This window comes from Balaenoptera musculus, chromosome 5 (genome assembly GCF_009873245.2).
Source record: "Balaenoptera musculus isolate JJ_BM4_2016_0621 chromosome 5, mBalMus1.pri.v3, whole genome shotgun sequence".
In the NCBI taxonomy this organism is placed as follows: domain Eukaryota; kingdom Metazoa; phylum Chordata; class Mammalia; order Artiodactyla; family Balaenopteridae; genus Balaenoptera; species Balaenoptera musculus.
This window is the reverse complement of record NC_045789.1, coordinates 33,988,963-34,277,320: the sequence shown is the minus strand read 5'-3', so window position 1 is coordinate 34,277,320 and position 288,358 is coordinate 33,988,963. Positions and strand designations below refer to the sequence as shown.

Below are 288,358 nucleotides of genomic sequence, written 5' to 3'. Positions count from 1 at the left end.
AGTAACGGACGCGTGGAATGCTAGAGCAACAGGGAAGTTCGGGAATCACCTAGTCAGTCCCCGCATTTTGCTGATGAAGAGACTTGACCCCTAGAGATGAAGGGACTTGGCCAATATCACACAGCAAGTAGGAGGCAGAGCTGGGCAGAACCAGAGCCCCTGGAGGAAGTGAGGGAAGAGTCAGCGGGAAGAGTTCGTAGCAGCTGCACCTGAACCTGCCTGAATAAAGGCTCACTTTAAACAACTTTATAGTGACTCAAAGGGGAGCTGGCAGGGAGCAGGCTTGGATTTGAATCCCAGCTGTGTGACCTCGGGCTAGTCACCCAGCTTCTCTGAGCCCCAGCTCCTCTGTTGTGTGAAGGGGGAATGGCACACAGTAGGCAGTCCATAATTGGTAGTCATTATTATCGGTATTATTAGAAAGCAACAAATCTTTTTTGGAATCATTGAATGAATTGGTGAATAAATAAAACATGAATGAATGAAATGAGAACAGCCAGCCAGCCAGCCACCTGAGATGGTTTCAATGTAAAACTGGATAGGTAGCTTCTCATGAATGAATGAAATTAGATAGATGGTTCACCCATCCCTCTGAGATGCTTTCAGTGTAAAGCTGGATAGGTAGCTTCTCATGTGCCTCAGCTTTAAATTCCATCACTCCAGTTCTCCGCATCTGTCCTACTAGCATCTCTGCTTCCTTGGAATCATTGTGGCCTGCCTGCCAAACCATGCCACTCTCCTCTGTGACACCGATCCCCTTCCAAACACACCAATCCTATAAAGGCTTCCTCCACACCTTGATTTCATTTTCCTTTCTCACCTTCATGTATCTCCTCTCCCACTATTTCACCTTCACCTCAACTCCCTCTTCCATTCATCGGGCAACGTATTTTGAGTGTTTCCATGAGGCTGAGCTTAGTGTTGCAGGACAGTATAAAGAAGACAACAGTCACAGACTCTGGCCTTGAATTACTTCCAATATGATGACAAATGCACGAGTCTCTAAAACATCATGACTTGGAGGTAAGATACAGACACCTGTATTGTAGCTATGTTTTCCCCACCTTCAGCCTTTATCCCTGACATTTCCCAACTGTGTCATGATCTACTCTTTGCTACTTTACATAGTTTTGTGTTAGCATTAGTAATTCTTGTCAAATATAAAAGGCTGGGAAATATATTTATGGTCTTTTCTTTCCTATCTTAAAAAAAAAAAAACACTTCATCAATTCAATATCAACACTCAAGGTAAAATAGCATAAAACTACCAAATGAAACATGCAAAATCCATAAACACTGTGAGATCCTCATTAAAATTAATTTATTTTCATTGGGCATATACTGGATTTGAGTTTTATTTGGAAACACAGAATTTACGTCTGTTGTAAAATATGGCAATAAGTCTCCTATGGCTGTGGCCAGGACTGTATGCCAGCTGGAGAGGAAACAGAACTCTGTATTTGCTTGTCTGGGAAGGTCTCTCATCCGGAGAGCCTGAAGTCCTCTCTGTGGTGAGAACACTCCCGAGTTTCCTCTCCTACGGGCTTCTGCAACTACCACTAACTAGCTGGGTGACTTTGGGACAGCTGCTTCACTTCCCTGGCCTCAGTTTCCCCATCTGCAATATCAAGACACTAGATTAAGCCATTTCCAAGTCACCAGTTCTCACACTAAACTGTGCATAAAAAGCATCTGAGCAGTTTCTTAAAAATTCGTAGTCCTGGGTCATCACCCCTGAGGAGGGTTGGCCTGGGAATCAGCAGCTTTAATGAGCACACCAGATCATTTTCCAGCAGGGAATCTGAGGACCCCACTGTGAAATCCACTGTAAGATCATATTGGATACCACCTCAATATGCTGGGTCTTCCTCGGAAACATATTTCAAATAAATTCTCGAAGAATAAGGAGGAGGAGGAGGAGAAGGAGGAAGAAAAAGAAAAGGGAAGAGAAGAACCTGTTAGCACTGAGAAGAGACGTCTGTAGGGCAGGTGTTACGGTTCCAGGGCTGAGCTGTTTGCTCTGATCTTTTTCTGCCCGGAGCGCCCGAGTGCTGCCATCCCCACCACGCAATGGGGAGGCCTGATCAGAGGCTGCCTTTTACATTATCCAACTGTTCCCACACTGCTTCAAAGTGTGAGTGCTCCGGTTGCAGGTCTGCTTTGACAGCCCCCCACAGTGTCAAGTGAGCCCCCCGACTTGACGAGATACCAACACAAGTGAGGCATGACCAACTGTGAGTCCTGGGAGAGGAGGTCTTTTCAGTTTTCCACCCGGAGGAAAACGCAAGCACGACTCCATCAGCACCCAGGAGCAATCACCGAGACCAGCTCCCTTCACTAAGGATCTGAGAGGCGGGGGGAGAGGCTTAATTTCCCCTGACGAGGTCTTCTTATTGCTGATCTAGGGTGATGGGCACCACTGGGCACTTTGGGGCATTTAAACCGGGAACTGCTTAGTACAATAGTTGAAATAACAACCGTGGCTAGAACTCACTTTGTGACAGGCGACAGTCTAAGTAATCTACCTGCACTAACTCATTTAATCCTCTCAGCAGCCCCCTGCAAGAGGAACTATGATTGTGTTCACTTTCTAGAGACTGAGGCTCACACAGCTACTAAGCAGAAGGCCCAGGATTCCAGGCAGGGCAGTCCGACTCTGCAGCCAAAGTTCTACACTTGGCTCTACCACTTCTTGTATGTTTTGAGGAGTCTCAACTCTCCCTTGGCTGTAGCTCATGACCCCAAAGAGCTGCTTAGCCATCCCTTTCTCAATTTGCCCATCTGCATCTTTGTTCTGCAGGAGGGCTGTGCAGAGGGGGGGACCAGTCAAAGAGGAATCCATGCTCTGGAGAATAACAGAAGGCAGCGTCATGCCCTCCTTGGCGGTAAACATTCAGAAATCTGGGGAAAGCAGAGAGCCTGGTGGGCAGAAAAAATACAGGACAGCTCAACAGCGATGATCAGACCCTTGGGGGCTCTGATATAAACACACAGGCAATTGCAAGAAAAGCTGGAGCCACTGCAAGCCCCTCTACACCCAGCCCCAATCACCTCCAAGGCAAAGGTCTAATGCATTTTCCTTTGAGGGTTGTACTTTTTTTTTCTGACCAAGTAGGTATGCTCCTCTTAGTCTTCGGGTGATGAGAAGAAAAAGATAAAACGCCTTGTGCATAGAAAGTTTCCTCTGCAGGAGGTGAGCAGCTGGGAGAGACGCGCTGTAATGATGAGTCACCAACTGGATTTGAAACAAACACCTACAAAGATGCATAGGGTGTAGACTCAGGAAATAACCAGCTGACTGGCGCTTCTGAGACCCATTTCAGATTCGTTTTCCTGATTTTTTTCTCATCGTCTTTCACTGCTGTGGAGCTGCAGTCAGCAGCAGCCTGCTCAGTGTCTCCATTAAAATGCAGATAGATCTATGTCTCCTCTTCTACCTTTGAGTCCTGGGAGCCGGGCTTGGTACAGAGGGAAGAAATGAGGGCAGGGCTAAAGAGGAACATGTAAAAAATAAATGAGCCATTCATAAAAATGAAGATTATTACCAAAAGGAGCCGTCTGCCAACATCTCCGTGTGTATATTAACTCCGGATGCTGGGCTCTGTAACAACACGGAATGAAGCCAATGCATCATCTTTTTAGCAGTTGCTCACTTGATCTATTATTGACTTTAAACAACCGATTGTGAAATGAACGCTTGGCTCTGCCGTAACGATGATGGGGCTTCGCCCAGGACTATGTTTTATAATGTAAGCTTGAAAATTGTTAAAGTGAATTTAGCTGTGCTTAGTACACGCTCACAGCTCTCCAAAGAAACCAGATATTCGGGGTGGGGGTGGGAGCGGGGAGGCGGGACCTGCTTCACTCAAACAGCTTCGTGAAGTCATTTGCACACATTCTAAAAACTGATTTTCTTTCTCTTTGACTCAGCATATCTTCCCCTGAAAAACCGATATGCCAGGATGTTGGGCTTTTTGCTGCCCCCGTGAGCAACTGCAGTGGGCCTTTTTTTCTTCACACCGAAAGATGTACATATTGGACGCCTGTGTTTTCCTCAAAGGTCTACGAGTCTATTGAGGTGACAGTAGGAAAGAATCCCACAAACAGCCTTCCTGTCACCGGCACGGTCCCTGAGACAGTCTGAGCACCTGTTTCTTACTTCTTACTTGGCATTTTGCTGGGTCGCACGAGTCTTTTTGTTCTCTGATTCTCAGTTGGTGCTGTGTTCGGGCCCCTCTGGTGAGCTGTGACTCTGAAAAAAACCCAAAAAACTCCTGATTTCCACCTGTGGCTAGTGCAATCGGTGTTGTGACTTTGCAGCCACACCTTGTAAATCTCTGCAGGCTACAAGCTTGCATCTGTCTCCCGTGGTTCCGAGAATAATGTACGGCAGACACCGACAGGTAGGACCGTTATCGTCGCTGATGTTCTCACCATCTGGAATGGTTACAGTTGTCAGGATCTGAGCTGACTCATGGCGCTGAGGAATCATTTCACTAATGGCAGCTCTAATCAGGAGGGATGAAGCCGTTGCTAAGTGCTGCTGCATGAAGAAAATACTCTGCCAGATGAAAAGGAAAGGCTGTTGATTTGCTCTTGCCCATTTGAAAATAAAGTAGCTTGGAATGTCCTTCTCGGTTGCATCTAATAACGGGCCATGCTTCATGCCAGGATCCGGGCCAGACTTCAGGAGCTTGGGCTGGGGCTATGGGCAGAGGACGTGTCCTTCTTCTCTGTGGCCACCTGTGCCCTGAGGAGACGGAGCAATCCCCTGATGGGGGCTTAGCAGTTTGGTGTGGAGAGAGCTGCACAAACAGACGCGGATAAGGTTTTTCACCCAACACCCTCCCTCCAGCATTTGCCGTCATGCTGTTCTGTGCAAACCCTGACCTCACCAGAGACACCCTATTACTGTCACAGTCGGGCCCTGTGGAAAGTTCCATCGGCAGCTGGAGGCTCGGAGCGGGGGTCACTGAGCTCATCCTGAACCTTAACTGTTGACTCCAGAAGGAATCAGCTCTGGCAACCCCTTGCTGGGACTTCCAACCTCCAGAACTGTGAGAGGACACCCTCTGTTGTTCTATGCCACACTCAGCTTGTGATCGTTTGTTATGGCAGCCCTGGGAAACTCATCCAGCAGGGGATCAGCAGACCTTACGTGTCACGAGAAGCAGACAGCAGACCAGAGCAAAAGAGACTCCCCTTGTGACTGAGGGTTTCCATCAGCTCCTCCGTGAGCGGCCACACCAAATATGCTTGGAGTCTGGGCTTAAGACTGTGTCATAAAATATAGAGTTTTCATCTCATGGCAGGGACTGGCCAGGGGTTGATTTCCTTGGATCAACTCCTTTTGTTACCATCAAGGACCCTAAGTCTAGGCTGAAAGCTCACCCCTGTCCTTCTCCCCCCCACCCCCTGCACTGGGCAGAAACAGGGGTGCCATGACTACTTCTCCTGGAGGTGACAGTGCAGGGTGTCCTTTTAAACCATTTCCTGTTCATTGCCACGTGGCGGCCACATCGTCCTCTTCTTCGATCGTCTTCCCATACTCCTTTTCCCCCTGGCCTTGCCTTCTGTAGCTGCTCACGCATTTCACCAGTGATCCTGAGAAACCTTGTTATAAGGAAATCCATCAGCATCCTTAATCTTACAAGAAAAGCTAACACCTAAGTAGTATTTACATGTTACTCAATAAACTCATTTAATCCTTACAACCAACCTGTTGCATCCCCCTTTCACAGACAATGAAATTGAGGCCAAGAGAGGCTAACTTGCCCAAGGTCAACAACCAGTAAGCGACAGACGGAGACATAAACCCACAAAGTCTTGCTCAAGAGTCCGATGGGTAACTACCATGTAAACTGCTTCCAAGGTGGCAGCAGAGGAAAAAGTGTCACAGGGGCTGGTGGCCAGATGCCATCTTCCGCTTCCCATGCTCACCATCCTTTTGGGACTGTCCCACTTGAGACTGGAGTACCCCCTTGTAACACAAGCTCCCCCTTGACCCAGGAGAAGGTGAACGACCCTACCTTTAACTCCTCACAGCCACAGCTGCGACTGAGCTAAAATCATTAAAGCAAAGCCTAAACGCGAGCCGCAGAGGGTAACAGTGTGCTCCAACATCCACGGGGCCCTGGACGAGCCTCGCCACCCTGCTCCCAGGAGGTCTCCACAGTGGAGGCCACCTCACTCTCTCCCCCAGAGGGACAGGCTGCAGAATTACGTCTAAATCCTGGCCCTAGGCCAGGGGGAGGCCATGAGAAGAAGGGGCTGCCCTTCCTGCCCACGTGCCCTGCCCTCCCACTTCTAGCTCCTTCCTGAGGACCAGTCTCCTTCCCTGGGAATGACCAATCCCCTCCCCCTCCCCACTCCATGCCAGGAAAATTCCTCTCTTCACCCACGGGGATCCGGTCTTACCCTGTGCTCTCAACAAGACCCCTGTCCTGACACAACACAGCAAACCTGGCATCACACCCTGAGACCTGCAGGTCCAGGGCCAAAAGGTGGGAGTGTCCCTTACATCCCCTGTTCAATGCAGGGGGCAGGTTCTGGCCATCGGAACTGTCACTTCCTCCCGCATAACCTGTCAATACAGACTCACTCTTACCTCTACTAGTCATTTATTTACTCCTTGCTATAATCAAAATGACATTCCTTTAAAGAATCTACTGAGGAGTATAAGGAACATTTGTTTCTTGTTTCAGGTATTCATGGCAACGTGAAGGTGTTGTGGCCGCAGTGGACTCACTGTGCTGTCCAATCAGCCCCAAATCCTTAGGAAATGAAACTGACAATGACACTGCACTGAAACAACACCTGGCTTCCAGCAAGCTGTCCTACGTGCTTCATTCCACCCATTCCTTACTGCCAAAAACTGGCGTCTGATTTCTGCCTGTGCCAATGACTCCAACTGTTAACTCGATGCCAGGGTGTGGCATGTTTGAAAATTATTGCAAATTTAGTGACATCTCAGTGCTGGTCAAAGGCTGTGCTCACTGCAGAAGTGAAAGTATGGTTTTTGCTTTGGGAAAATCTGCAGAACACTTTCTTAAACCACTGCCTGATGAGAAAGAGAGGGGTTTTTTTTCCCCCCCAGTAGAAACCTATTTCTGATTTTGAAGTAAAGAGAAGTTGTATGTTATGTACTGAAAATAAAGTTATCTATCTTTAACCACTTCTGGTTCAAAAAAGCAGCTTGCTATAAGAGATTATGATAGTGCTTTAGGATTAAGTTCTTCAAAAGACAAATAGGATATTCCCGAATGTTGTCACATTGAAATACTAAACATTAAAATCTCAATTTATCAACAGTTCATAGGATATTAGGAAAGCACTGAGTCAGTTATAGGGCAGCTTCCAGCAGAATCTAGAAAGATGCTTAGAAAATGAAGATTATTGGTTTTTTGAGTTAAAGAGCAGGAAGGAAACTTAGTGATTCAACTTCTTATCTCAAAGATGAAGGGGAAAAAAAGGTGTGCAGATAAGTTTGGAAGAAGTCACCCGCCCCCAGAAAGGACCGTTTTTCAGCCCTGCAGAGCATTCACATCTGGCCACCGGTGCTGTGCACGGAACTGCAGGCTATTTTGGTGTCTAACCTGAACCGAATGCCACAGTGAACCAGACGGGGGCCTCCTCGCCGTTCTTCACGCCTCCCTTGCACTTAGCTCCTGTCCAGCTCACTTAAGGTTGGAGGTATTTCATCTTTTAAAACCTCAGGGCTGACAGGCTGCACTAACCAAATCAACCACGCTCCCACTGTCTCACCAGCCAGAGCGGAAGGTTAGTACTCACAGCATCTGTTCTTGTTTGCTTGATTTCTCTCTCTTTTTTGTTTTTGTTCTGTTTTATAGCTAATTAAATTCCTCTGCACCTCTGACTGGCTTCATTTTGGCCCATCAACTAAGCAAGAACTGGGAGGGCTTACCATCAAGTTTGTGAATATAAAAAGGCTCTTAATTTTGCCAAAAGCTACCCAGAAGACAACCTTAACCAAATCATACTTAAACATTTCCTCTGTCCCTTCTCTGGATCATGCTTTAAAAGAGACTAATATGGGCAGAAAAAAGAATTGATCGTGTATTCACTTAGGCAAAAGAAAGTGGGGCAGTTATTTGAGACCAAATTAAAAAAAAGTAGAGCAGAAATCTACTTTCATACATTAGTAAGCAATACAAAACAAACAAAAAGTGGTTATACTGTTAGGACCCAGAGGAAGGCTAAGGCAGTGATCAAAATGGGAAGGCCCTTGTGTAAAGAGATCCTTGTACATCGTTTATATCAACATAAAATTCAAACTAGCACTCTATTTCTAAAGCTATTTTTCAAAATAGGAAATTTTTAATGTAAATGTAATACCTACCTATTATTAAAAATAAAATGAAATTTGGACATCAAAAACAAAACAAAACAAAGCAAAACACCAGAAGGTCTGGATTTGAAGCTTAACTCTGCTATTATAGAGCGGTTTGAATTTAGAGCTATCATTTAAACTCCTCTGCACCGCATTTCCTCCTGTGTAATATGGAACTGCAAACTGAATAATTTTTAATTTGCTGAGATCTTAGATGCTTTTTAGTAGAGCAAAATATTTTTTCTCTCTTTTTGGTAGATGAAGAAATTGAAAATGAGGGAAGTTAAATGAATTGCCTAAAACTACCACCTCAAAGGATTGAGAATGAAAATGAGGTAATAAGCAAAGAATATATAACTTATTTAATACTCTGAATTTGTAGTTGTCTTTGGCAAAATATTGAGGTAGATAAGGCTTGTTTTCTGAGCTGCCTTTCAGCCCCGACTTCTCTCTGAGCACCATTTAACTTTGCAGCCATCGTTTGCCAGGAGGGCCGGGGGAACTGGTAACGTAGTTGTAGCTGTCTGGTGTGGCTTTTAACCTTACGCTTCAGGACAGCTGGATTTGTATACCTCGGAAAATATACCACGAGGAATATTGAGAATGAAGCAGCTTTTGGAAGTGTGAAGGTTGGATGCTGGTAGTTTGTCAATCTTAGCCTTTTACGGCTGCTACAGAATCTTGAACGTAAAAAGATTAGGGCACAAGGAGACAGCGCCTGGAGAAAAGTGGACAAGATGTTGGCAGCTTAGAAGAAAATTTCTGGGTATGAAAACCGTTCTCTTCTTCTTTCCTAAAAGCTGACCATTTGGAAGGCAACACAATATAAAACAAAGTTAATTTAGAAAGTGCACACGAATGAAATGTGATTAATTTTCAAATATCTTCACTTCCATATACTTTGGCTATTGTGGTTCAGAAATGTGGGCCTAAGTTCCTAAAGTGGACCTAGAACTGCATTGGTTCAGGGTTACAAACCATTGGTCCCAGTTGCTGGGGGTTCATGTTGGACTTTGGACCAATAGCATTAGAATCACTGGGATACTTCTTTAAAATGAAGATTTTCCAGGTCTTAGAACTAGATTTTTTGAATTGACTGAAATGGAAAGGAGCCTGGGCATCAGTGTTATTTTAAATGTCCAGGTGCTTGTCAGTATTGAGCAGTCATATGCCCAGGAATTCTTTGAGAGGTGTTCAGTTGTTTCAGGACTAAAGTGGGGAGAGTTTGTAGCAAATGTTTAGTGAAAGTCAGACCTGGCCGGGAATAGATGTCACACTCAAACTGGGTAACTCGAACAAAGATTAATCAAGGGAAGAATTACCAAAGCATGGCTAGTGTATAGGGAAGCCCACAAGGCATGGTGCAGAGCCCCAAGACTAGCAAGAGTAGGGAGTCCTCACCACCCTAAGCCCAAAGGGCCAAGGGAAAGGGAGTGTTATTGGAACAAACAGAGGATAGCTATATGGACAGGACCACTGGACAGGATGTATAGCCCTGAAAAAAGATGCAGACATTATACAGCCATGTTCATAGAAGAATTATTCACTACAGCCGAAAGGTGGAAACAACTAAAATGTCCACCAACAGATGAGTGGATCAACAAAATGTGGTATATCCAGACAATGGAATATTATTCAGCCTTAAAAAGGAATGAAATTCTGATACATGCTATGGCATGCACGAACCTTGAGAACAATTTGCTGTGTGAAATAAGCCAGACACAAAAGGACAAATATTGAATGATTCTCCTTATAAGAGGTTCCTAGAAGAAGAAAATTCATAGACACTAAAAGTAGAATAGAGATTACCAGGAGCTGGGGTGGGGGGCGGGGAGGGTGAAGAGCTGTCATTTAATGGGTATGGAATTTCTGTTTGGGGTGATGAAAAAGTTCTTGAAATGGATAGTAGTGATGATTGCACTATGAATGTACTTAATACCACTGAATTGTGCAACTAAAAATGGTTAAAACTAAGCACTGAAATTGAAACTGTGATTAAAAATCTTCCAACAAACATAAGCCCAGGACCAGATGGCTTCACAGGCGAATTCTATCAAACATTTAGAGAAGAGCTAACACCTATCCTTCTCAAACGCTTCCAAAATATAGCAGAGGGAGGAACACTCCCAAACTCATTCTACAAGGTCACCATCACTCTCATACCAAAGCCAGACAAAGATGTCACAAAGAAAGAAAACTACAGGCCAATATCACTGATGAAAAATCCTCAACAAAATACTAGCAAACAGAATCCAACAGCACATTAAAAGGATCATACACTATGATCAAGTGGGGTTTATCCCAGGAATGCAAGGATTCTTCAATATATGCAAATCAATCAACGTGATACACCATATTAACAAATTGAAGGAGAAAAATCATATGATCATCTCAATAGATGCAGAGAAAGCTTTTGACAAAATTCAACACCCATTTATGATAAAAACCCTCCAGAAAGTAGGCATAGAGGGAACTTTCCTCAACATAATAAAGGCCATATATGACAAACCCACAGCCAACATCGTCCTCAATGGTGAAAAACTGAAACCATTTCCACTAAGATCAGGAACAAGACAAGGTTGCCCACTCTCACCACTATTATTCAACATAGTTTTGGAAGTTTTAGCCACAGCAATCAGAGAAGAAAAAGAAATAAAAGGAATCCAAATCAGAAAGGAAGAAGTGAAGCTGTGACTGTTTGCAGATGACATGATACTATACATAGAGAATCCTAAAGATACTACCAGAAAATTACTAGAGCTAATCAATGAATTTGGTAAAGTAGCAGGATACAAAATCAATGCACAGAAATCTCTTGCATTCTTATACACTAATGATGAAAAATCTGAAAGTGAAATTAAGAAAACACTCTCATTTACCATTGCAACAAAAAGAATAAAATATCTAGGAATAAACCTACCTAAGGAGACAAAAGACCTGTATGCAGAAAATTATAAGACACTGATGAAAGAAATTAAAGATGATACAAATAGATGGAGATATATACCATGTTCTTGGATTGGAAGAATCAACATTGTGAAAATGACTCTACTACCCAAAGCAATCTACAGATTCAGTGCGATCCCTATCAAACTACCAATGGTAGTTTTCACAGAACTAGAACAGAAAATTTCACGATTTGTATGAAAACACAAAAGACCCTGAATAGCCAAAGCAATCTTGAGAAAGAAAAACAGAGCTGGAGGAATCAGGCTCCCTGACTTCAGACTATCCTACAAAGCAACAGTAATCAAGACAGTATGGTACTGGCACAAAAACAGAAATATAGATCAATGGAACAGGATAGAAAGCCCAGAGATAAACCCATGCACATATGGTCATCTTATCTTTGATAAAGGAGGCAAGAATATACAGTGGAGAAAAGACAGCCTCTTCAATAAGTGGTGCTGGGAAAACTGGACAGCTACACGTAAAAGAATGAAATTAGAACACTCCCTACCACCATACACAAAAATAAACTCAAAATGGATTAAAGACCTAAATGTAAGGCCAGACACCATCAAGCTCTTAGAGGAAAACATAGGCAGAACACTCTATGACATAAATCACAGCAAGATCCTTTTTGACCTACCTCCTAGAGAAATGGACATAAAAACAAAAATAAACAAATGGGACCTAATGAAACTTAAAAGCTTTTGCACAGCAAAGGAAACCATAAACAAGACCAAAAGACAACCCTCAGAATGGGAGAAAATATTTGCAAATGAAGCAACTGACAAAGGATTAATCTCCAAAACATACAAACAACTCATGCAACTCAATATCAAAAAAACAAACAACCCAATCCAACAATGGGCAGAAGACCTAAATAGACATTTCTCCAAAGAAGATATACAGATTGCCAACAAACACATGAAAGAATGATCAACATTATTAATCATTAGAGAAATGCAAATCAAAACTACAATGAGATAACATCTCACACCAGTCAGAATGGCCATCATCAAAAAATCTAGAAACAATAAATGCTGGAGAGGGTGTGGAGAAAAGGGAACCCTCTTGCACTATGGGTGGGAATGTAAATTGATACAGCCACTATGGACAACAGTATGGAGGTTCCTTAAAAAACTAAAAATAGAACTACCATATGACCCAGCAATCCCACTACTAGGCATATACCCTGAGAAAACCATAATTCAAACAGAGTCATGTACCGAAATGTTCATTGCAGCTCTATTTACAATAGCTAGGACATGGAAGCAACCTAAGTGCCCATAAACAGATGAATGGATAAAGAAGATGTGGCACATATATACAGTGGAATATTACTCAGCCATATAAAGGAACAAAACTGAGTTATTTGTAGTGAGGTGGATGGACCTAGAGACTGTCATACAGAGTGAAGTAAGTCAGAAAGAGAAAAACGAATACCGTATGCTAACACATATATATGGAATCTAAAAAGAAAAAAAGAAAAAAAATTGGTCAGAAGAACCTAGGGGTAAGATGGGAATAAAGATGCAGACCTACTAGAGAATGGACTTGAGGATACCGGGAGGGGGAAGGGTAAGCTGCGACAAAGTGAGAGAGTGGCATGGACATATATACACTACCAAACATAAAATAGATAACTAGTGGGAGGCAGCCGCATAGCACAGGGAGATCAGCTCGGTGCTTTGTGACCACCTAGAGGGGTGGGATAGGGAGGGTGGGAGGGAGGGAGATGCAAGAGGGAAGAGATATGGGGACATATGTATATGTATAACTGATTCACTTTGTTATAATGCAGAAACTAACACACGATTGTAAAGCAGTTATACTCCAATAAAGATGTTAAAAAAATGGTTATAACTGTAAATGTTATGTGTTTTTTATTATCACAATTTTTAAAAATGCAGATAAGATAAAAAAAGAGTATGCAGCCAACCTGCAGCAATTCTTCAGGGGGCAGTCTCGGGGATAAAGATGAAAATTGTTTGTCCTTTCACCCTCCAGTTGTGGCCAGTCTCTCATCTGTTGATCCTACTGGAATGCACAGAACAAGAGATCCCGTTTATATTGTTCATGAGAAGTCTGAAGGGACTTACAGAAGCCAATTAGCTTGGTCCTGCCATTCAATCAACTGTTCTCTAGAGGAAGCAGCAAACCTCCTACCCTAACCTTAACCCTAACTCAGCATCAAAAAAGGGTTGGAATGAGAAAAGCTGGTGGCAGGTGTTTCTCCTGATCCAGAAACAGCCGCACACAACAAGTAAACACAGTGGTGTGTTTTCCAGTTAACCTAGAAAATCTTTGTTTAAATGCCATGATGTTCATTTCTATCATTTGATCTAGAAATCCCACTTCTAGGAATCTACCTTAAGGAAATGATCAGAAACATAGACTGAAAATTACACACAAGGAGATTCACTGAAAATTTTTTCATAAAAAATTTCACAAAAAAAGGAGCAACTAAATGTCCAGCATGCACAATATAATATTAGATGAGAAAGCAGGCTACTAACTGAATATGGACTGTAATGCCGATTGTGTAAGAGGCTGCAGAGTACACTAAAATATTAGTATGGTTATCTTGGAATGATTGAATTAAGAATGATTTTTTTTTCGTATTTTTCAACATTTCTGTATTGAAGGCGATTTACTTGGATAAACAAGAAAAAACAACACGTGTTATTTTTTTAAACCTCATGTCTGCCTCACATGATAAATATTCCCAATATAGAGACCTACAGAATCTCCTCTGCCATTCTGTATAGAAGGCATTGATTACCTGCTGGCTGCCTATTAACTTGAAGGGAAGCAGCCAGGGGGAGGGCAACCATGTCCTCTGAAATAGACAGCGTGCGTGGCTGAGGGTGCAGCTTCCTTTGATGGAATATTGCTAAACAATGAAATTCTATCTCCTGCAAGAAATGATTTCTGCTGGCTGTGCAAACATCAGGCTGGAGCCTGCCTTTGGAGAGGCGGCTGCATTACTATGTATTTGTAAAATCAGCAGAGCCTGGGCATGAACGGTCATAGTGGTTGATTTTACAAGCTGCTCACGACAGGCATCTGCACACAGAAAACCATAACTCAGAGTAGATTTAGTCTATTGTGATTCCTCCTTATTTTAGGTTTTGCCATTTTGAAAGGGTGTCATTTTACCCAGGAGAAAATGCGCTTTGTGTAAAATGACTTCAGAGATATGAAATTATAATATATTAACCTAAACTTGGTACATTCTAGTCTACCTTTTATACTTTGTTTAAGCATTTCTTATCCTTGCACCTCTCATACTATGGGGATGGTAGCTTTGGAAGGTCCACTCCATGGATGGTCAGTGGACCCCAAGGCTTCAGGGATCCTCTCCAGGAAAGAGGACACCTACGCAGGTCAGAGGCCCTGCTGAGTCTGCTCAGTGCTCGACCTCTATACTTAAGACTTCCTGTTAGTGACAGTGGCCGTGCCAGTATTTGGTGGTGGAGAGGCACCGGTCTGCTGCTGGCTTGGCATCAAGTCCTTGCACGGGGTCAGCAGCAGATGGCAAGAATTTTTAATCCCCACAAACGATGCTACCTTCAAACTGAAACTTGGTGAAGTCCCCAAAATTTCCATCCCATCTGCCTAGTCCCAAGTATCATTTGCTGTCAACTTTACACTTCAAATCGTCTTCTGGACTTGTGGTATTTTAACCAGCAAAATTAATTTTGCCGTCAGTGAAATCAATAAAACATTGCAAAAAGTTCCAAGAGGGCTTTAAATGTTTTTTCCAGTTTTATTGAGAAATAATTGACATGCATCACTGTATAAGTTTAAGGTGTACAGCATGATGGTTTGATTTACATATATTGTGAAATGATTACCACCATAGGTTTGGCTAACATCCATCTTCTCATATAGATACACTAAAAAGAAAAGACAGAAGAAGGGAAAAAAAATTTCTCCTTGTGGTGAGAACTCATAGGATTTACTTGCTTAACAGCTTTCCTATATATCACACAGCAGTGTTATAGTCATCATGTTGTACATTACACATTTTTAAATTTTTCAATACAAAAATAAACCATTTGAGAGAAGTCGCTCTTAGCCAATTAGGGTAGGTACAGCAAAAAAAAAATTTTTTTTTGAAACTTTTTGTTTTTTTAAAGAAGTGTAGTTGATTTACAATTTTTTTTTTGTTTTTTGGGGGGGTTCTTTTGGCCACGCTGCGAGGCATGTGGGATTTTAGTTCCCCAACCAGGGATGGAACCCGCGCCCCCTGCAGTGGAAGCACGGAGTCTTAACCACTGGACCGCCAGGGAAGTTCTTGTGAAGCTTTTTTGACACACTGCTTGGGTCACATCCCAAAAGATTCCAACCTAGTAAGTCTTGGGTGGAAACTGCATGTCTGTATATTGAAAATGCTCCACTTAAGAGCAATTGCATTAAAAATGACTGGAAGCAATGAGGCAATTTTAATAGCATTTATTGTTACTAGAATATCTTCTGAAAAATATGTTTTTTTTCTTTTACACTTGGTTGTATCCGGACAAAACAATGTTTACCCACTGCTTATTCTCGACCCCAGATTACTGACTTAAGGTTTGAGTGAGGGCCAAGGAGATAGCCACCTTGACATAAAGCAGAGGGATTATCCTCCGACATTAATAATGTCTTTCATAACTGAGCAGCTTACTTTCCCCACGATTTTCCAAGTTATGGCTGAAAGCTCCCTGATCTCAAGCCAGAATGAGAGGGAATTCATATTTCTTAATGATTAATATGGCATTCTTTCCAGAGAGAAATCAAGTGTGAGCATAAGTAACTTGGCTGAGCGTACGAAAGATGAAGACAGACATATCTGAAGAGGCCTCAAGATGCAGAATGTAATACTGTAGTTGCATTTGACTAAACATAATGTATCTATTCAGAGAGGAAAATGGAATTTTTTAAATCTGTATTGAGCAAAAACTGAATTCCTTTTTTTTTTTCTTCTGTCCTACGTAAATGTATCACACTGTTGATGTTATCGAAACAGTATCAGAGAAGGCCAGAAAGGGATGCAGGGTTGCCAAGGTTTTTTATGCATGTGATTGAGTTCTGAAAAAGTTGTTATATGACCAGGTCAGGTGGCAAACGTTCAGTGAACACAAAGGAAAGTGTTGCAATCAAAGAATCATTCCTCTGTGAACTTAAAAATACAGAGTGGTAATTGTATGTTACTATTACTTCATAGCCAATGATTCCATCTGTCTGGGTTGAGCCCTCAGGAGAGGTCTTGATAGCGCCTGCTGCGAAGGAGAGACCCAGATTCATTTTCAAGGAAAGGACACAGATTCATTTTCAAGCGGCAACGCTTTCAAAAACAATGACGCTTTGTGGGTTCTCTGCAATTACCAAGTGATCCATACAGAAGAAGTTGGGGGTTTATAGTCCCAGAAAAAGAGATGTTACCAACAGGAACGAGCCCTTCACAATGTCTCCGGTGGTTTCGGATTTCTGTCCCCTGTCTTAATTAGGGATAGGTTAGGAGGATAGACTTCCAAACAATATCTGGGAAGAAACAATAGTAATAGCCGGAGAAGAAATTCCCTTGAAGATGACACTAACTGAGATGAGGTCAAAAGAAGAACCACCCTGCCGCCCCGATTTGGGGGCCTGCCCTGCAAACCTGCTGCTGTTGTCTGGGAGTTTATGTTTAAATCTCTGCAGCATCTCCCCTAGATCTTTCCAGAGAAAGGATTGCTAAGCAGGAGCAGGATGATCACATCGTTCCCACTTGAACTCGATGCGATGAGCACATTTGTTTGTCCTCATTAAGTGCAGCGTGGCCAGCTCTAACGGACATGCAGAGGCAGCGTGCTGGGGCCGGGCCAGCGAGCCAGGAGCTGGGCAGGAGAGGGGGGCCCGGCCCACGGTCTGCCCGAGACAAGCTTTGCCACCTGGGGAAGTTAGCTGCTTCCCTGAGATCTTGGGTAACTTGTCAATAAGCAGAGGCCTTTAGGTAGAGGTTTTCCAGAAGCCCCTGGGGTCCCAGGAAATGCCCAAGGCTACCTCAGGGGTTGCAGGACGGCCAGACAGGGGCATTGCCTACAGACCCTTGGCCCCATTTCAAGCAGGGCATCTCTGATTGGATCCTTTATATGTATTGAGTTCTAAGTAAGACAGATTTTAAAGGTGTGAAACCACAGGACTAGCTAAGCTTCACATTCCTTACTTACAAAAAGGCAAAGTGAGGAATCTGATCATCTTTCTTCGTGGCCAAGCATAAAGGTGGTTAGAAGCAGGGACTCTGGAGCCACTTGCCTGGGTTCAAACCCTCATGCCTTCTGTCTGGAGCTAGGTGACCCTGGAAAAGTTTCTTAACTTCCCCGTGCCTCAGTTTCCTCATCGGTGACATGTGTGTAATAACAGTACTTGCCTCACAGGATTCTCGTGAGAATTAGATGAGGTAATATGTACAAAGCCCTCAAAACAGTGCCCAGCACAGAAACAAATGTTTCTTACTATCCTTGGCCCCAGTTAGCAGCGAGCTTCTGGGCCAGCATCGTTAATAAAGCCACAGAAGGAAACGCAGAGGAGCTCACTCATTCCGTGTAAAGGTGCTTGGGAGCATAATTGGATTGGCTGAAAGTGCCTTTTAAAATGATGCTGTTGGTTTCTGAATCACATTTAGGAAGAAAAGCAGAACAGAAGGTGGTAAATGCCTTTATGGGAGAGCTTGGCAGAAGAGGCAGGTGCGACAGTAAAGTTAATTGGTGACTGGGAGGTGGAACCTCTGGGCAGAGGCGGGGTGACAGCATGAGCTAGCTCCTCTCCTGCTCTGCTTTATGGTGATTAATTCATTAGGGATTCTGAAAGCCCGTTCTTGGGTGGCTGCTGGTCCTGTCTTTGCCCAGACAGGGATGATGTCAGCCTACAGTTCATGGAGTTCTGCAATCCTCTGGAGGATTCCAGGAGCTTACAGAGCATCTCCAGGCTGCCAGCCAGCACTCTGAAAACTAAATCCCATTTGGATCTTGTGCATCCTGGCTTGCTTGTGTCTAGCAGATCTTTGTGGTTGTTGCTCTCTGTACAAGCACGGGGGCATGAGAAGCAACCTCCGGGGTTCCTTATGAAAGACTCACTTTTCTAGCCCCCTGGCTCACTGAGAATTCGGCTCTGTTTCTCAGCCTCTTCTCTCGTTCACAAAGGGCAGGGAATGGGCTAACACAGCAGGGATAGATCGAATTTAAGATGCAGGATTTCAGATCATAAAATGTATCGTTATTTTATGTACCACTAAGCAAGAAACAAATACCTGCTAATTAAACTCGGACACAAGCTTTAAAAAATCAGTTTGAAAATGCTCTTTCAGACATACTCAGACTTTTTAAAAAGTCACATATCACTCTTGTGCACACATAAAAAGAAAAATAGCAGGTTGGGGTGTTCCTAAAACTTTTTGCATGCAGAGTCTGTCTTCTGAATCACTTTTTAATCCTCAATCAACAATATCTGTGTTTCTTCACATAATGTCATCCTCTGTGTGGTCGGGAGCCCTGTTTATGTAGAACAACAGTCAAATCATAGAGTAAATTTCTGAAGACATTGTAAGTGGCCTGGGGACGCAGCACAGGTGGTGACAACCAGGCACGTATCACAATCGAAATGCCCCATGAACAGCTGTGACAGGTCTGTACTTGTGCCAGCAACGACAAGTACTCCTTCACGACTGCCACTAGGCCAGCAGCAACTGCAAGGTGCATCCCAACTGAAAGAACCTTGAAATGTGAAAAAATGTGCATCTTAGGATCCATGAAATTGGCAATAAAGATTTACTCTTATTTCTCTAAGAGGATGGGTTACATTCCCAGGAAACTTTTCATGGATTATTGAAAAACTGTTCTTCATCCTATTAGTGAGAAGGTATATAGTGAATTTTTGGCCTTTCTCAAAAACTTGACACTTTCTCCAGTCAGGGTATGCTGGAGGATCAGAAGATTCCAGAGGTGAGAGTCAGCCTTGGGAGAGGACAACTGCTCTTGTGATGTGTTTTACATTTGCTGAAAGTGTTTTCCCCTTAAGTAAGAGTCATTTATTTGTGTGATGGCATTGCTATTTGCTGTGAAAATACAAATACCCTTAGAAAGGTCACTCAGTGTTCTTCCTGCCTGATTAATGATTTCTCCCTTCTAGGGTAGATTTTGCCAGAGGTTTATTTAAACGAGTCAAACTTTTAAAAAGAAAAATCTCTGAATGTTTCAACAGCATAGAGCTTAGATCACAAAACACCACATATTGTATGATTTCATTTATATAAAATGTCCAGAATAGGAAAATCTATAGAGACAGAAAGTCAATTAGTAGTTGCCAGGGGCTGAGGGGAGGGGGGAGCAGGAGTGATAGTTAATGGGTACAGAGTTACTTTTTGGAGAGACAAAAGTGTTCTAAAATTAGATTGTGGTGATGATTGCACAACCCTGTAAATATACTAAAAACATTGAATTGTACACTTTAAATGAGTGAATTGTATAGTATATGAATCATATCTCAACAAAGGAATTTTTATTGGAGTATAGTTGATTCATAATGTTGTATTAGTTTCAGGTGTACAGCAAAGTGATCCAGAATTTTCCAGATTTCCAAAGAATTTTCCAGATTCTTTTCACATGTAGATTATTACAAAATATTGAGTATAGTTCCCTGTGCTATACAGTAGGTCCTTCAACAAAGAAAAATTTAAAAACACTTAAGAGAATGTGCTGTGTGTATATTAACCTAAACAGAAGTTCTTTTACATTTATCCCAGTGATATTTATTTAATAAAAGCTTAGAATTATTTTGTTCAAAGCAATTTGACAGACTCAACAAAGCAAACTGTTACGGGCTGTAGCAAAGAAGAGCTGATCTCCCCTTTGAGGAACCCACAATGAAGGAGGGGCAGTAGAGAGACACATAAATAACTCCAGAGGACAGAGGAAATATTCTGAAAGACTCCAAGGATCTTTGAGGGTGAGCTCCGGATTTGACTTTGATAGGTAGGTATCGGGGGAGGGGACGGGGAACATATGTGGAGCAGAAAAATGTCTCAGATCCTTTGCAGCTGAGAGAGACTTTCTTGGAAAGAGGACCCACTGAGAGCTTCTCTGGGCTGAGTTTAGGAATTGATGAGCCAAAGAGCATGAGGGCACGTAGAGTCGATCCAGAGAAGGTTCTCGGTCTGAGGGGGAGAATGCTGTCAGCAGGAATAGATCATGAAGCGATGTGAAAGGATCAGGAGAGTTGAGCAGGGTCACTCAGCTGGTTGCTGAGACAGATCATGAACTCAAATCCAGTTTCCTAACTCTCGGTTCAGTCATCACTCCTCGGAAATGAATGGCATAATACCTTTGGTGCCGTCCCCAGCAATGGCCACCAGTGGTCTTGGGAGACTGCAGCCTAGTGGACAAACACAGTCTTTGGAAGGATGAAAGACAAAAGTCAAGGAGATGGCAAGGTAAGAACCTGCCATTGGTCCTTTTCCTTACTTCTTCAACCTCTCCCTTTAGGATCAGAAGCACTCATGTTCCATTAACATCCACTCCTGCAAGTGTGGAGTAAAACCCACCTTGGCAGGAAAAAGTCCCCTCCCACCCCTGTTCTCTAAGGGATGCTGCTGACCTGGTCTGCCCACTCTGGAACCTTGATTGCAATTAAAATTCGCTTCATGGAGGACAGCTTTCTTTCTTTAACAAAGCCTCAGATTTTTAAAAAAATTCAGGTCTTTATAAAGACACTCAAATAAGTAGAGATTGATTGAATCCATACTCCTGCAACTAACAATATAGAGGTAACCAGTTAACCCAATGGTTGACCCAAATAGTTGACCCAATCAAAATGTGTTTGTACTAAACCTATAAAAATATTCCGAACAGTTCGAGAGTTAACTTTCAATCCCTCCTCATGGGGGATTTCACTGAGGTCACTGTGTCTGTGTTGGCCTGTCAGCATCTTCTCCTTTTCTCGCCCTGGATGTTTTCATTAAGTAATCCCCTACTAGATTGCATGCTGTTCTTTAGCCATGCTTGTCGTCATCAGAATGGTTATTTCCGTGCACGAAGGCATTTCATTAATTTTCCGTCTCCATCTGCAGTTGCCCGAAGTGCTCCTTTTAAGAACAGAGCCTTCGTCAGCCGCGTTTCTGCCTTGGGCCAGTAAGTCTACGTGGGGAGCCGAAGGCAAGCGTTTCCTCCCGGGGCTCACTTACTGCGGCGGCCCCCTGTTATCCAGGAAATTCTCCCTCCGCCCTCTCTCTCAGCTGAGTCTTTGCTCTGTGCTGAGCTGTCCCCGTAAGCTCTCAGAGAAGTGGAGAGGATGTTTACAACTTCTAGTTTTAGTGCTACCTTAAAACAAATCTCCTATCCTGCTCAGAAATCCTTGGTGTTTGCTGTTGAACCTGCTCTGTGTAGGCTCTGCTCAGCTTCTGCTCTTGGTATGCGCATCTTTGCTCCCTGGGGTGGTAGACTTACATGCACCACAGACGCAGGCACATGTGCCACTTCTGCTGTGGGGATTATTCCATTTAAAGGAAAAGCTGAGAAAGACAAATATCATATGATATCACTTATATGTGGAATCTAAAAAAAAAAAATGGTACAAATGAACTTATTTACAAAACAGAAATAGAGTCACAGACGTAGAAAACAAACTTATGGTTACCAGGGGGGCAGGGGTGAGGTGGGGAAGGGATGAATTAGGAGATTGGGATTGACATATACACACTACTATATATATAGTAGATAACTAATAAGGACTTACTGTATAGCACAGGGAACTCTACTCAATACTCTGTAATGACCCATGGGAAAAGAAACTAAAAAAAAAGTGGATATTTGAATATGTATAACTGATTCACTTGAACCTGAAACTAATGCAACATTGTAAATCAACTATACTCCAATAAATTAAAAAATAAATAAAGGAAAAGCTGAGAGTCTCTGGGAGGGCCCTCCTGACCTCTCAGCCCACCTCTCCCCAGCCTTGATTTTGTACCTGAACTATTTCCTTCCTTCATCAGTAGATACATGCTAATATACTGCTATTACTATAGACACCTAATTCATTCAAGCAGTGAATATTCCTGTCCATTTCTCCTCTCATGGTGGACAATCAAAAATTTGCACACTTATCTTTATTAAATAAAAGAACAGTATACAGGTAACTTGCTCTCTAGTTCCATAATGTCACTCACCAAAGACTCCTTTCCTACAGAGTATTTGAATAGACTGGCTAATTCATGCTATGTGATCTTTTAAACTGCTTACCAATTTATCAAAATGGAAGGAATTCAAAACAGATGTTTTTAGAACATGCATTCTTCACAAACCAGGAAAGGATCCTTAACTCTGAGAGAATCTCAGATGTTTGAATGTTTTATCTGAACCTGTGATGATAACTAGGATTATAAAATCTTCTTGTCACTCATTTTGTCAGATCAAATGACTTCTTTATTGTGACTGATAATTGAACAAGAGCAGCCTTGGCTAACCCCTTTCTTGACATTATCTCTTCCCATAAACACCAGTAGAGGAAAGTTCTGAATCCTTAAGGATGGTCATGTTCTTTGACTGACTCTTCTGTGATTATTTCCACCAGCATTCTTGATCTTCAGTTAAACATTCCCAACAAATATACAAATCAATGCCTTTCTTGCCTTGTAGGTCAATTTATGGACAGCACTGTTACTTAAAATTATTTTAATGGCTTATAGTATCAAATGATTATAAACCTAAAGATTCCAAACAATGGAAATTTTCAAAAATTTTTTAAAGTTTAAATAGTCCTCCCCTCCTTTTTAAAGCCAATTATCTTGTGTTCACATTTTGTAAATTATTCATTCAACAAATATTAATATTCGATCAACTAGTGAAAAGACAAGTGGCAGAAGCAGTTGATGGTCAATAAACAGATAAAGAGAAAATGCACAATTAAATATGGTATAAATGAAAAGATGCAATGGGATACTAATGGGGTGTGTGTGTGTGTGTGTGTGTGTGTGTGTGTGTCTATTTAGGTAGGGGGAGGCCTCTCGGAGGAGGTCATACTGAAGCTGAGGCTTGAAGAATGAACAGAAGGTAGACAAGCAGAGTAGGGGAGCAGGGTCCCAAACAGAAGGAAGAGTAAGTACGAGGCCTTGAAGCAGAAAAGGGATTGGTATATTCAGTTAGAGAAAGGACTTCAGTGAGGCTGAGAGCAAGGAAACAGGTGGGACAAGATAGGAAAAGGGGAAGAGGCCAGATCACATAGGCCATGAAAGAAGTCAAGATTTTATTGGAAACGTAATTCATTTAAGGTTGTCAAACGGTAGTGTATCATGATTCAATTTGTGTTTTTAAGAAATTACTCTGGCTATCTTTTGGCAGGAAGCAAGGGTGGGAACATGGAAGTCAGTTAGTACACTACTGCAGTGATCCAGGAAAGAGTGGAGAATGGCTTATAGGTGGAGAGAAACTGCTGAAGATGAGAAATAATCAAGGAAGGAGAAATGGCAGGATTCATTGAAAGTGAGAGAAAGAGGGAGGGAGGGATTGAGTATGACAGGGCCTTTCCGATTTAGCAACTGGATGGAGGATGGTACAACTCAATGAGATGAAGGAAAACCAGGAGAGGGAACATTCTGAGGTGGGCATTGGGTTGAGTCAAGAGTTTTATTTGGGAGACACTGAGTCGGAGGTGCCTGTGAGGAGAGTTCTGAATTCTAAAGTACGGTCATGCTATAAGATTCTTCTGTGATTGTTTCCACCAGCATCTTCAATCTTCAGTTAAACAAGGGAAACGGCAAGGAGGCAGTTTGATAAGTCAGGTGAATGTATGGGATATATGAGCTTAAAGGAGAGGCTTGGAGAAGTATTTAAATCATGGAAATAGATGACCTGCCCTAGGGAGAGGATATTGATGAAATTAGGGCTCCAGACTGAACCCTGGAAAACTCTAGCATTTAAAGAGGAGGAGAGAGTGAGACAGATTGGGAGTTTGAGATTGACATGTACACACTGCTATATTTAAAATGGATAACCAACAAGGACCTACTGTATAGCACAGGGAACTCTGCTCAGTACTCTGTAATAACCTAAATGGGAAAAGCATTTGAAAAAGAATAGATACATGTATACGTATAACTAAATCACTTTGCTGTACACCTGAAACTAACACAACATTGTCAATCAAGTAGACTCCAATATAAAATAAAAATTAAAAATTAAATTAAATTAAATTAAAGAGGAGAAGTCATCAAAGAAACCTGAGAAAGGGTGGCTGGAGAAGTAGGAGGGGCACCAGGAGGATGTGAAGTCAGGAGAGTATTTTGAGAAGGTGGAGTTGATCATTCATTTCAAGAGGAGAAATTTTAATGAAGTGGTAGAAGCTGAAGCCACATGGAAAGTTGGGACAACCCAAAGATCACTGGTTTTAAATGCTCTGTTTAGTCCAGCTGTGTATAAAGTTTGGGTTACAGACTAAAATTCCACGGACAGCACAAGTCCAAAAGTCAAGCAAAATGTCTAAGGTCCCGCAGGATCCTTCATTCCTGGAAGGAAAGAGGAATAGAAGAACTTAGGCAGAACTTGTGACGTAAAAGATTTGGCAACGTCTATAGTAAATTTCAGTCAACAGATCAAAGAACAGGTTTTTGTTCAAGTGGGTGGATTTATTTGCTGTTAAATATGTCTGCATAATATTTCTGTATAAATACACTATGAGTGTAACTATATTTGAACTATTCATGTGGGACTTAACATGCAAAAATGAAGTTTTGTTCGAGTTGTGATATTTACATGGTTTTTTAAAAATTATAATGTTTATATTGCTATTTTATTATCATTTTCTAAAAGAATGAAAAAAATCTATTTCATGTGACATGGAAAGAAAGGAACTCAGGTTTCTGTAGTTTCTGCTCAACAGGTATATATTTTTTGGGCAGACGAGCACTCCCCAGGCCCCCAAGCCACACAGAGAGGCAGTGTGGGAGAGTCAGTAACAGGTATTCTTCATTAGCGTGTGCAATTCTTTTTCCACTGTTCCTTCAATATTACCAGATAACCAACCCATCACTCTAAAATCCATTTCTCATTTTATTCCCTAACTTCTTCTTAGTGACAAGATCAGAACTGGCTATCAAGGCCGCGTTATTTATCTGCCTCATTTCCCACTGTGATTTTTGAACCTAAACATGATTCCGGGGGTTTGTTTCTCCGGGTGGCTGGACCACCATGGCTTCCCTGGCAGCTGTCCAAACCCCAGCTGTACTGGCTTTGGGCAGAAATCCAGGGAAGCAGTTGCCTTAATGTTATCAGCTAATACTTTGTTACTTCATTATTGGCACCTTCCTGGCATGAGCCAGCAGAAAAATCTCAATTTAGTTCCTGAGGTCAAAGGTGGGATGGAGCAAGGGAAGAGACGGGGCAGGAGGAACATGGATCAATCTTCGCCAGCCTCTCAGCCCAGGGCTCGCTGAGGTCAATCTCAACATCAGCTTTTGCTTACTAAGCATTTGTTGTGATCTTTGGGTGGTCACACTGTTTGTTGCTGGCCAAATTCTTAAAGCAAGCCACTATGATTATCAATTATGAGAGACAAAACAGTATCAGGACATGTGTCTTTTTGAAATACAAATAACCTGGAGAAAAGTAATAAGAATTGCCACTGCTCTTGTAAAATTCAGAAAACTTATACCCTGCTCCTCTGAGCCCCATTTAACACCTTTTACACATCTACCCACTCAATTAGAGGAAACTGACAAGGTGAGAGGCATAGAGCTTTCAGATTAAAATTTATCTCAAGAAGTTTTTCCATGCTCCAAGGTAGACTTCTAGATAAATAAAATCTCCCCCTTTTAACTTTACAAAACTGTTTAAAGCACCTTTTTCCCCACTGTAGTCAAATTATTATTTCTTATTCCTTATTTTTAAATTTGTTTTATTTTAGAACCGGCTACTTCTCCTCTCAGTTACTGTGACATCCGTTTATATTTGAAAGAATATAACCTAAGATCAGGCAGTAATGATATTATTTGAAAGGTGGGTCATTTACTTGCATTGAGAAAAGACAAATTTTTTTCAAATGGCATCTTCAGAATGTATGTAAGCATCTTTAAGAAGCCACTCCATTATGACATTACAATTCTCTTTAATAACCTGATTTTAAAGCTCATTCCTTTTCCATGACATCTTTTAATGCTCCCTTTGCACAAAATGTTCTCAAAAGGATGGAGAGAAAAAACACTTAAAAAAAAAGATAAGATGTTACATAAAAGGGTGGTATAAAAGCAAAATGGCTTAGAATCTAGAGACCTAGATTAAGCCCTTCTGAGCCTCAGTTTCCTCTTCTGTATAATGGGGATAATAACAGTACCCACCTCCTAGAGTTATCATGAGGTGTGTGATAGATGCAGCTATCATTATCAGAAAGTTGTATTTGGCATTTGATCCTGATGAGTTTACTTTGGGAGGATGATACCCCAATTGGGAGTATAAGGATAACTCGAACCTGTAGGGCTGTATGTGTATTTTTTGATTCTGTGACAAATTCACATTAGATATCCCAGTTTATAAGACATGAGAGAAATTTCAAAGCCTTTGTAGAGAAAGAAATCTTATCGAAGTCTTCTTAAAAGAAACATTCATTTATTAATTCAGCAAATATTTATTGAAACCTGCTATAAAGCAAGCATTGGGCTAGGTACTGGGGAGTGAGTTAAATAGTTTCTAATTTCATTGAACTTGGACTCATGGAGGAGACTGTGATTAATCAAATAACTACCAATAAATAACACAGTCTATAATAAAAGCTATGAAGAAAAATTCTGATTTTTTAAATCTTGGAGAATAGAACAGATGTTGAAAAAGATACTTTGGAAGTGTAATTTTGCCATTTCTCAATTTCAATCTCTTTCAAAATTGACAGTTATGATGTTAGTACTTGGGCTTCCTTGTTTGTGTGTGTGTTTGTTAAGAAAAACTGTACCAATTACAGCTTGAATTTTCAAAATTGGATTAAAACATGGAATCATTAAAATGACAAATGGATGACTCTCTGAAGCTTCAATTTCATGTCATGGCCATGCACACATTTTCAAGGGGCAAGAAACTCCAGACAGGAAGCCTGGCACAGAGCTGGGGAGTGGAGGCATGAGCAAGGAAGGTCAAGGTTCCCAAAGCAGCTATTGAGCCCCCTCGATCAGGAAACCCTGAGTCAGAGCGACAAAAGGAGTGGGGCAAGACCAGAAGGACTAGGTCATGGCACTCAGGAAAGCAAGCCTCCAGTGGTGCCCCTTTTTATGAGTTTTCATTTGTATTCAAAGAATTTATCCAGAAGGCCTTCCTTCTCTGAGTATTTTTCTAAGAGTAGGTCATGACCCATTCGTGGGGCACAGAATAAACTTAGTGGGTACTTACCAGCATTTTAAAAAATGAAATAGAAAAAATTAAGGTAGAAAATGTCAGTGTGCTCTCTCTGTAGTAAGGGTGAGGGGTTCTGTGTTTTGGGGTGTATGTGTGTACTAAGTGGGCTCTGGAGCTCAGAGCCTATTCAGTAGTGGGAGTTCTCTGAGGAACATCCTGTCCCCTACTTTTCTCAGGATATGGTCCTTGTTAAGTTCAAACCCTCTCCCAAGCAAGCTGGGCAGAGACAGGGGCCGCAGTGCAGAGCTCCTGCCCAGGCCAAGCGCAGGGATCAGTTCGAGCTAAAGATGGTGTCTGGATGTGGGGCTGGCCTGCAAAGGAACAATCCAGGAGAGACATCCCTTGAAAGTGAATGAGGTAGAGACCAGGTACAAGGCAAAGCTGTCACCTCCCCAGATGGGAAGGGAAGGCATAGGTTGGAATTGCTGATATTTGGCCATTTTGACCTGCAAATCTGGCAGTCTCATAGACGAGACAAATAGGTGGGTTGGCCAGGCCTTAGAGAGGTCTCCTGAGGACACAGCCTCCTTTAGGATTTCACCTTGAGTGGGAAAGGTGCTGCTAGCAGAGACAATTGGGAGTAGGATTAAACTGAGGGCTTACATCCATATTTTCTTTGCTGGGTTCTTTGCCCCTGAGCAACTGCTCTGGGCACGGCACCTGTCAACTGCCTGTAACTGAAGCCTTTGTGTTTTAAACAAAGTAGGCTTACAGGGAGCTTCCTTCTCTCCTTAGCACCTTTATGACTAAGACTGCTTTCCAAATACTGTAAGTGTTTTCAGTTTTATTTCCCCACTTGATAAGATACTTCTTTTACCGTAGTTAAAAAAATTAAGTTAACTTATGTAAGAACTTTTCCCAGAAAGATAAAGGGGACATAGTTTCTAACTTCAGATCTTCCCACATTGTTGTGTTTTTTTTAAAATAACAGCTTTATTGAGATATAATTCGCATACCATAAAATTCCCCCATTTTAAAGTGTTCAATTCAGTGATTTTTTTCCCCCTAGGACTGTAAGACATTTTTTTCCAGTTATACATATACATGTGTCTATTCTTTTTCAAATTCTTTTCCCATTTAGGTTGTTACATAATATTGAGCAGAGTTCCCTGTGCTATACAGTAGGTCCTTGGTGGCTATCCATTTTAAATATAGCAGTGTGTACATGTCAATCCCAAACTCCCTAACTATCCATCCCTCCCACCCTTCCCCCTGGTAACCATAAGTTCATTCTCTAAGTCTGTGAGACTGTTTCTGTTTTGTAGATAAGTTCATTTTTTTTTAGATTCTGCATAAAAGCAATGTTATATGACATTTCTCTTTCTCTGTCTGACTTACTTCACTCAGTATGACAATCCCTAGGTCCATCCATGTTGCTGCAAATGGCATTATTTCATTCTTTTTAATGGCTGAGCAATATTCCATTGTATATATGTACCACATCTTCTTCACCCATTCCTCTGTGGATGGACATTTAGGTTGCTTCCATATCTTGGCTATTGTAAACAGTGCTGCAATGAGCACTGGGCTGCATGTATCCTTTTGGACCATGTTTCTCTCCAGATAGAAAACAAAAAGGCAACCCACAGAATGGGAGTAAATATTTGCAAACAATGTGACCGACAAGGGATTAGTCTCCAAAATTTACAAACAGCTCATGTGGCTTAATATCATCAAAACAAACAACCCAATTAAAAAATGGGCAGAAGACCTAAATAGACATTTCTCCAAAGAAGACATACAGATGGCCAAGAGGCACATGAAAAGATGTTCAACATTGCTAATTATTAGAGAAATGCAGATCAAAACTACAATGAGGTATCACTTCACACCAGTCAGAATGGCCATCATCAAAAAGTCTACAAACAATAAATGCTGGAGAGGGTGTGGAGAAAAGGGAACCCTCCTACACTGTTGGCGGGAATGTAAATTGGTGCAGCCACTGTGGAGAACAGTATGGAGGTTCCTTAAAAAACTAAAAATAGAGTTGCCATATTATCCCACATTGTTTTGGGGTGACAGAGAGAATTCTCGAAGAAAAAGGAACGGATAATTGGTCTTCCTTAGAGTTCTTAGAGCATTCCAAAGAGGACTCCTTGAGGACAAAAGGGGAGGAAAGTCAAGGCATGACTTTGTATGACTGCGTGGTCACTTTCTGCTGAAAGTTATCAGCTGATGGAGAGCGGGGGAGAGAATAGGCTTGTCCCTGGGATATGGACAGATAAGCCACGGGAGAAGAAAAACTACTGTAGCCATGAAAGATGCCAGCTTTCACGACAGGTGTGAGTGCTGAGGGGCAGGGCTGGTTATCTACAGAGGCTCAGAGAGGAAGGAGAGTCTCCATCCAGGGACCCAGAATGTGGCGGAAACCGTCAAGACGGAGATGGCAGATCTCAAGGATCACCATCCTTTTCTTTTCCCTTTTTAAAAAATTTTATTGGTGTATAGTTGATTTACAATGTTATGTTAGTTTCTGCTGTACTGCAAAGTGAATCATTTGTACATATACATACATCCACTCTTTTTAAGATTCTTTTCCCATATAGGTCATTACAGACTATTGAGTAGAGTTCCCTGTGCTATACAGGAGGTCCTTATTAGTTATCTATTTTATATATAGTAGTGTGTATATGTCAATCCCGATCTCCCAATCTATCCCATCCCCTCCCCTTTCCCCTCTCGTAACCATAAGTTTGTTTTCTACATCTGAGGATCACATTTCTTTGAAATGACCTACCCGATACTTGCTACTTCAGCCTAAGTCTCTGACCTACTCTTCAAGAATGTGAGTTCTTCCACAAGCTTTCCTTGGTCAAGTCTGAAGGCCTATTTACTTCACACGTGGAGAGAGAGAGAGAGAGGGAGAGAGACGTGTCTTTAAAACGCTAACATAAGCTTTTATGTTGTAGAAAATGTGTGTGCCTGGGAATGAGACAGACCTGGGTAGCACTGTTTAAAATTCTCACCTCAGACTAGCTCTGAGCCCTTGGGTAAGATAGTTAGCAAGTTAGTCAACTCAAAGAGCTGCAGTTTCTTAACCTGAAAATAAGGGAAATAATACCTCTTTTGTAGGGTTGTTGTAAGGATTACATAAGATAAAGTGTATAAAGTGCAAGGCTGTTGCTGGGCATTCAGTAAATGAAGTGGGTATGTATGTTATTATCTTTCCATTCCAGGAAGCAGTTAGAGGACAACCACAACAGAATCTGTGACTCTTTTAGAGCACCAGTGTTGATCATAATATAAACATTTGGGGCACATTTACAGAATTATAATTCAAGATGGGGTCTTTTTAAAGGCTTTCATGAGAGTGTTGCATGAAGTTGTTTAGACAGTTATGTTAAAATCCCATGTCAAAATAAAAGGAAACATATCCAGTTTTAATTCTTGAGTGAGTCTCAAGTCTAAGAATTATCTAAGCACTTTGCTTTTCTTCCTTTCCACTTCTGCTGTGTAACCTCCGTCTGTTTTATTTAATTTTGGCTTCTCTAGTATGGTTAATGTGAGCAAGGTTTGGAACAAGGGCTTAACAATTATAGACATTTTAGACTCAGAGCTAAAACATACCTTGGGGATTATCCAGTGTAGTATTTTCCAGATGTTACTCATTCAAAAATAACATGTCACTATTTTATGGCATATCCTCATAGCATTTACTTAATATTTTTCTTTATGTTGACTGGTTTTTAATAAAACTTAATACCTATTTTACTTCTAAGCAGTAATATTCATAAACATCACAGGTTTTATAAGCTAGTAAATACATAACTTCAAGCAATTATCCACATACCACCTAAAATCATCTCCTCTACAACCAATGCCATGGGTAGCACACTTGGGTAAACACTGATTCCACGCGCCCCTCACTTTATAGATGAGAACACTGAGACCCAAGGCAGGGGAGTGATTTGCCCTGCGTCTCTCTGTGATGGCAACTCCAATAAGAGTCTTGGTACAATGAAGAATTTGGTAATTAAAAACCATCTAGGTATTTCATTTGGACCAACTCTCCCTTTCCATATTTCCCATCTACTCTCCAAGATCCAAGAGAATAGGCAAAATAAGGATTAACCTTGTTGACAGAGAAAACACTACTTATTGTATGTAGCCCCTTCAAAAAAAGCATGGAGATGGGTCAAACGACAGAGAATTAGATCTGTAACTTGTTTCTCTTAAAACAACTTTAAAAACCATCTGAACACAGCAAAAGCTGAAACACGTTTCCCTCTTTGCTTATACCTGGTGATGGAGTTTATTCTTACTGATTAGATTCAGGTCAGCAATACTGGCCTCCTCCTGACCCTGAATGCCTTGTTCATTGAAACCCAAGTGTTAGTTCCTGTTTGCACCATTGAACCTTGTGAGGGAAGGTATTTCTATTCTCCAGAGAGTGAACAATAAGCCACTGTATGTTTGGTCTCTACAGTTCATTTCTTCATGTTTTCATTAGTTTTATTCATAAGATTCTATTAGAGTCAATTGTTAAATTGCTGGAAATGTCCCCAACGAAGGACAAAAAGGTTCTTCTATAAAACAAGAACAGCCCATCCCCTGCCCAGACTTGAAGGACCATAAATTAGTGTAATAAATTGTAGAATATAAGCAAGTAACTTTTCTTCCTACTCTCCTAGGGGCCTGGGATTTGCGAGTCCACGTCTGAAAGTAGGTCAGTAGCATAATAAAAAAAAAAAATCCTACTAAATACAAGTTGAAGTTCACTGCTTTGAAAGATTGTAGTCCCATCTAGTTAAATCAGAGTCCATTATGTTCATTTTGATGGATTCAGGTTATGATACATAACTGAAGTAATTGAAATGATTGTTATAAGGGTTAATAATATCTCCTTTGAGGTATTCCTCTTTTTAAAAAGTTCTCTTTCCACTTCCGGAGGTTATGGTCCGAAGAACATTCCTCAGTTTATTCTCAGGGTTTCATTTGACATAACTCCATTGTAGAGTCACATTTCTCTAGTGTTTTGAAGATCCTAGAATCCCTTCCTTTCTATTTTGAATTGAAGGAAGCATTTGAATATAAATCTATTTTAATTTGTTATCACCAAAAGCACATTATCCAAAAAGGTGCAAAGTTTGAGAGTATGCCTGATTATGTAATTTCTAGCCAAGAACATAAAGGGAAATACACCACTTAATATTTATTAAGAATTAAGTATTCAGGGTGTTAGTCACTAACAAAGACAGAAACACATGCAATTCTATGTCGAGTGAGAAATTTGAGCATATTCATTGGAGCAAGCCTTAATCTTTTATGAATAGTACAATTTAAAATAAAGCAACATGGGGGGAAATTACAATAGAATGAAGAAAAGAGGCAATTTTCGGGAATTATAATGTATTGAAAACACATGCCAAATACTTCCTTCAATACTGATGAATGGGATCAAGCCATATTCTATCTGATCTTCACATTGTTTTTCCATCCTACATTCTAACAAAGTCTGAAAAAAGCAGTGTAAGGAGGTAGGCATGGAAATGTTGCAAAAATATTTGTTTTATAGTACAATGGATGTTTATCTTATTTTAAATTAAATCTTCCCTAACAGACAGCTTCTTAATGGCCCGCATGCACTCCCCCTCCCCCTCCTCTCTTGTAATTTTTGCCCACAGCATTCTCCTAAAACTGCTAGAGTGGCTTTTGCTGTTCTTGGAATTTTAAAAAACAAATGGCCAACCATCTCTCTAACGTGCTGGTGGAGTGTTCCCGGAACAGTTATTAGGCCCTCTATTACACATCAATGCCTAGTTCATTCCACGAACTTCAAGACAATGTCCCAGCTGCTTATTTGGTTTTAGCACTTTTCCCTGTAAACTCAGAAACCAGCTGCCATTTCCTTTATACCCTTAAAATGAGGTGGGAGTGTGTAAAATGATGAAGGGCCCCATCCCTCCCCATTGCACCTGTGGAAGAACTTCTTTAGGAACTGAGGGAACTTCCAGGGGCACTGCCCCTGCCTGGGCTGCAGCCCCAGCCAATGGCACCTGCAGAGTCCCACCTTGCTGTGGAGGAGAACACACTTGCTAGGCTATGTCAGCCCTCTTCGTCACTTGCATTTAAAAACAAGACAGAGGAGACTCCTGATTTGGAATCAAGAATCATGCTCCGACAGTGCCCTTGTGAACTGTGTAATTTTAAGTAAGCAACATGGGGACATCACAATAGAGTGAAGAAGAAAGGTAGTTTGGGGCATTATAATGTGTTGAAAACATATGGCAAAAACTTCCCTCAATGCCAATGTATGGAATCAAACCTCTCTGCTTATCCTTCTGGCCCCCTGAATTGGACATGCTTTCCATCCACTCTTTGGACCCTTATCTGGACACTTGGACTCAAAGCTCTGCCTTCTTGCCCACTCAAGACCTTTAGTTTCAGTAGCTATTTGCCTGCCCAGAGGCCCCATTTTGTCCTTCCCTCTAGGTCAGTCAGAGCCCTCACTCTGCTTCCTTCTGTGTGTGGCCCCTTCACGGTCTACTAAGCCAGATCAGCCAAGACAGCATCACCCTGGGACATCCTCGATCCTGGTTCTCTGTAGTCTATGCTTCCCCACGCCTCCTGCAATCTTGCACTGACTCCACTCCAGTTCCCAAATTCATGAATTAAGGAATCCAAAAGTAGATTAAAATTCTGGCCCCAACTAAAAAAAAAATGTAATTTTGTTAAAAATGTGAAAAATGTAAAGTACTTAGGTAATCAATATTCTCAAAATTTATCATTTACTCAGAGGAATTGATAGTTTAAGCCAATAAGTATTTCTTAGTACCGTGTTCTGGAGGGAAAGCGTTCAGATCTTCAGTTTGAGGGGAAAGTAGAGAGAGGGTAGCAAAGTGAAAAATGTGAAAAGGGTTGGAAAATGGGACCAATGGGAAAGATGAAAGGATGGATTTATTTCTGAGAAGAAATTATTTTGCAACTACTTGACTCCCTTTAAGAATGTGATGTTATTACATGAGCATTGGATTGTATTGTCCTACTGTCCTCTCATTTCTTCTGTTCAATGAATTCTACTGACCCACCCCCCAGTAAAGGAATGTGAAGAGAATGTATTCATTCTAGTGCTTACTGAGGGTGGGACAGGCAGTGGCTTAAAAGCCATATCACGAAGATAAGGAAGATCTTCTTGAGAGTCGCCAGACCAGTATTTCCCAGCACCCTTATTTCCTCTCCTGTCATCAGCATGGCCCAGGTCACGTTGTCTAAGGATAAGTAATGGACTGTTCCCACTCTGAGGCCCAGTAAGTCCACTTTGAAGAACATACTCCAAGGACAAAGAAAAAAGTAACTTCCACAAACTCGTTCATAGCAGCATTATTCATATCCTTCAAAGGTTGTGATATCTTTTAGGGGTGAGTCCAATCCATAATCCCTCTTCTCTAGGAACTCCTCCCATTCCCCACCCTCAGGGGCCCTGGCATCCATGTCTGTAGTGGATAATCCCGCCTCCTGATCTACAATTCAACCAGGAACAGATTTAATGCAAGCTAGGATATGGAACTGGAACGCAAAACTGCAGGTCAGTCTCTGTAGTGGATGGTCAGGGTGGTAAAGTGAACCAGGCCGGAGAGATAATCAGGGTAAGAGAAGAAGAATGAAGCAGATTCACCAAGAAATATGGAGATAAATAAAGGATGGACTGACAACTTTCTGGCTTCTTCCAGATGCCCAAACTGCATTTTTTCCCTTTGACTCCAAGATACACCCCTCTATCTTTGTAATAACCCTTTCAACTTAAAGTAACTTCAATCACTTTTTTGTTGCTTATAACCAGAGTCTTAACTGAGACACAACAATAAACAAATCAAAGGCAACTCAACCCCAAATAAGAAAATTATTAAATGAATTACTATCTGTTAACATAATTGAGTATTTTTTAAAGTGATGAGGTTTCAAATTGTTTACATGAGAAAAATGCAGGCCATAAAGCAAAATGAACATATTGTTTGCAACTTTTAAATTGTAGATTTAGTCAACAAGGACTGGAAGAGTATAAAAAGAAATGTAAACACCTACTAAGTGTATGGGATTTTTTGAAACACTGTTTATACAATATCTTTAAAATAAAATTTAGACCACTGACATTTTTTTAAAATTTTATTTATTTATTTATGGCTGAGTTGGGTGTTTGTTGCTGGGCACGGGCTTTCTCTAGTTGCATCGAGTGGGGGCTACTCTTTGTTGCAGTGTGCAGGCTTCTCATTGCGGTGGCTTCTCTTGTTGCGCAGCATGGGCTCTAGGCATGCGGGCTCAGTAGTTGTGGCTCGTGGGTTCTAGAGCGCAGGTTCAGTAGTTGTGGCGCACAACTTAGTTGTGGCGCATGGCTTAGTTGCTCCGTGGCACATGGGATCTTCCCGGACCAGGGCTCACACCCATGTCCCCTGCATTGGCAGGCGGATTCTTAACCATTGCTCCACCAGGGAAGCCCTAGACCACCGACATTTTGAAATAGTGATTTAATAGTATCCTCAAATCTTTCCCAGCATATTCATTATTCTAATACCGATACTTCCCATCAGTCTTCGCCTAAAATACAGAAGTTGTTCTTCAGTCTTTCTTTTCTCCAAGGAACCTTTTATTGGGAAATGGTATTTCGAAGTCACAATTCTGGGTGTGATTTTAAAATTATCCTTGCTTTTATTTATTTATTTATTTCACATCCTTGCTTTTAAATAGAGGATGGAATAAAAGCAAGTTGAGTGGAATTGGAGAAACTGGTTAGGAAGTGGTGTGGTAATCTACTTGAACTACCAATAAAAGGAATCAGGGTTCCTTGGAGAATAAGCTGCTTACAAGTCTGGGGCAAGAAATGTGAAAGACTAGCCTGGAACATCTTGCTGTAAGATAACAGTGAAGCCATCTAAGACTACTGAGAACATGTCAAAAGGATTCAAGAATCAATGGGAAAAGATGCCCACTGGCCCCACATGGGATAATCATATACTGGTAAAAATAATAATTGCAAGAGATTGAAACAGATTAAGGTAAAACTCACAATGATATATTAAAAAAAAAAAACAACCTTTGAAGGATACTAAATGATAACTTATGTAGAAAATCCCCAAAATCATTTTTAAAACTCTTGAAACTAATTCGTGATTTTAGTGAAGTTGCAGTATACAAGGTTAATATACAAAAGTCAACTGCTTTCTTATATACCAGCAATGAGTTTGAAATTAAAAACACAATGCCATGTACATTAACACCAAAAGAAATACTTAGGTATAAATTTAACAAAATATGTTCAACATCTATATGTAAGGAAAACTACAAAACTCTGATGAAAGAAATGAAAGATCTAAATAAATGGAAAGATAGTTCACATTCATGGACAGGAAGACCCAATATTGTCAAGAAGACTCAAGATGTCAGTTCTTCTCAGCTTAATCTATAGATTCAACACAATCCCAGTCAAAATCTCTGCCAGTTGTTTTGTGAATATCAACAAACTGATTATAAAGTTTATGTCTTTTTGATGCTAAGGAACCCACTCATTATTTTGAAAACTGGTAAATAAAGGGAAAGAGTAAAGCAAAAATAAAAGTAAATAAGATATGTCACTTTTCAGATTAAAACCTTTCAGCTGTTTCAAATTGCACTTACTTATTTATTTTTTAGAATTTTTATTTAATTTAACTTTTTTTTTTCTTGGCCACCATGTGGCTTGCAGGATCTTAGTTCCCCACCCAGGGATTGAACACACACCCTTGCAGTGAAAGTGCGGAGTCCTAACCACTGGACCACCAGGGAAGTCCCTCAAATTGCACTTTAAATAAAAAACAACCTGTAAATGTTGTGCTTGATCTGCCATCTTCTAACCACACTCATCTTATTTTGTGCTACTTAACTTCTTGATTATGAAGTTCCAGCCATAATAACCCTCAAATAAACTCTGTTTTTTCCTATCCTAGGCTGACTCCTCATGCTTCAGATCTCAACTTACCTATTCAGAAGGACCTTCCCTGACCATTTTAGCAAGAAATCCTATTTGTTTCCCCCCTAGAACTTACCAACTTTTAATTTATTTTGTTTGTTCAGTTGTTTTTGCTTGTTCCTCCCAGTAAATTGTAAGTTTCAAGAGGGGAAGAATGCCTTGTTTCTGCCCAGGACCTACAACATACAGGCATGACATAACTATTTGTGGAAAAAGTGAATGAAGTTATCCATCAAGATGAGGCTAGGTGGCTGAAAAATAGGTGAAACTCTCAATTAAATCATGGAGGGTGATTGTGAGAGCTCTGAGAGGGCAGAAGTGCCAAGGTCCACACATATGAAAGAGCCAGGAGAGGACTGGGAATATACAGAAGTGTGATTTTTCTGTGTTTAAAAACCAGGTAGGATTACCTTAGGCTTTTGTGGTGTGCTTAATTTTTAAAAATTGTAAATACTACTTTAAAAATAAAAATTGTAGAATTCCTGGGCCTTAGACTTTTATTCTCAATTAACTTTTCCCATGTTACAGATAATAAATAATGGACCCTTTTCACTATGCACTTGGGTGTGGCATTGGGACTAATAATTCTAAGAACTTTTTAGATTGTATCTGATCATTGATATGTCTTAAAGTAAGCTTACGTGTATGTACGGAAAACCCATCATGGTTATGTTTTGTGATTTGGCAGCTTTAACAATGACCCGGTGCAAGTTTATCCTTTATGATTAGGAGTACTATCATACCAAGCACTCTTTTAAATGTTTTTTCTTTCTTTTTTCAACCAAGAGATTTTCTGAGGTTAGTTGTTGGTGAAACCTGTCATTAGAATTTCTGAAAATTAAGACTAGGGTAACTGAAATTCTTCATAAAAATGCCAGGAAACTAGTGGGTTCTGAAGAGCATATGACTTTTTTCTATCTGTGCCCTAATTAATCAAACAATATAAATACATTACAGAAAGTTTGGAAAATCAAAAAAAGGTGAAGGAAATCAGACATAATCAGGTCTCATCACCCCAGTGTTATAAATGTGATATATTTTCTCATATATTTATTGTTTCCTAGTTGTAATCAGTGCACGTACAAGTTTTTATTCTAAAATTTTCCTTCATTCTAAAACAGAAGGCAAATACAATAAATAAGATAATTTAAATCGGACATTGAAAATGTGAAATAAACAAAAGAGAGTAATGTAGAGTGAGTAGTTAGGAAAAGGATCACAAAAGTGTCATTTGAGGTGGGACCTGATTGACAAGAAGGAACCAGTCTTGTGCAGGTCTGGGCCAGTGCAATCCTCACACATGGGACAGCAAGGGAAAGGACCCAGGACAGGAATGGACTTTGAGGAACAGAAAGGTGGCCAGCGTGGATAGAGTAGATGAGCCAGAGGAGCATAGAGGGAGATGAGTTGAGGGATCGGTCTCAGAGCAACGTGAAGCTATTGTAAGATTTTCAACAGGGAAGGGACATGTCTGATCTAGATTTTAAAGAGTACTCTGGTCACCAAAAATACTGTACAGAAATTATTTCTGCATGAATGAGGACACAAATGTTAAGGACTGAATCCCAACTCAAATCAGCGTAACCATTGTAAACCAAGTGTCAGGAATACTCATGTAAGTGAGAAGTATAGGGGGTTTAGGTAGGGCTATATCCAGCGGTCTGGAGGATGTCCTCACATCTTTCTTTTCTCTTTAATTAATTCTATTTCTCTTGGGACTTCCCTGGTGGCACAGTGGTTAAGAATCCGCCTGCCAGTGCAGGGGACACGGTTCGAGTCCTGGTCTGGGAAGATCCCACATGCTGCGGAGCAACTAAACCCGTGCGCCACAACTACTGAGACTGCGCTCTAGAGTCCATGAGCCACAACTACTGAGCCCACGTGCCACAGCTACTGAAGCCCGTGCACCTAGAGCCCGTGCTCTGCAACAAGAGAAGCCACCACAATGAGAAGCCCGCGTGCCACAACCAAGAGTAGCCCCCGCTCGCCACAACTAGAGGAAGCCCGCAGGCAGCAATGAAGACCCAACACAGCCAAAAATAAATAAATTAAATAAATAAATTTAAAAAAAATTCTGTTTCTCTTTGTATATTGCCTCCATCCTCTCCTCTGCCCTTCTAAATCCAGTCAGTGGAGGGTAGAGGTGCCAATAACCCAAGATCATCCAAAAGTAAGAGATCCTCTGTCTACCTTCACCTTGGAAAAATCTGGGAAAGGACTCAAATTGGTCAGACAAGAAGAATGTATCCTTCCTTTGACCAATTACCATGTCCAGGGTCATGTTACATTATCACTCATCCAACCTGGGTCCTATGCTCACCAGTTGGCAGAGATGAGGTTGGTCCATCATAAGGCACATTCCCACCAGGATCACACAAGGTTGAGAAAGATTCTCCAAAGAAAAGGGGTGCTGTTAGCAGAAGGAGATTGGTAAGCAGAGGAGGGGAAAAACCCAAAACAATAGCTGCATTGCATGGTCATTCAATTTACATAATGATCTCTTTTCTTGCTGAATAATATTCTACCATATGTATATTTCAGCCATTCAAATTTTTTTCTTCGAGCTATCATTTGCCAAGTTCTATGCTTAACTGAACTAATTCCTGGTTGTTATGTAATTTGGTTGCTTCCAATCTTTTATACTCATAAACAATATTTTATGATTGTCCTGGTGCATATGGCTTTTCCATACCTTTATCTTCTTCATCTCCAGAAAAGGGACCCTGGATAAAAGGGCATGAGATCTTTTTTTCTTCTTGATACATTTTGTCAAATTTATTACTGTCTAAAAGGTTGTATCCATGTGAAATGTCACTAGAAATGCATAAGCATATCCATTTTTCTGTCCCTTCTACAGTAATGAGTATCATCACCTTTTAATTTTGCCAGTTTAATAAGTGAAAATGACATAAATTTGTTTTATTTTTTGCTTTTTAAAATCACAAATGTCAGTGAACATTTTTTGTTTAAAAGTAGTTGTAGTAGCTCTTCTGTAAATGTTCTGCCCATGCTCTTTGCTGGATTATCTATTAGAACCTTAGTAATTTTGATATCTATTTATCTGAATTATTTAAAGTTATTAGTCTCTTCCCATAAATGATTTCTAGTTAGCTGTTTGCCTTTTTAACTTTCAAAAGTATGTTTGTTTTCATGTTGTTAGGTTTTTATTTCTTCTATTTTTTTCAAGCTTAGAAATTCATCCTTTTCCAGAGGCTTGAAAAATATTTAATTCTATTTTCTTTTAGTGTATCTAAAGCTTAATTTTTCTTTTTCATCTCTTTACATATTCTGAAATTTATTTTTAATTTATTATGTGAGGTGAAGATATGAGTTGATTTTTCTCCCAATTGCTAGCTGTTCAGACCATTACAGCTTATGGAATGAGCTTTCCTTCCCAATTGATTTGTGATACAATATTTAATATGTACTTTATACATACTAGAATCTATTTACAGGCCATTGTGTTCCAGTGAGAGATTTGTCAAATCAATCTTCATACCAGCACCACAAAGTTTTAATTCTTATTGCTTATGTTTTAGTGATGGATAAAGCTAGTTCTCTACCTCATTTTTCTTTAGAATATCCATGTTGTTTTCATTTGTTCGTTCTTCCAGATGAAGGTTAGGATAACTTCCAAGTTAAAAAAAAAATCCTATTGAGCCGTTGATTGGAACTGCATGACCCTTAAGGGAGAAAACTGGAACAGACCCAATTACTAGAATCAGAGTTCCCTGTCATCAAGTAGACCTTGTTCTCCTCTGTCCAGTTAGCTCCCTCTTTTTGAAAATAAAATTCATTTGCACAAAGAAGAAACTTCCTATTCTTGTGGAGTTATTATTTAAACTTTGCTATTAAAAGACTTTGCTATTAATAAAGCAATAGCTTTAATTAATAAAGCTTTATTGCTTATTATTATTATTTAATAAGAATATTGCTTATCATTGCTTATTATTATTATTATTTAAAGCTTTATTGCTTTATTGCTTTGCCAGGCAAAGGGGGACACACAGTTTTGAGGGTACCAGCCCGCTATTCTTTTCTACTTCACCCAAAACTCTGTCTCCAAGATTTGATTCGGCACTGTTACACAGAGGCCGAGTTTTTGGCATCAATCTCAGAATTCAAGGTAGGACTTAATCAGTGGGTTTTATTAACTAAAATTTCTACACTTTTTGTTGTCTTTTTTTTAGTTTTAGTATTCATATATATATATATATATATATATATATATATATATCTTTTGGCACTTAAAAAAAAAGACTTAGAGATTCAGGATGGAAATTTTACTCATTAAATTTATTGTACTTCTCAAATTTATTTGAAAATATGAGGGTCATGTACCACTTGTTTGGATAGCTAGCTATCTGGTTTGCTTAATCATTTGTGAGTTTATTATAGAAAGTAAGATCTGAAATTTTTACCAGTCACTAATCCTTAGTTTTCTGCTGCAGATCCCAAATTATATGAATGGTGCCCCCTAGAGTTGGGGTGTATAACCCACATGGCCATGCGCTATAGCCTTGGTGATAACCATCTGCTGAACTTGAAAGCAAATCTATATATTTCCAGTCTTCCAAGGTCACATCAAGTGTTGCACTATACCCTAAAATTACTTAGGTTCTTTCCTGTGTACCTCTTGGACAACCTGCATTTTTTGAGGGAGGAAAGAAATGATGGTGATGGTGTACCAATAACTTTTGTTTTCATTATCTTATCTTCATTATAACTGCCTGTTGTGAAGGACAACTGTTATTAAACCCCTATATTAGAGATGTGGAAAATGAGGTTCAGGCAGACTATGTGACCTTTCAGGCTAGGAAGTAGTAGAACTGAGCCTTCTGACTGTAAAGCTCTACCTCCACACTATTTCCTCCTTTAGAGATAGTCAAGGACTGTCCCCCACCTGTAGTAGTCCAACCCTTTAAGACACTTTCCTAATGTTTGGAATTTCGGGGGATTGTGCGTGGGTTTCTTTCAAAATCTATCTTGAGTAGGTTATAGCTCTCAAACTCTATATTCAACTTTGGGCTCTCCGTGTGTGTAGTGGGATTTAGGGAAAATCGTACTGCTTTCCTTGCATCGTATTTCTTTATCACTTGATGCATTGCAGTTGGTGGACAGATAAAACCGGCTTAAAATATACACCCAGGCCAGATTTGAAGAATAAAGGAAGTAACAAAAGGTCAGCCAGAGGAGTGCGTGTGGAAGCAGGAAGGGGTAGCACTACCTCTCTGCCTTTTTGGTGATGAGAAAGATGTCCTAATTGTATAAGCCCTTGTTTTGCTTTGTTTTGTTTTAAGCGTCAAATAAGACACCTCCTTCTCCTCTCCTTCCCGTGGCTGTGTTCAACCGGCTATAACTTGGAGATCCTTAGAAAGAATACAGCCTGTGCGTGTGTGTGTGTGCGTGTGTGTGTGTGTGTGTCTGGGTGACTATAACGTGTCTCCTCCAATGACTTACAAAATCATATACACAAGCTTTCTGACTGCTTCAGGAGATCGTAATTCTTCCATCCATTTATATGCAACATGGACTGTTTCACCTTCACTTTTATTGAGGTGCTTTCCCTGACTTTATATATTTACTTAGTCTTTGAACTTTTGTTTTTGTCCCAATCCATTTAATTTAAATCCCTACTTAATTGTCACACTCCCTAAAGTTTTTCTTCTTCCTCCTTTGGCAGGTAAACATATGCTCTCCTGAAGAACCTTGTGGTCAAGAGAATAAAAACCTCTTTGTAGTTCTCAGAATAAGGAGCAGTTTCTTTTCTTTCTTTACTGTGTACTGCCTAGCAGTGCTTTAGTTGGCACTCAATAGATATTTATTTACTCAAAATAAAATATATTCTAAAGAATATTACCTCAAATGTCACATTCATTCATTCATCTAGTTCCTGTTAGCTCCTTTCATATTATGCTGGAGTGCAAGTCAGGAGCACAATAAAGCTTCATAGACTTTTTTTTTAATTAATAGATTTCATTATTTTAGAGCAGTTTTAGATTTACAGAAAAACGAGGGGAAAGTACAAAGCGTTCCCATATACCACCTTCCCTCTCCCTGGTTTCCCCTATTATTAATATCTTTCATTAGTTTGATATATTTGTTATAATTGATAAGCCAATAGTAATACATTTTTATTAACTAAAGTCCATAGTTTACATTAGGCTTCAATCTTTGTATTGTAGGCTCTATGGGTTTTGGCAAATACATAATGACATATATCCACTATTAGAGTATCATACAGAATAGTTTCACTGCCCTAAAAATCCTGTGTTCCGCCTATTCATCCCTCTTTCCCTCCTTCCCCCAAACCCCAGGCAAACCACTGATCTTTTACTGTCTCTGTAGTTTTCCCTTTTTCAGAACATCGTATAGATGAACTCATACAGTATGTACCCTTTTCAAACTGGCTTCTTTCACTTAGCAACATGCTTTTAAGGTTCCTCCATGTATTTTCAAGGCTATAGACTTTTAAAAATTTATCAACAATATGTATTAAACAGCAGGCAGAGTGATAGGTGCTAAGTATACTGCAGTACACAAGATAAGCAAGATTGCTGTTCTTGACCTAAACTTCAAAACAGTCAGATATTCAGCACTCAGCAACAGTAGGTTTTCCAAGACCATGAGTACTGCACCTGTTACATTAAAGGTCTTCTCTTTCTTCCCTAAGGAAATCATTTGCTTACATCATTAACATAAGGAGACCAGTGGTGCCCACAAATGATTTACCGTATTCCCGACTCACCAGTTCTCTCTCCATAGTGTAACAGGCATGTGCCTTCTGGTTCACAATGTAGATCTTGTTCTAATTCTTGTCTAGGTAACTTGATGAAGCAAGAGATATGCAACTGCCCCAGAAGGTGGTCTCCACCTGTTTCCTTAGCCTGGAATACATCTGGATCTTTCTTCCTACATATATAAATTTATTTCTGCCTACAGTCAGTGATAAAATCTACATTTGTAGTTAAACTTTCAAAGATAATTTATGAATCACCAATAATATTGATGTAAATGAAAATATAAGGCATCTTCCAAGTCATTAGCAGCTTCCTCCCCCTGAGATAGGCAAGATGCATCTTGTATGTACTAGATTTCATTGGGTTAACAAAATAAGGAATCTAGTCCCAGGCTCAAGTCAGTTCTATTTCATATTTTAAGGTTTTTGTTTGTTTATTATTGTTCACTCTTAAAAGATGGAACTAAAGAGATGGATCTCCATTATAATTCATAGTAGTTTAAGTTTCCAGTGAATGTAGGGCATAATTTACCCTAATTTAAGGTATTTATCTTCTGTTAAGACCAAAAAAAATGCTAAAAGTAGAATATATTACCAAACAAAGCAGTATTACATATACAATTATAAACAATACTACTAAGAACATGAAAATGTACAGCAAGCAGATCAGTGAGTTATGTTAGGTGTTTTTTTTTTTTCTCTTTAAACATTGAGGTTTTCTGTACTATAAGGTATATTTACAGAGTCATGAGAACCAAACCAGTTTTAACCAGATTAGAAAATAGACTGCATATGATGATATCATGATGTCTGAAGAAATAAATTGAATAATTAAATCTCTGATTAATACAAGAACACAATGGTAATACTGAGGTACCCTACTTGTCACTCAATACTTTCATGGATTTTATTTTAAAGTCTTAGGCCCACAAAAGAGGACTGTCAAAATGGTTATTCAATCACAAAGAACATGAACGCCCACAAACAGACAATTCTTTTCATCCCTACTGCAAGAAAGAAATCTTTAACTGAAATATGAGAAACCCTGGAAAGGGGCTTTAAATAATACATTAATTTTATATCAAGAATGTGTATCTGTTTATGACCAAAAAATTCTACACCAAGATAAGAAGGGGACATGATGATTTCAATTATTCAGGATGATTATTATTAGTATAAAAAAAGAGCATTTTAAAATGAGAAATATTTAAGATAATTGCTTGTTTTTTCCCTTGTGTTCTATTGTCACATGCAGGATGCAGCTGAAGTTCTTTGTCTTGGAGACAATCTGTATTCTTTTGCTTACAGACCTGTTATATTTTTTTCCTTCATTAGTTTTCTATCCTTAGATGTCTTAATCACAGCTGCTGTTTTCTTTCCTTCCTTTAATGAGGGAAGTAATACATGGAAGGAGAGAAAACTGTGGTCAGATGAACGGGTACCTGGGATCTGCCAGGCCCTAGCAGATGTGCTGAGGGGATCAGGGTTATGAGCCTTTCATTCATGCAGAGGTGGATGAGCCAGTGCTGCCTGGAGCCATGTTGGAGCCTGAGACTCAGGAAAAATCAGTCATACTGATCCTGTCTTTATTTAAAATTCTGATATCATCAAATATCATCATCCATGTTTTGCATTAATTTTGATTTTTAAAACGTTTACATAAAGTGTTATATAATATAAATAAATATTATAAAGTGGAGCTAGTTAATATGTACTAGATATGGTACATTCTGCAAGATACATGTTTTAAAGGTGATGGGAACGTTCTAGATTAAAAAAGACAACAGAGATAACCGAACGCAAAGAGTGAAATTTGATTGGGTACTGATTTGAAAATACTTGATTACCGAGTTTTTTGCTGTCCTCTTAAAATTTGTATTTCAAGTGAGTGCCTCCCTTGCCTCACCCTCATGCCAGCCCTGGAGTGGACAACAAGGGCAGTGTAAACCACAGGCTAAACGATCTAAAGGGGAAGAAGACACATCTTTGCTGAGTGTCATCAGCAAAGTTTTCAGAAGAAGCCTTAAAGGGTGAATAGAATTTCTGCCTGCCAGACACAGGTGAAGGGAGAGGAGGGCACATGTGAGCAGAGGCATCTCATGCAGAAAGAACAATATGGACAAGGGTACCAGCAGTGCAGGCACGAGGGCTGCAAATAGGCAGGCCAATCAACCTGGGAATGGGTCATGGATAAGGCAGTAACGAGAGAAAAAACTGAAAGCAGAAATTTAGATCCTTCAGTGAACTGCCTCTATGTTTACTTCAGGAGGCAAGGGGGAGCAACTGACAATATTTTTCTTTTGGTTTTGAAATTAAAATATATCTTAAATGTTTTCTTAAATTATTTTCAAGCACTTTCATAGAAGTAGCTTAAAACTTAAAATGTATTTTTGCTAATGTTCAAGATATAGGCCTCTTCTAAATCTAGTGTAAAGTGATGTGAGTGAAAATAGGATATCAGAGAGAAATTTAGAAACAAGGAGGATAAAGCCTTGGTGATTGATTATAAGCATGATTTCTATGTATGCTGAATTTAAAAATTTCCCAATTTAAAATTTTTTGTCCTATTATTTTAACTAGTATATTCTACCCCCCAACTTTTTAACAGTTTTGGTACATTGTAATTTATGTACAATAAATGGCACATATTTAAAATGTACAGTATATCAGTTCTGATATGTGCATACAATTGTGAAACCATCACCACAAACAAATAATGCACATACCATCACATCAAAAGTTTCCTCAGAATCCTTTGCAATCCATCCCTCCTTCCTTTCACCCTCTGCCCCATTCGCAGGGCACCACTGGTCTGCTTTCTGTCACCATAGATTAGTTTGCACTTTTTTTGTTTTGGTTTTTTTTGTTTGGTTTTTTAAATTTATTTTTGGCTGCATTTTGGGTCTTCGTTGCTGCGAGAAGGATCTCTCTAGTTGCAGTGAGCAGGGGCTACTCTTCGTTGCGGTGTGTGGGCTTCTCATTCCGGTGGCCTCTCGTTGCGGAGCATGGGCTCTAGGCGAGCAGGCTTCAGTAGTTGCAGCACGTGGGCTCAGTAGTTGTGGCTCTCAGGCTCTAGAGCGCAGGCTCGGCAGTTGTGGCACATGGGTTTAGTTGCTCCGCAGCATGTGGGATCTTCCCGGACCAGGGCTCAAACCCGTGTCCCCTGCATTGGCAGGTGGATTCTTAACCACTGCGCCATATGAAATTATGCAATATGTACTGAATATGATTTATTCTACAAGATGCATTTTTAAAAGGTGGAGGAATGTTCTAGATTAAAAGAGACTGAAGAGCCATATCAACCAAATGCAATGGGTGAAACCTGACTGGATGTTGATTTGAGAACACTAGTGACAACACTAGGGAAAATCTGAATAGGACTGGCTGCTACATGACAATAGGGAATAACTATTAATTCTCTTAGGTGTGAAAAGTCATATCTTTTTGTAGGGGAATATCCTAACATTGCATTTAAGTGTAAAGTGTCATGGTTTCTGCAATTTACGTTCAAATGGTTCAGAAAGATAAATAAAGCTATATGGAAACACTTTAACAACAGTTGAATCTACATTGTGGTACAGGGGTGTTTATAAAGGTTCTTTTCAACTTCTCTGTATGTTTGAACTTTTTTAATAATAAAAACTGGGAAGGAGAGAAGGACATAAAATTAAAAATTGAGATTCTTCTGGAAAATCTAAGCTATAAAAAATCACCAAGTCTTTTTCCTACTTCTAAATCTCTCACAGAGAGATATAGATATTTCTCTCTATATTCAATCTTATCACCCTACACCTGATTTGAAATAAGCATACATCTTAACCAAGAGCAACAGTGAATCTTAACCTTCACCTCACATCATATATAAAAATTAAATTTGATCATAGACCTAAATGTAAAGGCTAAAATTATAAAATTTCTGGAAGAAAACAGAGAAGTATATCATAGTGATCTTGAGTTTGGCAAAGATTTCTTAAATACAACATAAGAAGCATAAATTATAAAAGAAAAAGTCAATAAATTGGACTTTATAAAAATTAAAATGCAAATTAAAATCACAATGAGATACTACCACACACCTGATAGAATGGATGAGATTAAAAACACTGATGATACCAAGTGTTGGGAAGGATGTGGAGCAACAGGAACTGTCCTGTACTGCTGTGAGAATGCTAGATGAGAAAACCACTTTGGAAAACAGTTGAACCACTTCTTAAAAATTTAGATATGTACAAACCAAATAACTCAGCCATTCAATTCTTAGATATTGACCCAAGAGAAATGAAAGCATTTGTCCAAACAAAAACTTGTTCATAAATGTTCATAGTAGCTTTATTTGTAATAGCCAAAACTGAAAACAACTCAAATATCCATCAACCAGTAAATAGATAAACAAATTGTGGTATACCCACAACAATGGAACTCAGAAAAGAAAAAGAAGGAAAAAAAATCCTCAAAATAATTATGCAGCAGAAAACCTACATAACCTTGGGCATGATCAATGAAAGAAATAATTAATAAACTATACTTCATCAAAATTAAAAACTTCCGTTTTATGAAAGACAAAGTCAAGAGAATGAAAAGACAAGCCACAGACTGTAAGAAAATATTTGCAAAAGACACACTGATAAAGGACTCTTATCCAAAATATAAAAGGACTCACAAATTTCAACAATAAGAAAACAAACAACCAGGTTAAAAAATGGTCCAAAGACCTAACAGACACCTCACCAAGAGAGATATACAAATGGCAAATAAGCATATGAAAAGATGCTCCACATCATATGTCATCAGGGAACTGCAAATTGAAACAACAATGAGATACCACTACACACCTATTAGAATGCCAAAATCTGGAACACTGACAACACCATATGCTGGCGAGGCTGTGGAGCAACAGGAACTCTCATTCATTGCTGGTAGGAAAGCAAAATGGTACAGCTACTGTGGAAAACAGTTTGGCGGTTTTTTTACCATAAGATCCAGCGATTGTGTTCCTTGGTATTTACCCAAAGGAGTTGAAAATTTACGTTCACACAAAAACCTGCACACAAATATTTACAGCAGCTTTATTCATAATTGCCAAAATCTGAAATCAACCAAGATGTCCTTCAGTAGGTGAATGGATAAATATACTGCAGTAATCCAAACAATGGGATATAACTCAGTGCTAAAAAGAAATGATCTATCAAGCCATGAAAACACATGGAAGAACCTTAAATGCTTATTACGAAGTAAAAGAAGCCAGTCTGAAAAGGCTACCTACTGTATGATTCCAACTATTCCAGAAAAGGCAAAACTATGGCGACAGTAAAAAGATTGGTGGTTACTAGGATTTAGCAGGGAGAGAGGGATGAATAGGTGGAGCACAGAAGACTTTTAGGGCAGTGAAATGATTCTGTATATTATAATAGGGCATACATGTCATTATACATTTGTCCAAACCTATAGAATATATGACACCAAGAGTGAACCCTAATGTAATCTATGGACCCTAGGTGACTATGATGTGCCAATGTAGATCCATCAGTTGTAAAATGTGTACTACTCTGGTGGGAGATGTTGATTCTGGGGGAGGCTGTGCATGTGTGAGGGCAGGGGGGATATGGGAAATCTCTGTATCTTCCTTTGAATTGTGCTGTGAACCTAAAACTGCTCCAAAAAATAAAGCTGAATAAAGAAAATTATGGTAAGTGAAAGAAGCCAGACAAAAAAAGACTTCTTTGATTATCTCCTTGCGGTGGTGTTTAACTTATACCTCAATGCCTTGGAAGTTAAGTCTAAAGGCTTGATTTATTTTGGGTAAGAATATTTCATAGGTCATGCTGTGTACTTCTTATTACATAACATGAGGAGGTAAATAGATTGTTCCACTGTGTGATACTCAGTTTGATCATTTGCTTAAGGTGGTGATTGCTAGATCTCTCCTCCATGAAGGTCTATTTTTTTGTTTGCAATTAGCAAGTGATCTATGGACTATGCATTAACAACAAGTGAATATCTCATCTGCGTTCATGGATAATCCTTGCATGGACTGATTATTTTATTAGGTTTTTTAAAGCATTAATTTAAAATTTTCCATTATTCTTCCTCAGTGAATTAGCTGGCTTTCTTCTTAATCAACTGAGACTGAAAAGTTTTTGAGCAGAACAAATTTCTCATGTTTGTTTCCCTTGACAAATCATGCTCATCCTTCAATGAGCCCCTCTTCTGAAACCCTAACCTCCTCCTTCCTAACTTCCTAACCACAGAAGCTAAGTGTTTTCAAGCCATGTTGCAAATAGTACCTTTTTTTTCATTCACTCACTCATTCAGAAATACTTATTGTGTCCATGCCATGTTTTAGGCACTGTTCTAGGCATGGGACACATAGTAGTGAATAAATCAGATGAAGTTTCTGGCCTATACTCTAGTGTGTGTGTGTGTGTGTGTGTGTGTGTGTGTGTGTGTGACTATGAGTAAATAAATATAAACACAACAGAATGCCATAATAGAAATACCACTGTAAAGAAAAAGAAAGCAATGGAGGAGGGAAGGGTAATGATGGGGTGTGTGTTATTTTAGATAGGAAGTCAAGGAAGGCATAGCTGACAGCCATCAGCACCCAGCCCACATTCCCATTCCCTAGGCACTCTGGAATGATCCAGTTCAAGCCAATCTTACTGGCAGTACTTGTGACTCTCTGTCCGTGGCCTGAGGGCTTCTCTCTATCTGTTTGTGTGACAGGTTCATGCTTGAGGAACAGCTCTCAGCCAATGGCCAACAGGAGTGGAAGGACAAACATCCTGTTTCCCTGCCCCCTTGAGTGGGACATCTTTGATGTGTGGTCCACGTTTCCCAGAGGATCCCTGTGGGCTGAGCCCCAGCTGTCATTGGTAGTACCCTGCTCATTAATGTGCTCTGGATTGTTTCTTTCCCTTTGCGTCTCACGTCTCCACTCCTCTACCACTGCTTCCTGGTATCACATTGTACTCTTCAAACATACCACTTGCACTCAAATCCTTAAGTTTTGGAGGAACACAGCCTAAGTCAGTAGGTCCTAGAAGTGATGCAAGGAAGGAGACCCTCAGAATAGGATTCTAGAATTGGATCACTTGCTGGTCAGATGGCAACTAAGACCCTGCTACTGTTAGGAAGTGAGGCCACGATAATGTCTGGCTACTGTAGCATCACTATCACTAAGAGTCTTACCTGTGGTGAATGGGGCTGGTGTGCAGGGGTAAGACCTATAGAGTAGCTCATGAACAGAATGGGGGGCAGCGGCAATTATTAGAATTTTGGAATTGGTTTGTTGTTGTCAACTGCTAGAGGAGCCATGAAAGAAGAAAATAACAGGCTCAGGTCAGGTAAACATTAATTTAGAATTTGGGTTGAAAGAAAGCCAGAAGTCTTCCATGTCATCTTTTAAAGGGGGTCTCATTTCCTGTAGACAGAGGGTAGACTGAGCTGAAAAATAAGACCTCAAATTTGATCTTAAATACAGCAGAGCTAAAAAAGGAGGTTGAGTTCACAGCCCAGAAGTGTTCTTATGCTAAAGTCAGGAAACTGAAAGGGAAGGAGAAGAGCCCATTTGGGTAGATGGGATTGAGGATTTAACTCTCTAGATTCCTCTGAATAATCTGAGCCAGAAATCTCTGGAGCCATACCTCTTGCTAGAGGAAACTAGTCTCCAACTGCCTGGAGATTGTACAAAGGTCTTACCTAGGGCAGATGCCTTGCAAGATATGCTTGTCTGTGAGATCTTTCCTTCCCTCTCTTTATTGCTCCTAGACCAATAATTAGAAGTCTTACTATGAGCCCAGCAGAGAAATACTGCTATGTGAAGAAAGAGATTATTCACTAAAAGCACTGCAGAACCTGGCAGTGTTCTGTACCACCAGGAACTGGGAGAATTTGCCTGGAAATGGATATTAAAGGTGGTGGAATCATGGGGGACAGGCTATGAGGCTGGATAAAAAAAGAGAGTTTATTAATACGGGTGCATTATTCAGTGACTCAAGACTTACTGTCTTGGTAGGATGCCTAGAACTGTCCCTAATACATTGCAGGAATAGCTCTTCGAAACATGAAAACAATGATGAGATGGAGATGCTTGAATTTCTTAGAAGAAAGCTGAGGAAGGGGTAAAAATATTGCAACAGACTAGATTTATGAATGCATTTATTACATAATACCAGATAACCTACCTGCTAACAATGTTCTCTGGGTGGGGAGGGGGGTTCAGAGGGCACTCCCTTCACTAAAATATGGAATGTGCTAGTACATTCTGAGAAGCTCAGAATTGTTTGTCCTCTACATTAAGCTTGTTGCCCCAGAATCAATGGGAATAACAGGATTCTAGGGGTCAGGCTGGCAGCACTATACAATCAGAGGCAACAGGGATGTAATTATGACCACATATATCAACCTGAATAAATCTTAGGGGCCTAACGTTGATGGGGGGAAGTGAATCCCAGAAGAACATGTGAGTTATTTAGATTTTAAAAACACACAAAATGAAAATGTAAGTGTGTGTGTGTGTGTGTGTGTGTGTGTGTGATGAGAGGTCAGTAAACACAAAACTAGAAGAACGGTTCTGGGAGGAAGGGGAAAGAGAGAAGGGTTGGGGAGGTTATAACAAGACTTCTAAGGTCTTGGGAATATTCATTCTGTCAAGCCAGATGCTGAGCACACAGGCGATCGCTTTACTGTCACTCTCTATACACATAAGTTATACTTTTTGAATGTATTCAATATTTTAAAAAAGATTTATTTATTATTTATTTATTTATTTATTTTTGGCTGCGTCAGGTCTTAGTTGCGGCATGTGGGATCTTTTCATTGTGGCGCGCGGGCTCTTTGTTGCAGCGCATGGGCTCTTTGGTTGTGGTGCGTGGGCTTCTCTCTAGTTGTTGCATGTGGGTTTTTCTCTTTTCTGGTTGTGGTGTGCAGGCTCCAGGGCACGTGGGCTCTCTAGTTGAGGTGCAGGAGCTCAGTAGTTGTGGCGCACGGGCTTAGCTGCCCCGCGGCATGTAGGATGTTAGTTCCCTGACCAGGGATCAAACCCACGTCCCCTGCTTTGGAAGGCGGATTCTTTACTACTGGACCACCAGGGAAGTCTTGAATGTATTCAATATTTAACAAAAATAATTTAAAGAAATAAAGCCTAACCACAGTTTCTGGCTGGTTGTGACACAGTAGAGAGTAGTGAAAGGAATGCAGGTATTGGGCTTTGGCATCAGATAGAGCCAAATTCAAGCCACTTACTGGCTGCACAACTTTAGAGAAGTTACTGAGTCTCTGGGCGATAGGTTTCTCATCAGCAAAATGATTTTGATAATAACTATCCAGCAGAGTAGTGGTAAGGATTAAACGAGATAATTCACATAAATCTTATAGTCAGCACCTGGCACATATCAGGTGCTTAAGACATAGCAGTTGCTATTCAAAAAGTTTGTCCATGCTTCCCATTTTTTTCCCTTTTAGGAATTTTCCATGTTCCTCACTTGAATTTGACTGCATTCACCTTAATTATTTCCTGAAAGCACAGCTTTATGTTGGGTGGGCTATTTCTTATTTAAAAAATTTTTTTTAAGTTAGTTTCAAAATACCATTATCTCATTTGACCCTCTTTTTTAATCCTCAGTGCCTAGCACAGGTTGGAACACGAAAGGAGCCCCAATAAATCTTAGCAAATGAATGAATGTAGCAGGTAGGTATAACGGGCTGAATTGTGTTCCCCCGCCCAGATTCATATATTGAAATCCCAATCTCCAGTACTTTCAGGATGTAACTGTATTTGGAGATAAGGTCTTTAAAGAGGTGATTAAGTTCAAAAGAGGCCATTAGGGTATGGCCCTAATCCAATATGACTATTGTCCTTATAAGAAGAGTAAGAGGGGACTTTCCTGGTGGCACAATGGTTAAGAATCCGCTTGCCAATGCAGGGGACACGGGTTCAATCCCTGGTCCAGGAAGATCCCACATGTCGCAGAGCAACAAAGCCTGTGCGCCACAACTACTGAGCCTGCGTTCTAGAGCCCATGAGCCACAACTACTGAGCCTGTGTGATGCAACTACTGAAGCCCGTGCACCCAGAGCCTGTGTCTGCAACAAGAGAAGCCACTGCAATGAGAAGCAGGCGCACCACAACAAAGAGTAGCCCCCACTTGCCACAACTAGAGAAAGCCCGCGCACAGCAACGAAGACCTAATGCAGCCCAATAAATAAATAAATAAATACATAAATCTTAAAAAAGAAGGGTAAGAGACCCTACAGATGCGCTCCCACAGGGGAAGGCCATGTGAGGAAACAGGGAGAAGGCCAAAGAGAGAGAGGCCCCAAGAGAAACCAACCCTGCCGACACCTTGATCTCGGACTTCCAGCCTCCAAAACTGTGAGGAATACATTTCTGTTGTTTAAGCCACTTGGTCTGTGATATTTTGTTATGGCAGCCCTAGCAAGTCAATAGAGTGGGGCAATATTACTATCCTCAAGTTATAAATGTATAAACTGAGTTTCAGGGGTTAAGACTTGTACAGACTTATGTAAGCAGTAAAAGGGTAGAATTGCTCATTGAATTGAATCTAGGTGTCAGATTCTGACATTAAAGATGCTTCAATCTATACAAACAATTTTTAAATCAAATTCTTATTTTTATCCAAGTTAATATATGGGTTTCTGAAAATAACAAGATTTACCTGCCTTTCCCTCATCTAACGTGGCTTCCTCAGAGGCAACCCCTTTGAGCACTTTAGGTGTTTGTACGTTTGGTATACGTGTCTAAATAACATGCTGATACAAAACATGTGATGATTTTTCAAACCAAGATATCAGCTATGAGCTCTGTTATTAAAGATGAGTCTTAATTATCTCCACACACACACAGAGACACACACATAATCACTATCCTTCGCCTTTCATCTCAAAGTTTTATCACGACCTTTAATAATTTTTCTTCTTCTGTATTGTCCTAGTTTTCTCCAGGTTAATTTTCTTTTTTGCTTTCATATTAGACTTTCCTCAAATGTCTGGTGATCCTTGGCTATCCATTCACATTTAAGAAAAAGCTTTTTTCCACTTTACCCTGCTCCCATCCTTCAAAGGTGACTAGTGACTTCCATTTTTGACATTTTCTAGGGTTTCACATCAGAGATTGGCTGGTTATTGCTGGACACTCTGCAGGAACTTAGGTTTTAACTTCATTTTCTCTAAGTTAGTTGTTCATTGTCTATCTTTCTATCTTCTAGAATTTCCTGACATCTCCTCTCTGCTGTCATTTCATCTCCTGTGCTCTTTGTACTTTTTATGCCTTTTTATTCCTTAACTGTTATTTTAGGGGTTTTTGAGAGTAGAGACAAACACAGGCTTTTAAACAGAAGCCTACATTTCTAATTTTGACTTCTCTTGGGTTTTTACTATTAGTCAATAAGTAATGGTTAGTATCAGCTCAATGCAAATGAATAAAAATATCCCTATTTTTTCAGTTGCCTTTGTCAAAGCCTCTTTTACTTTGAAAACCTTGTGTTATGAGTTATGAGTGTCACGAATAAGAAGAAGAATAAGAAATTTCTTACTTAAGTATCACTTATACCTGAAGACGTCTGTGCTCAGAGCAAGGTGAGGAGGGTGTACACACAGGACAAAGGGCTGGTGTGGAGTCCCACGGAGGCTGGCCCAGTGTGTGGTGACAAAGCCCGTGCAGGGAGAGAGGTGAGGATCCGTGCAGGGGCGGAGTCGGGGTGGGACAGGTCCCGGCCAAACAAAGAGGTCACCCACACTGTGGGGCGGCCTGTGGTGAGGTGGTGAGAGGGTGTCCACCTGCGGGGATGTCCCAGCATGGGATCTGAGCACATGCGGGGCATCCTCACAGGGGAGGGGGCAGGGACAGTGATGGGAGTTTGGTCATATATCAAGAGATTGATCAAATAAGTAAAAATACTAATGGTAATGAGGGCCAGGATTCTCGCCCTCAGAGAATGAAGTCATAAACACGGAAAGGGAGAAAACCAGAATACACCTTCAGAATTGGAATTAGAAGTTATCAGTGTGAAATCACGGACTGCAACGTATCTGTATCTTTATGGCATCCATGTTGATATATAAATATAGATGTAAATGTCTGCGTGTGTGTGTATACATGTTCCCTAGCTCTGACCATCAAGAGAGCCTAAAAGCTGCGAACTCAAATTGCAACAAGCAGCCCTATCCAGATTGTGGATTCTAAATACCATTTGCTACGTAAGGGAACCAGGGCTCCTTGGTAGGGTGCCAGATTTAGTATATAAAAATACAGCAAATATTTAGCAAACAAGAAATTATTGCACGGGACATACCTACACTAAATATTTATTCATTATTTATCTGACTTTCAAATTTAACTGATTAACCTCTATTTTATCTGGTAACCCTATTCCTTGGAGAAATGGCCACTTGCAATACTGGGGCAGGGAAAGGACAACATGAGCCAGGACCATTTTGTTGTGTCAGAAAAAAAAGAAAATACTCACAGAAGGATGGGGCAAAATGACAAAGAAGCCAATTTGAAGGGGTTCCCAAATATGGGACAATGTGAGCATCAAAATAAATAATAATAGTAACAAATTATAACCCAATGAACAAAATAGGAAACCAGGGGCTGATACTGATGTGAATAAAAGTAAAGGCGTGATAAGGAATAGGATATTTATTTAGATCTAAAGTATCTCTTTGCAAAATTAATACTTGATAATTCCAAATGGAAAAAATAGTAACTTCATTTTGGAGTTACCTCCTTGTGGAGAAGCCTGGTAGACACCATTTTAATCAAGCGATTAAAGTGAACATCACCAGTAATAGGACAAATCAAAACTGAGTGTCACCTGAACACAGCATCACTTTGGTGATATTCCTGCCAAACACAAACACACCCAAATTGAGGGATATTCCACAAAATAACTAACTGAGTCTTCAAAAGTATCAAGGTCATGAAAGTCAAACAAAGAGTGAGGAAACATTTTTAACTAAAGGACACTAAAGAGATGTGACAATTAAATGCAATACATATTCTGAAGTGTATCCTTTTTTTGCTATAAAAGATATTACTGGGATGATTGATGAAATTTAATGAAGGTCTTAGGATTGTTTAATATAAATGATCCATGTTTATTTTGATGGTTATATTGTGATTATGTGGGAGAATAACTGATTGCACTCCCTTAAGTATTTGGGGATGCTGGGGCATCAGGCTGGCAACTTGCTCCCAAATGGGAGTTCAAGATAAAAAAGTTCTTCCTACTGTACTTGTAATTTTTTGTAAGTTTCAGATTGTTTTAAACTAAATAAAAGTAATGCTTATGTTTGGTTTTAAAAGGGAAATGAATTTTTAATCATTCTTACACATGGGTCTAAAACAAGAGCTTAAAATGCCACTAATAAGCAGTGTTTTGCCATGATGATGTAAGAGATTAAAAACGAACCATATGGAAGTCACAAATTCATTTATTAAAAATGCTCCTGAAACTATATTGCTGGAATTTTTAAACTACAAGAAGCCAAAAAGAAAATGCTACGTATTACTGATGTTTGTATGCCAAGCATTGGGGAAATGGCCATTTAAAACAGAAACCATGGTAGCTGTTTCTGGGGTTTAGACCTTGGCATTTCATCTCTGGGGTAGATGGTCTTTTTACGAAAAACATCTTTAAGGGAGCTATGGACTGAATGTTCGTATGTTAAAATCTTATTCTGCCCTGCCACCCTCCTCTCCTTCCCCCCTTGTGATGGTACCAAGAGGTGAGGCCTTTGGGAGGTGATTGGCATTAGATGAGGTCATGAAGGAGGAGCCTCATGAATGGGATCAGTGCCCTTTTAAGAGTCAGGAGAGAGGTTGCTGTCCGCTGCTCTCCATCATGTGAGGATGCAAGAAGTCAGCAGTCTGCAACCTGGAAGAAGGCCCTCTCCCCACCATGCTGGCAGCCTCATCTCAGACTTAGAGCCTCCAGAACTGCGGGGAATAAATTTCTGTTACTCATAAGCCACCTAGTCTATGGTAATTTTTTATAGCAGTCAGAACAGACTAAGACAAAGTGTGTCAGACACTGCTAATTTCCTACTCCTTGTCTATTCTTCCCGCTTTCCTTAGTTATAGAAATCCAACCTCTTGTTGGGCAACAATGCCCAGCTAAAATACTACTCAGCCTTCTTTAGATCTAGGTGTGCCCCAAGGCACCACTCTTATCAATTAGACCTAAACGGAAGTGTGCTGGAGATGTTGGGAGAAGAATCGGCTTTCCCTCATACAGGCACCACCCGTTCTCCTTCCTTCCAGTCTGCAATTTGGATGTAGCTCCTGAGGAACAGCAGCCTATTTGTGACTCATTAAACAACAGTCTTGATGATAAAAGTCAACATGACATGGATGGCAATGAGGACGGCAAGGAAAGAAAAACAGCCTGGGTACTTGATGGCATTACTGAGCTGCTGCGCCAATCTTGAACTCCCTACCAGTGGATTTTTTATTAAGAGAAACAGCAAACTCTCTACATGTTTATGCCAGTTGGGTTTTCTGTTATTTGCATCTGCATAAATTATTAACGAGTTTGATGGGCTTTTTAAATCAAAGGTGGAGACCTAAGACAGTTGAATTGCTTGTAATAAAGTAAAAGGAATCTTGTATTTAAAGAGACTGTTCTGGAGAGATGTGAAGGGGATATGGGGTTAGAGTAGCAAATCCAGGGTGACTGGAAGAGACCTAAGGAAAGACATAATCAGTGAGAAATTCCCTAAGGTTGCAACTGACCAACAGTTTTAGGAAAAGTTATATCTGACATCAATTTTGAAATTGTTTCCTGTGTTGTAAGTTGGTTCTTATACTATAATAACCATTTGTTACCCCTCAACCTAAAAGTCTGCTACATAGAACAGTCTTATGCTGATGAAATGAAATACTCATGTCCAGTGAGGGGCAAGCCACTGAAATAATTTGAGGACACCAGCCACAGTGGAGAGAGCTGGCTCTGAACTTTTCATAACATATAAGATGGTAGGTCATAACATTTTGTTTGGTTATTGAAAGAAATGTCAATCCTGCAACGACAGGCTGGAGAACCTAAGGATATCTTCTCATCCTCGAAGTGGAAGCCTACTGGTTGACAAGGAAGCCTTCAACAAATATCTGGAGAGTGCTGATGTTATACCATGTGATTCTTTCACAGAAGAGTCAGTCCCTAGGATTGTTGTTTTCTTTTCCATAAATGTCCTTTAATAGCTTGAATTGGAACTCAGAACTCATATTTCTATAAAAATATAACAAAAGGGGGTTGCATTTTCTCATCAGGTCACAAAAGCTTACTTATATCACTTAACCTCACTAGAGTAGAATACTAACATTCTTTATGTTTTAAATGCAGACTTGTTATGAAACTCAGCAACTTAACATAACTTTATATGTTTTGCTCTGTTCACTGTTTGATTTAAGTCAGATAGCACTTCTCCAAGCAGCAACTAAGGAATCTGGACTCCTTCTAGCATGTGATCCAATATCTGCACATCCTTTGCTTCTAAGCCTGTAGACAGAGGAGCTGATTATCTCATGGGAAACTTTAGGGATCAAGCCTGGGCATGACACACATTACTCTTGCCCACATTCTGCTGGACAGACTAATCACTGGGCTCTAGCCTAACTGCAAGGGAGGCAGGGAAACACAGTCCTCCTTTGTGGCCAGGGAAGAGGAAAAAGGAACGTGGGCATCTTGCACCTACTTTGCAAGGTTTTGTGAAGATTAAATGAAATAACTGCACATTCTAGGTTCTTGTCAAGTATGTCTTTTCCTTTGTATGGAATCAGCTAAGTACATACTGTGGTGGCAGGCTGCAGTGGTGGTGGGTTCTGGTGCAAAGGACTCCTAGTGAAAGGGTTTTGGTAACGAAAATCAGATGCAGATTCTGGTCGAGTTAGTTAAGCAGAGGTTGTGGTAGCCTGAAAGACAGGTAGAGAATGAGAACATAGGAACTGTGAGGTAGATGCCCTTGAAAGGGCTCCTAGAAATTTAGGACAAATTCAAGGAGAGGAGAAAGAGGGAATAAGGGTTTTGGCTGGAAGATGAGAGCCTTCCAGGGAAGACATGGTGGGGCAAAGGCAGAAGGAAGCAGCGTGTGAGAAATGGACAGGTTGCTTTCGGAAAACAGAGGACTGCTCAGCACCTCCCCCAACCACTGAAGCTGCACGGAGTCAAAGGTGAGTGAAAAAGCCACTGAAGGAAAGGAGATCACCCTTTACTGAAAATATATAATGTTCTTAATAGACTTAAAAATATAACATTAAAAAAAGGAAATGATATAATGTAAAGCAATTACTTCCAAACAGTATTGGAGAGCCCAGTTTTTAGTTTCCCTAAAAATATTTACATTTAAATATGATTGAAGAATGCAATGTGTGAACCTTGATTGGATCAGGTTGGGGGGCAGGACACAAGCTATCAAAAATAATGTTGATATTTTATGCTTGAAATTTGCTAAGAGAGTAGATCTTAAATGTCCTCCACCCCCCACCCCCTAACAAACACACAAAGGTAACTATGTGAGGTAATGGATTTGTTAACTAACCTTATTGTGGTAATCCATTTCACAGTATGTGGGCATATCAAATCATCACGTTGTACACCTTAAACTTATACAATGTTATTGGTCAATTATATCCCATTAAAGCTGGAAAAAAATATTGTTGGGACAATCAGGAAAATTTAAATGTGAACTAAATTTAGATATAGATTTTTGTTCATTTTCTTAGATCTGACTAAAGGTTGGGGTTAGGTATATCCTTTTCCTTAAGTGATACCTGCTGAAGCATCACCTAAGAAAAAGGATGAAGCATCATGATGCCGGCAATTTAGTTTCAAGCGTTTCAGAAAACGTACATAAAGCAAATATAGCAAAATGTTAACAATGACTAAATCTAGGTGGAAGGTGTATGAACAGAAATTATACTGTTCTTTCAATGTTTCTGTATTTTTAAAAATTGTCAATGAAAATCTGAAAAATGACAATACGACTGAAGGTTTCTAGCCTGTGATCATTTATTTGCTTATCAAGAGAACAAAGCAGTCACCCAATTATTCATAAAATATATCATCAGATGATAATATAGCTCAAATAGTTTCAGATGGAACTGGCTGGGGTCAAGTATCAAGCCTGGGACATATTAGCACCAGACCGTGAACTCCATGAAGCCAGGACACCATTGTTTTCACTGTTAGACGTCCAGCACTTAGTCAAGTGCTAGGAAATAGTAGGTGATAAGTAAATTTCTGTTCATTGAATGGTGAAGTAAATGTGAAAGTTCTATGCTTAGGATAGATATTCCAACCCTTTTGTGTTTTCTACGTACCACTGCTTTTTGGAAGACAAAAATATACAAATAATATTTATGCATCTGGTACCTTTGGCAACTCCCTACCGTTAATTCAATAACTCAGTTTTGAATTTCAAGCCAAAACATTTAGAAACCTGTGCTTTTCAGAGCTAAGTTACGTGTAAGCCTACCTTAATATTTTTATGAAGTTATTTTCTTTAAGGCTGTTTTCACTCGATATTTTATTTTAAAAATAACAGCTAGATTTTACTGGATAAAAATAGTGACTATTAATGACAAAATCAAATGAAGGATTCTTCTGAAACTTTAAAGGTAAATTATCAAACATAAAATTATTTCAAAATTATTTTATTAATTTATTTTCCATTAAAACTAGTAGTCATCTATCATTCATTTTTAGAATCAATCTTTATGCAAACCTAGATGATGATAAAGGCCACACAGGGACAATCTTACCAAACAGTTGATAAGTTTTCTAGATTGATTTGTTCTTGTATTTAAAAATGTCTTTAAGTTCTGATATCTTTCAACATTTTTAACAGCATTATGATATATGATATTAGGGAGCTGATCACCAAATCCGAGGGTGTTTGCTGCATCATTTTGACACTACCAACCACTGCTTTCTTTCAGTTCTTTTTTCAGATGTTGAGGAAGTATGGTAATTCTCTGGAGAGGCGATGGGGCCTAGTGACAGACTGGCTATAAGGGATGAAGGCAAGAGTGGAGAAAACTTCTTTTTAAAAAGCAGGTTTCCATGTAACCCCTTTTTAGCACTATTATTTATATTAATCTCTAAAAATTTTATTCTTTTATTTTTATTTAGACCAATCTTAATCTGATCCTAAAGCTGTTAGGCTTAAAATAAAGTAACCTTATCCAACGGTAGAATAAGAGGTTTGCCATGTGGAAGTGAAAAATACTCTATAGACCAGGAGAATTAATTTACCTTACTGCTCCAGGAGCCTGAGGGCCAGTGTGATATAACAGCGAGCATACTCTATTTTGAAGACTTGGGGCCAAGTCCAGGCTTCCTTTTTACTTGCTCTTCTGACCCTGGGTAAGTCATTTAATTTCTCTGGGTCTTCTTCCAGTCTTATAATATCACTGACTCTAAACAAAGAACTGACAGAAAAGAAAATGATAAAACAGTCAAATAGAATATTCTGGGAAAATTTGCCAGGGAGTGACATGGATGGTATGTATTTGATATTAATGAGTAAAATGAAAAAACAAACAAAGTATGTATTTTAGCAGGAACTTTAGGAGGAAAGAAAAAGCCATTGTGACTTTTATAAAATGAATGAACATTGGAAATGAAAAAAAATTTGTGCTGGTGAAATGATTTGTTACACAGTTGCCTACAAAATACAAAGCAACAAAGAACAGAGCTTAGTTACATAGATTCAAGAGAATAAACATCTGGCTTTACATACTTGAGGGAAACTAAGTCACAACAAAACCGGAAACCACCATGATGGATTCCAGCAACAATTTAGTAGCTGAAAGCATGGCATTATTTTGGAATGTAAAAAATACAGCCTTATAGTCCTACTTTTAAGAAGTTTATCATCAAATTCATAAGAGATAATTAGGCAAACTATAATTATCCTTATTTTGGAAAAAACTTGTCCCAAATGTAACTCATTTGGTAGTATTACCTTACCTGAACTATATTATTCAAGAGTGGACTATAAAAGGATATTGGAAAATCGGGTATCTCAGTGATTAGGCATGAAAACGATAACACATTTCACAAAAGAAGAAATACAAATGGCTAGTTGATATATGAAAAGGTCCTCAACAGCATCAGCAATCAGGGAGATGCGAGTTAAAACCACAATGATAAGTATACACCCCCACCAAGCTGGCAAAGCTGAAAAGGACTGACTATACCGAATGTGGTTGAGGGTGTGGAGCCATGAGGCTCATACACAGTGGGCGTGAGTGTAACACTTTAGAAAACAGTGTGGCATGATTCGTTCAAATTTATAATACACATAACCCCTCCCAGGTATACACCATACAGAAACTCACATAGATGTGATGGAATACATACATGAGGAATATTTACAGCAGCATTTATAAGAGTTCCAAACTGGAAACAACCTAGATATCCATCAACAATAGAATGCCTAATAAATGACGGCATATTGCTACAATAGAACTCTGTAATATGCAACAATTAAAATGAACGAGTTACAGTTATAGAACAACATATGGATTAAAAACGATGTTGAGCGAAAAGCCGTAAGCACAACAGGTTACATATTATTTTGTTCCAAGAAAGGGCAAAACCAAACAATATATTGTTTAGGGATGCATGCATGCTTGTGATAAAACAATAGAGAAAAGCAAGGAAATGGTTATCACAAAAGTTAGAATAATGGTTACCTCTAAAAGGGAGGGAAAGAGTTGTGTTCAGGAAGGTCAGCGGGGGACTTCTGGGGTGCTGGCAGTGTTCCAGTTCTTGACCTGGTTGGTTACATGGAGGTTTCTTTTACAATTACTCACTACACTGAATAACTGATGTAAGCATTTTAATGCATATGTCACAATAAAACCGCTAAAAGTAACTGAATATTGTAGATGGAATTTCTAGAAAGAAATTTAGCTAGAAAATTTAGCTTATGAAATCTTTGACAGCAAGAGCTACCGATGTGGGATAATAAAACTGATAAAATAGTTTCTCAGACGAGCTCACTTTCAAGTGTAGCAGAAAAGAACCTTATACAAATATCCCATTGTTATATTTTAACATAGTATGCAGATCTTTATCATACAAACTGATGTACCAGGCAAAGAACGCTGTTACCTAAAACTTCGGATTTTTTTTGGAATTGCGAATGAACCAGCTGTTTTCTCCTCTGGATTAATAAGAAGTAAAAGAACTAAAGAGATGCAGACCAAGTTGGAAATGTATGAACTTCCTTCTCTGCCGTCACCACTTCCAGCTGTTTCCTCCAGTTATCATACTGGGTGAAGTGGGTGGATCTTGCCTAGTAAGCTAGTGCAGCTGTAACTTCATCAGTAGGTGGCTGAGTGCCATTCTGCCTCTCAGCACCAAAGTTCTCTGGTGGAGCCACTGACAAGGAAAACAGATCAGGCTGCTGAAAAGCTCCACGTGGTTACACACTTTTCTGGAGGCGTCCTCTGCTGGGTTGCAGAGCTCTGATGTTTGCATTCTTTTTATCCAAAGCTCTCAGAACCTAAAATCTGAGGTGCTTGGCTTTACAAAATCCCCTCAATCTGTGTATTTCACTCCTGCCATTTTCATCAAAAAATTAGGAAGAGGAGCAAAATCCAAAGAGATTTACTTTGTAGCCGTGTGAGGCCATCACTTTCTGGTTTGATTTCCTGTGAGTCTTATTTGGAAGGACCTGTTAAGGACTGGTCATGAGAAGAGAGTCGAATCCAGGGTAGCTGAAAAGTAGGAGAGTTAACCTGGCTCTTAGAACTTTGGATGAAGGGCAGCTGGGCAGACGCTACTTTGTGAGTCTCTTCTTGCTTTGGCAATATCCATCTCCCTCCTCCCATCACTTTTACTGCAGCATTTTAATAAAAATGAGCCCTTGGATTTTACCCAGTTACAAGTTTCCTTGGCCTATTTGCATATGGTGGTGGCAGTAGCGGCAGGAACTCTGAGCTCCCCAGATCTGCCTATAAACACTTGCTCCTCACCCCCTGAGGTGGAAAGACCTGTAACAGCCACTACTGCTGCTTCCAGACGAGGTAAGGAACGCCAGAGTCCGGAGACCCAACTGTGGAATCTGCTTCCTTTCATCACTGCTGCTTTTATCTCGTTCTCACACTATTCACCAGGACAGGTTCAAGACAGATTTCTGAGGATTCTGAAATCCTTTTATCTTAAAATTTCTTGTCCTAGAGAACTACCCTTTCAACCTCATGAGTTTTTTACTTTGATTTACTTTCCAGGATAACACCCGTAGGAAGACCTGCCTAAATGGTAATGATATTTATTTTAGAAAGGAAATAGCCTTTGAGTCAGACCTGAAACACAGGCCAAAATTTCTTGATGACGGTAATGGACACTGATTAACAACCAATACCAGCTCTCCAAAGCTCCAAACCACAAGCAAGAATGATTCCTGAAAGAGAGGCACTGCTAAATTCTCCTCCTTAAAGAGTCAAAAATCCTTCCACAATCTCCGGGAGGATGGCTCCCTTCCCTCGTCCCAGCAATTCGCCTCTTTTTTCACTAAATACTCAGGTTGTGACTCCTCACTCAAGCCGCACCCCTATTTCCTTGCGGGGAGGGGGACAGGGGGGAGAGGGATGTGTTACAACTCTCATCTTTACAGTGCTACGCAGCTTACAAAGCGCTTGCACTTCCGTAAAACTCCTCTGAGCTCCGCGAGGGAGGGAGGCATTCATTCATTCATTCATCAAACATTTGCTCGGCCCGACCACGCGTTACCGGGCGCTGGGTCTCGCCCCACACGGCGGCAAGGGTGGGGCGCTCGCTCCCTCGAGCAGGTGCAGCGGATCAGGCTGTAAGATAACTTCTCGCTCAGCCGGGCTTTTCGAAGGCCCGTTGGGGCCAAATGCCTCACCTTCGGGTGATGCGCGCCCGACCATGGCCGCGCGGCCTGGGCCTCCTCCTTGCTCCCCAAGGAGCAGTCACCACCTGCTCTGAGGGAAACCGCTACGGAGCAGGCTCTCTCCACTGCCCTCGGGTCAGGGGTAAGCTTAGGCGGCAGCTTAGGCTCCACGCGGCTCCTCCCCTTCCTCTCCTCAGTTCTGACGCGGCCGTAGAGGCGGCGGCAGCGGCGGCGAGTCCCGCGGCCCGAGGCGCACCCACCCGCTCGCCGAGCCCGACTTCCTCTTCCCTTGGAGCGTCATCGCGCGCGCCAGAGGAGCCCAGGGCGGGGTGGTTGGAAAGGGGAAAAAAGGCCCGCGGAGGAAGCCTCCGAGCGGAGAGAAAAGGGAGGGGGGAAGAGAGCGGTTGCTAGGTGACTTGCGTCATCGGTCCGCGCCGTTTTCCTCCCGCCCCTCTCTCTGGAGTGAGGCGAGAGCCCCGCACTGAGCGAGGGAGACAGCGAGCTGAGCTCGGGGCGCTACCGCCGCCGCCGCGGAGAGCGTGAGAGCGAGGGAGCATCCGAGAGACCCAGCGCCCGTGCACTGGCCGCCGCCGAGACCTCCGCCCTAACCTGGGCCAGCGGGAGCCGCGGCCACCCCTCTTCTCCCCCCCTCGCCTTCCCGGCCGGCAGCGGCGGCTGCACACGCCGGAGCCCGAGCCCGAGCCGGAGCCGGCGGCTGGGGGGCAGGGAGGCGGCTACCTCGGGTCGGGACTAGTCGGCTGCTCCGCGGTGAGAGGACGCTGAGGAGGGGCCGGAGCTTCTGTCCGTTCCGGGGCGCGGGGCGAGGGACCCCCAAGGTGGAGGGAGGGGGTCCCAGCCGCAGCGACACATGCTGGAGCCGGGAGCGGGGGCGGCGCCGAGCGGAGCCGGCCGGGTCCCCCACCTCGCCGCCGCCTCGACCACCCGCCCGGGGCCGTAGCATCTTGCCCCGGAGTGTATGAGCCGGGACCCCAAGCCCGGCAACCACCCCCCGACCGGGGGGGCGGGGACCCCGATGTGAAGCGGAGGCCGGGGCGGCGGGGACAGCAGGACCGGCGCCGCCGTCCTTTCCTTCCCTGCCCCCTCCCCTCCGCCCCCTCGGGGGTCTTCTTTCTCGGCCAGTCGCCGGCCCCCCGGCTCCTCGGCAGGACTCCGGGAGGAGTTCTTAGAGCCCCCTCCCCCGCCCCAGCCCCGAGGGCGGCGGGGCCGGGGGGGACCCGGGGGGCCGGCCGCAGCCTCCGCCCAGAAGAAACTTTTCAAAAACAAAATCCGGAGCCTCCCAAACGTGACTGTCTGGGGAGAAGTGGCCCGGGACGGGCAGAAGACCCAGCCTGAAGAGACCCAGGAAGAGGAAAAGAGGAGGTAAGCGGGGCCGCCGCCTCGTCTGCTCCGGCGGCGCGGAAGAGACCCGGGTGGCCGCCGGCTTAGCGATCCCAGCCCCGCTTCTTCCTCAGTAACGCGCCGGAGCCTGCCGCAGCTGCCGCCTGAGTCCCGAGGAGGAAGGGAAGCACCCCACTTTCTCAGCGCCCGGCTCTTCTCTAAAGTGTGAGTGGCCCCGGGAAAGGGAATGGAGGGATAGAAAGGGGGAGGATGCTGGGGCGTCCTCCGGAGTTTTGCCGGTGTTTTCCAGGAGTGTTGGGACTGTATAGACGAGAGGGGTACCTTAGTCCTCACTGCGGGGAGAGGCATCCGGGCTGGTCCTGTGTTTTGTACCCTTTTAGCGCTCGGTACGTGTGATACGCAAGCCCACAGGTTTCTTCGAGGAGTTCTGTCTTTCTCCAGGGTGGATACTTGGTATCTTTCTGGCCAGTAATTGGCAAAAGGAAATTGAGGAAGCCAGAGCCTATGTGCGCACAAGGGACATCTCTGTAATACACCTTTTCCTGGTACACCCGGTGGGAAACAGCGCAGTAGTTTTTGTCTCTGGGCAACTCTTATTTGGTTCCCAAGTGGGGACCCCTGACTCTTTGAATCCCTGAAAGTAAAAGTGCTTTCTTTTTTGCCAGTCTTCCTTGAGAGATTTCATTTCAGTACCTAGTGGTACAGGAATTTTTTTTACCTTCTCATTTCCTGGGTGCAGTTCCTGCGTATCAGGAAGACACTGCAACAGATTTCAGTTACTCAGGAAATTCTGAGTTCTTATGATCACAACTGATTTGGGGGAGAGCATTTAGTACTTTAACCAGTTTATAAAAGGTATTAAATTTTTTCCTTACGCAAATGCTTTTTTTTCTTGAGTAGCGTATGTCCTAATTGCTAGCAGTTTTTTATTTGTTGGAATGACTTGAAGCTTTGCTTATTTGAGTTATCTCATGCTTCTCTATCAAATGAGGAGAAACTTCTGATGTTTAATTCTTTGAAGAATGATGTTTTTCCTCTTCCTTTATTTTAAAGGTGAAGTCTATAAAATCTTTGATTTGTAATTTAGGTATCCCCTCAGAGTGCCAAATTAAGATGCAGGAAAGTAATTGACATTTCATATGTTTATACAGACCTTAGGGTTAAGCATAGGGTGGAATTTTATATAACAGAACATAGGCAGTACTAAGAATTATGGCCCCTCCAGACAACTGTGTGAGCTCACACTCTCTGAAGCCACTGCTGAGAGGAACTTTGTGGGAATGAATGTAAGCCTGGGATTATCCATGCTAACTTTTCCATTCAGGATCTTGATTAAACTTCTTTAAAACTTTCTCAAACTTTTCATCCTGTACTTTTTCTCTTTTGAAGAGATGAATTCTACAGATTTATTAGCCCCTGAATTATGTAACAGTTCATTTATTTATCCCAAACCTGTCTCTTTATAAAGTTTCAAGACACATCCCAAGTTCGTGTTTTGAGAATTGCTAGAACAAGCTGGAGTTCATCTTTTCCTGGTTTGTAGATTTTGATTGCCCCTCTTTACTATCATCTTTCCTGACTTTTTGTCTGTCTTAGAATAATTTCTTCCATCCTTTTGATCACTTTGCACTCCTCTGGAACTTCACCAGCTGTTTTGTTTTTCTTTATATGCCTTTTCCTTGTTATGCTTTTGTTAGGAACCTTAAATTCTACTTTAAATAAGTACTGGCATCAAAATATTGAGTAGTGGATGTAATGTTAGACATGGAATCAAAAACAAATGTCTCTAAATCTGTTATTTTGTGACCTTGAGGAAGTCATGTATCCCATACTTCACAAAGATAGGAAGAAAAATCTAGTCTTGCATAGGCTGTTTTTTGGGGGAGCAAAGGAGGACAGACCAACAAACTAGTTTGAGCGTAGATTATACTCCATCAAAGTTGCTTACAACTTTGACTTGTATTGTTTTGACTATAGATTGGTTAAAAATCATGGTAATGTTTTATCGTATATTTGGGTAGCAAAGAAACAACAGAGCATTTGTGGGTCCCTGCCTTTGAGATGCTTTTGCTTATGGGTGGCAGAGGCAGTGAAACACAGATTGCACAAAATTATAGAAAAGGGAATGGACCAGTTTTTATCTGCGACCACTGTACGTCAGCTACTGTTTGGTACCTTATAGATGTAAATGTATTCGTACATTTTTCACTAGGGAAATGTTGATGTTGGACTATACAGAACTTATTGGAGTGTCTGAGCCAGGAGAAAGTTTTTTAGGAAAAAAAGAACAGGTGGAGATAAAGTGTTTAAGACTTTTGGAATTGGAGGGGGTGAGGGACAAATGTAATTAGGAAGTTAGCTTATGGGAATACAGAGGGAGATTGTTGAGTAGGCTTAGGGCCAATTTGTGTTTGTGTGGATACATGTTTGCAGCCCAAAGAATGAATTGAGGACAATGTTTCTGAGAGGGTAGTTTTAGACCATTGAGAAGAAATCGTATTTTAAGCCAAGAAGCATTATACTTGGATTAGGATTTTGTTTTTCTAGAGAACTAACATTTTTACACCACAGTCATTGAAGAGCTGTACAGATGGAGGGGTGAAAAAGAAGGTGCTTCCAGTATGTTAGTATGGTGCTAGTGGTTTCTTATAAAAAGTAATTCGGAAATGAGGCAGTGGACTTTGGACATTAAATTTTAGGGTTAAAGTTGGATACCAATGCAATCCTAAGACAGTAAAATAATGAGTGATATGCTGAAAATGTAGAATTGGGAGTCATTATCAAAGTACTAAGGTTTCTCTATAGCGCTGATGGACAGTAGAGAGCTGAAAAATGGGTATTTGGGGGGAGGGGAATGTGTTAAAGTTAGCAAAGATACAGGAAGAGGAGAATGGATGAGACTCTCCTGTTTTAAAAGTGAATAAGGGTTGAAATTGAAAAAGGAGGAACAACCTTTAAACATGGCCACCAGTTCAGTCTTAGGGCAGATGATTATTTTTGAAACACTAACAAGGTTTTTGTAAGGTATATAGGTCCCTTGAGATTAAGTTCAGAAGAATATATAAGATTTCAGTGTTAAGGAACTTATACATAAAAGGACAGATCTATTTCATCAAATTCATGTTTTTAAAGTTTGCCTTTCATTATTATCCTAAGTTTGGTCTCTAACATGACGAAGTGGGGCTAAAAATAGCTGGCAAAGAACGCTGCTTCCCCTGCTCGCAGTTGGTGTGTGTCTTTGTGTCCCATACAATGGAGGGGATATCCCTGTGTTGGCACTGCAGTGCTGAAAATGCCTTAAAAAAATCTTTTTATTAAAAAACAAACAAACAAAAACCAACTTGGCACTTAAAAAAATTCAGACATCTTCGAAGCATTTATGGACACTGGAAGACTGATTTTTTTAAAAATTAAAATTTAAAATTTTTGTGGTGAAACTTGCATTTAGTGTTGACACTAACAAGGATTAAGGATTGTGAGGTAGGGAGTATGTATATCCACACTTTTTTGTGTTCCTTAGTTCGAATTCACCTTCTTAGTAGCCTCTTTGGCCTCTTCTTAAGAGTGATAATTCAAATGGCAGGACCTTCCGGGCCACAGCTATTTAGACAGGGAGCTAGATCTATGGTGGTTCTAGGATCTGGAATATATGCCATATGAGTGCCTTCTCTCCTCACCCTCTATTTTCCCCAACAGTTTTTATGCAGGCGAAATCACGTTTCGATGAACTTTAAAGGGCAGCCTCTTTGGGTTAACTTGATTTACTAGTAAAGACAGTGGGGAAGGTGGGACCCTGGTGGTAGGGAGTGATCACCTCGTGTGCTCTGCCTTGGCAACTTTGGGACTGATATGGGATGATTAAAGAGCCTTGAGGGTGTGTGTTTGTGTTTGTGTGTTGTATCACCGGATGATCCGAAAGCCCACACCTAGGCTAGCAGCAGCCCAATTCATGTACTTGGAGATGGTTTTTGGAGAAGTCTTGTGTTGCCTCCGGCATCTCATTGTGTAGAGGAGGGGTTGGCAAACTTTTTTCTGGTGAAGGGCCAGTTATTGAATAGTAAATAGTTTAGATTTTGTGGACCATATGGTCTCTGTTGCAACAATGCAGTTCTGCTCCTGAAGTGCTCTTGAACGCAGCCACAGACAATATGTAAGTGAATGAATGCGAATGTGTTCTAATAAAACCTTATACATAAAAACAGGAGGTAGGTTGGGTTTGGCTCGTTGTTTATGGACCCCTGGTATAGAACACTGACTGCCAAGTCCACCAACATGCAGTATGAGCTTCATTCCACTACAAAGCTGGGACTGGCTCTTTTAGCTGGTCTCTGTTTTCTAAATGAGATGTGTTCCTTGGAGGCAGTCTTAAAATAATTCTGCATAACGCACAGAGTCTGCTATTCAAGGTACTTTTGCCTCCACAGTGATGAAAACTATGGACTGAGGAGCAAGGGCAATGCCATCTATAAAGTGATGAAGCTAAAAAGTAGGACTACTTGTATTTCTTATTCAAAGATACCATACCATATAAGATACCACATAGTGATACACTGGCTGTGTATCATGGCCAGAAGTATCTTTGAAGAAACTTGTGAGTATAATTTTGAAAGGTTCTGAAAATAAGTTGTAAAGCATTTACTTTAGATGTAAAATTAGAAGTGTTGATGGTTTGTTTGAATCAGCTGAAAATATTAGTCAAACTATAAGAACATTAAGGTTTGATACTTCTGTTTCTTAAAGCTTTGATCTTTTGCAGTGACCAATTCATTGTGTAGAATTATTGGCTCCACAATTTTTGTTTTGTTAATTTCAAGTATTATATCTTACCAGATCACTTAAATCATTTAACTGTGTACTTTAAAAAGTTTTGCTGTGTTCTTAAGGGTAAATGTAGCATGGGTTAATAGATTCACCCAAAAAATAAATCTCAAATATGTTGTTTAGAAAGGATAATTCACTTTGTGCAATTTTACGTCATAGCTAATATCAAAACATCTGTTTCATATGTCAACATTGGATGGTGGTATATTTTTACCCTGGTTTCATAAATCTTATTTATCTCAGGATTCCCCTGTTTATGGCAGGGGGAGGGGTTACTCTTGCAATAGTGACCACTTTTTAGTTTCAAACCTGCTTTTACTTTACATAATGTTTCTACATATATAATTGATACTTCAATTCCTCTTCCTTTAAAAAAGGGGTCTGACAATTTTACATAACCTGACAATTTTAGTATACCTTTTAGGAAGAAGGTCACTGTAAAGTTGCTTTTTTATTCATTAGGAGAGGATTCTTTCCTTGCTTTTTAAAAAAATCTTGCTTTTATTTCAAGCTTAAGGTTGAGTGGCAATTTAAAAGATACGAGGTGTCCATCTCCTATCTGCAAATATTCCGAATAGAAAAATTCTATATTGGTGACACTTTCAGAGGACCAGGGAAAAGAGTGGTGTATTAGGTTTTATTTATTTATTTTTTTTAGTGTAGCTGAATTGTCATTACAGATGAGTAAAGTTGTTTTCAAGTAATGAACTCTTGCTGTTAAACATTTCTACTTTGAGACTTTTCCCCACTGGGTGTCAAACCAGTCTGTCTTATGCCTAGTGTAGTTTAGATTTTTGCTACTTTTTTATGATACCTCATTGATACTGTGTCATGATCCCTTTCACAATGTGTTTAGAGTGTGTTTCCTAAATCTACCTGACATTTCCTGAACACTATGGGATATATATTTTCTAATAATTATACTTTTACACACATGTATATTTAAAATTTCCTCCTGTTCTACCTTCAGAATTGTGAAATATTTGAGGGAACATCTGTACTTGATCTGGATATTGAGTGACAAACCAATGTATAACAGTTTTTCTAAAATGTTCCCTTAAAAAGTTTTGAGTAACAATTGATTTCTCTAAAACTAAGAAAATATTATGTTTGTGTTGTATTATCCTGCAATACAGGTAGTTGAAAAATAATAAAAAATGGGCAAGAGACGTTATTGTTTGGTATCTTATTTTTTGCTCTTTCCCCTCATCTAAGGGGTAGCTAGTAGATCAGTCAGGTATTGTGCAGTTTCTGTTGCTCTGCTGTTTCACCTCTGCCCTTTTTTTCCAGCTGAAGGTTAGCTACTGGAAATCTGGGTGGCTTTAGGCAGGAGGTAGCATGTGCTGTTTGTGTGTCTGTGTGTACATGTATCATGCTAGATGCTCCTTCATGACTGCTGTGGAATTTAGGAAATATTAAAAGACAGTGGTACAAAATATTTTTAATATCACTTAGCCTTTCCTCTGAGAGGATCACCATAGGAGAAGATACTGAACCCATCGATATATGTTAGGCCAAAAGTGTCAAGACAGATTGCTGGTTTGTTTTTGGAAGAATGTATATATCTTAATGAGACTTTTAGGATGGCATGCTTTTCAGGGTAGTGTAAGGGGTAGTAATAGACCTTTGCATGACATCCTCTAGGTCTGAGAAGGACTTGTCCCACTAATAATGGTGGGTAATTTATAACTATCTAATGGTTGAAAATATGCATACATGGAGCCAGCAACAGTTGCTAATTAATTTCTCATTTCCCTCATAAAATACATTGATACTCTGGAGGCAGAAGACTCATTAGTTAGGCAGTACCTTTCTTGGCTTTGTGGCGTGGGACAAGCTACTTATCCTTTTACTGTCGACTTCATCACCTGTTGATGGGGACATGTCTTACACAGGGTTGTTGTTAGGATTAAATGAGATAATGTAAAACATATGCAAAGCTCTTCCAGTGCCTGGCATATAGTAAGGTGACCCATCACTGTTAACTTATTAAGTTAAAGATCTTTTAAAGTGTGACATAGACAGAAGGCTAAAGTCAGGCTTTATATTGCCGAACACTTAAATTCAGCCATTGAGTTTGACAAATAATACTGAAGTAATTCTGCCATGTTTTCAAAAGCCTCTGAAACAGTGTATCGTTCATTAACATTTTTATTTTTTAAAAAATCTTAAAAAGTAAAGAAATGGCAGAACTGCTGTGCTTATTATTTATAGAAAAGAAAGACTGATTTGAACATAACTGGAATTTGGATTCATCCCTAAAGACTTCAGTAGTGCTTAGATCAGAAAGGACTCTTTTTTGAATAATTTATTGATTATCTCTGAAAATGACTGTGGTTTAAATTGTCCATTTAGAAATATCAGGATGTAATTGGATTATCCAGTCTTTTAACTATCCATCTCTTTAACACTGGGAATAAGAAACTTAAAAAAAAAGTCATGAAGTTTAATAAGTTTTATTTGTATCATTACATCTCAAATTAAGATTGAAGGAATTTTATTTGAAGGATTTTATTGAAGGATTTTGTTTTAACTAAATTTTTAGTTTTCTCCTTTTCTTAAAATGATGAGAGCGAGGGAGGGAGGGTTGGATATTCCCTTTTCATGCTTAATATTTGTTAAATACAGGATCAGTTTTCAGAAATAACTTATCCTTCAAACTTGGCATAATCAATGTTCTATTGGCCAATTCAAGAAATAAATACTTCTTGATAGGTTTTTGTATTTGGAAAGTATTTCTACTTTGAGAACAATTTGTCTATGCCTTCATAGTTTGTTTATTTAATAGAACTGTATATTTAAGATAAGTGTATGAAAAAAATCCAAAGGCAGAAAGAAAAGATTGAGATATGTTCCTTAGCACTGTTTGTCTTGCCAACTCTTGTTCTCATTCTTTAACTTTTCTTTTAAGGCAGATTTGCTTTAGATTTTGGTGTAAATGCAGAAATCAGATTGACATATATTAGTGGATCTCTGGTTAAGTAGTTAATTTAATGGATATTCTAGTTTTTAAACAAAGTCAGTATTTTAAATATTGTTGGTAGTGATTGGAGTTATAATTCTGGAGTTATGCTTCTTTCCATTTTAGAGATTTTCAGAAAGAATTATAATTATGAATAGGTTACTGGATAGATGGAAGAAGAGCATAATCTCTCTAGTGAGTTTAATTTCTTCCTGTTTATTTATTATGTCTGTAATACCAGGTTATATAAATAAATATGCGGGTCATTAGCTTTCTTTTGCATGATTGGTGGTCTCTTCATTGACTAACATAACTTTTGGAATGCTGCTCTAACGAGTGGGGAACCTTTTTTCTACCTGAGTATTACACAGGTAGACTTTTTTTCCTTAGAGAAATATAAAAGTTTTAACTTACTAGATTAGAAATTGAGAGTAGGAAACACAAAATTTCTGAGTTTTTGTAAAGGCCTTTTAGTAGGAGAGGAGAGATGGGATGTACAGAGGAGGGGAGAGACGCAGAGAGAAGGAGGGAGGGAAGTGGCAGATTCGGGGAGAATGGGTCAGGAAGTTTTGAGGTCAGCCTTAGTCAGAGGTCACACCCTGTTATTTCTTTGGGTTGTGGACATGGGGTGTTACCACTCGTTATCTACCACCCTTTGAAATGTTGATTAGATGATTGACTCTAGTTCCTAGTTTTTCAACATCTGGATTCTTTAAACCATTGAAGTTTTAATCTGTATGGGATAATCAGTGTATTCTAGGGTGGGAAAATATCCACAGTACCTGCTAGGAGAGGGGGTGGACATATGGTGTTTGACTACATTGGAGTTTCTTTTTGGTTTTGGTTTGTTGTCTTTCCTCATTGGCCACATTTCCCTAGCTTTGCCTTGGAAGGATACTTGTAATTCTATATATGTGACATAGTAGTTGAGAGGCAAGCCTTGGAGTTGATAGACCCAGGTTCCAGCTCTGCTGCTTTGTGACCTTGGTCAAGTTGTTTATTCTGTGTGTGAACCTGTAAAACTGGGATGATAATAATAGTACCTACCTCTCTGAAAAGGTAGTTAAGGGGATTGAGATAATGGATCACAGTGTCTGGCTCAGAGTTAGTGCTCAATAAATGTTAGTTGTTGAAATAATAATAAATATTACAATATTATTGTTATTTTTTTGTGGTTGCTGAAGGTCTTTGTGACCTTTGTTTCTGAATATGTCACTATTTTGAATACTGCCTTTATTCAGCAGCAGATATTTACTGAACACTTACTGTGCCAGGCATTGATCTAAGTGAACATTATAATCCCTGCACTCTTGAAACTTACATTTTGGCTGAAGGAGACAAAATACATAAAGCAAAGTAGATGACCCATCACTCTTCTTATGAAATTTGGTGTTTGACTCATATGTCTAAGCCTCCATTAACCAACCCTACCAGTATTCACCTTTAGGTCTTCTGCATTCGTTCCTGTTGCTGTGCTTGAGAGTGTTTGTGGCAGGAACACCCTAAAAGCACACAACTAGTGTCATTGTCTCCAGCTACTGGGCGATCTTAATTTTAAGGCAGACTTATTACTCCATCATTTCCTTGGCTTACTGTTTAAGTTGGCCATCACAAATCTTTCCTTTCAGTCCTCATACTTCTGTTTCACATTGTTTACAGAAGTGTTGCTTCTCCCCAGCTTATCATGGTTTACTCATCCATTTCATTTCCAAAAGGGGATAATAGAAACCTCTTTTGAGAAGTATTCCCTGACTAATCTAACTATATACTTTCCTTCTGCTCTTTTTTAATTTCTCACCTTCTATGTGTTGTTAACGGAGATATTTAACTTGCCTATTCTCTGTCTTTTTAAAAAAATACTTTTCTTTTATCTTCAATTAAATTGTAAGCCTTTTTAGGTCAGGGACCACTTTTCTATTCTGAACCTTAGCTTCCTCACGTGAACAAAAGATAATACCTACCTCACAGGGATGTTGTGAGATTTCAGAGAGATAATGTATGGAAAAGATAATACCAAATCCTTAATAAATGTAGTTTTCTTTTCTTTGAACCACTCTAGTTCCCAAAGTTGGTACAGGGCATACATACAGTCAGTGCTTAAAAAAATACTTGTTAATTTATCCTGAATTGAGGTTGGGAGTCTTTTAATTTAACTTCCACTTGTGTGGATAATTTTAGTTTATACTTCCAGATAAGATTCAAAATATTAACTTTCCAAGTATCTGATGAAAAAAGCTGAGGCATGAATAAGAGACAACAGAACGGTGCTTAGAGTAGGGATTGAATCCCCGTTGTGTGGGTTCAGTTCGGGCTGGTTGTGTGACTTTTGGCAGGTTGTTTAACTCTTGGCCTCAGTTTCTTTATTTGTAAGATGGGGAAAATAATAACTACCTCATGGATAATATGTTGTTAGATTAAGTGAGAATAAATGAGAAGCACAGAACATTGCCTGGCATATAGCAGTAGCCTCTGGGAACATTTGGCAATATCCAGAGATGTTTTTGATGGTCACAGCTGGGGGAGAGGTATGTGTGAGGGTGTTACTAGTAGTTTGTGGGTAGAGGCCAGGTATAATCATTGTACACAGGACAGCACCCCGTGACGAGGGATTATCTGGTTCAAAAGGTCAGTGGTGCCAAGATTAGGAAACCTTGCTTTATCATTAAGCTGTTTCTCATTTGGTTATCTTTGTAGTATAAGGTACTTTGCCAGTCAGATTCTGTATAAATACTGACTTCCTTCACTTGTATCTAAAAACTGACTGTATATCCATTTGTATGCAGCATATCTATTTAATGCATATTTGTGTGTGTGTGTATGTATATGCTTTTATGTATGTCTCTGTACCTTGCTATTTTCTCTGCCTGGAGTATTATTTCCCTTTCATCTGTGAAACATTTATTTCTTGAAGACTGTACTTAAATATCATCTCCTCTAGGAAGCCTGTCCTGGTTAATGTGAGTAGAGTTAGTTGTTCTTTCTTCTGGTTACCCACAGTATCTATGTGACTTTTATAGCACTTAACATAGTTATTTGTATTTTTCTCTTTTACTGCTCTGTCAGTTTTTTGAGAACAAGAGTTCTATCTTATTCATCTTTTCAGTAAATATCTCCTTCTGCCAAATACCTAACATTTGCTGCCACATAGTAGGCATATATTAAGTTAACAAATGAATGGAAGAGAGAAAAACAAACTGGAAATATTTTTTAATAGGCTCTACAAGAAAAGGATATTATCTTGTCACCTTTGTTTCCAAGTGAGTGCTTAGTGTAGTACCATGTCCATAGGTGTTCAGTGAATATTTATTGAATGAATTAGAGGCCAGTTGCAAAAGTTGATAGATATTTCATGTGACCTTTTTTCTTCATTTCTAGAAAGTGTATCCTAGAAGTAAAACAGCCTAGATACTTGGTGCATGTGATGCATTAAGTCGACCTTTCTTTCCTTGACTCACTGAATGAGACTTGATCCAACAGGTGCTTCCTGAAAGATGTTTTTGGTTGATTTCTTTTTCACCTGTGTGTCCATTCTAGTGTTGAGCTTGTTGGAAAGATGAACGTGTGGTATCAGTCTTACATTATGGATGAGCTGTCATTAAGTACAAGTGTTAAATAAGGCTTTTGATCTCCTTTACATTTGGGCCCAAACTGAGTGAGTATGTATTTACTCTCAAGTATGGATAATGACTGAGGCTAGTGAAGCATGGGAGAAAAGGAGGGTGAGGAAGTTGCCTACTAGGTCTCTTTTTCTTGATGATGACTGCTTTTTACCTCAGAGCTGCCTGCCCCAGCTATTTATAAAGAATTAGCTAGGAGAGGGTTGTGAATCTAGAGGATAAGAATATAGGTTTGATAATTTGATAAAATCAATTAATAATTTGACAGGTCATGGTTTTTTAAATTTATTTTGTTGAAGTATAGGTGTTTTACAATGTGTGTTAATTTCTACTGTATAGCAGAGTGATTCAGTTATACATATATATACATTCTTTTTCATATTCTTTTCCATTATGGTTTATCATAGGATATTGAATATAGTTCCCTGTGCTGTACAGTAGGGCCTTGTTGCTTATCCATTCTATATACAATAATTTACATCTGCTAATCCCAAACTCCCAACCTATCCCTCCTCCACCCCCTCCCACCCTGCCCCTTGGCAACCACAAGTCTGTTCTCTATGTCTGTGAGTCTGTTTCTCTTTTGTAGATAAGTTCATTTGTGTCCTGTTTTAGATTCCACATATAAGTGATATCATGTGGTATTTGTCTTTCTCTTTCTGTTGACAGTCACTGTTTTGATTATCATTGTTATCACTTATTGAATGTTTGATATATGTCAGGCACTGTGCTAAGGAATTTTACATGCTTTTTAAATTTATTCTTCACAGCAGTGCCTATGAAATACGTACTAATAAGCCTGTTTTATGGCAGAAGAAACAGATTCACAGAATTTTCTAAGAACATATAGCTAGGAATTTGAACTCGCAGACCTGAGATTCAAATCCAGATCCATTGACTCTGTGGTCTATGTTTTAATTACTGTGCTGCTGCCTCCTAAGTTTCAGTGGAGGAGTTTTGTATTGAAAGTGGTAGTACTGAGGTAGGAGGGGAAAATAATAGGATTTCATCCTGTACAGATGTTAGAAGGAAGAAGATTAACAGACTCATGGAGAAGCAATTCCCAAGTTTATGTCCTTATACAAAATAATTATGAAATTTAAACCTGTGATTTAACTAACTTACGCTAACCTGTATTTTTTATTAAATTTAGTCTTGCACTTGGTATCAACATCAGGACAGGTGTCCCAGATACATCTTTAGCAGTAGAAGAAATCTTTCTAGGTAAAATCTAAAAGATCATGAAGCAAAGTGATTTTTATAAATAACTTTTTTCTATATGTAAAATGTGTTTTGTAGTTAGAGTTAAATCTTTTGAAAGAGATTCTCGTTTAGGGGATGAGCCTCAGAATTATATTATTTAGGACTTAAAAACCTATGATTTGTTATGCTTGGAAGGTATAGCAGAAAATTTGATAATTGACACTTGTTAGTCTCTAAGATATAAATTATTTAAGTCAGTGGATATCTGTGGAGTATGTTTGCTCAGATGGTGTTTGTCATTAAAAAAAATTACTTTTTCCTTCCTTCCCATACTTTGTACTGGACTATTTCTTACACAGCTAGTTTACTTATGGGTGCTGTACATTTAATAAATAAAGTGAGAACGTAGTTTTGACATCTGTGCGCTATTATTTTTATTCATTAGGAGATTTAAATAGTTTTAAATTTTATTTTGTTACCTTAAAAAGAGCTAAACCTGGATATTGGTCTTAAAAAAGTTTCCTGAAAGATTTTCTCTTTCCTCTTGGTTCTGTTTTAATACTGTATTTGTAGCCATAGTTATATGCATTTGAACTTTGCTCCTTTCAGAATTATAATTCAGTGCTTTTGTAAGATTTTATCAAAAGTTACATGCAAACACTAAGAGCAGTGTGCTGAATGATGTTCTATTAAAGACTAAAGATGCCTGAATGACATTGAGTTCTGGTAAATAAGAATTTAGGGTTGGGGTACAGGGAATCAGATAATCACGTCAAGATTTTAGGATTCTAAGTCTTAGGCTCGTTAGTGCTTTCACATTATCTACCACAGGTTGCCTTTCTTTTTTTTTTTTTTTTTTTAAAAATTAATTAATTAATTAATTAATTTTTGGCTGTGTTGGGTCTTCGTTTCTGTGCGAGGGCTTTCTCTAGTTGCGGCAAGCGGGGGCCACTCTTCATCGCGGTGCGCGGGCCTTTCACTGTCGCGGCCTCTCTTGTTGCGGAGCACAGGCTCCAGACGCGCAGGCTCAGTAGTCGTGGCTCACGGGCTTAGTTGCTCCGCGGCATGTGGTATCTTCCCAGACCAGGGCTCGAACCCGTGTCCCCTGCATTAGCAGGCAGATTCTCAACCACTGCGCCACCAGGGAAGCCCTGCCTTTCTTTTTTTCTTCCAGAAAAACAAGTTTTATTTTCACCTTGCAAGCTTGCATACTTATAAAAAAATGTAGTTTTGTAAAAAGTTTAAGGTTATACAAAGTTGATAAATAATCCTGCAACCATACATAGTAGACAATCAAGTAAATGTGCAATAACTTTGAACTACATCAGCCGTAAATCGCATAATTTCTTTGTAATTCACGGGCTTGGTCATAGGTGCACTTGTCTCCAGGCGTAAAGGTTGGGTTTCAGTATTTTAGTGTCCTGTTTCCAGCATTCATACATTTTCAAACTTGATCAGGTGGAATTGCATTCAATCTAGTGATGGAAAACTTAGTATAAACTTACTATACCAGAACCACTATTCCAGTAGTTCCTGAACTTTGGCATGCATCAGGATCATCTGGAAACCTTGTTAAACCATAAATTGCTGGTCCACAAACCTAGTATTTGATTCAGTAGGTGTGGGGTGAGACCCAAAAATGTAATAATTCTTACAATTTCACAAGTGATACTGTTGATCGAGGGACCAAACTTTGAGAACCACTGTATTATACTAATGAGGTGATATCAAATCACTTATTTCAAAAGTTCAAGTATATAAAGATTAAGACCTTGAATTTGTAACCTTAATTAGCAGTACCCCGTCGTAGTCATCAGTTTTTCATGTTGCAGTTGTGACCTAATCCCACTTCTTGGTGGCTTGTGCCATTTTTTGGTTATAAAGCAACAACGTTAGCTGTAAACCAATATTTATTTGAATTTGAATATTGCATTTTAGTATTTGATTTGCATAAAATAATATTTTCGAAAGGCTTCTATGGCCTAAATAATGTTATTTTCTCCTTAAAATATCCTGAAAAATAGTGTTTCACCTGCTGTGAAAAGACTGAATAGCATCCAGGAGCCTAAAAGGCACAGAAAAGGAAGTAATGAGTATTAAGAGAAGAAGAAAAAAGCCTGAAATATTATCCCTCCATGGAAAAGAAACATAAACTGTATTGGCCAAATGCACTGTGTCTTTCGGGATTGTGCATTTCTAACAGGCATCTAGGTGATGCTGATTTGGTGGCCCTCAAAACTATATTTTGCATGGCAAAGCCCTAGAATGTCAGTTTTTAATGTTTCCATATAAGTTTCAATTAGTATTTAACATAGGAACAGACATAATACTCAAACCCGTAAACATATCATTAAGGTTAAAAAGTACAGTAATAATTTTTAACTGTGCCCTGGCAGATTCATACAATTAAATAAAACTAAAAGCCACCCAGGGGGACAGTCCAGCAGGATCCTCAGCAAATACACAGTTTGCCTTTGTTAGAGGTAACTGTTAATATGGTATTATTATAAAAATAATACTGATGTCATCATTTGAGTGCTTAATATGTGCCAGGCACTCTTCTATGTCCTTTGTATATATTAACTCATTCAATCCTCAGTGTAACCCTGTGAGGTAAGTATTGTTAATGTCCCTATTTTATAGTTGAAAATTTGGCCCAGAGAAGTTAAACATGCTCAAGATCTCACCTTTAGTTAGTAGTGGACCTGGGATTGTATCCAGGCAGTCTGGTTCCACAGCCTGGGATCCTAATCACTATTCTGTACTATATTTATCATCTATACATTTATTTCTTATATATTATTTATAGGACAGTGCCTGGCACACAATAAGATCTATAGAAGTGCAGGCTGTTTTCAGTGGCATTTAATTGTATACTACATAAGGTTGGCAGAGCAAGTGTTATTATCCATTTATGTATGTATATTTTTCTTCTAGTAATTAGACTCCAGACTTTATTCAGTTTTCTATTAGTCTTTTTTTTTTTTTTTTAAATAGCTGAGTTCCTTGAGGTCTTAGAAACTAGATGGTTGTCCCAAATTATATGGCCTTGCTAGATCTAAAAATTAGCTTTTTTTTTATCACACATTCACCTTTACTTTCATTCCTTTAGAAATGGATAAGGACTGAGATATTTACTTATTTATTTAGTTTTGGTATGTCACTGGTTTAGAAAGACAGAAGCAAATATACTAAATTTGTGTGCCCAGTTGATGGAGGAAATAAATTCTTAGATGTTATAAAGTGTTTTTGTTTGCCTATAAAGTTTTGAGAGTGGTATCACCTCATCCTACTGATTTGTGAAATTGAATAATAACACTCATAATAATGTGAAGTATAAGAAATTGTTCTGATGATAGAGCAGATTAGCAGCGTTTAAGAGAAATAATATAAACCATATTTCCTCAAATCTAAGAAGGCATCTGTGTTAGTTTTCCATTGCTGCATTGCAGATTACCACAACTTTAGCAGTTTATCTCACACTTTCTGTTGGTCAGGAGTCAGGCCGTGGTTTAGCTGGATCCTGTCCTCAGGGTCTTACCAGAGTGAAATCAAGGTGTCAGCCAGAGCTGTGATCTTATCTGAGGCTCATGGTTCTCTTCTAGGCTCACTGGTGGTTCGCAGAATTCAGTTCTTTGCGTTTGTAGGAATGGCATCCCTGTTTTCTTGCTGGCTCTCTGTCATGGACCACTCAGTCCCCTAGAGGCTTCTAGAGGCTACCTTTGGGTTCTTGCCATGTGGTCTTCCCTATGGGCAGTTCACAACATGGTGGTTTGCTACTTTAAGGACAATAGGAGACACTCTGCATTCTTTTAAGAACTGGTCTCTTTAGGTCAGGCCTACTACAATAATCTCAGTAATTTAAAGTCAACTGATTAGAGATTTTAATTACATCTGTAAAATCCCTTCACAACAGCATTTAGATTAATATTTGGTTGAATAACTTTGAGAAGATGTGTACACCAAGGTGTTAGAATCTTGGAGGCCATCTTAGAATGCTGTCTACCACATCATCAATTTTAAGACAAATTGTTATTTTATTTATCACTAAGGAAGAAAATGCTGGCTTAAAGTATGATACAATACATTATTAGTACTTGGATGTTGCCTTGTTTAAAAAAAAAAAAGCGGAATTGTGGTCATTCTTCTAAGCACAAATACTTGCTTCACGAATGTCAAACTTATTCCCCATTGCTGCTTTTCTGTGCTTTTTTGCAAGCATAATTTTTTGTTTCAATGCTGAATCATAGTGTAGTCTTTCAGGGGACATTTAAAATTGGGAAGTAAACTCGACATGTGTGTACCAAAAGTACACGGAATTCAGTAAAAATTATGGTGATATAAACTGCCATGACCAAATTCCCACATGCCCAGGGAATGGCAGCTACATTGTGACTGCCACAGGGCAAATGGTGATTGCTTTTTTTGTTTGTTTGTTTCCTATTTATTTTCATTCAGCTTTATTGAGGTATAATATGTACAGTAAACTGCATCCATTTAAAGAGTTTCATTTGATGAGTTTTGACAAGTGTATACATGAAACCATTACCACAATCAAGACGTTTCCATCAGCCTGAGAAGAGTCAGCCCCAGGCAGTCACTGATCTGTTTTTTTTGTCAGTGTAGATTAGTTAGCATTTTCTGGTATTTTAAGCGGTGAGAAAAAAATTAAGACAGTGTTCTTAATTTTTGTGTTTTCTTCAGACGCCCCTCATTCTTAAAGAAATAGTTTCTTTATTAGGTCCTAGGTTTATTCCTTCATTGTGGGGGTAAAATGATTCTCTTCGAACCTTTCTGAACTCAATTCTGGGATGTTCTTGACTTCTTCTTTGCCTAGGTATTTTTTTCCAGCATAATCAGGGTTGGCTCTGCTAAACCATACTTGTGCTTGCATGGCTTCCTGGTCCACTTTTCTACTTACTGTCTTTGTAAGGGCCATAAACAGAAGCAGTTTTCAGCTAGGAGTTCTAAGCTCCTAAAATATTTCACTTTGTTATTGTCTGAAGCTTTTCACTTGTTACTTAAGATAGTCCTAACCCTCAAGAGAATCTCAAAACGTACTCATCTCAGTTTTTCTTGTTAAGATTCGTAGTACAATTTGAATTTTAGGAAACGTAAGAGATTTCCCTCCTAGTCACTTCTTAGGATTATTGCTTGTTTCATGTTGCTTGGTGTGTGCAGTGTTTTCCAGTATAAGAAACACTCTGGGAAAAGTCTTACTTCCTGAGCATAAGACAAAGGGAATTGAAGGAGGACTCATGAAGCTCTGAAAAAGCTCATTTAGCTGCCATTTAACACAACATTGTCCAATAGAAATATAATGTCAGTCAACCTCATTTGAATCAGCCTCTGATACATGAACTCAAAATCATTCATTTTCTAGTTAACACTATTAGCAGTTTGTTTTTTCTGGGGCCTCTTTTGTTTTTTTTTGTTTTTTTTTACTTATCTAGATAGAATCAGTCTTTTTCTGCTTTTGACATGTCTGAAATAGTAAAAATAAAATATTTTTACATCTATTTAAAAATTATAGAATGTATTTATGTGCATGTGTGCATACATACACACGCAGAGATACAAACACAGATGTATAGTGGTATTCTCTCCTAATTTACAGAAAAAAGAGCATAGTATACAGACTTTAAAAAAAATTTCACAGTGTATCCTAGAAATCTTTTCATAATAGTACATTGAGAACTTTCTCATTTTTTTTCCTGTAGAATAATTTCTTCAAATTACTGGCTTAAAAAGTGTATCCACTTGAATTTTGATTACCTATACTTAGAAAAAGAGATAAGGGAATATAAATGGGAAAAAGGACACTATGAGTGGACTTTTGGGCTTTGTTTACAAATGAAAAAATGGAGGATCAGAAATTTTAAGTAATTGCCCATGGTCATGCAACCAGTGCAGGGTCAGGATGCTAATCTAGGTGTGCCTGATTTTAACTAAGCTCCTGGCCTTTCTGTTATATCCATATTGCATTTGATGAACAAAAGGGGAGATAAGTCATGCCAACTTCTTTTTGGAGAAAAATAATAGAATTCCAGACTTTATTTTTGGGATCAGTCCTTTAAGAAGCTTTGCATTCTGAAGCCTATAGGTGTGCTTTTCAGTTTTCAGAAGAACTATTTCTGATATTAAGAAGTATCCTGAAATGATAGTAAATGAAACGCTCTAGGATGAATTTGAGGAAAGTACTTAAAAAAGAGATCCCAATATACATAGGTATTTATCACAGGCAGCGTTTCAAATTGATGAGGGAAGAGTTGGCTGATTTGGTAATTCATGTTGCAACAACTTTCTAATCATTTGGCAACAACAACAAAAATCAACTGTTCATTGCTTTACTTTTTACATAAAAATAATTAAAAATTAAAACAAAAGATAATATAAAAAGACTTAGTGAGGTTAACCTTTTTACTAAAGGGACTGAACTCAGTCAGTGAGTATAGTCATGAAAGTTTCATTTTTTTTTTTCCAGTCACTATCTTTTGAATTTTCTTCAATTGCCCCTTAACATCATCTTGGTTCAAGCTCATAGCTTTCCCAGTATTTTTTTTCAGTTACAAAAAGTCTAATTCTGCTCTTGTCCCTTATTAGGCTTGACCTGTGGCTGGAGGGATCTATAGTACTCTTTCAGGCTCCTTCCCCCGTTATTGGGAGTGTAAATTTATGCAGCCTTTTTGGAGAGCAGTTTGACAATATCTGTGGAAATAAAGTGCATATGCCCTTTGACTCAGGAGTTATACTTCCAGGAATTTAGTACTACAGATATACTCACACAACTTTATTTGAAAGGTGAGTCCATTAGAGATGAAAATTCTTTGTTAGTTCTGATAGAAATTCAGAAAAGCTATACTCTGTAACTTAATGTTTATTAACAAGAGAGCTGTTAAACTTATTCTAACTCTTACAGCAAAATGGTGAGATATGTTATAATTTAACTACTGGACATTTAAGTTGTTCCCAGTTTTTTTAATAAGTATAAAAAAATGCTGCAGTGAACATCTTTGTGTATATGCTACTCATTCACGAGTGTTGAGAATGTTTCTTAATGGCCGTATTTAGAAAAGTCTTCTGCTTTATATTTTGTCCCCCCTCTCATACTTCAAGGAGCACAGGAGACCTCAGTTTAAATCACAGCTAATTGTCTAAATGGGTGTGTGACTTTATGGCAGCACTTTAACCTTCCTGAGCAGGAGGTTCTGCAAATCTGGGCGTCTCAGGCTGACATTTAACAGCTGTAACAAATGCACTCTTCATTGTTGCCCACTATCACATTCCTCCCCATCCTGTAGGGGGTATGTGTCAATAGGGGTGCTGTTAGTATTTTGGATAAGACAATCCGTTGGTGAGATAGTCCCATGCTTTTCTGGTCTCCTCCTCCATTGTGATGTCATTGTGCTCCAATTGTGTATAATTACTGATTCAAAAAGCAACTTCAACAATTATTAAGGGGATAGTACTGCTCCCAGTTGAAAACTACTATTGTAAAAACTTTTGGCAGGAATTTATATAAGATTATTTCTGATTTTTATTGGCTTTTCTTTATCGCATTCTTTTAGCAAGAAGCAGTGGTAGTTTAAGTTATTTAATCTCAGTATCTACCCTAGAACATGCCATTTTGTTTATTATCCCCATGAAAGACTGGGTCAACAGTAATAGTTTCTTCACAGATACATTAATAATTTGGTATGATATAAAAACAAGACTGTATTCTGATTTATTAGCTTTGTTTTATAGGTGGTTTTACTTTCTTTTTTTTTTCAAACTGAGGAAAAAAGTGGCAAAAATATTGCCACAAATTTTCATACAGCCTTCGTCCAGGTTCCCCAAGTGTTAACATCTTACACAGTGACAGTGCAGTTATGAAAATCAGGGAACTAACGTTGATATAATACTGTTATCTAATCTCCAAGCTTTATTCAGATTTCACCAGTTGTCTCACTAATGTCCTTTCTCTGTCCAGGATCTAATGCAGTTGCATTTTAGTTATCATGTCTCTGCTTAGTTTTCTTTAATCTGAAACAATTCCAAAATCTTTGTCTTTCATAACTATTACACTGTGAAGAGTACTAGCCAGTAATTTTGTAGAATGTCCCACAATTTGGATTTATGTGGTTCCCTCCATGATTCAATTAATGTTGAACATTTTGGTTGAGAATACTATAGAAGTGACATTATTAAGCTTAGTAGGAGGAACATGATACTGATTTATACAATTACCAGTGATGTTAATTTTTTTTATTGGTTAAGGTGATACAGTTGTCCCCCATAGTTGTGTTTTTCCTTTGTAATTAATAAGTATTCTGTAAGAAGATACTCTGTGACCAGATAATTATCTTATTTTTCATCATACCTCTCTACTTTTTACTTTCATTGATGATTCATACCTGAAATTATTATTACTAAGGTGTTTGCCAAATGGTGATTTTCTATTTCCATCATTCCTTTTACATTTTGCACTAATTAGAACTGGAGGATTTCTTCATAAGTTACATTGTGCCAAATATGTTATTTCATGGAAATGTGGTTGAAAATTTTATTTGGTTTTCTTGGGTATTTGATACTAACAGTTTTAAAAACTTTTCTAAGAGCTTCCTTCTAATGCTTATGGTATAGAAATGTTTCTATCCTTCATGTATTTATTTAGTATAGTGGTCTCAATTTTTTTTCCGAAGAAAAACCTTGACTTTGACTTAAGTACTGTCTTGGTTCGTTTACAAAAGGTGGGTTGGCCATCTATCCAGAGTACATTTTTAATTAGGCTTTACAATATCTACAAAAGATTTCAGGCTTTTCTGCTCATTTAACTTCTAAAACACATGTTTGCTCTTAATATACAATATACATTAGATCTCTGTCCCAGACTATAACTTTAAATTTGCAGTCTCTAGAAGGTCAGAAAAGAAAAATTGTAAAGCATTGTTTACAAGCCATCAGCTCCTAGATATCTGAGCTTTTAACTAAGGGAGGGATTAGAACCTCATGTTCTTAGACTGTGTTGTTTTGGCACCACAGAATTCATTCATACTGTCCATTAATTTATCTTGATTTTATCTTGAATTTATCTGTAAATTGTCCTTACCAGTGGTTCTCAAAGATGGTCCCCTACCATTAGTAGTGTCAACCTCATGTCAGAACTGGTTAGAAATGTAAACTTCTTAGGATCCACCCAGAGGAAGCAGTCTGTGTTAACAAGCCCTCCAGGTGATCCTGATGCGGGAGAAACATTGCAGTATACATTTCCTGTAAATTGTTGTGGATTGTTGGTGGAGGTAGAGAATAGAGTGCCAGTTTATCCATCTGCTGTGTTATATTATCTGTTTTACCTAGCTTGTAGGGGTAGTGAGATATTTTGAAGATTAACTCTCTATGCTCTACCCACCCCCGGCCCCCGAACCTGGTAACCTCAAATTTACTTCCTGTCTCTATGAATTTGTCCATTCTAGATATTTCGCATAAGTGAAGATTCATACAATATTTGTCCTTTGTGTCTGACTTATTTCACATAACATAATGTTTTCAGGGTCCATCCATGTTGTAGCATATATGTCATAACTTCATTTCTTTTTATAGTTGAATAGTAGTCTATTGTATGTATATATCATATTTTGATTATCCATTTATTTGTTCATGTATACTTGGGTTATTTTCACCTTTTGGCTATTGTGAATAAGGCTGCAAAGAACCTTGGTGTTAGAGCCCCTTTTTTCAACTCTTGGGTATATACCTAGAAATGGAATTTTAGGTCATAACGGTAATTTTGTGTTTGTCTTTTTGAGAAACTGCCAAACTATTTCCCATAGTGGCTGCACTGTTATACATTCCCACCAACAATGTACAGTTTCTCCACATCCTTGCCAGTACTTATTATTTTTTTCTTTAAAAAATTTATTAAAAATTAAAAATAATTATAGCTATCCTAGTAGGTGTGAAGTGGTGTCTCATTGTGACTTTGATTTGCATTTCCTTAATGACTAATGATGTTAAGCATTTTTTCATATGCTTATTTGCCATTTATATTTCTCCTTTGAAGAAATGTCTGTTCAAGTCTTTTGCCCATTTTAAAATTGTTTTTTTTGCCTTTTTGTTGTGTTATAGGAGTTCTTTATATATTGTGGGCATTAAACTCTTATCAGATATATGGCTTACAAATATTTTCACCCATTTGGTAGGTTATCTTTTAATTTTCTTGATATCTTGATGTATGAAAGTTTTAAATTTGATGAAGTCCAATATATCTATTTTTTTCTTTTGTTGCATATACTGGTGTCATATCTAAGAATGCATTGCCATGATCGTGGCAATCCAAGATCATATAGGTTTACAATTTTTTGGTTTTAGCTTTTACATTTAGATTTTTGATCCATTTGAGTTAATTTTTGTGTATAATGTGAGGCAGGGATCAACTTCATTCTTTTACATGTGGAAGAATTCGTTGAAGAGACCATTCTTTCTCCGTTGAATGGACTTGGCACCCTTATTGAAAATCACTTGGCCATAGATACATGGTTTAATGTCTGGATTCTCAATTCTGTTCCATTTGTGTATATTGTCTGTCCTTATGTATTATGGTATTTTGAATATAAATTTCTCATGCTGTTTTATTTACTTAAAAAAACTCTTGGCACTTTGCTGTTTTAACTTTTTGTTCTTAATAAAACTAAAATTATGAGTAACTTTAAACATTAAAAATACTACACTTAGTAAATTCTAAAGAAATAAATTTAGTATTATGTGATAGATACTCTCCTGAGCTTCTGTGGGAAGCATGAGGATGGACAAGACTTGTTTCTGTTCTCTAACAATTTGCAATTCAGTTCACTAACTTAAAAAGTACTATGCTTTTTGCTTTGTCATTCTGTTTTTTGTGTGAGTCCAACCTTGTGATGTCGTTAGGATATGAGATGCTTATTCCTGTTGCAGCAAAATTGGAATGTTTAGCTGTTATAGTATTACTTTTTTTTTTTTCTTTTTTGCTGTTGTATAGTTTGTGTCTTTACCTTAATAAGCACCTAATTTTATTACTCTCCTTATCTTTTTGTAATTTGCTTCCGTTATATTCTGCAACTAGTTTCGTAGAGAACGGTTCTCCCCTGTTTTAGTTTTATAAAAGACTGAGCTGTTATAACACTGAGGTTTGCCTCTTTCTGTATTTTTTTACCTATCCATTTGCAAACAACTGAATCTTTCTTAGGCAAATTTATAGTCTGATACTGAGACTTGTTCACTGTGTGTTGTGCATATAGTGGGATGGGCTATTGTAATGTGAACTTCCAGGGTGAATTTTATTATTTATTGATTGATTGATTGATTGATTGATTGGTGTGTTGGGTTTCTGTGCGAGGGCTTTCTCTAGTTGCGGCAAGCGGGGGCCACTCTTCATCGCGGTGCGCGGGCCTCTCACTATCGCGGCCTCTCTTGTTGCTGAGCACAGGCTCCAGACACGCAGGCCCAGCAGTTGTGGCTCACGGGCCCAGTTGCTCCGCGGCATGTGGGATCTTCCCAGACCAGGACTCGAACCTGTGTCCCCTGCATTGGCAGGCGGATTCTCAACCACTGCACCACCACGGAAGCCCCAGGGTGAATTTTTAGTAGTTGATAGTGAGTGATGTTCTAAAGAATGTGCTCTTCTTGCAAGAACATAATTATGTTCATTTTTAGTTAATCTTGCCTAGAATAGCACTGTGTGATAGAAATATAATTTGAGCCACATAAGTAATTTAAAATTTTCTAGTAGCCTCATTTTAAAAAGTTAAAAAAAGATTAGATTTATTTTAATATATTTTAGTTAATCTGACATATCCAAAATATTATCATTCTAACATATAAACAATATAAAAATATTGAGATATTTTACATTTCTTTTTTGGACCAATTCTTTGAAACTTGGTAGATATTTTATATCTCAATTTGATCACCAAACTTTCATCAGAAATACTTCATCTTTCTGACTTCATAAAAATTTATGGTTGAAAAAGTAGATTCACATACCTAAGTTGTTCCAAATAAACTTATGCTTTTCAATATCTGAATTAAGTGCCAAAAAATAAATTTCTCTTAGTATTTGCATCCAAATTGATAAAACTGTTTCATATTTTTTTAATAGACTTCATTAGACTTTGAAGCAAAAGCTTAACAGTTTCAAAACTGTGCTACTCAAATTAAGCAAATTCACTGACTCGTGTCAACTCAGTATTATTAACCTCAGATTCCTTAAGGATATTGCATACGTTGAAAAGCAACACGAAATTCAATCAGTATCATAGTGTTCAACTACTTCTTGTCATTTTCTCAGCCAGTTTTCATAAAACTGTCCATTGTAATTAAAATACTGTGTATATGGATTCATGTTAGGGAAAAGTGTATTAATCAATCTTTATTATTGATTTGTATTGTGAAAACTTTCAATTTCAACACAAAAATTTCCATACCTTGTAGCTAGGTCATAAATAAACTTTTTCTTTCTTTGATACTTCAGATTAAGCTTGTTTGCATGTAGTGAGATACCGTGAAAAAACAAATACTGCCATTTTTGTTTTTGATTATTGAATATTGAAAAGCAATCCTTACTTGAATCAGAGTCAATACAGTAATACAGTAAATCTTTGTGAAGTTCTTCCACTACTCAGCCATTGAGCAAAGAATACAAGATTATTAAATTATTAAATTATTAAATCTTCTGTTCTTTCAACAGCTTTGTAAACTGGCTAGGATTCGTATTATTTGCATGTACATACTTATCAATTTTAACAAGTTAATCCATTACACTTTTCATAGTTAGCTATAGAAAGCTGAGCACAAATATTTTCAATGTATATCATACAGTGGAACAAAACAATAAGATAGACATCAGTTTCTTCTTTTAAAGTTCCAGTAAGTGTGGATGTTTGAGCTAACATGACTGGAACTGTCTGTTGAGATAGAAACTAATTTTTTAATATATAGCTGAAATTCTTTGACAGATGTAAAAGATGAGAAAAGGTCTATGCCACAATTTGGATTTTTTAAAGCTACATATCAACATTTCTTCTTAAATTTCAAAGTCCTTTCAAACAAAATGTGTCTAAAGTTTTAATTTGGCAGTGTCTCTCTTATCACATGGCTATCTAAAGCTAAAAGAAAAGTAATTTCTCAAATCTATTGATTTTTGATATTGTTAGAAAGGTCTTCCATATGATGGACAATTGTTTGGTGGCTTAAATGAAGACCTTCCACTTTTTGTAAAATATCCTTTTTAGTATTCCTCATAATTTTCTAACAAAATGTCTATAATTGAAATAATATCTTTACTATCTTTCTATTTAAATATGGTTTCCTTCCTCCCTCCTTTCCTCCCCCCCTTCCCTCCCTCCCTCTCTCTCTCTTCCTCCCTCCCTTCGTTCCTTTGCCATTTTATAGCTGGCCAGAGTCATAAGCCCAGATCCCTTAAAAATCTTTTAAAAATGTTTGTGGGACATTTAATTCTTGTATCAGGTGACTAACTTTGTTGCTTCTCTTTTTTTTAATATAAATTTATTTATTTATTTTTGGCTGCATTGGGTCTTTGTTGCTGAGTGTGGGCTTTCTCTAGTTGCAGTGAGCAGGGGCTACTCTTCGTTGCGGTGCGTGGGCTTCTCATTGTGGTGGCTTCTCTTGTTGCAGAGCACGGGTTCTAGGCACCCGGGCTTCGGTAGTTGTGGCACGTGGGCTCGTTAGTTGTGGCTCGCGGGCTCTAGAGCGCAGGCTCAGTAGTCGTGGCGCACGGGCTTTGTTGCTCCGTGGCATGTGGGATCTTCCCGGACCAGGGCTTGAACCTATGTCCCCGGCACTGGCAGGTGGATTCTTAACCACTGCACCACCAGGAAAGTCCCTGTTGCTTCTCTTTTGACTTAGGAAACTTTTTATAAAAATTTTTTGCATACTTGCTGAAAATGTCTCTTAATATTGTCAACTTTTTTATTTGAAAATTTTTCTACATAAGAAACAACTTTTTAATTTTGCTCTACCACAGCTAATTGTGATTATTATTCCTATTAGAATTTGTGGATTATCTTCTTCCAGTCTCACTTCACTGTTCTAGTGATAGTACTAACTTCTCTGTCTCTCCTTGATTGTGCACGGGTAGAATGCCTTTGTTTTAATTTAAAATTTTTGTTTACCCCCACCACCCTTTTGTCCATTTGTTTTTTTAAAGTTAAAGAAAACAACTTAATTATATTCAAAATATATTAAAATTAAAAAATTAAAGTAAAAATTAAAATGAAAAAGTATCTCCATTTGGTTATCAATTATGATTTACATAGGCATCACTGCAACTTGTGTTCTTCGCAAAAAAAATTTAAGTAAATGCTTTACACTATCATTACATTGGTATGTAGAAAAAAAGTCATTTCAGTTGAGTAGTTAATTGATGCCGCCTAGATCACAACAATACATTTTTCTTTAATAGAAAGACATTTTACATGGCTTCAGCTTTTAAATTTAGATAAAATTAATTATAATTAAATAAACATTCAATTCCTCGGTGATGGTAGTCACATTTCAAGTGTTCACTAGTCACATGCAGCCAATGGCTATTGTATTGGAAATTAAACTTTGATAGTTGGTTATATACTGTATACTTCCAGGTCTGGAAATGAAAATCTTGAGAGTTGGTTATATACTTGCTTAAAATATTTTGGTGGCTTGAGACCAAGAATTATAGTCTTTTTTTGATAATGCTAATGTCACAGGAGCAGTACCAAGAGGACTTATGAATCAAGAACCCTGGAAAGAGTTGCTTAGAACTACAGGAATACCTTGTTTTTGTTTTGCACTTTGCTTTATTGAGCTTCGCATATATTGTGTTTTTTTTTAAACAAATTGAAGGTTTGTGGCAACCCTGTGTCAATCAAGTCTGTTGGTGCCATTTTTCCAACAGTATTTGCTCACTTCACGTCTATGTGTCACATTTTGGCAATTCTTGCAATATTTCAAACTTCTTCATTATTATTATATTTGTAATGGTTATCTGTGATCAGTGATCTTTGATGTTACTATTGTCATTGTTTTGGGGGCACACCCATGTAAGATGGCAAACTTAATTGATAAACGCAGTGTGTTCTGACTGTTCCACCAACTGGTCATTCCCCCATCTCTCTCCCTCTTCTCAGGCCTCCCTATTCCCTGGGACCCAACAATATTGAAATCAGGCCAATTAATAACCCTACAATGGCCCCAGTGTGCAAGTGAAAGGAAAAGTTGCATGTCTCTCACTTGAAATTGAAAACTAGAAACAATTAAGCATAGTAAGGAAGACATGCTGAAGCCGAGATAGGCTGAAAACTAGGCCTCTTGTGCCAGTGAGCCAAGTTGTGAGCAAAGGAAAAGTGCTTGAAGGAAATTAAAAGTGCTACTCCAGTGAATACACGAATGATAAGAAAGCAAAACAACCTTATTGCTGATATGGAGAAAATTTTAGTGGTCTGGATAGAACAGCAAACCAGCCACAATATTCTTTTAAGCCAAAGCCTAATTCAGAGCAAGAACCTAACCCTTCAATTCCCTGAAGGCTGAGAGAGGTGAGGAAGCTGCAGAAGAAAAGTCTGAAGCTAGCAGAGGTTGGTTCATGAGGTTTAAGGAAGGAAGGCGCCTCCATAAAAGTGCAAGGTGAAGCAGCAAGTGCTGATGTAGAAGTTTCAGCAAGTTATCCAGAAGATCTAACTAAGATAATTAGTGATGGTGACTACACTAAACAACAGATTTTCAGTGTCTATGAAACAGACATATTGGAAGATGCCATCTAGGACTTTCATAGCTAGAGAGGAGAAGTCAATGTCTGGCTTCAGAAAGCTTCAAGAGGGTCAGGCTGACTCTCTTATTGGGGTCTAATGTAGTTGGTGACTTTAAGTTGAAACCAATACTTATTTACTATTCTGAAAATCATCAGGCCCTTAAGAATTATGTTCAGTCTACTCTACTGTGCTCTGTAGATGGAACAACAAAGCCTAGATGACAGCACATCTGTTTACAACATGGTTTACTGAATATTTTAAATCCATTGTTGAGACCTACTGCTCAGAAAGATAGATTCCTTTCAAAATATTATTGCTCATTGACAATGCACCTGGTCACCCAAGAGCTCTGATAGAAATGTACAACAAGATTAATGTTTCTGTGCCTGCTAACAACATCCATTCCACAGCCCCTGGATCAAGGAGTAATTACAACTTTCAAGTCTTATTATTTAAGAAATGCATTTTGTAAGGCTAAAGCTGTCATAGATAGTGATTCCTCAGGTGAATCTGGGCAAAGTAAAGTGAAAACCTTCTGGAAATGATTCACAATTCTAAATGCCATTAAGAACATTTGTGATTCATGGGAAGAGGTCAAAATATCAGCATTAACAGGAGTTTGAAAGAAGTTGATTCTAACCTTCATGGATGACTTTTTTAAGGGGGTTCAAGCCTTCAGTGGAGGAAGGAACTACAGATTTCACTCGCTACAGAAAAAGCGAGAGAACTAGAATTTGAAGTGGAGCCTGAAGATGTGACTGAATTGCTGCCATCTCATGAGAAAACTTGAATGAAGAGTTTGCTCCTTATGGATAAGCAAAGAAAGTGATTTATTGAGATGGAATCTACTTCTGCTGTGAAGATTGTTGAAATGACAACAAAGGATTTAGAATATTACATAAACTTAGTTGATAAAGCAGCGGTAGAATTTGAGAGGACTGACTCCAATTTTGAAAGAAGTTCTATGTGGGTAAAGTGCTATCAAACAGCACCACATGCTACAGAGAAATCATTTGTAAGAGGAAGAGTCAGTCGATGTGGCAAACTTCACTGCTTTAAGAAATGGCCACAGCTGCTCCAGCCTTCAGCAGCCACCACCCTGATCAGTCAGCAGCGACCAACATGGAGGCAAGCGCTTCCACCAGCAACAAGATTACAACTCACTGTAGGCTCAGATGATGGTTAGCATTTTTTAGCAATAAAGTATTTTTAAAAAAATTTATTTATGCATTTATTTATTTTTGGCTGCATTGGGTCTTCGTTGCTGCGCACAGGCTTTCTCTAGTTGCGGCGAGCGGGGGCTACTTTTCGTTGTGGTGCGCGGGCTTCTCATTGCGGTGGCTTCTCTTGTTGCAGAGCACAGGCTACAGGTGGGCGGGCTTCAGTGGTTGTGGCACGTGGGCTCAGTAGTTGTGGTTCGCGGGCTCTAGAGCACAGGCTCAGTAGTTGTGGCTTGCAGGCTCTAGAGCACAGGCTCAGTAGTTGTGACGCACGGGCTTAGTTGCTCCACGGCATGTGGGATCTTCCTGGACCAGGGCTCAAACCCGTGTCCCCTGCACTGGCAGGCGGATTCTTAACCACTGCGCCACCACGGAAGTCCAGCAATAAAGTATTTTTTGATTACGGTATGTACATTGTTGTTTTAGACATAATGCTATCGCACTCTTAATAGACTATAGTATAGTATAAACATGACTTTGTACTGGGAAACCCATAAATTCGTGAGACTCACTTTATCGTGATATTCGCTTTACTGCGGTGGTCTGGAACCAAGCCTGCAATATCTCCGAGGCATGCCTGTATTTGCGTTTTTCTTTGTGGCATGCCTCATAGTCATGAAAAATTAAAAACATTTCAAACATTGTTTATGAGTTAAAGGATATTTAGTAATAAAACACTTGGACACACGTATTATATATGAAATCATGGCCCGCCTGCCTTTTATCCTCCAAGTATTCTGCAGGAGTACTTGGAGAATGGGAACATGTCTATATTCTAAAAACTATTTCATCACTTCGGTGAAAGACCAAGCAACAACAAAATAAGGGGAATTATTTTTTTTAAGTGCTCTCTCACAAAAAATTAAGAACATTTCACCTATAGAGATCTATAGGGGTCTCATCAGGTTCACAACAGATCTTTAAATTATGAAATTTAATTGCAGTTGACATGGATTGTGGAAAGATTGTTAATGGAGCTTAAGTATTTAATATTCTGAGTTTGGGTAAATATGAAAATGTTTTATTAAGTAACCCTCAACTCCTTTTGTGGTTCTTAAATTAGGAGGGGCCATATCTCAACTAGTTATAGCACCAACCTTTTTTCTTTTCTTTCTTTCTTTCCTTCCTTCCTTCCTTCCTTCCTTCCTTCCTTCCTTCCTTCCTTTCTTTCTTTCTTTTTCTCTTTTGTTCTTTTTTCTTTTTCTTTTCTTTTTTTTTTTTGCTGTTGTCTTCTGAACAAGCAGTAAGTTCTCCAAAGTTTCTGATTTTCCCAAAATAAAGGAATGGCAATGTTTATTCCATTCTCAGTCATGATCTGTGAATACAGGGGAATGTCTAAAGACCTGTTCTAAAAATCAGAGGAGCAAGTCTGTGAATAAAAAGGGAAGTGAAACTTGTCTTAATAGAATTTGTCCCACTAGATTGTTTCCAAAATTTGTTCTGTAGAAGTAGTCACTAGCGATGGTCCTTGAAGAATGGTTTCTGTGATTAAATTTGAAGAAATACTGTATACCATAATAATGGCCTATTGAAGATTCACAATGCACAGTGAGACATTAAAGACTCTGGGACATCTTACAAGAGAGAAACTTGCTAAAGCTTGTTTATCCTGTGTTTCTTAAACTTCTTGGACAATGGAACTCCTTTTTTTTTGGTCAAACCTGTCTATCCTATGAGAAATGCTGCCCTCTAGAGGCATAAATTCAATAGCTCTTGAATTTGAGTACCATAATGCTGCCTCATCTTAGTATGTACAAGTTGTAACAATAATTAGTAAATACATAACAAAATAAAATAGAAAAATCTTATTTTGTCGAATTTTAAGAAAATTTGGGGAGATGGAACAGCAATGTAAAATATATGTTTCTCTTCTTATTGGACATATGCCATATTTATGGCTGCTAATAATCTTTTGAATACATTTTCTTTCTTTAGGGAATTATGGACACAAGTCAAGTCAAGTCTCCAAACACCATAAAGTTTCTCTTTCTGGCAGAAGTCATCTTTCCCTGTCTTTTTTGAAGACTTGTAACAATCTTGCTTATGAAAGTTACCATTCAAGGGGAAGCCAGTTTCCTCATACCCCTTCCCATAATTCTCATTGTTTCCAGATCTATAACTGGAGTCAGATTGTAGCATGGTGTACTTTTGGATAGTCAAAATGAGAATAAGGGATTATATATCAACTTAAAAAAATTTTTTGCTAACATATCAGAAAAAATTTCAGGAGTATGTGTAGATGTGGGTTCTGATGATGAGAGGGAAACATGCTTTTACATTTGGCTCAGAGTATTGGCATGGTGCAATTACCAGAGATTATCAATTCATTATTCCAGCTCAAGCAGCTAAGAGAGCTAATTGTTTCTTTGATTGATCTCAACATTGGCCTATACTAATGAACTTGAATGCCTATGAACTCATGGTATAATTTAGAGGAAGAAGTCAAAAGATTAAGGGTCAGAGGACTGATGGAGTGGATTTTTCATTTTGCCCATTCACTCACCTCTTTTATTCTGTCTCCACTATTATCCACTAAGAGGTCCAGAAGACACTTTACTCACCAAGGTAATGTGGAATACTTTGAGGACAGTGCCAGCATCTGTGGAAAAGCAGTATAATTGCTATTGTCTGTAGGAAGGAGACCTACCTGCATTTAATTTAATTTAACTCCATTGAAATTGTCTTTCTGATTTCAGATGGTGGGAGTCTATGGTGCCTCTAAATTTCAGAGGCAAGGTGGGCATCATTTCCATAAGGTAGCATGACCCGCATGATGATGAGAGATGCAGTGACCTGAATGCTTCTTTTTGGCTGTGGCTAAATGATCATGGGATCTCTAGATCTAAAGTAGATGGGCGGACCATTAAGGTCCTACTAGATCTGTATAACCAAAAATTCTAGGTTTCACAAGGGAAGGTCTGAGAGTGAGTTGTAGTTCTTCACACGGTTCCTAGACCCAGGTCAGGTCTCTAGAACCTATTAAGTTTTCCTTCTTTGTGTGTTTATGCATTTAAAAAATATTTTCATTTGTTTTTCCATTCCCACCTTCTTTGCAGTTTTGTCCATAGGTTATAGAAGAAACCAGAAGGGAGGGGGACACGACACAGAGATTCTGATATTGGAGCTGTGCGCAATAACTGATGAGACTGGTTCTCATCGCCCTTTGAGGAACAGAGAGTTTTGTTTGTACAAGACTTGGTTATAATCTGTCAGGCTTGAGAACCTTGTTTGGTGCTTGAAGTCTGGAATAAATGTGCATGTTGTTCAATAACCAAGACTTGGTCCGTATTTGGTCTTATTTCAAATAACCTCCCACTGTTGGAGAAATTGGTATGTTAGGAGTCCTACAGAAGGCAGAACTCAGTTTCCTAACATCCCTTGCAGCTAGGACCTGGGCACATGACCTAGATTCTGTTGATCAGATGCATCTGTGGAATACATGAATTCAGAAGAGAGAATTGCAGGGTAGCAGCTCGTGCTTGGATTGCTTCTTAACGTGGATGTTGGGTGCTGAGACATTGAGCTTTTAGTGTGGCAGATGTTCTGGTGAGCCTTACAGTCTGAGGCTCTACTTTCATGGCACCAGGGGCTCAAAGAGTGGGAATAATTGGTGAGGATACTTAGGTATTTTTCTGGCTGTTATACCCCCAAGCTGATTCTTTGCCTTTTTGCAGGGAATTCTGTGCATCATCTAATGTGTTTTAATGAATTCCTTTTCTGATGAAACTACGGAAAATAGGTTCTGTCGTTTGTAGGTAGAAACCCTGATTGATCTACTAATTGTAAAGACTTTGTTTATTGTCAAAGTATTTTATTTTTCTAACTAAGATCCAAAAATTACCAAGCACTTGCACTCTATTTTTCCTCCCTGGAGGTCTACCATTTTTTTTCTACCTAGAATGCCAATTTTTGTACCTTTTGAATTGCTTCCTGTCCTTCACTACTCAGCATGAGTTCCAGTGCTGTGGTGAAACCTTTCTTTTACATCGCAGTAGGCTGATGGATTCTTTTCTTCCTCTGAATTACAGTAGCGCTTGTTTAGGCATTAAGTGCTAGTTTTTGTCTTTCTGTATGCATCTTAGTTCTCACACTAAGGGATAAGCTTTCTGAGAACTGGTAGTATACCTCCTTCTGTCCCTTGCATTATCTAGCAGAATGCCTAGCACCTGTTGGATTTAAGGTCCAGCACGGTCACTTTTATAACATGTGGTGATTAGAGTTGCTTGAGAATCACAATGATGCCAGGCCAAGTGAGCTGAGATAATAAACTGATTAGACTCTGTCTTGGTCCTAGTGAGACAAAATTGTCTGGCCACGAGGCCCAATTTCTGTCTTCCTCAGGAGGTCTGAGACTTGCCTCTCATCCCTGTTTTCATCACTAGGTGGCCATATCTTTTAAACTACCATCTTCAAAATGTTTTATAAGTTTTTGCCTTGACAAAAGCTTTCTATGTATTTCTCTCTTATTTTCTAGTTACTTGCATTGTACCCTCTGGAATTGCTGTTCATAATCAGTGAGCTTACTGTTTTCAATCTCTTAAAATGAAATAATTCAAACATAAAAAAGCATACAGGAAGTAATATAACAAACACTTTTGTGCCTCACCTCAAGATAAAGCACATGTTAACTTTTTTCCTCATTTGCTTTTTCTCTTCTTTTAAAATTCTCCCCTCCTCATCCTTTCTTCCCTCCTTCAGAGGTACCCATTATCCTAAAGTCCTGGTGCACCATTCCCCTGTTCTTTCACATGTAGGTTTAGTTCATTCTTTTTAACTGCTGTTTGGTATTCCATGTTGAGTTAAACTCAGCTTTATACTGAGAGATAACTAGGTTCTACCTTTTGGCAAATAGTATTGTAATGAATAGGCTTGTACATAGATACCTAGTCACTGTGTAAATTTATCTAGGCTAGACACCCAGCAGTAGAATTGCTGGATCACAGGGTATAGGTGCCACTTTATCTTACCAGGTAAAGCCAAGTCCAGTCCAAAGTGGAGGTACTACTTTGTAGCCACCAGCATGTTTTCCCACATCTTAACGGCATTTTATTTTATCTAGCTCCTAATTTTTGCCTCTCTGAAAGATAAGAAATGGAATTTCATAGTTTTCATTTTCATTACTTTGATTTTTAGTAGAGTAGAACATCTTTGCATTTTGGTCTCCTAGTCTGTGAATCTTTTCTCAGTGTCCTTTGCAGTTTTTTTTTTTTTCTTTCCTCTTAGGCATTGGCTTTTATTGATTTGTGGCAATTCTTTTTATAATCTGGATATTAATGTTTTTGGTAATATGAATTGCAAATATCTTTCTAGTCTGTGGGTTGTTTTTAACTTTGTTTAAAAGTATTTGATTTGTCTACTTTCATGTCATTTGATTTGTCTACTTTCATGTCACTATCATACTGTGTTAATTACAGCCGTTTTGATATGTCTTGATGTCTGATAAGGTATCTTCTCTCTCTTAATGAATTTTAGGTCAGTTTGTCAAATTTCACCCCACCTCAAAGAAAATCCAAAAAAAAAAAACAAACCCGAAACCCTGTTTGGGATTGTGATTGGAATTTCATTGAATTTACGGGTTTACAGTGGGGATAATTGTCATCTTACTGGATGACTGTGGTATACATCTCTATTTAGGTATTCTCTAATATTTTTCAATACAGTTGTATTGTTTTCCTGAAAGTCTTCTATTAGACTTATTCTTAGGTTTTTTTATGATTTTTGTTATTGTGAATGATACCTTTTTATAAAAATACGTTTTGTAAATGGTGGTTACATACTAGTAACCACCAGTAACCAATTAATATGGGAAACAAATTGCTATTTGTATATTGGTTTTGTATTCAGCAACCTTGCTGAACTCTAATTCTAATGATAGATTCTCTTGGGTGCCCTACGTAGTTAACCATATAATCAGGGAATAATGATGTTTTTGTTGCTGTCTAGGCTTAAGCCTCTTTGTTTTACTTGTCTTATTGAGCTGTTCAGGACCCCTTACTAAAATTGCAGCCCTCCCTGGGTCTTGGCTCTATATGAGTGTTAATGTACAGAAGAGGAAGGGGGATCTGAGTTCTAAAGTCTCTCACCAAAGGCCAAAATTCTCATCTACAATCCCTGCATATGAATTAAAGGCCAAATATATAGGTTAAGACTAGTAACCCATCCTAGGACAGAAGCACTGTCAACTTGTAATCTTGTTAGTTTTTCCTGTATTACTGGCACTTAAAGATTTTTCTTTCATGGTAGCTAAAAGATTTATTTAAGTGAATGATTTTGATTTATCCTTTCTGGATGAAATTTTTGTGGGAAGGCTTTTCATGTGATCTAATCTGATATATTGTTGGGACTAAAGGATAGCCTATGCTTTATAAATTTCTGTAATTGAAATTTCACTCTGGGGATTCTTTGTGTTCTGTACTGCTCTCACCTTGGTTTTTGATGTATTGCAGTATTGTATTGCATAGTGGTTTAAGAGAACAACCTTCGTTAAATCTCTTAAAACTTCTCTGAGTTTGTTTCTTCATCTGTTGTTGTTGTAGTAGTAGTAGTATCATTTTTTTCCTTATAGGTTATTGAAGGAATTAAGTAAATTAATACATATAAAGCTTTAAAACAGTGTCAGTTATTGTTCTTAGCCTCCTTTTAGCTGCCACCTTCTGCCTTCTTGGTAGATTCTGCTTATTTCTTTAAGACAGTGGCTCATTGCTCCTTATCTCCTTGTACATTCCAGGTCCTACAGTGATTCTGGATGACTTCAGCATCTGTATGGATGGTGCATCAACATCCTGAGTCTCATTTCCCTGACCTCACCAAATCCAGTGACTTTCTCCTTCAGTCTACCCTATTCCTCACTCTCATGGGAATTATTATATTAATAATTGTTACATCTAGTAAATCACTAATAAGCACTTTGTATCCCTTAGGGTTGCTGGATTAGCTATATAACTGTTGATTAGCCATTATAACTATTCTACCAGTTCATTTATACTTCCAGTCTTTTGGCCTCTCATTTTTCCAATCATCATACTTTTCCATTTTTTCATATCCTTGTTAACCAAGAGTCTGTTGTCTACTTCTTGTCCATATCCTAAATTTCTTTTACTTGCATGTATTTGTCCCAACTCTCTGGCAAAATCCCAATTCAGAATTATCTGCTTCCTCCCTTTGTAAACCACATGAATGCTGCAGTCAGAATCATCTGAAAGGACATAGTTCTTTCATTATAAATTCATGATAATTAAAACCACAGTGAGATATCATCTCACACCTGTCAGAATGACTGTCATCAAAAAGAACACAAATAACAAATGTTGGCGAGGATGTGGAGAAAAGGGAACCCTCATACACTGTGAGACTGTAAATTGGTGCAGCTACTGTGGAAAACAGTATGGAGGTATCTCAAAAAACTAGACATAGAACTACCATATGACCCAGCAATTTCGCTCCTGGGTATATATCTGAAAAAAAATGAAAACACTAATTCAAAAAGATACATGCACCCCAGTGTTCATCGCAGCATTATTTACAGTTGCCAAGATATGGAAGCAACCTAAGTGTCCATCAACAGATGAGTGGATAAAGGAGATGTGGTGTATGTGTGTGTACACACACACACACACACACACACGCATGCACAATGGAATATTACTCAGCCATAGAAAAGAATGAAAATTTTGCCATTTGCAACATCATGGATGGACTTGGGGAGGGTATTATGCTAGGTCAGACAGAGAAAGACAAATACTGTATGATATCACTTATATGTGGAATCTAAAAAATAAACTAGTGAGTATAACAAAAAAACGCATTCACGGATATGAAGAACAAACTAGTGGTTCCCAGTGGTGAGAGAAAAGCAGGGAGGGGCAAGATGGGGTAGAGGATTAGGAGGTACAGGCTATTATGTATAAAATAAATAAGCTACAAGAATGTGTTTTATTATGTGTAAAATAAGCTACACAGGGAATATATTCAATATTTTATAATAACTATAAATGGAGTATAACCTTAAAAAATTGTGAATCACTGTTTTATACCTGTTATATAATATTCTGCTTTCAACTATGCTTCAATAAAAATTAGTAAAAAAAATTTGTGATCTTCAACCATAAGTAGGCCGTACTACTGCTTGGAAATCTGTTGCATTACTCTTGTCAGCTGGTCTCGTCGTCACTGTAACTGTTTCAGTCTTCCACTCTCCTCACACTTCCTCCACCATGGCCCTTCTCGTTCTCCAGAATGCTTTTCCTATTACTTTATAGTGAAATAGGAGTACCTGTAGTTGCCCACTATCTTTTCTATTTTTTCTTCTTTTATGTTAAAATACAGGCAATACTGCTTTTTGTCTAAGGCTCTCTCCGTTTCCTTCCCTCCCTCTGAGGTACCTTACACTGTTAATTATCTCCTCCTTCTTTTGTATATTCAGTTTCTTTCTTTACACTGGATTCTTCTCATCAGTGTTTAAGCATACCCAGTTCTCACTATTTAAATAACCAAAACTATGTCTTCATAGGTACTACATTACTGATCTTTTTGTTCTCTTTCCTAGCCAGATGCTTGAAATCATTACTTAAGTTTGTTTCCATTTCTCACCTTTGAATCACCTCTTCAATTTATTCACTCCACCAAATAGTATTTGCTAATGATACCAGTGATCTCTGTGTTAATAAATTAAGTGGATATTTTTAGACTGGCTCTTTCTTGACCTTTGTGTTAGTTTGCTAGGGTTGCCATAACGAAATACCACAGACTGGGTGGTTTAAGAAACAAAAATTTATTTTCTCCCAATTCTGGAGGCCAGAAGTCCAAAGTCAAGGTGTCTACAAGTTTGGCTTCCTCTAAGACATCTCTCCTTGGCTTGCAAATGGCCACCTTCTTGCTGTGTCTTTCTCACATGGTTTTTCCTCTGTGGATGCACATCCTTGGTGTCTCTGCATTTCCTCTTATAAGGACACAAGTCAGATTGGATTAAGACCTAGGTAATGACAGAATCACCTCTTTAAAGGCCTATTCCCAAATGCAGTTATGTTCTGAGGTACTGGAAGTTAGAGCTTCAATATATGGATTTTAAGGAACACAATTCAGCTTAGAACAACCTCCTGCCAGCTTTTGGCATTGTTGACAACTCCTTCAAACCTTTTGGGTCTATTACTCTTCTGCCTTTTTTTTATAATCTTCTCTTCTGCTTGGTTATTAAAAATTGTAATTTCATGAGTGTTGGTCCTGGCTGGTTTCTCTTGCTTTTTTGTTCTTTCTCCCCAGGCAGTCTCACCATTTCGATTTTCACTAATGAAGTGATTTACGTGTCTGTTGCTCTAGCCCTTCCTTATCTAAGTTCCAGACCTATTTTATAACTCTACTTAGCTATCCCAGAGGCACCTCAAACAAAAAGTCTGAATCTGAACTCATGATAATTTCCATGTGATTTAACTAGTCTGCTCCTTGCTATAGCCATCGTTGGCTTCTTTATCCAAATGTGATATATCCTTTACTCCAGAGCATTTGCTCTTGTTATTTTCTATGTCAGTACAGTCCTCACCTTCATTTTAAAAATTCCCAATTTTTAAAATATATCAAAGTTATAAACATTAGTCATTAAGGAAATGCAAGTTGAAACCATGAGGTGGCCACTTAAAACCAACTAGAAGGGCTAAATTAAAAAAGACTGTAACAACAAATTTTCCAGTAAGATACCCAGAACTCTCATAAGTTGCTGGCATGAGTATAAAATGGAAGAGCCACTTCAGAAAACCATTTGCCATTTATCAGTTTAAGCATACATCTACCTTTGAATCCAGCAATTCTGCTTCTGGGTGTTTTCCCAAGAGAAATGAAAACATATGTCCACAAAAAGCCTTTTTCAAGAATTTTTGTAGTAGATTTATTCGTTATAGCTAATAACTGGAAAAACCCAAATATCAGTCAATAGGGTAATGGATTAAAAGGTTTTGGTATATTCATACCTTGGAATGCTAGTCAGTAATAGAAAGGAACATGCATGCAAATAAGGTGGATGAATCTCACAAACACAGTGGAAGATGCTGGGCACAATATGGTATGATTCTGTTTATATTAGAACCTAGAACAGGCAAAGCTAATCTGTGGTAAAAAAAAAAATATATTGAGCAATGGTTCAATTCTTTTGGTTGTGGGGAGTGCTGGCGCTCCATTGGGAAGAGGCAGACGGGAGGTTCCTGAAGTGATGAACACGTTCAGTATCTAATAGAGATGTGGGTTACCCGAGTTTTATCTGCTTGTCAAGAGTTGTATAGTTAAGAAGTGTATATTTCAATATATGTAAATTTTACCTAAAAATATAAAAACAGCAATCAAGTTGGTGGCAGGATTTGGAGGGTATAGATGAAACAAGAATGGCAGGATGTTGATGGTTGCTGAAGTTGGGTAATGAGTACATAGGAATTTATTATGCTATTCTGTTTATTTTGTGTATGTTTGAAATTTTCCACATAAAAAGTTTTTTTTTAATCTGAAAGTTACAAAGACACAAACAGCACCCATGTTCTCACCACCAGCTTAATAAATAAAACCTTACCAGTATAATTCTGTTACCTGTGAACCACACCCTGATTCCATGTCCCATCTCCCACCAACCACTGTCCTGAATCCCTCTTCTCTCTTAAACATTTCCAAATCTCAGTCTAAATGTCGCTTCCTTGGGGGAAGGTCTTTCCTGATTCAAAACACTCACTAGGTTAAGTGTCCCTGTTATGTGCTTTCATGGCTTTTATCACAGTTGTGATTTATTTGAGTACTCCATATTAATCTCTCCAGTAGACTGAGTTTTCAGAGGGCAGGGTATATTTATTTTTGCTGTCTTAGTGCGTAGCATAATAAATTTATTAAATGACTGTGTTGGTGTAGTTTTTTTCTTTATTTTAATGAAGATATCTTAAAAATTGGAGAGCTGTTCTATTATTGCATACTTAGGTTGATGGGTCAGTATGTTATAAAAAGTTATGAATGTGAGAGAACGATTGATAGGTAGTAATTCTTTCTGATTTTATTGGCATCAGATAAAAAAGGAGCAATAATACTGTGTCTTTAGATCGAAACCATGTCCAAAAGGCCTGCCACTTGGTTCCCAAATGCTCCTGAGCTTTATTATGTTGTCTTTTTTCTTACTTGGAAGCCATGTGAGTGAAAGACCCCTTTCCTATTTACAAAGATTATTTCTAAATACCTTTTCTTTTTCTCTTCTCTAATGTGCTTCCTCCTTTGCTTATTAGTCTTGGTGTTTATCAGGGATAATGATCTTTAAGGGCTTGTTGTTTTCTTACTTTTTATACTGATACTATATAATTTAAACTTTGATATGCCTTACTGCCAAATGACAGTATGAACTAATAAATAATAGAGATTAATAAAAATGCTTTGCTTATAATTGTACCATTAAATATTATCATTAATGCAAATAGACATTAAAAGTATTGAAGGGGAAGGATTGCATTTTGAGTTTTGCCATTTTATATTTACATGGAATACTTAGGCAGTTTAACACAGTAGTTAAATTTCTGCTATGATTGTTTTTTGTTTTTTAAACTTTTGCTCTCTCTGGAAGACTCAGACCGCCAGGGTTTGAGTGCCGGTTCCATTATTTCCTAACTGTGTGACATTGACTAAATGACTTAACTGCTTTGTGTTTCAGTTTCCTTATCATTAAAACAGATATTAAAACAGATATTAATAGTACCTGGCAGCGTTGTTGTGGGGATCATATGAGGTGGTATGTATAGTGACTGATACTTAGTAAATGTTAGATACTTACTACTTTTTGGGTTCTAGGGAACCTAATAAAACCTTTTCCTTTTTTTTTTTTTTTTACTGTGGTAAAATATACATAAAATAGAAACCATGTTCACCATCTTTAAGTATACAATTCAGTGGCATTAAGTAAATTCACAGTGTTGTGCAGCTGTCACCACTATCCATTTCTAGAACTTTTTCATTGTCCCAAACAGAAACTCACTAAAAAAGCTCTCTACCCATTAAATAAAGTTCTCCATCTTCCCCTCCCCATAGTCCCTGATACCCTCTATTCTACTCTCTGTCTCTATGAATTTGACTATTCAAGGTACCACATATAAGTGGAACCATAGATTTGTCCTTTTGTGACTGACTTATTTCATTTGGCATAATGGTTTCAAGGTTCATCCATATTGTAACATGTTACTGTAGCCATTGATTTTTCTTTTCATTCTCTTGTGATTGGAGAAGACACTTTATATGAGTTCATTCTCTTTGAAATTTTTGAGACCTGTTTTTTGGTCTAACATACGTAGAATTCTTGGAAGAATGTATATTCTGCTGCTTTTGGGTGACATGTTCTGTAGATATCTGTTCTATCACTTCAGGTTGACATGAAAAGACACAACTTTCATTCACATGAAGAAATGAAGAGAACCAGTACTTTTCATGTCAACCTGAATGATTTCTTTTAGTACTTCTTGTAAGGCAGGTCTGCTAGTGACGAATTCACTGTTTTTGTTTATCTAGGAATTTCTTAATCTCTCATTTTTGAAAGATAATTTTGCTGGATATTCTTGGTTGACAATCTTTCTTTTGGCATTCTGACCTCCTTGGTTTCTGATGATAAATTTGTTGTTGATCTTATTCAGGATCTCTTATACATTTAGATTAGCTTTTTAAATCAAATTTTGGAAGTTTTTGGCTACTATTTCTTGTAATATTCTTTTTGCCTCCTTTTCTCCTTTCCTTCTGGAATTTCCATTTTGTATATGTTGGTAAGCTTGATAGTGTCCCAGAGGCTCTCTGAGAATCAATTCATGTTTCTTCATTCTTTTTTCTTTCTGATCCTCAGACAGGTTAATTTCAATTGACTTGTCTTCAGATTTGCTGATTATTTCTCCTACCTGCTGAATTCTGCTGTTGAACCCCTCCAGGGAGTTTTTCATTTTAGCCGTTGTACTTTTTAATTCCAGAATCCTTATTTGGTTCTTTTAAAAATGTCTTTCTCCTTATCGATATTCTTTATTTGTTGAGATACTGTTATCCTACCTTTAGTTCTTTTGGCATGCTTTCCTTTAGTTCTTTGAACATGTTGAAAATAGCTGATTGAAAGTCTTTGTCTAGTAAGTCCAGTGTCAGGGCTTCCACAGGGATAGTTTCTTTTGACTGCTTTTTTTTCCTCTGTGCATGAGCCATACTTTGAAGTTTCTTTGCATGTCTTGTAATTTTTTGTTGGAAACTGGACTTTTTAAATTATATAGTGTGGCAACTCTGGAAATCAGTTTCTTCTCCCTCTCAAGACTTGCTTTTGTTGTTACTTTTTTTTTTTTTTAAAGTGATCTTTCTCAACTAGTTTTGTAAAGTCTGAGTTCTTTGTCGTGAAGCCACTGAAGTCTTTGCTCAGTTAGCTTAGTAGTCAGCTAAGAATTGAACAGAGATTTCCATGAATTCATGGAAGCAGTAAGTCTACTGGAGAGATTGTTATGAAGTACTGAAACAAATTAATCACAACTGTGATAAAAGCCATGAAAGCACATAACAGGGACACTTAACCTAGTGAGTGTTTTGAGTCAGGAAAGACCTTTCCCTAAGGAAGTGACATTTAGACTGATATTTGGAGAATGTTTAGAAGTGAAGAGGGATTCAGGATAGTGGTTGGTGGGGGATAGGACATGGAATCAGGGTGTGGTTCACAGGGAAGAGAATTATATTGGTAAGGTTTTATTTATTAAGCTAGTGGTGAGAACATAGGTACTGTTTATGTGTCTTCAGAACTTTCAGGTAAAAAAAACTTTATGTGGAGAATTTCAAGCATACACAATATAAACAGAATCGTATATTAAATAAACTTTTTTCCTTCATGTTTTTCAGTGTAGACTGGCTTTTCCACATTGTGGGAAACCTGTAGAAAGAGTCAGTCTGAATTTTTTATCTTAGCACATCACCCTCTAGAGAGGTTCTGATTAATTTTTGAGCCCCAAGTTAAAGCATTAATAGACTCACTGGTATGGCTTGGTCAAGTTGGACTAATTCACTGTAGTCCAGGGTCATGTAAGAACACTGAGTTCCCAAGGTAGCTGTTGGGATGTGTGTGAAAGGTGGGGAGTTAGGGAAAAGAGATGGTGCTTGGAAGAAGGCAAGGGTGCTAGGCAGACAGTACCTTGGATGTTTGCACTAAGGATTACAGTGAGCTGAATTTTATGGCTTAATTTATAGATTCTAAATGCAATCTGTTGACTTTAACTGAAACTCATAAACTTGACCAATAATATGACTTTACAGTACATGAAAACTGATGTTTTTCTAATACTTTGAAGGGGTTTAAAATGCCTGATTATTATTAGAACCAGTATTTTATTTATTCATTGATAGTTCTCTTTGATTAGCAATTAGTTTAGAAAATGCTAACGTTAAATTAGCAGTACATAATAGATGTATAATTATACTGAGCACGAATCATATTTGAAAATCTAGCATTCATGTATTCCTGGGGTACCCTGCATGCCCCAAAGCATTATGTATTTTGAAGTTACTGAAAATAGAAGCTTTTGGGCGTTCACATATCTCAGGAGTAAACTTTCTAAAAAAACAAACCTGAACACCATATATCTTATAATCTTCTATATCTTATCATCTTTTAATGACTACCCATTGCATAGAATTAAGTCCAAATTCTAGAGCAATAAAAACATGGCCTTTCAAGGACTGACAGACATTTCCTACTAACTCCCTACACATATGATACATTCTAGCCTTGCTAAATTAATTAAAAATGTCTGAATTTATTGTGGTGTTTCATGTATCTGTTTTTGTATATGTTATTCACTAAGCCTAAGGTATACTTTCCTTTATTTAGCCTCAAGAATCTCCTCATTAAAGACTTATCTTGTTTAAGCTCAATTAATTATATCCTTCATGCTAATATATTTAGTAGTTAATACTATTATAAGCTACCTTCTAGTAATTTTTTTAGATGCCTGTCTTACTCCTTAAAGTGAATTGCTCGAGGGCAAGGATTGTGTTTTAATCTTTGCAGTATCTTCCATGCCTTGCTTACTGTAGTTGATTGATTAATGCTGATTGGGTAAATGAACATTTTTGTTTTTCATTTTGAGACTATTATAGGTGTTGTTCCTTTAGTTGTTAATGAGAAGATGGCACAGATTTCTACACAACTTGGCTCCATGGGAAAACAGAAGAGAGTAATTAAATAAAATATAAGTAGTTTCATCTAGGAACAGCTTTCTGAAGTTGGAACTAATATGTTATTAAATTACCTGGAGTGGAAGGTCAGATTTCTAGAATGATCATGTTTTAGTTGTTAAAGCAAATGGCATGTAAGAGAACTTTCAAGTTCGTATGGCAAAAACAGGGAAAAATTGCAAAGTTAGAGTCTCTGAGGTTTCTGATGTTTCATAGACTAACAAAAGGTTGCTTTATTAGCAGCATTAATGAAGGAATCGCTTTATTGGCTTAGGCATACTGGTAGCTTTGTCGGTCCAAAGAGCTAAGAGTTCTTATTTCAATTCATGATTATGTTGGAGTAGTGAAGTGAAAGCCGTTGACCTTCTCTTAAGCAGAAAATAGAAAGTTTTTACAAATAGATTAAAGCATTATAAGGAATGTGATGAAGAACTAACTTATTATCAAATCACTTAAAATTTGAGTTTTCAAAATCTTTTTGTGCACCATTTTTACAACAGTAGTAGATTTTTTTATAGACTTATTAATTGGTATTTAAAGTTATAACTTTAATAGGATGGTTGTGTAAAATTAGGTCAAAATGATTGAAAAGAAACTGAATTATTAGAATGGATAAACTTTCAGTTCTCCAAATGGTGATACATATGAAGAGCAATATGAGATACAGGAAGTATTAAACTTTAGAGATGGTGCAATGCCACTCAGATGGCGTACCTTCCAAGTTGTTTTTTATTTAGGTAAATGAAATGCATTTTGCTTTTTAAAATCATTTTGAAAGGGCTGATTTGCTTCTGTTAATTTACATCAGAGATTAAAGCAGAAGGAGACACTGGGGGCCTGCTTCTAACTTCAAATTAGTAGTTTTAAATACCAGGAATTACAGAACTAAGTATTATGTAGGTGTATAACAGAATTAAGGTTTTTGTATAGCAGCAATTCATTTAAAATTTTAAATTTCTAAATGATGGAATATTTAAAAGTATAAAAATTACAGGTATGAATATAAAATGCTCATGTATCCATACTGACCAAATTAACAGATATTAATATTTTGCTATAATTGTTTCAGAACTTTTAAAATAAATTAAAAATATGGCTGAAGATTTCTAATCTCATTCTTTTGCTTCCAAGAGGTAATTACTAATCTCAAGGTATCTTTTAAGTTTTTTATACTTTTATGCACACATTTATATAAAAAGATAAGTAGTATTGATTTGGTTTTAAAATGTAAATTAAGTAGTATCATATCGTTTACATACATTTGTAACATGCTTTTTTTCACTCAGTGTTCAAGAGTTATCCATGTTGATATATGTATGTACTTAAAGTTTGCTTATTTTACCCTTTGTATTATTATTAGTTTGTTCCATTATTTGTGATGTTAAGCTAGATTATTTGGTTTAGCTGGTGCTGCCAAATGTCTCTGTTGTAAAGGTATTACAAAGGTATTTTTCCCTTTGGTAATTAATCCATGCCTTCAGGCTGAATTAATATTGTTTCTCAATAAACTTTGACCTAATGATTTTAGTATCCTTTGTTGATTTTTGCCTGAACCGTTGATTATATTGATGCTTGAAAAATGATGATTTTCTAGTTTATTATTCTTCCCACATTTATTAGCTGGCAGAGTTTCTGCCCTCCTTTTTTCACTATCACTTGTGGGCTCATGGATTCTTTTTTTATTCAGTGGGCTAAGATCCATTATTGTTACATTTCTTTTGAAGGTTCAGTCTGGTTTTTATGTCTCTTTGATATGTACCATCATTTTAGATCACTTATTTACTTTTTGGCATAACAAAATGTTCCATTCTTATTACCTTATGCTTTCACTGCCCCTAGACCTGGAAACAGCTATTTCTCCGGGAATCCCCATTCCTCTTGTTGGGTACTTACAAGCTACCTCATGAGCTCTGAATGTGTTCTGTATTACTGGTGGTCATTGCTTCTAGGGGTTCTTTTCATTGGACAGGGAGCAAGGAGTTATACTTAAAAAAACTACTAATATTTGTGATTCCAGTCCAGTTCCCCAGGGTCCTTCTCTTCTCCTGTTTCATATTTGGATCTCTCCTCTCCCACAGTGAGGATCTTGGTTAACAGTAGCATCAATATACATATATTAATTTTCTCTGACCTATTATATACATGATATAATATTGGAATTGCCACACCAATACTACTGCCAACAATAAACCCAGTAAGTAAAGAAAGTTTAAGATTTCTGTGCATTTTGTTCATGTAATATATCCCAATGAAGGTATGCATCAGAGTACTATGCTCATAGATTATTTTAACTAATGATATATTTTTATGCCACCAGTTTGATAAACACTAGGTTCATTTGTTTTTGCTTGTATTGAGTTTTAGCGCCCCCTTTATTGATTTAATTAAAAAAAAAATTTGAGACTAGTAAAACAGTAAAATGGCTAAAAGTCAAAACTATGTAAAAAGGCATTCTCAAAAGTCTTGCTCCCTTCTCCTTCCCTGTTTTCTATTTTCACTCTCTGTAGGTTACCAATTTCATTAGTTTCTTGTTTATCCTTATGTGTCCTTTTATAAAAATAAGCATATTATGTGTTCATGCATTTCTGTTTGTATCTTTATTCATATTCTTATTTTATACAAACAAGAATATACTATATGTACATATTTTCTATGAGTGAAGTTGAACATCAGCTTATTGAGCTCTAGGAAAACAGTTGTTGGTATTTTTATTTGAATAATGTTGTTATTCATTAACTTGGGGAAATCAATATCTTTATGAGGCTAAGTCATCCTTTCCAAAAGAATAGGGGATGTTTTTTCATTTGTTTACTTTGGTCTGTATCTTTCAGAAGTGTTTTAAAGTTTTCCTTATAGAGATTTTACACATTTACGTTTAATCCTAAGTATTTTTTATCTTTTTTGTTGTTTTTGTAAATACAGTTTTCTCTTCAAATAAGCAGTTTGAAACTTCTTTCCTTTTAATAGAGTTAAGCCTATATATATCTTGATATATAATTGATACATTGCATTTCTAATTGATATATTGCATTTACTGCTGTTATATATATATATATATATACACACATTGTTTTATATATATATATATATATATACATTGATACATTGCATTTACTGCTGTTTTATGCTGTACTTACTTTTTTTCTTCTCTCTCTGTGGGCTGTTTCTTTACTCTTTTTGAAGATTATTTTCTTATTTAGGAAGGTTGATGATTTTGTTTTAATGGCTAACTTCATAGTAATACATTTATAATATCATTGGGGTCCCTTTAGGCAAAGGCTTAGACTGCTGATAATTACTTTGTCTGCATTAAATGAATATCCTTTGACATTCACTTATTACCTATTCAACTCCAATGAGCTGATTCTTCTGTTTTTTACTTGTTTTCTTCACATTAAAAAAATTGCATGATAATTTGTCAGAGAATATAATATTTAAGTACTATTCTTCTGTCTTTGTCCATATCTTTGTTTTAGTAATATATCTAAAATTAAATATAGTCAGTGTTTATCCCACTGTTTAGTAAAGTTTTTTGCCAAAGTTTTCGCTGTCTTTTTTTAATGTGATGAATCTCATTCTTTTGTAGATAGCTCAGAATGGGCTATGAATAGTATAGTCCCAGAGTTCTTGCATGTTTATTTCTGTAATAGACTTTGTAGTAATAAGGATACTTGACTGGATATAAAATCCTTAGTTTACACTTTCATTCCTTGGGTTTCTCGAAAAAGATGCTACACTGTTACCTCACTTTGACTGTTGCCCTTTGGAAATCTGATGCCACCCTTACTTTCTGTCCTGTGTAAGAGGCTTAGTGTCTTTTGTCTGGAGGACCCAAAGATTTTTTTCCTTACTTCCTTTTGAAGTTTTACTAGGCTATATTTTGGAGTTTATTATTCTGAGTTTTTCCAAGTATATAGTAGGTTGTTGCCAGAATTAATGTATCTTGTACTTCCTCCTGCCCACCACAACATACAAATACATATTTGTTTTTGTTTTGGAAATACTCTATAAATTATAGTTTTAAATATTTGTTCCTTTATTTTGCTTTTATTCTTCAGAGTTTTCAGTTATACATATGTTATAGCTTCTTTAAAGGTATATGTTAATAATGTTTTTCTCCAATCATTTTTTTCTTCTATAGTTTTATTCTCTTGGCTGACCTTCTCTTGTTCCTTATTTTCCTTTATATTTTTACTTGAATCCAACCTTCCTTTTTATTACTTTTTGTTTGGCCCTGCCAGTGTGTGGGATCTTAGTGCAACATGTGGGTGAGATCTTAGTTCCCCGACCAGGGATCAAACCCACGCCCCTTGCATTGAAAGCATGGAGTCTTAGCCACTGGACCACCAGGGAAGTCCCTTTATTACATATTTTAAAAGTGATTTGTCTTTTTCTCCATTTTCTCCCCCTGCCTGAGCATGCTCAGTTCTTGTTTCATATCTTGTGTTTTGACCATTTCTATTTTTGGTTTTTGGTTCAAGATTTAAAAAAAATATGTAAAAGGCTGTTACAGATTCATTTTGGAATATTATTTTACAGTTTTCTGTTTGTGGATTTTTTTTCCTTTGGTGAGAATTTTCGTTAACTGGAGTGTTTGGACTTGGAATGTCTGTGTTCTTACAGTAGCTTTTAAAATTAGTGTCTGCTATTTCTTTTCATTTCATGGCTCAGCATTACAAGTTGTATGTAGATGGGGTGAGGGATTTGCTTAGTTTATAAGGTTTTCAGTTCACGAGATCGCATTTTTGTTGGTATGGTGAAGTATAATTTCTTTAATCTACAAGTTTTTTGTTTTGTTTGTTTTTTGTTTTTTTGGTCTGTGAGGGGGAAGGGGTAGGTATATTGTACAGTTTTTGAAATTCTTTTTTGTTCTTGCAGAATACTTAATTTCTACCCTCTGCTTCCTTCTTTTCCCTTCACCACCAATCCTCTAAGGGATACCCAATCCAAATTATTTCACTGTCTCCCAGAACTGTTGCCTTCCTGGGACTGCCATCTTTGATCCTGCATACTTTAAGTCCTCCTTTTCTATTCTTTAGTAACCAGTGATCTGATCTACCCTTGTCTCAGACGCCTTTTCTCAATATTTTCTATTCACTGATAGCAACAATTATTTGTATTTACTGAGACAAGGGTTCAGGCTAACATTTTAACACCTGTTGTGTGTACTTATTATCTGATTTGTTCTTAAGCCGTTGTAACATGTAGGTGTTACTATGCCTGTTTTACTTTGATGAAACTGAAGCTTAGAAAAGTTAATTAATTGTATTCAATAAACATTGAGTGCCTACTATATCTAAGGTTGTTTCCTATATGCTAAATGTGGAGTCATAAATAAAACTGATACTAATACAGAGATTTTTAAAAAGACATAATGATCTTGATAATTATAAAATGTAGAATTGCTTGGTTAAAGAAACACATTAACCAGAATTTGCAAAATAGACAAAAAAAATAGAAATCACCTGCATAATCTGCTATCCTTTCCTGAAAAAATATTATAATTCATATCTACTTCCTTGATAGTTACTTGGCATCTAATATTTATTGCCACAAGTTTATTTACTATTTCAATCATATGTCTAAGTGACATATGACAATTTCTTTTTTATGTACAAAACAAAATGTAGTTGTATTGCATATTGTAAAGCAGATCTTTTTTAGATACCACATGGCTGTGTTGTAGTAAATAGATTAAATAAAAGTGAACCTTTTTGGTTGGGTCTTAATGATATTGCATGATGGAAAGTATCTATATTGAGATTATGTTTATATATGTATCCTTGTTTATAGAAAAAGGATCTTCATTCTAACTTTGCTCTGAAGTCATATGTGATGGGCTACTGTGGGGCTGGACAGTTTCCACCAATAATATAATATATCCTAATATATTGATAATGTAATGAGTAGATATCATTCTACTCTTAAGGAAAAGAATAAAAGGAACAGAAAATGATAAACTTGGAGTGCACGTACAAATTTCTCTTTTGTAAAATAATTCATTTACACTTGGAAACTTGATTAAGTAATTTAGATTGTTTGCTGTGATATTTTGCTTACTGTAATGCCTTTTTTAAAGAGGTATCCATGACCTGAATGTTAACTGAATATTTTCCATATGGAAGTAATTGGAGATAGGACACATGGGACTAGAGACTGAGAACTTTTTGAGTACAGAGCTGTGCAGCCAAGTTTTACTTTCTGTGGCCTATTCCCAAATATTTATGCATAGAAAGGGTTCAAGTCATCTTATTAGTTATCCCACTGGAAAGTGTGGAACCTGCTGTATATTTTCTTAAATACATAAGCTTATTATTATGCCAAGGTTATGTACATTGGTGTATATTGTTTCTTTTCTTTGTGCTAGATAAAATTTGTTAAAACAGGTTTTGGTGCTTGAGAAAATGTGTGTTTCCAGATTTTACTCATTTGTAAAGATTATTATTAAAGATAAAATAGAAGACAATTCAAAACTTTTGTAAAATGACCATTAAAGACAAATTAAATGATAGGTTAAAAAGATCATTGTTACAATTCTTTCAATTATGAATGAAAACTACATAATTGTTTAGTAATTATAAATGTCCACTGTGGTCATATTTAAAGGAAGACCAAACACTACTTTTAGTTAGTTCCTGATTTAAAAATTATTATTTTGACAAATTTTGCTAAAAGTATTAGAAATACACACACACACACACACACACACACCCCTCTGTATATGCTTGTTTCTTCTATTCAGTTATTATGAACTTATATTTTCTGTCGTTATGAACTTAACTTTAAAGGAAAAATATACCTTATGAACTAGTATCATTTGATTTTACTTCTCACCTTTACTGTTAGTTTCTTGTTTTTAAAGAAATTTGTGAGGTCTTACTTTTATACCTGATTTAAATAGGAACTTAAAATATTTGACTGTTTAACCATAAAGTATTTGTCCATCAGGGAATATATTAATGTGTATTTTGTTTATATTGTCTTGTTCTCGATTTTCTAAGGTCTGCTTTTTCTGTATAATTCCCTAGCATTTGGTGGTGTGGTCTAGTATGGTCTAGCCTGTGTGAAGGGAGAGTCATGTACCGATAGGATAAATACTATTTGTTAGAGCATCAATTTTACTTGAAGAGTTGGAAAAAGGGAACATTAGGCAATTTAACTGTTAGGTAATTAGAAGGTTATTTATATAATAGAATGAATTCACAAATAATACAAAGTTGAATACAAAATGTGTGTTAATTTTTAATGTGAGTCAAGTATTCCAAACAATTTGGCTTTCATGTAGGCTGTTTCAGACTGTACTTTTCATTGTCACAGGTTAGATGGAGCTGAAGAGTAGGGGGGATAAGATCGTTATATGTTTTTTACTTTTACCTTTGGTAGTTTTTTGCTAAACTGAAATGTGAGAAGTATTGTCCTAAGGTATTTACCCCTAACTCTTCAGCTGCCTCTGGATACGTTCTTGGTGCCTAGGATACCTTCCTAGGAAATCAGTTTGCCAGCATCTGCTTATCAGGACGAGGCCTGTTTCTGGGTTGGTAGTATAATACCTAAAGGCTTTCTTGTCTTGAGGTATATCATCCTCAGAAGTTTGTCTTCCTTTCTGTAGATCTTTAGAATTTTAATCTTAGCCCTTAGATAGTGGTTTCAGTCTTTTTTGGTATTTTTATTGTCATTACTATGTTTAATTTTGTTACCTAGAATCTACATTTTCTTCTTTTCTGTCCATTTAGTTGGGCTTTACACTTTTCTTTGCAAAAATCTTGTGTCCTGAGGTAAATTTGCATCTGAGCATTTAATAATTAAACAAATTACCATTGTGAGTGGATTTGTTTTATATGAATAGTGTGCCACAACTAAATTGTACTACAGTTGATTTTTCCTTTTTGTGGATCTTTTACAGTGTTGATAGTATTTTTGTTTGCCTGCTCCCCCATATGTATAGCTAAGTAATTACCAAAAAAGGTGTTTTTTGCCATATTTATTCTATAATTGCTACTGTGCAATTGAACTGCAAAAGGAGGACGTTCTCACAGTGGTTATATGTCACTGCAATAAAGTGATCAATTGAGACTTGTATTGATTTAAGGAGTATGAAGGTGGTAGTGAAAGATATAAGACCCAGGCTTAATGAGAAGTATGTTGTAAAAATTGGCAATTGACAAGAACTATGAGGAATTTAGAAGTACTTTTAAGGTTTGTGGAAATGTTGAAGAAAAGTGATGAGAGCATAACTTTATAAAGGCGTAATTGTGTAGTGAAAAGGATTATAAAAATGCAGGTAAGTTGTACTGAAACTTATGTTTTGTAATGTTTTAATAACTGGGGCAAATAAGATATTTTAAAAGTATCATGAGTTTCCTTTTAAATTTGTTGGTAGTTTCTATGAGACTGTCATCAGAACATTGAGGGATTCCTTTCAAACTGTTTGAGGCATTGTGGAAGCATTCCTTTGCAGTTTTGTAGCAATCAGGCAAGAAGCTTGAGAGGATAAGTGCTGAGTGCTGTGTCTTCTTTGTTCAAGAAATAGAAATGCAGCATGAGATTTTTAAAGTAAAATTTTACATCTTTTACAAAAAATTAAGATAGTGTGAAGTTTTTTGAAGATACGTGAAGGATAAAATAGGATTTAGTTCTCTATAAGGTAGGGATAAACTGTCGATTTGGATTGTGTTGATTTGTGAAATATTGTAATTAGGGTAAATTGGGTGGGTGATGGGCAGTTTGAGAAGTGATTGCTAATGCTTTGTTGTTTTTTTTTTCCCGGTGAAGATACTTTATTTTTCATAAAAATATAATTGTACAATGCTCTTCAGAGAAAGAAAAATTCCTTCAGTGCCCCCAAATACCATGTGATTTAGTAGTAATTTTCCTCTCCTTTAAAACTAAAAATGTAATTGATAATATGCAACTGATTTCTTGTGAAACATCGCATTTACGTTTTTAAATTTTATTTGCCTTTATTTTAACTAAAGGTAAGTCTGGTTTTAACCTATAGTTTTTGGAATGAGCCAAATCAGGCCTATCAATTCAAAGATGATAAAATAAAATGCTAAATGGTGATGCTGATAAATACTGTCAGTTAGCTGGTAAACAGTGATATGAATTTGCTGCAGCAAGATTCTGATTCAGCTATATTAGAAAGATTTTAGATAAAATAGAAAAAAAATTTAAGAACTTCAAGTATATCCTAAAATTTGATCTAGTCAAACTTATTCCACATTATACTCAGTTGCTCTAGTATACAACGGATCTATGCTAAATTAATGACAGAAAATTGATGACTGGTCTAAATTTTCCCCCTTACCTTTCCTTCTTTGGGAAAAGGAAAAAGGAAACATCACTCTGTCTACTCAGAGAGCAAGGAGAACAGCAGAACAGATGAAAGGGGACTGAGCTCACTGACTCTTACACCTGCTTCCGTTCTCTCTCAGCCTGTATGTTGTCCTTATAGGTGAGTGAGAGATGCTAGGATTTCAGCATGCTGCTCCTTAACTGGAATGGGGCAATTATTTAATTTATAATTCAAGATCTGATATCTATGTAACAACTTAAAACTCTTGACTAGCTGAGACCTTGCTTTTTAGATATTTTTCACCAGTCTGGCTCTAACTTTTCCACCTCTAGAATTAAAATAGAAAACAGCAACAAAGAATAACAGAATCCTAAGAAAATATATCATTAGCATTATTCAAATATGCTAGTTTTTCATATACCAGTTTTTACATAGTTATCATTCATGAGCAATCTGTATTAGATTTATTGCTGACTGAACAGTGTGTAGTCACTGAATTCACTGTGCATCTTTTGTTTTAGGGGAAGACTGCTCTGCTTACATCCTTATCATCCTCTCTGGGATTATTAGTATATTACTAGAAATCATGAAGTTAGATAATTTTCCTAACAAACCTTTGTCTAGTCCTGTAGGTTCTTTAGATTTGGGATGGATCTGTTGGCTCTCTGCTTCAAAATAGGTCCTAAATGATGATCCTGGTCCTTCTCATAGTGTTTGTCTGTCTTATTTTGGTGAGATGTGTGACCTCTGGGGAGGTCTCCTTACATTTAGTAAGTTGATCTTTCTCTTTTAGGTAGATAAGCCAAACTTCTCTTGAGGGAGAGTTTTTTCGCCTGTATGTTCTAAAGTGCCTCTCAAATGAACACTGTTGTTCATTTCAAAAGTTGCCCAAAGTGGGAACTGTAAGTCTTAAGTTGTTCTTAGTGAAAATATACAATTTAGAAAGATAAGTACCTGAATTAGAAGAAGCAGGTGTCTGGCTTGGGAGTGGGTTGACTGATGAAAAAAGTCTGTTTTGTGCAAGTGTTGCTTTTGCACCTTATGTCTTAGAACCACAACTGAATGGTTGGCTACTTTCAAGTAGTAACCTGATAAATCCTGGCTGCTTGGAGGTTTGGAGAGATCTCTACCAGGCCAGACTCGTAGGTAAGGCAACCCAAGACTGAGGAAAGTTATTGTAAGGTTTTGATGAGTCGTCTAAAGTTTGTCCAAAGGATACTCAGCCTCTGAGAATTGTTCAGGGAACTAACCTGTTGGGGACCTATGCCATTCTGTTCCTCTGAACATTGTCTTAAGAGACTTATATGACAGACTCCCGCCCCCCGCAGCTCAAGACAAATCTGTCTTAGTTTTCAAATCTGATCAAACAATGGTATCATTTAATTTAGAGAGAAGTTAGGTTAAAAAAATAGTTATTGGGTAAATATAATGGAAAAATAAAAGGATATACAGAAGAAACTGTTTATATTTTTAATAAAGAAGGTATACCATTGTAAGTATCAACGTAAAAATTTTTAGATATGTAAGAATATTTGTTTGGAAGACTTTTCTTCAAACGGTTATTGGTTTTTAACAGTCTTAAATTTCTTCTGAGAAACAGGGCCAAGTAGTGTGCCTTAAGGTTTTTATGAATGCCTGTCTTGGCCATACGATTGCTTTTGAAATCAACTTCTGAGTTAGCTCTTAATACTTTTAATATGTGTGAAGTTATACATTTGTGAACCTAACTTGAGCCTATGTAGAGCAGGCATTGGCAAGACTTCATGCAAAACTTTCTCTGCTATTAATAGAAAATCATAAGGAATCCCTTCTTGGTAAAATTTATATTTACATTGAAACTATTCTTAAAACTTATTAATACAAAATAACCAGACATATTTACTTTACCTTTATGCAGTCTATAGAAATAAATTGAAATACATTGTTAGGAGATCCAGATTTTCAAATGAGTGAGTTACAGATCATTAGTACAATGACCTGGAGTTATTTAACTGAGAAGTGATTTTTCATCTATATATATATATTTTTTTAAATAAACTTTTAGGGACGTCCCTGGCGGTCCAGTGGTTAAGACTCTGTGCTTCCAATGCAGGGGGTGTGGGTTCAATCCCTGGTCGGGGAACTAAGATCCCACATGCTGCAAGGCGTGGCCAAAAAGTAAAAAAAAAAAAAAAAGAAACTTTTAAAATAATTGAAGTACAGTTGATATACAGAAAAATATAGGTGAACTTTTCTATACTGATGAACTTTTACAAGGTGAACACACCTTTGTAACCATACCTAGATCAAGGTATCCACTCCTCTGAAGCCTCCCTCTGTCCTGTCCCAGTCAAATAACCCATTCACCCAACGTTAACTACTGTTCTAACTTTGTGATCAGAGATTAGTTTGGTTTGTTTTTGAATTCAATAGAATAATATATAGGCTTCTTCTCCCCTTCCCGCCACCTGCTTCATACAGCATTGTGTTTGTGAGATGTATCTTAGTTTTGTGTATGGCATTAGTTTTCTCATTTTCACTGAGGTGTAGGATACCATTGTATGAATATACTACAGTTTATTTCTCCCTCCTACTGCTGACGGACATTTGGGTCGTGAGTTTTGGGCTCATTAAATAATGTTACTATGATAAATCTTGTACATATCTTTCTGTGCACAAACATATACATTTCTATTGATTGTATACACAGGAGTTGTATTACTTAGTCATTGGGTATGTGTATTTTCACCTTTAGTAGATATTTCCAAATAGTTTTCCATACTGGTTGTACCAATTTCCCTTTCTACCTTCAGTGCATGAGAATGCCATTTGCTGCACATGCTCACTTACATTTGGTATTCTCTGATTTTTCGATTAAAAACTAGTCATTTTGGTGTGTAGTAGATCTTATTGTGTTGTTTGTCTGTGTTTTCCTGAGGATTAGTGATGTTGAGTACCTTTTCCATATGTTTATTGGTTTTTAAAATTATTTTTTATGAAGTTTTTTTTTGGTCTTTAGCTTATCTTAAAAATTGGATTGTCTTTTTCTTGGTGATTTAAAGTTTTGTTTTTGTTTTTTAATATTTCATACATGAGTCCTTTGGACATGTGCATTGAGAAGATCTTCTCCTACCCTGTAGCTTTTTCATTTTAAGAACACAACTTTTTAATGAAGTCCAATTTGCTGTGTTTATCTTTGTGTCTTGTTTAAGAAATCTTTGCCCACCTCAAAGTCATGACAGTATTCTCCTGTCATCTCACAGCTTTATTGTTTTAAACTTTATTGTTTAGGTCATACTTTCTTCTTCCCTCCTGTTTCATGGCCTGTGGATGGATGTGATTCATTTGACTGATTTTGATTTTAATGGTAGTAGTGATAGAAAATATACTGGTATGGCTTACTCATAAGAAAATGTTTTTATTTTATTTTTATATATGGCATTATAATTTCTGTATGATAACTTTTATTGCTAGTTAAAATAGATGATTTTTATTTTGTTGATTCTTTAAAAGGAATTTAAAAACTTTTTTTTTTGTCTGACTCTAAAAGAGGCAGTCAGTTTTACTATATACTATGTCATGTTCTGTCTTATTTGTTTTGTTTTTGAGGAGTCATAGTGTGATGCCTTAAAGACATTGGGTTGTGCAGTCAATGGCAGCTAATATATTTAAGCAGATGAATGAATCTCTATAAGGTTTGGTTTTGTAATCTATAAAATGGAGAGTAAATAAGGTGATTAAAAAAAGTGTATGTAAGTTTTTTCAAATCTTTGGCAATGTGCCTGACAAACAATAAGAGCACTATAATATTTAGTGCTTTTTTCTTGAATTTTTGAACTTCTTTTTGAAGATTATTTTGACCTGAGACTTGACTGAAAGGGCATATACTATGTTTATTATAAAATTATTCACAGCTAACTTTTGTAAGTAGTAAAATTAATTTGTAAGTTTATGCATTTCTTTTTATTATGGGTAAAATCTTAATTTTTTTTTAGTATCAACATAAGGTGGATTTTAAAATATGTTAATTTTTTAATAAAATAGAATAAATATATATATTAATAAATAAATATTATAAAATGTCTTTTTATTTCATTGGCTCTACTTTAACTCTGTAGATGCTACAGTTACATTGTCTAGCTGCTACTTAAAAGGTGGTAACTAGATACTAGAATGTAGAGCATGGCATTGTATGTTGATGGTTAGGAATAATTTAACATATGGATGCTTTTCTAAGACATTGTTAGCATGCTGTTATCTGATTTGTTATAGAGCTCACTCTTTTCGTAGTCTAGTAACTGCCAATATCTGATAATTCATTAACTTTTCCATATATTACATTTAAACTTTCAATTGTTTATAAGATTAGGAAAAATTTTGTTAATCATTTGCCAAAGTTCGGCACGTGCTTTGGGTTTTAAAGTAGTATGAAAAAACAAATTGCTGTCATGAAAATGGGATTCCTGCACAGACTTTACAGATTAGAGAGAACTCCGAAGTTGAAAAATTATTCCTGATATATTTATTTTTTTATTATTTAGGGAGTCTCAACGAGATTTTTAAAAGGCTATCAAATATTTGGTAAGTACATATTCTCCATGTTAAATACTTTGCATGTTACTTAAGTTTACATGTATATTACATTAATGGCATTTTTAATAATAGCCTGTGTAAATTATAATTTATATTTCTTCTAATTTTTACCCAGTATTGGAATTTCTTCTCTTTATATTCTGATCCTCTTCTGATTCTTTCTACATATTGCATCAAGAAAATTCTTCTAGCATGCAGGCTAAGCATTAAAAGAGTTCAAAGAAAGTAGTAGCCTTCATGGGCAGAAACGCTAATACTTTGTGAATGAAACAGGATTTTCCTCACTTGAGATTTTTGTAACAGTTTTTGATTAGCTGTTGATACTAGTACAGATAGCAAGATTCTTCAGCCATCCCTTACTTTACTCCTTACATTAGGTCCAGTTCATCACCATAAGCCAGGGTGAAGACTACGATCAGACCTTATGCTGTTTCCTATCTGGGCCACTCCGGTTTCTTTGTAGTAACGTTATAATATGAAAATTTGATAAGTGCCTGTAATTAAGAATTTCATAAACTTTTGATTTCACTAGCTAGTGCTTTTACTTTTTTAAATTTTTGAGTGAAAGTGGGAGAATTAATCTCAGAATGTGTTTTACTTCACTATATAGGATTTTAGAGTTTTGTGCTGTGGTGATTATATAGATGTAACAATGCTTTGGTTGGTTACTCATGATAGATTTAAAAATTATTGGATATACTTCAATGAGGGGAAAGTATCAAGTGGCATATGTAGATTTTGATTATTTTAATATAGTCAATAAAATATTTTTAAGGATGAATACATTTACTTGATTAGCTAAAGGAAATTTCCTAGATACATGAAGAAATATTTAATAATAAGCATTAATTTCTTTTATTATACTTTTTATGTGTTTGAAACAATAAATATTCAACTGAACGATATTTCTAAAATTCTGTAATAATCATAGTTGATGTAAGTATTCAACAAATTATACCACTCTATTTACTGTATATTTATAATAAATGTAACGTTTTTAGGAGCAAATGATGTTATAAAAATCTCTTAAACAAAATTTTACTACTTTAACATGTGGTAACTGATTTCTGGAGATGTATTAAGTGGAAAAAGCAATTTACTGCCCTTTTTTTCCCCCATTGATGCAAATATTTGAGTTAGTTTGAGTGAACCATATTCAGAGTTGTGTAATCATTACTGCTATCTAGTTTTAGACATCGACCCCCCCACCCCGCCCCAGCACCCTAGGCAACCAGTAATATACTTTTTCTGTGAATTGCCTATTCTGGACATTTCTTATAAATGGAATCATACAATATTTGTCATTTTGTGTCTGGCTTCTTTCACTTAGCATAATATTTTCAAGGTTCACCGATGTGGTAGCGTGTATCATTTATTTTTATGGCTAAAAAATATTGCATCGTATACCACATTTTGTTTATCCATTCATCAGTTGGTGGGTTGTATCTACGTTTAGGCTATTAGGAATGCTTCTGCAGTGATCATTCTTGCGTAAGTTTTTGTGTGCACTTATGTTTTCATTTCCTTTGGGTGTATACTTATAAGGGGCAGAATTGCAGGTTAGTATAGTAACTGTGTGTAACTCTTGAGGAACTGTCAAAATGGATGCACTGTGTTACAAGCTCACCACAGTGTATGAGGGTTCCAATTTCTCCACACTCTTTCAGACATTGATTGTTACACTGTCAATCTTTTTTGTATTTTAGCCATCCAGATAGATGTGAAATGGTATTTCATTGTGGTTTTGATTTTCATTTCCGTATTGACTAATGATGAGCATTATTTCATGTGCTTATATATGTTCTTTGGAGAAATGTCTGTTCACATCCTTTGCCCATTTTTTAATTAGATTGTCTTTTTATTGTTAAACTATACACGTTCTTTATATATTCTGGAAACTAGCCCCTTATGAGATAATATGATTTGCAAATACTTTCTCCCATTCTGTGGATTGTCTTTTCACTTTCTTTCTGGTGTCCTTTGAAGCACAAAAGTTTTTAATTTTGATGAAGTCTAATTTATCTCTTTTTTTCTTTTGTTGCTTATGCTTTTGGTGTCATATTGCAAAATTATCTTTAAATAAATATTCATTGATAGTCTAGGTCTGTGACAAGGTTTTAATTATCACAGGACTGTAAAGCATTGACATTTCCTGTGTTTGACAGCCAAAGCCCAAAGGAAGCAATTATCCTTGTATTTGTGCTTCAATTCCTCAGCTAATTGTTTTAAGCAAAACATTATGTTTTGATCCCATGTGTTGCCATGAAAACGTTAGCTGTGTGTGATATGTTTATTGATATTGGTCTCATGAATTCATAGTTAGTTTTTTAGATTGGAGAAGAACTAAGTATTTAGTTTATCGTGGTGTTTATTGCATATTTGATTTCATACCTTAATAAACCATCGCTTTTTAGGCTAAGAGTATTATCAGGGTTCTTTTTAGCTTTCCTGTGAGGAAAAAATAGATTTTGAGAATCTTACTGATTTTAATCTTGTGCAGGTTATTTGTAGCAGTGATATTTTGATGTTTTTGTAAACCTACATATGGAATACATATATTTTTCTTCTGCTTTATTAAGTATGTGCCTTTTTAATTTTTATGGGACCATTTTAGTTTCTTATTTTTTACATTGTGTGGTTTTTTAAATCAACTGGAGGCATATTTCAGGATGTATTGGCCTGTAATGTTGTCTAATTTAGTTTTTTAGAAAAATGGTGTGTAACAGTGGAGTGTCACTACTGTTAGTAGATTGGCTTTCTGTGTAAGGGCAAGAGGTTGTAATATAGTATAACAAATATATTTTTATTTGGGGAATTTACTTTTGTATCTTTCATATTATCTAATAGTATTCTGTGTTAACTTCAGGTTAACCAAAGTCTATTTTAATGAAATTTTATAGAGCTAAGATCACTGATATTCTTCTTGTTAGTTGATTTTAAATCATAGTGTCCGTTGGTGAACAGTCCTTAAGTGCCCATTGGATGAGTGATATTGTTCTTTACATTGATGTGTTTATAGTTTGTGTTATACTATCTGTGGACATATTGCAATGGAAAAGGAAATAAAAACTGACATCTCATTCATGGTGGTGTTAATTGTGATAAAAATAAGGAAAAGATTTAGCTGAGAGAGTTACCTCCTCCTATGGTTATATGTCAAATATGGTGATTAAGAGGATTTTGATGATCTATTTATGGCTGAATTAAGGTGAAATGGCTTTTGTGCACTGTTCTTTCCCCCTTCCCTTCTCTTGTTCTAAATGCTTACTAACATAATCACTGAATATATATTATTTCTCTTTGAGTATTTATATTTGAAATGAGGTTTTAATATTAGTAGAGACCTCTTTTTCTTACAAGGGTAGGAAGGATTACCCTTTAGTTAAACCACTAATTTGTCACTAAAGTCAGTAAGGCCTGCCTTATTCTACAGGGGGCAGCTTCTCAGCACATGTACTAGAGTTTGCCATTCCGCTGATCCATAATACCTTGGAGATATTGGTCAGGGTTGTATGGATAGAACAATTAAACTATTCTTCATCAGAGGGGTCTTTCACTACTTTCTTTTTCTTTTTTTTTTATTAATTTATTTATTTTTGGCTGCGTTGGGTCTTCATTGCTGCGCGTGGGCTTTCTCTAGTTGCGGCGAGCGGGGGCTACTCTTCATTGCAGCAGGTGGGCTTTTCATTGCGGTGGCTTCTCTTGTTGCGGAGCCCTGGCTCTAGGCACGCGGGCTTCAGTAGTTGTGGCACGTGGGCTCAGTAGTTGTGGCTCGCAGGCTCTAGAGTGTAGGCTCAGTAGTTGTGGCGCACGGGATTAGTTGCTCCATGGCATGTGGGATCTTCCTGGACCAGGGCTTGAACCTGTGTCCCCTGCATTGGCAGGCAGATTCTTAGCCACTGCACCACCAGGGAAGTCCCTCTTTCACTACTTTCTAATCTTACTCAGGAAAGCTCAGCTAGACTTGAATTATTCTAAATGTCACACTGTTTTTTGCATAAATGTCTGAAAGCTATAGCACAAGTAGTATGACTTTTTGTTTCTCCCAATACATTTACTGTAGTAACCACATCATGCAGAGAAGTTTTCCTAAAAGCTATTTCCTTCAGAACTTACTTTTTTTTTTTTGAATTTTTGAATTTTATTTTATTTACTTTTTTATACAGTAGGTTCTTATTAGTCATCAATTTTATACACATCAGTGTATACATGTCAATCCCAATCGCCCAATTCATCACACCACCATCCCCACCCCCCCACGGCTTTCCCCCCTTGGTGTCCGTACGTTTGCAGAACTTACTTTCTAAATGAAAAACTTAATCCAGATTAACTCATATTCAGTCTAGTAGCCATCTTAATTTTATTCTTATTAATATCTAAGATTTCCATTCTCCTGATCTTTCTTCAGAAATTTCACAGTCTATTAATTCAGGGGTCCCCAATTCCAGGGCCAGTTAGGAACCGGACCGCACAGCAGGAGGTGAGCGGTGGGCAGGTGAGCGGTGGGCAAGTGGGCAAGCTTCATCTGCGGCTTCATCTGCGGCTCCCCATCGCTCGCGTTACCACCTGAATCACCCTCCCCACCCCCATGGAAAAATTGTTTTCCACAAAACCAGTCCCTGGTGCCAAAAAGGTTGGGAACTGCTGTATTAATCTAAAGAGCTACAGCTGTTCATTTCTTCTGTTTTATCCCCTGTTCGTGGACTGCTTTATTTTGCTAGAGTGATATCAGTTTACTGTCTTGAGAGGTTCCTAGTATAAATTCACATTCCCCCCCCGCCCCCCCAACCATGCCTCCAATATAGCCTCAGTGCTTCTTGGTCATCTTTATCTCTTTCTGATCTTCTATTTCATTCCACATTATTAGTTATTTGGAACCTTTCCACTCTCCTCAAATGACCAGTCCTGTCCCTATTTTGCTTATTCTTTCTTCATTTCATATTTTATACTCTTTCTTTCCCCAGTCTAAGTTTACTCAAAGAATAAAATGTTTTCATTTCTTTCGAAAGCTAACATCTATATTCTCAGTCTTATTCCTCCTTTCCTTCACTGGAACCTTGTTATTCTCCCTTTTATGCTCCATGCCGGGTTCTCTGCCTTATCACACTTAATCTTGAAAAATATCTTACTTCTACTCTTTTCCTATCCTTCCCGTTATCACTGAGCTTGTTTGATTTACAGTTGTTGACTCTAGGTGTCCAATTTCTCAACTTTTATTCAACTACTTCTGCAGTTTGACTATTGTTTCTACTAGTGTTCTGCTTCCTCGAAAGTAAACCACTTTTCTTACCTACCCAGATAGACATTGATTAGGTTGATGACAGAATGTTCTGTATCATCCGCAAAATAAGACTGAGTTCCAATTGCTAATCTGTGTCTTTTCTTTTCTCATCCTGTCCTACCTTTTTCAGCATTTGGTATTTTGATTCTCCTTAACATTCACTTCTCCCTTGTGTTCTGTAATACTTTAATGGTTTTTCTACTACCTCTCCAACTAAATGCTTGCTTTCTTTGTTATTGCTTTTTTCCTTTACATACCCCTTACGTATAAACTGGGTTGAAGCTTTGCTCCTCCTCATTATATATCATTTTTAGGAGGTGGTCTCTGCTTTTATTATGTAAATTATCACAAATTTGTGATGACTCACAGATGCCACATTTTCCTTCATTACCTGTTTTACTTGAGTCATTAGGTCTTAAGCACCCCAAAATTAATATTTCTCAAGCTGAAAACATTGCCTCGATATATGCATGGAACTCAGTAAATACTTGTTGAATCAGTGAATAACTCATCTTAGTCTCCCAATCTGTTTAGTCTGTTCTTTTTTTTTTTTAGATAACAATTTTAACCATTCACCTGTTCTCATATTGCAAGCCTTATAACATCTTTGACCAACTCTTGTCTGTGCTGGTTAATATTAGTTATCGTATTTTGGTCCTAAGCTTAACTAATGAGGCAGATGATATTCCCATTTGCAGATGGTAAAAATAAGGATCACAGAGGTTGTGATTTGCATATAATTTGACAGGTAGTGGTGGAGTTGAAAATTAACATCTGATTTCTTATCACATGTTTTCTGGTTTTCACAGAAAACATTCTAATGATAAAAGCAGTGTGATGGACAAGAAATTATTGTCAGTGTACTATGTGAGTTAAGGTAGAGAAAACAGGAAGGTGAGAATACTTTAAATTGTTATGTGATGAGATGAAGTCCTAATTTGGTGGGAGGAATGAAAATCAAGGATGTGAGAAGTTTGTCCCTCAAGATTAATAGAATTTTGACATCTGGTAATGATGCAGTGATGCCGGTAAAGTATTGAACAATCCCTCAGATAACAATGATAAAATCTGGATAAAATATTGAAAGAAAAACTCTAACTATTTAAAAGCAGCAGAAAATGACCAAAAGGAGACAGAAGTCAGCTGAGAAGTTATCCTTTAAAGCCTGAAACTACAATGTGTAAGAATTGTACATTTGTGGTTTTCTTGCTTTTGGGTGCGTCCCAGCCAGCCTCCTGTATTTCCAGTAGTACAGGACAGAAGTTAAATCTAGCCAAGTAGCTGGAAATTTATTGAGGAAAATCATAGAAGCAAGTGAACCACTGAAAAGTAAACAAAAACTGATGGAATTTTTTGCCAGCCCACCACCATTACAAGCAATTCTAAAGGAAGTTCATCAGTCTGAAGGGAAATGGCACCAGATTTCAAGTGTTATAACAGGAAGAAACCAACATCAAAAATAGTGAGTAATTGGGTAATTATAAAAAACTATATACAGTTGACCCTTGAACATTATGGCATTAGGAGCACCGACCCTCCACACTGTTGATAATCTGAATATAACTTTACAGTTGACTCTCTGTATCTGGGTTCCGCCTCTGAGGATTCAACCAACCATGGATTGTGTAGTACATATTTAGTGAAAAAAATCGATGTATAAGGGGACCTGAACAGTTCAAATCTGTGTTGTTTAAGGGTTCGCTGTATACTTTTATTATTAAAAAAAATTACTGATTAAAGCAAAACTTATAATACTGTATTTTTGGGTTTGTAATGTATATATGAGAACAACAGCACAAAGTTGGGGGTGTTGTGTTTTTGTATTTCTCTGATGTTAATGTTGAGCATCTTTTCATGTGTTATTGACTGTTTGAATATCTTTGGTGAAGTATCTGATCAAGATTTTAAGAATTGACGTATTACACAGTATTTAATATAACATGTCATAATAAGACCTATTATGACAAATTGACATACTAAGCAGTATTTAATCTTTTTTTTTTTTTTTTTTGGCTGCATCGTGCCACTTGTGGGATCTTAGTTCTCTGACCAGGGATTGAACCTGAGCCCTTGGCAGTGAAAGCACTCAGCCCTAACCACTGAGCTGCCGGGCAATTCCCAACAATGTTTAGTCTTCTAACTTATGAACATGGTATATCTTTCATTTATTTAGGTTGTTTTTTCATTTCTCTCAGTAATGTGTGGTAGTTTTTTTTTTTTTCTTAAGGTGATAAAAAAACTGAACTCTGTACCCATTAAGCAATAATTTCTCATTTCCCCCTCTCCCAGGCCCTAGTAGTATCTAATTTACTTTCTGTGTGTATGAATTTGCCTATTTTAGATATTTCATACAAGTGGACTCTCATCCAGTATTTGTTCTTTTGTGTCTGGCTTATTTCACTTGGCATAATGTTTTCAAAGTACATCTGTGTTGGAGCATGCATCAGAATTTCCTTCCTTTTTATGGCTGAATAATGTTCCATTGCAGTATTCCACATTTTGTTTATCTGTTCATCTATTGACGGACACTTGGGTTGTTTTCACTTTTTGGCTGTTGTGAATAATGCTGCAATGAAATTTGGTGTACAAGTACCTGAGTCCTCTTTTCAGTTCTCTTGGGTGTATATCTAGGAGTGAAATTGCTGGGTCATATGGTTGTTCTACGTTCAGCTTTTTGAGAAGCTGCTAAACTGATTTCCATCGTGGCTTCACCATTTTACATTACCATCAGCGATTTACAAGGGTTATAGTTTCTCCACATCCTCATCAGCGCTTGTTATTTCCTGTCTGTAGTACCTTTGTGGGGCAGATTCCTTAGGATTTTCTGCATAAACAATCATGTGAACAGAGACAGTTTTACTTCCTTTTTGATCTTTCTGCTTTTCTTTTTCTTACCTTTTTATTTGGAATTTCTACAATATAATATTGAATATAAGTAATGAGAACAGACATTCTTGCCATGCTCCCAAACTTAGGGAGAATATATTCGATATTTCATTATTAAGTATGTTGTTAACCATAGGACTTTCATAGATACTCCATCTGGTCGAAAAAGTTCTTTGCTGAATGGTTTTGTTTGTTTGTCTGTTTTTAATCATTAATGGTATTTGATTTTATCACTGACTTCTGCATCTATTGCCACAATCATATAGATTTTCTCTTAAACTATTAATGTGGTTGAATTACATTAATTATTTTTCATGTTAACTCAACCCTGCATTCCTAGATAAACTTTACTTTGTCAGACTGTATTACTGTTTTTATGTATCACTGGATTTGATTTGCTGAAAATTTTGTCAAAACTGGAAAGTGTCCTCTTTTCCTCTATTTTGTATACTACTGGCATATGTTTATATGCCAAATATATAGTTTGTGTAAATCTGGCATATGTTTTCCTTAACTGTTTGGTAGAATTCACCAGTGAAATCATCTTGGTCAAGAGTATTTTTTGAAGGAAGGTTTTAGATTTATGGATTTTTTATTCTTCCTGGTTTTATTTTTTTATGGGTAAGTCAGCTGTTTTAGTAATTGGTGCTTAGCTGGTTAATCCATTTTTCTGTTATGTAATCTGGTTACTGGATTGGATTTTTTTCTCTCTTTTCAAATAGTAGTTTTATTCCTCATTTAGTTTCCTTGGGTTAGTTACACTAATGAAGAGAGCTACATCTTAAGTATTTAGTGATTTAAAAATATGTAAATGGACTTATATATACTACCAAATGTAAAATAGATAGCTAGTGGGACGCAGCCACATAGCACAGGGAGATCAGCTCGGTGCTTTTTGACCACCTAGAGGGGTGGGGTAGGGAGGGTGGAAGGGAGACGCAAGAGGGAGGAGATATGGGGATATATGTATATGTATAGCTGATTCACTTTGTTATAAAGCAGAAACTAACACACCATTGTAAAGCAGTTATACTCCAATAAAGATGTTTAAAAAAAAAATGTAGATGTATAAATTGTCTTCGGTTCACCGATGTGTCACCTAGGTTTTGAACTTCTTTTTCCTCCCTGTTTTAATGCTTTTGCTTGGATGCTAAAGAGGACTTTAGTTCATTGTAGTTTTGTACTGTAGGATTCTTATAATAGCTTTTTGTGTGTATGTGTGTGTGGTCCTATGTTGTAGTATAGTCTTGCCAGGGAAAACTTGATTTTGTTTGATTTAAGCTCTGGTGGATGCCGTTTTTCCCCCTGTACATTTACTGCTACCCCAGCACAACCTTATATATAATAAAAACAAATTTCTTTCCTAAACTGGAATGTGAACTTTTGATCTATAATAGTTTTAACCTAACTCACAGTATACATGGTAGGCAAATTTGAAAAATACCCAGATGGTCATTTAGCATATAGCAGTTTAATAAGTTAAAAAAATTCCTGTTATTGCCTGTTTTGAAATTGCATAGTGTTTTGAGCTAACTAGTGTGATTTGAGCCTAAATTTTAATGTGAGGCACGTTCTAATCCTGCTTCTCTCACTTACCTTTCTCACTGTGAATTTAGTAATACTTTGATTATATTCTTTGTACTTTCTTAGAGATCCATTTTTTATTTTCTGTTGCACTTCCTGAAATTTGTTAGTAATTTTTTTTTTCTTCTCCTAATGTTACATAAGATTTGAATTCCTGGGACAAAACTCTGGTAACAGTGGGTAATTCTTTTAATATTAGCACTTCTTTCTCTCATTCAGTTATGTAGTTATTGCCTGGCAAATGTCTGAAAAGATCTTTTAACACAGATTTAAAGATTTTTGTAGGTATAAGTAGCAGACAGTTTGTTTGGTTTTGGCTAAAGTAATCTGAGCTGGGGATATATTTCATTTAATTTGGGTGTAGTGGTATATACTTATATGGAGATCAGTCATGACCATGTATAATTAAATTATTGCTAGCTGTCCTATTGTAGGGATGTGTTCTTAATGTCCAGTGTCTCTAGGCATCGTGACAGGAATGTATAAGGCTAGAGCGCATATACATCATGAAAGTGTCCTCCGATGGTCATTACTAGAAGTATGAGTACACTACTAGTAGCAGCAAAGGAGAAACTAGGTTTGAAATGTACAAAGTCAGAATCAAGTCTATGGAAACGTTTACAGATACGTATCTAAAACTGTAAGATTAAGTTTTCATCCTACTCATTCAAAATGTCTGTACTCTTGTATAGAAAATAATCCACGATGTAATGTGTATAATTGTATATTCACCAAATGTTTTTCCTATTTTAGTTGAGATAGCATATTTAATAAAATTAAAATATGTGATTTCATCTGCTTATTGGAACACTTTAGTAAAGCAAGTATGAAATAATAGACTTCTGATTTGGAAGTATGTTAAAGGTGTATTCTTTTGTCATATTTACATTTATTTAAGAATTAAGATAAAATTTAGATTAAATTAATGGAATATGAAACAAAAATGGTTAAAGATGTGCCACAAGTAATTAGAAGTTATTCTGACATTGCAAAGTGAATTGTGACATAAAAATGTTTCGATCATGCAAAAGCAGTAATTCATTTAAGAGGAAAAAATAAATTATAAACAGAAGTAATAGGCTCTTGGTTTTTTGATAATCCAATTAATGAAAAAGAATGAATCATATGAAAATATTGGAAAAATATTTAAATAACTTACTTGTTTGAAACCAGAATCTCTGATCAGTGAACATAGCATAAAACTCATAACCCACCAAGAATGACATTGATGATTGTCTTATCATCAATGAATGTCTTAAATTTAGGGTATGTAAGATTAGTTACTGCACAAGAAAACTTGAATTGAAATCTCAAGTTTATATATGAAAGAAGCTTGATAGGAGTTCCTCATATTTGTCAACTCTCTCAAAAATTTACACGACATTCGCAATAACAGGTTGTGAAATTCGAAGTTTGTAAACTTTGAAGAATAAAAAATAAATTATGATCAACTATGCTAGAGGAAAGACTAAATTATCCTCCTAATCTCTGTATAGGAAACATTATAAAATTTTGTCACATGAAAAGCCAAGCAAAGAGTACTCAACCAAAAAATAAAGGAATTATGGCGTAACAGAATTGTGTCAGACATTTAATTAACGTGTTATTTTTCTGGATTTATTTATGGTATTTGTCAGTCTTTTAAAAATTAGTATTTTGTTATTTTTTCACGTTTGAAATATGTATTCACTTTCATTTCTAATTTTGTATTCTTTCTTTTAAATCCTCCAGTTTTTAGAAGCTTCAGGCCCCTTAAAACTTAGATGTGCCCCTATTAAAGGGATAGAGCACAGATGCAAGTGCAGTCTGATGGGCTTGGTGGGGGATGGTTTAGAGAGACTGTGTCTTTCTGAAGAGGTGGCACTTGAACAAAGATCTGATTAAAGGCATGGAGAGAACCTTATGAGGGTTTGGCGGAAAGAGCAATTCAAGTAGGGGCACTGTTGTGGGAATGTCTGGTATGCTTATTAAGAGGAGGCAATGAGGTTGGAGCCCAGTGGTTGGAGATGAGATTGAAAAGGAAAGCAAATTATATACTTAAAGCAATTATATATGGCCTGGATAAAAATTTAAGGAATTTAGATTTTGATTCTAGTTATAATGAGGTTACCATTGGAGAATTTTTCACATTTTCAAACTGGCAGTGAAACTTTTTCAAGTGCTCACTTGGGGACCCAGTTTGCTTTCATCTTTTAGGTCCTTCATCCTTGTGCTTTATTTTCATGTTCCAACTGTATTAGGAAGGAGAAATAATCTGCATACCCACTCTCGTAAAATGCCCAGTGCAGAAGGGCACACATTGTTTCTAAAATTCATTTTCCTTTGATGAGAATTTAGGTGTAATTGTAAGGCAGAGTGCCCTGCTACATTGCCGTTACTATGGAAAGCGAGAATGAATTTTGGTTAGAAAATTTGTTGTCACTACCACATTAATACTTAGGTATTAGGACCTAATATCTGACTTATTCTGAATTCTTCTTAGGATTCCATATGAAGGTTGTACTATAGTTTAATGTTTAGCCATTCTCTTATTGCTAGATTAACGTAATTTTGAAGTTCTTGGTATCATAAGCAAGGCTGCAACAAGCAACCTTGTTATGTTTACTTGAATATTAGGGTAGCTAACAAAAAGTATAACTGCTGTATAATAAACATTAAAAAAATGTAATAGATACTGTGAAATTGTCCTTCACGTGTTACTGTCATCAGTGGATGGGTATATCCATTTCACTACCTCCCCATTAATACTTGATGTTGTTTTTGATAATCTTTTAACTGAAAAATATATTCTCATTGTTTTGGTTTGCATTTTCTTAATTATTGGTGAGGCTAAACACCTTTTTGTAAGTTTTTGGTAATTCTTTCTACTGTGAGTTGTCTACTTATATATTCCCATTTTTTCTATTAAAATTGTCTTTAAAAAATATAATCTGGTTATCATTTTAATCCTTTGGATTTTACATCTCTTTCGAAAACATTGTCCCAGTTTGTTGCCAGTTAAAAAATTTTTTTTTAAATGGTGTTTTATATCGTACGTGGTATTTGTATATTGTTTCAATATAGAAATGGAAAATATTGATAAATTATAGTACTGGTTTCCAGACTACTCTGTGGAAGCAAATATTTTACAGATTCTATAGACTAAAGTTTTTTAGATAAAAAACGTTTGATGTTTATTTTCTCCTTTTTGTTTAAAAAATTTCAAACCTACAGTTGAGAAAATAGTACAGTGAACACCTGTATACTCTTCACTTAGACTCAACCAGTTGTTAACATTTTGTTAATGTTTTGCCACATTTTTTCCAGTCTGTATCTCTATTTCTATTCATATCCATATCTACATTTACATATACACAAATAATCTTCTTTTGATTACACATTTAGAAAGTAAGTTTTGAGCAAGCAGGTGGTTGCCAGAAGGGAGGAGGGGGTTGGAGGAAAGAACTAGGTGAGGGCAATTAAGAAGTACAAACTTCCATTTGCAAAATAAATGAGTCATGGGTACGAAATGAACATTGTGGGGAATATAGTCTTTAACTATGTAATATCTTTGTACGGTGACATATTGTAACTACACTTAACATGGTGATCATCCTGAAATGTATAGAAAAACTGATTCACTATGTTAACAGGAACGAACGTAGTGCTTGAGGTCAGTTATACTTCAAAAACGAACTAACAAACATACATACATAGAAAAGGAGAACAGATGTGTAGTTACCAGAGGTGGGGTATGTGGGGAGGGTAATTGGATGAAGGCAGTCAAAAGGTATAAGCTTCCAGTTATAAGACAAGTACTAGGGGTATAATGTACAACATGATAAATATAATTAACACCACTGTGTGTTATATATGAAAATTGTTAAGAGAGTAAATCCTAAGAGTTCTCATCACAAAGAAAATTTGTTTTCCTGTTTCTTTAATTCTGCGTCTGTAGGAGATGATGGATGCTCACTAAACTTACTGTGGTAATCATTTCATGATGTATGTAAGTCAAATCATTTTGCTGTATACCTTAAACTTATACAGTGCTATATGTCAATTATATCTCAAAGCTGGAAAAAAAAAGTTTTATACATTCTAACACTTAACTGCTAAATACTAAGCATGTATGATATAAAAATAAGATTTTTGAAAATGTATAACAACAGTATCATTATTGTACCCATGAAAATTAGCCTTGATTTGATAAAATCTAATAATACTGTCCATTTTCAAATTTTCCTAATTGCTTTCTAAAGATTTTTATAATCCCCATCCCCACCTGCTGCCTGCCCAATCTAGGATCTAATCCAGGATCACTCGTGTTTGGTTATAATGGTTTTTTTTAGTCTCTCTTAATCTGAAACACTCTCTTGCCTTTATTTTGTATTTTATGACACTGACATTTTAAAGAGTCCCAGCTAGTTGCCTTGTAGGCAATTTTACATTTTCAAATTTTTCTGAGTATTTCCTTATGATTGGATTCAGGTTAAAACATTTTGGCAAAACTACAACATAGGTGATAGTGTATGCTTTTCAGTGTATCACACATACCAGTTTGGTTCATTATTGTTCATGATAAGTTTGATTATTTTCTCAAGGTGGTGATGGCCAGATTTCTTTATTATAAAGCTACTTCTCCCTTATTGCTTATAAGTAACCTGAGGGTGATACTTTGAGGCCATGTGAATATGTTTCCTCCCAAGTTTTCATCCAACAGTTTTATCATCTGTTGATGATTCTTGCTTGAATCAGTTATTACACTGAGTTTTAGTGTTTACAGTATTTAAAAACACAATTTTAAATTAACCACAAATTTAAAACAGTTGTGGTGTATCAAATTTTAAAGTGTTAGACACCACTAGTATATTAACTTGTGCTGTCAGAGCAGCTTTTTAAAAGCATTTCCTGCTTTCTTCTAAATGTATTGTCAATGCCCTCCAGCAAAGAGCACCAGAAGCACAGCTGCAGTTGGACAAGTTGGGTGTATTACTCATTGCAGCAAGGGAGAACACACACTATGGGTGACCATGGGGTCCCAGTAAGAGGGTGTCAGGACTTAAAGGATTTGGGCTTTGGTTGAGTGATTTTGGGAATGGTCCAAGGTAGCAGAAGTCCACTCTGGATTGGGTACTGTCGAAAAGCAGAAACAGCTTTATGATTTCGTACCCCAACAAGTCTTATCTATAGGGATGGCAGAATAAAGTGAGACTAGAGCTGTAATTGTTAAAGAGGCAGCATTCACTCATACTTTTTGCAAGAGGGGGATGTTTGGTATTGTGTGGCTTGGAGAGTGTTCATATTTTGCCTGTGTTCAGATCTGATTACTGAGTGGTCTTGTTGTAGTCTTGGTCCATCCTGATCAGAGTGACCATGTCTAATGCGAATGTTCTTTGAAATTGTTTTATGTTCAGCAGAAGAATATCAAGGCTGGCAGATGGTACTAGGCAAGTTCCTGGATATTAGGAGTTCTTTTCCATCTCTCAGTGTCATTTAAAAGAAAGTTTTAAACTCACCAGTGTTTTTTAAGGAAGTTGTCCAACTGGATATATTCTGTATGTAAAGTTTAAGAATGATGACTCTACTGCATAGGTGAGGGGACTGGAGGGTGTGGGCTCAGCTAAACGTGGCTGAGACTCAGATGCGTATACAGCTCCTGTGTTCTTTTTGTGCTTTGTCAATAATGTATATAGTCGTTGTGTAGTTAATGAATCTGTAAATATTTCGAGCATATTGTATTACAGATAATATTAGTACTCATTTTAAATTTGGAGTGTTTAGTTTTATACATTTATAATAAGTTAACAGTTGCTGGAAACTGTTAGTGATTTAGCTTTGGATTGAAATGTTCCAGTGTATCTTTTAGAAATTTCTTATTCAGGTACTTATCTTTATGTATCAGGATTTTCTTAATATAGTCTAACCCAAACAATACAGAAATAAATTGCTGAAACTGATAAAAACTCATGACTACATATTTTTACATTTATTAGACAGCCACATTGTTTTATTAATTCTCTTTATGTAAGTAAATATAGCTCAACATAACTTTACACTAATAACATTGTTCATATCTTTCAAATATTACAGTTCCATTTAAGATTTTGTTTGCAGAAGGTTCTTTTGGGAGGAAATGGTTGAATATCACTATCTTATGAATAGCATAAAGTAAACATTTTCAATTTGTTTAGTATTGTTACTTCTTTAACTCAGAATAGGTATAGTACATATTTATTTATATAGTAATGTATATTTATGTGTATTACATCCCCAGATCTTGCTTTTGAGGATTTCTGACTTTTCCGAATCTATTTGCTATGGAAATTAGCAATTTTAGCTCCAATATAATTAGAAACTTTATGATAAAATATAAATTCCACAGAATTTGTTCTGGATAGTAAAAAAAAAATTTTAATGTTTTTGATATGACTATTTTAATAATATGTCATACACTTTGCTTTTTTAAAAAGTAGCATATCATGACCATAGTTTATTTTTGGATAACTTAGGGTTTCCCATTTGAATCACGGTTATTATACAGGGATGCCATTGGAGAGAGTTTACAGTTTAACTCATCCCTGACTTTTCCAAATAGGCAAGTCAGTGCCCTAGGCCATTTTTCTTTCCTGCATTCCCTCCTTTCCCCCTCCCTTAATACCTATTAAAACCATTGTTACACTCCATTTTATAGTTATGGCAGAAGGTTCTGCCCTCCCCCATCCTTACCTATTATTATCCACAGTTGGAAGGTGTTAGTATTAGGGATTTATAAAGTATTACTTTCTGTACTTTGTAGTACAAAGAAAATTGGTGTTTTTATTGTAGTATTGACTGTGCTTTTTCAAACCACACTTCCCCCATGGTTTGGAATCACCGCTGTATGAATGTAAGGTCAGTCTGCCTATGATATGACTCCCCATTTATCACCAGGGTTAACTGAATTAACTGCTGTCTATAAAAAGAATCTTAGGAATGACTGTTGGGTTTGCTCTTTGCATGTTTTGGCTACTCTTGTAGTTAACTTGGCTATGGTATTGTAGCAACTTATTTGCCTCAAAGAGATTTGCCCCAAAGCTTGTTTGAAAAAAGTGGATCTGCTGATAGTTTTGAAAATATGATGATCCTGAAGTCATCTTTCTGGCTTGACTATTTTTCTTATGGCATTAATGATAGATGGGATGCTATTTTAGGTAGTAAAGTTATGTTGTAGTCTGAACTTGCTGTACTATTTTGGCTAGTAACTTAGCGGAGAATACCACTTTTTTAGTGGTGTGCAGGCTTCTCTCTAGTTGTGGCATGCACGTTCTTTTTTCTTTTCTAGTTGTGGCGCGTGGGCTCTGTAGTTGTGGCGCGCGGGTTCCAGAAAGCGTGGGCTCTCTAGTTGAGGCGTGCGAGCTCAGTAGTTGTGGCACGCAGGTTTAGTTGCCCCACGGCATGTGGGATCTTAGTTCCCGACCAGGGATTGAACCCGTGTCCCCTGCATTGGAAGGTGGATTCTTTACCACTGGACCACCACTTCTCACCTGTCATTTGGGGCTGTTTCACTGCACCTTGCAGTGAATATGCAGAGGAGTAACTAGATCCTAATTTCCATAAGTTGATCATACCAGTTGGGGAACATTTTAATTGTGGTTGTCTAGCTATGTTAGGGCTGTATTGGTTTTGCTTTCAGCTGTGCTACAAAGTGGAAAAGATTGAATTGCTTATCAGTCTCTCATCACACGCTAAGACTTTCCAGTGACCCATAGAAGTGACATAGCAAACCAAACATAACTGGGGTGGTTTTCCAATCACAAGCTCCCACCTTCCCACCTTCCTCTCCCTGTCTCTCTCTGTCTGTCTCTCTCTCCCTCTTTCTCTGTTTGATTTTTGGACTTGTTTCTTGTCATATCCACCCTGTAAGCAGTTCTTTCCAGTTAGAAGTCAGTTGACTCTTAATAGAGCTGGTTTATACAGAGATGGGACTAGGGTAGCAATCCAACATGAGATTATTATGCTGTCATTTTAAAATGAGCAAATGGCTGTTTATGAGATGGTGGTTTGCCTAAGATAATATTGCCTACTGAGGTTTGTCTGACCTAGAGCCCAGATGTGTTGGTTTCCTAATAATGTCTCAGTGTTAGGATGGATCATACACATCTGGATCATTCTTTTTAGTTGACTAAGTTGATACATATCTTTTATCTCTGAGAGTTAAAAATATTAAAAAAGTCAGAAATTTATTAGGCACTCTCTCTGAAGGTGAAAATAAATGTGCCTCATAAACTAGTAAAGTTTATTTTTGACCACTGTGTCAATCTGCTTAGAAAGTTTATTTTAAACGTCAACTTACAAAAGTCTCCTGAACTTTCTCCTTTTTATGGTGTTGGGGAGGATAAGAGTGGTGGAGAAGTCCAGTGGAAACTGAGTACCACTACCCTTTTCCTTTACCTTCTAACCAGAAATCTTTCCTGAATTCCACAGTTAATATCTATATTCCTACCCTTTTCCTTTACCTTCTAACCAGAAATCTTTCCTAAATTCCACAGTTAATATCTATATTCCAGCTCCAATTCTCAGGTGTCCTACAATTCAATTTAACTCAGTTTGGAAACTAACTATTGTTAATGATAAATCCCACAAGTTAAAGGGCAAGGTTTCCAACAAAACTGCCTTTACTTGAGATGCCAGCCACAAGTGTGTTCCCCAAGCTACCTGCTCTTGTCTGACCTGTTTACAAATTCAGAGGTTTCTACAACTAGAAAGATAGGATGGTTCCCTAGAATGATTCACAGAACTCGCTGAAAACTCTGTACTTATGATTATACTTTTATTTTAAAGGATACAGCTCAGAAACAGCCAAATGGAAGAGAGGAATAGGCAAGGTCTAGGGTGAGGGTAGGGGCCATACAGAGCTTCCATGTCCTCTCCTCATGCTCTCTGTGAATGCCACCTCCTACCATATCAATGCATCCACCAACAAGGGAGCTCCCTTGAGCCACAATGTTTAGTGTTTTTATCAAGGTCTTATTATGTAGGGGTAATTGATTAAACCATTGGTTTTGTGTGATCGAATTTAATCTCCAGCCCCTCTCCCGTCCCTGGAGATTGAGAGGTGGGGCTGAAAGTTTTTCTAGTGACTAACCCCCATCCTGAAGCTCTGTAATACCACTTTGAGTCACCTCATGAGCATAAACTCAGGATTGGTTGAAAGGGGCTTTGACAGAGGTAGTGTCAGAATGGAAGGATTGTACCTTTAATTTGTGCATTCTGACACTAACTCTGGTTAGTATCAGAATTGAATTGAATTGTAGGACACCTAGTTGGTATCGGAGAATGAATAACAAAAGACACTTTTATCACTCAGGGAAGTCACAGGCTTTTGCCAGAAACTGGGGCCAAAGACCAAATACATATATTGAATGCATTTTAAATTGTATTACAGTGTCAGTGTAACATCTTTAATCTTTCGAGTTGTCTTTGGGATTCTTTACTTTGTCTCCAGACTGTTTATTAAGATTCTACCAAAAAAATAGGTTTCACATTTTAATTTCTCTGCTTCATTTCCATGTTCTAATTTTTAAATTTAAAAAGTTTAGTTTTATTTAGATGTAATTAATGCATAATTTGATGAGTTTTGACACATGTATGTACTCATGAAGCCATCACCACATTCACGATGAATATATACGTCACCCCCAAAAGCCTCCTTATAACTCTGTAATTCCTCCCTCCCCTCCCCCACTTTCCAGGCAAACACTGATTTTCCTTTCTGTCATTACAGGTTAGTTTGTATTTTCTTGAATGTTATATAAGTAGAATCATATAATATGTCTCCTCTTTTCTCTGGCTTCTTTCCCCCAGCTTAATAAATTGGAGATTTATCCATATTGTTGGATAGACTATCAATACTTTGTCCCTTTTTATTGTGGAATACTAAAATTTTGATTTGGTTTTATACATCACAATTTATTTTCCATTTACCTGTTGCTGCGTTGGGTTGTTAACAGTTTTTGGCTATTGCAAATCGGCTACAAACATTTGCATGGATTTTTTCATGTGGACATGTGCTTTCCTTTTTCCTCTGAGTGCAATAGTGGAATCATATAGTAGGTATATGTTTACCTTTATAAGAAACTAGTCCTTTGTGTAACTGTTTGAGGTTTTTCCCTATTTGTGGCTTGCCTTTCATTTTTTTTAACCAATGTCTTTTGAAGTTTAGAAGTTTTTCATTTTGACGAAGCTGAGTTTACATCTTTTTCTTTTATATTTCATGCTTTTTTGATATATTGTAGGAGGTTGACTAGTATCCCCAGCCCCAAAAATGTCCATGTCCTAATTTCCAAAATCTGTGACTATACTATCTTATGTGGCTTAAGAAACTTTTCATATGTGATTAAGTTAAGGATCTTGAGATGGGGAGTTTATCCTGAATTACCCTGGTGGGCCCAGTGTAATCACAGACTCCTTATAAGAGGGAGGTAAGAAGGTCAGGGCAGAAGAAAGAGATGGGAGACTGAAGGTAAGAGGTTAGAGTGGTACACTCTGAAGATTGAGGAAAGGGCCAGGAGCTAAGGAATGAGGCAGCTTTCTAAAAGTTAGAAAAGAAAGGCAAGGAAACAGATTCTCTTTTAGAGCCTTTAGAAAGAACACTGGCCTGCCAACACCTTGATTTTTAGCCCACTGAAACTGATTTTGGGCTTCTGACCTCAAGAACTGTAAGAGAATAAATTCATGTTGTGATATGCCAGCAGCCTTGTGGTAATGTGTTATAGCAGCCCTAGGAAGCTAGTACAGAAGTGGGCGGTGCTGCTGTAACCAATACCTGCACATATAGAAGCGGCTTTGAGATTGGGTAATGAATAGAATTTTGAGGAACATGATAGGAAAAGCGTAGATTGCCTTGAATGTACTGTTGGTAGAAACATGGACGGTAAAGATCCTGAAGATGAGGACTCAGAAGAAAGTAAGGAGCATGGTAAAGAAAGCCTATAGCTTCTTAAAGAAATGCCAAAATGTCATAAACAGAATTTGGTGGAAACATGAACATTAATGGTGCTGCTGGTAGGGACTCCGAAGGAAATGCACGTGTTATTGGAAACTGGAGTAAAGGGGATCCTTGTTAGATAGTAACAGAAAGCTTGCCTGACTTTTGTCCTATAGTTACCTAGCTAACTCTCTTCTGTCTTGCCTTGGTAGAGTAGCAGTCATGTGTGTATAAATTTTGCTCTTCTTTTATGTACTTGCATAAAGTACTTCAGTTTTAATTAAAGTGACAGATTTATATTTTTATATAAATTAAATTTACATTTTAATAAAATGTCAGGATTTTTCAGAGCAAACATCTTAGTAGACTATGCTTATTCTTGAGATGTCATTATTACTGAAGTCTTTTTGCAGTTTCCCTTTGAATAAATGGATATGCAAAAACAACTTGCTGTAAAACCCTTAATTTCTGGATTTTCCTGATGACTTCAAGAAAACTATTTTTCAAACCATAATTTTAACTTATCATTTTGAACTAAAATGGCTATTATAAAACACATACCTTGGTTTTAATGTATATATGCTCATTGAAGATAAATACTTAGAAAGTAGAAGTGCATTGTTTGGTAAAATAATTTTAAATGATAGCTTTTGTTAATGGTTATTATTTATTAGTGTGATACAACTTATAAATGTCTGTGCATTCAGTCTTTACCCTGTTCTTGCAAATCTTTTTCTTCTGTATTCTAGGGTTTTTGTTTGTTTTGTTTTTGGAAGGAGGATATATAAAGCAGTAATCATTACTATATTTTCAACCATTGCCACGTTGAAACTCAGTGTTTAAATTTGAAACAAAAGTTAGTGCTATTTAAATGTGGAATTCCTAAATATTATAGTTCCCTCTTCTGTCTTTTCAGAGCTATTGCACCATGTTAAATGTTTCAAATTAATTTCAGCAAGTGTTTGAAAATTACCAATAGACTTAAATTGCTGTTCAATTCTCTGGAGTTAGAAGAACTCCTGTGTCTGCCACCTCAAACGTCTAGTATTTGTTAAGTTTGGAATTTGGAATAGTCATTATCAAAAATTATTTGCGGGAAATAGGAAAGATTGGGGTACAGGGTAAATGACATAGTGAAGAAGCATATAGACAGTTTCAGGATATAAGAAAACTAAAGTGGTTTCTTCAAGTCAGTGGCATGAAAAAGAGGGGCAGGGGAGTTGCTCTCAAGTGAAAGAGATGTGAGAAACAAGAATCACATACCAAGAGTAGTTCTTTTTGGATTCTGTTTAGTAGATCACATTATCTAAAAATAGACATTCTTGAGGCAGTCTTAGAAATTTGAGTATTGACTGGTATTAGTTAATACCTTGGAAGCTTAATTTGATAAGTGTGATATAGTGATTTCATGATTATATAAGGCAATGGCAAAATTAAAGATATGTGATGTGTGTGGGTGGGGGAACGGAGTGACATGATATCTGGGATTTACTTTAAAAATACCTCAAAAACAAAAAGAATAAAAGGCAAATATAGAAATATCGATAATATCTTAGAATCATATTGCTAAATCTTTAAAAGTATTATTTATGTTTCTAATAAGAAAAATGAGGCTTTTCCCGGCCATTTCGTTCTTCTTTTTTTTTTTTTCTCCTTATGATTTATCACCATCTCCTATAGTAAATATCTGTTTTGTTGTTGTGTGTCTTCTCCTGGAATATAAGTTTAATGAAGGCAGGAGGGATTTTTATCTGTTTTGTGCATTGCAACTTCTTCATTACCTATCCCTGCCTAGCACATGGTTGGTGCTTAGTAAATAGTTGAATGAATGAACGAATGGGAACTAAAGCTCTTGAATACTGAGGACATGGGGTTTGGCGAAAGACAGAACTAAGGAGAACCCCTTTGAAAATTAACCATGTGGAACTTACAGGGGAAAACGTGGCCTAGTACATTAAAATATAAGGTGATAAGAAGCCGTCTCTCCTGTGTTAGACTATAAAGTCATAATATATCAAATATTCAACATATTCTCAGTCATAGGAGTTGCTATAAAGTAATTGTTATCTTACTGTAATTTCTCTAGTTGTCTTTCATATAGTCTTTAAAGTTTCTCCTCCCCCCAGTCATCTATTTATCACATCTTGAGATGTACAGCCATCCCTTGGTGTCTGCGGGAGGTTGTTTCCAGGACCCCCCACAGACACCAAAGTTCGCAGATGCTCTAGTCTCTCATGTAAATGGTGTAGTGCAGTTGGCTCTCCGTATCCGTAGGTTCCACATCTGCCTATATGGAGGGCTGACTCTTTTATTTAAAGGCTATGTATTTCTTCTCAGGGGGAAAAAAAAATGATTTAAAACTAGTAATTTTGGGGCTTCCCTGGTGGCGCAGTGGTTGAGAATCTGCCTGCCAATGCAAGGGACACGGGTTCGAGCCCTGGTCTGGGAAGATCCCACATGCCACGGAGCAACTAGGCCCGTGAGCCACAATTACTGAGCCTGCGCGTCTGGAGCCTGTGCTCCGCAACAAGAGAGGCCGCGATAGTGAGAGGCCCGCGCACCGCGATGAAGAGTGGCCCCCGCTTGCCGCAACTAGAGAAAGCCCTCGCACAGAAACGAAGACCCAACGCAGCCAAAAATAAATAAATAAATAAATTAATTAAAAAAAAATCTATAAAAAAAAAACTAGTAATTTTGTACAGGCAAGATGAATTTGAGAAACTGTTCTTATGGTTTATTTTTATGTTAGAATATATGTAATCTCACATTTCTCCTTTTTCTAACAACTGCTTTTCTCTCTTTTTCAATGTATATGTGTTTACAAGCTAGATTTTAATATCTCGCTTATGAACATAATTATCAGTTATCTACTACTTTTAAAAAATAGATTTTAGTTTTTAGCGTTACTGTGAGACACAGCTGATAATAATTGTACTCAATAATTAAGGTGACCAAGTTGAGTATTAAAATGACATCAGTGAAAATTCAGAAACTTTTTATATTTGATATTCTAAAATGAATGTTTTTAGAATCACTGCTTTTAAAATTGCTGAAGTCATTTTTATAACCCCAAACTGTAAGCCTTGACTGAAGGAAAAATGTGAGCAAAAATTTCTAGTGAGTCTCAAGTTTTTTGTGTTTCAGGACCCTATTATACTCTTAGAAATTATTTAGGACCCCAAAGACCTTTGATTTATTTGAGTTATATTTCTCAATATTTAACCTATTAGAAAGTAAAACTGAGAAGTTTAAAAAGTACTGTATTCATTCTTTTAAATTCACTTAAAAATAACTGGTAATTACATGTTCACGCAATTAATATATTTTGGGGGAATTAGCCTTATTTTCCCCAAACAAAAAAGGTCAGTAAGAAAGATGACATTGTCTTACGTTTCTACAAATGTATTTAAAGTCTGGCTTAATGAAAGATAGTTGGATTCTCTTATCTGCTTCTACATTCAGTCTGTTAAGATATAACAAATCATGTAGTCTGAAGAAAACTTCATTGTATACTCATGAGAGACTGAGAGTGAAAAACACAAATAACATCTTAGTATTATGAAAATAATTTTGATCTCATAGACTTTATGTCAAGGTCTCAGAGACCACCCCCAAGTCCATATTTTGAGAACTGCTGGAATAATTTCTCACTGGGAAACTATATGTGGCAATATCTTAAAGTCTTTTAAATGAAAGACAAGTTTTAAATATATAATAGTGTCAATTGAGTGTTTCTGTTCCATATGCTCTACTTTAGGGGAACTATTGAAGTTAGCTTGTGCTTACTTATGTATATATCAATACATTTGGGCATTGAGGAAGGATGCCCTGACCTACAGGGTTGTGTTTGTAGATTTCACATGTTTTAGACTACCATGTAATAGAACGGTCACCTTATTTCTTAGAGAAGCAGAAATTTATTCAGTAGTAATAGATTGTTAACGTTTTTAAAACAAGTTTTTGGTACTCAGAGTCACTTGCAATTAAGGGGGAAAGCACAACTTTAAAATGCAGTTAATTTATTAAAAAATAATCATGATGCTTAATGTCATTAGTGAGCAAATATTACTGTTGTTTCCACCTCTTGGTAAATATAACTCTAGCCATACAAAGATAACTGTTAACTGTTTTTTTTCCCCTAAATATGTTATGTTTCTTTTTCTGGTAGTTTTTAAAGCTCTTTCTTTGTTGGCTTGCCTTCTGCCTCCATCTGTATGCAACCTAAAAATCAATAGTACATTAAATTAGCTGACACGGAAGGAAAAATAATAAGTAATGAAAATAGCACTTATTGCTTACATTCGATTTTAGTTAGAACTAGTGTAAGATCCAGAGGGTATTGATGGGAATGAGGGAAATGAAGCACTACACATCAAGTTATTTCACAAGTAGTAATCTATACTTTTGCATCTTTTATTTCATGGTTTTGTTTAGAAACAACATTGATGCTGAGTAGCTAGTAAAATAACTTACTTTCACTAACAGCATTTGGTGAGGATTGTTATTGATGCTTGTCTGTAATATTAGACACAATGATTTATTTAAAGGCTGTGTTAATTATAAAGCTAATAAAAACCTCATATTATTATGGGCATGCTATATATTTGTTGACAATATAAATTGCATGAGGTTTTAATGCTCAGTACATTGTCCTTACGTTCGGATGATGTACTGATTTTTTCATTGCCTCTCTAAGCTTCCCAATCTCGCACATTTGCTAGGAGGAGTGCATTAGCAAGCAAAAAGATCTTTTTCTCCAACGTGTCTGACAAGCCTCTGAAAATGTGATGGAGCAAACTATAGCTAGATTTTAGAAGTTCTTTTGTTAAATCATGTAAGAAACTTAAACTTACAGTACTTCACATTTTCCACGTAATTTGCTCTTTCGATGAATAGCTGGGTAGCAGCAGCACAGGAAAAGCAGAGTTCTTGGCAATACCAGCTCAATTGCATCTGCAGATGAGGATTTAAAATTCTGTGCAGCAGACAGTACCTCCAGCAGGCGAGTAAAAGGTTACTGCATTATTTTGCTTGTTTGTTTCCGTAGCCTTTATCTACAAGCGGTTTTTTAAAAATGCAATGTGAAGTGCATGCCTGTTTTTAGATATTCTGGAAATTGATTTAAGTTTAACATGAATATCAAAAGGGCAGCGCAAGGTGAAGGAAGAGGCAATACTGGCTCTTTTTAGATTTCAACCAAAGAAGAAATTGAACATGAGACATACACAAATAAAGAACCTTTCAATGCCACAGAAAACAGGAAGTCTTTAAAATATCCGTTTTAATACAAGGTATTTCTTTTTAGTTTTTAGACTATCTTCCTCAAAAACGGTGCTGTTAACAGACTGATAATCGTGGGTCTATGAATGTTCATTAAGTTACAGTTGTTTGAAGTCTGATTATTTGGGAAGACTATAAAGTATTTGTATTAATGTGACCCTCTCTTGTCCTGGAAATTATAATGTGGATTATAATTACGTGGTATACATACATATATATATATATATCTTTATACATTATTGGCAAAAGATACTAGAGTATGGCTAACATAATTAATACTATTGTTTATGTTTTCAGGGTGGTTTGTATTTTTTGAATCTTTTTAATGAGATGCAGGTAACCAGGTAGAAGATTCAGTATCAAAACAACCAGGTTTTTGTTGGCTTTTCACTTATTGTCAATACCTATCTATGTAGTCACATGCCCTTTCCTTCTCATTTTAAACTCTTCTCACATTTATGATAACAGGGGTCTCCTTGGATTCTCTTTCATAGTTATTCTGTCATTATCAACACCACTGTTTTTGCTATAGAATTTTATTGCTCCATATTTCTCAAGTTTAAGTACAATATTCAGAAGGAATTTTTTACTTTGCCTGTCAACCACCGTCCTGCCCTCTTCCAGCAAAGAGGAAGATTTTTACTAGCTACTGTCTAAATTTTGTTTAAAAAAATAGTTATGCCTATGTTTTTGTATTTTAGATTGAATAACAAGATTGAAAACAATCCTATAAATTAATCTGTAATAAAGAAGTAAAATCAGTTGATTATTCTTACTGTGAGAGTTTGGCTGGCTTCTTGAATCGTAGAGTCATAAAGGGTCAGCAGTTCTGATTGGTAAGTTAAAGAATCTGTCCAGTAATTTGCTCCCTGTTGTTTCTCAAAGCAATGCAGCAGCAGTTCTTTTCCAGATATTGAGCGGTTCTTGAACAGAGTGTATGGGGACAGGGAGGGGTGGGGCTCATTCCTGTTGGTTGTTGAGACAGTGTGCATTTACAGAGGGAACAGGTTGGATAGGCTGAGCCGGAGGAGTAGGCAAGCAGATCTAAACTGATGGAGGACAGAAAGAGTGGTTAGTATAATTTGGGGGTATATTATCTTGAGTTTGCTCCTTTATTCAGTACTTGGGCTTTAATATAAAACAGTTTAAAATATTAAAGCACCCTACCTTCTCTCTAAAGAGTAGCCGGGAGACTTCTGCTTTTAATATCGAGTTTTTCTTGGCAATGAGTTTGTGGCTGGTATCTTCTGTAGGGAAGCTGTTGTTTTATTCTTTTTTAACAGTGTTTCTTTCAGCCAGAGAGCTGCAGAATGAGGCAGTTAGCCAATTTTGAGTATACATGGGACATTGCCAGTTTTGATTTTTTAAGGTAAAGTCTCTGATTTTTTAAGTTAAATGAGCAAGTCAATGTGTGGCTGTGGCTGCAGCGTTATTTCTTCTTTAATGAAGAGGTTGAGCCGTTCGACCTGCTGCTCCGACCTGTTCCCTGGTAGCCATACATCAGACCAGTTGCAGAGATTATCCATCGAGTGTCCCAGGCAACCAAAGGTAACTACATAGATTTATTTCAAATAAAAATATACAATTAAAATGGATGCATTATAACTAAGACCAAATGATTAAAAATAAAAGATCAATTAAAGATGTTCTGAGCAGTTTTCTTGACCTTGCAGTAGCTATCCAGTATCATTTTGTCATCATCAGATTGTGTAGCAATGGAAATGCACTGCAGTAATTGATTTTGTAATAGGATCAGGTGATTTACTAGCTGCACTGACAACCACTTGCTTGCCTGCTCTGAGCTGTGGAGGACTCTAATGGATGTTGTGATTGCAGCCCCGGGTTGCCGTGAGGCTGCTGGCCACTTAAAGCAGCAGCATGTATTTTTAAAATTAGAATAGTAAGTTTCTCTTTTTTGTTTTCTTTGCTGTAAGTTTTGGGTAACCTCAGTAATTTTACAGGTAATTGAATGCCCCCATGAAATTTTAGAGATTATGTGTTATTTCATCCATCAATTCATAAAAAGTTCATTGGTACTAGTAGTCTTGACTATAATGAAATATAATCTCTGCTCCCTGCTCCTAGTTTAGCATCAACATATGTATCAACATACTTTGGTATTGATCATGAGGGCACATCTCTAAATTATAACAATTTATGTTAACTATCCTATGTCATCTAAATGAAACAGAATATTCCTAACATTTGTAAATTTCATCAACTTCATCTAGCTATAATTATGATAATGTGATTATGGTAAATTCTTGTACTAGTGAGGAGTTGTATTAAGAGTTGTTTTGTATCCTTTTTTGGTCTTTTGCTTTCTTAGTGGTCTCATAGATATAACAACATTTAGGAACTCTGAGTTGAACCAATTCTAAGGAATGTTGATGAAAACATAGTAGCCATTTTAAAGTAGTGTTTAAGGGTATAGCAATTTAAAAATTTAATATCCAAGATTATGAATTTTCAGTGATTATATTTTAATAATCTTTGTTTTCATCTTTCCTTTATGCATTTTAAACAAATAATTGATTATAAATATAGAAGTAGAAGACCAAAGCTTAAAACAGAATAGAACTACTGTTATATAAAGGACCATCAGACTCAGGTGCCCAAGATTTTGCCCACTTTGAAGTTCTGCTTAGGGCTTTGCATTAGGAAAGAAAATTATCTCCCCTCTCTACATTCCTCACCAACTCCTTTACCTCTCTAACTATCTAACACGTGAAGTGTTTTGTACACAGCCTGATGCATAAAAATACTGAATTCTCTGTCCTTCCCTAATTTACGTTCTTAAATCATAGTTATGTTCTTGCCACGATAGAGGTGCTATTTCTTTCAACCACATCTAAAACATTTACATTAATTAATGTTAATAATTTGCTATAGAAGCAATTGGGCATAAAATTGCCATTTTATATGATAGTCAAACCTCTAAGTGAAGACAGCTTCTCTTTGTGATGTACTTAAATACTTGCCCATAGTATTTGAGGCCTTTGTGTTTCTTGAAAGATGCAAACATTTCCAATATCATTCTACACTTTATCCTAAATTCAGATACTTAAAACTTTAATTATGGAAGACTAATATAATTTAAATGCTAGTGTTTGTAATCTTTTATTATTCAATTGGTAACAAGTTTATTAACCCCCCGCCCACCCCCCCACCCCCCCCAAAAAACCCTCTATGAACACTGATAACATGAACATAAGGATGTTAATACCATAAGAGATTTGGTCAAGGATGTGTTGAAATTTCATATATATTGAAATGTTAAGTGGTGGATTACCAATAAATTACTAGTAAGTTTCACTGGATTGGTGTACCTTAAAGCTTTTTTGCAGTGGGGCGGGCAAATAGGAGGAAAGGAAGTGAATATCAGAAGTGTTGACTACTTTTTAAAAAGATTGGTTATAAAAGATAGGAGATACTGTGACCTGTAATTCAACACTCCGTGAAGTTCTAGCCCTAGTGGAACTGCTTTTTCTTAAGAGCTCTAGATCAAACATTAAAAGACCTGGATTTAATCACACTCTGCCACTAATCTGTTGTACTTGATGACCTTGATCAATTTATATATGAACATTTTCAAGGTTCCTTAAGCATGCTTCTGAAATGTCCATTAAAAAGAAATGAGTTGACTCTTACCACTGTGAGGTATGGTAATACTTGACCTGGAAGCAAGTTAAAGTTAGGAGGAAGGATGAAATTTCTTAAAGAATCAGGTTCTAGGTGATATTGAAATGTCTCCTTTCATTTTTCATGTTTTGGGGCGGGAGGGCGGAGAGGCACATGTTTTTGCTTAAGAACACTTATCTTTTTGATATCCAGTATTCTCTAAATAGGATAATTATTCTAGATAATAAATAAAGGAACAAATTTGGGATTAAATTCTGGAGCTGCCGTTTTTTTCCTATGCTCTCTAACAAAGATAATGTTGTTAAAGAGTTTGTTTCCACACCTGGCATATTTTTTAGTCAGCATTTTTTTTGAAAGGCAGCCTTTATGTTGCTGCTGCTTTTCCCATATAGGGCCTGTCAGATAAGCTGAACACAGTCCTCGTTTTTGCCTGGGCGAAGTCGTTTGTGGGTTGATTGAATTAGGTACATTCACCATGATGATCATGTCATAATAATTATAACAAAGATTTATTGAACCCTTAACTTGGACCAGATGCTATCCTAAGCACTTCTATGTTAATTATGTCATTTATGAGATAGGTGCTCTTACTGTCATTTTTAAATATGAGGAAACTGAGGCTCTGAGAGGTTATATAACTTACCTTAAATCACGCAACTAGGAAATAGCAGAGCCAATATTAAAACTTATACTTAAAAAATATATATATATATATACACACACACACACACATATATGTGTGTATATGTATATATATTTTTTAATTGTGGTAAAATACTGTACTTTAATATACTTTTAAAGTATTTACAGTTTCAATTAAGCAGTGACTGCAGAGATGAAGCCAAGTTTTTGTTTGAAGACATTATATGATTACTTAATTTTTGTGTCTTGAATGAGAAGAAAGTGATATATTCCCCTCTTACTCAGCTTTTTGGAATATACTTTTCATTGTTGCAATAATTATTCGTTTAAAGCATTTGTACTATGTTTGCAGTGATGTTTCTCAAAGTGCGGTTCAGAGATCACTTATATCTGTATCATTCAGGATGGTAGTTGAATGCACAAATACACATCAGAACCCACTGACAGAATCACTAGAATTGGGTCCAGGGATTTTCATTTTTAAACAGTCCACTCAGGTGATTCGTATGCATACCAAATTTTATACGTCCATACACATGTAGTGCATATGGTATTAGGTTGAACCGTATGAAATTGCCATTTTTGTAGATCTGGTGGTTTAATATCGGCATTTTCATGGAGTTTAACCTACCATGACATCAATTTTGAAAATATGTATTAGTTACACATTGTAGTAAGGGAGACTGGAAGCAAATACAACAAATTTATAAAGTGATTATCTCTGGATGATGAGATTATAGATAATTTAAAATATTTCTTCTTTACATGCCTAGGTTTTTCATGCCTTCTTTACGTACTAGGTCTTAGATTGGACCTTTATAGTAAGGCAAAACAAGTTGCCTTACTGATAACAGTTCTAATAAAAATATTAATATAGCTAAACATTTGCACCCAACATCAGTTAGTCTTCTCCTTTGGAATGTAGGTCCATGAGGGCATTCAATTCTGTTTAAGATAAATTGTCCAAATTTAAAAATTCTGATCCAGGATGTAGCCTCCTTTAGTAGTCCTCCCTACCCCCAAACCCCCTTTTCTTAAGAAAAAGGAAACATGGGAAAGGTATTTTCATGGCTTATTTATCTGTACTCACAGCTTGGCCAGATAGTTTAACATTGTGGAAATCCTAGCAGTTCTTGACCATTAACCAGCCTCTGCTTGGCCTCTTCTACAAAATTTTTAGATTTTTTTTTTTCCTTAAGATCATCGTATATTGCTAAGGCTCTCTCTGTGAGGAAGCTTGTCCCTGATGGCTTTAAAACATTACTATGCTGGAGAATATTTTTTCTGGGCCAATGAGACTTTCACATTATTCTGACCTCATCCCTTAATGATGAATGAATGAACTAATTCTCACTACAGAAACGTGTTTTGTAGAAAAATAGTAGTCTCTAGTTGTCCCATTGCTTTGTCATCGATCATGTATTGAACTATATTTGTGCACATTCATGTTTATATTTATATATTACCATGTAGTAAAGGAAAGGGGCTTTGGAGTTAGGCTGATTTGTCGGAATGAATCAAATTTAGGTGACTGAGTTTTGGTTGTGTGAGGATAATACTAATTATCTGGTAGGATTCTTTTGAAGATTAAGAGAGAATGTACATAAAACATCTAGCACAGTGATTGGCATATAGCAGATAACAAATGGTACTTCCTTTTCTAATGATGAAGTTTGAGACTGCAAAGATTAAGTGACTTGCCCAAGGTTACCCCTCGGCAAGCAAAGGGGCATGTAGCAAAAGTCAGATTCACTGACTACTATAATTCCTATCTTAATTCCTATCCTATTGTAATTCCTGTATGTACACATATACATACTTGTGGGTGTATACATACATGGAGATTCTCCTACTGATTTAAGGTTTATTCTTCCCTTAATTGATTAATGTCTCACTAATTCGTATTCTTTTCTATTCAGATATTGATGCTGATAATGGTAAAAGATTGGTAGGGAAGCTCTTTATGTAAGTTCCTATTCTAATTAGACTAGTGCTGCTTTCAAGTGAAGGATGCTGTACTTAAGGTTGTGTCAGCAGTTTTATTCATGCCTGTTTGCACTTTTCCAATAGACTGTAAACTGTTTCCCTAGTTACATGATAATAGACAGGCATTGGCAAATTCATTGTTTACTTTTTTAAAAAACATGGCATCTTCCCCAAGTCAAAATAAACTGTAACAGTTTACTTGTTTTATACTAATGCATTATGTTGATCATACAAGTTTTCCTTTGGAGTAATTTATAAATGAATATGAAATTAATTCGGTTAATATGAAATTAACCCCTTTCTATTTGTTTTTCAGTAAAATTTCTATTCTTTAATATGGTCATTATTTTATTCTTCTATTTATAGATAAAAATACAGCAACAAAGAAGATTATTTTCTTTTCCCAAGCTTGCTACCTTTTAGTATAAAAAAGAAGGAATATCTTCCTATATTTCTGTAACTGAGATTTGTTTACATTACCTGCAGTTATTTACCTCACAGTACCATTTGCAGTAATGTTAGAGAATATGCATGCTGTAGATTTTATGGAGGATGTGTTATATGAGTTTGTAGTGGTTGTTATTATGTTCTTTTATGTTTTGAAATTCTAAGAATCAGAACTCATAGGATTTGACATTGCACTGTGTCTGGCTTTCATTAAATTTTTGAACTGTTACTCATAATAAAAATTATAATTACATATCCAAATTTGCATGTAGTAAGTGATTAATTTTGAAATCATGTTACATACAGTATTAGAATCAATTGATATATTTGATCAAATCTACGAAGCTTGAGGTACGCAATTATTTTAACTATTAGAAAAGGAAAAATGCTGCTTATTTAGACTATGGCATGCCATCAATTTCAGAGAAGCCGAGATATGAAAAAACTGTGCCTTTTAGAATCTATGAAATATTGCAGGGGTGTATTCAGATTTTAGGGCTCTTTTTCGGCGAGGAGCAAATTTTGTGTTGCTAGTTGTTGAGGACCCTACTTAATTCTCTGTATATGTACAACACCAATTTTTTTTGTTCATTTGTTCTTCCTTTAGTATTTATCGAGTGTCTTTCATGTGCAGAACTGTGTCATGTTTCTGGCCACATAAGATTTCTTCCTCCTTGGAACTTCTATTACATATCCAGAGCATAACAGAAAACCAAGTTATTGATAATACAAAGTAGTACTTACTTGTATCTCCAGCTAGGTTTCAGGCTATCTTAGGGCAAGATTGTTGGTTTTTACGTGTCATGTATCTGCTTCATTTCCTATCATGTACTTGGTAATTCATTGTAATTTCTTGATTAAACTTTGTTTAAAATGGTAGGAAAGAGAAGTAGCACATACACCTCAAAAGAGTGTCTATATGATTATGTTTTAATAGTAGATTGTATCTCTTAATCTCCTATCCCTACTACTATGTATAAAATAAATAAGCAACAATGATACATTGTATAGCATAGGGAAATGTAACCATTATTTTATAACAACTTTAAATGGAGTATAATGTATAAAAAAATATTGAATCACTATGTGATTCAATTATTATAACTATGTTAGTTATAATACTAACATTTTGCAGCCTCCAATAAATTAATGCATGGAGACACCGAATATCAACAGCTGCTAACATCATGAAAGGAAGGACACCAGACGCTAGGTGACTCCTAATGAAATAACTCACCACGCTGTGACAGAGGGACCAAACCAAGCCTAATAAAGCCTCTGGATCCAGCTGCCAGTTTGAGTGAGGAAATACAAAGGACAGATAAATGTGTTGAGCTGTATCACGTGTATGCAATTAGTCAAATCCAGACTATGAAAAACAGATCAAACCGATAAATTTTAAGAAGGGTATAAAAAATAAATCTGTAGATTGAAATAGACTTAAAAGAAACATCAACTGTTTTTTTAAATGGTCAAGATTGAAAAACAGTATCTAGGGAGACATACTTGAGTGAGAGAATCATAAACAAAGGGAAGTGATTTCTGCAAGAGTAACTTCGAGGAAAGGAGTTACTTAAAGGAAGGGAAGGGGCTATGATTGAGTCAGGGCACATGGAGGCACTTCTGGGATAGTTGGCAAACTTCTAAATATTGAGCTGTGTGGTAGTTATAAGAATGTATATCCATCAATATAAAAAAAAAATCTGATTAGAAAATGGGCAGAAGATCTGAATAGACATTTTTCCAAAGAAGACATACAGATGGCTAACAGACACACAAAAAATGCTCAACATCGTTAATCATCAGAAATGCAAATCAAAACCACAATGAAATATCAGCTCACATATGTCAGAATGGCAATCATCAAAAGTCTACGAATAATGAAACATTGGCAAGGACATATAGAAAAGGGAACCCTAGTACACTGTTGGTGGGAATGTAAACTGGTGCAGCCACTATGGAAATAGTATGGAGGTTCCTCCAAAAACTAAAAGTTGAACTACCATATGACCCAGCAATTCCACTCCTGGGTATATATCCGAAAAAAACAAAACAAAAACACTAATTCGAACAGATACATGCACCCCAATGTTCATAGCAGCATTTACAACTGCCAAGATATGGAAGCAACCTAAGTGTCTATAAACAGATGAATGGATAAAGAATATACATATATACAATGGAATATTACTCAGCCATAAAAAGGAATGAAATTCTGCCATTTGCAACATCACAGATGGGCCTAGAGGGTATTATGCTTAGTGAAATAAAACAGAGAAAGACAAATACTGTATGTTATCAATTATATGTGGAATCTATAAAATAAAACAAATGAATGAATGTAACAAAACAGAAACAGACTCACAGATGCAGAGAACAAACTAGTGGTTACCAGGGGGAAAGAAAAGGGGAAAGATAGGTTGATTCCATATCTTAGCTACAGTGAATAATGCTGCAGTGATCGTGGGAGTGCAGATATCTCTTCAATATCCTGTTTCCATTTCCTTTGGATATACACCCAGAAGTGGGGTTGCTGGTTCATATGGTACTTCTATTTCTAACTTTTTGAGGAACATCTATACTGTTTTCCATAGTGGCTATACAAGTTTGCATTCCCACCAGTAGAGTACAATAGTTCTCTTTTCTCCACACACTCCCCATGAATATTTGGTATATTTTGGTTTGGAAGGTAGTTACTCTGACCTTGTAAGTAGTACCCAAATTGAGTTAAGGTTTGAATTAGATGTCTTTCATGACTGCTAATCTCCTTTCTTCTGTGTCATATTTAATTCATGATGAGGTAACCTCTTTTAAATATATTTTTAAAAATATTTATTTATTTATTTGGTTGTGCTGGGTCTTAGTTGCGGCACGTGGGCTCCTTAGTGGTGGCATGTGAACTCTTAGTTGTAGCATGCATGTGGGATCTAGTTCCCTGACCAGGGATTGAAACTGGGCCCCCTGCATTGGGAGCACGGAGTGTTAACCACTGCGCCCACCAGGAAAGTCCCTGAGGTAACCTATTTTAAAGTGTTTTTAAAATTGGTAATGGAAAGTTGTTTAATAGCTAATAACATATTAAGTACTCAGTATGTGTCAGACACATCTTTAAACATTTTACATGTATTATCTCTCTAATCCTCACAATAATCCTGTGATATAGAGGTACCATTTTAAATCTTTTGCAGATGAGGTAACTGAGATTTAAAGGTGTTGAGTGATATATCCAAGTTTACATAGCTAGGTAGTGGTAGAACTAGAACCTGTATTGTCATCTACTACTGAACATGGGCTCTTAACCACTGGGATTTATAACCTCAATTTTATGCAGCTGTTTCCCTATCAATTTGGCTTTGACCAAATGGATCCCCAGCCCACTGTCCCTGACCCTGATTGGAAGAAAGGTGATGTTTAGGGGTCTGAGAAAGGAGAGTGGGCCCTATCTTAAGGGGCTTTTATATGAAAGAGATAGTTGTAGTGGTGTCATGTTACTGTCACTTGTGCCCATTGTTTTTCTTGGTGCTTCGAGATTTTTATTATGCCATGTTGGAAGACAGGTTGGTCTAATGGAATGAACATAAACCATGGCTCAGACATATCTGAGTTTCAAACATGTTACTAAATCTTACTAACTGTAAATCTTTGGGCAAGTGACCTTAATCCGAGGCTGTTTCCTGTTTTGTAAAATGGAAGTAATGATCTCAGGGTTGTAGATTAAATGAATGTGGTGTACCTAGCATCGTGTTGGTCCCTAGTGGACACTCTGTAAATGTTTGTTGATTACATGAATGCATTGGAAGTATCTGTACTAATTTGAATATAAAAACAGACTTCTTAACCTATAAGATTCCCTACTAATATTTTGGTTTCTATATCCAGAGGAATCGAATTGCTGCAGTAGAAAAACAAAGGCCTATTTTATGGCTTTCAATTAATTATTATTATTATTCTTTTGACTTAACCTTCTACTTTTGTCTAGGGGAGAGGCATAACATCAGAATGAAGGAATCCTATCCAGAAACTTGGAAGTTCTAAGAAATATTCCTTCAAACAAATCTGAAATCAGTAGTTTTGGAGAGCAGCGACCACCGTTATTGTCTTCCCAGTTATTTGAATGGCTGAGTTTAGTGGTAAAATCCTTAGGCCGTCCTCATTGTGATAAGGAATTCAAGTTGTGACCAACCCACAATGCTTCCTCTTAGTTTTAGATTGAGTGTACAACACAGCATTGTTTGTACTGAAATTGAGGGTGTTTGGAAGTTTGAGAGTGTTGTACAACTACTGCCTTGTTAGGTTTGTCCAGAAATACTGTTCTATAACCTGAAAAATTTTAAAAATTTCTTGTCTGAAAAATGACAGATCATTACATAAGGGATCTAGTTTACTGATTTAATCATTATGACAGTGTTGCTTTATTTCTACATAAATAGAAAAGGTCTTTGTAAGAAGATCATATTTCTTACTATTTAAAAAATAATAGCTCGTAGTCTTTACTAAAAAGAAAGAATAGTTTTGAGTGGATTATAATTGTTTCTTGGTATTGGAATTAGTATTTTACGTGTTTTGTTATTTTCTTAGTGGTGGTGATGGTTTTTACCTTTTTTTTTTTTTTTTTTTTTTTTTTTCAGTCACTGTAGACATTGGTGGGCACTGATGAAACTGGGCTAGAATGAAGTTTATTTTACCTGGTTTCTACTATAATTATATAACTTTTAGAAGTTTTTTTGTCCGTATATCTTACAAAGGTCTAACTAGGGTAGATGTTTGTCTCATAATGTTTAAAAAATAGTATCTTTATAGTGATTGCACTCTATTTTTTGGATGCAGGGTTTATGTCTTTGGTCAGCATTGTATCCCCAGTGCCTGGCGCATGTTAGAGTTTAAATCTTTTCTCTTTTTCAGTTCAAATACACATTTTCTGAAGGCACATTGTGTGCAGTGCAGTCATGCACTATCTTCCCCCAATATGTCCACTCAACCTTCCTGCCAAGAATTTGAAGAGGAAGATGGAGTGATTGTTTCTGAGAGTCTACATGTGAATAGTGATTTTCTGGCATATTCATCTAAATGAGGTCATTGTTTTGCCTCAGAGAGCAAGAAAAGAAATCTAGGCAGGAGTTACCTGAGTTCTAATTGCATACATACTGACTGACACTTCCTAGGGATCCAGGCATGGGGTGGGGGGGATCAAGCAATAGCAAATGAGAATAGGATTCCTAAATTTAAAAAGCAAATAATAAGATGACATTTTTTTCCACTTGTGGTTTACTGTAGTTGCCAAGCTAAAATTATGCTCACCAAGATAGGAACCCTATTTAAAAAACAGACTCACTGGTTTTCTATAGACAATACATTTTCTGTATTACAGTGGTGTGCTTTTTCTGAAGTGCAAAACCTTGTAAAATGATAGTGAGGCAGAGTAGAGGCCAGAGTTCCAGGATTTGTTCAAGTCAGTAGTTGCTCATTGTGATGGTATTGAGGCTTTCCTTAAAGATGCTGAGTTTTTTCTGAAATTTAGCAGATTCTGGCTTTCTTTGGTCCTGTGATCACTGGCTCTTTAGGTAGTGGCTTCAGATGTTGTTTCTTCTAGTACGGTTGCTTATGTGTACCTATTGTATTCTTCATTCCAAATTCTGTCTGCTTGCTACAGAATGTTTCACAGTGAACCATGTGTTGCTGACTCTTCATCTATGGGCCCAGAGCAAAGAAGACCTAAGCCTTCTTCAGCATGTAACAGTCTTCAGCATGATGGGAGAGTCAAGGAAGGCAGAGAAGTTTTTGCATTGTCTTCAGTTAATTACACATTTTTAATTGAGGTACTTTTATGTAAAGTGAAAGGTACAGATGAGTTTTGACAAATGTATGCACTTATGTAACCATAACCAACACCTCAATCAATATACAGAATATTTCTGTCACCACCCCCCCCCCCCAATTTCCCTCATGCTCCATTGCATTCAGTCCACACTTAGGCAACTACTGTTCTGATTACTCTCACTGTAGATTAGTTCTGTGTATTTGTAAACATCATATAAATAGGATCACATAGTGTTGCTTTTTTGTGTCTGACTTCTTTCATTCAATGTACTGTTCTTGCCATCCATGTTGTTGCATGTATCAGAAGTGCATTCTTTTTTATTTCTGTGTACTGTTCCATCGCATGAGTACAACTCAATTTATCCATTCTTCTGCTGATGAATATTTGAGTTGTTTCCAGTTTTAGCTATTCTGAATAAAGCTGCTATAAACATTCTTGTACCAGCCTTTTTTATGGACATTTCTCTTAGGTAGGTACCTAGGAGTGTATATGCTAGCTCACAGCGTAAGTGTGTGTTTTTATAAGAAACTGCCAAATGGTTTTCTACAGTGGTGGTACCATTTTACAATCCAGTAGCCAAATACGAGAGTTTCAGTTGTTTCCTATTTTCAGCAACATATGGTGGTGTTTGGTCTCTTTTAATTTTAGTAATTCTTGTGGATGAGAAGTTCTTTTGTGGTTTTAATTTGCATTTCCTTGATGGCTGATGTTATTGAGCACCTTTTCATGTGTTTATCAACCCTTTTATATCTTCTTTAGTCAACTGTTTGTCTTTCACCCATTTTTTTGACCCATTTAATGTTTAAATGGTGAACGACTGAATTACTACGTGACTGAATTCTGTGATTATTTACCTTACTTACCCAGATTTCAGCTTTCATATCCAAACCTGACACCCCTCTTGCTCCAAGCCATGATGACAGCACCACTCTACCTAAAAGACTTCTAGGAAGGATCTGTTTGCTCAGTCATAAGGTTTTTTTCAGTAGACTTCAGTTCAGTAGACTTCTTGAACTACCACAAAGGAATAGAAATATCTGGTAACAACTTAAGATGGACACTTACATTTTTGTTTTAAAAATCTATAATCACTAAGCTTTTTAGTTTACAGTCTATGAGAAAAGTTATTGAATATAAGACAAAGCAGTGTGTATTGAAGATGGATAGAGGTGAGACCAGATTGGGTATGTCTTAAGTACTGTGCTTAGGATTTTAGATTTATCCTACAGAATGGTAGTTTTCAGAAGTTTTGCAGAGTCACTCGAGGGTTGCTAATTGTCTCTTCTCCCCTGCTCTCACAAGCTCTCGCTTCACCTTTTTAATATTTTGCTCTCATTTGAGCAAAGGGTTCAGCATGTAAAAAGTTTAAAAGCTGCCACTGAGTTGTTGACATTTCCTGTTCTGGCAGCAGTATAGAGGGTAGATGAGAGGGGCGGGAGACAAAAGATAGGGAGATTACTAGGGATGTTATTCAAGTAGTTTGGGCAAGAGGCAGATGGCATGCGCTTATTAAACAGTACTAGAAAAGTGGGGTTGGTTGTAGTGGACTTAGGAGGACTTAGTGATGATGTGGGTGGGTGACAGAAGCGTGGGGACAGGCAAGGGTAGTTTGTAACAAATGATAGGAACCAGAATGACATCCAGATTTCTCCTTTTCCCCCCTTACTTCAGAAAAGTTCCAAGTACAGTGCTAAGAACTTATTTTGCCATTTGATAAGTTGCCAAAATGATGCACCATCACTCCCAAACACTTGAGTATGCATTTCTTATAAACAAGGACATTCTTCTGCCTAATCACAATATAACCATTAAAATCAGGACATTGGCACTGGTATATTAGATTGTCTATTCCTCAGACCCCATTTGAATTTCACCAGTTGTTCAAATAATATCTCGTATAAGGACAAGATTCCATTCAAAATCATGGGTTGCATTTATTATCATGTATCCAGAACAGTCCCTTGATCTTTTATTTTCATTCCTTTAACACTTTTGAAGATTACAGGCCAGTCATTTTGAACCGGGACCCTTAATTTGGGTTTGTCTTGTGTTTCCTCATGCTTCCTCGTTAGGTTAGGCATCGTTGACAGGAATATCACAGAAGGGATGCTGTGTTACTCCCACTGCTTCCTATTAAGTAAACATAATTTCAGTTTGTCCCATTACTGATTTTCACTTTCAGCCTTTCTCACTCTTCTTACACTGGGGAAACACTTAAAATAATTTTCTGATCTTGAGAACCCTACATGAAAATTATTATATCTACAGCTCATGGTACATTCGCTTGATCAGAAGTTGTAGATATAATGATTCATTGATAATTGTCAGTGCTCTTTTGAGTACAGAATGCTTTTTTTTTCCCTGTGGACATGTTTACACTGGCAAATTTATTAGCCTCTTCTTTTTGTGTGGTTCCCCCTTCCCACAAAGGATGTCAGCTCCAATACAAGTTAATGGAGCAGATAGAGGAAACTCCAGTTTTTTCTTTTTTTAACTTTACTACTTTACCTTCTTAACCTTGTCCACATAGGCCTTACCACAAATTCTTACTATTTGAGATCCAAATGAGATATGGTACATGCAAGAGCAGTCCCCCTTCCCACGCCAATATTTAAGACTAAACATTTTAGCCAGCTTTTCTTGGGGGAAAATACAACCCCCTGGTGATTAAGCTTAACTTACTTTCCTTGAAATTAATCTCTTTTAGGGAATTCCCTGGTGGTCCAGTGGTTAGGACTGCGTGCTTTCACTGCCGAGAGCCCAGGTTCAATCCCTGGTCGGGGAACTAAGATCCCACAAGCCATGTGGCTCGGCCAGAAAAAAAGAACAAAGAAATTAATCTCTTTTATCATTTCATAAATTTTGCAAACTCATAAGAAACGTAATAAATTTCATGTAACTAACTTAAACCAAAACGGGACTCAATTTTTCTTAATGTAGGCTTGGCAGATTTAATTTAAATAAAGGTTATAAATTAATTTTAATTAATGTTATTTACAACATGAAAATTTATTGACAGTGTCGAATAGTAGAGCAACTAAAATCATAAGCCAAAGCAATATGAATAAAAATATTGCCTAGACACAATTTTATACAAGACTTTGAAAAAACATTTCCTTATTCAGTGACATGATCAGGCTCAAATGTAGACCAAGCAGTTAGAAAATTACTTCTTTTATAGGCTCATATACGCATAAAAGTGTTGTTTTTGAATCTTAAAAATTATATTTACCTCTTTACAGTGAATTTACCTTTTTAATGTAAAAATTGTATTTATCTCGTGTGCTTGTTTTTTGCTTTAAAATACCATTCAGGGTCAAACATGGGATGAGCAAGCACATACAAATTTTTCTTTCAGCTGAAATGAGACCATTTTTTAGCTTACTCTTGATGTTCATTGAATAAGTAAAAGATTGTTCAAATGTGTGAGAAGTTGGAAACTGTAGCATAATGTTCATTATTTCCTATGATAGCAGGATATTCTTTTCTTCTCAGAAATCCAGAACTTATCTGGGCAGATCAGTAAAACTCATCTTGAATGTATTAGACTGCAGCTTCTTCCTTTTTTCTCAAGTCAAATTCTCACAATCAGAAGATTCAGAAAAAGAGTACTTACTCATTGATACACTTGTTTTTGAAAGGGAAGGAAAATCAGTTCAGTTTGTTCTGCAGCTTCACTAGGTGGTTTCCAGTGAGACTTGAGACTTGCTGATACCTTCTTCCCTTGGGCCCGAGCAGCAGTGGAAACATTTCAGGATTTCTTCTTTATAACACGATGTTTTCCAAAAGCGCATTTTCCTTTTAAATCCAAGAATTTTGTCCCTTGAAGTCAAAAACATTAGAGACTGAAGAGCAAGTGTGAGATGTGCAGCCGTTCTTCATCTTCAAAGTATTCAACAAAATCTCTTCCTCTGTTGTCTTAAAAGGACCCCTTTCAGCTCAAATACCCTGTTGAGAATTTTTCCTCTGCTAAGCCACTGGATTTCTTTATGTAGTAGGAGATGTTCTTTAAATACTCTGGAGTGAAATGACCTGTGTTTAATGAAGTTAACCATTTTGTAGTGTCTTCCAGAACAGTTTTATTTCATCCCGAGTGTTTTTGACACCAGTACAGGAATACCTTCTGTGTCAGTTCAGGTCCCCAGAGAAACAGATGTCAAGACAAGATTTGATGTGCAGGGAGCCCCATCCAGAGTTGGCTATTGGAGCATTCCCACCATGCTCAGTCTTTTGCTGGGAGAAGTCTAGAGGAAGCATGGCCAGGTGTGAATGTTACCGTGGATTCCAAGGTGAGGTAGCTGGGGGCTGTCAAGCAGCTCTGCTCCTCATAGCAGGTTCTGTTGAAGGGATATCTGAGCAGGGCACCGCTGTGGCCACCACACCCGCGATATCCCATCTGGGCTCTGACGCCATCCTGTCACGTGGATGCGTTTCTTACCCTGCTGACGTTCGACACCCCCACCCAAGTAGAACTTCTCATTCTGCTCTGCCTTTGCCCTGCTGGGCCTCTCCGCTGTGTGGATCACTCCTCACCTTGCTCATAGTCAGGCTGTTTCCTCCCACCATCCCCCACATACTGGGAAGCCCTCCTCCCTCTGCTTGGACTGACCCCTCTGCTGGACTGCCACCACCTCCCACACGCACACCTAACTTACCTGGCTCCACTTAATGGCTTTAGGACTGAATTGTTGAGGGGAGAGGATAGTCGAAGGAAGTAGAAGAGGAAGAACCATCTGGGTTTCTCAAATCTGCAACTGACTAGAATATGCTTCCATTCACCGAGGTAAAGAAAATAGGAGGAGGACCTAAGAAGAAACTTAGGCAGGTGTGTGTGTGTACAGGAATTTGCGTTTTAAAATAATGAATTTGGGGCAACTGTGGGATATCTTGATAAAACTAATAGGCTCAGTGGAGGAGTTTGGCTAGAGAGAATAGAATTGGTTGTCATTAGCTTCTATGTGGTAGTTAAAACCCAAGATTGCAAAGAAACTGCAGAGAAGGAAGGAGCTGTCAGTGGAGAACAATAGTGCTGCCTAGGGGACAATACTAAGAAAAGGATTATATCAAGGGAAACTAAGGGATGTGAGAATTGTAAAGAGGGGAGTGCTTGTTTAGTAATGTCAAAAGCTACAAAAATGGTAAAAGATCCAGTGGGATTTAGCAACCAGTTTAAAATTTAGTTATAATGGAGTAAACCCAGATTGCAGAGGGAGTGGAGGTGAATGGGAGTGAGGAATTAAATTTGGCCAGAAATATGTATGTTGTTTAACTTACATATACAAATGTATATGTAAGTTAAATAACATAAAAAGTAGGTATTGACATATGGACTGAAAAATAGTGTTTTTCATCCTTTCTAGTAAAGATATACATGATTGATGAGGCATGTGGATTTAAAATATTCAGTTCAGAACCATAAAACTTCAGATGAATACTTGCTGCTTGTATGAATACTTGTATGATGTGCCCCGTATTGTTCATTTTGTGTTGATTTTATTAATCTACAGTACTAAGGATCTGTTCAGCTAATTTTGCAGCCTCTGGAAGATTTTCACCTTAAGCTACATATATGATTTCCCAGTTAGCTGCAGTATGGGAGATGTGAAACAAGAATTACTCCACAAATTGTGTGCTTTTGAAGTATTCATCTTTTTAGTCGCACATTTTTTATAGCATGTGCTGAAAATAACAAGAAATTTGATAAAGGGAAGAATATCTTTATGACTTAGAGGAAGATAATTTATAAATAAATGTTAACAGATTTATACCCTCTGAGTTTCAAGAGTACTACAAGTGACTTGTTCAGTACAGACTACAACTTAAAAAAAATGTGTTTAAAATATCTGGTACTTTTTTGTGACCTGGCTTGTAGCTCTTCTTTGATGAGGAAAGAATTCTCAGCACACGACTGGCTTTAAAAAGATGTAATAATTATTTACTCACTAAAAGTTTTGAGGACCTACTGAGCCAAGCATTTTTGTAGGTGCTGAAGATAGTGGTGAAAAAGGAAAGTCTCTTTCCTTATGGAGCTTAAATTCTAGTGGGAAGAGGCAGATAATACATGAAGAAATGAATGAATGGATGGATGGATGGATAGATAGATAGGTAGGCACTCTATATAACAGGCACTATTCCAGTGCTTTTATACAGTGCTTGGAGCAGAATAAAGCAGGGCAAAGGGGAATGATGTGACGCAAAGGAGTGATTATTTTAAATAAGATTATTAGGGAAAGTGTATTTCTTAGAGGATGTTTGAAAAGAGTCCTGAAGGAAATAATGGGAAGAACCATGCAGATATATGAGGGAGAACATTCAGGCAGAAGGTATATCCAGTGCAAAGGCTCTGAGGTAGCAACGTATTTTCCTCTTCCAGAAAGAACAAGGACAGAAAGAGTGGAGCAACGTGAAAAAGAGAGAAGAGTGGAATATGAGCTCAGAGTGGTGGGATGTGTGTCGATTATACAGGGCCTAAAAGACAACCATTTAAAAGAAAATGACTTTTATTGTGAGTGAGATGGGAAGCTCTTGGTGGATTTTGAGTAGCAGAGTGATACTAAGTAAGTGATACATAGTATGTGTTCCAGATACTTTTAATCAGTTTGAACATAGTGATTAATAATAAATTATTAATTTGTCATATAGAGAGTTCATAATATGCAGCTGGAGTATTATTAAGTGGTGCATCCAGAAGAGGAATCCTGGTGATTAGTGAGGTTCTTTTAGGATTCATTGAAAATCCTAACGGGCTTTTAGAAGGTGATTCCAAGCTTTGAGATGTCCTTCTCGATGATCAGTACAATTTGGTTGATTTTCCTACCATCTGTATCTTAAAGCTTCTTAACTGACTTTGTAGATCAAGCCTAGTGGCTTCTGAAAATGTTAGTATTGCACAGTCTTTGGAGGCTTTGACAATTTGCTTGTCACCCTGTGTACATTAGTGTAACCAATATTCCTCAGTGTCTACTATGATTTCAAGGTTAATCTTTGCCTGGGAATCTTCTTTGGAGGCTCACAATTCTGGTTCACTCTGAGATAGGCTTTCAGAGCTCACTTTAACATGTATACTGTGCCCTCTTTAACTCCTTTAGGCAACCTAAAATAAGCTGTTCAAATGGTTTTGGATAATCAAAGGTCTTTTGAGAAGCGACGTTCATAAGAAACTATTTAAAAAGTTTGTGAGAAACTTAAAAAAAAAAAGGCACTGAAATTAGGTCTGAAGTGCTGCTAAATTAACCAGGTATAATGACTAAAAGTTACCCTGTGTTTTCTAGGACTTGGGGAAAGTCACAGAGTAGTTCTCTTTTATCTCAATAACCTTATTATTGAATTTTTTTGAAGAGCAATTATTATAATACTTATAATACTTCTCCTTCATCCTGGAATGGAGATGCCTGTAGGTGTCTCTTCCTTTAGGTACCCTTAGGTTTGGGCCTCTCTGGACTTTCACACTGCCAGGAGAAGCCTATTCTCCCCACTTACCTAAGGAAAAGTGGTGCCCCTTCTCCCTTTTCTTTCTCCAGCCGTTACTTTATACAAAGTCCAACTTTATTTAATATGGGATTTGCCTACTCACTAAAATTTATTTGTAACACCAAAAATCAGTACTTGTGGTACTTTCACAGTCATTTGTGGATGTTCGCATGCACAGGGTGGTAAAAAATTTGAGTCACCTGACATGGACTTTCCCGTCTGAACCACGTGACACTCTGCTTTCTTGTTTCAGCTCTTATATTCTACACAAGTGTCCTTTTCATCGTCTGTTTACTGAAACATTTTTCACTAAAAGCTTTTTGTGCTTATTGTTTGTGGTTTTGCTGTTCAAAATGATTCCCAAGCAGTTTTGAGGTACTGCCTAGTGTTGTAATGTGCCTTATGGAAAACATACATGTTAGATAAGCTTCTTTCAGGCATGAATTTATAGTGCTGTTGACCATGAGTTCAATGTTAATGAATCAACTACATATTAAATAACATGTCTTTAAATAGAAATACACATATAAAAAGATTATGTATTGATCAGTTGGCAAAAATGTGACTAGAGGCTTGCAGGAACTTAACCGTGTATTTCCCTTAGGAACACTCGTTTGGTATTTGTGGCAACTTTATAGAACACAATTACTGTGAATAATGAGAATGGACTGGGACTTCCCTGGTGGCACAGTGGTTAAGAATCCGCTTGCCAATGCGGGGGACACGGGTTCGAGCCCTGGTCAGGGAAGATCCCACATGCCGTGGAGCAACTAAGCCTGTGCACCACAACTACTGAGCCTGCACTCTAGAGCCCGCAAGCCACAACTACTGAGCCTGCATGCCACAACTATTGAAGCCCGTGCGCCTAGAGCCCGTGCTCTGCAACAAGAGAAGCCACCGCAGTGAGAAGCCTGTGCACCGCAAGGAAGAGTAACCCCTGCTCGCTGCAACTAGAGAAAGCCCGCACACAGCAACGAAGACCCAATGCAGCCAAAAATAAATACGTAAATTAAAAAAAAAAAAAGAAAACGGACTGTTTAATTAAGGGTAGTGATTTATAGAGACTTTAGGTATAAACATTTCATCATTCCCTGTCTCTGAAACCATTGTTTTACATTTGTTTAAATACATGCATAAATAGTTGTAATGTAAAATTTAATTTTGCTATGGGTTCAGGTTAAAAGTCATTGATTAACTTGTAAAGAAACATTTCTAAACATTATCTTCTACAAAATTAATATGTGCCTGAGGCATATTGAGTGCTCAGTGAGTATTTATTTTAGAGTAATAGTTTTTGAGCATTGTAGGATTCTGGTTTTGGAGAAGAAGGCAATATCAGTGTTAGAGAATAATATTCTTTTAAGACTTTATCAGTTATGTAGACTGAGGCACATGAAAGAAAACTCAGTTGAATGTCAATTTCTGGTCCCTGCTTTGCTCTAAGCTAGCTAATCTTGAGAAATACTTAATCTCTTTGAGCCCGATTGCTTTGTCTGTGAAGTGAGGAACATTTTCAATTTGTTCAGTTTCATTTTCTTTTATCAGTATTATTCCTGACCTTAAATCATTTCCATTCTCATCAAGGAAATCATACAATTTAATGTCAAAATATATTAGCTGTCAGATTTTGTTTTACTGACTTCAACTTCAGTCTCACTGATTATTGATAAAAATGTAAGTTATGTATATGATATATCTTGACATTATATACTGGTAAGAAGAAATGAACATCCTTAAATTTTACATAATTTTTTTTTTAGGATATAGGATTCTGTTTGTTGATGTTTGTGTTTCATATGATAGTGTCCTAAATCATACAAAAAGTTTTCTCTAAAAAAAGTTTAAAATTAGAATTATAAAAAGCAAAAATGTGCTTTTATTAATACCTCATTTATTAATATTTCCTGTATGGCAGTTTCAGGTTTTAGATTATGGGTGCTTACTTTTTTTTGTGGGACTTTATAAACTAATTTTTTTTTTTTGGAAAAATTGCTTTATGAAGCCTTAAGAAGCACTGAGTATGATTAAACTGTAGTCCAGAGTTGGATACAATTTAATAATAGTTCAATTCCAAAATAAAAGTTATTGTAGTTGAGACCATGAAATTTCCTAACACATGATTTTAATACTTTGCCCTATATTTTCTAAAACAACTCAGAGGAACCAATATTTACAGTAGATGGCGTATTTATGAAAAATCTGGCATCACCTATTTTATATATATATATATATATATATATATATATATATATATATATATATCTCACCCAAGATTATATGAACTAGGAAAAAGATGTTGTATATCTCAACAGCAATACTAGAATGCAGAGTTTGAGACTGGGATTTATAACGTGGGTGGGATTTGGAAAAGGAGCAGACATCTTGTTTTCAAAACCTTAAGTTTTTCTCAAGACCGAAGTCAACATTGTAACTGCCACAGAACAGGAAAAAGGGAAGCTTTTCTCGCTTTACTTGTTCATCTGCATCAGAAAGTCCAGTATCCCTGAGATAGGAACCACTGCAATAAGAAGGGAGTGAATAGGTTCTCCCAAAGGAAGATTGTTACTTCATTATGCCTCTGCCCTGGTCACCAGGAGCAAACTTTGCATTTCCCAACCTAATGCTGGGCAGCACCGAGACATTTCAATAATGGTTCATCATAAACACCGCATTCTCCATCTTCATGAAATAACCTGTCTCCCATTGAATTTCCTATGTTTCCTTTCTCGGGCTTCTGCTCTTTGTCTTTCTTCAAGTCTGTGCTTGGCTTCAGTTGCTGCATCAATGTCTCTGATTTTTAAGTTGAAAGTGACATCCTTCCAAAGGCAGCGGGATTCATACTCATTCTGATCTTCCAACTTCCTCACTTTCTTCTTGATTATAGGCAACTTCTTGGTATCTATAAAAGCTACATTTTCCCCTGTTGAGTATTTTGCATACATTACACAATTCCATTCCCCTTCAATTGAGCAGAAAGATTTCTTGTCATTTGGAGAAAGAATCTCAGCAGTAATTCTGTGCTTCTTGCCCCCATAGAAAGGTTTAGTGTGGAAGACGATATTGGTTACTATAGCCAGTTTTGGAACAATTAATATTGCATTCTCCACCTAGTTCCACGCAGGGCACTGTGAGGATAGACCTTCCATAACCATTGCGGAATGTGAGAATGTAATGTTCATCATGAGGTACCATTTTACAGCCTGAACCGTTTGGTCTCTGGCATCCTTCTGGTCACTAATACTCACAAACAGGTCCGGATGTGCAAAAAAGTCTGCATACATTTCTAAAAGAGATCTTCTTTCAAGAGTAAATGTTGGAAGAACTACCTTAGTAAGATCCATTCCAAGCCTAACCTGTGACAACAGATGCATGATAACACTCTTGTGCTCTTCCACCGACACTGCCTCCCCTTCATCATCTCTCTCATCATGTGAATCGAAAAGTTCAGCGTCACTTGTTCTATTGGACATGGAAGAATTAAGTGATTCCGTGGTATCTGGGCACTTTAGACTATTCCCTAAGCTGCTGTGTGTCAAGACTGAGGCAGATCCAGAGGAATCTATTAAGCGCTGTGGGGATGAGCCACTCTGATGGAATTCATCCACATCATAGAATTCATCTTCACTGCTAGAATAAGAGAACTCTGGGACTGTGTTTGGAGACAAGTTGACATGGCTTGGAGAAGTTAGACTGCTTCTAGGTGGTGAGTGCCCACTGCCTGTACTATTTGGTGTTGGAGTCTGATGATGTCCCAAGGTAGCTAATACAGGTCCAACTGGTAGAGGAGATGGATGCTGCTCTGACTTACACAACTGAGCAGGTTCTGGAGGTAAGACAGTCTGGGAAGGCATTGTGTTGATCACACGTTCCAAGGGACTAGGTTGATATATTGCTTCTACAGGATTAATAGTACTTTTAGCGATCTGCAGCAGCACAGTGCAGTGTTTAATTGATTCTACCATGCTATTTGTTGTCTTTTTGAGAGTTGCAGTTTTCTTTCTCTGTTCATCATCTTTTTGAAGTTTGTCATCAAAAAGCTTTAACTGTTCTATGAAGATTTGTAGGCAAGCATCAGCCTCTGTAAGTTTCTTATCAAAGCTTTGGACACTGGGAACAAATCCTGAATCAAACCCCCAGGGGGCGGCGGGAAGAAGGCAGGGAGAGAACGACATTCGTGCCCACGGCCCCGGCAAGCAGCAGGGTCCCTGGGGACTCAGGGGTGGGAGCCGGCCCCTCTCCCAGGCCCTCCGGGTCTAACTACTCCGCAAGTAGCCATCAAGAAAGCCATTCGCCAAGGCCCCTGCCCTCTGTGCCTCCAGGGGAGGGAGCCGAGGGCCGCTTCCGAGCACCCCCTCTTCTCCACCGTCTGCCGGATCACCGGGCTGCTGCGCAGTCGGTCTGGTCCGGTCCGGTTCAGCCGGTCCCCCGGGACAGCCCCTCGCCCCCTGTGTAAACTAATTTTTGAATGTTTTTTTCCCCCTTAAAAGTGTTTAGTAGTTGATTCTGATTTCCTATTAATTATTGGATAAATATTTATTATTTTAATTAAGTCATTAGCTTATTTAATAGATTATTAGAACAAATTTTCTAAAAATACTGTTTTTTAAATTAATACCAACAGAAAATGAAATTTTCCTCTTAGTTTCTATATATTTATTACTATTTTCCACTCCCAAAATGAGTCAGAGAAATCCAATTTTTATGTAAGTCTATCAGTTAGATATTTTCAGCCTCTTCAAATATTCTGGAATTCCTGTAATTTGACTTTCAGTTGTGTCATTGAATATTTTTTATTTTTTATTGGCTGTGCTTTAAATCTGATTCTTCTACTTGGATTTTCCATTATTGACCAGGTCTATCTTTAAGAATCTGTATTACTTTGAAAGCTATTTACATGCCACAATGTAAATAGAAGAGTCAGTTATCTTTATTGGCTTAAGACATTTCTTCTCTGTTCCCCTCAGTATTACACTAAAGTTATACAATGACAGTGATTTGTATTTTTATTATTCATAATTGGTAACAGAAGTGTTCTTCGGTGACCAGTACTGGTACTGTTTTTGAAATGCCAGAGTTATAAACTTTCTATTTGTTGATAGGCTGGCTGCTTACCAACAGTCTCCTCCCTTTACACACATTCTTTATGCTTTGTTTTATGATCTTTGTTCTCTCATTTTTTTACTTGGTAAGTTGCTCTTAATATGTCATTTAACCTGTTTCAGTCTTGTAAAAATATGCCTGTTAGGTTGGGTACACAAAGGGCAATTTTATAAAGGGGCCTGCATTATCCCAGGCAGTGTCCCTGATTTCATGCCATTCTGTGAATAAACATCCAAGTGAAAAACGTTCTTGTTAGTGTTACGAGAGCTAGACTTTAGATACAGTTACTAAAGCAAGATTTTGATTCTAGCCTTGAAGAAATCCTGTGTATAGCAGATTTACTTTTATGTACACAGGGGTACTCTGTGTGTGTGTGTGTGTGTGTGTGTGTGTATTTTTTCATTTGTGTAGGTCACTGTTTTTCAGCATGTTATTTTTAACCTGATTTCCTGTGATATTTTCATAGTTTGTCTTTGACATATACTAGCCAGCAAGATTCTGATGACCTTTATTTTCTGTAGTTTATCTTCTGAAAATAATGGATATATATATTCCTTTTTCTAAGGAACCCTACCTGCTACCTCAAAGATAAAGTTTGTCTAGTGCTTGCCTGAGTTGTAAATAAGAACCACTTGACTTTTGTTTTTATTTTTTTCTTCAAAAGCATAATAACATTTTATTTTTAATTTTTAGTTTACACTGGAGTATAGTGGATTAACGATGTTGTTTTAGTTTCAGGTATACAGCAAAGTGATTCAGTTATACATGTATCTATTCTTTTTCAAATTCTTTTCCCATTTAGGTTTTTACAGAATATTTGGCAGAGTTCTCTGTGCTATACAGTAGGTTTTTGTTGGTTATCTGTTAGAACCACTTGACTTTTAAAAGCCACATTTAATATATATTACATCATAGTTTATTGATTACATTTGATCATCAAAATCTCTTGCGTGAAAGAAGGTTCCCTTCCCTCTTTCCCTAGAGGGCTATTTCATATCTTTCTCTTCAAATTTGTAACATCACTCTCAGCTGATAACCTTGCTTCTTCCTATTTTACAAAGAAAAGGAAAAAATAATTGAAGGAATGAGCAGGGAACTTCCAAAGACTCTGACCACTATAAAACTCTACCTACTTCCAACCGTTCCCACATTGAGAAATATGCTAAAAAGAAGTAAAGTATTTATATAATACTATTCTGCTTTTCCATCTATTACCAAAAATGTAGTATCCCCTTTTCTAACTATCCCCTTTTCTAACGTTTGAACGCTTTCTCATCATCCCCTTCTTAATTACTTAAGGATATCACTTCACTATTTCTTCTCTCTCTTGCTTACATTATCAGCTTTTTTGTTTTGTGCTGGATCATTCTTGTCAGTGTACAGATATGCTGCTAGTTCTCTAGTCTTAAAGAATAAAAAATCTTCTCTTGACCCCGTTTTCCCTACCAATTACTACTCCCTTTCTTTTGTTCCCTTTTGCATCAAACTCCAAACTCTTCCATACCCACCATCTCTATTCTCTTTTCCCAGTCTCTCAAATCTACTTTTATCAGACTTCAACTAACGAAAACTGCTCCTATTACTAGTGACTTCCATGTTACTGAATCCAGTGGTCGGTCAGTTCTTTGTCTCCATCCTACTTGATCTCTTGGCGGTAGTTGTCATCATTTACTTTCTCCTGCTGGATATGCTTTCTTAACTTGGCTTTACGGGTACCTCTCGTTCTTGGTTTTCCCACTTAGTCACCTTTGCTGGCTCCTTCTTTTCTTTTAGAATGTTGGAGGGTCTCAGGCGTCCATCTTTAGAACTCATCTCTTTCTACATTTATACTTCTAGTGTAATTAGAATTTAAGAATTTTTCCCCCCACACTGTAGCTTATTTCTTAGAAATTGTTGATTATAGAAGAGAAAATAAAATACTGCTATTTAAAAACTATCTTTTGGACTTTCTTGACCCCATCTTAAAGTTTGCCGTGAGAACTGTGGACCTTTGGGGGAGTGACCATCTAGTGGCAAGGGTTGGAGAGGTGGATAAGGCTGTTTTATTTAAAGATCATTGTGATATAATGTAGTTACTCTTAGGGCATGATAGAAAATGGATATTGTATTTCCTTATCTCATAAACCTTAAAGGTATTTTTAAAAGGAATTTTATATAAACTTGTGTAATGTGTTGGCATTATTTTCCGTAACCTCAAACATGTCCATATAGATATCTGCAAAAGATGAAATTAAAGAAGGAACGTTATGAAAAGATTCTATATCAGATCAAATTTTAGAGTCACTGTTAAAAACATAAAAGTAAACATGCTTGATGCATAAAATTTGAGAAATACGGTAAAAAAATGAATTAAAACACCTATCATACCACTGCCTAAATGCAGTTTGTATTTTGAAATATTGTCTTCAGTCTAGTGCAGTTTAAAAATCATTCTATGATCATATAATGTCCCTCATTTTGTGAAAACGTCCATGTTTTCACAAATTTTTTTTATGAACATTATGTTTTTTATGAACATTATGTTTAAACATTATGTTTAAATATATCCCATCTCATGGGTTCCTTTGTCTTGAACATTTGGGTTTTGATTATGTTAATTTACATTTACATTTATTTTTATTTTTTGTTTTTGTGGATAAAACTGCAGTGAGCATCCTCTGCATCATTTTTTTTTCTGTTTTAGGATTACTTCCTTAGGATAGATTGCCAGAAGTGGAGTGACTGGGTCAGAGGGTATGAACTTACGAACGTTTTTTCTTTTCTTTTTTTGAAATAAAATTTTTTATTTATTTGATGTCTAGTTGATTTATATTCATTATGAAAAATGAAAATCATAGTGATTATATTTGGTAACTGTCAGAAAACTGTGTCTAAAGGCAAGGTTCTGTGATCAGAAAAGTTTGGGAAATTCCTAAAGTTCAAAAAAAAGCCTTTTAATCTTGGTTTATCTCAGCATTTCCTGAACTTAACTGAGCATTGAATAGGTTTTTTTGTGATACACTTCTTAACATTTTGTGGAAGTTTGACAAAGGGTATAGTTTATGAGCTACTGATCTAAAATTTAAAAATGTTTTATTGGTCAAAGCAATAAACTATAAACCTTTGTTCTAAAATTATTTTTAAAAGGAGATTAAAATAAAGCTGTAGTAAACATATGATTTTTGTGTATGTCCTTATAAAGTCTCATACTTTTATAATTTAAACTTTCTATACTGACTCCAAAAGAACATCTTAATGTCTCCATGGCATCAAATACTTTTTACAGTCTTTAATGAAATTTGGAATATAGACATATAACATAAAAGTAGAAGAAAATGTAGATTGTACAAACCTTTTTTCCCTCCCCCCATTTTTCTCTACAGAATGTGAAAACCTTTGCATCTTCTGATAGTCTAGCCAAGGTCCAAGAAGTAGCAAGCTGGCTTTTGGAAATGAATCAGGAACTGCTCTCTGTGGGCAGCAAAAGACGACGAACTGGAGGCTCTCTGAGAGGTAACCCTTCCTCAAGCCAGGCAGATGAGGAGCAGATGAATCGCGTGGTGGAGGAGGAACAGCAGCAGCAGCAGCTAAGACAACAAGAGGAGGAGCACACTGCAAGGAATGGGGAAGTCGTTGGAGCAGAACCTAGACCTGGAGACCAAAGTGATTCCCAGCAAGGACAATTGGAAGAAAACAATAACCGGTTTATTTCAGTAGATGAGGACTCCTCGGGAAACCAGGAGGAACAAGAGGAAGACGAAGAACATGCTGGTGAACAAGACGAGGAGGATGAAGAGGAAGAGGAAATGGACCAGGAGAGTGATGATTTTGATCAGTCTGATGACAGCAGCAGGGAAGATGAACATACACACAGTAACAGTGTCACAAACTCTAGTAGTATCGTGGACCTGCCTATTCACCAACTCTCCTCCCCGTTCTATACAAAGACAACAAAAGTGAGTACATTTAGTCTGCTCTTCACCTGAGAAATTTTACATATCCGTATTAATTGTAATGAAACTTTCCTCACAGCCTTTGTAGTATTGCAAAATTAATCTTCAGATGTGTAGTAATAAAATGAACTAATTTTTGTTTTACAGAAGGTATTAGAAAGTATTAGAAATAGAAATACTGATAATGGGACAATGTTATTACACATGGAGAGAGGGTATTTGATCCTATTACTATGAAAAATCATTAATATCAAATTTCATTATCAATTTTGTCCCTGGGACAGGGGTTAGTAGGTTGCGTGTAGTGGAGAGGGTTGGAGTGAAACATGGTTTGTGTAGATCAAGTAGTGAAGGCTCTTTTCTTATTTACCAAGTGCAGCTGGTCTGGTGGGCTGTGTATTCACAGGTGTTACTCCAAGGCACTAGTTACTGGAAGTTACCTCATAATTAGTTTTCTTATTATGATGAATAAGATATATCCTTTGTAAATAGTTTTCTCTTTGTTATGTAAACAAGGTAAAATTACAGTTTGAATATTAGTATTTGGTTGTTGGGGAAATCTGAGTAGGTATTTTTAAAAGTTAAAATACTAGACACTGACAGATTTAAGATTATGAAACATTTTTCCTACATTATAAAACAACAAGAATGTATGGTGCTGTCTTCACTGCTTGTTTTCTTCTAGTTATTTTATTAAAATTAAAACATTTAGGAACCCCAGAGGAATTGGGTTTTTTTTCCTGATTCCATTTTAGTGGAACACTCCATTTGCTTCTCCAGGTAATTTGAATATTAAGTATAGGATAACCACACCGTTTTGGTTGGTATTTGACTGGTGAGAAGTAGGAGGTGATATGAAGATACACTTAGATTCCCAACTTTCACTCAAGTTACTGCCACTACTTCCCTTGCTTGCAGTTTTCCTTTCCCTTTGCTACTGGGAGACGGCTCTGTTGGATCTGCCTCCTTATCTCATTTAGCTGGTGGTAGCCCATGGAACTAGCCATAGCCATGTTTTAAAAGGTGGACAGTTAGACTCTTGTCTAAACTAGAGGGATCCTATCAATTCAGGGACTTGGGGACTAATCTAGTGCTGAGAGACAATTCCATTTTATACAGTCCTTGGAGGCTGTGCCAGAGTTAAGGACTGGATACACTGTCACTATCACACACTGTCATTGCTTCCCAGAATTGTCCTTGCTGGATAGGCAGGGAGCTGCTGTCTGAGGTGGAAGCGGGAAGTGTTTGAGTAAATATGGAATTGGCAGTGCTAATTCTGTGGGGTGGCATGTGGGCTTCTTTCCTCAAAACATTCCTGGAAATATCACTTAAAATTGCGGTCATAACAAGGGGCAGGGATTGTGGAGAGAAAGAGGAAGCATTTCTCACTACCTAGTCTTTCTATTGTATTCCCTTTCCCCCATCAAATTACAGTCAAAATGAAATGATATAGTGTCTGGGCTTTGCTTCAGAATAATACCGAAGGGGAGAATAGGAAGGAGGGTACAGATTGGCCATGAGTTGCTAATTGTTGAAGCCGGGTTATAGGGACACGGGGGTTCGTGGGTATTCTGTGTAGTTTTCCAAGTATGTTTAAAGTTTTCCATAATAAAAAAAAAATTAAGATGTAAAGAAAATGAACATACACACACACACACACACCCCACCCAAAGTTGGAAATGAGAGTTTTCTTTACATACCTTGGTCTTGTTCACTAGCTCCTCAGTCATCTAAGTGCTGACTTCTCTTCTGCATTGAATTTTATTTTCTCTGTATTTTGGTGCTATTGAAAAGGAAATTCAATAAGGACATCATGTGCATTTCGCTGGAGTTAGAATTTATCTTAATCAATATTTCAGTCAGTGTTGCTAAGTAATGGTCTATATAAAGAGGAGAGAAAGTAAAAAGAATTATACTCAGAATGAATGAGGTATGTAGCATAACTTCTATCCTTTTTTTCCCTTCAGGCTTCTTTGCTCATAGATCTTTATCTTTGCATGCTTTCTGGTTCTTTATCATTTAAAAATTAGATAAAAATCATGAATATCCATGTAGAGTAGACTGTGAGTTAAACAATTCTTTGGAAAGGAGCATTTTAACTCAAATAATATCTTACTTATTTTACAGACATTAAAATAAATAATGGCTGAGGTAGTTTATCATCTTATTTGCTTACTTTTAAATTTTACAGTGAATCATTTATTTAGCCCATAAACAACACACAAACAGATTTAACATCATCCTCTTAACTTGACCTGCAATAAAATAGCTTAGACACTCGGTTTAATAGTTGCATTGCTGTATCAGTTTTGCTTCGGCTTGTGAACCTTAAACTCTTTCTAAAACATGTTTATCCCTAATTTCCCTAGCCTGTCTGCAACTTTAGATTTTATTTAATTGGTTTGATCTAAGAAGGAAGTGGCTTCAAGTGGTGGTTTTCATCCCTTTTACCATCCCTGTCTCAAGGTGTTCAAGTGGTGCTTTGGATCTCAGCCAGATGGCTCTAACACAACCAATGGCAAAGCTCAAACCTTTTTTAGTGCAATTCGCCCAGCTCATATACCTGATCTCTTGATTTCTCTCCCTCAAGGTTCCTATCTCAAAAGAGGAAAATTATATCTCTCCTGTTTTTTCCTGAGGATTCAGTTGTAGGAATAGGGATTTCGTATTTAATTGCATTATCTTATTTAAGAAAGAAGTTTAATCAAAACTAAGCCTTCCAGAACAATGCAAAGCTATCAATGAATTCTGCTGCATTTTAAATTAAAAACTAGAAAGCCAGCTAGACAAAATATATCATTTCCCTAAAGGAGAAATCATCATAGTGTTCAGTAGGAAAATTTCCAGTATACAGATTTGACGGGTGCTTTATATTTCCCTTCCCTTCAAGATGAAACCATAAACAGAACTTTTAGATATGTCTTATACAGATTAGCTACCTCCTTAAAAACAAACATACTGAATTTTAGTCTGTTTCCCCTAGTGACCCTTCAGTTGTGAATACAATTATTGTGTTATACATACAAGGCCACAGGAGTGGACTGAGTACTAACAGCAGCAGAGCTAGATGTGTTCATGTGTTTATGTGAGTGTGTGTGTGTGTGTAAAACGCACTTTTGATATGCTATTTATCTTGAGGTCATTTGCCTTAATAAATACGGCAAGAAGAATATAAAACTATTTGATTGTCAAGGCAGAGATGCCCTTCTAAAAAGTAGTATGTCAATCTGAGATTGGCTCGTTTTCCTTTTTGTTCATTCTTGAAACGCTTCTTCAGGATCATTCCCAACAACATTTTATTTTTTCAACAACATTTTAAAAAATCACCTAGTACTGTGTTACTTCAAAAGAAAATGTCAGTCACCCATGTGTATAAATCTTTTAACTACAGTAAACAGTGGGAAAGCTCTCACTATTTCAAAATTACTTTATTTTGGAGCAGCTCTAAATTATTGATTATTATAAACATAAGACACTTTAAACTCTTGATCATTATAAACATAAGACACTTCTACAGGTATTACCCTAAGCCACAATTTCTTTTAAATCCTCTTAAACTATAACTTTTGAGAAGAGTAGAGGTATAATAATTATTTTTAAAATCCCATTTTTTAATGTTAATATGGGATTAGCCTTCTACAGTCTTACCCAGCATACCTTTCAAATGTTTTTTGTTTGTTTGTTTGTTTTTGGGCAGTTTCTTAAACATACCCTTTGGACCGCTAGACTTATTTGGCATTCCTGAACATGCTATATATGCAAATATGATATTAATGAGAAAAACCATTTTTGGTCCTTCATTGTATTGGTCCTTTCTTTGAAAGCATATTGGAAACTATCAAAACTCATAGGACAATCTTTTTTCCCCCTAGTCACCAAAGATTTATTCTAATGGGCGCCTATGGCAATAATGTAAATTAGAAATTGCAGACTTTCTTAATGTTAAGAGTTAAGGACAGTGGCAGTCAAGAATTGGTGTTTATTAAGTCCACACTGTTTGCAAGTTCCTATGAACTTGCAAACAAACTTAAGTAAGCAGAGCTTGCAGAGGGGCCAACACCCCAAAATTTCACTGTAAGTGGCAAGAGATTTTAAAACAGATCTGCCTAATTTCAGAAAAACCCTTTCTTTCCATGCGCTATGCTGCCCCCTATGTTTGGCAAACATTACTAAACAAGATTTTCAGCAGAATTATAAGTCTCTAGGTTCTAGGCTCTGGAGTATGGTGGTTTTCTAATACCATATCACATTTGAAATCAACAGAGCTATCCTTTAGAAAGTACAGATTGCTTAGTTAAATGCTTTTCTTTGTGATATTTAACAAGTACTGAAGTTATGAGGGCTCAAGGCTAAAGTTATAACAGGAAGAAGTGACAATGAAATTTGAGACTGGATAACAGATATCAGTTCTCTCTGGATTCCATCAGATGTGCTTCTTAATTAGTGGTTGTGTGCCAGCTGTTTCTGTAAGTTTGGTTAGTCTGCCTGCAGATTCGAAATTCAACTTGCTTCCCCGGATAGAAATGCCCGTCTCTTCAGTTTTAACTCCCTGTGTCAACAGTCTTATATATATATATATGTATGTATATATATATATATATATGTATGTATATATATATATATATATGTATATATATATATATTTGTTTTTTAAAATCTTGTTCCCTGAAGAGATGCCCAGCCCATACTAAAGACTTCTTTTCCATGTTTAATGTAGAGTATCAACTCATTTTCTACTAAAATGAAAAACAAATGAGATTACCATCAGGCCAGATCTTGTATCCTCCTGATCTTTTCATGAAGAGAACCATGTTTGAGCACCGATTTCTGCTTCTTCCATGTCTATCATAGTGCCTTTTATTTGTTCTCACATAACTTCATTCCTTACCTCAAATTAATATATCTTTTTTGCCATCCTGATTGTTAGATTTCTCCTAGTAACTAAGCTTTTTTTTTTTTAAGCTGGGCCTCACGGCACGTGGGATCTTAGTTCCCCAACCAGGGATCAAACCCGCACCCCCTGCCGTGGAAGCGCAGAGTCTTAACCACTGGACTGCCAGGGAAGTCCCTAAGCAGTTTTTTTTTAAATCCTTTTTCCCTCAAATAAGAAATAAGTGTTTAGTAAAAATATGTATATATTCAAAGAAGCAGTATGTTAGTGTATAAGAGGCCTGAGACTTTCTTGTCTCTAGATTCTAAACAATAGAGGAACTAGGGACAAGGATCACTAACCAGTCAGGGGATCAAAATTACAGTTTTGTTTCTAGTCCAGCATCTTTCAGCTACTCCCTTGAGCCAGACCTACTGGCAAACTTTGTAGGACAATGTGGGTAACAACTGAAATCAAATAGGGTTCTAAATTCTACTTTATTTAGGTAGAGTTCTAGAGAACGATGGCCATGTCACAAAGTCCCTGGCCTTGTCTTGTTCTTGTAAGACAAAGAACCAAAGTTTAAATTCTGTTAGGTGGAGAGAGGTCCAGAGAGCAGTCATCTTGAATAACATCCACTAGGAAACATAGCCCAACAAATAGCCATGCCTCCTGCATTTGTGGAGGAGGACAGACTGGAAACATTCACTCAGCCCAGTTTAACCCAATTTTAAACATGTGGAGAGGGTGGAAGCGGAGGGAAGGGGACAGACTGGAGGAGATGGGTTTCCCCTAACTTAGTAGAGTGAAAAGAGCTTTTCAGACTTGAACTTGAATTCTGATTTTGCCGCTCATTATATGGCCATAAATATGTAATCTCATTGAACTGTTTCCTTATCTGTAAAATAAGACTATAATACCTACTTCACAGGGTTTTTGTAAGGATTGAGTAAAATAATTTATGTCAAGCAAGTAGTGTAGTGCCTGGGACACGCAAGTAGTTTGCAGATGTAAGCCTGCGACCTCATTTTGTCTGTCTCTTATCCTTCATCTCTAATCTCACAGAACACACTTCATTCCCCACAGAAGATATCAGTCTATATACTTTTTATGACCTTTAGTGTTCAGTCATCGTATCACCCTCTAGTGGAAAAAGCTATTAATAGAGAAATAGATAAATACTCTGAAAAGGATGCTCAGGAGGAGTGGGAGCGTACTATAATAAGCTGGGCTGATCGCTAATAAAAATAAGAATAGAACAGATTTCCAAGGGGATGCTTTTCACAGATCTTCCTAGTTGATAGGTAGGCATCATTTCCTTCTGTTAGAATTTGTCAGTTTCTCTAAATTTTTTTTTTTTAATTTTATTTATTTATTTATTTATTTTATTTTTTGGCTGTGTTGGGTCTTCGTTTCTGTGCAAGGGCTTCCTCCAGCTGCAGCAAGCGGGGGCCACTCTTCATCGCAGTGCGCGGGCCTCTCACTATCGCGGCCTCTCCTGCTGCGGAGCACAGGCTCCAGACGCGCAGGCTCAGTAGTTGTGGCGCACGGGCTTAGTTGCTCTGCAGCATGTGGGATCTTCCCAGACCAGGGCTCGAACCCGTGTCCCCTGCATTGGCAGGCAGACTCTCAACCACTGCGCCACCAGGGAAGCCCAGTTTCTCTAAATTTTCTTCTTCTAAAACATCTGTATACTTTAAATGCTTTGTGAATTTTACAACTGGATGCCAAAATGAACTTTAGTTTATGGTCAATTTCTAATTAATGCCTGTTAGTGCAGTTTTAAAAATACTTATTAACGTTATTTTAAACCATAACAGCTCTCAGTGTTGGTCATGTTTAAATCTGTTATCCTGTTCACTGAAAATAATTAATTAATTATGGATTTTAATTATAGACCAAAACAAATTTTCCCACAGAATGGAGAATTTAAAAAATTTTTTAATAGTGTTCCATTGATTTGTACTTTATGCAGATGATAACCTTCTCTGAAGTGTCCACAAATTACCACAAATAGTTATACTCAAAATGTTCCTGAGGCAGATTGTTTCATATGTATATAATTAAAATGAACTGATGTTTATTAATGTTGTTTTTGTTGGTGATAAGGAGGAGGGTATGAAAAGGATAAAGGAGTTCTGTTTTTACTTTGGTAGGTAACTCCAAAATTAAGTCTCAAGGGCCCATCATTCACCCAGCTCTCAGTCCTGCATTTCTACCTGTCTCTTGGGCATTGTCACCTGAGTGGTCCACTGAAAGCTAAAACTACTACTGTATGTATTTCTTCCTACCAGTTTTTAATTTTCCTCTTTAGATTTTCTAGTCTCTTAATATCCTAGTCTTCTGTTCATTTGGTGAAAAAATGGTTTGACTTTTTCTTATCGTCTAAGTCTGTAGGTTTGCTGAAGAGTTTAACACATATGAACACTTGATCTTCCTTTTTCTTACCCCCAGGCACTTGTAAGATAAAAATTGAAGAGTCATGTTTAAAAATCTTAAGAGCATCTTTGCTTAATGTTTCTATTTGCACCAGGCTATAATGCCATGTCCTTGACAATGTGTTGCCAGTATGAATTATTGGATGAAATTTTAAAAATGAATTTTTGTTCTGTATGGATCAGACCTCAATTTTAAGTATCTGGTGCTCCATTTCCCACTGATGAAGCCAAATCCATAGGTGGACATTTGAAGTTTTTCACAATCTTACCAATTTTTTTCTACCTGATTACATCTCCATTTCTCCCCTTGCTTTTAATAAACTGTAGCCAGATTCTTCAAATTCCAGGCCAAATTCCATCTCTATCTTTACACCTTCCTAGAATTAGAAAATTCAATTCCTTGAACCCGTTGTTGGTTCTCTATGTTACAGTTCATTTGGTGTTACTTTGTGACTCTTGCGGTAAGTTTTGTCTTGAGTTGACATTTAATTCTTTTATTTTTTGAACAGTAGAAATTTGATGTATTTGTCTCTAGTGCTGATTCAGGTTGAGAACTGAAGTTTCACAGATTGCAATGTGAGCAATTCTCATTTCACCTCTTAAGATGTACCCAAGCTAGACTATAAATTATAAATAAGCATGCCATTTAGGTTTAGTTTAAAACTCAGATATTCATTATAAAGATAGTTACATTGAGGAACATTATAATAACAATTAGCAGTTGACTCCCCTGAGGAGAAGTTAAAGCCCTAGTTTAAGAACTATGTTGCTAAGATGCAGAAATCAATTGCAGGTAACTCATACAGTCATTAAAAGTCATATTTTTAAAGGAAATTTAATAACAGGAAAACCTTAAAAATATAACATTTACTAAAAATATAGAACTCAAAACTATGTATATAATATGATCCTAACTATGAAATAAACATACAATAATCTATATATATGCAGGGGAAAAGATCAGAAAGAATTAAACCAAATGTTAGAAATTATCTCTGAATGTGGTTATTTCTGTTTTTTCTTATATATTTTTCAGAATTTCCCAAGCTTGTTATAACAGTCATATATTACTATTATTTATTAGGGAAAAAAACTGTATCTACTAGAAACCAGTTCTTATTCTACTTACTTAGTCTTTTTAGATAACTTCCATAATGTATAATGCTCCAGTGGAAGACTGGATAAAAAGACATCTTTCACAAGGAAGGGCATTATATAATGATCTCTTCATGAAAATGCAGCTGAATATAGTGGGAAAAAAACAATGAAATCTTTAAGAGTTCTTTGAATAACCAATTCTTCACCTCTCTAGGACTCAGGTGCCATGCTGGCAATTCTCTAAGGTCACCTTACCACATTATTAGAGGAGTAGTAGTTAGCATGGTGGTATCTTTCTTTGTTTTTAAGACATTTATTTAATATATGGTTTCTTCAGAGTTACTTAGAGTAGCCTTGGCAGCACTTCTGGCTGTCCCTGAAACATGAATATCTTTCATTTAAACATCCTGTGAGCAATTTCAGAATCCATCTTTTAAAATATAATTCTGCAGTGCTTTACCAGGAAGTCACCAGTGCTTTTCCTCCCCTCCCCTCTTCCCAACGCTTCATTTCTTCAAACTGATTAATATATTTAAACTGCTTAGGTTTTCCATCCTAGTTTTAAGTCTCCTGAGATAGAATCCGAAGGGGACCTTTGAGATCACCAAGTCCAAACCTGTGCCCAGTAGCTTTATCAAGAGACTTGGGCTTGAAAATGAAGTCATCACTAGGGAATGCTACAGTGTGGAGTAGCATTGTATTTTTAGACAGTTCTTTATGTGGACATCTATTACCTTTCTTTGGTCCTTCCTCTTCCGTGTAGAGCAGTAACAGCCTTTCTTGTAGGAGAAGACTGCTGTCATATTCATCCATAATCTTCTCTCCAGACTTAATGCCTTCAACATGTTTTCTAGGATCACCATCCTGGTTGCCCATCTCTGGACAAATTGATCTTGAAGTGTTGTATGCTATAGTCAATGGAGGTGCTGCTCAGGTGTAGCAGAGCCAGACTATTCCCTGTTCTTACTCTGAACCTCATCAGTGCAATGGCAAGCTGCACTGATAACAATGCTACTACTACTAATAAACCACTTAATTGAACACTGTTTACTGTGTGCTAGGACACTGCTAAATGCTCTCCATATATAACCTCATTTAATCTCAACAGTCCTGTTATGTTGGTTCTGAGTTTTATCTCCATATTAGAGGTGAGAAACAAGTGAAGAGAAGTTAAGTAATTCGTCATTGGTCAGTCATGTGGTAAGTAGTGGAGCTAGGAATTTGAACCTAGATCTCATTCTGGGTCCAAGTTGCACTTTGTTAAAATTTGAAAATTCAATGAAACAGTAATTTTGGGAGGAGGGGGACAGTAAAATAACCCATAAAACCAGCTAGTATCTGTTTTTATCCCCCCCCCCCAAGAGTTTCCCTATCTTAATCTCTACTCCCATGCTATATTTATTATGACTCATTTCATATTATATTAAATTTGTTTTCCTATCTCCCTCCTATTCAAGCCCTTTGATTTCTTATCTTGCCTAAGAGTATTTATCATGTGTAAGGCACCCATATACCTAATAATTTGTCACTAAATAATTAGTGAATAAATTTTTATGTATTACTTGCCAGTCCTTAACCACACGGATACATATTTTGCATAGCTAGGGTCAGTGTATATATACTGTTTCGCATTTCTGCTGCTTCTAACATCCATGTGCAGGTTTTTGTGTAGGCAGAAGTTTTCATCTCCTTTGGGTAAATACCAATGAGCATGATTGCTGGATAGTATGGTAAGAGTATGTTTAATTTTGTAAGAAATTGCCAGACTCTTCCAGAGTGGCTGTACCATTCAGCATTCCCACCAGCAATGAATGAGAGTTCCTGTTGCCAGCATTTGATGTTGTCAGTGTTTTGGATTTTGGCCACTCTAATAAGCATGTAGTAGTACTTCATTGTTGTTTTAATTTGAAATTCCCTAATGACATAGGATATTCAACACCTTTTCATATGTTTACTTGCCATTTGTATATCTTCTTTAGTGAGGTGTCTGTACAGATCTTTTGCCTGTTTTTTAATCAGGTTGTTTGTTTTCTTATTGTTTAGTTTTGAGAGTTCTTTATATATTTTGGATAACAGGCCTCTATCATATTGTTTCTTACAAGTATTTTCTCCTAATCAGTGGCTTGTCTTCTCATTCTCTTGACATCGTTTTTCACAGAGCAGTTTTTAATGAAGTCCAGTTATCAATTATTTCTTTCATAGATTGTACCTTTAGTGTTGTATTTAGAAAGTCTTCAGCATATCTGATGTCATCTAGGTTTTCTTCTATGTTATTTTCTAGGAGTTTTATGGTTTTGTGTTTTACATTTAGGTCTATGATCTATTTTGAGTTAGTTTTTGCATGTGCATGTCCAGTTGTTCCAGTACCATTTGTTGAATAGACTATCTTTGTCCCATTGTATTGCCTTTGCTCCTTTGTCAAAGATCAGTCAGTTGATTATATTTATAATGTAATGTAGGTCTGTTTCTGGGCTCTTTATTTTGTTACTTTTTTTTTTGTATCCACAACGTCTTTCCCCAGCATGACCCATGGAAGTCATTGTTGGATAGCTTTCCTCTGTTGAATCACAACCCTGGTGTATAGGTTAGGCAGGTAATATTAGGCAGACTTGTGTGCTGAAAAGAATAGGAGGTAAGAAGGCTTATCTGCTCTCTCTCATCCATTAACCTCCTTGAGCCTCAGTTTCTTCATCATTAAACAGGAATAAGATACCTGACCTTATTGCAAAGGGTTGTGTGGAGTTGAAATGACATGATGAATGTGAAATGCTTTGCAAGTGTTAAAAAGCTGTGCAAACATATGTGTCATTTTTATCGTCCTTATTATCTCCATTGGTGACATGATCATAAGCAAGGCAGGGATTATCCAGTGTTGCCCTTGCATATTTTTTCTTATTCATTTGTTTACTGGGTTTCTTCTTCCCCAGTTGAAACATGCATCTTTGCTCTTGTGATCAGTGAAGGATTCCAATTCCAACATGATAAGAGGTGAATCTAAATAATGCTCGTTATTACAAGTTTTAAGACCTACTTACTGTGGAGAAATGCTTGTGCATTATCAAGAAAACAAGTTTGGAAAGGAAAATGAGGACATTTTGTCCCTTTGATTGATTTGTCTATTCTTCTACCAGTACCGCACTGTCTTGATTAGTCAGTCCTCTGCCTCTGACTTTGTTGTTTTCTTTCAATATTGAATTGACTATTCTGGGTCTTTTGCCTCTCTGTATAAACTTTAGAATCAGCTTATCAATATCCACAAAATAACTTGCTGGGATTTTGATTGGGATTGCATTGAATCTATACATCAGGTTGTGAAAAACTGGCATCTTGATAATGAGTCTTCCTATCTAAGATCATGGACTATCTCTCCATTTAGTTAGTTCTTTGGTATCTTTCATCAGAGTTATAGTTTTCCTCATAGAGACCTTGGACATGTTTTGTTAGATTTATGACTAAGTATTTCATTTTGGGGGGTGCTAATGTAAAGGGTAATGCATTTTTAATTTCAAATTTATTTGTTTATTGCTGGTATATAGGAAAGTGATTCCTTGCTATGATCACTTATTAGTTCCAGTAGTTTTTTTCTTGTTGTTGATCCTTTCTGATTTTCTTCATAGATGATCATGTCATATGTGAATAAAGACAGTTTTATGTCTTCCTTCCTAATCTGCATGTTCCTTATTTCCTTTTCTTGTCTTACTGCATTTGCTCGGACTCCCAGTATGATGTCGAAAAGCAGTAGTGAGAGAAGACACCCTTGCCTTGCTGCTGATCTTATTTCCTTCAGCTTGTTTCTGCCCTACCATCTACCTCAGCAGCAGCAGTTTATTTGACATTTCTGAGAAGAGAGGAATTCAGACTACTTTGATACCTTTGCTTAAGCTTTTTCCTTCTCTTTTAAATGTCTTCTTCCCTCTGTAGCCTCTTTGAAATTTCTGTCCTTCTTTTTAAGATCCATTTCAAATCTTACCTCCTTTACGAATATTTTGCAGAACTCCGAGCAAAATTCTGTATCTCCATTAGGTCTTTGTTTTTAACTTATAGTTGTAGTCAGCTTTTTTTTTTTTAATTTATATATATTTAGATTGTTGATTCTCTAGATGATTGATTCATCAGATTGTAGATTCTCTAAGATTCTGCTGTGTCTTACAGGACTTTGTACTTTGCATGTAGAAAATGCTTAAAAATTGAATTCAGTTTTCAGAAAACAAAATCTTATGTACTTTTATAAACACAGTCTAGTTTAATCCTGTTCCACTTAATGTGAATGTTTATAGGTTTTTGAACCTAAGTACAAGACTTTAAATTTGTCCCTATTAGATTTTCTATTGTTATTTGCCATCGTGCCTCCATCCTCACTGAGTTCACATTTTGGCTCCTTTACCAAGTTCTTGTTTGTTTTGTTTTTTTAAAAAATAAATTTATTTATTTATTTATTTTTGGCTGTGTTGGGTCTTCGTTGCTACGCTTGGGCTTTCTTTAGTTGTGGCGAGCGGGGGCTGCTCTTCATTGCAGTGCGTGGGCTTCTCATGGCGGTGTCTTTTGTTGTGGAGCATGGGCTTCAGGTGCGTGGGCTTCAGTAGCTGTGGCTTGCGGGCTCTAGAGTGCAGGCTCAGTAGTTGTGGCGCACAGGCTTAGTTGCTCCATGGCATGTGGCATCTTCCCCGACCAGGGCTCGAACCCGTGTCCCCTGCATTAGCAGGCAGATTCCTAACCACTGTGCCACCAGGGAAGTCCCCAAGTTCTTGTTTACTAAGATTATTTTGTATTAAAATTCTGTCTTCCAGCTTTTTCATTGTCCCTCTCACTTTTGTAGTTCTCAACACATATGTATCCACATTCAAATAATTAAATCAGTGATATCTTCAGTGAGGAAATGAAAGCTAGGCTGAGACCTATAGGATAGGAATTAGTGTTGGGAGGCTGTAAAGAAATGAAAATGAGGAGTTGTAACATTTTTGAACAGTGGCAGAATTTTTAGAAGTAATTATAGAACCTTTCTAGGTGACTATTTGAATATATTCCACATATCTATATGGGTTAATATTGGGCAAATTTGTTTAAATTTTCTTTGTTTATATCCTGTCTGTTTCTAGTGATTTACTGATGGCTAAGTGGTACTTTGAGGGGTCATTTGTAGAGTTTCCAGGCTGTAGTCAACTTACTACCTTGACATTTGGAGGATTGATCTTGATACCAAGTACAAGAACTTCAGATCTTTCTGTGGTTTCTGAAGTTTTAACTCGGAAATATTATTTGCTTAAAGTTATGGGAAGTGAATGACAGAGCTAGGAGTATAATTTAGATCTTGCTCATATACCAGTCCCCACCTTCCCCCTACAAAACTCCAATATATAAACAATAAATACATATTTTTAAAACCTGTAATAAACTTAGGTCCATTTTGAAATTAGTGTTTCACCAACTTTATTTAGACAGTAATAATCAATTTTATGTAATAAAAAATAATAATCAAATCTCCTCTGAGTCTACTTTTTTACACTGACTCTTGTCCTAAAATCTCAATCCCATCTTTGACCTCTCTTCTGGGGAATACAGTCTTCATGTATTTCATTGCTTTGGTTGCTGTAATGAATGTCTGTCATCTATAAATTATGATAAAGAGAAAAACCAAGTTGGATGAATTATAGAAGTAGAATACAAAGAAAGGAAAATACGATTAGAGAATATGGATTAGTTGTGTTCTAAATACCTACCTAATTTGTAGTCATGACACTATTATTTTTGTTTCTTCTTTGAAAATTTCCTTAAATTTAATACTGTTTAGTTTTAATTGAGAAATGTTGTTTCTTCTCTGTTGAGAATTGGGGGTTTTTTTAATGGAAAATCTTTAAAAACATTTAAGAATTCTTTCAGAATCTTTTGGATACTCTAAACATGGATGGTAGTTAAAAAGAAAGCACGTAGAAGTAAAGCCACAGAAGATACAACCTATTTGGGTTTTTATAGAAGTCATACATGAACATGTTTAACATACTTAGTAAATCAGAGAAAGTATTATTTTTTACTATGAAATGTCATATATAAGAATTAAGAATTCATCTGTTTCTTCATTGAACACTAGAGGGCCATATGGTACCTTATTGTTGCTTTTAACATGTTTAAATATAGTTAGTAAGTGCTTTTTTCTCTTATACTTTGTGTTCTACTACACTATTCCTTGCTCAGAATTAGAAATTAATATTTAGAGTAGTTATGTACCCTGTCATATAATATGTGAGATACCTAGTGTTGTCTTTTTTTTTAACCAGCAACTAACATATATTCATTTTGCTATTTTAAAACAACAATGCCAACAGAAAGTGAACAAAAAGTGAGCCTTGGGATGACAGTACATATGTGCCCAAACTTACTGTGCTTTGGGAATATGTGTATGCTTTTTGAAAATTTCTCAAGTACATGCACGTAAGTGCATTAAAAACAAAAGTCTTGTCATTGTTAGTTGCTCTGGGCATCCTCATCATGGGTGTGAGAAAAGAATGATCCGTCCAAGACGCTGTCTTTCTTGTTTAGATTTCCTCTTTTGTTAACATAGAAGGTAATATTGCAGCATAGAGCCAGATCATCCTGAACTAAAGAATATTTGAGCAGATGATTCTTCTTCCTCAATTTCTTTTAGTTGCTTGGGGTGAAGAAATGAGAAATATAATCTACAATTCCCAAACAGGCGGTGTGAATGAGTGAAGAAAGAGTCATGACTGAGCCAGTAAGATTGCTCAGGCTCTTACGAACCGCAGGGCACATTTGTGCAGGATCCAAAAACACTGACTTTGAGCCACGTTTGACCTCTGGATTACTATTTATCTTTGATAGCTTCTGAAAAGGAAATTCAACATCTTAAGTATAGCCTTGGTTAAATTTTCATTTCTCCCTCAGACATACTTTAGAGAGCACTGCTCGTTATTAATTTCTATATTATGTTTTGGAGGGAAAATAAGGGCATTTTCTCTTCAGCTACTATTTATACTTCCCTCTTTGTGAAGGAAGATTAGAATGAACTCAGCGGAAACACATTGTTTATACCTAGAGGAGGGCCTGATCATGTGACAGAGAGAAAGCTCAATAATACAGTTAAAGATTTCAAAGAACCTTATCTTTTGAGTTTCTCTTCCTTGTATTTGTTAATTTTAATGTCTTAAATTATTTCCTCAGATTAGTTACTATCAATATAATGAAGTGACAAAACTTCGATCTTTAATTCTAAATTACACTGAGGAGTTAGTCCTTTTGAATATTTATGAACTTCTTTTCATTAGTCACTGCTATGATAAACAGTATTCTCTAACTGATAAAGTTATATTTTGTGTATGTTTGCTTTTTTTTTGAATCATTACCATTTTCTGAAAACCGCATTTATTGCTGTATTTTTACAGCTAACATTAGCCTAAGTGATTAAACACTGAGCTAGAATTCTGATCTTTTTGCTCAGATAATGAAATTAGCTACTAATAGAATAATTTATTTGGTGAATGTTAAATGGTCAATAGTGTAAAACGCAGAAAAAAACCAGATCAGTATCTGGATATGGTGAGAAACACCTGAACTTCTCCTTCCTAGAGAAGGAGAGGTATTAGATGCTCTTGATGGATTGAAGACATTAAAATCCTGCCTCTGTAACATGTTTCTGGAGGAAACATTAGCTTACTAGTTAAAATTTTGTTCAATTTAGCAACATTACTGAGCACCAGAAGAATTGCCATTTTCCTTCTAAGATGTGCCACAATTTGATCCTAGCTTTTATGGGAGTGGGGAGAGGAAGGCGTGGGGCACAGTACTACTGTAAATGCATACAACCACCGTAAGGGTGTTGTGTTTCCGAAGGTTAATGGGGGAGGGGCAAGTGCAGGCTTGAGGGTATGGTGTATTTCACAAAGGTTTGGGAAAATCTGGTTAGTATGATGAGTACTAGAAATGTTTCTAGAATACCATTCACCTGTCTTGTAACTAGTTTCCAGCAGTGATTCCTGGACTATGCTGAAATGATTTTCTTCCAGAAAATCTTCTTAATCTCATTTCCCCCATCACAATTTATAGGAGACACAAACTCAAGGCATAGGGGCCAGAAAGGTAATTTGAACGAATGAAATAGACTAAGTATAAGACCTGGGGAGCCAAAGCATCTCTAGATAAAGGGGATGACTGAAAATTGGGATACTGATATTGCCATATTTTCATATTTTTAAAAGTCACTGGAATTCCAGATTTTTCCATGATAATTTCTCAATTTTTTGTATGTTGGCATCCATATTTTTCAAATACATTTCTGTGGGCTGGTTTGACCTATAGACCACCCGTTTCCACTAGACGTTATATGTGGAAGAAGAGTGTGCTCTTTATCACTCATTGCAGAATTAAAATAGTTTGCATCTAGTGCAAATCCATTAAGGGCATTGAGTTGGTTGGAGTGGGAGAGCACTGTATGCAGAGCCCATTAAGTGTTTTAGCAGGGACCTATGGACTTTTTGCTTTATGAATTTAATATACTGGTTTTAGGTATTGAACTGCCAAATGAATTAGCCTCGTTTGAAAGAAATATGTATCCTAACTTTCACAAGGAATTTGAGGTGGCCTATATATAGGAGAAACACATATAATAAAATAATCAAGTATACGTGAAAATCAGAGCCAGGGAAAATAGTGGAGTAGACTATGAAGACAAGGCCATGAGAAGAGGTAAGGAATGAATTATGATGAGTTGGAGTAAGCTGTTCATAGGTTACAGGTTGGCCACTCATAAGGACCCGTATTCTTCAAAGTGTGACCCATCAGAAATATCTGGAATGCTTACTAAAAGTGCAAGTTGCTGGCTTACACTCCAGAACTACTTAACCAAATCTCTAAGGGTGGGATATGTATTTTTAACAGGCTCCCACATGATTCTAATGTAGACTAAAGTTTGCACAACATTGGACTGTTAGTCTCTCTGCTTCCTTGTGATAAAATTAAGAGGAGAAAGTGCTGAGTCCTCTAACGAGAAAACATGTCAGTCACACACACATACGCACACCCCCACACACACACACGCACCCCTTTTCCTAACATTATATAAAAGGAATTTCTCACATGGGACTTCATGAGTGATTCAGTAAACAGTTCCCTCAATAAGCATAACATCTATAACAAATGCATCAATGCTTATAAATACTGGTAAGTAGAGATCGTGATCTCTGAAGTCAGACTGTGTTTTCGGTCTGTCACTTCATGGCACTTTGACCTTGGGCAAACTGTTAACTGCTGTTATATAGTTATTTTAAGGATGATAGTAGTATCATAATAATACAGTATTATTGAGAGGATTCAATGAGATAATGTTTGTAAAGTACTTAGAAAGTAACTGGCAGATAGTTAAGTCCTTAATAAGTGTTAAGTATTATATTTTGTAAGATTTATTGTAGTGTTAAAAAACTATGCTAAAGCTAGCTTAACAAACTAGTCCAGGCTAGATAATGCTATGCAAAATATTTTTAGTTTCAAAGATACCAACCTCTTAGGTGGGTTGAAACTATTCCACTAATATTTGCCTAAATTATTTTGACTTTTAGAGTAGTGTTCAGCTGTTTGATACTGTAAATTTTGTTAGTACTAACTATGAAGCACTTTTGCTCTCTGATGGGTGTTTGTTTTCCTAATTGATTGTTAATGTTGAACCTAGAAGGAATTTGAAAGAACACCTAAAGTACATTTGGTAGTCCTGGGGCTTTGAGTCCTCACATGAGGACTAGTTCTATTCTATAATGTTAGTTCTTGAACTGAATAGCTGGGGAACTGGAATATATGCAAGGGAAAATTCTCTTTGGTACTTCTGTAGAAATTCTAGAATTACTGCTTGATACTATAGGAAATACCTACATTTTCATAATTAAGAGAGTATTGTAAACAAATGAAAGCAGTCTTTACAAATGGAAGAATAGTTTCAGTCAAGTTAAAATGATCTCTACTTAGGATATATTTTAGCAAACACATTTTGTAAAATGTTGGTATAAGCTACTAGATGTATCTGATGTTCAATATTAACTCGATTGCTCCTAATAATAAGAATTATTGTCAGAGTAGCACCTTGCATGTAAACCTTAACCTCTAATTATTTGAAATGTAAATAAAAGGATGATGATTATTTTCATAGATCACCAGGGCTAAAAATAATGTATAAGATTGGGGGAGGGTCTAGAAAAGGATTTATTTTGTTGAAATGTACCATGTTCTTCTGTTCAGTGGTCTTTGCTGATGGTTTTATTAAAGGTAGCTTCTGTGCTTTAGAGTAACAATTGCTTTTAGAAGATACTTTACTTTCAAAGTGAAAAATGCTTTTTTTCTGTGTTTCTGGTTGGTCTTAAATGGCAATTTCTAGTTATTGAAATCAGATACAAATGAGAAATGGAAGTATGAAGAAAATACTGGTGAATTTGGGAGCTAAGTGCCAAGAGTCATTCATTTGCTTAGCTATAGGTGTTGGTTTTATATGTCAACATTATAAATTTAATTGTTAAGAATGAATTGTTTGTACTTTACCAATATACTGCCATCTGTCTTACGGTCTAATGAGTGAAAACATTAAATATGCTGAGGTGCATCTGTAATGTTTATCACTTAAATTTTCAGTTTTCTGATTTATTTCTTATTTCACTCTGTTAACAGGTATAGAAAAGAAGATTAAAACGTTTAGAATCATTATTCTATATCATTTAGATATCAGTAATCTTATATTTAATCTTTATTATATTTTTATGCTTCTTTACTCCAGAGAAGAACAGAGCAGAGATTGCAAACTAGTGTCTTATATAGTGTTGTTTTTTTCTTTTTTAACAAATTTAAATATGTTGCCAACACTTAAAAATCTGGAGAGTTCACATAAAAATATTGATTCTTCACCTTCTTTTGCAAATGTGGACTCTCTGTCCTTACTGGGTTCCTGTGCTTACATGACAACAATCAACGGGACCTTTTAAATGGCCTTTCCAGGCCTTAAACCTGACCTGTTTTTCTCCTTTATTTTACCTGAGTGCTCCTCTAGTCATTTGAGTTTGCTTAGAATGATGACAAAAGCATGACTGTAGGAAATGCAAAAGTAAGTTGATTTTTTCTTTATTTGTTACATGTCAAACTAGTTTGGATGTAGATCCAGGTCGAAGTAATATGTAACGGTTTGTCAAGTTTATTATTAAAATAGACAGAGATTTGCTAAACACCACATTTCTAATGGGTATTATCAAGGTGGGAATTTGTCACCGAAGCTTTTACCAACCTCCAAATACCTACTCGTTTAAATTTTCATTCTAGCTCACCTGTTATCTTTCCCATTCTTGTTAAATTTTGAAGTTAAAACTCTACTAGGATGACTATCATATTACAATAGTAAACCAATGTTCTTGGAGCTTCTTGTTTTGTAAGATGTTTCAGTTATCTATTGCCACCTAACTGTCACCCCAAAGATTTATGATTATAACAAGCAACAATTATTTTATTATTTCTCATTATTCTTGTAGGTTATAAATTTAGGAAGGGCTCACTTGGGCATTGTTGATTCGGGGTTACAGTCAGATGGTGGCTGGAGGTGGAACACCAGGGGGCTAGAACAACTAGCTGGGGTCTAGCCAAAAATCTCCTCTTCATATAGTCTCAGGACTTGCCCAGATATGGTCTTTTTACCCGGGTTAGTTTGGGCTTCTTCATGGCATGGTGACCTCAGGGCAATCAGACTACTTACAACAGAGCTACCATGTGAGTATTCCAACAAGCAAGATGGAAATAGAATCTCCTTTGTATGACTTAGTCTAGGAAATCGCATTCTGTCTTGGTTGAAACAGACTCACTTCTCAATGGAAGGAGTGTCGCAGTACATTGTAAGAAGAGCATGCAAAGATGTGGGATATTGCTGTGACCATCTTTGAGAAACACAGTGTATAATAGAAGGTCATAATATCTTTGCTCTTATAACTTCCTGTTTTTGTTTTTCATTTGTACTTCATAAAAATCAGGCTCATTAAAACAGATTTCATATATAATATATGTATCATGTAATTCCTTAAAATGTAGACTAATGATACCTCACAGTCTTGTCATGATATTTAAGTGAAAGAAAGCATGATCTACTAGGAACTCTGTCAGTCTTTTATCCTTCCCTCATATCATTGTACCAATCTGAAATAATATATATTTTTTCTAAGCCCTGTAGCTGCAAACTTCCTTTATATCTCCTATTGATCTCTGATAGTCTCCTACTATCCATAGACTTCCTCCTTCCATCCCAAGATCTTTCTCTTTCAGGCATAATCAAGAATTATAAGGATTGAGTTTTGTTTTTTCTTTGTTTTTAATGTTTCTTGATAAACAGTGTTTTATTTATTGGAAAGAATGAAAACCTGGACTGTCAGTTTAATTTAAACTTCAGTCGATGTTTATCAGGTGAGGTATTTTGTTGAATATTTAATTTTTTATATTTATTTGTCTGCATCGGGTCTTAGTTGCAGCACGCGGGATCTTTGTTGCAGCATGCGGGATCTTTTGTTGTGGCATACAGCCTCTCTAGTTGTGGTGCATGGTCTCTTTAGTTGAAGTGCATGGGCTCTCTAGTTGTGGTGCATGGGCTCTGCAGTCATGGTGCACAGGCTCAGTAGTTGCGGCACACGGGCTCACTAGTTGTGGCACATGGTCTCTAGAGTGCACAGGCTTAGTTGCCCTGCAACATGTGGGATCTTAGTTCCCCAACCAGGGATCGAACCCATGTCCCCTGCATTGGAAGGTGGATTCTTAACCACTGGAGCACCAGGGAAGTCCCTGAATATGTAATTTTGACAACGTAAAAAGGCCAGTGGCGTCAACTGTCAGCCCATCCAAGAATGAGACCCTAAATATGTATTTTCTATAGCTTAATTCTATATTAAAGTATTTTCTATGCTTAAAGTAATTCTATACTTAAATTTGATGCTGAAGTGAATATTGACAAATGAATATTTATAATGAATAAATTATTCAGTGAATATTGTTAAGGCTCATATGCTTTAATAGCATGTTATTGAAAATTATACAATTGAAGTTGTGGAACTGTGTTTACCTCACTCAAAATAATTGATTTTTACTTATAATTGCATAAAAAACTCAACAGCGTAGGGAATATAATTATCTCCCCCCCTCCTTACTGTTTTACTTTCTTAAATTGTTAACACTGTTAAATATCTTACATTCCCATTTATTTTTCATAGGATACGTTCCTATAGTTTGTTAAGCCATCAATTTGGTGAACTTCCTGCGTGTTATAGCTTAGTTTAATTTTAAGTGCAGAAAAAAACCACCTACATTACTTACTGTGCTTTAAAGGAATTAATAGTATTATGTCCTTATTTATTACTCCCTGGCCTATAACACTTTTCAGAATTTTTACAAGAGAGATGAATGATTGATAAATTGTATTTAGTTTAACTGAAAGGTTAATGAAACTTTTTATGCTTAAACTTGTTCATAAAAGTAACAAATCATAAACCTTAAAAAACTGATATTAAAGAAGTTTTTGTCCTCTTTCTTACACTTAAATTTTATTTTGAGAATTGTGGAAAATTAAGTTGCTTTTAAATCACTCTGTCATCACGTGAGGCTTTTGCATGATTGAAATACCTGTAATTACTATGTCATTTTTGTCATTGTTGACTTAAAGGTGTAACTATAATAATCATCTGCTAAATTCCTGGAGAGCAGCTGTATAAGACCGATTTAACAGCTGGGGTAACCCAGCACAGACTGCAAGAGTTAAACTTAATCTTGAGGCAAGTTATGTTATGGTCGTTGAGGACTTCATACTGGGCATTTCTGAAATACTTAAAAAATTCAATCCAACAGTTAGATTTTTGTTTTATCATAAATATTTCTTTAAATGTTTAATGAAAGAGTGAGGAAAAGTATCATTTTGATATTAACAACTAAAGTTCTAAGACAAAATATGGGAATAAAATCCAAAGTTTACTCATTAAAAAAAATCAAATATACTCAGAATGTCACTGTTCATGCCACTATGGTAAATAGGAAGGGAAAAATATGTTAAAAATACTATGGAATAATATGGAATCAGAAAAATTCTAAGATCCTTTTCTTGAATTTCATCTTTTAAAATCATGTTTTAAAAAATCATTTACGCCTGTAACTTTTTTCCATTGAAAATGTTTTCTTATTGTTATGCAACATTAACATATATTCACAACACAAGGATAGATGCCTGTTTTTAGAAGCTCTATACACAAATGAATTGAAGCAGTGAATTTTATTTGGATATATTTTGTAGAACTGTAACTACTTACTAAACTATAATAAAGGAAGGCTCACCAAATTGACAGTCCAACACATTACAAAAAAGTGCTTTACTTGGTGCTATTAGAACTGTAATATATATATTCTTAAAGCTGTAAGGGACTTCATTCTTAATCATTTTGTCCAGCCTCCTCATTCCTCATTCTAGAAATCTGAAATCTGAGACAGCTTAAGAGACTTACCTAAGGTCACTGGTTAGTGGTAGAGCTGAAAGTAGAACTTAAAGTTCACCCTATATTTTTTGTATATTGGTAAGTTTACCTGGAGTATTAATTTCAGTTAATTTGGCTGAAAGTTGATTGAGGCAGTAATTAAGAGTAATTTAATTGTAAATGAATTTAGTTGTAAATAAGTCAGTAAATAGTTGGTGTTTTTTAAGTCATGGAATTTCTAGTGCACTATGCGATGGTGTCATTATACTTAATTTGTAAGGACTTTTTTGGGTTTTTTTTATGGTTTTTACCTTGTAACTTTATTTTCAGCCAATTTAAAAAAATTAACTGGAATTTTCCAGCAGAATTTGGAAATAACCTAAATGTCCAGCAATCAGACCTTGATTATACAAATCAAAGCAGTTCCAATACTTTATATAACTTGATATTGTAACATTCTTATTTTGAAAATGCTACACATATATGTATATATGTAACGCTTTTATTTTGCAAATGTCTAATTACCAGGTCACATTTTTATAACACTTATGTAAACTGTATGTGCTCTTTTAGAACCCAAGCTAATTTCTCTTAAGTACTTAGGGGCTACACTAAGTCCCTGGATAAAGAAAATTAGCAAGGAAGTACAGTAATAAGTTATGACTCATTAAGTATTTACATGAATATAATATCTTAAATGCATTATAATTAGAAGTTGTAATCTTTCTTAGTGAACACTTTGAGCATTTAAATGTCTTTCAGAATTTTTTTAAGGAAATGTTTTGAATGTGATTTTAATTTTTATAAAACATTTCTGTTCATTTGACTTATGCCTTTTATGAATAATACAACTTTAAGAGGAATGCCATATATTCAAATTTTTCCTTCATAGTGAATTTAATTGTGTTTTTAGTTTCTACAATTAAAGTAACGGTATGTTATTTGGATTTTTTTTTTTTGCAATTGTTTTTTGTTTTTTTGCAGTTGTTTCTAATACAAGCTTGACTGTTCATCATTAAGCAAAGAACTTAATTTCTTGATTCATCATCATTTTTCTCTGTTTTTAAATTGCTCTATCTTTGTACATGAATTGCTTAGACTAGGGAGATAACTTTTAACACTCTGGTATCTAAGGTGTTAGGAAAGACTAAAAACAATGACTTAGATACAGAGAATAATCTGTCTCACTCTATATCCCAGAATAAATGAGTATGCTCTTTATAATACCATATTTTCATCTCAAAAGGATATTGATTCTGATTTATTTCACTTTAGTAGTGGTGTTAATTTTTAGAATCTGGAATTCTTTTGTTTCTACAAAAGAGTAAGTCACTTGTTGCTTAAATTCACAGAAGTAATAAATAATACTGAATTTAAATGGTGTATGCTGATAGTCTCCCTGTCAAAAGTTTTTGATGTGAGACTTTGAAAACTTTTGGTTAAAATCATAAATACTTGTAGGTAAACTTGTATCTTCCAAGCGATTTGTTTTAGCTGATTCAAAAATAGTTTATGAAAAACAGAAAATCTTTATGCTGCTCATATGCTGTGGCCTTTGATCTGGAGCAGTTAAATCCTAGCCTTCTGTATAATAATGAATGAAAGAAATGGTAGAAATCCAGAATAAACTACTATAAATCTTTTTGTCGTTGTTGTAAGAGAATTGGAGTGTATGGAACTGTAATACATTTTAGAAATACTTTATTGGTGATATTTTGTTACGTGCAACATTTATATATAATCATCTTTGACTAATACAAACTTTTAGAAGAAAGAAAAATCAGAGAGTGATAAACAGGCACAATATCTTGTATAAAGATCTTCTCTTTATCACAAGTTCCCCAATGTTGAGTTCTTCTTGGATGGATAGTGATACCTGAAGTCTTAAAATGCCAAGACACAACTACTAAGATGCTACAGTTTAACTTTTAGATAAAAATCTTGACAGAATTTAGGAAGTCTTTCTAAAACTTGTAGATGATTGTGTTTTAAAATATTATACTCCAAAGTTATTATAGGTGGATTTTGCCTCTTTGCTTGCTTTCTTAGTGATTTTTAAGATTGAAATGTAATCTGCAAAGCTCTACGTGATTTTTTTTTTATCCTAGTAGTAGTAGTAATGGCAGCTAACAGTATTGAGCACTTACTAAATGTGAAGCATTGTTCTTTGTGTTTCACTTACATTAACTGTTGTAATCCTCATAACTGTCCTATGAGGTAGGTTCTATATAGATGAAATTGAGGCACAGAGGCATTGATTTAAGGGCATACCACTAATAAGTGGTAGAACCAGGCTTTGAACTATGGCAATTTGACTCCAGCATATATATTCCTACCTACTGTATTATACTCCCTTAATATTTATTGATATCATCTTAAAAAGAGCTTGTCTGTTTTGAAAAGGCTCAGTTTGGGTGGGGGGGTTAATAATTAAGACTATCTTAAGTGCTTTTAAAATGATAATTGAGACTAAGACTTTATTTTTTCTTGAATGCATGGAACTAGCTGCATTTTAAAATATTAGCAATTGAGGTTCTCCTATGCATTGTCTGCAACTTCCCTCACTGACTAGGGTTTTCTTCTGTATTTGAAGATTTTGTAGTTTGAATGTTTCCATGCTGATTTAGAGCATTGCTTTAGAAGTACTATTAACTTGAATCCTCAGAAAAAAGGTGAAACTTGGTAGTTTGGAAATTAGTACTCACTTTGCTCAATCACTAATAATGTCTCTTTCACAAAAGTGTATTGTTAAAGACACATAATTTGATTTAGCGTTTGCTTGAGTTGCAATGCTCTGTACTATCCAGTTGAGGGCAGCTACTTACCAATTTAAAAAATGAGTTGAATTAGAATGCCACCACTTTGTATTTACCAAAACTTGGTATCTAGTGTAAAACACAACATTTAATATACAAGACTGCTTTAATTTTCACTCCGATTTTTACCACAAATAATTTCTTAAAAATGAAAAACTAGTTTTACTTCATAGTAATTTCTGCCCTTTCATAAGTAGTTTATGTTCATTTTAGTTTTAATTTTCCTAATCCAAATTCTTTTCAATTCCAATCTCCTCCCCCTCTCTTGCTTTAGGATCAGACTCCAAGAAGATTAGAGAGGTTCATATCATCCTTATCTTCAAACTACCTACATGTAAATACATGTGATTATAAATTTCAATATAAAAGTGAAAACTAATCTTCAGTATGGTGATCTTTATTAAGTGAAAGTCAAAATTGGAGTTGATCTGTTTGATTCTTTTTTCTCTCCAGAATATGTTAAATTTGCGGAAAGAAGTACACTCTTCTAATTTTTCTGGATTGAAATAACACATAGTTTAAATTACATCTTCTATGTGGTATCAAGAAATGAATTTTGAGGGGTTAATTAACTGATTCAAAGATATCACTGAGACAGAATTTTTTTGAGAATAAAGAATGTCTACCTAAAACTATATGTAATACTAACAAAGTAGACCCTGATAGTAACCTGGAGAGGGGGCATTCCACGGGAGCTGCCTCAACAAAGGGATTTTTCTAATAAGGAGAAACAGACACAATAAGACTGAAGGTTATGTTATACAAAAAAAAAAAAAAAAAAATTAGACTTGTGTTAAGGAATAAAATGAGCACCAGAGGAGATGCTGAGATTAGAATGAGGCTAGAGACAGTCATTCTGCAAGGTAGTAAGTAGTCTAGTGGGGCCGTAGACATCCTTATCTTAGGTATCAGTCTCACCTTGTTGTACCGTATCAACTTAACAGATTTCCAGTACCCTTTCTCCTATCCCTAGATCTCTGTTGGGTTTTTTCAGTGGTTATGGTTGTATTCTTAGTCATTTACTTTTTTTTACTAAAACAATTTTTGTATTGTGATTAAATACCCATAACATAAAATTTACGATTTTAACCATGTTTAAGTGTACAATTCAGTAGCATTAAGTACATTCACAGTGTTGTGCAACCGTTACCACTGTCCATCTCCAGAAGTTTTTATCTTTTCCAGCAAAAATTCTGTACCCATTAAACACTAACACCTCATTCCTTTCTCCCCTGAGCCCCTAGCAACCACCATTCTACTTTCTATCTACAAATTTAACTACTCTAGGGACCTCAGATAAGTGGAATCATACAATATGTATCCTTTTTTGACTGACTTATTTAACTTAGCATTGTATCTTCAAGGTTCATCCATGTTGTGTCAGAATCTTCTTTCTTTTTAGGCTGAATAATATTCTGTTGTATGTGTATGTACCACATTTTTTTACCCATTCATCCATTATTGGTTACTTAGGTTGTCTCCACCTCTAGGCTGTTGTGAATAATGCTGCTATGAACATTGTTGTACAAATATCTGTGTGAGCCCTGCTTTCAATTCTTTGGGGGTGTATATCCAAAAGTGGAATTGCTGGATCACATAGTAATATTTTGAGGACTCTCCATATTTTCCACAGTAGCTCTGTCCATTTTACGTTCTTACCAACAATACACAAGGGTTCCGGTTTCTCCACATCGTTGCCAACACTTATTTGTGTGTGTCTGTGTTTAAATAATAGCCGTAATAATGGGTGTGCAGTGTGGTTCTGGTTTTGATTTGCATTTGCCTAATTATTAGTGAAATTGAGCATCTTTACATGTACTTATTGGTCTTTTACATATCTACTTTGGAGGAATTCAGTTGTTTACTTTTGTGTAACTAAAAATGTCATCTCTGCTTAATGATTTTGCATTTTCAACTACATTTTAAATTGTGATATCAGAGAAAGGTGTACTTTAAGGAAGTAGCATCGTGGTAGGACTAGGGGTGTTTCTTGTGTGTGGATTGACTTCCCAGCAACCCACTTTGTGTATTTAGTAAGACAGATCTCACCCAAGTCAAAGAAGAGACCACCCATTTCTGACATTCTCCTTTCTAACTCTCTCCATATCACATTCTAAATTCCCACTTATAAAAATCCATAAAAGCAGGTGGAAGGAGAGATGAGTGAGTTGACTGGCTGTTGGAAGAAAAAAATAGAATGGAAGGAGACAACAAACATTAGCTGAGCATTGTGAATGGATAGTTCACATCTATTATCTGTCTATTAAAACTACTATCAATTCTCACACTAGGCTTTTTTAAAATCATCATAATGTTCTAGTTCATGGGCTTGGAAATGAAATGTAGCATAAAGATTAATTAGCATGGCATAAGTAGTTAATTTAGGGAAATATTTGAGATAATGCCGAAAAAGTGAGTTTGGGGCCACTTTGAGGAGAGTCTTCATCTCCAAACTTTATCTTAGGCTTTGGGGAACCATTGAAAGTTCTTGAGGAGTGTATTGTACACCACATTCCATCTCCATGTTTTAGGAAGATGTATCTAACTATGGTATGTTAGAGAAATTAAACCCTAAGGATTTGTGATGAACTGGTTAGTTATTATTCATTTTACTATAATTACTTCCCAACACAGGTTACATTTATAAATACTTGGGTTTTTAAATATATTTAATCAGTCACATTACTGTTATACTTCCAAGTGGAACCACTAAGTGTTTCAGAATTATAGAGATTGAACTGAAATTTGCAAACATCTAAAATGTCTCCTGGTAAAATTAACCTGCAGTGCATATTAATAGCTATTGAGAGCTAGAGTTGATTTAATGTCTTAGTTTGAGATAAAGACTGGTACATATGGAAGAGGAAAGGAGAGCATGCTTAAGACAAACGCTTGAAGATATAGTGCTCATTCTGAATATATCTAAAATAGAACAAATATATGTTTGTATTTTTTGAGCATGCATAAATGCTGTCCTTAAATTTGAAGCACAATTCGAAACACTCCTAAAATATTAATGCTGATATTTGGGTAAGGAAGACTTAATAAATATTTAAGAGAAAATACAATGTTTATCTTTTGGATTTTTGTAAAGAAAAGTTTACTTTCACTTTCTAGGGAATACCTAGGTTAGTCACTGGAGAAGTTTTCGAAGGGACCCTGTAGCACAGCCCTGCTTTGGTTGTCTTCGCATTACTGACTTTGTACGGGAGGTTCACCAGCTGTTTGACTGGCAGGAGCAGGAGCTTTCACTTCAGTAGTTTATAACTCCTGGCTATTCTAGGACAGTTTGCACTTCACCAAGCCTCAGACAGGTCAGGACATTTGGTAGGAGAAGGTTGAAAGACAAAAGCAGCAGGCCTTGGGTTCTCAGCCTTTTTTATAAATTAGAAAGTTATATTTTAGTTCGGTGGTTAGAGTTTTTAGTAATGTGCCTGTATTACATGTAGAGAGTGTTCATCAGCCAAGAGGAGTTTTAAAATGTCAAAACCGGGAAAAGCTACTCTAAACCATGGCTTGGTTCCTGTTGATCTTAAAAGTGCAAAAGAGCCTCTACCACATCAAACCATGATGAAGATATTTAGCATTAGCATCATTGCCCAAGGCCTCCCCTTTTGTCGAAGACGGGTAAGTCTCACACATTTGAAAAATAGGAATATTTATTTAAATGAACTACTTCTGCCTCTTTTGGTGAAGAAATGGTTCAAATTTCAATTGGTATTTATAACTAAAACTATCAGTGCATTATGTAGCCAGTGAAAACTTCTGTAAGTGATAGTTTTAATAGTATGATAGAGAGCCTTGAGGGCAAGGTTACCTAATTCACCGTTTTGTGTCTCTCATTTATTTTTATGGTATTAGAATTCTTTAAACTTACTTAAAATTGGTAAATTTAAAAAGTATGTTTTGAAATATGTCGGCAAATACTAACACCCCAAATTTGTTGTTTTTATTTTGTGGGAAAAGTAAAAAGCTGGTGGTATGGTCCTTATACATGATAATTAAAGCATTTAGCTCTCTTAAAGAGTTTATCTGCCAATTTAAGCTAGATTGTTTTTAAATCACTATTTCTTAAATTCAGACCTAACATAATAGAGACGTTACTTTTTGCTGTTATATGAAATAAAAATAGCATGCTATTGTGTGGCAGTTACGATACAGTTTATATATAGACAATTCTGAACTAACATTTTGTAGGACTTGTGCTAATCTATAATCAGGTTATGATCTATTGAATGTTTTTTGGGATGACATTCTCCTCCTCGCCAAATTTTGACCCTGTTAATATTAACAGTTTTGTTGTATTTTCTGTGTTACTTGGTATTGCCATTTTGAATTATTAACTAGAGTGATATATTTTTAGATCTAAAATATGTTTAGGATCCTGAACACATTAAACCAAAAAATACCTGTTGGAGATTCATTGAGTGTTTTTATATATCAGTGCTATTAGTGTTTTAGTTCCTTTTACCAACTCCCCCCCACCGCTTTTTTTTTTTTTTTTTTTTTTTTTTTTTTTACTAAAAGGGAAACATTCTATTAAACAAGTAGGTTAACTTACAACACCTGAAAAATATTTTTCCTCTTTAGTGAACAGAATCTTCTATTTGCTTGGACTTAAATAGCCTTTGTAAAAATATGTTTTCTAATTACCTTAGTTCTTTTTGAATTGTTTCTACTTCTACTCCAATAAATGGTAGCCATGTTGAAAAACATTTTGAGTAAGTTTTAAATGTAATACAGTTTAAACGTTGAAAATAGAATATAAATATCTCTGTCACCCTCTTATTTTCTTCTTAACTATATTTTCAGAAAGTGTGTCTTTTATTTTGTCTTCTGTCACTTTGTCACTTTTATAACTTCTGAATGAGGTCACTGCTCTGATTTAAACATTTACACAGAGGCCTCTAGTAGCTTTAAGGTCATTAATAAACTAATTTATTATTTTAATACTTATGTAAAAAAATACCAATACAAGTAAACTTTCAAATTAAGGAAAAGAAGTGTGAGTTTTTAAAATTAAGGGGTTAAGATCTTAACAAGATAATTTTGTTCTTGTTGAATATTTCTAATAAACTTAAGTACAGTATATAGCAGATTATTCATTATGTCACACTGTATGTTTTCTATCTGTATCTTCTTTACAAGTGCATGAAACTTAAAAGGCTCAGGAGCAGATTCTATAAGAAAAATTAATAGAGAACTTCAGGGCTTTCCTTGAGGGTTTCCTAGGGTCACTATTCAGTTTGACTTTTCTAGGTTACTGTTATGTTAAATTATAGCCTGGCATTTGTAATTATAGAAGAGGACTAACTTCAAAAACTAAAATTCAAACTAGAACATATAGTTCTAGTTTGGGGGAAGGTAGATAACAAAATTAACACATTCAGTTTTAGACTGCCTGCCAATAATTTACTATTGTATAACTCATTGACTCTGACTACTAGAAATATTAGAGGGATCGAGTAATTATATCCTCTCCCCTCCTTTTTGCAACTGGTTAATTTAGGTAGCTTTAAATTGATTCACATGTTCTTTGTTGTTTTAACTTACTAACTTTCCCTTGGTAGTGTTAATGATAGATACTTTTTAATATATTTTTATCAAAGATTTTAAAAAGACTTTTGGTGTGATATGTAATTAATCATATTTTGTATCTAACATCCAGTATATCTTTTCTATTAGGTACGTTTAGCCTCTTTCAATCAGATTGTTATACACTGACAACAAGTGTACAGACTTCTCTATTTTGTAGGCCATTTTTATCCTTCCAAGCAGTGAGCTAATGTATAGTGAACTCTTACAAGACTGTATGTAGTCTTGGCCTATTAAAAGTTGAAAAACATGTTATTGCGCCTCCATCCATCATAGGTGTTGATCCATTTAATGTTTGCACAATAAAATAATTTTGAAAATTGTGAAAAATTCTTTAAAATAGTTGTCATAACTACAGCTTCAATTTATAGCTCTGGAAATGTTTTCAGGAAATTTATTTACCTCATTGTTAAGTACTATTAGTAATGATAGTCTAATTTATTATTATGTAAATTATTCTAGCTCCTCATCAGAGATACTTTGGACTTAATACTAACGACAGTAAAGAAATAGCAATCTAGCTATTAACCAGTTACCATCAATCAAAATGTTTTTAGTATTTAGGTCCTCATAGTTCATATAAGTCCTATAGGTAATTCTTAGCATCAGGAATATTTGAGAATATTAGTTGAGTATATAACTTTTTATTCGAAAAGAACTGATCGTCCTTTAAAGGAAGAGAATATTTACAGGAAAAACTTACTTAAGTCTATAAAATCACTGGAAAATTGTTTTATTTTTCTTTGAAATTGGAATACCTAGTTATGGTAATACTGTATTTCCTAAATCCTAAGATACATTATTTTTCTACGTTTTAAACATATGTAAAATTAGTGTACGTCTGGATGGAATTTCATAGCTTAGCTGGCAGCATTTTTTTCTTTCTAGTGATAAGAGAAATAATATCTTACAATTAATAATAGTATGTTGAAAGAAAAGTCATTAAAATGTTTAAATTTCATTTATTAACTCGTTTCTGTTTGGAGACTTTCAAGCATTGACAATATTCTCTTAAAGTTATTCTTCAATGTTACTATTTTGGTAGAAATTTCCAAAAGGCATGCAATTGGTTATGTATATAGGGCTTTTAAAGATATCTGGTTGACTGTGTTGGTTTATAGAAGGAAAATGTTTTTAGAGTGCCTTTATATTCTTGGGTTTGAACCACCGACCGATTGTGTAGCATAAGCATCAGCAACAGCAACAGAGCTAAGAGAATGGGGTAGAGCTGCTGGTAGGAGCAGCAGGGAGGCGAGGCGGGAGCAATGTGGTACAAGGACTTGTTCACCTACAACCCAAGAGCTCAGGCAACAATGAAATGTATGACTAGATTTCTGATAGTTGAAAACAATTTTGTACTGGTTATTCCATATCCAGTTCTGTTTAAAGTACCATATTTAAAATAATCTTTCTTTAAAGTGAAAATAGAAATAAAATTGAAATAGAATATTTGAGTCATTTGAGAAAATATTTGAGTTAATATCACTCCTGTGTATTGTTATCTTTGAGGGTTAGCTTAAGTCAGGGGTCCACAAACTTTTTCTGCAAAGGGCCAGCAGCTATTTTACGCTTTGTGGACCAGATAGTCACTGTTAGAACTATTCAGCTCTGCCATTGTAGCATGAAAGCAGCTGTAGGCAATACTTAAAGGAGTAGTTGAATGAGCATGATTGTGTTTTAATAAAACTGTATTTACGAAACAGTGAAATACAGATTTTTATGATTACAGTAATACTATAGTGAATCTTCTTGTGCATATATCTTTTTGCTTGAATATGTTTCAGCTGACAGTAGATTTTTAGAAAGAGATTGTTAGAGCCATAACCTTTCATTTTCTTTAAAAACCCTCATTCTCTCTTCTAATTCTTTTGTAGCTATATAGAGAAAAATTTTTATGTATATAATCACTAGAATTTTAACATACTGCTTTTTAATTTTCCTTCTCTATGTACAGTAGTAGCATAATAATGCTATTAATAATTGCTCTTATTTTAAAAGGACCTACTATATATTCTAGGCATTGTCCAGCTATTTTGTATATTTTAAATAATTCTTATATGACTTAAACGTTTGTTAAGTACTGTAAGTTAGGTATTATCTCCACTCAGTAGACTAGGAAGCTGAGGCTCAAACAAGTTACCTCTCCCCAGTTTTCTTGGTAAATAGTAAAGCTGGTATTTAACCTCAGAACTCTCTAATGCTGCAGGTAGTAGCCATTCTCTTTCTACTATGTTTTGTGACCTTTTTCTTATGAACTCAACTTTTTTCAACTACTATTATATTCATATTTTGGTGGGTAAACCTGGGAGCCTATCATTGTTGAAATTGTTTCTTTGAGAAAATTCATTCAAAGATTCAAATAATTGAACTACAAATAACTTTTGGTAGCATGCTACATTTATAAATTTAGGATTTTTTGTGTAATCTCTTTCAAGATGTTTCATTTGTAAAGTTATCCCACAGATGATGCAATGATTATAGTGATAAAAAACTAGAAATATTCAAACAGTATGCATGTTTGTAGTCTTTCTGTAAGCTGAGGGATGGTACCTGTTAAAGAAAAAATTGTTCATGAACCTTATTAAAATCGTAAGACAGATTTTATTCAGGGGGACTGTCATGATATGTATAGGGACTACTACAAGGGGAGTTTGCAGTAGGGGAGATAGATTGGGCTCAACTCTTAATAGAACAAAGAAAAGTGAGAATTTATAGCCAAGGAGCAGCATGGGGTTCAGTGGGTAGATAATTTCTAAGAGGAAGCATCAGGGGTAAAGGGGGGGGTGCTCTGGTTAAATGAACTTAACCAAGGTGGTCAGAAATCCCCTGGGGGATGGTGGAGGATGGCGAACCCAACAGATATGGAGAGGGTGACCAGGTACCACAGGTGATCGACATCAAGGGCGGGGAATTCTGGTTAGACTGATGTAGCAGGATTCTTGCTAAAATTTGGTTCCTGAGAACATGCCGAAGGACAGGTCCTAGTTGAAAAAGAGCTCAGGAGCCTGACTAGAGTTTGGTTAAGGAGAGAATGTTTGTCATACCTCAGGGTCTATGTTTGGTAGGAAGCAACTCAGAACAGAGTGTCTGACAGATTAACCATCCTCAAACTGCAGTGCAGTACCATTCTCATCAGTTTGTTCATTTAGTACTTTTGACTATGATGACAAAAATTAAAAACAGCATTATACCTCTCTTAGCTTCAATACTGTCTTGGATTCAAGTTTTTTCTTTATTGTTGAACTATTGATGATACTAATTTTAAAAAAACCTATATTCAAAATTTTAATCTCATTCAGGCATAATCTATTCTGTTGTTTTTGTGTGTATAATCTTCAGTTAGTTCAAGCTATATATAATTATAATCTATTAAGCTCCTTTAATAGACTTTTCAGCAAAGGTCTGCCAGTTTTATCAAACAGTTGTATTGCCTTTGTTTCAAATAACTGGCTCTCTAATTATTTACAATAAAATTTTCACTTGTAGGAAGATTTTATAATCCATCATAAATTCTGTTGGTAAAGCAAATTTGTGAGTTATTACCTTCCTGAATTTAATAATTTGATAATCCCCTAAATTCCCTGAGTTGAATTATGATATAGAGAATTTTTATTTTCTTCCAGTAGTTAATATCTTTTACTTCTGTTTATAAAAATTAGACATGCTCAGTATGTAAAATGCAGAAGAAATGTTTCTTTACATTTTCCTAAATTATCAGTAATTCCACTGCTCAGAAATAACCACAGTAAAAAATTTAAATAACTCTTTAAACAAAATCGATACTTTAATCCATTTTTCATATATTGCTAGTAGTTCCCCATGGCTGTAGTTATTCAAAAGTGTATAATCTGCCAAATGAATGTGTCATCATTTTCTGGCTGCTGTTGATTTGGTCAGTGACCTGCTTTGAACTTTTTTATACATAAATCTTTAACATCTCTATACACATTTTTCCAGACGTAGAATTACTGGGTCAAGGAGTGTGAATTTTTTTAGATTCTTAATAAATACTGCTAAATTCTTTTCCAGAAAGATTGTACCAAATAAAAACCAGCACTAGGGACTTCTAATGTTGTTTAACAAGAGAAAGAAATCATATTTTAAGCAAATTTATTCCTACCATGGCAAAGTTTTATGGATTTTACTTAGTTGATACTATATCATTATATTTCTATGTTTATTGTTCTAGGTTTTCTATTGAAGGAATTTTTTTTTCATTTTGAGAAAATAATGATATGTGTTTATACTTACAACTTCATTAGGAAAATATATAAATAGATCAAGAAATTATTTGTTGTTCATGGTGATTTTTTAAAATAATACTTTCTGGAAAATAATGTTTGCCATAAACCTGTCACCAATATTATTTTCAACTATAATTTTCTTCTACTCTTCCCCTAGTTTTAAAACTATTATCTCTGTTTTTGTCTAAACAGATGATCCATGTGTATAGTTTTATAATTTATCATTGATTTAACACATTTTTACTGTGTCTTATGGTTATCTCAGTTTTTGTCATCTTAGTTTATACTTTTACATTTCTGAGTTTTAGTGTGTTGTTTGTACAGTTTAAATGACAGCCTCTCCCAAAGTATATTGCTATTAATAATCTTTACTACAGGAGTACTTTTCATGCTAGCAAAAGCAGCTGCCAGAAATACTTGCCTATTTCTTAAAGCACTACAACTTAGTCTTACATTTCTGACATAGCTTTGCCTTTTGCCCCAATCCAGGTTTACCTTTTATTTTATTTTTTAATTCTAGTCTAGCTATGATTAATTCTCATTTAAAATAGTCGTAGCAAGTCTCCTTTTCTAAAATACCTTGATGCCTGAAAGGCATTTCATAAAACTCAACATTTGTTTCATGGAACTCTTAGCCAAGAGGAAATAGATGGATATTTCCTTAACATATAGAAATATGAAACCTTTAAAAAGCCAGTATCGTGTTCCCCTCCCCCATACTAATCTATTCAGTATCTGCCAGTTACATTTGTGCCTCTTTCTCCAAATCCTTTCCATGACCTCACAATCTAGCTTGTCTCTCTGGTTGGAACCTTCCTCCTGGCACTGGTTGCATCTACCGTTGTCCTCATCCATTAGTGGAACGTATTGTAGTTGTTGCAATTACCTTTGGCCCTTAGACATATATGTACTGCTCAGTGGTGTTATTTGACAGCTTCGTTTAGTTATCTTGTTTCCTCAGTTGAGGCTATGAACTCTTAGACTTCAGAAATTATCTCTAATATCTTTTCATGCTCCCAGTGATGTGCAAGAGAAAGTTAGTGTAAATATTTGTATGACCAATTTGTTGAAGCTTTTGTTAAGTTTGGAAAATTCTTTAAGGAGTTTTTGTACTGTTAGAATATGGCATGTTTTTGTTTACTAAATGTTTTTAAATGACTGTGCAGCTGTGATTTTGAATATTTCATTTTCTAAATATAACTAAACTCAGATACAGTTTGACACTTAATTTTAAAAGTAATTTACTACTTAGCAGTTCCGAAAACGAAGGAGAAACAAACATAGGGTGTACTCATTTAGATGGCACTTTTGAGAGTCTACAGTAGCCAGACAAGTCAGAAAATGCTAAAATAAAAATTATTACAATACTTTGGAGAGAAGGAAGAACAGGGTGGTGCTATGAGCAAATTTGGAGAGAGATTTTAATAGTTTTATCTGATTTTTTTTTTGAGTAAACTAAAATGTGGCTTCCTAAAGTTTTTTTCCACAGATATATTCCATTGGAACTTGGGAAAAAATTGGCATTTTCAGATCATCTGATATCTTTTATTGTCACTACTTATTTTATCAATAAAGGAATTAACTGGTTACCACATATCAGGTCATTCTATTTTTGATCCTATCAGTTTCTTCTTAAGAATGTTTCATACATCATGCATAAACATGAGTAAACAGAATATAAATTGTAAATTTTCTTCTGGTCTTATTTTCTATACTGTGCAAGGCGGTGGCTGTAAATAAAAAGGTGATGATTCTTCCTCTCTGCCTGTGGACATACAAAAATGAAAATTACAATCCATTAAGCATTTAATAGGTAGTGGTAAAACCACAAACAAACCCTTAGACCAAAGGATAATTGCTTTAAATGGACCCATATACAAAGTACTGTGGGAGCATGAGAGGGCCACCCAAGTCTCAATTCAAATGGCTCAGGAAAGGCTTCACAGTAACTTTAAATGAAAACGTGAAGGAAGTTTGCTAAGCAGATAATCAGAGAAGTTATGGACAGAAGAAACTTGTATTATTGCTTGGTCTCACATCTTGTTTTTTCACATTAATTATACTGCTGCAAAATTATTCACTTATATCTGGATATGAAGTTTATTAATAGTAGTAACAGACCCAAAATAGGTATTAAGGACTTAGAACAGAGTTGGGAACTTTTCTAGAACCTGTAGGTATAACAGTAAAGTAGATGGACAAAGGCCATGCTCTCATGGAGCTTAGATTCTAATTTAGGGAAACAGAAAAGTAACTGTTAATGCTAATGTTTTGATGATGATAAAACAGGGTAGCAGTATATAATAGAGTCTAACTTGGGATGCAGGGGAAACACTATTCTAAGTATTTTCCACATATGAACTCATTTAATCCTTAAAATAACCTCATGAAGTCGATTGCATTATATTATCCATATTTTATAGATGTAGAATCAGAGGTGTAGGAAGTTTAACTAACTTGCCCTAGAGCTAGTAAATGATGGAGCTAAGATTCTAACCCAGGTGTCTGGCTCCAGCATCATAAACAGTGTGGTATACTGACCTGGGTAAGGGTTTGTTGAGTGAAGGGATCCTTAGTTTCCAAATATTTCAAGGTTAACTTTTGCCATGTAATCCTGGATTCTTAAATACGTAATTCATACTTTGTTTTCACAATTTATGAAGACCTCAATATCTAATTACTGATAACATTGCTTTCTAGATGTTTTTGTCATCAGGTGATGTCATAGTATTAGGTTGTGCCTCAGTTGTCAGATATTAATGCAAAGCAAATTATAACATGATTTGTAAATCTACAACTGCAGCATAGAAATAACTGCCCTGAAGTGTTATCCCTTTTGTTGATAGTTAATCTGTACAAATAGTATAGTAATTTTAACATCACAGGGCAAGGTTAAATTTGTAGGTTATGTTTTACAGAAACTAAATATTAAGACTTGGAGTATGGGAGACAGATGAAAAATATGCTAAAAATAAACTTGTTACAAAGCTTCTGGCTGGGTAAACAAGTATGAAATAAATCCACGGTTCCTTGTCTGCAAATCAGGAGTCCAGTAAGCCCTGAAAACTAAAAAGTGTTTTAACAAGTTGGCCAAACCTAACCCTAATTAACTTAAGACAGTCACTTTTATTGTTTATCTGAATATTTGTATATTTTGCTGCAGAAATGTTCGTATGTGATGTACTGGAAGTGTTCTGCCGTACGCTGTATATGTACCATATTACTCTTCTAAACTCCAAAAGTTTTGAAGGCAGGAACACAGCTTTCTCCAAAATTGTGGAGCTAACTGCAGACCTTTGAGTTTTACAGGTATCATCCACATTCAGAAATGGAATACACTTTGAAATGTCGAAGTAACCTAAGCCTTATCTTAAGTCTCTTAAGTACATTCATATTTAACGGCTTTAAAACATACATTACATAAATGAATACCTAAATTTTATTAACCTAGTTATAGGCAGCTCAATATAGTATGATAATAGTTCAGAGCTTCTATATTATTTTTCTTCAGTGATTAAAGGCAACTCATGCTATCAGATAGATACTTTAAATGAGGAATGAGAACCGCAACAACTTTTAAAATTTTTCTCAGTATTTCCGTGGAATATTAACACTGCTAAATTAATTTTAATTCTGCTAATATGTATTAGGCGTATACATACTCCCTGCTTGTGATGCTAATGTAACAAAGATGAATAAGGCAGAGACCTTCCCTTTAAGGAGGCCACTGATGCTTTTCTGTCTCTGAGAGACTTATTGTCACCGTTCCATGATATCCTCATGATATCAGTCAGGGGAACATGGATTAATTAATCCATTCAACAAATAAGCATCTACTAATTGCCAGGCACAGTTCTAGATACATTATTAAACAAAACAAAAAACAAAAATCCTACCTTTTGAATAATTTAACATTTTGGTGACCCTGAGAATTCTACCTAGGCATGGAGCGCATGTTTGATCTGCTCCAGTATACAGTGTTTCATCAGACTCCTTTATTCAGTTGTACACTTTTCATTTCCAAGTCAACTGGTGATCATTTGTAGTTTATAGTTTCTCCATATGTATATAAGGATACCTCCGTACACATGCCTGCATATGCAGACACTCTACCTGACTTGATAGGATTACTTTGGTAACTTAAGTGAAATGTATTGATAGTAAAATCTACAAGTTTTCAAATACTGTTAGGTAGTATCCAGTATATTATATTATTTTGAGGCTCTGAAAGATTAAATATGATTCCATATTATTTCATTTTTCATGTTCTTGCCAGAAAACTTTAGTCTTTAATATCCTATCAGGTCCACCATAGTGATTTCTTTCTGGATCGTACCTGGGTCAGAATTAGAGTTCTTGGCCCTATCCCTGACTTGTTGTGGAAAGTTGCATAAATTAATGTGTCTCACATATAAATCAGTTAAATAATGGTAGATTAATTACGGTAGATGCAAATAATGATAGATATAATGTAGGATTTTTAAAATGTGATGTAAGTTTTACTATAGAAATAATACCAGAAAGGACTACCATTTGTGATAAAAGCAATGACATTCTTATTTCCTTTCACAAGGACCTATTGATGCAGCACATCTCTTTATTTGCATATATAGTGCTTTATTCCTACAATGTGTAAAAGGTAAAATAATTACAGTAGATTTTTAAAAAGTAAATCTGGTATTAGATTAATAAAAGTTTCTGTTGTGGTTTTGGTAGTACCTATGTATATATGTGTTTATGTATACATTTATGAGCTTTATAGAAATTTTTTTAGGTCTGGGGGAAACAATTCAACGGTTAGTATTTCTCAAACATTAATATATAAACATTGATCCCAGAAGCACATAGGTGATTAGCTATTTGTTTATGGTTATTTTATGATATCTTCATGTAAGGTTGGGGAAATCTGTTTTGAGAGAAAAAAATATGATGTTGGATGAAATTCTCTTATCTTAAATTTCTTCTCCTTGTTAGTATTGAAAGTGAAAATTGAAACTTTGGGTTATTCCTGTTTTTAACTACCTTTTTATGTGTGGGTGATTTCATATCATTCACTTGGGAACAATTTAAGCTTAAAGAGATTTTCAATAATCCACAGAAATCTCTACATTATCACTTTAGATTTTGAAATGTCATTGTTACTACTAGTTTGAACATGTAGGGGCAGTATAGTACTGTTTTTGTAAATCTCATCTGAATTTGTGGGTTTTTTAAATCTGTAAGTGTTCTTTGAGGAAATACAACTTATATCTTACTTTTTAAGGGATGATTGGTGCTGTTTTATTAAGTTGGAACTATTCTTTAAATTCAGGTTCTTTTATATATATATATATATAATACAAAAGCTTTTATATTATAGAAGCTCATGGCCCTGATTTATATTTGAAGTCAAGGAATATGTTAAGCTAGTTAACAGGGAAAATGCATTTTTATAGTTAGACAATAAAAACGAGGACAAGTGGATTCATGGAAATGCTAAAATCAGTGCAATTTTGCTCTTATTCATTCTGTACCAACCTTTCAAAATGAATGTTTAATCATGAGAATTTTAAAAATTTAGTCTTAATTTTTCAACCTGACAAGTAAAGAGATTCCTAAACAGTCTTATTTTAAGATTCTTTAATTGGTAAATAATTTTTTTTAGTATCAAAATGATTAAGGGTTTTTACAAAATTTATGGTAGCTTTTTTTTTTTTCACTTAAAGTGATGTACACTTAATAAAAAAACAACTGAGCAGTTATCTCTTCTATCCATTCCATCTATTCATTCAATCTATTCAACAACTTCTGTGAACCAAGGACTACTTTAGGCATTTGGAGTACCGTAGTGAATGAAACAGACCCAAATCTTTGCCCTTGTGGAGTTTATGTCAGTATGGAAGACTGCTTAAGAACATAGAGTCAGTTAGACCTGGGGTTAAGTTTTTAGCTCCATCACTTACTAAGCCACCTCTGTAGGATGGCAATAATAATAGTACCTACTTCACAGGATAGTTTTATGGGTAAAATGAAATAACATAGAGAAAGTATGGTTATATAATAAGAACTTAGTAACTGTTATGAAGTCCACATAAGACTTATTTAGATGTGTTGGTAAAAATATAATTAATTCTCCTCATATAATAGTACTTATTTCTTTCACTTACGGTTAGTATTTTGAATATTTTTTCATTTTTAGTTTCTTCAGATTGTGAGAGAAAATGTATAACACCAATTTTGATAGTCATTTGTCTTAAAGTTTCCTGAATGACTGTTAATCTCTAAATGGAAAGATACTGCACATAAAAAATTAATGTGATTTGGATCTTCTTACATTATATAGGGTCATCTCATGTATATAAAAATTAACCCCAATATGTCTTCCTGAATTAAGAAAGTAACATGTGCCACTTAGTATTTTGTTTGGAGTTTCTCTGTCCAGAATAAATGTGTTGGCTTCAAATACCATTAAATTTTTAGAAATTAAATTGCTATATAAGAATTAAAAACATAGTTTGTTGATTCACATATTATGTTAGTAGCTAAAATGTCTAGGAAATAGTTTCCATTGTGATTCTTAAGTTTTGATGCCATTTCTTTCCCTAAAGGCCCCAAAATGAGTTAATTAAGAAATGGAACATAACCTGTTAACATCTTTGAAAACTAGCTTGTCCAAATGACACCTGGTATATTATTACTATATAGGAGTTGAGACTTAAAACATTTAAAGAATTGATTCACAAGTCTTAACAAAAGTACTTAGAAATTTAGATCCTTCTTGGGTACCCTGTACTGCTCTTGGTTCTTTTTATTTTTTAATTATGTGGAAGACCCATGTTTAACACACACGTGCATGCACAGGCACAAGCACACATCCCCCGCATACAAACAAATAAAATTCTCACCACCACCCCCAACCCCCGTTTAACAGCTTATCTGCTATGTTCATGCGACAACCGCTTCATTGAGGGGAAGTTGTTGTTCTGCCGTTTTCATATTAGCTTTGTTATCATGCAGGATTTTCAGCTGCTCATACTCATTACCATACAGCTGGTATGTAGAGAAGGAAGCAAGCAGAAGTTGTACTGTCTACAAGAATAAGAAGCTCTCTTGCAGATGGGGTGCTGGCAGATGGGGCATGTGTTTGAACAGGTTTTACTAATAACAGAGTGCACTAAAAATCATTCTGAGAAAGTCTAAGGTCAGTGCCATGAATTCAGAGCTTGAGAGGTTGTTCAGCTTTTTGTAGACCTTTTTAGAATATTAATTAACTGCAAATAAGTAATAAATGGCCCAACCACAATCTCTTCCAAAATTTTTTTATCAGTTTTCCTTTTTTATTTTAGTATATTTTGTTTCTCTTTAATATAATTTAAAAAGCACTGATACTGTTAGCTAGTGTTTCTCATCATCTTGCACTATATTTTGTAGTCTTCAAATATATTTACTTAACATTCCAGAGTATGTTTATATACAAAAGTGTTTTGTATACATGCTTTGAAATGTATACATGTATACATTCTTTGAGCGATGTAATAACATTCCTCAGTTTTGATATATGAGAATATTTATCAGAAGATGAAAACCAAAGAGGATTTGGAAATCCATATGTGTAGTGTTGACTACATTGAAGATTAAGAGGAGGTATGTTTGTTCTATCTGCATTCAAAATTAGAAGTGAATGGTATGCCCCCAAGTGTATCTATTGTTAAAATTATTACTTGCATATGTTTCATATTCACAAAACCAAAATGAATAAAGTAGTAATTGAAATATCTATCAATATTTTTTTTAAAGATATTTCAGTGGGATCTTAGTTCTTTTGACCCTTTTCATTAAATGTAATGTTTCTTGATACATCCTGTCTCAATGGGAGATGGTGATAAAAAGCAGGTAAAGCAAAATAAAGCTAGGCAATTATATGTAAAAATGCAGTTTTCAATTTAATTTTAATGGAAATGGAACTCAGCCTGTTATTCTGTTCATAGGGATTAAGATACATATTTGCCAAAGTTTTTTTTTAGTTATAATGCTTTTGGTAACTCTCAAAAACTTTCATGCTGTAGGTTTCCTGTCAGTAAAATTGAAGCACAAAAATGCTATCTGTTAGGTTAATACCTGTGAATCAATAGAATACTTGGTAAGTGAGATCTGTAGGAAATGGTGTACATTAAGTGTGGTTAAAACTGTATACTGCCTTTATCAGTAAAAGTTTATATTCTGTTGGGCATTTTTAAAGGTACAGGAAGTCCCAAACCAGGGTGGCTTTTAACAACAAAGATAATTGCATTTTCATTGCATATCAAACTGTATATTTTCTTCCAATTTAATTTATACTTGAATTGTGTAACTGATAAATATGTAGAAAATTTTATTACTTTTCCCTGAGGGGGAAAACATATAAAATATTATAAGTAATAATATGTATAGTGCAATACTAAATAAATAATAAATACGTGAAATGTATTGTTTACCTATTAATATTTTTCAGTTATTATTTTTGTACTTCTGTCATTGTAGATTAGAGTGTATCTCACATTCTTAATTATCTCATATAAATATTATTTATTGATACCCTGATATGTGCAAGAACTGTGTGAGGAGCTGAGATACAATAGGAATCAAAATAGACGTGGTCACTGCTTTTATGGAACTTACAGTCTAATGGGGAAGAGAGACAAATAATTAATGTGCACACATTGTGACAGGGTGTTGGGTTCAAGCACTGTGATTCACAGCTTTAAAATGGGGAGGAGGTGGCTCTGCGAAGGAAATTAGAGATGGCCTATACACAGTTAATTCCCATGTTTTTATCTTCAATCTAGACCTCTTTTTGAGCTCCAGAGCCAGTTGGAGCATGATAGGAGTTGAGACCTGGATGTCTCAAAGACACCTCAAACCAAATAAGACTAAAAATGGAACTTGTGATTCTCCCTGCTCTAGAAAACAAAGACAAACACTGACCTTGTTCAGTGTCCTCTGTCATCTTCCATCCAGTTGCATAAGTAAGAAACTTTGGTGTCATTGTTAATAACTAACTCCCTCTCCTTTATTTCCCATGACCAATCTGTCACCAAATCCTTTGAGTTTTATGTCCTAAATATCTCCTAACTCTTCACTTCTGTCCATCTGTTATGCACCTAGCTAGTCCAGGCCAACATTATCTCTTTCACGGTCTAACGGAATAGCTTCCGCCACAGTCTCTCCACATCAACTCTCACTTACTTCCCCATTCTGCTCTTTTTTCTTTTCTTCTTTTTAATTTTTATTGGAGTATAATTGCTTTATAATGCTGTGTTAGTTTCTACTGTATGCAAAGTGAATCAGCTATACGTATACATATATCCCCTCTTTTTTGGATTTCCTTCCCATTTAGGTCACCACAGAGCATTGAGTAGAGTTCCCTGAGCTATACTGCAGGTTCTCATTAGTTAACTATTTTATACATAGTATCAATATATATATATATGTCAATCCAATTTCCCAATTCATCCCACCCCCCTTCCCCCTTGGTATCCATACGTCTGTTCTCCGCATCTGTCTCTATTTCTACTCCCCATTACATTCAGAATGATATTGCAAGAGGTATATCTGGGTCATGCCCTTCCCTTGACTGACTTTACTTTTCATTACTCTTATGGTAAAGACCAAAATCCTTTATGAGGTCTTGCATAAGCTGGCCCTTCTCTACTTCTCTAGCCTCATCTTGCACCTGCCATAATACCTTTATTCTGTGCACTGCAGCCCTACGGGTGCCCCTCCCCCGCCACAGCACAGCTTAGTCATTCCTTTAGAGAAGAGAAGCATTCTCTGAACCCCCAAACTAGGTCAAAACCTTAGCATTATGCATTTTTCTAACACTGTGTAGCATTTACTAATTTCAGCTTTGCTCTGTTTTAATTGTTTATGCTTTCTCCCCTACTACACTGTGAACTCCAGTCATGAAGCTGAGACCATACTTAATTTAGCTTGTGTATAATAGGCAACCAAGTAAATGTTGAGTGAATGAGTGTCTGTGGGAGATTAAAATAACCATATAAATCTAAATTTGTTGTAATTGTGTATCCTACTTAGAATAAAGGTAATTAGAGATAGTTGAAACCATAAAGTGTAGGGTAGACTCATAGAGATATGCATGTATCGACAATGGTGTTTACTGCTAGAAAGTGATAACCACACATGGATCAAACTGACATTTCTTAAAGATGGATTGGCTCTTAGAAAAAGGTCATATGTGATGAAATTAAGAAACACGGCCAAAGTGATAATCCCATATTGAAGAGTATGTTCTGTATGCACTCAGATGGAAAAGTGCTGTGTGTGTGTGTGTATGTATATGCACACACACATACACAGTACTTGGTTAATAAGTATTTTTAGGCTGTCTACTAAACTAAACTAAATTAAAAATCAAATAGAAGTCTTAATTCCCTGTTAAGTGTATTTGGGTTAGAGTAACCAATAAAGATCACTTGAAGCAGTTCCTTCAATAAGTGTTATAATGTATACAATAACTTTTGCCTATCTACTGTAGCGTTCAGATCATTTTGGTAATGGTGAGAGACCCAGTAGCCTCTTTGAAAGGACCTTCCAGTGAAGACACTTTCGTGTATTCTGCTCTCAGCTCTTTTTCATTATTTCACGTTTTGGAGAAATAAAGCATGGAACATGAAGAAATAAGGGTAGGAGATAGAAGTTCTTAGGGTATTTGGGAAAAAGAGGCAAAACCCATGTGTTGTTGTGAGCACCTTCCATCAGACTTTCTTCCACTCTGCCTACTGATGGCTGCCTAGCCTCAGTACATGTCCAAGATGCCATCATCTTGGAGCAGTTCTTCACCAAGGAAGCATTGGCAGTAGTGTGTTAACTCTTTGTCAAGTTGCTCTTAGTAAATTCCCACAAATAAAGTGTATCAGAGTACATAATTAGCTGCCTAGTTTGTCTTTTCTTTCTCTGTGTCTACTGTGAGTCTAACATAAATTTCATCCATACATCACACATTTGCACACTGAAATAGCCCAGGAAGCATCCCAAAGATTTCTTAACTACCAATACTTCTTGCTATATATGTAGAAAACCCTATTTCATTTTCTATAAACTGGAGACCAAGATCTCCCTGTGGTTAAATTGCTGTTACCAACTCAATAGTTGTGTGACCTTGGGAAAGTTACTTAAACTCACCGTGCCTGTTCCTTATTTGTAAAATGGGTTAATAGTAGTACCTACTTCACAGGATTGTTAACACAGTTTCAGTGAGTTAATAGAAGTAAAGCACCTAGAAGAGTGCCTGGCGTATAGTAAGTTCTCTTGCCTGTATATTTCATTTTCTTAAGAGATCATTTTTTTTTAAGAGTTGCTTATTCAAAGTTGAATAGTTTATAGTATCTTTGATAGTGAGCACTGAAGGAGCACTCAAGTCAGAATAAAATCTAGTGTTTATTTTTCCTTTATTCTTTTGGTTTAATATATTGCCATGTGTGACATTTATTTCTAAACAATTAACATTTATTTCTTCCTCTTTCTAGGTCTGTGTATTGTTGTATAAAATGAGCAATTTTATTTATCAGTTATATTGCTTTGTCATTTTTTTATTGATTTGTCTGTCCTTCCCTCTGAATTGGGGAGTTCTTCCAGGATAGAGACTACATCTTGCTCAATTTTGCATCCTTTTTTGCTTGGAGTCGTCTGGCTTTCAGTAACCTTGGCTAAATATTTCTAGAATGTGGTAGGTCTAGATCTATAAAAATAAAATGTTTGAGTCACTGTTCAGTTTTTCTCCACCTCTTGTTTCATTGTTCAGAAAATAGCGAACCATTATACGACTCAGGATTCATTTGGATGAGACTGATAATACTGAAATGAAATGTGGGGTTAGAAGCTCACCATAAATTTTTCTCACAGTAATTTCCTTTTCCTTTGCTACCTATATATAAACACACAGAGTGAACTTCACAAAGTTAAGGTCTTTGAAATAAATGAATTGGTGGGGAGTAAATTACACCTTGGCCTAACAAAATCTGTTTATTATAATTGTTCAATAAAAGCTAGTTGAGTAAAAATATCTTAGAAAATACCATCTAATTTTAGTCTTTGCTTTTTTACATTGTGATCATGATGATTAATATCACCTCATTCAACATCTCTGGAAAAAATTCTAAGTTCTTAATTTGCTGTTTTTGTCTCCTGATAGAATAACTTTAAAGGAAAGGCTTAAAATGAAGAGGGGTGTGTGTGTGTGTGTGTGTGTTTGTGTGTGTGTGTGTGTGTCCATCTGTCTTTATCCTAAGAGCTAACAAAATATTACAATTTTAAGAATATTCTAAAGTTCAACATCTTTTTGCTAGCTTTAACTTTATATTCTTTGGTAGATTTAAGCTGTTCCTCATAGAATTTTTTTTTCATGTTGTAGAAGTTTGAACATGCATTGACTCAATAAAAATAAAATTTAGATTTAGTTTTTTGAAGTGCTCTCATACCACCATGTAACAGTTTCCAACAGACCAGCTGTGTGCATAGAGCAGTTCTTAATTAAGTTGTATGCAAATTTGTTTAATAGTCAGCATGCCGTCACTACATACCATGCTTTCATGCAACTGGTGGGGAAACCCTGATATCCATCCTACACAAAGAACTGTTTAGAGTCATGTTTCAAGTGTGACAAACTTTCAAAGTTAATTTGTAAACATTTGGAGGCCTCAAGTATTTATAGGTAAATATTTTTTAAGTTATGTGCTAAATATTAAAGAACTTTTAATAAAGAAAATGAACTTATAAATAAAATATTTCTATTACAATAGTCTTGCCAAGATATCAAAGTACTCCTAATCATCAATCTTACAGTTCATTGCAAATAAAAGACTACTGTAGATCAGATACTTTTTCAAATTAATAGTTATTTTGAAAATCTTTCCATGACAGACAAAATTATGTCAAACCCTACTCATGACTATTTCCAGCAATATTTCTTTGTACTCAGATTTTATTTACTGAATCTTCAGTCTTTTGGAATCTCCTGAAAAGGTAAGAGATCATGTAAGTGTTATGCTAGTCATATAATTCTTGATAGTTTCAAAGTAAAGAATGCAGTTTGTTAAATTATAGGTACAGTAATTGCTTTAAAATGTAAATTGATGTTTCTCAAATGAATATTTAGAATCCTCCTTTTTATATGTAGTGGGGGCATGATTACTAGGTTCTTCCCTACTCACTTGACAGCTACATCAAACACTTGAATACTTAAAGAGCAGGCAAGCTACTCTAAAATAAGTAAAGAATTGATGTACACTTTCTAGAGGAAGAACCTGGTGTGATTTATGTTTCTTACTGGCCTAGCACCAATATGGAATAGGTACTTAATAAATGTTTTTAAGTAAGGGAAATAAGTTCAGGTTCACAGACCTTGATTCATGACTGGAGTTTGAAGAGATTGGTTTAAGCTATCCCTTCTCATTTTGAATTCTTCTGGAAATTTTTTAAGATATTTGGGAAGAGATGTTATGTTTTAAAAAGTGCAATAAGTTTGAATCTGGACTTTATGTGTCTGCTAGTCAAATATTTATAATTGAACATAATTATCAAAATCAGTAAGCCAACTAATAGAAGACCACACAGTTGAGAATAATTTACGTATTTTAGGTTAACCAGGTCCTGGATGACAACATGCTAGTGAAAGTATACCTAAGAGTGTAACGGAGGCTGTGCTAAACTTTAGTTGAAGGCTTTTTCCAACCTTAAGATTCAGTGATTATGTTCTGAATTCCTTTATGATCACAGAGAAGCAGTTTTAAAATGTGTACCATGGGTAAAATCATTTCACCTCCAATAACTAAGGGTGACCGTGTCTTTCACCATTGCAGACATTTGCTAAAGTAAGGCTGGCAGATGCATTAACAATCTACAGAGATCTGAGCCCAGTATCTCTCTCTTTCTCTAAAAGAGTAAATTATCAAATGGAAAGATAAAATCAGGGCATAGAAAGTGGAAGAGCAAGGAAATAGAGATGATATGGTAGTTACCCCATCATTCTTATAGAATGGAGTTACTAGATATAAAGGCTTTAGAATGGTGCTTGGTGCATGGTACAGAATAATTAAGTATTACCTACTATTCCAATTCTCTTCCTTTTCCAAGTTTAAGAATCTTGGAATGGGTGCTAAGTTTGAGAATTAGTATGTGGTGGCAAGTGATAAGGGAAATGGAAGAGTAATTGGACATGAAAGAGTTGAGAAGATTTTTATGCATTTTCTCTATATGTCTAGTTTCAGCAAGTGAGAATTACTTTGTGAGTGGTCTTCAATTTTATATACATTTTTGAAAATATAAAAAATAATATTAAAACATATACACAGAAATTGTGTATTCTAGAAATCCTCGGAATCCTCTAATGGCTTCGCATTGCACTAGAATTCCTTAAATCCTAACTCTTGACCGTGGCCAAGATCCTACATGATCTGGCCCTTGGTTACCTCTCCGTCTTCATGTTGTACCAGTCACTTTACCTAGCCAGATTGGCCTTATTCTTGCTGAGTCTAGGCTCTACTCCATTTTGACTTAAAAGTTGTTTCCTGGGTAATACCTTTCAAAATTAGCTACAGTTCTCTACTACCCTCTGTTAACTACTTACTTCTTTCATAGTACCCTGTTTTATTTCTCTCTTAGAGCTTAGCATTATATGAAATTATCTTTTTCATTTATTAGTTTATTTATTGTGTGTTTTCCCCCACTCCAGTATACAAACTGTATGAGACTAGGGAGCTCATCTGCATTGTTTGCTACCTTATACCCAGTGCTTAGAACAGTTGTTAGCACATAATAAGGAATACTTGTTTATTGACAAGTTAAAAGAAAAAGAAGGAAAATCTCTTATTAAGCCATTTAGATGACCACTGTGCACATTTTTATATATTTATGTAGGTTTTCCCCATCCATACACATGTGTGCGTGCACACACACACACACATACTTAAATATATGTGTATATATTTTCAAAAGGACCATACTTTTTATCATGTGTTTGAATCTCACAACTCCTACTTTACAGTAACCTTTCTCCTAGTTTTGTATATGGTGAACAGTTTCTGTGCCTTCAGAATGCTCTATACTGAAATCTATTCCTTAGCAGGAGGCTTTGAGTCTGGAGGCTGGAGGGGCAAGGCATGGGAAGAAAGGGCTGGGAGTGGAACAAGACAAAGTATTTCATTTTCCAAGCAAGCTGTGTTTTTGAATAGTAGAGGTCCTTTTGGGCACATGTTGGTGAGAATGAGTCAGGTATCCACCTTGGCCCTGAGTTACATTTTTTATTGTCTTTTCATAAAGTTTTTTGGTGAATATGACATTTGAATGTTTATTTAAGAACTTTCTTATATCTGCACCATTCCCCCCTATATTCAAGAGTACAAGCTGCTTTTATATATGATTTCTGTATGAGTACCTTTGGAAACAGAAGGACCCCTTCATAGTCAGTGTTTGTAACTAAAATAAAAGGTCTACAGTCTTCACACCCACACAGTAAAGTTCTCCTTGTACAGAAAGACACATATTAGCCCTAAAATGGAAGAATGAGTCATGGCAGGAAGTACTTTTGAAGAAACCATTACTAGTAAGTTAAAGACTATTTTAACTGTAGTATTAAGTGTTTGAATTAGGAGATAATAGTATTAAAAAGGTTATTCCCTAATGAGCCTTATAAAGACTAGTGACTGCTAGAAGTCTTATAGATGTTGTCAATCCGTCAAGTTAATGATTGTGGCATTTCCACATATATCTTAGGTCCACAGATGATAATTTCCTTCTATCTCCTCAACATCTACCAAACTTCTGTCTTTTAAATTTAGAAGCAAGATCGTATGTTTTATGAAATCTCAGACTAGTTAAATGATTTCTCCATTTTCTGACTTCTTACACTACCCAATTTGGCAACTGATATCCAGTCAAATATTGTTCTCTATTAGTCTCTTGTCTTGCTAGTTGGATTTTAAGTATCTTAGGGGTGGAGGGTTATTGCAATGTTTTTATTTGACTTCAGTAGCATTTTGCAGATAGTGGGTGATTTTTTCTTAATTGATTGATTTCATTTAAGCTAACTCTTTCTGTCAGTTTCTGTTATCTTTTCCCCAATTACCATGTCTTTGCCTCAGATTCCCAAGTGTAGCAGAAGCATAGTTACATAGACCTAGATATTCATTCCATGAACTGAATAAATCAAGATTTAGTTGTGGTTTGCATATTTAATTGCTATTTGCAAAATATAACACTTTTTTCCTTCTTTAGTAATGTCTGATTTTTTTAGCTGAACTTGAGCCATCACATAGCTAATGGAAATCAGTTAAAAGTAGTGAACTCGGGACTGGAGCCTACGCCTCTAAAATAGCTGTATGACCCTGAGCAAGACAATTCTCTACCTCACCTTTCTCACCTGTAAATAATAGTTATTATTTTATAGGGGCACCTCTGTGTTTTCACAATGACTGTGTGGCCTAGGTTGGTAAGGTAAATGGTATTACCACCACATTTAAGAGAAAACTGGAACTCATCATGGTCAAATAACCCCTACCGAGGTTACACCCTAGTAATGGCGTAAACTCAGATTTCTCCGATTCCAAAACTTAGGTTCATTCCACAAACGAAGGAGAATTAGATTAGATGATTTCCAAGATCCCTTCTAGTTCTACACTCAATGGCTTCCTGCTATTAGTGGTTTTTTTGTTGATTCAGTGGATATAACTTTTTTACTTCTTAGCCTTTATCTCTTTTCTCAAAGCTTTTTAGTCATGACTAGTAGCTAATATAAGAAATTAATTTCAGAATTTTAAGCAGTGCTTAAAATGAAAGATTATTTTAATATTAAAATACAAGGTTGATATACCACATCTATAGGAAATTCTTCTCAAGCCAGGTAAATATATTTGAACATTACAAACAGCAGCCGTAAATATCCAGTTGGATAAAGAAAGAAGAGCAAATGTGGTTCTAAGCAGTACATGGAAGGAAAATTGATTTCATTCTTTCTCCATGTTAATTAAATTCATTCCTGGGTCATATTTGCTGTTTTATTTTTCTTGAACTTAACCTTTTAAAAAATAGTTTCCCATGATATTTTTCTTACTTTACTGAAGGGATTACTACAAAAAATTTATAATAAAAATTTGAGAGGAAAGAAACTCCTAGGTATGAATTCAGGATGCTTACTGGTAGTTTATTTTGGATTCTAAGCATGAAATTTAAAGATTAATTGCTTTCTAGATAATTCAGGATAAACTCCAGAGTGACTTACCAACTTTGTCAAATTATTGCAGATGTTGCTTGTCTACAAAGAAGTATTGTAAGTAATGTTTTGGTATGTGTAGTAAGTCTCTGACAGCTCTATAACAATATAAATTTTAGAAGAGCAAACAAGCAGAGCTCCCATCTTCATTATTTTCTTCTGTGCCTGTGATAAATAGAACTCTTAACTTGCATTATTGTGTGAAATTCTGTATGTGTCTATATTTATATATTGGTAGATACATATATTTGTGCATGTTTATCAGATCAGTAATTTGGCCCAAACTAAGGGATGAAAAGAACTTTTATCTTGAATCAATATTGTAATTTGTGTCAAATCCTCAGGGGCTGCATTTTTATAAAGAAAGTTATAAATATTTTAAACATCAGGAATAAGAAAAAAACGTTTAAGTACCACTCCTACAATCATAGTTATCTTAAAAAATTTTTAAACCAGTCTAAGCTGTGATACTTTGATTTGCATTTTGATTTACTGAGGTTAGGATTTTGTATATTATTATAAGCATCCCCCTCACTTCCCAACAAGTGTATTTTAAACAAAGTTGTTATATATTACAATATTTAGTGTTTGGGATATTTTTTAATGCAGTAGTATTTTAATATTTGTTTCCTTGGATGGTAATTTCAAACTAAATGTGGCTTACTTTGTTTCGTTTTACATATTCTCAAAAATTTTTTTGAACTAATTTCAGTGTGAGTTCTAAGAATCAGATGTGTATATGTACCACCCTATTCTCTGTCTTAAATTGAGCATAAATTCAATGGAGGGAAAAAAAAAAGTTTTTTTAATTATGTACTATCCTGTGCCTGACACATAGTTGGTGTAAATAAATGCGTAACGAATGAATAAATGTGAAAATAGCTCATTGATCAGTACTGCCACCTACTTGTATTAGGGAAAATGTAGGTGCTGGGCATACATCCTATTTTAATAGATAATACCTGTGATAGAACAGGTTTATTAACTTGCCAATTTCAGTTGTGAACCTTTTAATAAGAACTTGCACCCCAGAAACCTGATGACTGTGGGTTAGTGAGATTTCAAGTTTGTTTCAACCTCAACATGCTTGCCATTCCTTTCTTTGATGTTGAAATCCCAAACTGTCTCTAATCTAAATTCTGTGCTCAGGGCAAGACAGCTAACTGTGCTAGGTGGTTTTCTTAGTGTAACATCAGAGTAAAGAATGTTGTCATAATAGTAATGAAGAAAATCACTGACGTACAAATATAAACACATTATCCTACTATTATAAAATGGAAATAAAATTTTAAATGTTGGCAAAGTAATGCAAAGAACCAATAGTATTTATAGTATCATCAACTAATTATAATACAATAGTTGGACTTTTAGCACTAAGTATAAGTATAATTTAGTACTAGTTATATATTTATGCTTTAGAAAAATGATGCCATGGTTGCTACTACTTGCTTGTATGGCCAGTGATTCAAAACTATTAATTATTTGTTATATATCATTTTTCTGCTTTGCCTTAGAAAGCTGTGAACCTTCGAGTGGTAGGGGAGAGAGATGTATAAAAATTACAATGAGGTATGATAAGTGCAATGGAAGAGTATATTTAAAATGGAAATAATGAACTCTGAGAGTCAAGGTGAGGAAAAGTACTCTATTAACGACTCCTTCCTCTGTCGGCACCATGTATAAAGATACATACTTCTCTGAAGATACATGATACATGAAGACTGTTTTACTGTTTGTATTTTTCTCACTATTTACATGTAGATTGTTTTTTGTTTCTGCCCATAACCACAGCTTGCTCTTCTGAAAACTTAGTCATCCCCACCAATTGCTTAGAAAGAGCCGTTTCTCTTATACTAGCTCACAAGTTAATCATTCTACTGCTACTATTTCTCAGAGGCTTAACACTCTGGGGCAGTACATCTTCATATCTTTGTGCTGTTTTTCAGTTTTCAAGCTCCTGCTCTCATGTATTCCTCCTACACCTAGCTCAATGGAGTTGTGATGAAATGAGCACTGAGCCTGAATTAGCAGATAGGCTATAATCTAAGGACTTCATTGTTAGTCACTCCCTTACTAATAGATTTTCAGCAAGGTTTATAGCACGTCCGTCAGCACAAGAAATAATTCTTTATAGAATGGGAAATTCATTGCTTAGCTGATATTACATGAAGATTTAGTTTATTGTAGTGAAAATGATATTGAATACACTGAGATATTAATTCTAAAAATGTGGATGACAAACACAAGTATTTTCTTAGCTATAATGATTAACTAGCTAGCTTTTTCAGTGAACTTAGTAGCTAACATTCTAGCATAAAGCATAAAATACTTTTTTTGGTAAACTTATTTAACATAGATTATGGACTGATCTCAGTTTTACAATGTTTCTGTCTACCACAGGGATAAGATAGATAAAGATTCACACACAAAGCCTTTTTCAGTCATATTACTAAAAACCTTAAATCTCTGAATAAAGTTTTAAATGTTTGTATTTTAGCCAAGACTCCCAGAAACAGGAATTTGAGAATGATTTCATTTGCTTTGCTCATATATAGATTATGATGAAAATAATATAATAGATCACAATTTTCATTCCTAGTACTTTAGAGAATATTGAAAATCATTCATTTTATTCTGTTAATTTGAAATCTAGAGACTTGGTTGACTAGCTTTGCTTGAAAATTCTTTCTTCGCAGTTCAAATTAACATTATAAACAAGATATTAGGGAGAATTGTTTAAATATTTGGAAAAATTAAGTCTTTGTATTTATAAGCATACACATTCTCACTTAAAGGATAAACAAACTAATGAAAATCATTTCCAAGTGGGAACCATGGTAGATGGGTGGGTGGGAGTGTTGGAGAGTCTTCTCAGTGTTTACTTTTTGCATATCATTTTGATTTTTGAGCCAGATAAATATTTTACCTATTTAAAAATAAAATATGAATATACACACCTACATATAAACATACATTTGTGGGAATCAGGTTTTCTTGTAACTTCATAGCCATACATAGGAGCCATGTAACCAGAAGAGCATTCCGTTGAATGTACAAGGTTAAGATATTTTCTTCTTTAACTATCCTAGATTTTGAGACAGCATTCCTGGTTTATTAAAGTTGGTCTGTGTCCTCAACTGAGTAGACTTAATTTGAAAAGGTTAGTTCAACTAGAGGTAGGACATGATTTCAATTGAAGTCAAGGTGTATACCAGTATGTGACTGGTAGGTAGTCTCTTTGTCCTCCGACAAGCTTTAGAGGAAATTTCAGGTGCTCATTTTACAATTAGTTTCTTCAGACAGCCCAGAATAGGGGGAGGGTGTATCCTTTTTTTTTTTTTTTTTTTTTTTTAAATCCTGCGTGCTCTGAAGCTCTAATGAAAGGGTTTATGGGTCTGTTCCTAACATTTGGGATTTTTTTTTCCTAAGAGTAAGAGATTTCTTTTTAAAAGGAACTTTCCTTTGAAGTAAGCTAATTGTTTATTTAGAAAACTAACTTTTGCTGGGTACATGTACATATTGTTTCTGAGGGTAAGAATTAGTTTAAGAGCCAGGAAGGGGATTTTTTTTTTTTTTTAAAGATAATATGTAGACTATAACTTCCAGGAGAAGACCCAAGATGTACATTTTCATAAAATTTTAGATTATCTTATTTATGTTTTAAAGTAAAAGACGGGAGGGAGACGCAAGAGGGAGGAGATATGGGGATACATGTATATGTATGGCTGATTCACTTTGTTATACAGCAGAAACTAACACACCATTGTAAAGCAATTATACTCCAATAAAGATGTTCAAAAAAAAATAAAGTAAAAGATGTTATACTGACTAAATGTCTTAATTAAAAAGGTAAACATTTATTTTTAAAATTATGATACTACTTTATGCAGTATTTAGAATCATTTTTCTAACAAAAGTCATTTATTACCATAGCAGAGAGTATTAAAATGTAGTAAGTCAAAATAGTATTTCTTTTTTCCTGAAGAAACTTTTTAAGTACTTAAGTAACTATAGGCACACAGTTTACTTGTAATAAAGAAAGTTAATGGGGAGGGTAGGAGTTAATTAACTAGGCCCTTAATAATGGGCCTTTCTAGTCCAAGGAATCTTATAATTGCCTCCGAAGCTGGTTTTGTAGCAAGTTGAGCGATGAAATATCTAGATTTGCCTAGTAGTCATTCTAAGAAAAAGGTTGCCTTCAGGCAAACTTTTGTACCTTTGTTATTCTATAAAATACCTTTTTAATGATAAGCAGTACACATTGTGAAAGTTAGTTTAGAGGTAGAAGTCCAATGCCTCCTGTTTAAACAGTAAATGAACAAATAATTATAAGACTCTCCAATGAGCACAGTTTTTGCTCTCTTGGGAGAAACAGAACCTTTCAGCCAGACTTTATATACTTAGTTTGTTAATCATAAAAAGATATTCTCATGATTAGTAAGGATTGGCAGTGTGTGGTAATTTTCTTGAAGACTATGTTTTAAATGAATGGAATGGGAAAGCAAAGGGAATATTTACATTAAATCTTAGTATAAGAAATATACAGGTTGAAGTATAACTTATTACATAATTTCTGCAAATGCCGTATGCTCCAAACTGGTTTGCCTTTTTGTAAATCGCCCCAAAGAATATCTAATTCCTCCCTTTGGAATTGCCCATTTTGGACCGTCCAAGCTACTTGAAAAACCTGATCAGTCTCTGCCAGGACTGACTGCAATAGGGTAGCAGTTAGTGAAAATAGACTGCTTTGCTTCCGTTAGGAGGACCATATGAAAATATATTCCGTTTTCAAAATGTTTCTGAAAGGACTTATTTGCGGAAACGATGCTTGCCATTTAAAACTCTTCAAAAATGCAGGTTTTACAAAATACAAAAATAACCTCCTGAAAGTTTGAAAGGGGAGAGAGGGGGCTGTGGTATGGGGGCGGTCTCCTTCGTTGCCCACCTCCTCCCTCTGTTCAGCGCGCTGTGTGCTTACGGGTTCCCTGGAGCGGATCACCATGTAATTGATGTGCAGTCTGCATTGCTGAATCCTGGACTGCACCATTCTGTGTTCAAGGGAAGATGTAATCTGATCCCTCTGCTGCCGAGGGAGGAATCTGTTCAGGCCAGGCTTTGACAGGGCAGAGTCTCCTCCAATAATCTGCTCGGTTCTCTCTCATTATTCCCTTGAGTTCTCCTCAGTCAAGCTGCATGTATGTATGTGCGTCCCAAGAAGCGGTTTGATACTGAGCTGCATTTGCCTCTACTGTGGAGTTTTGTTGCCGGTTCTGCTCCCTAATCTTCCTTTTCTGACGTGCCTGAGCATGTCCACATTAGAATCTGTGACATACCTACCTGAAAAAGGTTTATATTGTCAGAGACTGCCAAGCAGCCGGACACACGGGGGCACAGAATCACTGAAGGGGAAAAATCCAGAAAATATGGGTTTCTACGGCACACTAAAAATGATTTTTTACAAAGTAAGTAAGCTGTTTTCTTCCTGTGTTGTATGATTGTGTGTGTGTGCCTGCCTGAGAAGGAAAATCTGTATCATCAGAGATGGCTGCAGTATCCTCTAATTTTGGTGGGTGGCTGGATGTCTGGTATTCTGTTTTATATCATGAATGTAAGCAAATAATGGAAAGACAACGTGAACTGGAAAAAGCTTTACATTTAAAATAAAATGTACATTTTAATCTGAGAATTTTCCTCTAAAAATATATTCAGACTTTAGAAATGTGGCTCCGTTAAATGCTGACCTGGAAATACTCTATCCTTAGTTAGCTTTTAGTGAACCTTTTGCCTTTAATTTTTCTATACCTTATATATAGGTTTTTCTTTTTTCTTTAGTTGCCTCTCAAAGTGTAGAATCGCTAGAATATTGGGGATTTATATTTAAAGAGGTTATATTTACTTTCTGTACCCCTTCAAAATTGCAGAATTGATTTTTGGTTCTAAAGTCAGTATTTTCAGTAAACAATATAATATTTAAAAGATATATAGTCATACAGAAAGTGCTTTTTTTATAAAATATTCTAAATTTAAAAATCCTTTCACAGCAGTTCCCTTGATATGAATTTCAGGCATTTTTATTCATTGAAGGATTTCTAAGATGGAAATAAAGTTTGCTTTAGTGGCAAATGGCATTTGCACCAATATATTTACAAGATATCCAGGGAAGTTCCAAAAGCCAGTATTACAAACTTAATTACAGTGAATATCAAAGTTTATCGTAACAACTTTGAAAATGAGGGTTTGTGGAAGTTATAAGGAATAGATTTTTAAGGTAATCTGTACTGACTGACCTTCCTGATGGATACATTTGTGTGTATGTGTACATGTGTGTCTATAATTTATATATATGCAAGCATGTGGCTACCAATGTATTAAAGTATTTATTTTTGCTTTTTATTAAAATTATTGGGAGAAAGAAAATAATGGGTTTTGAGAGGAATCACTTTAAAACAATGTTATGAGCACAGAAACTTCTGAAGGGTTGAAATAAGACCAATTCCATTTCTGTCGGTATTTCATGAACTAAGGTATAAATTGTGGATGAGCTTGTCGTACGCTCACCTCTTGCCTCTAACGTTATAAGATTATCCCTGTGTTTTAGAATACTTTCTTCATGATGATAAAAACACAGTCTTTATTACCCAGAGTGTGGTTCAAAAAGCTTTTAGAGTCTTGTTGCTTCTCTCTGGTATTTACAGTGTGGCATGCTGTGTTATGACGTTCCCATGTGAGGAATAGGTAAGAAAATAAGGCTGCTGCAAAGCAAGGGTTTTCACCTTATTACAAAAATGAGGGTAACTTTCTATCACTCTGGGATTCCCCCACTCCCATCGTTTTCAATGATACAGTAATTAATTAGCAGACACAAATCTTAGAGGGGTTGCTGAAATAGAGAAAGTTGAATCTTCTCAGATCTTATTTTATAGTTTTATAACATATCTATAGTAAGATGACCTCAGTTAACCAATAGTAAAATATAAAAAAATATATATTTCAATATTGATAATAAAATATAATTCTGAATATATTTACAATATTACATACCTATATAGCATAATGAAATACTTTAAAACTACAGATGTCGGGTGTACCTTACAGAGATGCATAACTCATTCTTTTTAAATCTTTCTGTTTTTCTTGCTGGTTTTCAAGTTAGAATATTTTGTCCTGAGTGAGTATCTGTCAGTAGAGCTATGTATTCCGTGTAAAATATCAATTGATGGCTTTTTTTCTACCGTTATTATACCATCTCCAGATTTCCCTCTTATTATGGATTTACTTTTTGTACTGTCTTCATTGCCCATATTCATTGCTTTATGCCTTATCATAATTACTTTTCAAGAACATTTTATTTACATTATTCTCCTTACCCTTTTATAATAATGTGTTTTAAATTCAGTGACTATTACTTCCATTCTGATTTTGAAATTTTGAATTTGTTGTTTATCTTTCTTAAAATATGTTTTTAAAGGAAAATGTAAATCATTAAGAACAGTATATTAAATATGGTTCTTCTCTATGTGGGTTAACATGACATGTTCCTCTGTGTTGGTTCTTAAACTAGAAAATGTGAAAGGTATAGTACTCTCAAGGAATATATACGATGGATATCAATTTTTAAATTGCCATACACTGTTCTCCTGGACAAATATTAGGGGGGAAAATTCACCTTTCCAGTCTTGTAAAGAGTAAAACAAAGTAGAACTAATAGAAGAAAGTATGAAACATTTATTTTCTATATGAATTAACTATGCCTAATTAACATTGCGGGCATATGAAAATTTAAGAATTTGTTCAGTATTACTGATGCTAACATTAAGATTTGATAGTTGGACAGGTGATTTTTTTTTTAAACCTATCTCATTTGTTTTACCTTATAGATGAAAAGAAAATTGGACCATGGTTCTGAGGTCCGCTCTTTTTCTTTGGGAAAGAAACCATGCAAAGTCTCAGAATATACAAGGTAATATTAAGTATAATAATTCATTCTCTCATGATTCTCATGTTTCTTTAAAGAGTTGATGATTCTGTCACTAATACTGTTGACTGTTTAACACATTTTGAGATCACTGAAAGTTGAGAAACATACATTTTAAATAAGGAGAAGAATGACTACCACTGTGGCTTTATATTACTAATACATTGAAGTAAGACACAAGCAGAAGTTCTCTTATCAACAAAATTTTTAAATCGTAATTTTTAAGGAATTCTAAAAAGTAAATCCTAAAATATGGATATGAGCAAATGTATCTTGTTACTATAGCAACAGCTGTTCTAGGCTGGATAGTTATATATGCATAACTGAAGATACATTTGTTAGCAGTGAAATAGACCACACAATTACTAACTAAATCTTATTTCATGAGATTACTATGTTAGAAACCCCCTTTATTTGCTTCGTAAGTCTTATGTTTTTAACACATACATTTCTACACCAGTAGAATAGTTTCCATAACAACTAAATACAACTGTACTCTTGTTTCCTGCACCATTCCATCATTTTTGGATTTTGCATCAGTATAAAACTTTTCCCACTCTCACGCTAATTAGGCTAACTTAAGCACAATATCTATTACCCAGCTAATTAAAAATGGCTTTGGATGTCATTTGGAATGTGGCATTTTAAAATTTAAATGACAAAAGCATCTTAAGGGTTTATTTTGGGGTCTTTTTTGCATAATTGTCACTTCTTCGAATAACTGATTGAAAGTTATAGAAACCATAAGAACTTCATGATGGTGACATTTCTTTTTTTTCCCCTCAATATTTTGATTTAGATTTATTTTTACTCTTTAAGATACAGTAAAATTAACATTGCTCAGACATAAGTTTATGTGATTGAACATTGTTACAGATTGCATCTCTTTTTTCCAGGGAGCCAGTTTATACTTTTACTTCATTCAGTTGTGGAAAATATTTCTTTCAGGTGCTCTTTGGTGAAACTTAGAAATCATAATAATTAGAGTAGTTTTATATACAAAAATGATACAAAAGAGAAAAATAAAGCTATTTCTTGGTTACTCAGGAAATGCTTTTTTGTGTGATTTTCCCATGTTAACTGTTCCCTTCCTCCCTCTTACGTAGGCTTTGCCTTTTGACAATTTCACTGTGTTTTGGCACTTCCGCCAGAGGGTGTGGAGTGATAGACAAGTGAAACTATTCACTTCATTTTTGGTTTTTTTCTTCTAATCTTGATAAACTGTTTCTTGGATGAGAAAGTTGAGTTTAATGTTTAAAATGTGCTGGTTTTTTTAATGTATAGATTTCAGTCAACCATATAATTTTGGTCTTCAATTAATATGGCTAATGTCAGGGCAGAAGTATTCAATGGTTCAGTTGTTTTTAAGGCAGTTTATAAATGACTGCTGAATTTTTACCACAGAACACATTTTAGTAAAATTTTTCTTTAGTTGCCGACTTTTTTATTGAGAAAGTACCTGCAAAGGTGAAAGTTTTATTTTTAGCCTTTTAACACACAGTCTTACTAAAGCAAACCAGACAGCATATTGATTGCCGTGTCTTTTTGGAGACTTGATCAGTGTATTTTTTATGTTCTTTAATTTTGTTGAAAGATTTTCTAATAATAAGATGAAACTATGATTTCTCATCATTTTTGTTAGAAAATTTAAGTTATAATCACACCGTATTTCATTTCAGAGAAGAAAATAGAGCTTACCTCTGAAATTTGATAAAAGAAAAATAGATTTAGTTGTTGAATGTTAGAGACCATCTTAGATGTATAATGCTAAAAGATTTAAAGGTGGTAGATATGAAGATTTTTCTGTATAATCTGGTGACTGAGATGCATTTTTAAGCAAAATAGTGAGATATGCTGGATAGAAAAGAATTGGAGTTGTTTCATTAGTAATTTTTCAGAGCTTGATAGTTAACTGTTAGGATATAATTTATATGTTCTTTGGATTTAAAACGCTTTACTGTCATAGCTCAATAAAATGAAGATTATTTTACAAACGCAGTTTTGTTAACTGAATCTTTCTGCTCCTTTTTTTCCACGTGTCTCTAAGATAGAGATGTTCAGTACTTACCTCGAGTTTAACTAATTTAATTAGGCATTGAAATTAGAAAGTAAAGTTTAATATACTAATAACGTAGTTCTAACTACTTTTTCTGCTATTAGGCATTTTTAGGAGAGTTGAACAATTTTAGAGATAGATCATCTCTTATTTTACTAGTGGCAGAATTAATTGAATTTCAGGTTTGTGGTGTTTCTTTTTTTTTAACTGTCTCAAAATTTAAATTATTGACTAAAAGTATTTAGCCAAAATGATCTCATTTTACAGTATTTAATTTTGCATATAATAAAATAAGTTCTTACTACCTACCTGTTTGAGTAAACACATTTCTAATCAAGGCTTATTCCTGTCAAATATTATTTAGACTAAGCTTAATCATAGCAATAGAAATTAGAGAGGAATAGACAAATATTATAAATAATTTAGAAGGCATCTGGAGCAAACTTAAGGAATAATATGACTAGTGAAATGTCTAAAACATTTAACAGACTACTTCTATATATGAATTTTTTAAAGCATTAATAATCTCACACCCCTTTTTATGAAAGAAATTTAAACTTTTGCTTAATTATGATGCTGAATACCAGTCATAGGCAAGTGGAACCTGAATCTTCTCAGGAAATATTTTAACATTATTTGTATGTTATCAACAACTTACAGTTTTGCCATAGAGATTCTGTCATTTGGTTGCAATTAGCTGTGCCGGGATAAAAACAGGTGGTTATGTAGGAGGGAGGAAACTTACTCTACAATAGCAAAATAGGTTTTGTGCATCCTTGCTCTCTGGGAACAAGCAAATAAAAATAATAGTTTGATTGATGTTTGAAATATGCCATGTCGTCCCATTCTTATTAAACTAGAGCCCATTATTCTTAATAAATATCTGTCTTTGCCTCCACTCTTGTATTTTCTTGTAGTACCGCTGGCCTCGTACCATGTTCAGCAACACCGACAACTTTTGGAGACCTGAGAGCAGCCAATGGCCAAGGGCAACAACGACGCCGAATTACATCTGTCCAACCACCTACAGGCCTCCAGGAGTGGCTGAAAATGTTTCAGGTGACATGTCTAAACACAGTACTTGAAATGCTTCACTTATTTGCTGCAAAAAATAAGGGATTATTCAGCCCTGAAAAGGAACATGCTACACCATGGATGAACCTTGAAAACCTTATGCTAAGTAAAAGAAGCCAGACACAGAAGGCCACATAATGTATGATTATATGAAATATCCAGAACAGGAAAATCCACAGAGACAGAAAGGAGATTAGTGATTGCTAGGTGATGTTGGGAGGGCAGGTTAGGACTAACTGCCGATAGGTATGGGGCTTCTTTTGAGGGTGATGGAAGTTTTCTGGAATTGGATAGTGGTGATGGTTGCACAGCAAGATGGGTGTGCTGGGAACTATTGAAGTGTACACTTAAATGGTGAATTTTATGTTTGTGAAGTATATCTCAATTAAAAAATGCTATTAAAAATAAGGGAACTCACTTTAATTTTTAGGTATATTAATCAAGAGGGTCCAGTGCTTATTTTGTGTAAGTGTGCATTTGCATTGTTTATTGCTTTTTAGATAATAAGACCTTTCTTTTTCTCCTTTATGTTTGGGCTTCTGGTATTACTGAATGTACTTGTTTTCTAAATTGCACTGTTTGGAAGTTAAGCATTGTAAGAACTCTGCTAATTAGTCACTAGTGGTAACTTATCCATCACTGTTACCCTCGTTGCCTCCAAGAGTTGATGCAGCTTCTTTCCATCAGTGCCACGCTTGTGTGTGGCTTATTGTGCTCAAAATTCTGATTACTATATTTTACTAGCATTTAAAGTTTTGGGAATTTTACCGGGAAGTACAGCTACAACCAAACCTTGAATCTTATGAATTTTATAACTCATGATAGTGATAATAAATTGATTTATCTCTTCTTCTAGTGAGATAATACATAGAAGTCAAGTATTTAGCAAAGTAGTTGGCATCGATTAAACACTTGGTTAATTATTCCTTGTAAATAGTAAATAATATAAAGTATGTAAAGTGAAGGTATCTCTGATACTAGCCACTGTACTAATGTAAAATGAATATATTTCCTTACCTCTGGCTACTTGATTGATGGTATTTTATGAATGCATAGGGGAATAGTGGTTGAAAAAGAAGATACTTTATAGATTTTATTTGATATTTCAGATTTTTATGTTGTCCATTTATATAAATCCCAATATTTAAAATACCTGGGCAATAACTAAGTAAATGTCCCAGATTTTTTCTTCTGGAGCTGGAAAACTCACTTGAAGCAATGTTTATTTAAAATGGATTTTTAAAATTGTTTTCTACCCTTCAGGTGATTTCAGAGAAACTAGGATAACTTCTTTTTTCGGTTGATAACTGAAAGGTTAGAGCAGCACTTCTCGACAGGGGGCAAATTTTCCCTTGGTTGAAACATTTTTAGTTCTTACGACTGCCTGGGTCGGGGGTAGGACACTGCTGGCATCTGATGGGTGGAGCCAATGTAAGGGACAGCCTCCCCCAACACAAAGTTATCCAGCCCAAAATATCAATTGCTGAGGTTGAGAATCTATGGCTTAGAGGCATAAAAGTTATACTTCACTGTTACAATAATGTTATGAACCACTACAATTACAAAGATTTTGTGTTTTGTTTTCACAGTCATTTGTTAATTAAACTTACCTTTCCTTAAGGATCATTCCCTCCCCTCATCTGAGTTCTTTTATCTTAGGTTCATGATGTTTTAATTTTATTTTAATTTTTTCCTACACATGCCCTCAGAATTCTAAATTATTTGTCACATCCTTTTAAAAAAAGATGTATCCCGCCAATTAGAGGTGAAAATAGAACTCAGACACTTACAAAGCCTAAAAAAAATGCTTTAAAGACTTGTATCATCTCTGATTAAGCCAAGGAGACAGGAATACGGGTGTGGATTGTCATGCTTGCACGCACATGTAGTGTGAGCAGCACAGCACTTGGGAGTATGCAGAGACTGATTTCATACCATTTTTATAGGAAAGTACCAACATGATGGAAAATTACACTGTTAGCAGTAGTTTTATCATCATTGTAGACAGCCTCCAAAATGTTTATTTTATATGCAAAGCTTTATTTCTTTTCAGAAGGTAGTCTAGACTGAGATTTATTTTTGTATGTGGTGTGGACCTATTTTTTTTTCAATGTTTCAGAGTCCCAGAATATTCTTTGCTAGCCATTTAGGTTTTTTACCAGTTTTAAGAGAACTATCTCAAATACTGATATATAGTAGGGGGCATTTGTGCTCTATTTTGCAGTGAGGATGTTTTAGGGAGTCCTTTGTACAATGTTGGCTTGTTTAGCTCACTCATGCTTTTCTTAATGAAACGTCCTCGTGTTCCCACGTACGGTATGTTGTCAAATCTGAGATACCATAGATTATGAGATGCATCCCAAATTCAGAAATGTTAATTGTAATTTTAAAAACTTGTTTTTTTAGAATTAATGATATTCAATAAACTATATTAGGCTAGCTTTTGTCCTATAAAAAGGCCCATTTGATCACTTTTCATAGGAGAAGTAGAAAACTTGTTCTCAGTTAATAGGAATAACATATAGAATTATCCCTGCAGGTATAGTACTATATTTTTTTTTTCACATAAATATTCTGTAGCAAAGAAGTTTACCAGCAACAGAAGGTCAGCTAGACGGGTAGATCAAGACCTTAATCCTTTGAGTACCATTTCTGCCTTGACACACCCAAGGCCTCATTGTGGTACACTGCCCTTAGTTTTCAGGGCTGGTGCCAAACTAACTAGAAATGAATCACTTGCCTAAAGGCTTACAGTGCTTTAAAGCTTAACTTGTAGAGAGAGATAATTTCATAGTAAAGTGGGGGAGTCATGAGTTGACCTATGTGGTATACTTGAGGGACAATTAAACTGGCATGATTTCTACAGATGTGCTATGGGGGCATTTAATGATGACTTTTCTGTGGCATAACAAGCAAAATGGGAGAGCTCGTCCCCTTACTGTTCTGCCATTGCTCCTAAGATGGTGATACAGCATTGTTTTGGTCCAGCTCCATCTATTCTGACAAAGTACTCTGTACTCAATTTATAAATTGAATGAGAACAGATACACCATTTTAGGAAAAGGGAAATTGAAACAGAATGCCACTCTAAAATAGAAGTGCCAATTAAAAACAAAACTAAAAAAAAAAAACACAAATTTTGTACTGTTTGAATTTTCAGTTGCCCTTGATTCTGCTTTTTTTGGCAACCCCAGGTTGATGCTTTCAGATTGTTAATTTGGGGGAAGAGGATTGGTCACTTTTTTATTTTGTTTATGTCATTTGAGTGTTAATATATAGTTTTTCACTTGCAAATAGTAGACTAGGTAAAGACACCAATACCATTAACATTCTCTGATGTTGAAATTGATATTCAGAGGTATCCTGATGTAATGAGAAGCACTTTGACTTAGAAGAAAAAGCTCTTAGTACAAATTCTGGCTTTCCCTCTTAATAACTGGGTAATTTCATTGATATTATGTAACTACTTTTGCCTGTGTTCTCATCCTCTGTAAAATAGTTATAACACTAAAAAGTTGTCGAAAGGGAGAAAACATGTAAATGTGCTTAAAGCTGTTCTTGGAAATACAGTGGAAACTCAATAAATGTTAGTTTCCTCTCTTGGTCAAGAAATAGCCTTTGTGAACCTCAGTTTTCTCAGGTGTTAAAAGAAGCTATTAACGCTAGCTTCATGCAAATGTCATCAGATTAACATTATTAGCATTATTTTAATCAAATCATATTTGTATTGTATTAAAACTATGAATGTACTTTGAAAATGCCTGTTACACTCCATAATATTTTTTTGAATGATAAAGTAGAAAATACTTCTGTGTTTTGAAATTAAAAGTGGGGTAAAAACTATTCCTTTGAAGGACTTAATCAAGTTTTATGGTAACACTTAGAAATTGTACATGTTTTCTAACTTATTTGGATCTCTTTTATTTGCTAGCCAACGACATATTAAAACAGCAAAGTGCCAAAAGAAAATGAATTCAGTATTACTTTGCCATTGTATTTGAAACAGTATGATCAAGAAGCCCTGTTGGGTGAGGAAGAGTTAAAGAAAGTCATGTATTTAGCCAGAGAAGACTAAGGGAAAAATGTTGTTTCTGTCTAACATTTTAAAGACTTTTGTATAAAAGTAGAACCAGACTGATTCTTGGTTTCTTCAGCAAACAAAACCTGGATCATATTCTTTGAGTCAGATTTTGGTGTAAGTTGAACTTAACAATTAGAACTGACCCAGAGTAGAATGGGAGCTAGTAAGTCTCCACTCCTGGAACTGTTCAAACAGACTAAGTAACCATCTTCTGGAGGTACTAGAGAAGTGAATTCTTTACCACATGAAATTCAAGTGCTAGACTGCCTAAAGTCATAAAAATATATATATCTGAATGAGATACCACCAAGGATCATGCAGACTAATAACCACTGCTGGTTTGTGAATCACCCACATCAGTACGGGATGAGTTGGTTATTTAAAGCATAAACTGCCCTCAGCCTCACCATGACCACTGAATCAGACTCTTTGATGGTGGGCTGGAGGACTCCATGATTCTTGCACCACTCAAACAGCACTTGGGAACCCCTGGTCTGGCCAAGCCCCTCATTATACAGGTGGGGTCTCTGAGATGCAGACTAATTAAGGGGCTTCCCTGCAGTTCCACAGTGAGTTTACTGGTGAAACCTAGGCCCCTGATTACAGTTCAGTGCTCCTTCTACTCTTCTCTACCACCTTCAGGTATTCTCTGATTACCTGAAATCAAATACCACTTTCATGGGGAATTTTCAAGTTTGCATTTGCAATTTTGTCCACAAATTAAATTTTGTTTATCTTGATTCTTTCTGATTTTGGAATGTTTTTCCTATCCCTTTCAATGTGTTCCCAGTAACTTTACCATGAAAGACCAAAGGAAAGTGCTTTTTTCTTTTCCAGAAGAACTACTTTTCAGAGCAGAAATAAAATAATTATTATCAGAATTTCCAACACTTTTTCAGATAAAGAAACTAAAGCCTGCAGAGGTAAATTGTAACCTAATTAGTGGCAATTATCTTCTCCAAAAGTTGGGTTTCCTGATCCCCAATTCGGTATTCTTTCCTCTAGTCCTCATTAAAGATTGGTGTGGGTTCAACAACCCACACCAATAAAAATAAAATATTATTTTATTTTAATATAGTCATTAACTGCAAGGTTTTCAAGTTAATACATCCTTCCCTTGCTGTTAAACCATGTATGTATCAAAATTGGGAACCAGTCTTGGAACCAGACTAAGCAAGCAAGTCCCAGTGATACCATCAGGTACATAGAATAGAAACTTTGTCAAGAAAGAGTTTTAAGATAGCATTGGTGCAGTATTTCCTGACTCTTTGGGGATTCATTCATTTATTCAACAAATATTTACTGAGTATCTGTCAGGTGCTAGGCCCTAATTTGGATCTGGGATACAGTAATTAACAAAACAGACAAAAACCCTTTTTTGGAGAACTTAACTCTAGTCAGGAAAGGGAGGGGGTTGGGGGATTTCAAACTGGTTTGCAGTTTTAGAAAATTGCACAGAGAAGGTCTCAGAGAAGGAGGTAGGGAAGTAAAGCATGTGGGTGTCTAGGGAAAGAATAGTCCAGGGATCAGCAAGTGAAAAGGCTCTGAAGCAGAGCATGCTGGGCGTGTTTGAGGCACAGAAAGAGTATCTATGGCTAAAGTAGAGTAAACGAGGGAAAGGAATAGGAAATTAGAACCTTGTAGGCCAACCTGAAGACTTTGGTTTTTACTTGGAGTGAAGTGGGAAGCCCCTTGAGGGCTTCAAGCAGAAGAGTGAGTGAGTGACTTTTAGCACGGTCACTCTGACTGCTTTGTGGAGAACAGAACGAGGAGGGCAAAGGTGGGAAGCTGGGAGACTGGGTAAGAGGTTATAGGAATAACCCAGGTGAGAGACAATAGTAGCTTAGACCAATGTAGTAATAGTCAGATTCTGGGTATATTTTGAATTTTAAGGCCTTAGAATTCACTGATGGATCAGAACTATCTGATGGTGAAAGTAAGAGAGTTGGGGATGACTCCAGAGCTTTGGGCCTGAACAGACTAATATAATAAGAGTTACATCTTACTGGAATAGGGAAGATTGTGGACATGCATATTTGAAGAGAAAGGTCATGGATATGGTTTCTATTACATACCCAAGAATACATGTTGAATAAGCAATTTTATAAACAGGTCTGGAGTTCAGGAAAGAAATCCAGGCTGGAGAGAGGAAAGCTAGGGACCACGTGGTCCAGACCTTTGCTGGAACCATCTAAGAGATGTGACGTAAAGTAATTGGACTGTCGAATGTGTATGGTCAGTGAAAACAGTCTCATTTACTTTGTAGATTACAGCTTGTTACTAATCTTTGTCAGTTGTATACTTTTCACTAAAATGTCACAAAGTAACATCTGCTGAATATATGTATAATTCAAATTGAAATATAATTTAAATTCTATTTAACTTGTTAAATATTATCTTAAAACAAAATAAAAATATTGTTTAAAGTCTTAGAAGCATTTTGCTATATGGGCATAATTTTCATCATGGACTTTGCCTTAAATATATAGAAGTTTCTGACACAATTTCTAACATTTACCTAAGATCTGAATTATTTATCTTCTGTTCTGGCTTTTTTCATTCTATACTCCAGCCCCTAAAATCCTTGAAAGGATATTTTTTCATCTGTTAGCAGTTATATACCATGTATTGATACTGTTTTTCTATTCCTTCCTTTTTTAAACACAGTAATAATATGTTAACTGAAAAAAAACAAAACATGAAACTTGTATAGTATATTAACCTTTAATTAGAAATATTCATAATAGTTGTAATTTATATAGAATAGTAATATATTAAATTATATAGAATATAAGTTATAATTAGTAATATAAATAGTAATATGTTAAAAGATGTTTCACTATCTTTTTACCATAGAAGATCACGTATCTTTATTTAACCATAAATATTTCCAAATATTTCCAAAAATATCTTTAAAGCTGGCATTCATATATGCAAAGGAGATTAAAAAGTTTACATTAAAATTATTCTATCAAGTGTCTTAATTAAAGCTGCATTTTAATCAAGTCAGCATAGTTATCCATCACCCAAAATGGGCATGTTTTTATACTAGTGTCCATGAATTCTTATAATGTAGATGGAGAGGAACAGCATATTATAAAAACCCACCTCAAATCCTGTGAGGAATATAAATCAGTAACTCAGAGTTTATAGTATTGGTACTGTCAGGGATGAGTGGCGATTGATCAGCATGAGTTTTGTCAAAGAGGTAGTAAGTTTTGAACCAGGATTTGAAGCTATGTGAGGGAAATGGAGTGAAATAAACTCCAAATTAACTGCTTTTAATTGGTCATGTGTGTGCATATACATATATATGAGTATTTTTAATTTCTATGTATAAATCCTCACCCTAACCAAAAAGGATACACAGTGAGTACTCAAGGAGAATGTTCTGGGTATATGTATGTGTCAAAGTAAAAGGAAAGGACACAGCTTATTAGAGCCTCTGTTTCCTCATATTTGGTGGTAAAATGGAGATATTCTCCAGGGTTTTTATGATGATTAAGTGAGATAATGTTTGTGACATTATTATATAGTAGTACTGTGGAAGTACTACTGAAATGTTTGCTAGTATTAGTGTAGTCTACACTTTATGATAGGAAAGAAGAGATGAGATTTCATTGTAGATTCTGATAAATATTTTAAGAAATACTTTAAAAAGTATTGATATTCTGAATAAGGCTTCCAGTATCCTCAGTGTATCTCAGTTTTCAACTATTATCTATTTCACATGTTACAAAATCCAGGTTCCTAGTTGGAGCAAGAAATGGAATGTCAAAATCCAGATCTTTCTAGCTCCAAACCTCACCTATCGTTCTCTCTTCTCCCACTTCCAAAGTGGACATAATAATTCACAAAGGTACTATATCAGCTTGCTCAAGGATGTTTTTTCACCTAAGTGTTTCAAGGTTATTTAAATGTTTTACTTGATTTTTGTGAGGGGAGGTCCTAACAATTTAAATGATTCATGTGGCTTTTTGGTTTCTCCTTTTAAGAATTACGGCATTTCTGTGGAGGTGTTCCACACTGGGGGAAAAAAATTAAAACAACCCTCTTAGTATGGTTTAAAGGAGCTCATATTTTTGAGGTATAATTGTTTTTGTTTTTCCATAGCATATACTTTATTTCTTACCTTCTTTTAGCCTTTGTTCATATTCTAATTTTACTATTAAGTCAGCTACCATTTTCTGTTGTTTGCTGTTTTTTATTTGAAATTATTTTCATGTAGCAAATCAAAGCCCTTTTAATTTGTAGAAGACACTTGTCAGATGTGCAGTCTATCCATTTATTAACTTTTCTCTAGTTGATGCTGCCAGTCTCAGATGAGTGCCTTACTAAAACCATCAAGTTTTATGGTGCCCACTAGAAAGGGAAGAAAGGAAAATCATCTGTCAAAATTCATTTACTTAGTGACCCAAACCAATGTTTCTGAATAAAATTTTGGTTTCTCAACCAGTATCTTGGTGGTAGATGGACGAACATATAACAATTATAATAATACAATGCAAAAATATTTTTCTGTCTATCAAACCCAAAAACAGCTTTTACAAAATAAAGGTAGCTAATAAACTTGATGAGACTAAATGATTGTCACTTCAGTGCCTTCTACTGTAAGCAGCCACTTTTTATGTTGTGTGTAGATGTGGATTTTCCTTTATAAGTTTATAATTTGAGACATTTATTAAAATAATAGATAAAAATTTCTAATTCCTCTTTGATAGAGCTGGAGTGGACCAGAGAAATTGCTTGCTTTAGATGAACTTATTGATAGTTGTGAACCAACACAAGTAAAACATATGATGCAAGTGATAGAACCCCAGTTTCAGCGAGACTTCATTTCCTTGCTCCCTAAAGAGGTAAGGATTATCAATTATATTCTTCATTAGTGCTATTTGAAAATATAAATCAACAGCTACCATCTTTAGACATTGTCATGCTAATTATGGTATTCAGTATTGTCAGTTTAACACTCTTAATTAGTATTAAAGGGGGCTGTAAATGATAAGGTGCTGTGACTTAATATAATTTTCAGATTAAATTATACTTACAGACTGTGTCTTCTTTCCATCACTGGAATAAGTCATATATGAGACTAAGCTATTGAGTTTCGTTAATTTGACTGTTTCTTTACCAAGATTTTTTCCTAGGTTATTTGAAGTCCAACCTTTAGTTGTCTTGGTATGTTCATTTATAGTAGTAGATTTTTTTAAATTCTGATTTTATTAAAACAGCAATATTTTTTTTCTTAGTTTGTTTTTTGTTTATCCTAAGTCCCTTCAAGAATAATAGTTTCATGATTCTATTGGATAGTAGTTCTCAGTGACTTACATTATGTAATTATTTTGAAGTATATGGAATTTCACATGTACGTCGTCTTCTATTAATCATTCCCCTTCCTGCCGCATCACACACACACACACATAATCAGAGATTTCCCATACCAGTTACATTCTTATAGTATTTCTTTTAGAATTATTTATACCCATTTGTTTTAATATCTTTATATAAAATAAAACATCTTTGATTTTTTATCATAGATTGATTATGATCACATGTGCATTCTTGACTATGTAAATGAGGCATAGTTTAGATGTAGTTCTTTTGTTGATGTTGTAGCCTTCATAGTTTCATTTTTGTCAGCAAACAGAAATAAGATAACATTAAATAATCAATGTTACCATGACTTACATTTTCACAAAATTTTTGTATATATGCCACTAATAATAGATCAGCTAAGAAGACAATATAAAATACCATTTATGTTAATATAAATATAAATGCAAATGGTCCTGCAACTTCAAATTTGAAGAGAAAGGAAGTTGATTTTTTTTTTTTTTCAGATACCCATGCTAAATATCCTAAGGGCATTAAAGATAGTCCCAATACTAATTTCACAATGGATATTAATAAAATGGTTTCATCATAGTTAATGGATGTAATTAAGCATAACTACAGGAAAAAGCAAAGTGGAAAAAAATACCTTTTTCCTGAGATGTTGCTTCTTTGGAGTGATTTTTAAAATGACATTGTCCCAGAAAAAAAAATCTTTATTCTTGCTGGCTCATTCTAAAACTGAACCCTTTGGATAGATTTCGCTTATGAAAGTGGCATAAGCTCTCTCTCTTTGCTTCCAGAAGGGTGGTAGTAATAGGAAGCACTTTTATAAGTATTTGACTGAAACTGAATTTATTTACCTTTGATATATTTTTCATAGTTTTCCTTGATATCCTTCATATTTTAGAAGGTAGTATTTTTGTTAAAATGTAGACTTTTTCTCAGTCTAGTTTGTCCTCTTATGTCTAAAGATTGTGAGGTTTTTGTTTTGTTTCGTTTTTTCTTTATTTGGATTTCCATAGTAGCTTCGTAACACAAAAAAACGTGATTTGAAATCAGAAGAATATAAAAGTATTCTTAAGAATCTAAAAATTAAGCACAAATTATCCATAACCAGGGCAGTAAGGATTTTCTTGAATTAAGTGTTCCTTTGAAGATTGCCTGAGGGGAAAGAAGCTTTGCTAGATAGAATGAGTGAGCCTGACTTAGCATGGCACCTGTCCCCCCCCCCTTTTTTAATTTGTTTTTTATTGAAGTATAGTTGAATTACAGTGTTGTGTTAATTACTACTGTACAGCAAAGTGACTCAGTTATACATACATATACATTCTTTTTCATATGCTTTTCCATTATGGTTTATCAAAGGGTATTGGATATAGTTTTAACTGCTAGAAAAAACATTTTCTTTTTTGAAAAATGCTTTATTTTATATGTAGAGAAATAATGGTATAGATCTAAGTCCTTAAGGAAACTAACATCTTATTAGAGACTAAGTACTATCATTATTTAAAACAGTATTACCTTCGTGTCAGGAAATGGACTTATAGTAATTTTCTCATAATTCCTTTCAACAGATCTCAAAGCTCTTTACCAACATTTACTTATTAATCTCAAAAACCTTGACAGAAATCTCACTAGTCTCACATGGGAGACTTGTGATAAAGAGCACTATCCTTATTTTGTAAGTAAATGCCAAGAAAAGCATAGTGGTATAGTAGATGATCTAGAGCAAAACCTAAATTCTTAACATAGGATTGGCCAACATTTTCTTTGTTCTTTTCTTTTCTTTTTCTTTCACTATTTCAATCCACTGAAATATAGCAATTCTGGGAAAGTATTAGCAACTTTTTAAATATAATATGGTGGTCTTTTATACCGGGTTGGCCAAAAAGTTTGTTCGGTTTTAAGTAAAAATAAAAGACACGTTTTTTCATTTTCACCAAGAATTTTACTGAACAATGTATTCACTAACCGAATGAACTTTTTGGCCAACCCAATATAAGTTATAGTGAGAAACAAAAAACAGCAACTCTCATTGAAATGACAAGTTTGGGCAAAGAAAAGATAATTATCTGAAATAAATTTTGGATTTAAGAGCTTTTCTTGTGTGGAAGTAGTCCTTAGGAAGAATTACTAATCTAGAGTTTACCTTTAATACAAATTAATAGAAAACTGCATTAGCTAGACCATTTGATTTGGCTCCCAGAAACCTGTAACCCCCTCTGTGGTATTGTAGAGATGTAGTTTGGGACAATGCCCACTCTCTGTCCCCTATAAGGAACCCTACATGACAAAACTTTGTTTCCTTTGAGGAACTGGTATAACTAATTGCTGTTTTCTTTTTGCTTGGCAGCCTAATTAAAAAACCATGTAAAATACATTGCCAGTACATTTGTGTTCTACTTTTCCTCTAGTTTAAACCTTTTCTATTTATATTTTTCCTGGTTCTGATTTTCTTATTCATATTTTTCTATTTTGCTATGTATATTTTCTCTTTTTTAAAAAATGTTATTATTTGGCTGCATCAGGTCTTAGTTGCGGCATGCGGGATCTTCATTGCGGCATGCAGGCTTCTCTAGTTGTGGCACGTGGGCTTCTCTCTAGTTGTGATGTGCGGGCTCCAGAGTGCACGGGCTCAGTAGTTGGCGACGTGCGGGCTCTCTAGTGGCATGCGGGCTCTCTAGTGGCGTGCGGGCTCTAGAGTGCACGGGCTCAGTAGTTGCCGAGCGTGGGCTTAGTTGCCCCGCGGCATGTGGGATTTTAGTTCCCCCACCAGGGACCGAACCCTTGTCCCCTGCATTGGAAGGCAGATTCTCAACCACTGGACCACGAGGGAAGTCCCATGCTATGTGTATTTTCTATAATACCGGGATGTTTTGATGGCATGGACAAACATTTAATAAGCTGAAGTTTATGGTTGAGTTAGGGACTTTGCTGTTTTAAAGGAATGGGTGCCAATTACCTTTGGAGTTAGCTCTTCAAATTTCTTTAGCACCTGAGTGTTTCTTTACATTTCTTTTTAATGCATGCAGACACTGGACTAGATGATCTCTTAATCACCAGTAATGAAGGAAATTTTACCTGTTGATTTGGGGATAAATCTAACCTGCTCTGGATTTGTTTCTTAGCATTTAGGATCCATTGAATGTTTCTATAAATTACCTGATTTCTGCTTCAGCTGGATAGCTAAAATAAGAGTAGGCTTTTTCATATGACCATGCTCAATATCTTGGGCATTAACTAGCATCTCTTTTCCACAAATACAACTTTGTGCCTGATAATTTCTATGTTAAATATCAATTTCACAAAGAAGATTAATAGTATGGTGTTAGACTGACACTAAGCAAACTTGCCTAGGCTTTGATTGATTGATAATTTCAAAATTAATTGGTTAATGGGGTATCCATTTAAAAAATATATTGTTGAGTTATGTATGTATGTGTATATTTGTATATGTGTATGTATGTATGAACACACACGCATATATAGATTGTTTAATATAGTTATGCCTTTTCATTTTAAATGACTTGGTTTCTGTATATAATACTGAATGGTCTTCTCTGATAGACCAAAAATAATTATTCCACAAAAAGTTTTTCACTGTCATTTGTCAATAGTAGTATTAAGTTGAATACTGACTGGTTGAAGTACTTTCTATATAGAATATACTCAATAAATATGTGATTAATGACAAACTCTGTATATATATTGATACAAAGTCATTGGGAAAGCATAATTTATTTCATGTAATTCCTGTTTAGCATCAAAAAATAATTCAGATTGTGCTTTTACTCCCTATATGACCCTAGGTCCTTTAAATGATAGTTTGTTTTAATCTTTGTAACTTAGTTTATGTGAAAAGTACACTTTATTGCTCTGTTTAGATCATTCTGTCCTAATATCATAATTTAAATTTTTATGCGATTTGTGAGGCTAGTTGAATGAGCATAGTTGGAAGCTGTCGTTCTCCTTTTTCTTCTATTTCCTTTTCTTTTATTTATTTGAATTGACTTTACACGCTGGAAAAAAAATTGATGGTTTGCAACTATTGGAAACAAAATTTTTAAATCAGTGATATATCAAAGACTTAGCTCAAATATACAACTCTATCTGGCCCATCCAGAAAATCTCCATAAGCAATATAAAAGAATTAGAACCCAATTACTTTTATAGGTCTAGGGAGCAGTTTAATAATTGTTCCCTTTTGTCATTTACAGTAAAGGGTTAAATGTTTGAAAAGTTCATCACTGTGATATAAACAGTTTGATACGATAAAGAACTATTAATTATATCTAACTATCTGAAGGATTCTGAAATTATGCCATGCAGAGTATACAGGAATCTCATTTCTTAAGTGAAAGTATATTGTAGTGAGGACAGAAGAAGATAAAATTTAAACACCTAATAAAGTAAAAAATATATAAATAAATAGTAGAATTCTTGAGATGAGGTTCACAGAGCAAAGGCAAGAGAAGAGGCAGAGAGGTTTAATAAGTGTTCCTTGAAGAGGTGAGGAGTTAGTGGGTGAAGTTCATAAAAACCAACAGGGTGTTTTTAAATCTGGGATGTATTTGTTAAAATTGAATATTAGAAGGTACTGCCTTTCATAATTTTAGAAATTAGAATGTAAAATTATATTACATTTCTCTATAAGTACTTTATACTATAGGGAATAATTAACTTATTTTTTATAGTTAAAAAGAGACACATGGTATACTATGCTTTTTCTTTTCATAGCTGGCACTTTATGTGCTTTCATTCCTGGAACCCAAAGACCTGCTACAAGCGGCTCAGACGTGTCGCTACTGGAGAATTTTGGCTGAAGACAACCTTCTCTGGAGAGAGAAATGTAAAGAAGAGGGTAAGGTTCAAAATCACAGAGAGAAAATATTTGTAGTTCGAAAAAGCAAAGTGATTCTGAAAAATAATAATAAGTTTTATGTGCACATAGAATAAAGTGGTGGATAAATTAAAAAAGAGAACTTTGGCAGCCTATCAAAGAATCAAGACTGCGTCTTCATTTACATTCACCTACTTATATAAAATCCACAGGTTATTCCACATGTTCAAATGTGCCAAATCTTGCCCCTAACCCCTTTAGTGAGCACTGTAACTAATAGTGAATATATCTCATTTGCTTCCCAGTCTCCAGTAGAATTAATAAACAATGAGAAAGTCAAGATGAGGACAATTTAAAGAGAACCCCCAAATTAAAGTAGCAATTAAATACTCACATATCTGTAGTCTATTCATTTCTTCCACAAATATTTCTTGAGCACCTCTTATTTGCTAGATATTCTTAAATCCTGGGGATGTAGTAGTAAAGTCCCATTTTCTTCCCACCATGGAGCCTGTGTTCTGAGACCTGTTTAAAAAAAAAAAAAAAAAAAAAATCCCCTTTCCTAGTAATGGAGTAGGTATCATCCATATTAAGAAAGGACGTTTTTTCTTTCCAGCAGGCATCTAGAAAAATATTACTTTTGAAAAAAATTATGCAAAAATATTATTTGCCTTTGACAAGCAAAATTTTTAAGAAAGAATCATAGAGTGTAAGATAGATGCGCTATAGGTTCTCTTTAGTAAAGCTGAGAGGTAAAGAAAGATCCAGGATACTTGGTTTCTAATCCTGCCTCTGCCCTGTCTGTGGCTTGGACTACTCAGTGAAACCTTCTCTTCTCAGATATATATAAAGTGGGATTAATTATCCCTGCCTTACCTTCTCATAGAATCATTATTTTAATGACTTTGTTTTAATTGTGATAATTTATACATAAAATAGAATTTATCACTTTCACCATTTTTAAGTGTATAGTTCAGCGGCATTAAGTACGCTGACTTTGCTGTGGAACCATCACCACCATCCATCTCCAGAACTTTATCATCTTCCCCAGCTGCAACTCCATACCCATTTAACAGTAACTCCCTATTCCTCTTCCTTGCAGCACTGGCAACCACCATTTTGTTTTCTGTCTCTATAAATTTGACGACTCTAGGGACCTCATATAAGTGGAATCATATGGTATTTGTCTTTTTGTGACTGTCTTATTTCACTTAGCATAATGTCTTCAAGGTTCATCCAAATGTATCAGAATTCCCTCCTTTTTTAAGACTAAACATTCCATTGTATGTATATACCACACTTTTTTCTCCATTTATCCATCAGTGGACACTTGGGTTGCTTCCACCTCTTGGCTGTTATAAATAATGCTGCTACGAACATGGATGTACAAATACCTGTTCAAGTCCCTGCTTTCAGTTCTTTTGGGTGTATGTTCAGAAGTGGAATTGCTGGATCGTATGTTAATTTTATGGTTAATTTATTTTGAGTAACTGCCATACTGTTTTCCATAGCAGCTACATTATTTTATAGTCCCACAAACATTGCACAAGGGTTCCAATTTCTCCACATCCTCACCGACATTTCATAGAATTATTCTGAGAGAAATGAAGTAGTCAGTAGAAAACATGCCATACAGATTGCAAATTTACATTAGTGTCTCGTAATAACAGTGTTAGAAATTAGTGTTCTGCGTTTCAGTGGTTTTCAGCATAGGAGAAAATGAGATGCATTATAAAATGTGTAATTTGTATTATTGGTGAAGGCAATTATACTCTAAATTTTCTAAACCTTAGGTATTGATGAACCATTGCACATCAAGAGAAGAAAAGTAATAAAACCAGGTTTCATACACAGTCCATGGAAAAGTGCATACATCAGGCAGCACAGAATTGATACTAACTGGAGGCGAGGAGAACTCAAGTCTCCTAAGGTAACTGAACTCTTGCATGATGTAACAGAAACCATTAATCAGAGTTAGTACGTAGTGTACTCTTCCATATCTGACAAGCAGTATAACTTGACAACCCATGTCCTATAGAAAGAAAACAATATATTTTAAAATAACTGAAAATGTAACTGACAGTATTCCTCTTTGCTAATATCTCTAGTCTGACAACTAATTGTACTTGAATAAAAGATGAATTGACTTACGTGTTGTTCTGTCTATTGCATGTAAATGAAAATTTCTGAATATCCTGTTGAATTTTGTGTCATATACATACTACCTAAGAATTTGCTCCCTCTCTGACTAAACATGATTTTTTGAGGAGTGCCCATGTTTGGGGGGTTTTTTGATGGCTTTTGTGTGTTTTAATTTTATAAATTTAAGCATAATTCTGATTTTCTGCCTTATAACATTTCAATTATATAAAGAATGGCAAAAATACTTGAAATCCTTAACTATATTTTTTTCAACTGGAAAAAAAGCAATTTGGGGAGACATTTTGTATTAAAATGTATACGTTATGGCAGGCTTTTTTGTTTAAGTTGAAAAAGTTGATGATTATTGTCTTTCTACTTAGTAGGCACGTTTGTTTTTGTGTGTCAAAATTGCACAACTTAAGTGCATATTCTTTTGGTTTGAGCGGATAAAATAGATGATTATAAAATATGTTTGTGTTTGAACCATATTTATGAGGTCTTGACTGAGTAAAATTTTAATAGTTGATGTCTCAAGTATAAATAATAGAATATGGAAACAATAAAATGTTTAATACTTAATTCATCTGCCAGGAAGGATGCTTCATATTTTATACAAATTTTTACTCTGGAAATAGACTATGGATTACTGTTGCTATTTATGGCCTCATTTTTCTTTTCACCAGTATTTTAAAAAACATAATGTAGTAACGTACTTCTGATCTGTACATCTATGTTATAGGTGCTGAAAGGACATGATGATCATGTGATCACATGCTTACAGTTTTGTGGTAACCGAATAGTTAGTGGTTCTGATGACAACACTTTAAAAGTTTGGTCAGCAGTCACAGGCAAAGTAAGTGTACTTCTCTCTACACTTCGTAAAGTCACCATTTGGTACATACCTTTACAAGGATCAACCAGTGAAAGGAAAACAAGGATTCATTTCTGAGTCTAGCTTATTTTGATAGCAAATATCAGAGCTTCTAATTCAGCTTTTTTCTTGGCATGAAAATGATGTTTCTCATGATAGGGATGTCATTAGTTTCTTCTTCATTTAAATAGTTTGTCTATCTTTGTGACTTAGCTATTTTAAGATTTTACAGATGTGCTTTTTTTTTTTCTTTTTTTTGGCTTAATTTTTCCCACTTTTATTAACCATCAAAGTTATATCTCCTTCCTTTTTAATCTTTTTCAAAAATATGACTGAGGGATATATTTTTTCCTTGTAAACTTTGTTGATAACCTACCTATAGTTTAAAAGTTAAATAAATCATGTTAATTTTGATTTATCTCAAACCATGTAAGATAGAAGTTAAGCAGGCTAGGTATTTAAATAGGAGTTTGAAGGAAACAAAGCAGTCCAGGCAGTCAGTTTCACTTCATACAATATTATACTTTAATGGTTCTCTACTGAGTACTTATTTTTATCTGTCCAATGGAAAATATTTTCTTGAATTAAGTAATTGACCACCTAAAAAAGAATAGAAGAAAGTGTTTGGGGAGGGGGAAATCTGTCTTTTAAAATGTCTTATAACATGTTGATTCTTGGGCAAGAATCTTCTAAATATTCCAAGTCAGATGTAAAAGTTTTTTTAAAACTGCTTCGTATTTCCGTAGTGTAATATTAGTTTTGGATTTATTTCAGGGTTTTAGTGTCTGTCTTTACTTGTCTAGAAGTACCTTGCCTAGAAGTACCCTAACTACTGCCTTGGGGCAGATTCAGATGAAATGTGGAATGTAGCCACACCCAACTCTGTTGGCATTCTTTCATTGAATCCATTCCCATGGAAGAAACCAAGCTGCAATTTTAGTATTATTTTATCAAAGAGGCCAGGCCGGAGTTGTCATACTTTAGTGAGAAAGGTTTACTGTCTACATACTTGTTCCTCGACTGTGTGTGTGTGTGTATAATATGCAGTGCTGCTGAATAAACAAAGAAATACACAGTGATGGGATCATGTTATATTGATGTGAAAAATTATTTTCTAATATGCCAAACATTCCAACTGAGTAAATAACTTTACTTCAGATTTTAATGAACTACTGAAATGTTATTTACATTGTTTTTCTTTCTACCTAAAAGTAATCATCTTAAGTGTTTTTGCAGTGTCTGAGGACATTAGTGGGACACACAGGTGGAGTATGGTCATCACAGATGAGAGACAATATCATTATTAGTGGATCTACAGATCGGACTCTCAAAGTGTGGAATGCGGAGACGGGAGAATGTATACACACCTTATATGGGCATACTTCCACTGTACGTTGTATGCATCTCCATGAAAAAAGGTAGGGGAAACCCTGTAGGGGTTGGGAATTCTTCCTCTGTTACTTGTGAACTTGGGGCCTTTTGTATAGAGTTCAGTTGTACAGTACTTACTATGTCTAACAGAGAGATATTGATAATATGCTCCTAAATTAGACTTTCATCATTCAACTTCAGATACTTCTCTGCTAGGAAAGCAGTAGTGTATTGCCTTAAAATTGGGCAGTAGGGTATTGCCTTTAAATTTCCGTCCTCATTTAATGTGTTGTTGGCTTCCACCTTGAAACTCTGTTCTCTGATCTTGACTAACACCTTACTTTATTGTTCTAAATCTTTGATGACTCATCATCTTCAAAAAAATTTGGGAGGGGGCATATATTTCCAGTAGTGGGACAAATTCAGTAATTCAGGCTTCAAGTCTCTGAGTCTTTTTAATTACCCACCACCCTTCCCCCACTCCATCATATCCCCTGTGTCTGGGCAAAAGCTGAGGCCTGTGGGTTTTAACTTACTCTCTCATTACCTATCACCTGAACTACCTGACAGAGCTTTCAAACTTGGTCACCTTTTACACAGCTGGCAGAGAACCTCCTCTAATTACGGTAGTACCACTGCCCTTTGGGAGCCTACTGTTGGCTACCGAATTAAGGAAGAAACCCTCAATCCAGTTTTCAAAATAGTTTAAGCCAAACCAGACTGCTTGCCTTTTTCTTCTCAGCATCTTTGCTGTTGCTTTTATCTCCTCCTACAGAGCCCTCCTATTAAAGTCCTTTCTATCTTCCATCGGCGTGTCTTCACAGTACCCCTGTTAAACAGGTGTGATTTCTACCTCCTTTGTCAGAAAAGGTCTCTCTGAAGGGTCCTTAGAGTGAATCCACTCCAGTTTTTACCATTAATTCATTCTGTTCATGGCATCTTCTTTATCAAGCACCATTACATTTAGCAGATTTCACTTTAGATTTGTAATATGTGCAGAAAAGTACCTTCTGACTTGTAATTTGAATCTACTTTGAACAGTGTGCTCTACTATTAAAACTGGGGGGGATTGGTATCAAGAGACCTTGCATTTCAGTTTCCATTATGTTCTGACTTAAATCTCTCAATGCTTCCATTTTCTACTGTTCCAAAGGTGGAAACTCTGGCCTGTCTTAATCTCTTAGGAATGACATTAAAGACATCTGAGTTTTCAACTCTCCTTTGTAATCCAAAGGTGATTGCCGTATTTGTATCACTCAGGTCTTCGGAAGAGAATAATGTTGGGTCAGATTTTTAAGGGATTTCTGTTGCCCCTACATGTGTATGTTCTAAAAATCTGTATGTCTTAATGCCCCGGTAGCCTACGGAATATTTTTAAATGTAAGCATAAGCAACCTTTGTTTGAGGACATGTTTAAAACTGGTTAATTTAACCAGAGTATATGGTGTAAAGCACCTATGTTTAGCTGTTTAAATTCCAGATTTTGATTTGTTTTGTTGAATAACCTTTATTGAATTTTTTCCCTAGTCACAAAGGGACTTTGTGCTCATAATTAAAATTGGGGGAAATGACAGAAAGAATAAAGAAGAAAATTTAAGTTTTTCAAAATACTACCACACATTAGCATTTTACACATATTGCCCACACTAACATTTTATTTCTAAAATCAAGATCTTATTGTATGTGTTTAGAGCTGGCTGCTTCCGCTGCTGCTTCTTTATCTTCTTTGACTTTGTCTTCCTCTTCTTCCTCTTTGTCATTTCTAATTACAGTACAGTAGTCTTCAAACTGTTCCACAGGACCCCAAGGTGCTCCTGGGTCCCTCATAGGTGGAGGAATCAAACAGGCAGAATTCTAGGCTTTCCAACTTCCCATCCCAATCAGAGTAACTCAACTTTTGCATGTTTATATATCAAGGTTTTACATAGTATGTATTTATTTTGAAAACAGGTATTCCTGCTTAAGAAAAGGAAAAAAAAGTTTTAATAACCACAGACTTTTTATGTATCATGTTTTCTCAAAATATCAAAATTCTAATACATTCTTTTTTCTGTTTTTTCCCCCTACAGAGTTGTTAGTGGTTCTCGAGATGCCACCCTTAGGGTTTGGGATATTGAGACAGGCCAGTGTTTACATGTTTTGATGGGTCATGTAGCAGCGGTCCGCTGTGTTCAATATGATGGCAGAAGGGTTGTGAGTGGAGCGTATGACTTTATGGTGAAGGTGTGGGACCCAGAGACGGAGACCTGTCTGCACACATTGCAGGGGCACACCAACAGGGTCTACTCGTTACAGGTAAGAGACCTATCTCTCCTGCTCTTGAGATGCTCTATTGATGAGTCATAAGGTTGTCTTACTCATAATCACTGTCAGATTGCTGATCCAAGACAGTCCAAAAAAAGATGAATCAAATTATTCTGCTGTTTACATATAATTTATTTATTTTTGGCTGCATTGGGTCTTCGTTGCTGTGCGCGTGCTTTCTCTAGTTGCAGCAAGCAGGGGCTACTCTTCGTTGCGGTGCGCGGGCTTCTCTTGTTGCAGAGCATGGCTCTAGGCACAGGCTTCAGTAGTTGTGGCTCGCAGGCTCTAGAGTGCAGGCTCAGTAGTTGTGGCTCGCGGGCTCTAGAGTGCAGGCTCAGTAGTTGTGGCACATGGGCATAATTGCTCTGTGGCATGTGGGATCTTCCCAGACCCGGGCTCGAACCCATGTCCCCTGCACTGGCAGGTGAATTCATAACCACTGTGCCACCAGGGAAGTCCCTACATATACTTTAAAATTGGCATGAAGAAAGCATAAATTTTGAAATTATTTAAATGATTTGTTTCAATTTTTCTGTGATTCATTTCCCTCTAAAATACAAATATTTGTCTTGGAACCTGAGACTTCGGGGCCCTAAATTTTGCTGTGTTAATTAATGGGTAGATAGTCTCATAGGAGAATAACCTGGATTTTAATAAATTCCTTAGAGGATTAATTTGGCCAAAGGCTGCCCCTTTGCCTTGATAGCTGGAAGTTGATGGACCATGTAATTGTGATTCCGTCCCCAAAGTGGAAGTGGAACTTTCTGCACAAAGCTGCTCTGCCATCACAGGGCTGCTGGTTTGTAGTCATGAAGAAGTAAATTTGACTTAAACTGATTTTTGGTTTGTTTTCATTTGAACCTGATATCCTAGAATAGATTGCCATATTTTGACATAAATAACTAGATTAATAGCAAGTTTAGAAAACAGATCTTGTTTCGTTTAGTGAAAGACAACATTTTCAATTCAAAAATACAGTTGACCCTTCAACAACTTAGGAGTCTGGGGCACCAACCACCACCCCCCACCCCCAACTCCAGTCAAAAATCCTCGAATAACTTTACAGTTGGCCCTCAGTATCTGCAGTTCCACATCCAAGAATTCAACCAACCTGGGATTGTGTAGTAGGTATTTAGCAAAAGAAATTCAAGTATAGGTGTGGACCCTCCCAGTTCAAACCCATGTTGTTCAAGGGTCAGCTGTATTTCCTATTACTTACATAGCTTGTTTACCAGTTACTGCCCATTAGTAATCAGCAAATTAGTATGTAGTCCCAGGGCTCACAGTTCTGTCATTGGGGTATTTGTATCTTCACTGATGGAATACTGTCTATGTCATGAAATATTGACATATAATAAAGATGTCTGTTAACTTAGAAAAGGAGGAGGAGAAGGAATTGGCTGCAATTGTATGTTTTGTGATATGTTCGAACCTTAATGAATATAATAATCTTATTTAAATAAGCCATTAGATTGAGAAAAGAGGTGGTAACATTATTATAGATCTAGGAATTGGTAGATATTTGTTGAGTTTGGGTATAGCTGGGAAGCTGGAGAAGAGATGCTGTATATAGTTTGCTTTTGTTCTCAAAATGCCACCACTTCTAATTCCAGATATAATTATCTGTTGGCACATTTCCTAAATAGCATTAGGTTCTTGTAAATGAAATTTTTATTTTACATACAATTTTTAATGGAACTTACTTTTAAGTATCATGAAAGCTATCTCCAGCCCTTTTCATGCCATAGGTGTTGATAAGCACACCCTTTATTCATAAACCACGTCAGTAGTTTCAGCTTCCTATTGGGAAGTAAAACTCAAATGGCAATCCATATTGAATCATTCATGATATGTAGCTAGTAAGTGTGGCCAGATGATCTGAAAACAATATTTTCATTTTAGGTGGTTTTTTGAAAATTGTTTCTGCATCTAGTTTGAAGCCACTGTCCATAAAAAACTAGCATTTCTGGTAGAAGCTTCTGAGAACATGCCCTGTAGAGTTGCTTGATTGCATGCACTTTGTCCTAGTACCTCATTTTGTTCCTGGCATTACCCGTGTCTCATGCTTTACTCCCGTCCCCTTTTAGGATTAAGGTCAATAAATAATATCAAGAATATGTACACTTCTAGTCTAATAAACTGTGTCTGTTGTAGTTTGATGGCATCCATGTGGTGAGTGGATCTCTTGATACATCAATCCGAGTTTGGGATGTGGAGACAGGGAATTGCATTCACACGTTAACAGGACACCAGTCGTTAACAAGCGGCATGGAACTCAAAGACAACATTCTTGTCTCTGGGAATGCAGATTCTACAGTTAAAATCTGGGATATCAAAACAGGACAGTGTTTACAAACATTGCAAGGTAAATATTGGCTACCCACCTTTAGTTGTGTTCCTTAAAAATGAGATTTTTGGTCAAAAGAGAAATATGGAGCTTTTGTGTCACAGAAAGAATTAACCTCATACAAAATGAAAACTTATTTTGGATAAGTTTATGAGCCTTTCCACTCTGACTTGAGTAGGATGGGAAGGATTCACAGTGCCCACTGAACTAGAGGAAGAAACATGTGAAAGCCACTAATACTAAATGAGGCACAGCAGTGTTAACTCCTTATATCATGATTAACTTCTTTTTATTAGTCATAGCCCTTAGAAAGTGTTTTTTTCATTGAGGCCATCTGGTGGGCTATACTGCAGCTTTTTTACTCATTGATTTTGTCTCTTCTTCAGAGTTTTGGAATAGTGTCCATTCAGCCTTTGCCTTTGACTGGTTAGTTCAGAGTGGTAGGGTAATAGATTGTCCATGAGCAGAATACGTGATGCTTGTCTATCTACATCACCACCGAGAGAAGTGCTCATTCATGCAACCGGGACACAAAATGTATGCCTGGTAGCTAACCACGCTTCCTGGAACACAGAGCCCTCAGAGATTAACATTTCAGTTACAAATAGCTACCAGATTTTCTTACATCCCTGCCGATCCTAAAATACTCAGAACACAGTTTCTAAATGTGCAGCGTTTTAAATATTTCATTTATTGTGTGTTCCAATATAGATTCCACAAATTACAGTATAACTGACCCTTAGTCATGATTTCTAACCAGTAACGAAATTCCTTTGGTTTTGCCTAGGTCCCAACAAGCATCAGAGTGCTGTGACCTGTTTACAGTTCAACAAGAACTTTGTAATTACCAGCTCAGATGATGGAACTGTAAAACTATGGGACTTGAAAACGGGTGAATTTATTCGCAACCTAGTCACATTGGAGAGTGGGGGGAGCGGGGGAGTCGTGTGGCGGATCAGAGCCTCAAACACAAAGCTGGTGTGTGCAGTCGGGAGTCGCAACGGGACGGAGGAAACCAAGCTGCTGGTGCTGGACTTTGATGTGGACATGAAGTGAGGAGCAGGAAAGGTGGCATCGTCCCAACGTGTAGACGACATACTCCCTGCCCTTCCCCCTGCAAAAGAAAAAAAAAGAAAAAAAGAAAAAAGAAAAGAAAAAGAAAAAAAATCCCTTGTTCTCAGTGGTGCAGGATGTTGGCTTGGGGCAACAGAGCGAAAAGACCTACAGACTCAGAAGGAAAAGAGGAAGCGATGACAAACCACAACTGACAAGAGAGGCGCCTGCCGGCTCGTCCCGGAAAAAGCTTCACTTTGGACTGAGGGCAGCTTTGCAAAACAAGACTTTCGAAATCAAACCAGGTGCAATTATTTCTTTATTTTCTTCTCCAGTGGTCGCTGGGCAGCGTTACTGCAGAGGCGTCGTTACAGATTCTGCTAGCCTGTTCTTTTACCACTGAGACCTAGAAAGAAGCTGCAGTAACATCCACACAGTACCGGTGGACTTTCTCACCAGAGAGCATCTGCAACAAAAAGTCATTTTTCTGGAGCGGAAAAGCTAAAAAGGAAAAAAATTACTGTGAATTGTTTTTGTACAGTTATCATGAAAAGTTTTTTTTTTTTTTTTTTTTTTTTGCCAACCATTGCCAATGTCAATCAATCACAGTATTAGCCTCTGTTAATCTATTCCTGTCGCTTCCACATACACTCTGCAATGCCTGTGTTGCTCAAAGGTGGCAAGTTGTCCTGGGTTCTGTGAGTCCCGAGATGGATTTAATTCTTGATGCTGGTGCTAGAAGTAGGTCTTCAAATATGGGATTGTGTCCCACCCCTGTACTGTACTCCCAGTGGCCAAACTTATTTATGCTGCTAAATGAAAGAAAGAAAAAAAAAAAAGCAAATTATTTTTTTTTATTTTTTTTCTGCTGTGACGTTTTAGTCCCAGACTGAATTCCAAATTTGCTCTAGTTTGGTTACGGAAAAAAAAAGACTTTTTGCCACTGAAACTTGAACCATCTGTGCCTCTAAGAGGCTGAGAATGGGAGAGTTTCAGAAAATAAAGAGTGAAGTTTGCCTGCAAGTAAAGAATTGAGAGTGTGTGCAAAGCTTATTTTCTTTTATCTGGGCAAAAATTAAAACACATTCCTTGGAACAGAGCTGTTGCCGCCTGTTCTGCGGAGAAACTTTTCTTTTTGAGGGCTGTGGTGAATGGATGAACATACATAATAAAACTGACAAAATATTTTAAAAATATATAAAACACAAAATTAAAATAAAGTTGCTGGTCAGTCTTAGTGTTTTACAGTATTTGGGAAAACAACTGTTACAGTTTTATTGCTCTGAGTAACTGACAAAGCAGAAACTATCCAGTTTTTGTAGTAAAGGCGTCACATGCAAACAAGCAAAATGAATGAAAAAGTCAAATGGTTTGCCTCATTCTCCAAGAGCCACAACTCAAGCTGAACTGTGAAAGTGGTTTAACACTGTATCCTAGGTGATCTTTTTTTCCTCCTCCTGTTTATTTTTTTTGTTTGTTTTATTTATAGTCTGATTTAAAACAATCAGATTCAAGTTGGTTAATTTTAGTTATGTAACAACCTGACATGATGGAGGAAAACAACCTTTAAAGGGATTGTGTCTATGGTTTGATTCACTTAGAAATTTTATTTTCTTATAACTTAAGTGCAATAAAATGTGTTTTTTCATGTTAGTATGCCTGTTTCTTCCACTGAGGTAATAACACTTCATTATCAATATTTAGGGTTTGTCTCTGATATTTTAATCTTCGCATCCCCTGTAGTGCGGCATAGAAATTGATGCTTCCAGGCCTATTGTCCACAGCCAGAGTAAGAACAGTGGGCCGCAAGATGCAAATTGTATCTATTTAGACAGTGCAGGAGGATGTGGCACTGTGCTCATCTCTATTACACTGGGGTATATATGTGTGAAATCTGGTCCCTCAAAGAGCCACCAGACTTTTATGGTAGTTACAACTAGAATTCATATAGGAAGTTCATTTTTAAAATGTGACCACATGTCGACTACTTACCAGGAACTTTCTATGCATTCTCTCTGAAGCTCCCACCATCCTGAGAAGTAGACACCATTCTCTCCACTTTAAAGATGAGGGCAGGACTGCGGCTCACACGGGTTAGGTGTTTGTCAGGAGTCAGATACCTGGCCAAGCACCAGGATTCACACTCATGCCCTTTAAGGAGAAAGAAACCTAGAATTTTGACAGACTAAAGCAAGATTTGGGGCGGGGGGGGGATCATTTTTGTGGTAATTTCAGGCTCTTTTGTCGCTGTTTTATTGAATAAATCTAGCATTTTATGAAGTAAGGGAAAAAAATGAAGTTCAGTTACTCAAATTAGGTAGCCTCTCAAGTAGCAGGTTCCTGCCGTGTGTGTATCTCCAGGAATCTCAACTATCCAGGCCCGACCGAGGTGAACGTTGGAAATTTAACAAATATTGATGCTACTTAGAGAATGAAAGTCACAAAGCATGTGTTCTTTACTCCTAAGGCAGCAATTCTTGGGCCTCACTCTCCCAAAACTGCTGAATGAGAACATCTGGGGATGGGACCCAAGAATCTGCATTTAAGCTAGCTCACCAGGTGAGGTATGGACACGACTTTGAGAACCACTGCCCTAGAGACCTTCCAGTACGTTTGGTTATTTGGTTTTTTAGTCCACAGCACATTACAGGCACGAGAACATCAGAAAGAAGTGACAGGTTAAGGGAAAAGACAGAAAAAACCACATGGTTAAAGACAAAAATCGTATTAGGCAATGAAGTGCAGGTGAGCGGCCCGGCCTGCTTTGGGGAGAACCGGGGCGAAGCCCGGAGCCATGACTGCTGTTCACATGGACAACTCAGGGATCAAGAAGAAGTTGTTGTCCTACTTGGCAGTCTTGAAACTGCTTGATTTTTCATAACGTAAATGTGGCTTGACTCTAATACAAGTGAAGAACAACATCGTCAATAAAAATAAATGTACAGTATAGAATAGAATGAGTTCACAGACAAATACGCTTGAATCCAAATCCCAGTTCTGTCTATTTATGGGACCTTCATCGGATTACTTGACCTCATGTTTCCTCATCTTCTAGGAGGTAGAGAATACCCACCTCCTAAGGTTATTGTAGGGATTAAACGCAATGTTATAAAGCACATAGCACACTGTTGGCACTTGTAGCTCAATTAAGTGGTAGCTGCTATTACAACTTTAAGAAAATAGACCCAGATAATTGTAACTTGCTATATTTGGGAGCAATTGAATGTATTTGTGACTCATTCAGGTATGAAATAAAAATAGTATTTCTCTATATATAGCAATTTACATTTTTTAAGTGGAGTCACATAGATTTCTCGTTTGAGTCTTACGGAAACCTTGTAAAAGACAGATATGGAGCACCTAGGAGTGATTTTATATATGTTCATTAAATATTATTTATGAATAAATGAATAATCTTTATTACAGTGGATCTGTTCCTGAAAGGGAAAATATTACCCTCATCCTAAAGGAATTAAAGTATTGTCATTGAAGTAAGAAAGGTCACAAAGGGAACCCTGCTTTGTGGCCTCCTTAATGAAGAAATTCACCACCTTATATAACTGTGAATTTTCAACTCTTTATACTGGAGTAAAGGCAGTCCCCACATTTAGATGTTACAATTTCCCAAAGATCAAACATTGCCTGAAACTAAAATTAGGACACAGAGTAACCCATAAAAGCTCAGTAAACACCTGTTGAACTGAGCAAAGAGAGTTTACTATCTCTCTTTTTTTTTAATTGGAATTGTTCATAATTTTGCCACTTGGAAACTCCCTTCCTGCTGTTTAAGAAGCATAGCTGTTTCATTAATTTGCAACAGCTAGTACATGCCAAATGGTTAAGTAAATGTTTCAACCTGCCTATCTGTTTAATTTCAAAAGGTAGTTGACATTTAGTTAAGTGTATTAACTGTTTTTAAGCCATTTTCTCTATGCCTTTTGGGCTAGCCTGTTACATAAAGTCTCCTTTCTACTTCTCTGAATTGATTGGCGGCTACAATCAAATAACAACAAAGACCTCTGTGCCTTTCTCTTCCCTGAAGTGAAACAGGATAGAGGGCAGCTTCCCCAGACCCAGGTTGTGCCTTGTTTTCTGCACACTTTTCCCCGATGCACTCACTGCACTCTGTGAAACAAAGACACCAAGGTGGACAGAGAAACCACCTGGCAGAGCCTGCCCAGCTCTATCCTGGCTCCTATAACTCCTAACATCCCATATTAATAGAAACCAGAAACAAGCGGCTTGCTTGGCACGAGTAGATTAGATTCACATCACACTGATTCTGATTCCTTCCCTCAGATACAACTTTATTCATTTTCCTTCTATTAGTCATCCTCACCCCCAAGAAAACGAGTCAGCGTTGTAACCTCTACTCCATCAGATTCATCGGCAACAGAGGATTCGACCTTGTCCTCCCTTGCAGCAATTCGAGGAGAAACTCCTAGTTTGTAAAGCCATTTGGAATTCTACCGATAGTCAAAGTGGTTTAGTGTTGCTGGTGAATGAATTTGAATAAATGCTTCTGACGCAGGTTGTTTTCATGTTCCCTGACTCACTGCGTTTTGGAGATAGGTTATGTGTGTGCATGTGTACACAACGTGCATATACAAGAATGTATTGGAACCTGTTTATGTAACATTTCCATTAAGCCTTTCCCCTCATCATCCATGAAGAAAAAAAGGAATGGGCCATATGAAGGGAAGGTGTTGGTGGCCAAGAGACTTCCCAAGTCTTTTCTGTGACAGATCAATGGCCTCTGTGTGAACAGGGTGTGTTTTCACACAATGTTCTGCATTAAGCAAATGGTAATTACCATATGGTAATTTGAAAAGTGGGTGCACGGTTTTTTATTTTGGCATGGCCTGCCAAGGAGATGGATTTTAAATTGGTCCAAAGTGGCTGCACCCAGCTCCCCATTTTGGGGAGTGCCAGTCGTCGATTTGAATTGCAAACAAACATAGCGTGGCATAGTTCACTAGCCAACACGTCTCGTCCATTTGATTAATACTAGTGATGCCCAAAGGAGGGAGGTTCTTGCCAACTTCGTTCCTCTACCACCTTCTCTTTCTAGGTGGAGGAGATCAGAAATATTAAAAGGTAATTTCAAAGGTTCTTCAAAAAAAGGAAAAGCACCAAAAGTTGAAATGACTCAGAATGCACCTTTCCCCAAAGTGTAAATAAATTCTAGACCCAGTTCCTAGGAAGACTCATTGCTGAGATGAAAGCCTGGCGACTTCCCAGTTTGCAATTGGGTATAAAAATAGCAGAGTTTCTATTTCAGATGATCTGATTCTCCCCAGGATTCTTAAGGACAAGGAACCACTGAGCGGACATTTTGATGTTTTATTCTTTGCTTTGGAAAATCTATCGTGGCCAAACTTACGAAAGCTATTTATCTTTGGGTTTTGCTTTGCTTCAGCGGTCGTGCTCTGCAAAAGGAAAATTATGTTGGAATCACTCTTGCAAATCAAAGGTTCAAACATAATAGAGCACAGAAATATATTGCCAGTTTACTGCTTTTCTAGGAGATTCATAGATTATAAAAGAGACATCAAACCACTATTCCCCATAAGAGGAAGGAAGGTTACTTGCAAGACTTTTTAAACATATTTTAATGAAGCCCATTAAGACTTCACCAAACCATTATGCCTTACTAAACGCAGGTAGCAAGACAGTCTAGTCCCCCTGCTACCATGAGCCTTTCAGTTTGAGGATTCTCACCATTCCTATAAAGTGACTTCATGATCTTAAATCAATCTAGCAAGGACATAATACGGTGTAGAGATTAAAAGTAAAACCGGATGCACCTCTGTTAAGAGTCAGATCTGAGTTTGGGAGACCTGAAGCTCATAAACTTAAGGACCCTCTTAAAGAAAAGAAAAAACTTACAAAATTAGATCCCAAAGTGAACATTTAGAATGATAAAGATTATGACAACTTACTGAGGCCTTGGTAATTCAGATCCCTTTCTCTGAGATCTCTTTAGGCAATTACCAGAGTTGCTTAATAGAAGTGCTTCTGACTGAAGGCTGGCTTCTCCTCCCCCCTGCACCTCTTAGCACCCCCAGCTCTCACAGGGATCTGTTAAAGGAGGGGTCCTGAAGCTCAGCTTCATCAGTTTCAGGGAAAATCCTCTTCTGTTCTCCCAACTCTAACATGTCATGGGGATTACATGAGACACTGTATGTTGAGCATTTAGCAGTGTGCCTGGTATGCAGTAGTATTCATTAAAGGGTTGTAGATATCAACAGTAATAATGGTAGCTAGCTGCTATCATACACTTATTATAACTTAGCATGGTGACAAGTACTTTAAAATCATTTATTACTCATTAATCTTCTCAACTGTCCCATGATATATTATTATTAGCCCTATTTTACAGATGAGGAAACAGGTACAGAGATGTCAAGGTACTTGCTCAAGGCCACGAAGTTAAGAAGAAAAAAATAAAAACTTGTAGAAACTGGGATTCAAACCGGGGCTTGTGGCCCCAGAGCCCAAGCTCTTACCCACTTTACTATGCATTGATTCACACCTGCCTTGCAAATATAGGAACATGTAGTATGTTGTAGATCATACCAGAAAATGACGCAGTCTCAGTCCCAACCTGCCGACCTGGGAGCTGACAAAGCCACAGAAGCAGGCATGGGCCTGGATTTCAACTAGGGAGCCCTGAAGAACAGTGTGTAGTAGATTCCTGCTATGGTTTGGCTGTAATGAATCCCCTTTTGTTGGAAAATTGGAATCACTTTTTCCAGTTGCAGAGTCAAAAGAGAATGAGTTGCCTAAAAAGAAAGGCATAACGATGAAAATATAGGAATAATGGGTAAAATAGTGTATTATTAAAAGAAAGTTTGCTTCCAGATCATTTAGGGAAAAATATATGCTATTTCTACAAAAGATGGACTCTTTAGTTATACAATAATTTTTTTTTTTTTATAAATCACCATTGATGCACTTGTGCCCCCAAAACAACTAGGCAAATGAGTAGCAAGCTTTTGCATTCTCAGGATTGATACACGGTGAATCCTCAATAAATGTTAGCAGCCTTTGTTGTTGTTATTATTATCAAGAAATACAGCTGTAGTCAAATTCCATCTCAGCCACTTGTGTGACTCTGGAAGACTTTTTTTTTAATCTTTCTGAACCTCTGTCATCATCTGTAGAGGAGAAAGTTGTGAATGTTACATGAGAGAACTCATAAAGCACCTGGTACAGTCTTAGCTAATTATATACTCAATGAATGGTAGTCATCTTTAGTATCATCACCACCACTAACAACAGAGATAGTGGTGACTGCGTTTCAGGGCATCATTTCAAGCTAAATCTGGAACAGCAGACCTGTAAGACTTCTGGAACACAGTGCCCCAACTACCTTCCAAACTATGCCAGGAATAGATATGCCAGAGAGCAGTCTCCCCTGTTAGAAAGTAATCCAGTTTAAAATGACAATTCTCTTTCTTTCCAAAGACTTAATTAAATAATAGGAGAGAAATTAAACAGGCATAATCCCAAAAGGGGAGCAGGAGAGGAGAGCCAAGTAGAGCAAAGATGTCACCAGCTTTAGATGAAGGAAAACAGATGGAGGGGTGGCCTTTAGATGAGTAGGTTAGAGAAACTACAACCTAAAGTGCCCACGAAGAGGGGGGCACTAATGGGAAGTGAGCTGACCCCTCTATGTGGACGGCGAGGCCAGACACAGGGCTCAGAACTGGGGACTGATTGAAAGTAAGAGCAGGGGTGAGTGGGACCTACCTCTCTTTCTCATCTTCTTGCAGCCAGGGGACCATCTGTGTTGAACCCACCCCTCTCCGGGCCCAACACACTCGCCATTTACAAGAACTATGAAGGGATGTGACCCAAACTGCATACCCAGGTTTAGGCAGAGGCAGCAGGGGTTGAGGCTCAGAAATGAAAATGGAGATTAAGTTACAGTCTGCAGTTCTCCCCCACTCTGTAGCAGAAGGCCAACAGTCTGGCATATACCAGAGGATTCTTTCCCAGAGAAGTGAACAACAGGGAAAAAAGTTTCCATGTACTGGTGTTGGTGGGAGAGGCGAGAGTTCCTCCAATGAAAGTTGACTCCCCTCCCAATCAAAGGAGAAACTCCTCTTCAGTGAACCCCAACCAATACAGAGAGCCTTCTCTCTGATTTTTAGTGTCTGTCTCTTAAATATGAACAGATAGTCAAGAATCACCAAACATCTGAGAAAGACCTCCAATTTGAAAGACTAAGCCAAAAACATATGAAATAAACTTGGAAAAAGAACAGTAGAAAGATAAAATACTATCTTATAATACAGGACCAGGATGCACTATTTTAAAGGCCTTGTGGAAACTAAAATGTGGTAGAAATTCAAAAAGAAAAAGAAAAACCTTCAATAGAAAATAAAAATTGAACAAATCAAACAGAAATTTTAAAAAAGAGATGGAAATTAGCAGAGAAAACATAAAAGACTTAGAAGATCAGTCTGAGACATCTTATACCTAATAACAGTGTCAAAAAAGAAAATAGCACAGAATAAATTATTCAAAAATTAATATAAGAAAACTTAGCAGAATTGAAGGACAGAAAACCTCTAGATTGAAAGGGCCACTCAGTGTCCTTTGAATAAATGGATGAAAAAAAATCCATACCATGATTTATTATTATGAAAGTTTGGAACACCTGGGCTAAAAAGAAGTCCCTAAAAATTTGTGGAGGGAAAAATCAGGATTAAAAAAATGAGAAATGGAATTCTGGACTTCTCAATAGCAACATCAGATGCTAGAAGCCGAAGGTCTCTGAAATTCTACAGGCAAATTATTTTTAATTTATAATTGTACACTCAGCCAAATTATTGACCAAGTGAGAGGGAGAATTAAAAACATTCCCAGACAAAGGACTCCAAACACTACCTCTCACAAACTCTTTCTTAAGAGGCTGTGGACAATATGGTCCAACAGAACAATGAAATAAACCACGGAAGAGGAAAACATGGTATACAGAAAATTGAGATTTCAATACAGGAGAGGGAGTTCTAGGATGATGGATGGGCATTTGGACTCCAGAACTACCAGTCGAGGTGTGAGCAGGGAGGACCTTAGGAGAAAGACCCTAAGAATACAAAGGAAATGATAATTCATCTCACAGTCATGGTACAACATTTAGAGAAAAACACTTCTCAGAATTCAGGACATCAGATGATAAATTCAGAAAATTTTTAAAAGGTTCAATATATTAAAAGCTATGCAACACATCAAAATGAGGCAATTATTAATTCAAAATAGTATGTGAAAAACTTAAGCATAGTTAGTACACTGTGTAGCCCTGGAGTAAACCATATTCATGCAGCTATAAAAATGTAAATACTGATTAAAGACTGTGCTAAAACGTATGTGAGGGAGGGGAGGGATGTGGGATGGTGGGAGAGTTAAATCCTCCTCTACCATAATTAGAAGGTATTAATGTTTAAAATGAAAAAAAAAAAGCTAAAAATAAGAGGATAAGCACATTATGAAAAACTGGGAGATAGCCATCATGGAATTAGCTAAGAGAGTTAGAAATGTTTGCCTTTGTGCTTGAGGAGACAGGAGAGGGGTGCAGCATTTTGATATGCTTTACTTTTTTTGCATTAATTTGCTAAAAATATATATTTTAAAGGAAGGCCAAATAAAAATTAGTAGGGCAGGACTTCCCTGGTGGCGCAGTGCTTAAGAATCTGCCTGCCAATGCAGGTGACATGGGTTCGATCCCTGGTCCGGGAAGATCCCACATGCCGTGGAGCAACTAAGCCCGTGCACCACAACTACTGAGCCTGCATGCCTAGAGCCCATGTTCCACAACAATAGAAACCACCGCAAGGAGAAGCCCACGTACCACAATGAAGAGTAGCCCCTGCTCGCCGCAACTGGAGAGAAAATCCCATGCGCAGCAATGAAGACCCAATGGAGCCAAAAAAAAAAAAAAAATTAGCAGGGCAAATTTCAGAACTAATGGCACTTCTTTACCCATGCCAGCCAGCATCCATTAACAAGGCACTGATCAAGCTAGTCACCATGAGTTACTAGTCTAATGGCAAAAAAGAGGGGCATGGGGGTGCTCCTCTGGAGGAGTTCCACAGGGTGAGAGCTGTGTGGGCACAAATGACCTAGGTTCTCTTTGTCCCCATTTTTCATCTGTAAAATGGGCCCAATGATAAGCCGCCTCCTTAATACATGATGCATGTGATGTGCTCAGCATAGTCTCTGGCTCACGAGTTTTTAATAAAGGGAGCTTTATTTTTACCACCACCCCTCAGTCTCAGGGCGAAAGCTAACTTACATTAAGATCTGGAACTAGTAGGATCCAGTACTTTTGACTTCAGGTTCTGATTTGAGCATGGATAGGTGGGTAAACTGAGTTGTAATCTCATGTATCTTATATCAGGAGGATTAGCCACTTGTGGAGCCCCAAGGATGTAGGCCTCGGGATGATGAGGCCCTCCCCAACCTGTTTTGCCACCATCTCTTTTTTTTTAACTTAATTTTTATTTTGTATTGGAGTGTAGTTGATTTACAATGTTGTGTTAGTTTCAGATGTACAGCAAAGTGATTCAGTTATACATATACATATATCTATTCTTTTTCAGATTCTTTTCCCATATAGGTTATTACAGAGTATTAAGTAGAGTTCCCTGTGCTATACAGTAGGTCCTTGTTGGTTATCTATTTTGTATATAGTAGTATGTCTATGTCAATCCCAAACTCCTAATTTATCCCTCCCCCACAGCTTTACACTTTGGTAACCGTAAGTTTGTTTTTAAATTCTGTGAGTCTGTTTCTGTTTTGTAAATAAGTTCATTTGTATCATTTTTTTAGATTCCATATATAAGGGATATCATACGATATTTGTCTGTCTCTGTCTGACTTCACGTAGTATGATAATCTCTAGGTCCATCCATGTTGCTGCAACTGGCATTATTCCATTCTTTTTTATGGTTGAATAATATTCCATTGTATATATGTACCACATATTCTTTATCCATTCATCTGTCAATGGACATTTGGGTTGTTTCTATGTCTTGGCTATTGTAAATAGTGCTGCAATGAACATTGGGGTGCATGTATCTTTTTTGAATTATGGTTTACTCTGGATATATGTCCAGGAGTTGGGTTGCTGGATCATACGGTAGCTCTATTTTTAGTATTTTAAGGAACCTCCATACTATTCTCCACAGTGGTTGCACCAATTTACATTCCCACCAACAGTGTAGGAGGGTTTCCTTTTCCCCAGGCCCTCTCCAGCATTTATTATTTGTAGACTTTTTGATGATGGCCATTCAATCATCTCTTTTTAACTAGCTTTGGGTTTTACTTCCAAATTCTCCTACCAGCTATCTTAAGCTTTTTCTCTACTTGGAAATACTTCTCAAATGAAAATGACTAAACTTTTTGTAATGTGAAGTCCAGAGTATCTCTTTTGGACACGCTGTCTTTCCCTTAAAATTCTAGATCAAAATTTCAAAAGGGCCAGAGATGGGTGAGTAGAAGAGCAGAAGCGATGAATTGGAAGGACTTCCTTTGTGTCTGCATTAGGTCCTGCTAAATGGAGCACTGAGGGTGAGTGCACAATTCCTCCCAAGCCAAAAGGCTTTTTCCTACCTGGGAAGTGTGCAGCATGAATTAGTCTGGGTGTGTATTGGTCCCCAGCACAGCACAGCTGTGACAGGTGTGCTGTCACTGTGAGTTACTCCTGACCTTCCAAGCCTGCCTAAAACAGACAGCAACAGTGCCGTGAGTTCTTCATCTGCCCTGGCTGCTCTCTCTAAAGGCTCTAGAACCAGTGGAAGCCTCAGAGGTGCACAGGATTTGGGGACTGGGGCTGGGGGTCGGTGTGGGCTTGCTGCTGTCCGCTCAGCTCTCCAGGCTGAGTTCTAAGAACCACGTGACAGTCTGCAGCCACCTGATCCTTTTGAACACATCCCAGATGGCCAGAAAGCCCCCCAACCACAGACCTTCCTTGTGGCGCCTGGGTCCTGAGTGCCAGGCTAGTCATTCGTGTACATTTCACTGTGGCTTTCTGGTTGGCGATCTAGACTCTCACCCAACAAGATTCCTGTAGGTTTCAAGGCAACTAGAGGGACCGATAGCAAGCTTGTCTTTTTTGAGGACTATATAACCATCACTTGACAACTGAAATCAGCTGTTGGTTGAAGAGGGCGGTGTCTTCGTTTTCTGAAGTCATCAGTGACTTCATAAGATGTATCCTCGAATGTTAAGGATGTGTGAACAGATCAGGCCTAGTATCATTACCCTCAGTGAAGGTTTTGTGTTGTGGTTTTGTTTTGTTTTGTTTTTTTTTAATTTAAAGCAGCCATCAGAGGCCCAGGGTCTAATTTAATTAAGCAACTCAGCTTCATGACCAGGGCTCCAATGAAAGACTCTCTTCAGTATTGATTTGCTGCTTCTGGAAGTTGGCCCAAGTTCCCACACAGGTGTTGGGAACACCTAGTTCTAGTTGGAAAAGAAACACCAAGGAGAGAAATGCTGTGACATTTCCTCTTCTCTCAGAACCCAAGTCCTTTGCTTTCGTGAGTACAATTCTTTAAAACTCCTAGGAGAGGGATTCTGGTACTTTGCTTGCAAAAGCCTCCCCACCCTGATCACACACACACCCTCCATCCGCAGGGCCTGAGCCTACACACACCCTACTGTTTCCGTTTATTTCCACTGAGCTAAGGAGTCATTGCAATGGGGAAAATAAATTAGAACTAAATTAGACGGACATTCAGAGTCCTGGAAGCATGACTGCTGATGAACATTACTGGTTGTTTTACTGTTTTCTCCACTGCCTGGGGGTGGGGGGGTGGGGGGTGGCTTCCCACATCAGTAACGGGCAATCTGGCTAATCAGTGCACAGAACAGAAATCTGGAGAGAGGTCCAAATCTGCTAAGATGGAGAGTGGCATACAGCAATTCAAGTTGTATCCATCTGTAAGAAAAAAAAAATCACTTACCTACAGAATATACTCAAATTGTTGAAAAGCTCTTACTTCACTCTTTTCCCTTGCTTACCCTAAGTTGGAGAAATCCAAATTAGAAAACTTCCTATTTAAGATAATCAGCAGAGGAGAACAACAGATCAACTTGGCCTAATATCAGTAGCAGTGAAGACCAATTAACAAATTCATGAATTGTGTTGTTTACACTTCTAGTCCTAAAGTTAATTATGCGATCAAGTAATAGCTTTTGCCTTGATTACAGGGCCCTTAGGAAATAAAAGTGTGTTTCCACTTTACAAGAATGTTTGCATTTCAGTCCTGCATTGAAAGCACAGGAACTGAGCTTAGTAAGTATCACCTGTACACACCACTGTAGTCAAAGGAGAGGGCTGTTAAAAAAAGAGACAACAGGCCCTAAATGGAGTCACTTGTGCTAAGCCCACGTCACCAAACTGAGACTTAATAGCTAACCTAATCGCAGTTTCAGCCTCTCCCAGCAAAGTAATCGTAACCAGTCAGTCTGGAATTTCCTGGTCAGCCCTAGAGAGGTAATTCACCTGATAGACCCTGGCTGTCCCCCAGAGGAAGGAGACCCTGCCTGGAACAATCCACTCTTTGCTAGAATAACTTCCTCGCCCACCTCCTTCTGCCTATAAAAGTCTCATTTTTGCAGCTCTTCAGAGCTCCTTTCTATTTGCTAGATGGGGTACTGCCCAATTCATGAATTGTTGAGTAAATCCAAAAGCCAATAAGATCTTTAAAATTTACTCAGTTGAATTTTGTTTTTTAACAGGGTCTTAGCCTCAAGACTCGATGTGTAAACAGAAACGTAATTCGTAGAATTACTAACATCCACCTATACATTTTTCCCCTCTCTCTGCTTTAGACTGTTTGTATTGTCAATTCTTTCCAGATGTTGTAGATTGGAGAGTGCAGGTCTTTTCTCATTATTCCCTATTGGGAAGAATCAGTAAAATTAGCTACTTGGCCTTAAATATATGTACAGAAAAAAGAAACGTCACCTACATTTTCAGGGGACAATCTTAGCAAGCCTGTTCCAGGTCGCTGTGAATAATGACAGCTTACATTTTTTGAGAGATGATTGGCCCATGACAGGCACCTCACATGAATTAATTTGTGTAGTTTTTACAATAAGCCTATGAGGTAGTGTAGGGGAGCCAAAGTTACCACCCCAAAATGTCTCTTTGGACCTTGACTATTTCGAGTTAAAAACAATCAACGTCCAAGAGAGGAAGAAACTCTGACCTTTCCCCTAACTGCCTAAAAGAATTTACACAGAGGGCCGGTTCCCGGAAGAGAGCTATCTCCAGAGAGATCTGCTAGGAATATGGGCGAGGTGTGGTGGGAAGACTTGGGCATGGCCTAGAAATCAGAGTCCGCTTTGTGTCCCAGTCTCCGCAGGGCCCAGCAAACATTTATTTACCAAATATTTGCTTTTCTATCTCCATGCGAATTGCCTTCCCCCCCTTTGAGGTCTCAAACCTGTAACCCCAACATTCTCTTTTGTCTTTAGCTGAAGATGGTATTTGAGGCAAGGGCTTCGGTCATTTTGGCGAGTGACTCCGTTTTTCCTGGGTCTCTCCCATGTACACATGTTATTAAACTTTGGTGTGATTTTCTCCTGTTCATCTGTCTCATGTCAATTTAATTCTTAGACCAGCGAGAAGATGCTAGAAGGGTAGAGGAATACGTCTTTCTCCCAGACAGTAGATACTATCATTCCCATCATCTCTCCTCTGCAGGTGAGAAAACGGAGGCATTGAGAGATTATGCAAACTGGCCAAGCCCCTAGCAGCTAGTTAAGTCGGGATTTGAACCCAGGCAATCTGGCCCCAGAGCCTCCACACTTAACTACCATGTGCTATTGTTTCTCCCTTTGGGCCCCAACTCTGGTTTGCAGTATTAGAGGATAGTGGGTTATTTCAACAAAATGGAGAAGCAACACCTAGAAGGTATATTGTGTCGCTTGTAAACTTTGAATTGAGGTACAAAAGTTAACCTCTTCTGCATGCCATCACTTCTGAGTAATCTGACCCAAAGTAATCAAAAAGATCATTGGTTTCTTTCGGGGCTGCCAAAAGTATTACCAAGATATGACCAGAGCTATCTGATGTCCGGCTGACTCTTCCTGCCTTTCCTGGAGCCCTGGGCTGGCCTATGTCCTCAGGGCAGCAGAGCCAGGGCTGCATGGATGCAGGCCCTGATCAACAGCGTGGATGATGAAGAAAGGACTTATTGGGCTCACCACAGAATTCTCTGGATGAAGATCAAGGTACCAAATTCACTTTCTGTTTTTCTTTTCACTAAAGAAGAGAGGAGGTGTGTATAGCAGCTGTGAGTTTGGGCTGCAGGGTCAGACTGAACTAAATCAAACCCAGCCTCTGCCGCTTACAGCCAGGTGACTTGGGGTGTGTTCCTTAATCTTGCACCTCAGTGGCCTCATCTGTAAAAGAGTATCTACCTCATAGGTTGTCGTGAAGACGAACTCTGATAATCATGGTAAAGAGACTCAGAGTGGAGTCCTCAGACCAGCCGCGGCAGCATCACCGGTGAGCTTCTCAGAGATGCAGGCTCTCGGGCCCCATCCCAGACCATTCACCTGAATGGTGGGCCCTTCATCGCAAATACTAAAGACTGATAAGTCAGTGAAGTGAAACACATGATCGCTATTAGTTGTAATTATATAAAGTCAGATCATCTGCCATCCAAGTGGCTTCAGCGTCACCCTTCCAGGAAGAAAGTGTTAGACAGGTGGGACCTTGGGAATGAGCCACAAGGCCCAGGTTGGAAACCCCCTCCCCTGCCTCTACTGTTCCTCATTTTCTAAATTCTCAGCGATGAAAAGAAAACCTCTGAAGAAAGTAATGGAGACTTTCTGGGGAAACCAAAGTCGGGGAAACAGCCATAAAACATGCAGCTTTTGCACCGGCACTGATGGCAGCTGGCAACTCTTGCCAGCACCTAAACTAAGAAAGACATTTGTAACGATGATTATTATTATTATTTTCAGCAAAACCCGTTTCCTGCCCGATCATGGCTTTTAATTTAAGTGTACAGTTGCTGCTCAAAAGTGAGTCGCCAGCCTTTGAAGAGCCACTCTCCTTTAGAAGTCTGTTGAGAATGCAGAGGGTTTGAAGATTAGTGTTGGCAGTGAGAGCGTTTGACTCCCAAGTAGTCAATCTCCCAGGGACTTAGATATTTCCCTGCGGGAAACTGATGTTCATGAAACTGTAAGCAAATTAGAGTTCAAGCCAAAGGTATAAAGGAAGACATAATTAGTGTACTGGAGCCATCCACCATCGTTTGACTTCTCTTAGATGAGAATCTTATACTTTGGAATTAGTTCCTTGCACAAAAGAAAATCATACAGCTGCTTTTATGCAGGCTGCTGATGCTGTGTTTTATCGCACTCAATTTACAATGAAATGAAGCAGAAGCCGGCAAGACGGCATTAAAGCTTTAATTTTCCTTTTGGGTTTTACCTCCATTTTATCTTTAGAGGAACCAGGAATGGGTTGATAAATAGAGTATTTTGCCAGTCAATAAATAAAAAAGCTATTTTTACCAAGTGGACACTGAATTGCTGCAGCACACGACAGAAGCTTCCTGGGAGTCAGAGGATGGGAAGGCATGCCATCTTTCAGCAAAATCGATTTGGGGAAAAAAGCATTGCTCCCTGTCCCCCGAATCTGGGCACCCTGAAGTAATGTGGTTCTCAAGGACTCCTGACACACCCTGGGGGCTACCCTACCAGGCCTAGGTCCCAGGCACAACTTGAGGGAAACAGACAAAGGAACTGAACTCCCAGAGGAAAATAAATCTCATCAGACATAGTGTAGCACCAACTCTGCAGCTCCAAGAGGAGTTTTGTAAGGAATGAAATACCCAGTTCTCCCTCGCCCCATCCTGAAACACTTTATTTTCAGGCAGCTGAACTAGAAATTCTGAGGGAGTCACATTTGAGTCTGTAGAGCATGCCCCACTCCACACCCCCTCCCACCATCCCTCCCCAGGTACTGGGAGTTGAAAGAGCTCGGGAAAGGCCCTCCCTTGGATCTGGAAGGTAATCATAGATCAGCAAGGCCAGGTGGGCAGGCCATGGACTGGGACCCCAATTCCCTGGGTCTGCAGGGCGGGGAAGGGCACCCCTGGGTCTGGATTGAAAGGGAAAGCCGTGGATGCAACGGCAGCCAAATGCATCCTTGAAAGAGGAGCAGCAACATGGCGGCTCCCTGCAGGGGCTGAGAGAGGAGCCTGAGCGGGCTGGGGAGTTGGGGCTCGCTCAGCAGGTGCGCTGCATCCAGACCATCCCTGACCAGCCGCCTCCAGGTCTGACTTGCTAGGAAAGATGCTGCTGTGACTGAATGGGCTGGGAACGGGAACACCGCTTTGGAAACTAAGATAATGTCAGTCATCATAGCCGCCTCTCCCAGAGCCCCTTTTTACAGTGAGTCTGAGAAGTGGATTGGTTTTACCTCTGTTTCACCAATAAAGGAACAGAAGCGAAGTGCACGCCTGCCATTTGCCTAAAGTCACCCAAACAAAGGATGGGAGAGATTGAAGAGTAGCCTCCACCTAGGAAACTAAAGCTGGCCCCCCCACCGCCCAGTTCCAGAAAGTTCTGAAATCTGGGAAATGTGTAAGACAAAAGAAGAAACTTGGAACATGATTTCTATTTTTCCTTGTTTAGAGACTCAATGTCTTTTTTTTTTTTTTTAATTGATTTATTTATTTTTGGCTGCGTTGGGTCTTCGTTTCTGTGCATGGGCTTTTCTCTCTAGTTGCGGCGAGCAGGGGCTACTCTTCATTTTGGTGCGCAGGCTTCTCATTGCAGTGGCTTCTTTTGTTGCAGAGCATGGGCTCTAGGCGCGTGGGCTTCAGTAGTTACAGGACGTGGGCTCAGTAGTTGTGGCTCACGGGCTCTAGAGCGCAGGCTCGGTAGTTGTGGTGCACAGGCTTAGCTGCTCCGCGGCATGTGGGATCTTCCCGGACCAGGGCTCGAACCTCTGTCCCCTGCCTTGGCAGGCGGATTCTTAACCACTGTGCCACCAGGGAAGTCCTGGGGACATGATTTCTGAGGGAGGGAGTAAAATGTCCAGAAAAATGGAGGAAGTGGAGATTCAGGAAAGCAGGGAAGGAATAAAAAGAAAGAGGGATTCCAAGAAGGAGAGAGCAGGGTGTTAGGAATGGAAGGAAATTCATGGTCCCAAGTTCTGGGCAGTGAGGAGTGAGGCTTTCCACTTCTGCTCCTCATCTTGCTTGAGTCAAGAACCTCAGAAACTTCCTGGAGCCTTGAGTGTGGGGACAGTGGCCAGGATGGAATCTGGAGGGACATGGCACCCACACCAGAAATTCCTCCATCATGGAATATGGGGCAGTAGGGCGGCCAATGGCCTGGCAACAACCTCGGCTGGAGCCCGAGACCCCTCCCCAGAATTTCTCTTGCCCAGAGGACAGGAGGGCACTCCCTGGCGACACTCTCCCACAGCAGCAGGAAGTGGTCCTGATACCAGTCCCTGCTGACTCCCTGCTCTAAAGGAGGCCCTGGGGTGGGGCCGCACTGGCCTTTGGAACAGAGTGGAGATGGAGTGGAAGAGTGTGTGTAATGCCAGGGCCAGATCACAGAAAGCAGTTTTTTTCTGGAGCTCTGTCTGTTAATGGTGGTTTGATTCCACCCAATGCCCGTCTTCCTAAGAGCACCATAAAGTGTTTTTTTGTTTGTTTGTTTTATAAGTGTTTATTTTAAATAAATAAAATAAAATACAGTGTGTGTGTGTGAAAAAAAAAAAAAAATACCAGGGATTTATTTTCAGCAAAACCACACCATCTATCACGTTAATTTAATGTTCATTTGAACTTTATTATTTTAATTTGATTGGTATTTAAT

General features: G+C 36.6%; 2 protein-coding genes and 1 long non-coding RNA gene across 9 annotated transcripts; 1 reads left to right on the top strand and 2 right to left on the bottom strand.

Moving 5' to 3' along the window:
• Positions 1 to 57,015: 57,015 nt before the first annotated feature.
• Positions 57,016 to 66,554, bottom strand: LOC118895426. Its single transcript, XR_005019946.1, has 4 exons — positions 66,270 to 66,554; positions 64,090 to 64,170; positions 62,645 to 62,820; positions 57,016 to 59,620 (listed from the first exon to the last, which is right to left on the bottom strand). It is a non-coding gene; the product is annotated as an uncharacterized LOC118895426 (long non-coding RNA).
• Positions 66,555 to 66,701: 147 nt separating this feature from the next.
• FBXW7 (F-box and WD repeat domain containing 7) lies at positions 66,702 to 271,136 on the top strand. 7 transcript variants are annotated; one of them, XM_036852410.1, is made up of 13 exons: positions 66,702 to 67,820; positions 180,021 to 180,070; positions 180,700 to 181,272; positions 241,918 to 242,000; positions 244,989 to 245,130; positions 253,948 to 254,082; positions 259,298 to 259,421; positions 261,194 to 261,330; positions 262,282 to 262,395; positions 263,650 to 263,831; positions 265,854 to 266,079; positions 268,243 to 268,453; positions 269,223 to 271,136. In XM_036852410.1, the coding sequence occupies exons 3-13, from the start codon at positions 180,769 to 180,771 to the stop codon at positions 269,489 to 269,491; spliced, it is 2,127 nt and encodes a 708-aa protein (XP_036708305.1). In that variant the 5' UTR covers positions 66,702 to 67,820; positions 180,021 to 180,070; positions 180,700 to 180,768; the 3' UTR covers positions 269,492 to 271,136. The 7 variants fall into 7 exon arrangements, with proteins under 7 accessions (XP_036708305.1, XP_036708306.1, XP_036708307.1 ...); XM_036852411.1 differs by lacking the exon at positions 180,021 to 180,070; XM_036852412.1 differs by lacking the exons at positions 66,702 to 67,820; positions 180,021 to 180,070 and adding an exon at positions 126,226 to 126,241.
• LOC118895425 (oxysterol-binding protein-related protein 9-like) lies at positions 174,855 to 176,525 on the bottom strand. Its single transcript, XM_036852417.1, is given in 5 exon segments — positions 174,855 to 174,933; positions 174,935 to 175,302; positions 175,304 to 175,418; positions 175,421 to 176,372; positions 176,501 to 176,525. Coding segments are annotated over 5 exon segments (1,539 nt in total).
• Positions 271,137 to 288,358: the final 17,222 nt, after the last annotated feature.

Excerpts from the sequence above, each read along its gene's own strand:
- FBXW7 (XM_036852411.1), top strand. The coding sequence starts at position 180,769 with ATGAATCAGGAACTGCTCTCTGTGGGCAGCAAAAGACGACGAACTGGA. Across the intron at positions 242,001-244,988 it reads AAAGTCTCAGAATATACAAG|TACCGCTGGCCTCGTACCAT; the intron begins GTAATATTAAGT and ends ATTTTCTTGTAG. Across the intron at positions 261,331-262,281 it reads GAGAACTCAAGTCTCCTAAG|GTGCTGAAAGGACATGATGA; the intron begins GTAACTGAACTC and ends TCTATGTTATAG.